A 257783-nucleotide genomic window follows, 5' to 3' on the forward strand; every position below is an offset into this window, starting at 1 on the left:
AGTACGAGGATGGTTATTATGGAAAGAAAACATAAACATGTACCAAGGGCGAAGCCGGGGTGGACCACTAGTATATATATGTGTCTATGTTTGCAATGTAGAAATCAATTTTTTAAACATTGTATTGTAAATAATAAAAAATAAATAAAAGTACATAATAAAATGGAATAAAAGTTTTATTTCTTTATTACAGTTTAATTTTACATAGTAATATGTAACTACATAATATATGCCAAAGAACTGTCCTGTGATTCTTACACGACAACCCTCCATCGATTATCATCTTCTATATTATATTCCTTAACGCTGTAATAGGCTCTCTGAACTAAATACATTTTTTTACATAAGATTTACATTTTGCACTACCTTACAAATTCTTTTTCTACCGTAGGTATGTCTAGATATATTGCTTAATAATATACAAAAATTAATTAGTTATTGTGTGTTCAGTATTTCAATTATTTCTTCATAATATTTGTCCATCATCCTTATTATGTTTGAATTTTTTGGCTGAAAATAAAAAGTTTTCCTGGTAGGTATTTGACCAATTTTTGCATTAAATGTGTTGGTCAACGAAGTCCAACATTCATCCTTTAATTTATTCGTAGAAGCATTAGTCTCCTTACTGGTTATAATAATTGAGCAATCTCGTCTTTGCTCATAGCCTTCTTCGATTTCTGTAACACAAATATATGTTTGACTTTAAAAGTGTCCGAAGCAAAAAGTAAGCGGCAGACGATTTTAAAGAAGAAATATAAAGGCGTACTTACCGGCGTAATATCCATTTTTAATAAAATAATATATAAACAGTGGTCGTTGTATTGTTATTCTTTAATTATAAAACTTGACAATGAATCATCAATCAACAATGAATGACAATAATTTGACAACTGACAAGCAATGCACGCGTGCGCGAGAAAAACGTTCCGTTTTTGCTTTCTGTGTAACGCATTAGGTTGTTTAGAAGGAAAATTATCACGCAGATGTCTACAAATATATAGTTCTTTAGTATTAGTTCTTTATTAATAAGAAACTTTATTCTTAAAGTTTATAATTCGGCTGTATATTTAACTTATTTTGTCCTGAATTTTGTGTTATTTTAATTTCAATTTGGCTTATAACGAAACGCACATCTGTGAGTGAAGAGGGCTCGGTATTTTTATGACCAACGGATGTCCGTCGATAGCACGTCAAGAAATAAAATTGTGGAACGGTAATAACGACTCGTAGTTAGTTCTAGAAAAACGGATAGTAGCTTTGATACTATGACGATCCGTTGAATATAGGAACCGGGCATAAATCGAAATAGAAGTTATAACCATTAAAATATGCATTACTACAAACTACTTGTACTACTTATCAGTTGCTTGTAGGAGCGATGCAAAAAATTGCAATTTAAAGAAACGACTGAACGCACGCAAAACTTACTGAGGTCACGAACAATAAAAATATTGAGGGCCTACTCCAGGAGCCTATTGGAGAATCGCTTATTTCGTCGTATCATACTCATATGTTTATACCCGTATTTCTATATTTTTAAAGAAATAATTATTCTGTTCACAGGGAAACAAAAAGTACCTTCTCTTGTAGATCTATATTAGCACAGTTAAAGTGTACACACTATTGTGTGTGTGTTTGTTTGTGTGTTTAATTTAATTAGATATTTCTAATTAAATTAAAAGCTATCTAATTAAAATATACCTAATGAATTGTTTAATACAAAAAAATTCATTGTTTTGTATAAATAAATGGACACATTTAATGAAATTGACAGGCTAACATTTTTCAGTTAATATAGCTGTTTCATAACTAACAATTATTTTTTATGGACAAAAACAATGATACCTATAATTTTCAGTGTCAAATAACACAACAAATTCCGCAGCCAGCTCCCGGCATGTTCGTGTTGTTCATCGAACATTTCGCAAGTACAATGGTACACTCAAATGGTCAGCTCGTACTCACCATGATATTATTATTTGTTATTTGCATCCAACGCGACGACACGCTTTGTATCGAACGGCGAACCCCTTGTACTGGTACACTCGAATAAAACACTGTTTAACTATTTAATTTTTTTTTAATATCAAAATATGTATTTTACAAATTTATAGTATTTTTTGTTATAATAAGCGTAATTGCAATGTTTATAGCTTTAAATATAGGGCGCTCGCTGTAAATTAGCATATGAACAATGATTTATATGAAGAAAATACATAATAAAGACGTATTAATTGATTAACATACTATATTATGAGCAATAAAAATGTTATTACTCATAACTCTACTATTATTCAAATTAAGCACATTATTTAATCATATTATACACGCATTGTTATGCAAAAACGGAAAAAAATATAAACAAATTTTAAAATCGTCCGCTTGAAATTAAACGTAAATTAAAATATTTAAAGCTTTAATTAATAATGTTACGTGTACATAAATATACTCGCGAAAAAAATATTTTATATATGATTTTAGCGATAACAACCTAAACATTACGGGCAAAAATTAACTATTAAAATTGTTACGTTTAGAACAAGGATTACTGGTAGCGAAACAACTACTTAGATTCACACAAAATTATATTTTTTGTATAGAATCGGGTCAAAAAACATTGCATTTTAATGAAGTTATTCTATGTACCCCAAACCAAAATCCACCGCAAATATGAAACCAATAGAGGAATTTAAGTTTGATGTAAATTAATGTTTTGTTATTTAAATATCCACTTGCAAAGTGTGGGAATATGTTAATGCGACTGTACCAAAACTAGCTTGCACCCCTGCGCGCCCCGTGGTCCATGCTTCTGCTGGACACCCGGCTGATTCTTATTATTACTTCTGTATTGTTGTACAATTCACTTTTTAGATGACACGGTGTCAGTTTTTTGATAATTTCAAACGGGTAATAATTTTGACTAGGTACTTTTTGTCGTAATGTTACCTGAAATATACCGTTTGACTGTAGACTACATTATGCAATATAAAATTATGTCTACGAATTTTGATTTTTAAAGCGATTACGCAATATGCTTTTTGGGTTCACAACTTTTTCTTTCAACATTTCGCTTTCAGCCACATTTCAATGTGTTAACAAGTCACAGGTTATCATTATTTAAATATACAAATTGCAACGGCGAATTTATATAATTTAGTAAAATTATGGTAATTATTATATAGAAATTTGTATAATTTACGTCTGTGAGGCCATTGTTTCAAGTGTTTAGCATTTGGAGAGCGCGTGTTACGCCAAGAGGCCTGGCATTATATAAATATTGTTCTGTTAGCATTTCTTCCTCTAACTTTCACGTAAAAAAGTTCAACAATAAATATCAATAAATTGTGGATTCCAATACATAGCTATAACATTTAGATAAACACTATTTTATGCACCGGACTAGAAACTTGACCGCGTAAATTTATATTAATGAAAACAGAAATGTTAATGTAGTTTAATCTAGCTTTCTTTTCATTTTCGAAATCATCTAGGTCATTTTGAGACTCAAAAGAATGCAGTTTAATCTTTGAAATTTTAAAATATATTCTAATCGGCAAAAACGTGTTAACAAAAAAGCATTATAAATAATTATAATGCATACTTAAATAAGAGCCTATCCTTGACGCAAGCGATAAAAAGTCACACACAAAGAAATAAATTAAACAATAGTTAAGTTGCTTGTAAAAATATGAATCAAAAAATGAAGTCACGCCACGATAAATATTCCGTTAGGATCGCACATATGCAAAAATCGTCCTTGCGCCGTCCGCCATATTAGCCGCACTAATTAATTGTAATGTATGCGGCGAGCACACGAAATCGAACCACTGCTCAAATAATATTTTTTAAAGCAACAGCGGAAATGAAACATTGGTTGAGCTAAAGCTGGAGCTGTCATGGAGTGCCAGTCAAAAAATCGTCAAAATAGTGTCGTAAATTTGAAGCCAATAAAAAAAATTAATTGAATAAAAAAATATTAAACAGCTCATTATATTCTTCATAAGTTTAAGTCTAAAGTGTTTACTCCTTACAACGTCAAGGGTTCAGGTTTTATTAATTAACATATTGTAGAACTAGGTACCAGAACATTGACTAGATAACCAAAGCACTTTAATGTTCACTACAAAAAGTCACTTGACATCGTACACTTGCAATCAATTATTAATACCAAGACTCACCTGTCACTCTTTGATAACCAAAATTCGGATAACGAGCGTTCGGCAGGTGCCTTTGTTCACCCTGCGATAATGTAGGTATCTAACGATTTTGTTAATAGCCTCCTAATGTTTATTGGCCGTTTAATTTGTTCCGGCTAACGGGGCTTCCGCAACGCTTCACATTTCATTGGTTCCCAACTAACTGTCACTAAATACACTGCTTTTACTAAATTAGTGGATACAAAGAGAAATTAGTGAGGCGCATGCAATCATGTAGCTAAGTTTCGACTAAGAAAATTTAACGCGACTACCTCATCATTTTTCATCTATTTCACTAAACAATCTTACAAAAGAAGTACCTACCTGTAGAAATACGAGGAAAAGTCCTAAATAAATATTGTTTCTAAATTGAAGAAAATATTTTATTTGTTGCCCAATATATTCATTTTATTAAAGAACACATCTTAAACTATTGATAAGGAAATCACATCACACATTAAAATAGCTACACAAAGTGATCAAATAAATATAGATAACGGAAACAAATTAAAACCAAAATTTTAGTGCAAAGTTCACTCTATCTACGAATTATGCAAAGCATCAAAAGGTTCCATCATTTGACATTTATTCTAGACTTACAAAACAGCCTTGAAAAACTAAAAAATAAGGAGCGATAAATCACGACAGTAATAAAATATACATAAAATATGGGTCACTAAAACCGCATCGATGTTACAATATAAATAAACATGTCAAAAATGATAATTAGGGCAATTATGATAATGCGCTATTTGGTGTCAATCAGGCGAGAAGCGAGCGGCGCGCGCGCATTCACATGCTAATCCCGCATTAAACACTCCAGATGCGCTTCTCGCCAACAAGTCGCTCGGGCTTGGCTTGCCACATCTGGTTTTTGGATACTGATAAGCTCTTTGTATAGCTTACAGGTGGAATGATAATACATTCGTATTAGATTGATTTTACGTGTATTTTATCACTTTCATGTCGATAGTTCGGTCTATCATGAAAGATTCAAAGAATGAGTGCTACATGAACTATTTTTATTAAAATCTAGCGGTCCGCCCCGGCTTCGCCCGTGCTACATGTTTACGTTTTCTCTACATAAGAACCATCCTCGTACTTCAAGGAATATAATAAAAAAAGAATTATCGAAATCGGTTCAGCCGTTCTCGAGTTATGCGCTTACCAACACATTTTGCGATTCATTTTTATATAAAAGAAGATGTGTATCGTGTATATCGAAGAGGAATCCCTCTTTGCCTTTTTGTTATAAGTACCTAGGTACACCACATTCCTTTCCTAAAATATGAACTATAATATTAAAAGTCGTAAAAAATATATTTTGATTTAGTTTCAAATTATACACACGATATATTTTCGTTTATATTAAATTAAAATGCATCTCATTTAATATTCATAATCACTATATTACAATAAGTTTTATATTAATTTACACACACAGAAGCAGCCCTATCACACCCACCTCCATTGATAGAGCCTAATACTTCACACATGCAAATGATAAACAAATAATGCCATTATAATTTTATTATGTATTGTTACTTACGGTCAATGTTCTTGTTTGTTGTTCTGTGGTTATTCTTGTTGTGTCACGACGATAGTTTGGAGTGATCGCTCAATCTTACCACTCGACTGACTCGAGTGGTATCAAGTGTTAATCTTAGTATGATATGTCTTTTAGAAAATATAAATTGTCGAAATGAAAGACACAAAATTGGATTTAGCTGTGTTTTCCCATAGTTGAAATTCAAATTCAAATTGTCTTTATTTGTTGGGCAAATGAATAAAAAATATAGGTACCTAGAATACCTATAGGGACCCATTACATGTTTGATTCATTTCCTGCTATTTCATCTTTGACTTTAATACGACGCTTTTAGGCCATGACAAAACTTGAAATTATTTATTGTTACTAGCGGTCCGCCCCGGCTTCGCCCGTGTTACATAATTCGCAATAAAAGGTAAACTAAAGATTGTCTGTGCCAAATTTGAAAGCGTAACAGACAGACAAACAGACAGAGTTACTTTCGCATTTATAATATTAATTAATAGTAGGGATTAATTAATTCGATGTGTTCAAAACTTATCATCTAGAGCTTTTAACGCTAGATAAACAAATGAGAAAACGATTTTTGAATAAAATCAAATCTAGTTTTAAGCAAGATTTCTACGAGTTCAAAAAATAAACGTAAAGTTTCACAAATTTTAATAGAAATCGTTACACAACCAGGAAGCTATCAACGATATCATCGATTGTGCAACGATGCAATCTCGTGATTTATTAAATGGACGACGATCTTGCCTCAAAAAACCAATTAAAAACCTAACCTCTATCCAAGGATGTATCAAAAGTAAATCGTTAAATTGTATTTCGTTGAATTAGTTTCGCTAAAATGTTTTTAATCGACACTAGGTAATAAATAAGTCGATGTCAATCGAATATAGACTAGAGTCCACTCCGAGGCGAGCAGCGAGGAGCTACCGGCGACAACGTTCAAGGCAAGCAGGCGTTGACATATATTTGACATTTGCACAACTGCGCATTTTCATTTTATATCTGACTCTATTAAAAGTGTCTAACACTTGATAGCCCTGGCTCGAGCATTACCTGCTTTAGTACTAGAACTTTATCTCTTTTCGAAATAGCCGCTTTGAAATGTCCATTAGCTAATCGTAGGCTCTACACTTCAAAAATTTAAGAAGCACTATACCAACTTATAGGTAAGGTACTTTCATTGTCAAATTCATATTAGTTTTTTTTTTTTAATTGGGAATAGGGAAGCGCTTGACCACAACCTCGCCTGATGTTAAGCTGAGATGTGGTCTAAGATGGAACGCGCTTCCCTAGAAGTTACCTATTCACTCTACGTTTGAAGACCCCCATATAGTTATAGTTTTAATCAGATCCATATTTTCGCGGTCAATAAAATACAATCATTAGAATAAATTTAACCACAATGTTATAGATTTTATTGCCCTTAAGTGTAAATGGATTATAATATTTACGATATTCTTAATTGGCTTAATGATAACATAACGACACTTAAATAAATAGTTAAATGTGGAAAATTCAAAAGCTCTGACTGATTGAATATTTAAATATTTAATGGCCAATGATTATATTCCATAATTATTTATATATTCATTTCAAAGTTGAATTAATCAATTAGCAGGTAGCCTTAGAGAGCTATTAAATATATGCGTTCCGTTCATGCTAATCGTAGTCTATTTTAAATGAAAATTGTTCTTTAACTGATAATTTAACGATATCATACAAAACTATAACTAAGTATTATGATGCTATAGAAAACTTTCGAAATTCCATTATTAAATTAGTGTTTTCTTTCCATTTGTTAACAAAGTAGTTCCTTTATAAAAGACACATCAATATCTACTTAAAGCATTGTCGTAATAATTTATTAAGATATATATTTAAAAAAAACACGATTAGTAATAAAAATCGCAAACTAACTCCAAATCAAAGGAACCTAGCACTTAGCAATAAATATAAACGGAAGTGAAGTTTATTCAAATGGTTCCGCACTACTAATTATAATTAGGTGCACATAATTATAATTATGAAGTGCGTAAAAATATAAATATGTATGTATGAAAAAAATGTAAAAATTTTCCAACAATTAACCCTATTAACTCCATCAACGTACCTACGTTACATAGAAAATCTCGAACTAATATAGCCCATCTTTATTAGTTCAAGATACTTTTCCCTAAAATTGAAATCTTACAATAATTTTGGGCAATTTATTATTTATTTCCTTACATTTTAATAGAAATCGAATAATCTTATTTCTCAAAACTCTGGCATTGAACGCCTGAACCTGATTTGAAACATAATAAAACAAGAAAACCCTGTGTTTCAAGCATTACTTGATTAAAATCGAATTGTAGCCCCTCTAAAGAATTGTTCATTAGAAGTGTCGGAACAATTCTGTCCCCGGCCACATTACTGTAACGAGATTCGTGTGCATTCAAGCTCATTGATTTGAGGTTTTTTGTATTAAACAGATGCGTAAATACAATTATAGACTGTTTGTTGGTCTTTTAGGTACCTAAAAAGTAGATGATAATATAATAAATTATATTTTCATAATTTCTACAATAAATAACAAACAACTTGTTAAAAAGCTCTTCGCACATTTAGGTTAATCGAACTATCGAGTTAAGTCCGATCATGTTATTTCAGCTGTTTTTTTCAATTCATTTTATTAGCACATCGACTATTACAAAAAATATATTTAAATTCTATATGAAAAAAGTTGAAAACTTTTTAAAATCAGGAAAATCATAAGCAAGGAGGAATCTGAACAGGAATCGTAAAGGTTACTCAATTCGCCGCTTCATTAGTTTTGTAGCAAAACTGGTGTTTCTAATTGAAATGTTGGCTTTAGGGACCCGTAATAAAATAAATAAACCCGTAAAAATCTTTATAATTATGTTTTCAGATCAACGTTGCAAATAATATGAAATACTTCGTAATCAATGCAATATTTTCGTTTGAGAAGATAATTTGTAGATGGTTTAAATTGTTAATAAAGGGGAAAATTAAAAAAAATGTGTGCGAGTACTAGTTAGTACTAGTTAGTTCCTACACTAGTACACGCACACGTAAGAAGTGAAACTTCTTTATGACCTTATTTTTCAAAAAATAATTTACTATATGCAACTTTACAGAAATACGTCGAATCACGCGTGGTAGGGATAAGAAAAAGATAGCGCGTAACGGAAAAATGTCACGCGTACGGCGTAACGAAAAAAATAAAAATGTTACACTACATTTTTTTCCAACCCTGATAAAGAAGTTTCACTTCAATAATTGGGGATTTATACAATTTTATAAGTTATATTTTATTTGTTACATTAAACTTAAATGCCTTCGAAACACTGCATTATTTTTTATGTTACACACACTTGACCAAACGATTGCACTTTATGCGTTTCTAATGTGCAATGTGTCAATTTCGTCAACTTCATTCTTTTCAGTCGGCAATATCAACAGTCTGACAACAACTAGTTTTTTATTACCAAATAAAGATTAATTATTTTCAGATTTCCCTAATACGCGGTATTGATTTTTGAAAGTTAATTTCCTGCCGTTGTATAAATAAATAGGACTCTTCGTTTATAGAGTCAAAGCGTTTATGAGCAAATTTAAGTATGTTATTTTTATTCTTATTATGCACAAAAATTGTTGGCTGATTTTCAGAGCTATACAATATGTAAACAAAATTTCATTAAAAACGCCCGTTTCGTGAGAGTTTGGTAACAAACATCGTAAACTATACAGTCCATATAAACAATCAGTAGCTTTAGTGATCTCCTACAAAATTATTTTCAACAAAAATCTTTTCACCACAACCAAGTATTACCATAATGAAAACAAATAGTGCATCTCAAGAGCAGCACTCGTCTTCCGCCCAATAAACCGCGACAAATTAACATCCCTTCCACTCCACTGACCACGTACCACTAACCACCCCCTGTCATTAATATTGGAAACATTTATTTATATAAACTTCGTTGTTGTCGAGCTATGCACTCTTATGCTAAGGTCATGCTATAGTTTAATTGAATCACATGAGCAATTTCTCAAATTGTGAATTTTAGATAAGTAAAGATGGTATTTGTATTGGATATTTTAAAGTTATTTTTAGAATTCATAACAATTTCATAAAATAACCCCCGTTTGTTGAATATTTTTTTTATACCTATCTTGCAAGGTACCTATAAAGGTAAGCTTTGCGAATCGGTTAAATCTTTAATTGATGTTTTTTCCCCATTGTGTGGCACAGAAAGACATCTTATCTTTAAATTAGATACATAATTATAGGATTTGTAATAAATATAAATACGTTTGCATATTTTTATGGCTTTATACTAATAAGTTATATTCGTACACTACACCCACTACTTATACATTTTTATTAACAAAAGTAACATTCTGTACATTGATTGATCATGCAGTGTTAAACATACATGTAATAGTTACGGTAAATATAACTAATTAGTTAAATAACGGTGATAAGAATAAATTAGTGATGTTTTTATTAGCATGTTTTTCAAAATTCCAAACACCATAACTAGTAGTAATGAGCAATAATATCTCGCGTTGAAGAATAAATTAATATTTTAATTATAACAAAATTAATCTAAACAACGAAAACAATAACGTAGAGCGTATAGCTGTCAATCGCATCCGTTTAATATGAGTTTTATCCATGGTTTTATTAAACTTAGAACAATTTCGGTTTTGTAAAACTACCACGGACTTTGGGACAACCCTCCATGTATAAACATCTGATGAACCTTTCACTGCCTTTGTAACTTGCACCCTATGTTGTAGTATTAAGGTTGAAGTTCCCTTGTGCGGAAAGTTTCGTGTGTGTTGCGGTCTAGGGTTGTCACAAGTGCGGTAACATCTGCGTTTATTTACGTTTCGGCTGGAAGTCGCACAATGGGCGCGGCGAATCGGACACAGTGCACAATGAAGGCCGGCCCGATGTGCCGGGGCGGCGCCCTCGCACTTTTTACTAAATGACCTTTCTATATCGCTTGCCAAGTCAATGGCGATTTAGCTTCTGTATATCCTGATGACTTTAAATTACTAGTAGATAAGTATGATGTGAGATACCGGTGGTTGTTTTAAAAATTAGAATCAAAATACTTTTACACTAGGCCGTCAAGCATATGAAATTCCGCAAAGCTAAACCAAAGTCGATAGTTTGGTTACTGAATACTGAATAACCATTTACCTATTGATTAAACTGAGTAGGTAATTCTATTTAATTTTAATCATTGCTAATTGTTTTTTTCATTGTAAACTTTCCTCATACGTAAAATATTCTTTATAATTATATTTCTTGTCGCTAATATCTAGACTTAATCTAAAGTATCATTTATTTAATGACTTGACTTTAATGACACTTTCATCAACAATCTCTCGAATTGTCATCGCTGTATTTATCCTATTAGTTGAATTTTAATTAATATAATTCTTACCACACTTTAAACAAATTTGTCACCCTCAGCTATCCACCTACAGTACCACAGTACCATATTGCATTCAGTAAATCTTCGCAACAATTAAACAGTTCGCTCGAACTAACCGATCGCGACATATGGCCGAACCCTCAAATTTGTTCGATTGCCATCAATAGTCACAAATGGCGATATTTAGCCACTATTTATTGGTCACGATTAATGGACATATTTGTAGTTTTAATTTTACATGTTGCTTTGTTGTGGTGTGATTGATTCGTGTATGTGCCATTAAATATTATTATTGGGAAACTGTAAATTATTATTTATTGTTATAGACGAAATTAAAAACTTCACCAGTAATATTTTTCATCAAATATTCGTTAACATCAATGAAAACATAAAATGATTCAATTAAACAACAACTGTTAATTAATAAAACCAAAAACAAACACATAAAGTAAGTAAATTATGAATAGCAGGAAAAAGCAGAAGCATTCCGACACATTTGTATTGAATAACGTGAAGTAAGTGGAGGTATCAACGAAACAATTTGTATGTAAAGGGCCGAGCCTCGCGGTCGCCGCTAATCGAAGATCATTATCGCCGAATGCTATCTGTGGCGTTATTAAAAACCATTTACCAACGCCATTCTCACTGGGAAGAGTTAATTCCAGAAGTTGTTTATCATTTAGAAGGATACAAATCGTTCATCGACTTTTTACTTAGCCACTAAATGTTCTGCGGTAGGACAAACTCGTGCCATTAACCAGAGAGGTACGTTATAAGATTTATAAAATGAAACACTCGAGTATTTGTTTCAGCAACTTTAATCTCAGATGTATTGATATTGTGTTTTCGTATAACAAATAATGAATAGCCGAAACGAAAGTCATTTTAAATCTCATCAAATTCTCTTATTGTCCCTTCAACAAAAAACATATTATTGTAAACACGATAGCAACATCTTTTTGATAATGCCGATAAAGTTAAAATAGACGTTCATAAATCATTCATTTGAGGGCATTTTCAAAACTTGTCAAACAAATAAAACCATAACAATGACTGTCACAAAAAGATTGGCCGATTTGTAGAAGAGGATCCGAATGAAAGACGCTCTTTATCTCTTGACTTTGGAAATATAATCTTCGTATGCATTGTGATCCAACCCTTCATCCCGCCCCCGACGACGGTGCCGTCAGCAGATGCAGCGCGACTCTTACTTTCAACTTTCACCTCAAGAACACTGATTTACATGTACGGCACACGTGTCTAGGGCATTGATCGATCTTCCTGCGCGATTGTGACGCACAAAGCGACAAAAAAGCGCGTGGGTGCAACCGCATTGTGTCGAAATGCGCCCGCGACCTCCTCTCCGACCATTGTCTGCCCGAGGGTGGCACTGTGACACATTTACTTCAGCCTTTTTCGAACCCATTGTATTGAAAATTAGAGACGTAACGCGATATTATCGGCGATTCCCGATGCGACGGTTGAGTCTATTATATCCTCGGATTACCATTCGAGACGTATTACAAAAATTTCGGTTAAAACAGGTTAGCTTTCCATTTCTATCAGAAATTCGTTAGAAGGGGTATCCGATAATTGATAGAGACCGTTAGGAGCGGCCAGCATCAGCTGATCTAACAAATTCCTTTCATCTGCGCGTGATGAATGAGGCGCGCTCGGGGATTTGAAAGGGTGGTCAGCTAGAGATCACAGAACACGTCTCGGGTCTGGTTTTATAGTGTTTGTGACCGTTTTATCGATGCCGGGAGAGCCAGCATCCGGTTGTATCTCGACAATGCGCCTCTATGAGATCGCCCGTTTGGACGCAAACTAGTTTCGGTAACGTTTCCCTAGCCCACAATGGCCGGTGCATAGTAATCGAATTCCTTTATACGACAATCATGTTTATTGAACGGTCACTTTTTACATCTAACGGTAATGTATGGGAATTTATTCCCATCGATAAGACGCATCTGCTTAATGCTTAGTTTACATGAGTTTCTTAAAAGTAAAAAAATAATCGTGTCCACGTTGACAGTTCTGTTAATGCACTATTTATCGCTCCTCGCACGGCATGCACGTTCGAGTTACGAGTAGTGACAAGTAGTGAGCACTATGTTACCGTGGACGCAGACTTGCATCAGTTAAATTTAGAATAAGTCCAATTAATGAACGTATTTTTATATAATACATTGAAATTACTAACGACTATTATCGCTTAGTAAAACGTCGTCGTCTCATAATTTATTAACGATTAATTTTATATTTTATAATAAGAAAGCGAGACTATAAAAGTAAGATCCGATATTGATCTGCAAATAACCGCTACAACCAGAAATAAACCAATATACGTCATCTCAAGTCTATATATAGCTACAACAGCTAAACTTAACGAACGACGAACGTTAATTCTCAAATCTGTGACACGTGACGCTTTCTACGCGTTATCTTATCAGAGAAGCTCTCGGCCGCTCGTCTCGCGCGGATATTTCGATGACCATTCCGATGTAAACTAGGAGCCGCCATAAACTAAATAATTTACATATAACCACTAACGGATCTCACGAGAACCAGTCCCGAGCATATTAATGCATGTGATCTATTAGAAAATCGCCACGACGAAACGGATACCCGAGGCCGTCCGTGTACCTTTTTTATGATAATTTCTTTTCCCATCAAATGATAGTTCACGACGTATGTTAAAATTAACATAAAATATTGGGGAATAAAATTCAACATCTGCTTTTACAGTTTCTCGAGCTTCGTCGCTTCATAAATCTGGATTGCCTAACGTGTTACAAGTTTACGTCGACCATCATCAGCGATAGACGCGAGGCGTTAATTGTGCACTACGCGGCTTTCGGAGATCACAATTAGCTTGGAATGTTATGTCGTGATAGCGGGTATCGCGTTACTATTATCCTGTACAATGGCGCGTATGCGCGGGAGCATCGATTCCCAGGAATCCGTTAGTTCACATGGGCGTAGCAGCCCTTTCGCAAGTCAAGTGATGATACGAGACAATGTGACCCAGCTGCCGACCGCGTACGCCAGGTGAGTGTATCTTCTACGCCACCCAGCAAAACTCACTTCTATTACGTTACAATAACGCACAAAGTTAGTTGCAGGATCTCCTATTAAGGAAATATATTAAATAATCTCGAGAATTAGAAGATTCAACTCAATATCATCATTATAGAGCTTATTATTTATTGATTCAGACTAGAAGCAGACGAGATATCAATAGACAACAAAGTGCTCAGTGATCTGTAACTAGAACGAACATAGAAAATCATATTTGGTATCACCGATCACGCATTTGTAAAACGGAGTATTTGTTCGAATAACATGTTTTGATGGCACGATCGCGTTACGAGTGCGGTTGATAGAAATCCTTCCGCAAATAATTTATGCAAAGGGGAAGTAGCAAAAAGTATAAATAAGATTATACACCTTACCGCCGCATGCCGAATGTTGGCCATAGGAGCAGGTAACTGGCCGACACTTACGAATTAATTATACGAGCTGCAACCGCACGCGCCAACAAAGGGTCGCTGCAAATTTTTTTCTCATCCCAAGCTTCATTTACATTTTAACTGTACCTTGATTTTTTGTCGCTGGCCTAAGACGCAATTATAAACCGTGACTCGAGGGTGACAATGTAAAAATATTTGCTAATTGTTTGTTCAAACGTGAATATGTTTTGAAAAGATTGCCTGCCCATATTTGTATAGGTACCTACTTTTTGTGAAAAAATATTGAATGAAAGGTAATTATAGTTTGAAACCAAAAGCAGAGCAGGAACAATGGCGCCACCCATCGAGCGATTAGTTGCCAACGTGCTAATTAGCGGATTTTCTCACCTCACCAAAGAAATTTTTTGCAAGATCGCTTTAGTGGAGCGTTTTTATAGAAGTTTTTTGTTTGCTTTATGGAATAAAAGTTGTGTATAATATTTGCAGATATCACGATTTATGATAGCAACAGATTAGTAATGTGTGTGAACATTCTTTTTCGATTAGAATTATTTTTCAAACAATGGCTCTATTAAGATGTTATTGATGATTGTTATTTTAACTGTATTTACCACTTTTCATTTATAATTATAAGCGTTATAAATATTGAAAAACCCAGTTTAGAACGCATGCAGTTTCTACGGCTTCAAGTCTTGAAAATCCTTAATAATAGTTAAAAATTCTAATTACCAATTAAAATGTGGCAAAAAATATTAATTCAATGTTAAATGTAAATCAGTGTGACCATAGCGCTTTGTAGGTGACTTGTTCTTTGTCGAAATAACAATGGTAGATGACGTCACGGGATCACCGTCACCTCTGGCTTGTGACCCGCTACACGCGGGGACTACAATGAGTACAATATTACCTGAAGTACACATTATATTGGTAGGAACAGCTAAATAAAATACCAATATATTCAATGTATGACGACGCAAGTTTAATTGCAATGCTATAACTGAATAGTCTGATTTTAAACCTGATAACTGATGCAAATGTGCATAATACTGCTTAATAAGAATCGTATTAAAATCGAATTAAATGCACAATTAAAAGCGTTGTTACGATTTATGACTCATTTTTATCGCAATCATATCTAACAATATGTGTTGATTATATTTACATGATAATGGAATGAAATTGAAATAAAGTATTTAGAAATACTACGCACATTAAGCTTGTAAAAAAGGTATTTTCAATAAAACTGAACCCACAATGTGATCCTACAATCACATGAACCTCTCCGAGATGCGCTTTCACCTCCACGACAATAATATCTACACAAAACTAGCATTCAAATTGGATCTCGATAGGTTTTTATATCGATCCGTGTTTTGTCCCCGCGAGTGACACGTCGACAATGGAGGAGCCTCTGGAGACATCCAAAACCGGATTTCCAAAATCCCGTTCCGTCGCATTCGAATTGGCTCTGTTTTCGATTTCTATTCGATTGTTTGTTTTTTCGATCCATTGTTAGGTCTGTCTGACATGCGTACCATTTTTGCGGAGTCTATCCATTGTTCGCGGAATGACATTTGACGGACGAACTCTCCGGTGTCTCGGTGCAGAGTTTCGATACGATCCAAGGTTATTCGTTCCCGATACCCGAAGGCTACGCAACGGTATTCCTATCATATTGGACGTTCCAAATTGCTTTTTGGCAAAAGGAATGACGCGACGGTCGAGCATAGCTCGCAGCCACATTCGACCGCAGGAAGGAAACTTGCCCCTTTTCTTACCTGCAACCATTTATAGCTTTTGGTAACTGCATTTCACAAACATTTGATTAATAAAAATCGTTACATTTAACTCGATACCATCATGATGAGTACAGTTCTGGTTTTGGCTTACGTGGTTTTCATGCTTTATTGTATAACAGCGTATCATGTTAGAAACGTTAATAAGACCATAAATACAAAAAACAGACAGTAAATTCACATTTCTTGCGATGTCTGGTGAGACCGTGCACCGTGAGAACTGAGGTAAGTTTTTATGACTTGTGACGATGACGGACATTTACTAATGTTAGTGATGTGATTGAGAATACATTAAAATGAATATTCATGTTATCATTATAAAGCTCTAAAAACAATTAACAAGCATGTTAGACATACAATTACATAAAGAGATTCAGAAAGCAGAAAAGATTCATATTTCAATTTCCTTCTAAATACTTTTTTGTTAGCTAAGTTGTTGGACGAAATTACATTAGAATGGAGTCCAGTCCCGTCATCCGTCACTAGGTTTAGATATCAACACAAGGCACGGCAAGCGCGCGCTCCTACGCGCTCGTCTCGCCAATTATGCGCGGCGCACGCGCCCCCAAAAAAAGCGACCATTTTTTTAAATCCCAACTAAATAATAATGCAGTAACACGCGAGAGTATTCGCAAAATGCGATCTGCGAATTTCGTTTCCAAATTCCTCGAGGGACGCTGTCGGTATTTTTTGCCGACACTATTGTCTCCCAACCTCTGTTTCTGTGTTCGCTTGTGCCCTTTGAATTATTTCCACTTTTATTCCTTTTGTATTGTCATCATATGAAATGGTTTTAATTGGTTACTGTGTCTTGCATGTTTAACGGCTTATGGCTCTTGTGGAGTTTGCTTTTCTTTTAATGATTACCGTTTGATCATCATCTGATTAATTATTTACCTACATCTTCAAAATTGTCCCTACTATAACTTTTAATTGTACTTTATGTGATGCATATTTAAACAAATAAGCTAAAATACGATAAACTGTTAAAATAATCAAATAATTAAACGAAATAAATACATAATACATTAATAAATTACCTTGATATAAGTAATATTCATGCCTATTGTAGCTGAACATGTGGTGAGTGCACACGAGAGGACTGTCGGTTGAATTACAACAAAGTGGACGCATTTTTTGTTACCACGATTAGTCCCTCCCGGCGATGTGTCCGGCCCTATCATTACTAAAACGATCCTAATAATATAATAATCCTGTCACAGCCCTTTAGGAAAGTCCTTTAAGGACAATCTTCGTGCGAGTTAATGGCCGATTAAATTTAGCAGTTTATAGAATTATCTGGAGGATGTATTTAACTATAATTTTACAGCGATATTCCGTTTTTTGCTGTACGACAGATATTTAAAATAATAGTGCTGTTTTTATTGTTTATATAAAACAATCTGCGGTTTTACAGCTCGTAACGTTTTGATGCATTAACATTTTTAGAATTTTTAACACCTTGAGTCATGAATTTAATTTTCACGATATTTTTGCGTTGCATAAAATTAAGTAGTGACCCTGTAGACTGAGCCAAATTGTAATTAGTTTTATACACGACTTTAAAACCATTTTATGTGTTATTTATGTGACGTGTTGTTACTCGTTAATGTGAAGTGAGTTTATTTATATCATCGTCAAATAATTAGAAAAGTGCCTTAGTACACTGTTGTTTAGAAATGCCAACAATCTTTAAATCACTACGCAGTCGAATATGAAAATAACTGACCAGTTTGAAATAATTATAGGAATGTTCGTTCCGTGCAGGTACAGGGCGCAGACAGGCGAGAGGGTTCGGTACCAAATGGCACATTTATACCGTTCATTACCGAGCCTCGGAGGTGAGAGATGTTGGCGCTGTCACCGCGACGGGGGGTGCTCCAGGGCTGCGCGCTGGGATCAAGGATCTTTGTTTTGTCGGCTCATGGAAATTTATTAAAAAAGGTGACTACACAGTTCTTATTAAAGTAAACTTCTTTGCTGTTATTATCTATTATATTTCTTTTCATTTTTAATTCATGAATTGGATCAATTATTTAATCATCAGTTATTGTTGTTTTAAAATAATTATTTATGCGTTTTCAATCAATTTGTAATAAAACTAAAATTCTGATTTTCATATTGTTGTGTTGCAAGCTCCTATTCAATAGACACATCAATGATCAAGCATCACGCTTATCAAAATAATTAAGAACCATACCATCCCAAACATCCCACAAGGACTATCTTTCCCTATATCTAATACTAGCTGTGCCCTGCGGTTTTATACGCATTGCTCCGCTCTTGTTGGTCTTAGCGTGATTATATATATAGCCTTCTTCGATAAATGGGCTATCTAACACTGAAATAATTTTGAAATCGGTCCAGCAGTTCCTGAGATTAGCGCGTTCAAACAAACAAACTCTTCAGCTTTATAATATTAGTGTAGATAACATAACGAAAAGCAGCAGCCTCAGCCCTGTCCAGCCACCAGGGGTCCAGGGCGCGTCAGAGCGCGTTGATTTGTGCGTGATCTCCCGCAGACTGTATTTGTACACGCGCCCACGTCGCGCGACATCCACCGCTCCCGTCAATCCGAACACCAGCCCTGAATCAGCTTACTTGTTTATCCTGATACACTACACGAGATCTAGATAAGGGGAATCTATTCTTTGAACCGCCGATTGTACTTTATGGGTGTACTAGAGCGTACTAGAGCTGTGTGTGCATAATGTATGTTGAGATGTAGAAACGCAGACAGAGAGTAGCTCTAATGTTAGCATTTGCCTATTTGTGTAATCCAGTATCAAAACAACATTCAGTAACAGAAAAAGACCACACATCTAATATGACAAGAGTCAATCGTATCTATCTATCTATCTATCTATCGTATCTCGTATCTTCGTCTTATTCATAATGAAAAGACAGCTAATCTCTAAGTTTTAGAAATTCAAAGAACTTTGATAACAAAGTCACAAGTTCGTTAAAACATAAGAGAGAATCATCATCCAACACAAGTCCAACACGGTGGCGAATAAAATCGTGAAGAGTAAAAGTGAAAATAATGCGGAGCTTAGAAGATATTTACATAACAGTGAAATGTAATAAACCACACATGCGCTTAAAGATTTATATGACGTTTCGTTTGTGGTATCTTAACGAGCCGAATCCACGATTCGAGCTCCATCGGGGTATTAATTAATATCGTGAAATATGTTATGTCGCACTGGTGAAAACGGATCTCACCTGTCGTTCGACGTATTTTCCAATCTAAGCGAGCCGAAATTAGAAGGCTAAGACAACTTTGAAACCGGTCAACATAAAATTGGAAACCAACTGTAGTCTCCGCGTTGCGCAAGAGCCGCTTTACCAGTTTGGCGCGAGTCGCACTCGGCCGGCGCGCACCACGCAACCCACAGCCGACTCAACACATTGCCCACAAGTTGCCGTTTTATACCTAGTCTTATTCTGTATTTTGTGTAATTGTTCGTTAATGTCACTGATGCATTAATTACTAATGACTTGAATGGATTTGATAGAATAAAGGTTATTTTAATAACTCAGCCCCCAGATCACAGACACAATAGAAAATCTATTGTGTCGTGGACCGATGGGGCCGCTGGGGGCTCAATGGGTTATAGAATAGAATCACAAGGCAGGATTTGAACCCGCGTCTTTCGCCAATAAGATTTTATTAATTTTATTGGCGAAAGACGCGGGAATTAAATAATAAGAGGTGGCACAATCTTCAATAAAAGTTCTTTCACTAGGATATAACAAAATATTAATTAATAGTTTAATGTTAAAAATGAATCTTGTCATAAAATATTATTGTTGAATAAATAAATAGCAATTTTTATTCTTGTTTTATTTTATCACCTACTGATTGAAAACCTTAGTTATCGTTTATATTTAATAACAATCAGTGATAAAGTTCTTGAAATTAATATTTTTAAACACTTTTTTTTCAATTCAACTTAAGTACAACGCTTTTTTATTTTTAGCTCACACCATAGCTTAGTTACCTAACACCTTTAATTCTGTGACGAATAATATTATGTATTGATATGTGTCAGAAGCATTAGAAGCTAGTGTCGCCTACAAGCAGTGTAGCGCGGTGCGCGCAGCGACTAAGTCGCATGGGATCTATGGCTGCCGGCTGAGTGTGAGTTGCGCGGCCGACGCACACGCGCCCGCGCCGACCTCACGACCATACGACCTTCTTTCACGACGAATTTTAGACTGTCATTTTATAGCCACAGATTAAGAATCTCGTTGACATAAATTATTGCTCGAGTACGTAAAGTGTTTGAAATGTGAGCATTTACTGAAGCATTAAGTCCGCCGTTGCGTAATGCAATGCCGTTTATATTTTTACGCGAATAAAACTCGCCGCAGTTGAGGTTACCGTTTCGTTTGTGTTCCCGTGATATTCGAGTAATAAATTACGGTATTGCTCAACTCAATAAATAGTTTGAGCATCCGAAATTCTTTCATTAGAGATTACGGACGCTGGAGTCATGTGAGATAATTGCTGAGATATTTAACATTTTACAACGTGTACCATATAAGGTGGCATTCCAGCTCAGATTTCTCTAAGAAAATATTGATTACTTGTCGTGTTGTAACACAATTATTGCAATTCAAATGGCTCCACGTTGTTACAATTCCACCGGGAACGTACTCGCAACTCTGTGCGACTTCTAATGAAGCTATACACTTTTTTAATTTGAATTTCTATTTGAAAATCCTGTGTATATTTTAGAACTAATTTCGCAAGTAATACAAACTATCGTATCGATACTGTTCTCTCACAAGTTACTTATAGATCATACCTATTGAATAGAAACTCCCATTTGGTATCGCTTTGAGTTTAATTCCTTCGACAAACGTTAAGATGCCACAATACACATGAGCAATAATTTAAGTAACACATTACTTTCTTTAGCACAGGTTTATATTAATAACAACACAAATTTTAATATTAGATGTGTTCAATACTCAGACGCTAAGATGACACAATGACAATGCATATTACAATTCGCGTGAACAAAAAATATAAAATAAAGTGACGGTAGGTCGTAAACATACAGCCCACCAAGGACAAATTTTCAAAATTTTCCTTAATACAACTAACCATACAAAACGTAAATAATAACGAACATCTTAGCGAATTTAACATCAAAAACAAAAATACAAAATAAAATATTACCACATACTTACTTAACTAGTAAGAAATTACTAATACGAACATGTTATGAGGCTTAAGACAGACAACAGAAAAAAAATTAACATTAGTTGGTAACTGGCAAAAAACACAATTTAGAAACAGGACGTTTAATTACATTGTTTTTACATTTTAAACTGACAACTCGCGTAATTCCGTCCAATCCGGGATGTTTTTCAACTATAATACCATAGAACCATATTCCAGGTGGAAGATCATCCTCTACTACTAAATCTCCAATTTTAGATTCAGGAAAAATATTATTCCATTTATAACGATGGTAAAACTGAGTCAAATATTCATTTGACCAACGACGCCAAAAATCTTGTGTCATTTTTTGAGTCATTTGCCACCGTCTGAGATTTGTGATATTAGATGTTTCGTAATTGACATCAGGGGGTAAAACCAGAGGTTCTCCCACCAAAAAGTGCCCTGGTGTCAGTGGGATTGGATTGTCTGGATTCTCAGTAATTTTAGAAATAGGCCGAGAATTCAAACAAGATTCTATTTGACAAAGTAATGTTGTCATTTCTTCAAATGTCAAAGTTGAATTCCCAACAATGCGCCTTAAATGATGTTTCGTCGATTTTACCCCTGCCTCCCATAGTCCTCCAAAATTTGGGGAATGGGGAGGGATAAAATGCCATTCAGTCCCATTTGTAGCCAGTTGATCTGCAATTTCCTTCACTATACTGGACCTCTCATGAGCATATAAAGATTTGAGTTCTCGTGCTGCACCCACATAATTTGTCCAATTATCGCTCCATACTTCAGCGCAATGACCACGGCGTGCTATAAAACGCTTAAACGCTGCTAGAAATCCCTGAGCTGTAAGGTCACTTACTGCTTCGAGATGGATAGCGCGTGTGGCCATACAAATGAATAAGCAAATATATCCCTTGAATGACCGATTACCTCTGCCTTTAGAGGTTCTTATATTAATAGGTCCCGCATAATCTACTCCACTCCTTAAGAAACGTCGACAAGCAGTAGATCTTTCAACCGGTATTTGTCCCATCAACTGGTGTCTTATGCGAGCGGTATATCGTACACAACGAACACATTTTCGAACACACAGCCGTATTAAATCCTTCGCACCTATTATCCAGTATTTTGATTGCAAATAATTTTGCATCAATTGGGGACCGCCGTGAAATGTTCTCTCATGAGCATCCGCAATAATCAAAGTTGTAAACTGTGATTTACGAGGAAGAATGATAGGATGTTTTCTCTCATCACTAAGGATCGCCTGCTGCAGTCTGCCACCTACTCGTAGGATACCGTCTTCGTCAACTATTGGATTGAGTGAGACAAGTTTACTTTTTTTATTTATTTCTTTTTTATTTCTTAAATCAGCAAGCTCTTCACCGAAATGTTTTTCTTGGCATCTTTTAACACATATTTTTAAACTTTCTCTTATTTCAAAACTTGTTATCCAATCCTTCTGATCCTCTACTTCCTTTTTTCTCATTCTTTTAATTAGTCTTTTACAGAGTGCAGTAACGCGGAGCAGTCTTCTCAAAGATGAAAAGCGTGAGTATATTTCTTCTTCGGGATCTGCTTCATCACTGTGAGTATTAATTAAACAAATTTTCATTTTTCTTTCTTCTAGATCTGTATCTTCTATTCGACCTCTTGTAAAATTTATATCCTTTTCTTGCAGCCACTTCGGCCCTTCCTTCCAGAGTTGAACATCCCATTGCGTACTGCCACGCGATGCACAATCTGCAGGATTATCCTTGGTAGATACGTGTTGCCATTGCTGCGGTTCCAGCGAAGTAATAATCTCCGACACACGGTTGGCGACAAAGGTTTTCCAACGACTAGGTTGTCCTTGAAGCCAAACGAGCACAATTTGTGAGTCAGTCCACGCATGAATAGAAGATTTCTCTATACCCATGACTTGAGACACTTCAAGTAGCAGTCTTGTGAGTAGTACAGCTCCACAAAGTTCCAATCTCGGAATCGAAACTTGTTTAATGGGCGCTACCTTTGTTTTGGAAGCAATTAATGCAACATTAACTTCCCCAATGGAGTTAACCACTCGCAAGTACACCACTGCCGCAAATGCAACATTTGAAGCATCGCAGAAGCCATGCAATTCGCGAACTTTATCATCATGATTGATGTTGATCCAGCGTGGGATACTAAATTTGGTAAGTGTATCTAATTCACTTCTATACTTGAGCCAGTCCTTCAGTAATTGTGGAGGAAGTTCAACATCCCACTCAATTCCCGAGAGCCATAATTTCTGTATAAAAACTTTGGCTGAAATTATTACTGGCGCAAGCCAACCAACAGGATCAAATAATCGAGAAATTTCTGAAATAACTTTTCTTTTTGTTACAGGAGGAGAGAGTTGTGGAAGTTTTACTACGTATTCAAATTCATCGGTTCTTCTGTTCCAGGTAAGTCCTAAAATTTTCATGATTTCATCTATTTTTAGTTTCAGGTTTTCTGCTTGATCTTCAACATCTTCGTTAATTTCGTTAATTATTTCTTCGCTATTGCTGCTCCATTTTTGCAAGACAAATCCACCTCCTTGTAGAAGTTGTGTTATTTCCTTATAAATTTGCTTACCTTCTTCCACAGAAAAACAACCCGACATAAAATCGTCCATATAAAATTCACGAAGTACCCTTTCAGCAGCCAGCGGATACTTCAACCCATCGTCGTGTGCAACTTGCTGTAATGATTTCACAGCGAGATAAGGTGCTAAAGCCGTACCAAAAGTAACTCGTAAGAGGCGCAGATGCTGCAATCTTTGATCTGGATCTTCACGCCACACAAAACGTTGAAAATTTGTATGTAATTCAGATATTTTCACCTGTCTGTACATTTTTATAATGTCAGCGACAAGACAAATTGGATATTGACGCCAACGCATTATAATGTGACGTAAGTCAGGTTGTAGTGATGGGCCTACCATAAGTTCGTCATTCAATGTGATGCCATTGGTTCCTGGACAAGAAGCGTTGAAGACAACTCGGACTTTGGTAGTATCCTTATCCTCTCGGATCACTGCATGGTGAGGTAAGTATACAGCATCAGCCAAATCTTCTTCATGTGATGGCACAGTTTCCACGTGACCTAACCTTTTATATTCTTCTATGACAGCAGCATACTCAGCCTTAAGCTTGGGATTTTTTAATAACCTATTCTCAAGCCGATTAAATTGTTTTATTGCAATAGCCTTTGAATTACCATATTTGCAATTCGGATCATCGGTTCGAAATGGTAAATGTACTATATAGCGTCCTGAACTATCTCTCCTAGTAGTTGATGAGTATATATTCTCACATTTAATTTCCTCCTCTGTAAGAAGTGATTTATCAGAGGCAAATTGATCCGATTCAAGCTCCCAAAACTTCTTCATAAGTTCGTATTCATCGTTTTGATGAATATGATTGCACCAAATAGTGCTGGAGCTCGATCTGGATTGAATTGGACCCGATAGAATCCAACCCAGCTGTGTATTTTGCGCGATTAATTCACTGGGTGAATTCTTGATCAGACCTTCAAGCAAAATCTGACCATAAACATCTGCTCCAAGGAGCATGTCAATTTTATTTGGTGTTGCAAAGAAAGGATCTGCTAAAACTAATTTAGATACTTCAGGACTAAGATTAACAACAGCATTCCTTTCCGGAAGTACTGAGGTGAGCTTATTGAGCACAAAAGCTTGGACGCAAATTTTAAAGTTGCAATGGCGTGATTCAATCTCAATTTCTACCCTCGCTTTAGAGGCAACAGAACTTGAGTGGTCACTACCCAAACCAATAATGGAGCTTTTGTGTGGAATCTTTCTTAGCCCAAGAAGTTGAACAGCGGCTTCAGTCAAAAATGAAGCCTGTGATCCTTGATCAATGAGACATCTTAACGTGATCAATGAGCCTGTGTGTGACCTGGCATTAACTAATGCGGTGGCAAGTAAAACTTGTCCACTGAAACGCGAAAAGCAGGCTCTGATATTATTAATATTTTTTACCTGTGTTGATGTAGATGCTGTCGCTTCCTTAGCATCTGGTTCTGCCTCACTCATTTGAGGCACCGACGGGAGCGATACATTTTTGGGATGTAGTAAAGAATGATGTTTCTTCTTGCAAATACGACACCTGGAAGACTGGGGACACGAATATACATTGTGACCTGCACCAAGACAATTAAAACAAAGATTTTGTGATTGGACAAAATTCCGTCGAGTATCAGTCATTTCTCTTGAAAAACTTTTACAATTTCGCAAATGATGATCATCAGAACAATAAATACATTTTAAATTTGAAATATGAAACGCTTTCGGAGTAACATTAGTTCTATATTGTTGACTATTTTGTTTAGTTACCTTAGGATCAATAAATTCTAATGAACGTGAACGGATTTCTAAAAATTCTATAAATTCTTTATATGTTGGTAATAAATTACAATTTTTACTACCTTGCAGTTCCCAATGCTTACGGGACTCGGAATCTAATTTTAAACTTACAATATAAATAACAATAGTGTCCCACGTACTTACATCTATTGACAAATTTTTAAGTGCAAACATACATTCATTAGTATTATCTAATAATTCGCGTAACGCTGTAGCCGATTCAGTTGTTACAGTTTTTTGATTCATAAATTTCTTTAAGATACAATTGGCAAGATACTTTTTGTTGCTGTACCGATCCTCAAGCTGTTTCCAACATAACTTATAATTTTCTGCAGTTATTGGTATGTGTCGCAAGAACCGTTCCGCTTCTCCAGTGAGTTGACATTTTAAATAATGTAAGCGTTGAACATCATCCAATGTAGGGTTACTATGTACCAGTGACAAAAACAGGTCTCGAAAGCTCGTCCATTCTGTATATTTCCCGGAGAAATGTGGGATAGCAATCTTTGGTAATTTAAAACCTTGTTGATTCGAATCTGTAGCTGTGGTGCTGCCATCTGCCGCATGATGTACATAGGTTGATTTAACAGTTAAATTAGCTCGAGCTTCCCGCAACTCATACTTATAATCGATATATTGTTCTTCACAATTGCCATATGTATCAGCTTTGACATAAGTAGTAGCGTTCAACTTATCACTTTCCGAAACTTGAATAATTTGCGTGTGAGTTTGCAAAAACTGAGACCAAAGTTCCTCAAGCGCATCCAATCTTGTCGATAAATACGCATCATTCGATAAACGTTCTTTAGGCGATTTCTTAAAATTAGATCTAGCTTTTGTAATTCGTTCATATATATTGCTTTGCACTTTAATATAAGATTCCATCTTTAACAATAAACAAAATTTATATATAAAAAACTTAATACAAATCTCAACGTGAAATACCTATTTGAAATATGTAATCTAATAAATCAAATATATTTACTATAGAAAATCTGGAATCTAATATATAAAAATCAATGCCACTTTTCGTTGTAATTCCATAACTCGAGAACGGCTGAACCGATTTCGATAATTCTTTTTTTATTATATTCCTTGAAGTACGAGGATGGTTCTTATGTAGAGAAAACGTTAATATGTACCACGGGCGAAGCCGGGGCGGACCGCTAGTAGATTTATAAATTCAATGTTCATAAAGTGACAATTACTTATTCACAGATTATAATACTTAAGTAAGTAGGTACTTATAGTTATTTAACTATAATTGTTTTAAGATTCAGCTAAACACGTAACCTTGAATTATCTAACAAGTTCACATTAGGTACATCAATCTTTAAAGTACAAATCAATTTATTTTGTAATAGCAATTAGCAAGTTTTATATACGATTTACACTTAAAGTCCCAATATATTAAAGTCCAATTATTACGATATTATCTCGAATGTACTCACGGTTTGTCCACTTATTTACTCACTCACAGCACTTATACACAAAATAACCTCCAGGTGCAGATGTGAAGACACGAAACACGATGATAGAACACCCAACTCGATGTCACGTATTATTTGTCGTAATCCACCAATACTTACTTCGATATTGTCGTAACTCCAAAGCCAGTATTCTCCAGTATCGTTATATATATTATATCTTATATCTTATATCCGGCAATCGTAAGGACCATGAATAAAAACTCCCATTTGGTATCGCTTTGAGTTTAATTCCTTCGACAAACGTTAAGATGCCACAATACACATGAGCAATAATTTAAGTAACACATTACTTTCTTTAGCACAGGTTTATATTAATAACAACACAAATTTTAATATTAGATGTGTTCAATACTCAGACGCTAAGATGACACAATGACAATGCATATTACAATTCGCGTGAACAAAAAATATAAAATAAAGTGACGGTAGGTCGTAAACACCTATATTATAGATAATTAGACGTGGCTTACTTATGCTTCCTATAGAGCTAAATCTAGCTTATTACTAGTTTCATATGTGACGATATTTTTAATAACTGCGCTGAATGAGTTTATATTCTGTTAATACTTTTCATCTACGTCGTGATATTATGGATGATTAATTATATCAACACTTAACTTCGAAAATGCGTGTGCTGTTTGATTTTTTGTTCAATTCACACTATATAATGAATGTTCTCATAAAATTAAAGGCATTTTCGAATTAAAAATGTTGACTTTTATACCATTGATCAAGAACTCATTATCAATGGAGATAACGAAATTAGAATATTGAAGGATGTCAACTGGCAGACTTAAGGTCGCGAATGGCGGAAATGTTGTTTGAGTAGGCTTAACAGTGCTTCCTCGGTGCTAATGGATATCATGATTTAATTATCTGACTTTATTTTGTTTATCAGAAAATAAAATAAAATTGTGTACTTCTGATTAGTCATCTTTGGTCCAATTAAGAGGTAAATTATATGTTAATACACATTTATACTAATTATATCATTAGCCTGTCTTTAATGAAGGTATATTTTTATTGAAATAACAACATTGCTACTATAAATCCCATTTTTTATTTATTAATAATAATTAATATTGATAGTTTCTATAAATTTAAATTTATTTAGGTAGCTTTTTTTAATTTTATCTACTTACTTTGTTTCTATTGACGTAGATTCTTTGCTGGTAAAATATATCTAAACGCAACAAGAATGTAGCAAAGAAAACTTCCTAAATTGCCTTTGTTTAAACAATGATTGCTCTGACCTATCTTTCATTTATTATAACTCCAATTCCACTTGCTCTATCTCAAAAAGAACCAAAAGGCAATCATCCCATATCGAAACTCCATGATCCCGATTACCCTTAGTTATTAGCCGTGAAGACCCGGGTTCGATGCTCGTGGCGTCTATTTATCACTACCATTTGAGGACACCTGCTGGCCCCGGCCAAGCGGGATCCGTCAAATTAATACTTTGACCTGCCTTAGTCTTGGTTTATTTGCTTTTGGAATATTTTCATTAATGTCGATGTTTATTTTATGGTTACGAGTGACCACTAATTGTGTGAGTTTTCTTGTTTGAGAAGGAAAATATTTGATTGCTTTTATAGGCATGGGATAACTATTGATTGACAAATCACATGCGGTAAATTATATTTTTTACTGTTCCTTAAGCTTTCTTTACCTTATTCTTTGCGATGTTTACTTCTCCTAGATTTTATCTACGTTATTCTAGGTTAAAATTAACAAATTTAGCATAAAAGCAATCCTATAATCTTGTGTTCAATTATATTAACGGCTTCAAATATCTTGGTCTCTTGGCTCTTTTGGTTCTATTACAATTGATCAGTGCAACAGAAATCAGACGCATCTTTCCCTTGTCTCACAACTGACACATGGCATTTGCTTTAATATCTTTATCATTTACTAGCGGTCCGCCCCGGCTTCGCCCGTGGTACATATTAACGTTTTCTCTACATAAGAACCATCCTCGTACTTCAAGGAATATAATAAAAAAAGAATTATCGAAATCGGTTCAGCCGTTCTCGAGTTATGGAATTACAACGAAAAGTGGCATTGATTTTTATATATTAGAAGATATTTTATACAATTTAACCTGACTTATACAGTGAGATTAAAATATTGTATATCTATCTACTAACTCAATATATATGCCAATAAATTATAAAACGATGAAGTAAGTTGTTGATATACATATATAAAAGCTTGAACTTCCATCTCTATATTTTGAAAATACCTACCTATATTACTAAATATTACGCATAACCATAGAATATAGACTCGCGCATAACTGAATCAAACTATCCTCTAGAGTCTGACAATGACCATCTCTAAAATCTGGGTTCGGTCAAACATCGTTTACTCTATCCTATACACATACACTACAAAGTAACCCATATTTTCAATATCACTATAGTGTTGGAATACCAGTGGCAGAACGCCAATCAAGAAGGCCAGCAGCTGTCGATCATTGGCGGCTATATATAGGCGCACGTGACTCCTGGACGCTGGACACACCCACCTCTGCTACTGGGCGCTTTCTCATCTTCTAATAAAGGCTGGTTCACACTTTGATTAGTGCGAGTGCAGGTGATTAGTGCGAGTGCAGGTGTGTAGTGCGAGTAGTGTCCAATTCAACTGCGAGTGCAGGTGATTAGTGGGAGTGCAGGTCAATGGTGCAATTCGCGACGCTACACACTACGCTAAACACTAAACACTAAACACTCGTGTCCAGACGTGTTTAGGCAGGCACACTGCGAGTGAGGGGGAAGGGAGGGCGCGCGGGACGTGGCTACTCGCAGTCCACTCGCAAAAAAATAGAACACGCTTCTATTCACTTTACTACACAGCCTACTAAACACTCGCACTAAACAGTCGCTGTCCACACGTAGTACTACTCATCACCTGCACTCGCACTAATCAAAGTGTGAACCAGCCATAATGTTGCTAAAACTGTTCAAATGTTGTTTGGATGGTCATAGATGTATGAATGCTCAGTTCGATATGTATTGGTGTATCTATAAGTATCCGAGTAAGTAAAAGCTCTTAAAGTGTAATTCTCGCAGATTTATAAGTTTACTTTATATCTGATGATACGTTTATTTAATGTTTTACTTATGTGGATGTAGGTCTAACGCAGAATTTCCGATGATTTATGTCCTTTAGCTCTAGGTATAACCTAGAGCTAAAAAATGGTGTTTTGTAGTTTACTTACTTAGCTTACCGCCCGCGGCTTCACCCACTTTGTCTAAAACCTAATAAATTGTATACCTACTAAAACCTACCTCTTGGATCACTCTATCTATTTAAAAAAACCGCATCAAAATCCGTTGCGTAGTTTTAAAGATAAAGCATACAAAGTTACATAGGGACAGAAAAAGCGACTTTGTTTTATACTACTTATGTAGTTGATGATGATGCTATATCATTTGACCAACAATTGTGTTTCTGTAACGTTAGAAAATCACACTATGAATTATTATTATAATGTTATGAACCCGAACGTAAGTCTATATAATGTCTCCAATCAATTACTGTATAGGTAGATATACTAGACTGTAGATACATATATTGTCAGGAACTGTCTTTCACAGATTCATATCGTTTCCTCTCGTATACAAGTTTGCAAAAAAACTGCACGGGAAGTATCGTGCTTTTTAAATTAAATTGTCGGATATTGTAAAAAAGATCACCTACTTATATGGTCTCATACTTGTCTAATAGCATTAAGCTTATGCCGACCGGTTTCCTATAGTCGCCACTAATACGACCAATTTTGTTTTTAAGTATTTTTGAATGGAAGTTTTTTATACCTACACTTAAAATATAGAATTAGGTTGGTACTTCTAAAAGCTAACGTAACGAAAAAAGATTCATCACACAAAATTATCCTGCTCTTTATTCAATATAACAGATGACTCGTGATCTTCTCTAAATATAAGTAATTATAGGTAAATAATATAGAGTCATGGCAATATTTAACAAGATTTTAAAAGTGACATTACTAAATTAATTAATAATAATTAAGCATTTTTTGACATTAGATTAGAACGCCATGATTGATTTATATATAAATAGCTTTATAGAGTCCGCCTCACGCATAAGCTCCTTAGAAAACCACTATTAATAAATCTTAAAATTTAACCATAACTTATAATAAATGGTATGTCTTTAGGCTAAGTTCAAACCTTAACAAATTAGTTGCTTGCATCAGTGCTAGCCAACTCGATGACTCATTAATTATGTCACACCTATTTACAGCACCTGTTGCTATCGGGAAATATATTATTTTCCATTCACAATCCTTAGCAAATCTTGTGACAATATTACTTACCTATAGGTATCTTGAACGTACTTCAGACCATTCCGTTACATTTGTAGCGACAACGTTACATAGTATCATATTTAGTTTATCCTAGCCCTTTTTAATTTTTTCCCGTTTAACGCATATTTACAAAATGACAGACATAATATAAAATTCCACCTTTCCTACCTAATTTATTTACCGGAAGGCCAAAGGTTTAAAAGAGGCACGTCCACACGGGGCCGGAAGCCCGCGTCAGCGCTAACAAATTGTCGCGGGGTGTCGCACGCGACTGTCGCGCGACGTTATTTATAGCGGTGGCGAGTCGCGCGACATTTGTCCACCGTTCGTATTATTGTGTCATGTGTATGATGGCCACTATCCTGTCGCGCATGTACCATAAGTTTTGTTTGAACAAAGTGCTATGTATCATGCTTTATGTACATCTTATATTACTCTGCTGCGACTTTATTAAACTCTTAAAGAACTCTGAACTTAATATTATAGCATTCCTTACATTGTGATATTTATAATATACATGCATGTACAAAGAGATTGAAAGCCAAATCTATGTTAAACATTTATTCTTCTTCCTATTCTTAAGTAAATTCCTGTAGGATTGTCATAAAAGTTTATGATTAAAAGTAAGTGTGTCAAGAGCAAGGTAGCCAGACTTACTTTCCATGAAACGATAAGTAAGTAATAAATGTCTCTGCAATTCGCAATAATTTGAATATTTCATGACAACATTGTATTATGCAAACACTTTATTATTACATTAAGACTTAGAAATACTTTCTAACGCAGAATTTATTACATAACTTACCGTATCCTTTTCTTTACACGTTATACTAAAATAGGATCGAAATGAAACATTAATTTTATAATTGATGCGATTTATTTCGAGATAGGACATATTGATATTTCTAAGATAAACTAAATTAGTCAGAGCTCAGTTCCGTAATGCATATTATCATTGAGGTGGAAAATGAAACACAATGTATATTTATAAAATTTATTATTTCATATCTTAGATTTATTAGAATAAGTATTCCAAATACAACTGATCAACTTTATAAGCTCTAGACAAATGTTTTATTACAATATTACGAGCGATAAATTGTCTCAGTAACAAAAAATAAGCCCTCGGTCACACCGCACGTCGGCCGGTGGAGCTGCGAAGGAAGTGCGTTATCAGATGTGGACGTCACGGTGTGCACCTGCCCTTACCGGCTAATTATACTGTTATTGGCGTTAAAACAATGGTTACGCTGCGGCCATTATGTGCGGTGGAAAATATTCTGTACGTGACTCTGGAGATATTTGGTGTTCTAATAATACGAACTTGTGATTGATGAACTGAATTATGTTTTATCTTTAATCTTATAATAATAGAGCGGGATATAAAATAACTACCCTTTCTTTATTTAAATTTTATAATTATACTAGCTGTGCCCGCGGTTTCTTACCCTTAGGAAAGGTATATTTGAATACTGATATTAAAATAGATTATTTATTAGCTTTGCATGGATAGTAAGGCGACATTTGCGCCTAAATAATATGTAAACTCTATCTCACAAATAATCTGTACTTCGAATCATGTATTTCTTGTATAAGATATTCTTCATCAAAAGTTGTAGATTCAATACCTCACACTCAAAGTGCACTACATCAGTAGGCCTTTTCGTGCCCTTACACATCTTATGCATTGGCCATATGTAAAAAGTAAACAAAACAGACTTATATACCTTAAATATTATTGATATATTTTTACGTTTTACCTTACCTCTTAGAACCTGCATTATGCTGCATCACCACCGCTGCAGCTCATCGTGTTTAATCGCCGCTAAGGAATCTTTAGCTTTATTATATACTAGCTGTTTATCCCGGTTTGTCCCAGCCTCCCAGGTTGAAATGATACAAAAAAAAATTAGCTAATACTCGTTAAAAAAGGAAGAATTTCAATACCTCGTGAAAGAGTTAAAATCGATAGAGCAGTTTCAGAATTGATTCGTTACATACCTACACAAATCTTAAATCTTTATAATATTAATATTCATTAAAGAGGTTAACAGCTAACAAATAGCACTTCATATTGCGGAATAATTTCTAACAAAATGCTAAATGTGCCGCATAACATTTGTTTTCTTCAAACGTTGGTGTAGGCCGATTATTCACCGCCGTTATATTTTATTAAATCTTCTGAGATTAGTTTAAGTATTTTAGTGTTTTCATTCAGAGAACAAGTAAAAGTTTCAGTTCAGGAAGAAATACTAAAGATTTATTCGCACAAAAACATGTAGGTACCTACTGAAATCTATATTCTAGTCTCTATGTAGAGGAACGTTTAAAAAATTTTAGTAGGTAAATACTTAATAAAGTTTACGAATTGTTACCGGCCGCGGCGTTCTACCCTTGAGTAACCGAACCAATTATAATAAATGAAATTAAATAGGTATTTAAATGAAACGTTTAATCAATTTCATAAAAAAAATCTAATAGCCCCGCAATATGGAGGAAAGAGGTGTTAATACGTTAATATGTGAATTTATTAATATGGCATAAATCATTGCTTCACTCATTTGTACATCTGAATAATTAAAACATTTCAAAGACTCGTTTGAAGTTTCCTCTTGCGATCTTATTTATTTCGATTTTTTATCATAAATTACCATTAAAAACCAACACATACTGTGTACAATGCAATAAATATGTAGGTAATACGAAAAAGAATAACTTAGAACAAGAATTTATTCAATAAATGTATAAGAAACTATTTAAAAATATACTTTTTACTTTGAGAGCAAATTCAAATTATATATTTTATTTGCAAGAATGTATTGGTGTGTGATATATTATCGCTAATACATTCTTGATTCTACCCATTATTTGGGTGTGCAAATATTTAAATGGAGAGCATTATTATATTTGATAATAAAAATAAAAATTCAAAAGCTAATTAAAAATTTACTACATTTTAGTAAAAAAAAAATGAAAAAACATATTACTTCCTTAAAAAATTATGCTCAACTAATAGAAGCATTACAAATATTTATATTATTAACTGAGGCAACATTTTAAATGGATTAGAATAAAAAAAATATTGTTATTCGAGGGATTAAAAAATCAGAGTTGTTTAGGAGTTAATTAAGAAAACCGGTCGATCCTTCCGTGTTCATTAAGGAACACCTCGCACATGATAACAATACGCTATCGAATAACGCATATGATTCCTGCAAGATAAAATAGTCGCTAGTAGCTTGAGATAAACATTATAATTGCGTGGACTATATTCTCGTGTGTGAGTGGAGCTGTGCGATATATTGTACGGTCGCAATGTCGATAATTAAAAGTAATAAATAATGATCGCAAAAAGCACAGTGGTGCAGCGTGGGTGCATTGCTTTGCATTTTTCATTTGTTCATTTGTTGTAGAGATACTAAGTATCACCTTTATTTATCTAAATCCTAATCTTTGATGTACATAATTTTGTATTTACTCGAAACACCAGTTGATTCATTGACTAAACTTATGAATTACAATGTATCTAGCTTTGAAATTTATTGACTTTGCTGTTTGCTTGCTTTTATTAGATCTTAGTTTAAATACAAAGGAACATTTTATAAACTAAGTATAAATGAAGAAATTCTCTGCATGTTGCCTTATACTTATTTCTTTATAATATATATACATATATAAACGACCAAAAAATATATTTTAATAATATTCGCGGACATTTACGATACCTACCTACAAGTGAGAACTAATAAACACTGTTTTTAATTGGCATTATAAAACTAACACATATTTTTTGCTCAAGACCAAACCTACGCCCGATATTCTCAATAATTAAGCTAATAGAATCAATTATCAATTTATTGCCACCGCTCGTATAGTTAAACTTTATATTTATGGAAATAAACTTTATAAAATAATGGTACTGCAGACTTTTATGTAGCATATTTTTCATTTTTTAAAACTAAAAAAAGTAGCAAGACGTTTCAAAATCATGATTATCATGAAATTTTTATTGTGCTAACAAATCAGTGTTAAGAGGTGACACTACGTCCTTTGGCATGTTTGACAGGTGTTTGCGCAAGCCTTCCCTTATGTTTGTGTGTTTGTTCATGCTCAAGATGTGAGAGCGTGTAGCGTGTACCGTGGAGTCGCAAGGTGCAACCCAACGTGACCCGAGGCCCCTGCACCTGTTCTAAAATCCACGCTCCGAGGCTGATTTGTGTATTAAATACCGAAAAAATAAAGTTTCCACGCATTTTAAAATATAATTCGCCGTAATTTTCCAGCAGACTTCATTATTTTTGATTTAATCTCACCTTATTCGTATAGTTTTAAGGAAAAAAAATCCAAAATAGTAATTAATAACTCAAAATACCTTTGTTTTATTATAATAATGATTTTTAAAGGAAAATAATTGTGCTAAAATAGGTAATTAAATTAATTGAATATTAATGTCAAACGTGAAAGATCACGTCTAATGAAGTCTACGCTCCGCCCTTGCCATGCCCAGATCCAAAACCCCGAAAGCTTTCAACTGGAGCTCCAAAATCGCTTCGCTTGCCTCGACAGTAGCGTCTCTGTGGACGATCTAAATAACAGGCTGGTAGAAACTATCCGCGCGGTTGGGTCCCACTTTAAAACCCGTAAAGTAAATCCGCAAAAACTCTCGGACCAAACTCTGAAACTAATGGCAGACCGGCGCTCAATGCCACTGCGCACATCTGAAGATGCTAAGTCATATAGGCAGCTCAATAGACGGATATCTAAATCTCTGCGGCACGACATTCGCTCCTTTAATGCTTCAAGCATTGAGGAAGCGATTAAGCGAAACCAAGGCTCGAAAGTGTTTGCAAGAGATATGTCTATTGGGCAGAGCCAGCTGACGAAGCTGAAGACAGATCGTGGCGTAGTAGTGTCGGCCAAGCCAGAGGTATTAGGAGAGGTCGAGAGGTTCTACCGGCAACTTTACACCTCAGTTGCCAAGCCTGTTTCTAGTCCGGCGAAAGACCCAAGAGCCCGACTAACCCGACATTTCACCGAAGATATCCCGGACATCAGCCTGTACGAGATTAGGATAGCTCTGAAACAGCTTAAGAACAACAAGGCGCCGGGTGAGGACGGAATCACCTCTGAGCTTCTGAGAGCGGGTGGAAAACCAATCCTCAGAATGCTACAGAGGCTATTTAATTCCGCCTTACTCGAGGGCACAACGCCTGAAGCATGGAGCAGGAGTGTGGTTGTTCTGTTCTTCAAAAAGGGAGACAAGACCCTATTGAAGAACTACAGACCGATATCACTCTTGAGCCATGTTTATAAGCTGTTCTCAAGGGTTATCACGAATCGTCTCGAACGCAGGTTAGATGACTTCCAGCCTCCCGAACAAGCCGGTTTCCGTAAAGGCTTTAGCACCATAGACCACATCCACACGCTGCGGCAAATTATACAGAAAACCGGGGAGTATAATTTGCCACTATGCTTAGCGTTTGTGGACTATGAAAAAGCCTTCGATTCGATCGAGACCTGGGCCGTGTTAAGGTCTCTCCAGCGGTGCCGTATTGACTATCGGTACATCGAAGTATTGAGAAGCTTGTACGAACACGCCACCATGTCAGTCCGAGTACAAGATCAGTGTACAAAGGCAATCCCATTGCAGCGCGGTGTAAGACAAGGCGATGTCATCTCGCCCAAACTTTTTACCGCTGCTTTGGAAGATGCCTTCAAACTGTTGGAATGGAAAGGACTTGGCATCAATATTAATGGCGAGTACATCTCTCATCTTCGATTTGCCGATGATATCGTAGTCATGGCAGAATCCATGGAAGACCTTAATGCAATGCTCGATGACCTCTACAGAGTTTCACAACAAGTGGGCCTTAGCATGAACATGGACAAGACGAAAATCATGTCGAATGTCCATGTTGTGCCCACTCCAGTCTCTGTTGGAAACTCTACTCTCGAAGTTGTTGACGAATATGTCTACCTAGGACAAACCGTCCAATTAGGCAGGTCCAACTTCGGGAAGGAGGTCAATCGTCGAATCCGACTCGGATGGGCAGCGTTCGGGAAGTTAAAGAACATCTTTTCGTCCAAAATCCCTCAGTGCCTGAAGACTAAAGTCTTCGAGCAGTGTGTGTTACCAGTGATGACCTACGGAACAGAGACGTGGCCTCTAACCCTGGGCCTTGTGCACAAGCTCAGCGTCGCCCAACGTGCTATGGAAAGGGCTATGCTCGGAGTTTCCCTACGAGATCGAATCAGAAATGAGGAAATCCGTAGGAGAACCGGAGTCACCGACATAGCTCGCCGGATTAGTACGTTGAAGTGGCAATGGGCGGGGCACATAGCCCGTAGAACCGATGGCCGTTGGGGCAGAAAGGTTCTGGAATGGAGGCCACGAACTGGACGACGAAGCGTGGGACGACCTCCCACAAGATGGACGGACGACCTGGTCCGAGTGGCAGGGAGCCGCTGGATGCAGGCCGCCGGTGACCGGTCGTACTGGAAATCCTTGAGGGAGGCCTTTGTCCAGCAGTGGACGTCCCACGGCTGAAACGAACGAACGAACGAACGAGGTAATTAGCAACGTCTAATTCTTAGTTACTTAGGTTTAGATGTTTATCTTTAAATTTGTTTATTGTTGTCTACATAATATTTTAATTTAAAAAAAATTAATTATCAAGGTTAGTGTGTATTTAGCTAAAGTTTAGAATCATGTGGATGTGCGTTCTTGCTAACTAGATACTATCCGTAGGTAATCGCGAGACTACATAATATAACATTAAGTTCTCATAACATGTAGGTAGGTACATACATAAAAAAATAATATAAAATGATTTTACTATTAAACCGATTCGGGAGACTACTTATCTAATATCTAATATTTATATTATAAAGGCGAAAGTTTGTATGGATGTATGGATGTTTATTGTTTGTTACTCTTTCACGTAAAAAATACTGAACCGATTACAATGAAATTTAGCACACATATAGAGGGTAACTTGGATTAACACATAGGATAGTTTTTATCCCGGAAATCCCACGGGAACGGGAACTATGCGGGTTTTCCTTTGCAAACGCGGGCGAAGCCGCGGGCGGAAATTTAGTTTCACTATAACCTACAAGTGCCATACAACAATTACAGTTGCATTTTACCGAAAAATTAATTCAATCAGCCCTCATCTAAACCATTCGACAATAACACAAACAAGTTTTCTATTAACAGAACACGACAGTTTTGCAAACAATACAATATTTTGTGTATCGTAGGCCCAATTAGTTGAATATAAACAATGAACCGCACTCGAGATACGCAGCCTACCTATAACTATATGCTAAATAATAAATATATATGTATATGGATAATAAACTGGATTTAATTACGAGCATTACATCCATATTATAATTTCATTTATTTACATTAATACGTGTTAATTACAAGATTAATGATCAGTTTGTTAAGTGCGAATTCTCAAATACCAGAGATATGTTGCATTAATATTTAAAAATATTCTGTTTAAATTACTTAGGTATATCAATATTTAATGGATGTAGTTTTAAATACATTTGCGATTTACGATTAAACGCATAAACGGATTTGAATGAAATTTTATATACGGAATAGGCCATTTCTTAAAATAATACCTTAGGTAGGTATTATAGGACAGTTTTATGAAAGCCTAGATTCCCGCCCGCGGCTTCGCCCGCATTTTTAAAGGAAAACCCGCATAGTTCCCGTTCCCGTGGGATTTCCGGGATAAAACCTATCCTATGTGTTAGGTAATCCAAGTAACCCTCTATATGTGTGCTAGATTTCATTGTAATCGGTGCAGTAGTATTTGCGTGAAATAGTAACAAACACACACACATCCTCACAAACTTTCGCATTTATAATATTAGTAGGATGACACGGTATTAGGTAAACTATAATAGCGAAATTAAAATCCACTCTTCATAATCCGTCTCATATTACCATTAGGTAAAATATAAATAATGAATATGTAAACGAAAAAAATAACTCATCAATATCACTTTTACCTACACGCTTATACAAAGCTCCAGCAAGATCGCTAAGAAAAATATGTAAATGATTGGGCACCATACGCAATGCCTGAATAATTGACTTTGACTACAACACATAATTAATAATAATAGGTGTCGGAAGTAATAGCAGCTTCTGTGATGCGATGATGACATGCTTTTTATACAGTTGAATCTATTAACATATTAACCCGTAATTTCGAAGTTTAATTTTATTCTGAGATCGACGTTTGAGAAAAAATGTGTATTCGCTGTTCATTTTGTTGCACGTTTAGTCTATACATTTTAATTATGTACGTTGATTAATACTTTACTGTTTGCTTATTTGTTAAGAGCGTATTTGATAAACTTCTATTGAGTTTTTAACTGAAGCAAATTAGTTAAACAAAAATTGCATGGATAAACACAAACATAAAACCTTATTTTCCTTTTGTAAACCAACACCAATTCGAATTATCACCCACTGAAATATATTACGAATAGTAACATTTGACAGAACTCTACACTTGCTCTACACAACTAGGTATATATTTCGAGCATTCTTTACAGTACTGTACCTAGTCATCTTTCTATTGGTCATTTAATATTAAAATATCGATCTTAAAGAACGCTCATGTAACAAGAACATAACACATACAGTAAAGTGCAACCACAAAATAAGATAGGCAAAAGCAATTGAGCTTTAAAACTAGGGATGTAACGCAATTGGCGACGTATAGTTAGGGTCTGAAGCCCATTGTCTAGTCTAGACGCAAATGGCAGGAAGTTGGACAAATCGGCGATCAATCATCATTGCTTGTTGACTTAACGGATATATAGACATACAAATATAATATATTATATATATTTAATGCGTTGTGCGTGTGTCTTAATGGCATTAAGTAAATTCTTGTTTAATAATCTAAATTAAATTTAAAATGACCTTTGAATACCAGGCCAATGTTGATAATTTGTGATGATTATTATCAATGATACTATGCGATTTAAGAGATTAACATTCATCTTATCAAATTTAATTAAATTATAAATCATTGGAACAAATATTTGCACGGAACCCGAAATATTTTCATAGATCTTGAACTCTTTAATAATTATAAGCTTTTAATATGTACATATTACGTATTTATAACCTGCCTCAAAAAAAATGCACCTCATTAATTTATTCTTGCATTACCTACGTCGATAATGGTTACTGAGTACTTATTTCCATTAATAATTAAGATAAAATAATGTTCATTAATATAAAATCACATATAAAATATACAACAATAACAGCAAAGGGTGTAAGATGCGACTCCCGCCGACACCTAGCGGCCATTGATGGAACTACACCCACACATGCGCAGAACACCCGCACATAAGCACATAACTAAATTGTATTACGTACAGTTAGTGCTAAATTGTTAACACGAGAGAATTTGTCTACTGTCTGCAATAGAATAAAGTTAGGGAGTTTTATCACTTTAGTCCTGTTAAATGTCCTCAAAGTTGAGTAGGGAGCTATACAAAAAAAAACTATTTATAAGTATGTTTGTAATTTAAGCTATAGAAAAATATTGACTCTGCACTATTGTGAAAAAAGAAAAGTGCATAAAACTGTAGCCATCAGTAAAACTCTACATCTCTATCTAACATATTAATTGGTACTTGGTATATAGGTATCTACATGCTTTACTCTAGTATTCTTTTAGATAGCAAATAAGCTACAAAATTCTGTAAATTTACAAATTTCGACTTGCTATTATAATACACCTAAGTATGATTCCTTTTCATCGCAATATAATTAAATAAACAAACAAATATACTACAACCCATACAATATCAATGTTGTACCTATGTAATCATTAGATAGGAATGAGATGAATTCGATTTTGTTCCCACGCGTTGGCTCAAGGCAGTGAGAGTGTTTAATAATAACTACTTCATTGTCAGTATTAGTGCTCAATAGATAACTAATTTGACACTAGAATTACCATACAATTAATATTGTTAACCTACAGTTATGTTGGACTGATTTTTACGACCGTTAATCGGAACTAATTTGTTATTAGGTACCTAAGTCTCCTGCTTGCAAGATTGTTCTATTCGATAAGAATTAGTTTAAGGATAATTTATACGGAAATCTAATAATCATTTTATAATGTGCCAAATTCACAGAAAACAAAATACACAATTCTTTGTGAATCCTTAGACACGAATATTAATAAATTTGATTATTTTTACACACGACAAGGACACAATTTAATTGTAATTGCAAATTACTTTAAAAAATTACCTATTTCTTACAGTATCATTTCCGTTAATGTCTGACTGGTTTATGTTCTACCAACCTAATTTTTTCATGAAAAACATAAAAATTAAGTTGTTTTTAAGAAATATCCTTACAAATTTTCAAGGCCACTAAAATGAACGAACCAGCATATTTTATAACTTCATTAAAAACACACAGCTTGAACATAAGGAACTTAAACTAAGATATTTATTTATTTATCTAGAATCTAGATTCTTCTTCTTTAAGAAGTGCCTTGGAACTGTGATAATTCAGAAAAAATCAATTATTTGCTACTGGTTCGAACCATTATATGTTTATAAAAAGGATTTATTGTACTCTTAACAAAAACTTTGAGTTAATGTTATTGAGTTAGAGAGATTATTTCTTAGTTTCGTAATAATTACGATTGATCGATCAAGGCCACGTGCCAGTGACCCATCGGCTCTAATTGAAGACCAATTGACACCAGGACATTGTCTCGTTAGTGACCAGACATGACATCCTTACTAAAATTAAATATAATATAACGAAATCTGTTAGTTTATCACTGGTAAGCAGGTAAATATTAAAACTCTTATTTTGGAAATTATTTCAATAATTTTTATGATCTAGTAATGTATAGAAATATGATGAATTTTAATTTGAAATACAAGTACCTAGGCACCTATTTACGTTTAATCCGTATCTATGACAGAATTTAACAGAATTTAAATTAAATTTTAAATCCACATTTTAATATTTTAAGGAAACATCTCCTCCAACAATTAATATACTTCTTCACTAAAGACGCATAATGAAAACAATACCATCATTACTCTCATATCCAAAAACTGTACCAGTAACGTAGCACTCGACCGTCGCTAAATAAATCATATATATTCACATGTACTTATGAAAATTTCAGACTTTTTCTACTTCCTCCAGTCTAGACAGATTGAATTAACATTTTTTACATCACGCACGTTGCTTGCGAACAAATACACTTTGTTGTTTGTAGATATAACACGGTAGTTCAGTCAAAATAAAACTATCATAATGCATCATAGAGGTAAAGGGATTTTTTTATTTGTGGGTATACCTAAGTTATTGGATCAATTTACGATGGAAACATACTATACGAAATATGTAGGTTGAGTTCCCTAAAAAGTTACAAAATTATCAATACCTATAGTTTTGAAAAGAAAATAATAATGAATATAGAGTCCTTTCTTTTACTTTTTGCGACACAAATAATGTAAAAATGTGATATTTTTTTTTTTTTGAATATTCAACGCGTTAATTTTTCGTACTTTCATACTAATATAATTAGTTTTAACAAAATGTAACATAATTTAATACATGTCTCTAACCGTTAACCTTATCATGTGAAGCCCGTATCGAAAGAGCCTTGAAGTTACGTCTTATTATTTATTTAATCGAAAGAAAACATTTATACATCTTTGTATTGGCTAGGTTTTATATTACGTAATGTACCTACTACACATTTCCTGTTATAGAAAATTATTTAAATAATTCATAGGAAGTAGATAAATAACAATAGATATTTAATTAAAATAAACGCTATTTTTGAAATAATAAGTTTGTTTGATTTCGATGTATTCATAGTAAACACTGCTTTCAGTATAAAAACTTTTAAATGTTTAATATTCGTTTATTAAAACATCCAATTCCAGTGAGCTTGGTCTCTGTAACTTAGGCAATTGTACATAATAAGGAGATCTATCTATATTGGTCGTAACTACATTTTTATTTTCAAATACTAAAGCGGATTGAAAACTTATTTATAATTAATCAGTAATATACTATTCATTTAATGAGAATTCGAATGAATTTCGATTACTCTTTTGCAAATTAATTAATAATAATAATAAATATTTTATTTTATACATTTTCCTCTACTGTACCAAAGGTTGTCTGGAAGAAATCGCTCTAAAGCGATAAGACCGCCATTTGTACTTAGTTTAAGCTATATTTAAGTGTCTGTATTTCTTTTTTATTCTCTTTAAGTGCAATAAAGAATTAATAAATAAATAATAAATAAATATTTCAGGACAATATTCACACACGGCACGGTCTGATCCAATAGGTACCTACTAAGCTTTCGCTGGTGTTATGGAAACCAGATGGCTGATAAACATACATATATAATTTTAAATAATTAAATAGATAATTAACACCCAGACACAGATCAAACAAAATTAAGAAAAAAATGTTGTTTCTAATGATGAGCCTACCGATGTAATAGATTGCTATTTATAATTTAGCTTTGTAATAATCTCTTATTTTGTATCTAGTATTTTAAATACGTTATAAATTATCAAAACTGTAAATAGTAAAACATGGTCAAGGCATTTCACATAGATCTAAGTGGTCCTAAACTCATCGAATCTTGCATTTTAAAGATAAAATAAACTTATTAACACCTTTAAATCTACATTAAGCTACATATCAAAAGTCACCAACTAGAAACAATAATTTTATACCATTTTTGTAGTGTGTAACGAACTTGCGTCCTATGTCAACTATAATTGTGCCAAAGGAAATAATAAAGTGACTAGGCATTTAATAGCAATAAAACTGTACATAGGAACACAATATACCTACACAAGGTCCGGTATAATGAAGGCATATAGGCAACATTAGTAGCAGGCTGTTATTACACGCAGTTAGTTATAGTTCCTATGTCACTGAGTGCTTAGCGCTAACTGCCTAAGTGCTTATCAGCACGCCATCCTACGCGACAAAACAAATTCGCTTTTATTGTCTACGTCTCAAAGATTATAGTCCCCTGCATGTCTGTTATCAAACAAATGGCATAGGCTGTATCGCTGAAATTAGTTTATTATTGTTATTCGCGCTGCAAACGGAAGTCGGTTATACAATATAAATTTTATCTAGTTTTTTTATTAAAAATAGTAACGTACATGATGAAAAATTTAAATGTTTTCCGGCGCTGAATTGTTTAACAATAACAAACATATTAATACCAAAGAATGTTTAAAAACCGATAAGGAGTTGAAAAGAACTCTTTATTTATAAGTATGCAATTTACTTATGTATTCTAATAATAATTAGATGGGCACCTACACCTGTTTCACAGATAGTCTATTTTGAGTTGTAATGTTTTGTTCAGTTATAAAACATCCCAATTTATTAAAATGCAGTGTTATAAATAAGTCATCGATTTGAAATTAACTAAAACGTTTTAAACACAATTTTACCTTGAAGTGTTATTTCCAAATATTACCTAAAGCTACGATTAAAAACCACTTAAAGCCAGTTTAAGTAACAAACATCGAAAGTGCTTCCTTATAGTCCTTCCTTAGTCACACATCGATAGAATTCATACGAGAATGTCACTAAATGATTTTAAATATATTTGTAACAAGGTGGTAATTTATTTTACGACACAAAAATATTTTAAATTAATTCATAAAAAAATTGCAAATAATAGATAATTTGAATATTTGGGTATAGATTAAACGTTTTGTAAACTACCTTTCTTAAATATTAGCTAACCAAAATATTGGTGTATTAGTTTAGAAGCCTAAAAGCAAATTAGTTTATTTTTAACATGGAATAAACAAAGCATTAATAGAGTAAATATTTCTTTTTATTCTGACGCAAGTATTGGTGGGTAAATAATTTGAAATAGGGACATATTATGCGTAATATCTATGTGTCGTGGATAAATTATTAAATTGGACAAATCTTGCATAAGTAGGTAGGTATATTATGTGTGTTTTGTATATAACGCCTTCTACGCATTATATACCTATGACAATCCTTCAGACATTTATAAGGGTATTTAATTTAAAACTACGGTCACATTTCATTAATGAAGTGTAGTACCATAGTAGATATAACTAACATGTAAATAAATGAAAACTGGTAAAATGTCTATAAATAGAAGTGCCTACAGTTTAATTACTAAAACTAATTCTAGGGACTGCAAAACATTCTACTTATTTTTATATTGTTAACTTCTTTCCTTTATATATGTGCTTTCTTCTAAATGTGCTTATAAATATTGTCTCGGATCTTCAATATGAAGTAACTTATGCCCTACCTTTAACAAGTTTTCAGAGTTATGTTTATTTGCTATAATATAGAAAACTCTAATAATAATTACCCGAGGAAATACGCATAAAACTTGAATATATGTACGATTTGTACACGACATTAGTGCGAAGGAATACGCGTGAAGGCCGCAGTATTATTAGACACCCACTGTACTATCTGGAACCTTGAACAAGCAGCCACTATCGACCATTTAGTGTCATTAACACTACACAAAGAATATTTTTTTGTACGCAATTAATAGTGTCATTTAGACAAAAATACACTCATAACTATCGTTTACCTCAGAATATTTTTAAATATGGTTTTTCTACGTTATCAGAATCCTACTAATATTATAAATGTGAAAGTTTGTGAGGATGTGTGTGTGTGTTTGTTACTCTTTCACGCAAATTCTACTGAACCGATTACAATGAAATTTAGCACACATATAAAGGGTAAATTGGATTAACACATAGGATAGGTTTTATCCCGGAAATCCCACGGGAACGGTAAGTATGCAAAAGCGGAATTTTTCTATGTAAACGCGGGCGAAGCCGCGGTCAGAGAGCAAATAAAATATAATTTAATATTATATTGTATAATAATAAGCGTAATTCAAACAAACGATTATCGTTTTTACTGAAACTACAATAAAGAGTTTATTAAGACTTGACTCGGATCGAAAAAAACCACAAGGCTAAAGATTTTTAGATTACAATACACGTAATGAATCCACTAATTCAGGTTGTGTTCGCTTATTTATAATTATCATTATCGCTCTACGAAAATAATTTACTGTTTTCAATGTTTTATTGGTAAGTTTTAGGTTAATCTCGCCCGGCTTAGAACAGGTGGAAAGGGATATATCAAACAATATTTTATACTATCTGTCTACCAACGTTTTCGGGTCAGACAATCTTCCTGGTTCAGTATGAAAAAAAACTATCTAAATCAATATTTAGTAAAATTACGACCATTCAGTTTCAAAATTTAAATAATTTACTCGTATAGGTATTGTAAAGTCAATGGATTGATTTGATTGTCGCACAAAATGCGGTGGCTGTGGAAATATTTAAGCAGAAGTACGGCGACGGGAAATTTTAAGCTTCACGCATTATAAATCAAAATCAGACTTCGTCAAAACGAGACGACAAACTGCGGTCTTATTTAACACATTTTATATTACATTAACAAAAATGTAACGTTTCAGACCATTATGTTAATTGTACAATTATTTTGATAATATAGCCATTTTTAGTGCAAACCTAATCATAAACACGTTTCCATGCAATATTAAACAGCAATTTCTTCTAGACAAAATACTTAAAAGTTTGTTGACGATTACTTATCGAATTATTTATAGGCCAATAAATAGTGATTGCAAAAGAATTAACATTACAGACTGGAATAGTTTAAATGAAGCCGATAGCGACAAAGCTATTTACCACCTTTTTCGTGTTTTTCAATAGATATCTTTAATTTTAATGTTTTACACTGAACATGATTATCGTGTTTGTTAAATTTGCACCAAATTGGTTTCGGTGCAGAGACGTACCTATGCTTTATTTCTATAAGAGTATCAGAAGTTCAAAATGAATTTTATGTCATTTTTTTTTAAATAAACTCCTTTCTATCATATTTATATTGAAATATAAATGATGTTGATTAATAAGTTTTCCAAAGCTAAATGCCCGTTGAAGTCTTATGAACGTCTGACGCATCCTTAACAAATATTCATATTAAACCAATATAAATATTAATGATATTCTAATTTCTTTAAACAATAATCATACGCTTTTGCATCTTTCTTATTTAATTGAACGTATCGTGACGTTTTTTTACTATTTAAGTATCATTTTTGGATATACTAGGTATCATAATTAAGTTACACCCAAAATTACATGAAAGTTAAACGAGCAGCGACTTTTTATAAATTACTTTTGTAGAAATAATAATCAACTATAACAATATGACTTCTTTAGCTCTAGATAAATCTTCCACTCCAGAAAAATAGATCAACAAATACTCTATTCGATGTCCATGTTAACAAATACACCGTTTTAAAACTAAAATTCTTACCGCAATAATAATACCGTGGCATAAAAAATGATCCCCTTGATAAAAAACTAGTTGCGCCCCGCGGTGTCACTTATACAAGGTGCTCAGTTTATTACAATAAAATATAACCTCTAACGCGCTGGGATAACGCATCTTATCTCTTAATGAAGAGAAAATATTGTTCAAATACTATCCAAATTTTAAACAAGAATTCGAGAGATCAAAAGGGTAAAGTTCATTAAGAAACACGATGAGTTTACCAAAGTTTTAAGGCAAAATGTTTCGCATGACGTAGCTACAACAAATAAATTAGGTTTTTATAAAAATAGCGCTGTGATTTGTGTCGACTGAGCCCGCTATGCAAATGTGCACGCAAACTGTACCTAAACAATGATACCGATACTTTTTGTTTCAAATTCACTTGTTGTATGACATTCTGTTGGATACATTTTAACTGAAGGTAATTGCTCATCCCTAAATATACCTACCTATCTAGATTTTATTTAACTCCTCTGTATTGTATTTTCTAGTTTTGAAGTGAATTTTTATCTACATACGCTGTTCAAAACAATCATACCAAATAAATTGTGACCGAATTACGTTGTAAATCCATAAAGTTATTAAAATAGCGTAGACCTTGAATTAAAACGGCAAATAAAAATCTCATATTGTTTTAAAGTTAAAACTGTACTTTTATAGAGTAACGTTAAACTCTATAGTTTAATTTATGTTATTCAAAATAAGTATACTGTTACCTACTAAAACACAATTTCTGTTACTAAATATTTTATAATCATTATTATAAATCTAAGAAAAAACGAACAAAGCTTTATTTAAAGTACCTATAAATGATGATAGCTCTACAAAAAATATTGATTTAATATTGAGTAACGCACGAAAACCAACGCAATTAGTGTTAAAATCATTGTCAAGCACCAATTTGTAAACCGTAAACACCCTGATAAACAATATAGACAAATATTAGTGCGTATAAACTACAGAATGAAGATGGCATTCATTACAAGGTGGACGGGTTGGAGCGTGGAAAGTTACCGACAAGTGTTCCCAATTCTTGGATTAGGTCAACGTGAAATATTACTCTCGGGTGCCGAGAAAAAACATCAGATCCATGTCTTCTATAGATATTAATGTTAGATTAATGACCATACTTTAAAAGTAGAAAATATGTGAAACTTCGTCCAAAGCAGTAGGTACCTAAGCACGCAACGCGCTTTATTCAATATAATTATAATACTTTCATCATTTAGTTTGTGTACTTTAAACGTAAACGATACTAAATTATAATGTGTTTATTTGCATTTAGATAACTATTCATTTAATTAAAATATCTACACTTTTGTGTATTCTATTTATATATTTTATTAATTAATAACGCAACAATGTCCCGTTGTATAAAAAGTTAAGCATGAATAATTGAAAAAGAACAAAAAATCAAGTATTTTTATGCATAATTAGTCCAGCGTTAACATTTCGATCCGTTTCTATAAGTCAAACAAGAGTTACGTATCTATATATTAATATTTATGATTTTATAAGTAATGCAGACGCCGCGGTAACCACACATACAATTACAGTTATTATTTTAACGGAATTTATTCAATTATAACTAAACTTGGTCATAAACGCGCGATTATACGGTAATGTATCTTTAATTTACATTAAACATCACAAAATAGCGTCAAAATTTAATGTTAAATAGTGTATTAGTGTAAGTACTGTAGCTCGAGTTACCGGTCGGTTCGTATCATTTACACTTAAGCTGCATAATTTCTAATTATGAAAATAACAATATTAAATCGAGCTCACGCAAGTGTAGGCTTCATTAACTGATACGCTAGCCCTTGAACTGAATTTAGTATCAACCCCATCATCAGAGTACCCGTTAAACAAAAAATATCAATAAGAGACATTAATGTTCTACTAGCTGTAACTCCCTTATCGGCTCGCACAGTTCAGTTTCACCTCCAACGCTCGACTAGGCCCGCGGAATGCCATTTTGTCCATGACCACGTCACGTGATGTTTTTGTCACTAACATAAGTTATGTTCCTTCGCGCGAACCATTTAACTGTAGCCGCTTTTTATAGAGCTATTGACAGGTGAAACTAAGAGCCAGCCGAGCCGAACTAGCTCCGAACTGATTGACGCGCCATTGGGCCTATGTTGAGGCTCCACTTTTTGCGGTTAACATTTACTTAATCTAATCATCGTTACTGTTCATGAAATTTTATAATACTTTACAAAAATTGATCGTTCCGCTCGTAACTACGCCGACGCTAGAAAATTTTACGCGCTTATTGTAGAACGGTTAAAATTATTTATTACTCGATTTGAACAAAAAGTTTACAATATAGAAAACAGAAAACCGCCTTATTTTCACTATGATAGAGTCGATAGAGTTTTTAGCTTGAGTCGTCGGGTCAACGTCCAGACAAGAAAAAAATGTATTATTTTTAATTGAGAGCGTCTAGCAAACATAATAAAAACGCGAAATTAGAAAATTAACATTATAATAGGTAGGTACTACACATTAAAACCTTTAAGAGTTATGACAACGTCTTCCTTAACGGAATTAAAAATAACCGATGTCTTCGCGCTTCTTATATTACAAATTCACAAAAACTTGCGCCAAATGAAAGCCCGTATTAAAATGTAGATATATTATAATAAAGAAACAAACTAAACACACATTGTTGAATGATACGCGGTGTACAGTTGAGCGCCGGCGATTGAGACAAGTTTTTTATCAATAAATCACGGGCAGGTAGCGGGATCTTATCGGAACATATTGCACACTGATTTAGTGTTTATTGGCAGTAAGCAGTTATGATCTGTGTCTGATATACAAGACAGGACGTGTCCTGTTCTTTGGGCATTATAAATATTATAGTTATGCAGAGAATTTCAGTAGCAATCAGAATTATTTTATCATGTTTAATAGGTCTACCAACCGTTTTAGTAGGTCAAAAACTATTTCCTACATAAAATGCAAAAGAATTCATCATAACATTTATATCAGAATAAATTATTGTGTATTATGTGTTCACTAGTTTCACTAATAGAGTAAAAATTAAAGTGTTTTAATTAAACGTTTGTATGTGTGTGTTATTTGCGTATAAGAATGATTACATGAAGATTTCGCAACACAGCAATCTTATTCAAGTTCTAGTTAGGTACTTCAAACTGTCGCTAGCACACTTTTACTAATTATCGGGACCTCAGAGTGAGTGTTGTCCGCCGATAGATCAATTAGTGCAATGAATTCAATGAAATGTAAAGTAACAGAGCGGTGCGGTGCGGCCGCCGCAAGGAGCGGCGCGACGGCGAGCGGCACCGCCCGCCGTCGGCACGCTTCACAAAAACTCAACAAGACAGCGAATAAACATGCGAAACAAACGAATGTGTCAGCTCACTCTTTATCAAACTTTTTATAAGGTCTCGGGTTCGATTCGTTTTGTTCGCTCCCTACCTGCGACCGCGTAAAAAAGCACCTCTGTCCCTACGATGTGGCCTGTTGACCGGGATTCAATAATACTACTTTGTAAAATATTTACTCTGGTTTATTTAAATACTTAGATAATAATATAAAACATTTTAAGACTAATTATTCATTATTTACCTACTAGAGGCTCGCACTACCACTGCCGTTCGTTTATTACCTATAGTTTATACAGTTATATACATATCAACTTCAACTTCGTTGAGAATAACGAAATAATTACATTTACAACAGGTTTGGTTCGAATCGGGCGAGCTCCGCACTCACTTCTACTCTACAGGAATAACTAAACATAAGCAACTAATATGGCTCGCTCGCCTGCCTCGCGCCCGCCTCGGCCTCGCACACTGGTTCACAACATTTATATAAAATAATATTAAGTACCGAGATTGGCTACCATATAAACAAAGAAAAACAACAAAACAAGTAAAACATTAGATAACCATTTTGGCATAATGGCTGCAACTTTTTGATTAAAATAAAGTACGAAAAAGGGCTCGGTGAGCGCGGCGCCGCGGCCGGAGCCAGAGCCCGAGCCGGCCGCGCACACACCACTTAACATATAAACATTGCACCTAATGACTCGATCGTATTCCCTCTAGCTCACACCCGATTCGGTTTCTTCGCTAATTAATTTACAGTAGTAGCAACGGGTTTAAAATTTAATCCACACCACGACAACCTACACAGGTAGGCACGTATGAACGTTAATAATCTATAAATAAATTCGATGATATCGTCTCTCACGAAAGCGGCCCTCGCCGGGCGCGGCGCTGTACTTACCGGCGCCGGGGCCGGCGTGGCGGTCACTCACTGCGACACTTGCACCTATGTACAGGGCACTGGCCGCGGCACGTCCTGGCCGCGGCGCTGCCTAAGTCCCGCGGGCTAGTGCGGCTCCGCGTAGAAGGGCCGCGGCGGCGCCCACGGGGCGAACTGTTAGTGCGCCGCCAGCGTGTGCGCGCTCTGTAGCGGGTGCTGGCCGTGCCCGTGCTGCCCGTGCCCGTGCCCGTGCCCGTGGTGAGGCGGAGACAGCGCGGGCGAGTGCGGGTGCAGTGGCGGTGAGCCGTGCACGTCGTGCCCGTAGTGCCCGTGGCCCATGCCTTCGAGCATCTCTCCGCCGAGCGTGTTGGGCGGCGTCATCCTCTTCTCCTTCTGCCGCCTGTTGCAGAACCACACCCGCACTACCTCCTTCTCTAACTGCAGACTATCCGCCAGCGTCGTGATCTCCTGCGCCGACGGCTTGGGTTGCTTGTGGAAATGTTGCTCGAGCGCTCCTTTCACTGACACTTCGATGGACGTGCGCTTCTTTCTTTTCCTGCCTTGGGCCGCTATTTTATCGATACTCGTCGGACTTCCCGTCGTGGAATCCGCTTCCTCTAACCACTTTTGTAACAACGGTTTCAATTTGCACATATTTTTAAAACTGAGTTGTAGCGCTTCGAATCGACATATCGTCGTCTGAGAGAACACATTTCCGTACAGGGTACCGAGCGCCAGCCCGACGTCGGCCTGCGTGAAGCCGAGTTTTATTCTTCGCTGTTTGAACTGTTTGGCAAACGCCTCGAGGTCGTCGCTCGTCGGCGTGTCCTCCTCTGGCTGGTCGCGCTCGAGCGGGTGGTGGTGGTGCAGCGGGTGCGGCGAGGGCTGCACGTCCCGCAGCATGTGGTGCTGGTGCATCGGCACGGGGTAGCCGCCGTGCAGCGTGACGGGCGAACCGGCGCCGTAGTGCGCGGACACGACGGGCGCGTGCCAGCCGCCCTGCAAGTGGCGGTGGTCGTGCGGCGCCGCCGGCGGCTTCACGTCGGCGGCGTGCGCGTGGTGCTGGTGCATGCCCCACGGGTCGGTCGGGGGCAGCGACGCCCAGGGGTTGATGGGCGCCCCGGGCGACGGCGAGCCGCCCGAGTGCAAGTGGTGCTGGTACTTCATGTCGGCGGGCTCAACGCTGCGCGGCGAAGCAGCGTGGTACCCGCTCAGGTTGCCGAGATCCAGCTCTCCCGGCATGTACGTGGTCGCCGCCATGGCGCCGTACCTCAGATCCACGGTGGACGGCGTCTTGCCGGTTCGAAGGCTCTGGAGCCTTCACCTGGCGCACACGATCGCGAAACAAGCGCGTTAGTCGCGCGGCACTGCGGCAGCGAGGGCCACCTCACATCACCGTGTTCGACAACGAGCGACATGCGCGTGCGTGCTCAACGGCAGCACGGAGCGGACTGGTGGCGAGGCGGTCGCGGCGCGCCGCGCGCCGGCGCCGGAGAGGGGCGGCCCCGCCCAGCGCCGCCCGCCGGCCGCCCCGCCCCGCGCCCCTGCGCCGCGCCCCGCGCCCCGTGCCGCACACCGCGCCCCGCGCCCCGCGCCCCACACCGCGCCCCTCGCCGCGCGCCCCGCACCGCCACGCTTCACACGACGCCGCTCACATCGACACCTGATTATTTACAAACATTATGATTACTCGCACGATTTACAGGCGGCCCTCAGCGGCCTGAATGTTTTAAGAGCATTGATAACCGACAACTACGATAACTTCACAGCTGACGCGTTTAACTTGTAATATTTATTATTACTGTTTTTCTATTTCTGCCTCCGCAATGAAACTACTGAATTAGGTACTGATATTTTATACTATATCTACCTAATAATATTCTGTTTGCAAATATTGTAGTTTCTTACAAAAAAGTAGAGACTTATATAATTATTATAATATTTTGGATATTTTTAATTATTTTTTTTCAAATTTTCAGCAAATAGGTATCAAAATTGTGAAATAATACTAACAATAATACATTAAAATATTAATTTCCTAATATCTGTTTATAAAGCTCTTAATTTTATTCCTAGATAAATTTAGTCAAAAAAAATTATTATCTTTATTGTACAATAAATCGAGACCTAGAGCATGTCTTACATAGAGTTTATTATTTTTATGGATAAAAATTTTTTGTCATAAAATTTACATTTCTAAAATAGGTACTGATTATAATACTACATTTGAGTCTGTTGTTGCAATAAAGTTCAGTTTTGAATGAGGCTTGAGGCTTCAAATAAAAATGCGTTCTCTCACGACGATCGTTTATTTGCTACTGACTTGACCTAATTATAATTTACAATCATAACATGCCGCCCACCAAAACGGGTTTTAACACAAAACTTATACAATGTAAAACATTAGGTAAGGTAAGTTCAATTAAACATAAACAAACTTATTATATATAAGTTATTCATTAACTGTTTATTTAATTGATAATTGGCATAACTTAGTAACGGAACGTTTTATTATTTTACCGCGATATTTAACGCTATACACTCGACAAATACCATCTTCTCCAGGATGTTTCTCAACAATACGACCAAGAGCCCATTTACTGGGTGGTAAGTTATCTTCTTTTATCACAACCACATCTCCTATGTCCATTTCAGATTGTTTTGTTTGCCACTTTGGTCTTTGTTGCTGTCGAGTTAAATATTCCGACTGCCAGCGATGCCAGAAGGTTTGTACTAGTTTTTGCGTGTGCTGCCATCGTGATAAATAATTTGTCTGTAAATTAGACAAGGTTGGAGTTGGGATAGTAATTGGAGCTTCACCAATTAGGAAATGCCCAGGTGTCAGCACATCTACATTATCAATATCATTACTAGCCTTTGAACATAGTGGACGTGAATTTAAACAAGCTTCAATTTCACACAAAATTGTAGTCATCTCTTCAAACGTTACATTTGTATTTAATATTCTTTTGAGATGGTATTTCATTGATTTCACTCCCGCCTCCCAAAGACCTCCAAAATTAGGACTGTAGGCAGGAATAAAATGCCACTGTGTACCCTCTTGTGCTAGAATGTCTGCTATGTTGTCCTTAAAATTGAGACCTGCCTGTGACCATGCTTCTACTAATTCCTTGTTAGCTCCAACAAAATTTCTTCCCTGATCACTCCAAATATCTGTGCACCTGCCTCGTCGTGCTACAAATCGTCTGAAAGCACCTATAAACGATTGAGAGGACAGATCGCCTACTAATTCTATATGTATGGCCTTTGTGCACATACATACAAAAATAGAAATATATGCCTTTGTAGTTTTCACACCTCGTGCTCTAGTCATTAATATATCATAGGGACCTGCAAAGTCAACACCAGAATTTATGAAGGGTCGTGCTGGAGTGACTCGTGCTTTAGGTAAGTCTCCCATAAGTTGACAACTACTACTCGCTTTAAGTTTAGCGCATATTATACATTTATGTATATATTTTTTGACTGTTGACTTCACCCTCAGAATCCAAAAACGAGCTCTTAAATAGTTTAACGTGAGTTCCAAACCCCCATGCAATGTTTTCTTGTGCGCATCTGCGATGATTAACGTGACCAAATCGCTTTCGGAACCAAGAATCATCGGGTGTTTTGAATCTAAAGGTATGTTTGCGTGTCTTATTCTACCGCCCACCCTGAGAATGTGAGCATCATCTAATATTGGATTCAGAGAAAGGAGTTTGCTGTTTTTGCTTAAATTTCTTTTATTCTTCAACCTTTCTATTTCTTCTGCAAAATCCTTTCTTTGTTCTATTTTTATTATTCTTTTTAATGCATCTTCCATTTCTATTACCTTAATGCTTTTATCAGTTGTAATTTGTCCCTTTTTGTAATTCAAAAATCTTAAAACATACACTATTACTCGTAGCATTTCCTGTAAAGAATCAAATATTTCGAATTTAAGAGTATTTTTAATTGTGTCCTCAATTTTTAAATTTAGCATAATAGTATTCTTTCTTTCTAAGTCCGTTGAATCTGGATTACCCTTTGCAAAGGGAATATCATCAGTCTGAAGCCAATTTGGCCCATTCCACCATAATTTATTTTTAATAAGATCAGGTAAGTTTTCTCCTCTGCTTGCTATATCAGCAGGATTATTTTCCGATGTTACGTGATGCCATTTTTTATTCCCTATATTATCTATTATCTCAACTACTCGATTGCTTACAAAAACATTCCAACGAGCTGGGTCACCTGTTAACCATGCCATAACTATCTTAGAGTCTGTCCATGCAAAAATTTGATTGTTAGATATTCTAAGTGCTTCTTGAACTTGTTTAAGTAGCCTAGAAAGAATTACAGCTCCACAAAGTTCCAATCTTGGCAAAGAAACTGGTTTAACTGGAGCGACTCTTGCCTTTGCTGCTATCAACCCGGTGTGTATTTGTCTATCATTCATTACTACTCTCAAATACACAGCTGCTGCGTAGGCCACCGTAGAAGCGTCACAAAATCCATGAACTGTGATAGTATTCATCGAATCCTTAAATGTATGTAACCATCTTTTTATTTTCACTTCATTAACCTTTTCTAATCCTTTTCTTAATATTAACCATTCCTTTTTTATTTCAGGTGATGTCTCTTCGTCCCAAGCAACGCCTTGAACCCAGAGTTTTTGGATAATTATTTTTGCAGGAATTATTGTCGGAGCCAAAAAGCCAAGAGGATCGAATAGTTTTTGTGCTTCGGCTAATATTATCCTTTTAGTTAGTTTTTCAGGTGTAGTTTTAAATTTTAATTGATATCTTAATTCATCGTGTATCCGATTCCAGGTAAGTCCCAAGGTTTTAATTATTCCTTCAGTTTTTATATCTATATTTGTTTCAGAATTAATTTGAAGTGGTTTCAATTGTTGTAAAAACGATTCACTGTTTGATGACCACTTCTTGATCAAAAAGCCACCATTATTTAATATTTGTGTTATTTTGTTTGCAGAATCTACAGCTTCGTCCACCGTGTCTCGTCCAGAAATCAAATCATCTACAAAAAAATCTTCCTTAATTATTTGTGACTCGATATCATAATTTCTACCTTCATCGTTAGCTACCTGATGCAAAGTTCGAATGGCCAAGAATGGTGCGGATGCGGTGCCAAAGGTTACTCGCAGCAGTCTATAGTCTCGAACCTCATCACTTGGATTATTGCGCCACAGTATTCTTTGATTATCTTGATGGCCACGCTCAACAATAACTGCTCTGTACATTTTCTCTATGTCGGCAACAAAACAAATTGGTTTCAATCTCCAACGCATAATTAGGTACCTTAAATCTTCTTGCAATGTCGGTCCCACCATCAAGTCGTCGTTAAGGGACACATTATTCAAACCTTTACATGACGCGTCGAAAACTACTCTTGTTTTAGTAGTATCTTTGTCTGTTCTCACGACCGCATGGTGTGGAAGATAGACAGCTGCATTATCCTTTTCGTCCTCGGAAACTTCTTCTAAATGATTCAATTCGAGGTATTCTTGAATCACCTTAGCATAATCATCCTTCAACTCTTTATTCTTTTCAAAGCGCTTCTCTAAATATTCTAGTCTCTTTAAAGCTATTTCTCTTGTTCTCCCTTGACTTATCATAGGTGGGTCTCTTTTCAAAGGCAACTTCACTATATATCTTCCATCTTTAGTTCTCGAATGTGTTGATGAATAAATTTCTTCACAGCGTCTTTCTTCAGGTGTTAATTCACGTTTAGTTGTTGGTTCTAGTTCCCACAATAGTTTCATCATTTCATCTATCTTGACATCTAGACAATGAAGAGAAATAACGTTATTGTTTTCGTATTGTGTGTTTGTTTTTCCAAATATAATCCAACCTAACATTGTATTCTGAGCGCAAGGAGTGTTTGGTGGACCCTTAATTAATTCTCTTAGCATAATTTGTGCGTAAACTTCGACTCCCAATAATAAATCTATCTTCCCGGGCTTATTGAAACTTGGATCTGCTAAATTTAAGCCCTGAATGTGCGGCCAATCACCAATTGGTATTAACTTATTTGGAAGTTGTGTTGTAAGTCTGGTAGATATAACATACGCATTAACCTTCAGATTAAGCTGATCATCATACCTTGAACCAAGTTCAAGTTGAATCATATGACTTGTTCTTGTTAATGTGGACCCAACACCTGATATTGTTCCATTGACAGGCAACCTTTTTGCCTTTATGTGTTGAGCTGCTCTTTCACTTATAAACGTCGCCTGAGAGCCTTGATCGATCAGAGCACGTAAATAATATACTTGTCCTGACGTCCCCTTGACAGGTAAAATAGCAGTTGCGAGTAACGCCGTAGATGGTTGTGTAGCCATGTGTGAAGTTATTGTAGCATCGCTAATATTGACCTCTTCTAAAATATCATCTTCTTCATGTTGTTCTTCTACATTAGTATGCAAAGATAATTGTGTCGAGTTTTGATTTTCTTCTTGAGTAAAGCTTTTCTTTCCAGGTTCATGAAGGAGGGAATGATGTCGTTTACCACATATTCTGCACGATGCCTTGTGATTGCAATATATAAGTGTATGGCCCGGTACTAAACAATTATAACATAAACCTTTTAATTTTGCGAAGGCGCTGCGTTCTTTCGGTTGTAGTTTCCCGTATTCCTTACAATGACTAAGAATATGATTATCTTTGTTGCAAAAAATACAAATTTTATCATTAATATTCGCGACATGATATGAGCGTTCTTTTAAAGTTCTATTGCCTGTCGTTGTTAACTCTAAAGCATGAATTCTTCCTTCTAAGAACGTAACCAAATTATTGAAAGTGGGAAATACATCAGATGTTAAGTTGAGAGTTGAACTAACGTAATCTTCCCATTCTTTATGCGTTTCGTGGTCTAATTTTTGAGACGAAATAAATAACAAAATTGGATCCCAAGACTCCGTGCAAATCCCGATGTTTTTTAAACCAATAATACATTCTTTAGTTACATCGATAAATGATTTTAGCTGACTTGAAGACTGAATTTGAACCTTTTTTTGTATAAATAACTTTTTTAAATATGAATTTAATATTAGTCGTTTATGACTATAACGTTTTTTGAGCGTATCCCAAGCTGGAATATAATTGTTATCAGTAGTTTGATAATGCTTCAATGTAGCACTAGCTTCGCCTGTAAGACACAATTTTAAATAATGTAGTTTTTGAAAATTATTTAGATGGGTATTATTATGTATTAATGTTATAAAACAGTCTTCAAAAACTTGCCAATTTTCATAACAACCCGAAAATGTTGGTAAATCCATTCTAGGTAATTTAGCTTCCGACGCAACCCACTGCACTTCTCCTTTACAATCCGCTACGGCCGTCGAAGTACTTGAACTCGATTCCAACAAATCCGTTAATTCTGTCTTCAACAAAATGTATTGTTCTTCGCACAAGTCATATTCTTCATTTACGAAGTATGGTAATGTTTTCCTTTCCTGTTGCGGTACTAACTTTAGAAGAGATCCATGAAGATCCTTAAACGTTGACCAATAATCATCTACAACTTGAGATCTCACTTTCAAATATCCCTTTGTTAATCTAGCTTTTGGGGCTTTTTTGTGATTTATTAAAGCCTTTTTAATCAAAGTAGCACAATCCTCCAGTTGTTCTAATAATTGTTCAACCGACGACATAATTACTTTGTAAATAATTTTGTTGTTAAAACTTATAACTTCAATTGTATGAATCAGTCGCGCGATGACTAATTGTTGTTTCACATTCACAATATTGCAATCTAATATTTGCTCACTGCAACTTATCCGGCTCGAAGGACCATATGTTGTTGCAATAAAGTTCAGTTTTGAATGAGGCTTGAGGCTTCAAATAAAAATGCGTTCTCTCACGACGATCGTTTATTTGCTACTGACTTGACCTAATTATAATTTACAATCATAACAGAGTCTTAATTTAAATTTTATTAAATATTGTATCTACTAGGTATGTTATACAGCATTTTGTTAAATCATTTAGCACTGTGTAAGTGCCGTAGACAGCGCTTACCTATGTAGACGATATATCGATAAACATGTGCCTAACTTTTATTCTAGGAATATTTTGTTAGTAAATAAATTGTAAAGTATTTTGCTCTTTGAATATCAATACTTTTATGACAATTTTATGTAACAAAATGTTGAAAAAATGAAAACAAATGTTCGTTAACACGTTCAATATAAAATAATAGAGAATTTGGAATAGAAAATTGAAGTGACAAAAACGTAGTACATATTATCTCTATGTGACAAAATCTTTTTTTTTTTTTAATTCTGTCCCAATACGTAGGTTATCATTGTTTCTTCAAAAACGAATTTTTTAGTTGAGTAGGTTAATTTTATTTTAAATTATTCGATAGGTAAGTAAGCACAATATTCCCTCACTAATTAAAACTTTAATACCTAAATTTGACTTATTTTTTTTTACTCTAATTAAAGTTTTAAAAGCGTAGTATTTTTACTATTTTTTGCCTCAAATATGTAGATACTTACACTTATTTAAACAATGTCTGCTAGAGCAATACTAAAAAAATGTTTATTTGCCTTATTAAAGTATTTTAACTGTTTTTTGTTAAACACTTATTTTAAAACAATGTATTTAAACTATTTTATTATACTTCTACTTCGTGTTTTCTAGCTTCCAACTTTATTCATCAAACCGTAACTTAGAAAGCTAATACTAGCGCCATCTAACGTTGAGTAGTTGAACTATTTATAGCAACGAAATTAATTTAATTTTTTTTACTTCAAAAATAAAAAAGTGAAATTGCTTTTTTATATAATTTTAAATAAAAAATATTTGTCTAAGGCTTTTTACGTCCTAAGGTTATCGTGGTCCAAGAAAGATAAATAAAAAAAAATCCTACAATTAAATTTAACATTATAAAAAGTAAAACAATGTTAAATAACACCAGTTCAAAATAATATGGTAAGTGTATTGAAGTGAAGTCTATTCAATGTGCATGTAAAATTAATTTGAATGTATTAACATACCATTTGATTGACAATTCTTGTGTTCAGCGCCATCTAGCGGGAACTGGAGGCATTCGCTACCCCTCAAGGTTTAGAGTTTACCCTCGCAACTCTTGAGGGTTCGTTACTAGGCTCTTGAAATAATCAATTTTAAGCAATAAAAAAAAATTACTTGACCGGGGTTTGTTAGTAACGGTTTTCAATTATTGTCAAAACTATATGAAATTAGAAGGTATGGATATACTTACATAGTATCTAAATTCTAAAATATTATGTTACGAATTTTTATCGAAATTCAGTTTTTGCTGATAGCTTAAGATTACAGTTTCTTATGAATTGATATTTTCCTCGATCAATTCTAATTAATTATTAATTGCTATATTTACTAAGAACACCATTAGGTAATTATTAGTACCTACCTGTGAGTATACATTTTATAGTTACATAGTAGGACATATACCTAACTACGTACCTACAATAAATCTTTTATTTATCTAACAAGTCAGGAACAAAGACAAATAAAAATAATATTTCTTGTTTCTTATGAAAACTTGAATAGGTATATAGAGCCTTTATAGTCATCATATAAATTTTAGTCAATGTTTTGATTATTACATTAAAAAATCTGACCCGTTATTAATAACTTCTCACGGTAAGTACCTTCTAGTACAAAAGTATACAAAAATGTTATTTGTAACACAGAAAATAAAATGTAAATTTAACAAATTTTATTAATTCTTTTAAGAAATGTGCGTTTTTCTTAAACTTATAAATGTTTAGATTCTACTAGTAGTCTCATTAGAAAATGAAAAATATTTTCAAAATATTGTCCATGCCGTTGGTCCATGCACTATTCCCGACGGAAAACGTAAACAGCTTGTACCTATGTTATAGAATGCACAATTTTTGTTTCAAATCTTTGTAATAAACCTTTCTACTTCTAGTACCTATTGAAAAAATAACTCAAGAAAGTTGATTACATAGGTATATGTACTTAGACCTAACACCTAAAAAAATATAATCAAAATATCTATATTAGAAGTCCTAGAATGAGTTAAAAATATACCTACCTAGAGCATACCTATACCTACCCAATAAGTTCGTAATACGAACATTTTAGATACTATTACCAATATTTTATAATTACCTATTTTCATAAGAGTTTTCGATTGATTTATACGGAGTATACGTTTAAGTAGAAACTTGCATTGAGACTGACAAAGTTTGAAAAAAAATTATGTCGGCGCAAAAATTCGCAATAATATAAGATATAAATATTGTTTTTAACCCTGGATTATTTTAATTTATAGATAGTTGAAACTTGTAAATTATACATAGTCTAATAATATTATACTTACTTAATTTATAATTTTTATTGTTGTTTGTTTGTGTGTGTTGAAATAAATGATAAAGGCACCTACGTATGACTAAACTTAAACTAAACTTGATAAATTTTTTGAGCAATCCGTGTTCTACGAAGGCAAATATTACTTACACCATGAGATCCTAAAGGTTTACTTATGTTAGTTTTTGAATATTATAATTTTTTTTTAACATTCTAGATATCTTCTCTTAGAAAAAAAAATTTATTCCAAGATACATTCAAATGTGTGTTTCTTCTAATAAGAGTTTTGAGACTTATATGATTTTGGACTCTCTTTAACAACACGTAGTTATTAAGTATGAGAAATACCTTATTTAAACTCCATAAATAATTTTTATATATTATGTATCCGTCATACCTCCGATATTGGATAATAAATTACATAATAAAAATGCAACAGCTAAGCAACAATTTTGAAATTACTCCAACCGCCATCAATCAAGGGTAGGTACCTAACGTATTTAATTTTCAATGCTTCCCTTATTATGACAATTAAGGGTTTTTGTCTGCTGGGAAAACTATCGATCAGCCACAAAAAGTGTTGCCCGTTTATAGCACTCATCATTGCCCATAAAAACGTCGGCAAAGCTGAGCTATGTCTACGGTAAGTCACTAACTGCGTACAGTTTATTACCAGAAGCCTCTAGAATTATAAAGATACTTTAGCTTTCCATCCGCGGCATCCCCCGCGCTTTCAAAGAAAAACCCGCATAGTTCCCGTTCCCATATGTTTTCGGCATAATATCTAGCCAAGTACCTACACTCTATGTTTGTATCAACTTTCATATAAATCGGTTCAGCAGGTTTTGCGTGAAGGAGTAACAAACGGACATAATTTCGCATTTATAATATTAGTAATCTTCAAATTTGCGTGAATCTGTTCCTTTATTTCCTCTTTTAAACAAATACTTTGCTGTTACAAACATAACAATCCTTTTGTTTTCAATTGGGCAATCATTGGCAGCTTTAGAAGGAATTGCAAACAAAATAACAATGCTGTTTGCTGTCCCGAGCAAATAAGGGGTGGTGTGTCAATATTGTATGTGCCCTGTGACGGGGCAAGGAGATTTTAATGTTTCCTCTACGTTTTACGGGTCACGTGCTTTATAGATACGAATAAATAGTTTTTCAAGCTATTACTTTATGATTTATTTTATTTGTACAACTTTAAGTGGATTTTATGGGTATGCGCTTTGATTTTAATTGCAGTGCGATTTTTTTATAATATTTCAATTAGGAAACTTGATATTAGTATGTTAAGTATAAATCGTAGGTATTGCTTAAAAATATTTTGCTTAGGTAGGTATACAAATATCAAAAATATAGGTTTCAATACTTTGAACCAATAAAAATAACTGCGTTAAAAACAACCGACTTCAAAAACGGAAAAGTAATAAATAAAAAAGATTTGATATTATTAATTACTACATATTATTTAGATGTGCTATTTATTAAAAAGGTTTGATGTCGGTGCATGGGCTTAATACTAAGTGCTTAGTTTTTGGCACCGATTTCAAACCTATTTAATAAATAGCACATCTAAATAATATGTAGTAATTAATAATATCAAATCTTTTTTATTTATTACTTTTCCGTTTTTGAAGTCGGTTGTTTTTAACGCAGTTATTTTTATTTAATACTTTTTAGTGTATTTTTCAACACGAATCAAACGAGCCCAATCTCGATAAAGTTGAGTCAATATATTACTGAGTTCCTATGGCCACCTTCCGATTACATCATCAAATCAGCTCTATGTCATGATAATGTTTCATCGCTATCCAATTTACATACACGTATACAAATTTCAGCTCAATCGGTTACCGGGAAGTGAATCAAAGTTACTTGCTACATTTCAATTAAGTCATCGAGTACAGACGAACGAATAAAAACTACTGGGCCTATCTGAATAAAATTTTTATGGGACCAATTCGACATATACCGGCCGAATTGATAACCTCCTCCTTTTTTTTGAAGTCGGTTAAAAAGCACAAATATTTAAACTTCATTCGTTAAACACAAAAATTTTCTAAAATGAACTCCTATAAGGATTTAAGTAATCTACCAACAAACTTTAAATGTTTTAAGACAAATAGCTTCAGCACGATTTTCCTCACTTTGAGCTCTTAGAATTCCTTTAATATTTTATAAAATGCTTTTGAATCATATTCAATGGAAAACTTTAAATTGTCTTGAGTGGAAACAAAAGAGCTGGCCGCTCGATAAGTAACTATTAATTGGTATTTTAAACAACAATAATTTGTAACGTGTAAACACTTTAATAAAAATAAGTTATAAATAATATTATCTCTTACAATTATGCTATTGCTGATAGACACTACATTCGTTACATTTCAACCTTCCATATATTTATTGATATTACAGAAGGGTTACACAACTAAAGCATTCCTCACATAACATGTGTACCTTTATAGAATCACTCTATACTTAGGTACATTTACAAATTGCATTATACGCTCATTTATGAAATCTTACAGGAACAAGTCACAGAGCGACTACTTATAGTTCGCAATTTTCTTTTTTACCATGCCATTGTGATGTCATTTCATATTATTTGAGCTGATGATATATCATAGATCATAGAATAAAAAATCGAAGCTAATAGATATAATTTTGTACAGACATTCCTTCTTGTTTTGTATCGATCCTTATATTATCTTGTTGCGTTGTCGATGTTCCTACCAAACATTCGTACAGGCTACCTTCAAACATCGCTACAATACCACACTTATCTTAGCATTGAATCTGCTAATTGCGAACGATCCCAATCCCGCGCCTCATAAAATCACCTGGTAGATGCGAAGGCACGACAATTGTCTGAAATACTAAGAACACAATCATTGAGACATAACGTGTGGTAATTATTTGTAATTATTGAGACGCGCGGGCCGGGGAGGTCCGAGCGAAGTGCCTACGCGCTGCTTATTTCGATTTTTGAGACGCTATTAACCAGTAGGTATAGGTACAAATTTTTGTCCTTATATACATATTTATGATTTGATATTGTAGACTACGTTTTTATGAAATTTTCATGTAGGTGTTTCTAGAGTATTTTAACCCTAGATAGCTAACGTTCGTCAAAATGACGAATACTGAATGAATATATCGCCATTACTTTTTAACCGTATCGGTTATACGCGTGCAGTGTGAAACCAACTCAGTGCGAGCCATGCTGCGTCGAACTGTGGTCGCCATTTGGCGGTAAGTTGCATAGTTTTTGAGATACCTACTACTCACTCGTCATTTTGACGAATGGTTAGCTTACGTGTTACTTTTTATAAATACTATTAGTGTTGATTTTTACTTAGTTATTACGTTCAAAGTACAGAATGGCAGGGAGGTCGAATATCCCTCGGGCGTTGGATGATGACGATTATTTCCCTTCAACGTAAGAATCTAACACAGCGAGAGTAAAGACGAGTTGTTGATGGATGATGTGGAATGTCATTTTCAGGGAGAGGTCTCGGACACTGATGAACCAATACGTACTGAAGAACATGAAAACACACCTTCGCCTAATCAATCTGGTGAGTCACAAGAAGAGTATTAGCTTCCGATTCGATTATCCACTTGTCTCAGGCCAATATAAGAGAAAACAACCTTACAAGTTAAATTTAGTTGGAACTTTGAGGGCTAATAAAAGATAAATTCCAGAAGAAATGCCGAACAACCGAACAAGAAAATTTATGATACGCTTACATAAGCAACTTGTGGAGCCTTGGCTAAAACATCGTCTTGAAATCCCAACAATACCGCGAAAAGTAAAGGAAATAATCAATAATTAGATGTATTAGGTGTGAATGAAGAGGTTCCGGCTGAAGGACAAAGTCAAGATCAACTTCCATCTGGTTTGGACTCTCAATCAGACTTCGAAAATGTACCTACAAGGAAAATAAAGATTTGTGGCTTGTGTTCCTATAAAAAAGACGTATGACAAAAAACGTTTGCAACTGTTGCAAAGTGGCCATTTGCGGCGAGCATTCAGTTGGATTTTGTCCTAATTGTGACAATAAAATATATTTTTTTAATATAATAATACAAACATACATATTTTTACTTATATACTAAATAAAAATAATATAAGAAAAAAATGAAATAGTTTCTGTTTTAGTTGATTTAAGATTTACCTACTTTTTGATCTCTTGTAACTATGTGCCATTAAGATTGGTGATTTTGTACTTAAAACTCTAATAAATATTATATTTTGCTAAAAATATCTTTAATTTATATCCTGTAGTTTCTAATATAAAAATAATCTCGGATATAATTACATTAAATTTCATTAAAAACATATTTTAAATTTGTTCGTCTAAAAGTCGAATGGTTAGCATCTCATGGTATTCTAGTAACGTTAGCTATCTAGGGTTAATGAAATGTGTAGTTGGATTCACTACCGTTATACCCAATTAAAAAGTAACCTATGTGCTTATTCATACTATTATATATCTTTGTATAATCAAATTAGATACTAAGTATTTTTAATTAGATTGGCTAATTTTAATTAAAAACTTATACACGGTATAATTTATGTGCTGCAGTGTAAAGAGAACTAAAATTTCATTTGCATTTTGAAAGAGCCGTTAAATATATATCTAGAGATAATAAATAAATTGGTGTAGTGTGGTTTTTATTCATAATAAAAAATCTTATAAGAATGGAAATTTTTCCAAAGAAATGTAAACAGTGTATCGAGCAAATTTAAAGTTTATTATTATTAAATTGTATATATTCATTTGGAGAGCACACTGACAGGTACAATTACAAAACATCTTCGTAACACATTTGGTTTTTAAATCTAAACTGCACCCTCTTAAACATGAAAATGAAAAAGTATTTTTATACAATTCTATTTATGCGATACGACTAACTATGAGTAAATTTTACGATATCATTTTAAACATAGATATGTAACAAAAACTTTACGCAATCATTCATTCGCTAAGTGATTTTGTAAAATCTAGGTACTCTAGATACAGCAATTACAATTTAAAGATGATATTTTTATTTGCGTTATGAGCCATAAAAATACCGGTTACGCAAAATATTTAAGCAAAATATTATAAAACATCAATTATGTTCCGCCCGTGAAGAATCAATTTCACTGCTTCGGAGTTCCGACCACCGAGATCTTTATCTGCACTTTATTTCTTTTTTTTTTTGTAATTGATAGCAGTAATATAAAACATTCCTAATAGCGCTACTTTGTAATGTGTATAAAATTGTATGGTTTATTTATTTATGTTAGAAGACGTAAACTCATCTTGGAATTTTTTATTTTAAGAAAAATGTAAATATTATGTAGTTTTTCTACGCTTAAAAAATTCTCAAACTATAGTTTTATCAAATGCGGAAAAATGTACCTACTATAAGTAAATTATTAAGTAACTTATTTTATTCAAATAAAACACATAAGTAAATAATTTCCCTTAATATGTAGGTTTTCTACACATCATGAACAAACTACACTGCAAAAGTGGCAATTTAAATAAACAATAATTATGCTTTGCAGATAATATAAATGAACAATTTAATTTTTTTACAAAATAAAATATTTTATCCTGCCTCCTCAAAAATAACAGCAAAAATGTTACAGAGACCACCTAAAGACGGAATCTAATATGTTACGAATTCTCAAAATTTTTCAAAATACATTTCTTATATGAATATCACAGTAAGAATTAATACATGTATTGAAGTTACAATTAAATAATTTATCTCATCCAGAGCAATTATTACAAAAAGTTATAATACAATACTCCTATACACAGTACAGCACACATCGAATCATCCATATGCATTATACATTCTATACAACTTATAAGAATCTACCGAAACTGCATAATGATAAGATCCAGTGGGCTGACAATAAAAGCAACATTTAATTAATATCTGGACCCGCTTAATATCTGGTACCGGGGTCCGGGCTGCAGCCAATTTGCGTCGCTCCCGCCGGCGGTTCGCGCGAACACAACTGTGCCTTGGACCATTGGAACATTCCACAATTAGTTCATAGTATTATGGTTATGAAATTATGATTTTATACCTAATAGCAAAATTACTTATTTCTGTAAGATTTCGTGAGGTTTCTTGCGTAGATTGGATAACAATGTTTACCTTTTTATATATTTTTATTTCAGACAATATGGTATAATTGCACTGCCATAGAACATGGATAACAAAGATTGAAATTAAGCAAAACTTTCTTAAAATATAACAAAAAATAATCATCAGCAATACCTATAGAGTCATTACCAAAAAAACGTTGTGTGGTTTTATGAAACCACGGTAAAAGTGAAACTTTTTTTCACACTATAGACATTTAACTAAAAATTATCGTATTTGTACGATAATTATACGTATCGTGCGTCACGCGACATGCGCTACACAGGCCAAAAAGTTTGAGACGATGTAATAAAAGTTTCACTTTAAAAACCGAGTTTACCATAAAATTTATGATATTCCATATTTCCGTGTAATTTAAACATCATCATCTTATCATAATATTAATATAAATTAATGAATTGTCACACTTTTCATCCTATCCTATCTAATAAGAATCTTATTCTGAGAAGTATCAAATGGAATCCTTTTAATAAATAATATCAAATACCTACTCAAAGTCAAGTCAATAAATATAATATAAACCTCTAGATACTACAATAAATGTAAAGTGAATAAATAGTGAAATAATAACTTTCAATAGTATAATGAATGAAGCGGCGGACGTTTGTAATTAGCATAATATCATCGCAAGTGAATGATAATTTATTATATTGGAAATTGAAAGTGCGTCTCTATGCCGAATGCCGATCACGAGCGGTATTAATTGTTCATATTATATGAAGTCATTAACACCAATGTTTTTAATTGATTTTAGATATAAATTAATTCTTAATCACACGCTCTTATTCATCGCGTATTGGTAGATTTCATTTGTTTGTTTCAGATCTTAAATTGTATTTTTGTTTGTAATATATTTATAAACGAATACTAAGAACTATTACTAGAAAACCATGAAAAATAAAATATATTTATCATCTAGGTTCACACGTGTAGCTGGATTTGAACACAGAACACCGTTGAAAGTTCTGTGGACAACACATATCCTCCGATATTCAACTTTTTCTGTTTAAACTTATACTATATTTTTTAATTTTGCCGCCTAATATACAGGAAAGGGTAAGAAACAGCATACCCGGACTTATTATTTCTTAGCCTCTTTGGCATATGTATAGTACTATATTATCTGTGGAATACTTATAATTTATATTATAAATGCGACAGATAGCTGTTTCTAACTACCTATTTCACATAAAAACGATGGGCGGATTTGTATGAAACTTTACAGGAATATAAGTTATACGTCATACTTGGTAACGATCGCAGCTGAAACCGCGCGGCACAGTTAGTATATACCTACTGGCATATGCCCATTGTCTAGGTTCTGACATTAGAACACAAATGATGTTCTAATAAGACGTGCCATAAACAAATGCTCGAAGCGAATCAATTTGACAGCTTTATGGTGAACGCGACTGAATACCAATTTTTATTGTACCTACTATAGTATTAACTTTTATTACACTATTGTTTTCTTGGAAATCTTTATTGTTGGGTTACGAATATTCATGGCTATGCAAAGGGGAAAATGTTTGTCTGTATTGTTCATATGTGTAATTTTTCAGTGGTTATAGATCGAATTTGTTTTTTGTCTTCCTGCTTCCATAAAGTTAAAGTATGATAATTATGTTCAATTTATGTTAGACTCTTAACTCTAAGTTTATGAAAAAACAATATCCTTATTAATAAATTGTTTTAATATTAATCGTATACACAATAAAAGGTTGTGTCGTCAAGATTTTTATTATGTTTCTTGTAAGTAAGCCATAAATTAAATGGTAATTATAAAAAAAATAACTAGTATGGAAATATTTGCAAATTACAGGATGTTGTCTGTACCAGCCTCCACGTTTAATAGATTTATAAGTGCTCTATGTTTTATAAAACTAAGTTTTTATGTTGTGATCTATTTTTAATTATCATTTTATATTGTTATATTATTATAATTGATACTGGCAGGTTTTGAATATTTATTTTGCGGATAAACTCATTAAATATACATTGTACAAAATAATATATTAAAATTAGAATAAAAAGGTAATACCACACCACACTTCTTTACACTAGCTCGTAGAAAATACCTATAAGTAGGTACTCTATGCGAAACCATTTCATATTTATATTCTAATAACTTTAAGAGTCCTGTCCCAAATTTTAATTTTAAAATTTTGGGATTGACTATAATATGAGTTATTATCCCACTACTTCGTTCTTGTTTAAAATTAAAACTGACGTACCTACTTTCATGAAAAATTTCGGATTATTCAGATAGCTAGCTAGTATTAAGAATCCCAATAAGTAAAATAATATCAATAGATATAATTAGGTACATGGACGATTTGAGTGCATGAAAACAAATGTACAGTAATTGCAATTTAATTCTATTAAATTTGCTATTTTTATGAATATTTAAAGTAGGTACCTATCATAAATCACTTGTTGACTACAGATCTGCAGGTTCGTCAAGGTTTTCGCTTCTCGTTTCTTTCCGCAGCTATTCAACAAGATTCCATTAAAGGATGTAAACGCAATCTCAAGAACCCTTGAAAATTCCTAAAATAATTTTTAATAAAGCCCGTTCAATTATAATCGCTTTAAATCGCTGTGAATTCTTAAGTGTCCGATCCGAGCTACTGTATCATGTTTATGTCTTGTGAGGCTGCAAATTTGTCTCAACGCTTGCTGACCAAAAATAAACCATAACGAAATGAAATAAGGTATGTTTTATTACAGATAAAGTTGGTATTTACGTTGTTATGAAGTTGGTTTAAGCAGAGTTAAAGGCAGTTTATTTCATAAGAATATAATTAGTGGGCGGAGTAGCAGCGGCGGTCGGCCAAATAAATCTATCCGAAAGGAATCCGGAGGACGGCGTACGTGCATAGTTTTTATGGAAAATAATATTTTATTATTTTTTAACAATTCTCTATAAAATTAAAAATACTATTTAGGTAACTTAGACTGGCCATACTTAAGCGAGTAGATATGGTTTAAACTTCTTCGTGTTGAAAAATTGTTACGAAATGCAATTATTCGTTTTATATGTCATTAATTACATTTCCTTGTAAAATATATAAAAATACCCAACTTCGTGATAATTAAAAAAGTAAAATCCCAATAAATAAGTATATTTGAAGCGAGTAACTAAGGTGCGAGTGAATGGCATTCCATCCCCTGGTATGTAGGCTGCTTAGCTACACTAATAGCACTCCATTGACGTACTGTCAGCAACGCGACGCATAACTATTTTTATAGGAAGAGAGTAGGGTTAGCAAAATCTAATAACATTATAATTAATCATCAGTCAAAATTATAGATTTATTTAATAGTTTTACAAACATCTTGCTGATGATGATAACATGAAACATAATAAAAACTCTTCTTTTGAACGTAGGTACTAGACGTTCCATGTTTTAAATTTATTACTGTTATTGGAATTTGGAGGACAATATTTTTTCAAGTAACCTACTCAAATTTAAATATAATATATACAAGAACTCAATAAGTGACTAATTTTATTTAAATAATTTGCGAGATCTCCTGAGTTACATTATGACTCTACATTTCAAATAATTATGTTTTACTCTAAAAATCGAACTATTTCTTCATTTTATTATTATTTGCTGTCCGTACTTGTCCGGGCGGTCGCGATCGACGTTGATTACGCGATCGGCCATTTATGTCGGAAAATTGATAGGAATTATAAAAATGGCGGGTGATTAGCGATGGCTTACCGAAATACGCTCGCAAATTGGCCGACGAACCAAAAATGGCAGACATGCACCTGTCTAACTCTGGCTCCAACCGGTTTTGGGATGAGCTAGCGTTAGGATATCGTTGTTATTTGCATAATAATAAAGACAGATGTTTTTGGCAATATGCGAAACGAATAATAAATTAAAAGATTAAAGGTGTACAGAATGAGGAAACTATTCGATTTTCTTCATCAACGTAAGAACACGCCGTTATTTTTAAATAGCAAAAAGAATTCATCAACTGCTTCTTCCAACATATCTAACAACAACATAAATCTTAAGCTGCCATGCAATATTAGGTACTCTAAAACCATAAACAATCCTCTTTACGACGGTAAAACCCAGATCACTTACATGTAAACGCCACTCGCAAAAAAACGTTTGATGTCATCGCTAGCCAGGAATCCTCTAATATAAGTAACAGTTACGATTTGCATGAAGCCAGCGACTGGCGCCAGGCGGCTCCATCTGATAACTACGTGACGGACGGAAAAACAAACACCGCTATAGCTAGTTATGCTAGTTGCTGGTCGAGGTCGGAGGTTACGCGCGTTTTGGGATATTGCAGTTTAATGTTTATATAATTTACAAGGTCTTATATATCATGTTTAGTCTTGGCGATCAGGCTCGTCTATCAATGCATTGTCTATCAAGCAGGAAGCGATGCGAAAGCAATTGATTTTCCTTGCACTTTTGTTACTAGGACACCATTTATCCTTTGATGTTTATTGACGCAGCTAAGGTGCAGCGCTATTGATAAGTAAAACAACAAATTAACGAGACAAGGAAAATCCTAAACCCATGCATCCATCACTGTCATTCGTTGATCACAATTCATATCATATGCGTCTAATGGCAGTTCTAGCGAATCTAGCAATTAGTAATAATATCAGAATGCTCGTACGTACCACCGCCGTCACATGCCCGTGGTATTCCAGCTATAAGAAAAGGAAGCAGCAGCGCGTGATGCGACGACGTGTCTCACATGCCGAGTGATACGCGAGCATACTCACTAAATGGATGAACTGAGATTTATACGGCTCCACTCAATGATATTTTATGCAATAATTGATATAATTTAAAAATACGCTTAAATTCATGAAATTATTCTATTGTCAATCTGTCCGTTTAAAGTGGGTCAAAGTCGAGTCTAAATAATTTTTACATACGTTATACATACAAACATACAAGTAAAGATAATAAGAGCGTATTTGGAAGGAGTAGATTGCTTATTAGCGCTTCTGGAGTAGTATTGGCTAATTTGCTATAATTTGCTTCAGTTGTCTCTATGTCGCTCACGATATTTGCATCATGCCTTCTCTCTAATTGGTTGGTAACCTCTCTACACCCTTTTACTTATATCATAATCCACAGGCTCCCATATTGCTTGTAACTGAAATAGAAACAACATATATGGACCTTGTGAGGCGGGAAGTTTCTAATTACGCCTCTCTATCACGAAGATATATGGCTGCGATTATTTCAAATACAGGTCTCGATTATCAATTAGTAATCGTAAAGAACTATTAATTACGATTGGAGGAAACATTAATGAGTGTGAAAGATGTTCTCTATGCCGCGGCCGATGTAAGTACAATAAAATTACCTAGAGTCGATTAAATTCAACATAAGATAGATGGTTAAAACAACTGTGGGTAAAATTTGTCCAAGAATCAAATATGAAACTGAATAAAATATACTCTATTTTCAGCGCTTAAGTTATCGATACATTAATGCATCAATTTCAAGCAAGTAAGCTAAGTACCTACATTCTACAAAGAAAATTAATTTTAGTACATAGTTGTAGACAACATAAAGATTGTCAATGCCAACATAATAATTGAACTTTAAATGTTAACATGGCTTTAATAATATTATGAACTTATCATCATATAGAAAGTATTTTTCTTTTTCAATAACTGAGGTTATTTTAACTCTAGAAATTTTAACAAATGCTTAGGTAAATACAGCTATAGTTCGTAACTTTCGGGCCAAGCGGTCATTGATATGTATTCAAGACGATGTTCACTTTATTTATAAGAAGTAGCTCAAACAATGCCGAGATATGATCACCGGGAACAGTTACGCAGCCCGTTAACATACTAAATAGCTGAGTTGTGGCGTTATCAGTTATCTGTTCTGACTGATTGGCCAGCCGCTGCCAACTGGGTTGCGGGTTGCGCCTGCGGATTGACATAAGAAGAGTGCCAGAAGAGGTCCCAAATAAGGAAGTAATTTGTTTACAGTAATTATGTTAATTTATATTCAATTTGAGAAGCATACGTGATTTGGGAAATAATTACGTCATACGTATAGGTTAATGGAAATTTGTTAGAAAATGTTAATTAAATTAATGAATGTAGTATTTTGTACTGTTGTACTACTTTAGTATTAATTGTAGCCTAAGTATTTATTATTTGAATATTCACGAAGAGTAGAATTTTTCAAATCGAAGCAGTAGTTCCTGAGATAAGCGTGTTTAAACAAACAAAAAAACTCTACAGCTTTATAATATTCATATAGATTACTGCAACTGTTCCCAACATGAGGGCGTTATTGCTGTTCACACAGTGGGCAGCAATGAGCAAGGGCCGCTGACCGCCCGGTTGCCAGGCGGTGCGGGCCACGTCCGAGTTTCTACGCTCGCTATGCGCGCACGCAGTCGGAATCACAAGCGCCTCTCTCGGCTATAACTCCTCGCCGACGGCGGAATCAACAAGTAGGTGTGGTGGACGGTTTGTAGAGATGCTATAAGTCCAGGGAACGGTGGCATCAATGCCATTTGAGGCAAGCAGCTGTGTATGCACGCAAGAAGCAATATAGACAGTATGCATATTGCATAGGTTATTATTGTTTTGATGTTAAAGAACAACCAAATTTCGCAAGAACAACAAAATTTCCCAAATCAGGTTACTAGAGACTATTGTTCGCACAGTTATGGGAAAAATATCCGCAAATGCTAAAAAAAATACAAAAAGTTTAGCAAGCCTGCAAGAATAACTAACTTCAATTTTATGACTAAGTAAAGGCTAACAAAAATTATTAGATGTCCAATCAGTAAACTTTACTAGGTATCTTGTTCCAAACATATGAACTATGAATGGAAAATATATTAAAAAGCTCCTACCGTAGGTATATGTTATGTAGATGTGTAAGCAGATGTATTACTATTAATATAAACAGGAAGTTTTAACATTGAAACTTAAATTTATTGTAATATTATTGAAACAAATGGACGACAAAAATCAAACCGAATTTCGGAACAGAAATGATGTAAACTAATACACTATTCAACGAAATACAACGCCTGCGCATAATCCAATTTAGGGATCTATTTAATGCCAAAAAAAACAACATTGAGAGGTTATTTAAATGTGAACTTTATGAACAAATATGTACATTTCTTTTTAGAATAAAACATATAAAAGTTTTGGCGTGTACAAATCCATAACAAGGAGACACCGCGACGGAGACATCGTAATGTATTTATTTAAATTTATTACAATTGCAACTTAATAAGCCGTTCGCACCCGATAATGTGATCTTTAAAATTATTCCTCTTTCTGAATCAATTATAATCTGTAATCCGGTTATGTAACGATGTCTGTAAGCTCTTACCAGTTAATTATGTCTTAATTGTTGTTTACATTTGGTCGGTTTACACTACCAATGTGAGGTATTCACTACTAGATTATTTTTTAGGGTGTTTCAAAACAACTCAGTTATCCAATGTTTAGACAACTAAGGAATCTGTTTATAAATAATTATTCAGATCAATTTTTATTACTAATACCACAGTTTTTAAAATGTTTGTTTTCACAGTTTTCCTTCAAACTAAAAATCTAAAACAAAAATATGTAAAAATATACAATGAATAAATCTTGACCTTTTTATAGACAGCGATATATTTCGAATTTACATTATCTCAAATTTTGGTAACTCATGAATAAGTAGATTTTTTTGGGATCCATATACTTAACATTATTATACTTAATATGATTTTAAATTTTATTTACACTATAAAAGTCAACCATTTAGCGTGATTGTCTAGTTTTAGCGAGTAACAATATTGATAAAAAAAAATTAAACTTAAATTGGTTATTGCTGACTTATTTTTAAAGCTCTCTTAAAATGGTATCTAAATTATTTTTAATGATACAATGATGTTAATTTTACATTAAGCACTACCAAAGATAATACAGATTTTCTATGCTCTCTTGTTTTGATAATACCATAAACCACGTCCGCAAGAGCCACAGATTAAAAATGCAGATTGAAAATGTAACGCTCAGTTAACTAATTATCGCCTTAAGATGCAAATCCGATATACGATGGAGTGTAAAGTGTATCGCGGGCTGGTAGCTCCGCTAAATAATTCATTAATTTGCCTCGCTTATCAATCGCATCGTTTTTTGTGCCTCCGAGCCCGCGCCCATTACAATACAATGCTAATGCGCCGGGCCAGGTGGCCGGCAAAACCGACGCGCTTGTATATTTTGTTACATTTTTTTATTAGTTCCGATTACTTAAAATGTAGTTTTTGTCTTTCTATCTGCTCGATTTGATTGTTAATGTGATTCGGTGTTTAGTACTGATTTGATGTGTCGTCAAAATAAGGAATTAGTGAGACAAGGTCTATATGCACCTCTCAATTTTTTGTATCATTCCTTGAATTTGGTTTTTCAATCACCCTTTGATAGACTCTTACACATGTTCTGTAAAAAAAATAAATTGAAATAATTTATATTCGGTTCGACATCATTACCGGTTATTAATTAACTATTTGTATCTACATAGGTATATGATATCTTGCTCATTATCTAGAAATAAACAAAGCGTTAATACAGCACCATATTTTTTTAATTGTCCTTAAAATACAGAACTTGAAATTGTTTTCATTCTTCTATGCAGTATTTTGTGATTTATAATCACTTTAATTCCGTCTTTTACCCACTAAGATCTGCGTCGAGAAGCAACAATCGATGCGCGTAACTATAAACCACGCATTTGTTTACGGCCTACCGGATGTACTAACTACTAACTATCAAGTGTGAGAATAGTAGTAATAACGTTCACGTAACATCGTATTTTCCCAAACGGCGTCGCAGGAAGCAACAAAAAACGCACGAGTCACGAAGCGCAGCGCACGTAGCCTGGTTTCCGCCGGCCTGCGTGCTCCTGCCTCCTGATAACGATGCACACTCGTGTAAGGGCAAACCTTTCACGTATAATATGTACCCCTTAAAAATATGGAAAATACTAGAAAACAACACAAACATTACCCCCCTGTAGATCAGGAGTTGTGAATGACAGTGGCAGAGCACACTCTTGCTAATCGACAAATAATAGCAAATCATTGATTGAAATGAAATGAAAATAAGTTTATTATGGACATGGACATATGCAAAAAAAAAGATACAATTTAGTTGAAAAAGGAGCTTAAAAATATATGTATGCCATAATTAGGCCAACTACTCAGTGTGTCATCACTGATTTTCAGTGGCCGCCTTAGGATGTCTTATTGACAGTGGATGTATTTCCGTTCGGATTAAGGTATCCAACAATATGGAAATTGTTGGTAGTAAAATAGTGAAGGTATATTTGATTTCACATCAAATATACCTTCACTTTATCGGTCACAATATAAATAACTATATTTTTGTTAAACAGACGTAAAGCAGTCTTTCGTGTTTTTTAGTGCGTTCGAAAAGTTTGTAATACTGAACAACACTGAATACGAGTTTTTACGTTTACACTAAAAGTTCACGAAAGAATGCTCTTGCTTATATGCTCTATGTTCGTTTTATGCAAATGCACCGTTACAGTAAATAACTATGTTTGTTATGTATTATGATATCTTTAAATCATAGCAATGACAGCACAAATACCGGACAAGTTACGCAAAATTGATGATCAATTTTTGATTTCACATTTATTAATTAAACAACTGGGTTGTATCATATCACATATGGATCAGTAAACTTGTTACTTGACGAACTATTTGTAAGATCATCTGTTACATATTTTTATAGCTAAATTATATCACAACATAAAATTATACGCCAACATTCGCAAAGTGTAGGTAAATATATAAAATATAAATATAGTACGGTCTACTATATTATGCTAATTAGCTTGATTGAATAAGTACCCATATCGTGTGGTCATACCACTTTGTTTCTTGAGAAATATACGTACATTTTAAAGAAGAATGAGGCTATGAAAGTAAATCAAAGATGCCTTGACATTTTCGAGCTATCATCATCTTAGCAAATTTAAATTGGATTCAATAATAATATCTACCTTTCAACAAAAGCTGACCTTCACAGAACAAAAATATGCTAAAAGTTTAGAAACAATTGATCTGCAATATTACCTACTGCAGATCAATTGCTCTTCTCAATTTTTTTTGCAATTTCTGCAATAAAGCCAATATTTGTGCACTTGGATTTTCTTGGGTAATGTTTGAAAATTTGTAAGTACCTAATTAAGTACCTACGTGCATTTTTCTCCGTGGTGAGTTTTCTTTCTTTCTTTTGACTTTTCTTCACTTATCTTTATAATATTTTTTTTATATTTATTTAGTAGGTACCATAATATATAAAAAACCGTATCTGCGGTCATAAAAAAGACAATTCAAGCTATATTGGGTAGAAGAGAACGCCGCATAAGAACACAAAATGAACACATTTGAAATCAACTCTCTCTCATAAGCAATCGACATTCACGGCGTGTGCGCCTTATCCTTTCCCGCGTGTCGCCTCTCACACCCACAGCCCCACGGCGGCACAGTTCAGCTGTCTACATTATCCGTCGTATTATACTCTCTCGCCAAACGCATTAGCATGCATCTCATCCTTAAACATCACGCTTCCACAACGCTAATTATACAATTTGCCTATCTCGACACACATACTAAAGAGCGCCAAGTCCTGATTGAATCGTCGAGCGAAGGCCGGCCGTAGGGCGCGGGCTTTGAGCAGCTTTTCCCGGAGGCGCCGCGCGTCTTGGCTCCGACTAAGACATCGGCAGCGTTGATTTACATCGCAATGTATGCTAAGCGGTAGTGACCGCGACAATTAGGCTAGATGGGCATTGGGCACGGTCGTGGCTCCGCGCTCTTGCGTTGAATTGCGATCAGCAATTAGTGCAAGACGCGTCGGCTGCTCGCATATTCGCTCACGACCGCATGTATTATGCTGGGCGCAGGGAGCGGCGGGAACCGTGCCGTATTAGGTGCTACATAATGACGCGTGGGATACAGACGTCATCGTGAAATTATCGTCGGGAATTTCTAATTCAAACCACGTTATTAATAAGAAAAGGTCAGGGCTCGTGATCGAGCCGCTCTCCTACGCCACGAACAAAATAGTCGAAAAAGGTAAGCGGTCGTGACGGGAATGTCGCTGATGTTATGTATTTCAGGTCGCACTCATTGTATTTTAAACCGCTATTGTTTCGTATTTCGCGCCTGCGCAGAATGCCCGCTCGCTTTCGTTGTAATATTTATCGTGTCAAAATCGACGGTAAATAATGCAATTCCGACGAAAAGTTGGACATTGATGGACTGTCAGGACGACTTCGTAAATCGCCGGCGATAAGGCCCGCGTCGACCCGCGGCCGGGCTGCGCTTCTAAAAACAGGATGTAACATTGACGCGACAAACTTGCCTTTTTTAGATTTTTATCTGCGAGAAAACCTGTATCGACAAAAAATGACATCAAATTTACATGATTACTTTGATCAATATCGTTTTTATATCTTTCAAAATGTACCTATGCATTTAAAATAAATTATGTCCGAACGTGAAAAACAATGCTAATTTGATGCGTCTGATAGAGCATTAGATGCAATATGATCGTACAGGAAATTGTTACTCGTCGCATTAGCATAAGTAGTCGGAGACCGCAGTATAGTTACACTAATCAGGGAAACTGCGCTAGTGCCAATTATAGCTTATGGTTATAGTCTTATAGACTTGATCTGTTTACGTAGATATTACATATTACAGAAAATGCGACAATTATTTAACAAGCCAGTTGTATAAAGATGCCACGTAAATAAGACCATTACATTTTACAATATGACCTATATTTGACCTATGACTTAGATTTGCTATTTAATAATTAATGTCCGGGCTAAACTAAAAAAATACTGCATGGATTTACTACAAATTTTACGTTAATATTACCAAAGGTCAGGTCAGGCTCATATAGGCTCATCAGGCTCATATTATATACGATTACGCTAAGACCGATAGAAGCGCAGCAGTACGGGTAAAACCACGGGGCACAACTAGTACCACATACATAGATATATTAAAGTCATTAGGCACACATAATATTTGCGATGATCATCAACAATCTAATTTATAATTAATTTATGCACATGCTGATCGATACTGCACTGAACTCTGACTTTATTTTTTTTTATTTATTAATTTACACTATATTTTAACACTATATAACCTTAACAAATTTTCGCCAAACTGTAAAACAGTTTGTTGGCGATGCGCTCCTACTTATTATAGATTACCCTGGGTTATACATTGCCAAATTAGTTGATAAACAAACACTTAAATACCGCTATAAATGACATACATAGTATAAAACAAAGTCTACATAGTATAAAACAAAGTCACATTTCTCTGTACCTATGTATACTTAAATCTATAAAACTAAGCAACGGATTTTGATGCAGTTTTGTTTTTCTTCAACTGTTAGAGTGATTCAAGATTAAGGTTTCAGTATAAATAATCTATATTATGTTAAGTTTCAGCCAACGCGGGCGAAGCCGCGGGCGGAAAGCTAGTACTAGATATTTGACAAAATGTATTTTTTTAATTTACTCTTTACAGATCCTATTTTTAATTTATTATCGTCTAGTAAAATCGGGTACATGTTACAAATTTTTGGTATATAATATTTTCTAGATCGCGGTCATAACAATTTTTTGTTATTGGTACATAAAATTTTCTTACTTTTGACGCTCTTGTATTAAATCTAAACTGTTTTACACTTTTAAAGTCATTACTATAATATGTATCTATGGCATTTAAATATATAGCCTTATAATTTACAGGTAGGATGTTACAATATGGAAATAATTTGTCATAATTATTTTTAAACATCTTTCGAACTTTCTTATGAACTAAATACTTAATTAATCTTACTTGTAGGTTCTTAATTTGATCTAAGTATGTTTTAAAAGTTAAGCCATAACAACTCAGTCCATAACTTATTATTGAGTCAGCAAGTGCATAGTAAACAACGTACAGAGTATGTTTATTTAAAATCTGACTTAGGTAGTAAAACTGTCCCAAGACTGATCTCAAACGATTACACACATAATTTACATGTAATTTCCAATTAAAGTGTTTATCAATTGTCAACCCCAATTTCAATTTCAATTTCTCAACGTTAAAGTTACTATATGATTTAGCTCATAACAGAGGAGTACAGTCTAGGTTACATGTAAATAACTCATATAATATTCATGTAATGTTTGCTATGTGCATTATTTGCGAAATGTAGAGTTATTGCTCGCGGACGATTATAATTTATAATAATGCACCGACTAACTGTTTCGATAGCACCGATGAGTTTGTAGTTAGCTTTGATATACATGCAGTGTATATTTTGGGATATTTTTCTTTATTAATGCATCTTCTTTCCTAAATGTACGTCCAGCGCAACGAAATTTTATATTTTTTACTAGTTTTGGAGTAATCCAGGATAAGATATTTTAACATATTAAGTTTAATCAATTAACAAAATTCACCTACATAGGTACTTAGGACATAATATCTACTTAGACTCAAGTGTAAAAAAAATTCGTTTTAATCATTGAAATTTTTCTTGATAATAAAGAAGAATTAAATGACTTCATGCTCAATGTAAAATTAATGACGATCCATGAAAAATACACAAAATACGTATAGGTATATATAATGTACCTAATATTTTCAATTGAACTTTTATCCAATCCAACTTTAAATGGATTAGTGACCCAATGGCAATGTGTTATATCACTTATAGAATAAAGTACATTTGAAGGTCCATACATTAAACCAAGTCATGATTGTCCTTCGTGGTGCGATGCGTGCGACCGTGCGGCCGGGGCCCCGGGGGGGCGAGGGTGCGGGGTGCGGGGGGGAGGGGGAGCGCACGTGGCCGCCGCCTCTCCCACGGTTGTTGATTAACGGTGCAGAGCCTTCGCGCTAAGCGGGGACCGCGGAATACTTAGCAGCTCGTGACAGAACTGCTACCGTGCTACCACAGATTACTAATATACCTGAGACAGTCGATGAATAATCAGCGGCTATGGGAAGAGTACGAAAATGTGAAAAGAATTCAATGCAGTAATTGCAGTGCTTACTGCTTCCTAGAAGTTACGTAAGGCATTCTTTAAATATAAACGATTCAAGGTAAAGCTTGAATTGTTGTGTATGAAGCTATAAATACTTACAATATGTGTGTATTCTTGTTTCATTTTACAAAGAAGTTGTAAATTGTTCCTTCCCAATATACTGCGGGACCTGGCGGGACCTTATTACTTAATGCTCTGTCATCCTGCCAGAGAAAACTTTTCCAGCAACCACCAAAAGCATTAATTATCTGTTTTCTAAAAAAAAAAAAACGAAATTGAAAAGAAACTTTTTTCATAGTATATTCGGAGCGCATGGACGGAGCTAATATAGCTAGGCTACATATCAAACTTGACCAGATTTATTTTTAACTTTACAAATTCAGAAGGCATGACGCATATGCTAATTTTAGCCACACAATATCCTTAAACTTGTGCATATACTTATATCTCTAGCGATACAATCAAGTCAGTCACCTATCACGCTGGAGCTATAAGGCAGACGTTCCCAAGCTATCGGCGACATCTCGCGCGCGTCCGAGCGACAACATGTGTATTGTGTATAGCAAATTATGTTCTACAGCGCCTCCTTGGCGCTAGGAAGGCACGACTGCAAGTGCGGTTATTACTGCCTTATTACTCTATAAATAAATAATAACAAACTGCCTTATTAGTTAATTTACTTGGCAGTAACTATAACAGTTCTTGTTGTTCAAAAACTTTTTTTTTTAACTTGTCTAAAATTGTAGATGAAACTTTTCTTAATGCTGATCGTCCGACAACTTAAATGTCAATACTAACTCGATTTTTTTTCGATACTAGGAACCAATAAAAATGTCCGTATGATGAAGTACTATTTTGTGACTCATCTGTAAGAGACGGTCTTAAATCGTCTTTGCATTCACCATGTTTTCTTATATCAATTTTTGCATTCACATAGAAATTTAAGTTTGTACAACGGACTTTTAATCAAAGATAAATATGAAATTTACACTAGTTGTAACGTAATCTATACGATGAAGGTTGGATGAAGGCATGAAGGTAAGTACATGATGGTATTATCAAGACTCAACGCGATGGCGGCGGCTCCTGTGGGATGCTATCGCTGAAAAATACGACGGTCATGCGACGCATACTTAAATAGCAAATTACCTCTTTTATTCTATTTTTGCGTGTAATTGTCTACACAAATACAAATGTATGAAATAAAGTTTAGTATAAGCACAGAAAATATAATACTATATTGTTTTAGGTACAACAATAATTATTGATTGTCTTTTACATCCAACAAAACGCCCAAACAGAATATTTGATCTTCCCTTTTCAACACTAACTAGAGATAGTCTGTATTAGACACAAGACATGAACATTATTCTGCATGATAGAGTCAATGCCCTTTGAATAAATAAAAATACCTCTCCTACATTTGATTGTATTACTCTTATTTTATATTTTTTAATCGATCACTAATCCTCATTCTAATACAACAACAATCCTTGGTTATTGGCATGCTTTTGTCAGAAAATGGATTGCTGATCAATCAATGGTGCAATTTTTGGATTCAGATTGATTAGGATTAATATCGGATAAGTCTGTAGGTATGAGGTACCTTCGTCGAGTTTGGTCCCACATACGGCACTACGTGTAAACCAAAGAGGTAAGTAATGAAGACATGAAAAAATCCAAGTACATGCTTGGCACGTTCAAAAACAACGACATTTAGTACGCGAGGCGCCGCAACTCTGGCATTTCTCCTCGTCCCCTAACGGTAAGCGGCTCTCTGTTTTTACCAGCTCGTCCGCGTCATACCGAAACCTAATTATAACAAACACTGCTTCTATATAAAAAAGGAAAATTTCTGCTATTCAAGATTTGCTATTGAAGAGTGCCACGGAATATAGCTCTATCCAGCATTTGGCTCACACGTCACACTAATTTGAGCCAGTTTTTTGAAGCTTAGGTATGTCTTAAATTGAAAGAGAAATTATTGCTATTCATGTGTCAAGAGTCGAGAAAATTTTAATAAAATACATAGGTACACTGAGGCTTACAATTACAGAAATTATTCTCGCAAAACACATGCATTTACAAACCGGCGCCGGGTGACTCGACTGATGAGAAACAGTCGTTTTAGTTCTGAATTGATGAATTGTTTTGTTTCTCTTTCGAGTTGAATAAAATAGACATCTCAATAAGTATTTGGTATGAAGTCTCTATTATAAGCTGTGATACTCGTAGACTCAATAAGTTGTTACTCTAAAAAAAAGCTCAAATTACATTTTAACTTATTTTTGAAGGGATCGTGTCCATTATAATAAATTACAATAAAGGACAAAATACTTCTTATGAATGAAATTCGCAAGGGCTATAGAATTCTGAAAACAAAATTTCTCGCGACTACATACAAAACAACCGTAATAAATATCGTTAATGGATAGCACAAAGAAAGGTCCATCGAGAGTAGAAAGTTCCAGAGCGAGATGTTATCCGGCCGGAATGTTCGGAACAGTTTTTCTGACGGGCGAGTCGCGAACCGTCAGGTAGCGATACGTCGCAAATACGTCGACATTAGTATGCGGGTGGACATTCGGAACAACGGCCAGCGATACCGAATCTCACTGATGCTGAATATGGAGCTTTTTGTGCGCCTTAGTTATGGGTGGAAGGTTTTAATTGTGGTGTGGGGCGCGAGCCATGTGCGAGCTTCATGCGGCGCTCGCTCGGCGGGGCGTGCGCGGGCGGGGGCGCCGCTGGGCAAGGGCGAGGGGCGCGGGCAGCCGCGCATTCCGGCGCGCCGGCGCAACTCGTTGGTATTCCGCGCTCGCGTCGCGCGCAAACTGAACGCGCAAAAAAGACAATGACTTTGTGTTTTATAGCTCCTTAAACGTTTCATCAGCGTATTGATACTATTCTGTCGTGTCCTTAAATGATAAGCCGTTTCTGTTTTTGAGGGATTTCGAGGAGTCTTCGTTTTAATTTCGGTCAGCGATGGGTTTTTCGAAGTCATTGTTCCCTTAATCTCCGGATATCCAATCTTGAATACGTTTTATGTGGCCACAGCCTATAAAATCGACGATAACACTTCCCTTATTGTTGCGCCCAGCCGGTGTAGGTATTACAGGAAAAAATTGATGAATGAACTAACACTAATGTTGAATTTAAGTTAGAATTAGCATTTTCCAAACCACGTTGGATCATTAAAAAACAGAATAATATTTACCTTGCTGAGATAATAAGAGCTGTGTAATAAGAGATGTCATTATGATGGAGAAATTCAGTTTAGTAAAAATGAATCAGTAGATTGTTTTAAAGTACCTACCCGACTTGTCTGACCTAACCCTAAATAGTTTATGATTTAATGTAAAGTCATAAATTTTATTTAATTTCTACTTCACTAATTTACTATTATTATTTAGTACTAAATTTCCTTCTATACCTACTATCTGACCAACCCGTTGTATTTTTACCCTTTTACACATCCTAATTCCTAGAGTTGCTGGATTTGATCCCTGCAGGAGTCAGGACACAAACGGAAATATGAAAAACCCTACTAATACAGAAAATAAATTACTGAAAGGGATGTGAAACATTGTTACCTTTGTCAAATTTTCTCTTTGAGATGTATTTTAAAAGTTTATTGTAAAAATGAAAATCATTGACACAAAATTGTTAATAAAATAGAAATAAGATCATATTACTTATTATACATCATATTATATCATCATAATATAATATTACGTATTATTTATTATTATTGTTTATGTTAAAACGAACAATCTTTATAACAAACTGACCTTTAATTAATTTACATAGGTCAGAAGGTCAGGATCGACTCTTTCCATACCCACTTGATAGACATAAAATTATAAAAATATCATCGATAGAGTAATTCTATCACCAACGCGAACGTTAGAAAAAAAAACAATACCTACTAAGAACGAATTTCTTGTGTATAAGGACAATAGTTGTGTGTGTCTGTGCGTCTTCGGACAATGAGGTGACGAGCCGGTGCGTGTGTCGGTTGACGACGGGCACTGCTTCACAAACTGTTTATGCCAAAAGTCACAGCTAATGTCAAACTAAAACATTTTTTTGTCAAAATGTTTTGCACACTTTAATATATTTTTAACTGATCTAATTTGATTATTTTTGTGTTAATTAATTTCTTTGCCTCTTCTTAGTTTTAAGTATTGTATTTTCTTTCTTTATTAGGTATCTACTAGTGGTCCGCCCCGGCTTCGCCCGTGGTACATAATATTTCGCAATAAAAGGTAGCCTATGTCCTTTCTCGGGTATCAAAATATCTCCATACCAAATTTCATGCAAATTGGTTCAGTAGTTTAGGCGTGATTGAGTAACAGACAGACAGACAGAGTTACTTTCGAATTTATAATATTAGTATGGATTCAATTAGACTTCAGCCACTACATCTCATCTATAAACTGGTGTTTTCGTAGGTACCTAGTGTTGTAGAAGAAGAGAGTTTGTAAAAAATAATTGTGAATAATTTAGTTTAACACACTGGCGCTTTATATAAAAACCACTGTCTTATAGAATAGCCACTTAATTCTTCAATGTTTTATTGACAAGAAAACATAATACCTACATAGATTTGTTGATACAACAATTATCATCAGACTTAGCTTTTTTCGATAAAAAATTTATTTGTTGTCTTTAATACTTCTATGAATCTCTTTATGCTTCTCCTCATATTAAACGTCGTAAGTAGGTAGGTACTTAATTTTAAATTTTGACGCATCCCTAAAAGATAAATAAAATTAAAAGATGTAGGTAATGATGACCAAGTAGGAGGTACCTACGTTTATCTTAAAGCTGATGAGTTTGTTTGTTTGATTGAACGACCTAATCTTAGGAACTACTGGTCCAATTTGAAAAATTATTTCGAGGTTAGGTAGCCCATTTATCGAGGAAGGCTAAAATATAAAGATAAGACCAATAGATAGAAGCGGAGCAATGCGGATGAAACCGCTAGGCACAGCTAGTACCTATATAAAATATGCCTCAAGCATATTGTCCTGTGTCGTTAATAAAATACCTAGTAATTGTTGCAAAACACACAGTGAAACACAAATAACAAGATCTTACTTCAACAAACAGAGGATTCTACTACGACAAAAGTTCACAAAAGTGAACATAAAAAAAAAACACTATTCTATTATAATAAAGGAAAGTTCCAATAATGTTGAACAGTTTGAGTATCTTGTGCTTTGTCTCATTACCATGCGTGTGTTGTAAGTTGCGCCGTATTTATGTCAGCGAGCGTAGCGACCACGTGACCGCCAGACCACCAGACAGCACCGCTTTTACATCTTGTGTTATGTAACTAGTGATATACCCCAATTTCGGGTGGAATAACATACACGTTAGTATGAAGAATAAAAAATTGACTTCCATTTTCCCAAATTTCTCATGCTCAAAATTATCACAAAGTCGAAGAACGTGTGATTTTCCATGCCATTCTTTGTCTCCCTAGTAGTTTAAGTCCATATATTTATACGAACAGCCAAAATAATATCTATCAACAATCTGTTTGTACGCATATCATTTGGAGTTTGTAATAAATGACTTCAGGTTTAGTATAAACTCATTTATGTAGAGAATTTTAATTGTTTGCAATCATACAAGAAACATTTAATATGTAATATTTCATCATTTTCAGAAGGTTCCAAGAAATAAACTGATTCAAAGTCCAGTACCTATGTAATAATTAATATAATGTGACAGTTAGCACTAAGCAAAAGGCTACTGGAAATCTGTAATTAGAAAATTAACAGTCTTGACGAATAGGAGAAAAAATAATAAAGCGGTAATCGAGGATACTTGAACCTGTCCAGAAGTAGAGCTTCCACTTTCGATGCCTCCCCGTGACGCGCCAACACTTCGCACATGACTCTCGACCTACACACACATGCGCACTACGTGACATCACTTACTGCGCTAACCACTAAAGGCATCGGCTACATCGCTGACAAACCATTTTATCTTGACATCCCCTGCTCCTCGTAGTTCGAGGAACTGCAGGTACACGAGAGGAATGGTGCGACGTTCGCGGGCTCAACGTACGCTGGCCGCAAAATAAACTCAAGTGCTGGCAATGCGAGTGCCATTGTTTTTCACGCGGCACGCTTTTTCCTCGCGTTTCGGCGGCAAAGTGCGGCCAATAGCAGGCGTGCGCGCTCCCGATTGGCGGAGCGCGCGTGGGCGGTCGCCGCGACAATTCTTTGCGCCTTCTGCAATATGTCTCGCTTCGACTTCGACCGCGCGATCTATTTTTAAATACGAAATAAAACGTTCGAAACACGCAGCAATTTACAACATAACAGTAAGTTCATGACATGCTTTAATTGAGTTCATTTGTGCGAGCTTTATGTGTTGCGTGCTGCCTGCGCGTGGACATACCTAGTTACTGTTAGGTACACTTAATTTTATATCTTAATAATTATATTTATTAGAATAAATTAATTTTATATTTTAAACTTTATCATCTGCGTGTTTGTTATTCATACCTAAATATGTTATCCATCCTTTATATTTTACCTGGTTAGTTTATAATTTAATTCACAAATAGGTATAATAAGTACCTACCTACCTATATTTTTATTTTCACTCAAAAAGTTACAAGTTATTACCTATAAGTTCATTCTGGTATAAGGCTGGTAGCTGTAAAATATTCTACACGTAACATTCCTTGTGATAACAAATGACTTCCTCATAATAGGTATTCATGCGCAAAGAAAATTATGAAAATGCTCAATTCCAGAAAATTTATCATGAAATTATTGTAAAAGTAAGCATTCAGAATTACCTAAATATAACTTCTTCAATTACACTTATATGATGTACCTACCTATAAAGTTCACCTTATTGTTAACAAGGTAGGTACTGTAATCTAGACACCTTTGGTATTATCTACCAACTCACGTACCTACACTGATTGAGTGTGGAATACAATATTTACGCAAACACAATATTAATTTCATCAGCTGCAAATATCACCTTTATTTCATAACATTTGAAGAGGATTTATACGTAACGAATAAAAATACTTACAATCTAATGAAAAATAATTTAAAACTTTAGAAAACATTTGCTTTACTCACTTATTACCTCTCCATATAGGTAATTTCAGTTTATAATCTAACCAAATTACATTTTGTTTTCAATCGTTCGAGCTAACTTTACATGTTCAGTGCATAGGTACCTAAACATGTACCTAACAAATACCTATCCATTCATCCAAATTACAAAATATAAGTTATGTGGCAACAATGACATAAATCTCTTAAATACCTACCTATAGATATATAGTGTTCAGTTTTAAAAACAATTCATAAAAAACTAATCATTGTTTATCATTCCTATTACTCCTCCTATTTTCATAATTAACTACTAAAAACTATTGAAAAAAACAAAGGGTCAATTAAAGTTCAATCACATGTTAGCATTCTGTAAGCCATCAGTCATTTATTAATCATCAAAGGTGAATTTAGGTATCGTAGATATAAGTATAAGATTTCTTTTTATAAGTATGTATGTTGGAAACGAAAATATCGAGAATGTTTATATCCCTATTGATACCATAAATGGATCTTTACAGTTTTATGAAAAGTAAGTAAGACATTAAGTCGGTAGGTAGGTAGCACAGATCCTACTCGATAAATATTATCCTTGTCCCCTAAAATAAATGTTAACGAGAAAAGCAAACAGACAAACAAAATCTAAAATGCAGGGAGGTAAATTACCTATTGGCAAAATTTGAAAAAACGCATTACAACTTTATTTGAGATTTCTATTGATCAGAAAATCGTCATTTAATTTACTAATTAAATGACGAATCTTTCATTTTTAATCCTCAAAATCAATCTCTAAGTTAAAAGTTTCAATTATTAAGTAGGTAAGTATATTTTATTCAAGACGAACTAACGATATCCTTAAAATCCTAATGAGTCGCAACTATAACACGTGATCTAACAATTCATATCACCAACATACAAGAAACGCCTCAAGTCGTGTACCAGATCCATTGAAAGTGTTTCCAAGATTACATCAGCATCCCTGGTGGTCCGGGCGCCTCACGAGTGCGGCGTCACGTGGCTGTGATCCACCGCCCTCTCACGGTGATAACCATCTGCTTCCTTGCTGGCTCCTGGGAACCAGAGAACTCCTAGTAAAGCATCTCTCTTTATCATAAGGACATTTTTAAGTGGTGAATGCAAATAAGTACCTAAGTATATGGTCACTTTTCAATATAGACTTGCAAAGCAATCGCAGTGCCTAAAACTGTAATTGCTTATGGGCGGCGAGTATCACCTAATATTAAGTGCATCGACTGCTTGCTTGTTTGGTATAAATTAACAAGTGATAACTGCGTTAAAAACAACCGACTTCAAACTTGCACTTGCAACCTTTACAAATACAGACAAAAATGCTCATAAAATAAAAACTACTGGGCCTATCCGAATAAAATTTTTATGGGACCAATTCGGCACCATCCCGCATCGAACAAAAAAAGAATCACGTAAATCGGTTCAGAAACCTCGGAGTAATCATACCGGCCGAATTGATAACCTCCTCCTTTTTTTTGAAGTCGGTTAAAAAAAGCATATTATGGAAGGCCATCCACTGCAATGCCGTTTAAACTCCACTGTGTCATAACTATTTAGTAATCTGTGACTGTGTCGCGGGTTTGTATTGAATTCATACGCGACCATGAGGACTTAGGTAGGTACAAACTATAGCTCGCTATAAATTGCACCCATGAACCGAATTTATTGGTTGGTAAGCAGCCGATTTTGTTACATTAAATAATACTTGAAATTTGCCTATTTTTTGCATTAAAAGTATCTACGATCATATTAGTTGAACAAATAATAATAATAAATAATAATAAAATCGTCTTTATTTGGTTCTCACAACATTAAAAGGTTACAAAAACTTAGTAATACTACACAATGTATAGTAGAAGATAACGTTGTGAGAAACTGGTGCCTGAAATAGACTACATAGAAGTCTGAGGTACAGGTCACCAGCCCCTCTCGCGGATATCATACGAGAATACACAAGTGTACGTACCTAAATAATGCATAGAGTTATACAAATCTTATCAGAAGACAATTTTACTTAAAAAACACTAATACAAAAAAATAAAGAGAAAAGAAAAATATATTTTAATTTTAATTTAAATCCTACCAAATCCTAAAGGTATGAATGTGAGTATGCTAGTGTGTGTGTGCGCGCATGAGTGGGTGTGTGTGTGTGAGTGTGTGTGAGTGAGTGTGTGCGCAAGTGTATATGTTTGTGTGATTAATCATATGTGTAGGTGTGATTATATGTTTATATCAGTTTATATAAAGTGTTCTTAAATTGCAGCAGAAAGATTCTAGAGTAATTTTAAATGAGGTCTTTAAGAAGGTCTTCGGTTTGTTGGTAATCCAGTGATTTCAAAAAAGTAGAAACTGTCTTTTTGCAGTTGTAATTGTTCAAGGGATAAATGTTTAATTTCTTATTTATTTTATTATAAAGAAAGGGTCCCATAAAGCAAAACAAATTATGTGAATGAGTTGATGAAAAAGCGGTAGATGAACAAATTGTGTTATTATGGCGCTTATTCTTGAGTAAAGTGGGGTCAAATACCAGCTTTGAATGTTGCTTCATAATGGTGTATTTTGAGATTGCATAAATTCCAAATTATGCATTTCATTTATTCATACTTTGGGAAGTTCCATGAGAACATGTTATTATATCGTGTTGATGAAACATGAAGAAATCTTAAACATTAATTACATATTTTATAATTCGATCGTTTTATGATTAATAAATCGCGTTAAAGGATTACAAAATGTGAAAATACAACCATGTCAATAATTTCAACTCTACATTCTAAAAAATCTTATAATTTTTTCTACAAAAACAATTATAATTATTTCTTTAAAAAACAATACATTTAAACAACGACTCTACATTATTTAATAACTTGACGTAACACGGTCCCTTAAAACTGCAAACAGGGGTGATCGCGCACAAAAGTGATTTCAATTTGTTTGTGAAGCGAGTGGTGAGTGGTATCAAGTGTACAAACAAAACAACGCAAGCTTGTGCACTGAAGAACCCCCTACTGAAAGAGATATAGGGGAGAAACAGGTTACGAACTGTGAACAAATTATAAATTATTACTTTATATTATGTTGCTTGAAGTGATTTTATGTCACAGGTTAGATATCCGACGATTTGATGATACCTTCGTGTAAGTAAAAGGATATGTAAAAAGTAATAACTTTTAGACTTTATTGTTTTAAAAGAATAAATTTTAAAGCAATTTCATTTGTTTTAAAGCTGTTTGAATATCTCATAAGTTTAATGTATTATTATATTATGTATCTATTGTATTATGTTTTATACTTTCATGCACTGTTAACATGAGGTTTCTATACCTACGTAAATATTATTTTTCTTAAATCAAATTGTTCTTATTTTACTTTCATCACGTAATTTTCAAACTTTTCAATTAAGTAAACTCAAACTCAAACTCAAACATTTATTTATTCAATTAGACTTCTTCGAGAAGCACTTTTGAAACGTCAATACATATTTTTAGTAAGTAATCACCTCTCATCAAGATTTAAAACAAAACAATTTCACGCCAAAGCACTTTTCCACCTCACAGTACACAACACGTCCGTGCCCCAGTGTACAGGGAGGTACAGTCGCGCACAGAGGGTGGATCGCATTAAATCATCTCCTCGAGACAGTACAAACGCGAGGACTGACACCTCTTCAGAGCCTCACTCCGGTGGAACTCGAGAGAGCTCCAGTTTTTTCCATTACAATCCTCTTATTTTTAATGGCCTTGTTATCAGAAACATTAAAAAACATATTTCAGTTGGTTTGGAGATATTTCCTTCATTATATATAAATACCGCTCCCTTCGGCTTTCAAAATGAAATAAGTACATAATAATATGTAGGTACCATTGCTACACATAGATAATATTTGTACGATTAGTCATTATATATTATATTATATCAGCTTCTATGTAACACTGATTTTCCTTTAGGAAATCTTTTTGCAAATCTTTTTATAAATCGATGATGAAAATATGATGCGAGATAACCTATGAAATTAAAAGTTGGAATAGCTTTGGTCTGAATTGGAAGGTGTTAATTATGCGAGTATTTATTTATTTTAGTAAATCATCTATTGCTTCTATCTAACTGCTGAAATGAGATGAATTTTAATTAGTAGTGTGTTTAATTCATTTTGATAATAACAATTTTTACACATTTCCATTTCGACCGGGACGTCGCGTCGTGCGTTGGAAAACGCTTCTGAGAGAAATCTATATACTTAGGTAATTAAATAAATATGTATTTTTGATTAATTCTTATATTCGTAAGTGCCCACCAAGATATCCAAAAATATAGGTAAGTAGGGTAGTAATAATATGAAAGCAATGGAAAATCTAAACATGGCAAAGCAGATGGTTCTAATAGTGCCAGCTTCTACACATCTACGCAAGGCACATAAAACAATGTACTTTAGTTGTGATTCAATTAAAAGTTATGAACAAGTGCAAAACGCGTGTCTAAGTGTTGACGAGCTCGCTTTGATATGCAAAGCGGCTGTTCCTCCACGCGCCCGACTCGCACTCGCCCCGCACTCGCCTCACTCGACTAGCGCCACTCGCTCGCTACACAATAAGGTATGCTTCAAAAATATACGTAATTAACACATTAGTTAGCATGCAAGATTAGAGATACAATTGATTTTACGGTGGTATAATATAAAAGGTGCGTAAAGCCGGGTTGCTGAATAGAGAATTGACTTTATTCAGGTTTGAGATAGCTTATGTCACATACAAGGAAAATTTTGCAAAATTTAAGCATGGTTTGAGACAATCTTAATGTCAAATACTCAATTCAGAATCCGTCCGTGTAACTTCTCTTCCAGCTGCTAATAATAAGTAATCAATACACTAATTCAGACTACCTAATCTGACAGACTATCTCTACTTCATATCATACAGATCATGAATATATTGAGAGAATCATGTTCTCCATGAAAGAGTAACAAGCGTTCATTTACGAACAAACTTATAAAGGACGTTAACACAGTTGACAAAGTTTATAAAGGACAGCCCCCCTAGACAAGTGGCTTTCTATTAGCGTAACGTTTGATAGAATAGATTATGAATGTATGAGATTGACATAAGCTGTCGATACATTTATCTACAGCTTATGTCAATCTCATACATTCATAATCTATTCTATCAAACGTTACGCTAAACGAAAGCCACTTGTCTAACCCCCCAGGATATATTGTACGCTCCTATTAATTTAGTTGAGAAAACATTTGACTTTAACATTTTTAATCTAAAATAGTATTAGATACTTCACCTAAATAATATAAATAGGTCATAAAACAATGAAGAAGTCCCCAAAAGGTGGTCGCAGCAGCCGCGCCGTTCCGACGACCCACCGCGATATAAAAACATCTGACGTATTTGTAATAGGCATTGTCCTCATACAAACCCCGTGAAAAGATTTTAATGAAGTCGCCTCAGATATTCCGCTTTTTACCGGCTATTTTGTCGCGACAACCTTTTTCCTCCGATAAATACTCGTCACATTTTCTTCATAGTACCTATAACATTGCGGCCATTGTTTTGGAAGACTTGCAATGCCTATCAAATATTGAGTGATTTTGCATAGTAGTTAGCGTTATTTTCAATTGATGTCTATAAGAATTTAAAGCTACACTATACACCCTTTTTATATTAAAAATTATAATAACTCTATGTGCTTTTCATTACAATATTACATCACATAGTGCTGGTTGCTTTTGCGTGCAGCAATTCTCATGTTATGAAAAAAATATCTAGCATTACATATAAGGTATTTAAACACATGATCACACAAAACTGCAATAAACTATGTACTTCCCCATGTTTTCACTTGCAATATTCTAATGCAACCGTTTATTCTTCCATCCTTCGCGATACTTTTTATTAATTATACAGCAGGGGTGAGCATTTTAGTTGGACATGCTTGATCACGTTGTGCACAAAAACATCACTTCTATACTTGTATACTGCACCTAGTGGGAGTATTTTTTCTGGGATAACATTACGAAGAAACAGCTGCACATTTCTCGGTATTACAATACCTACATACCTAATAATAATCATGGAATTGTACCAGCGTATTGCGTAGCTGTAGCCTGTAGGTACGTTTCGTCGTACATTGTTGGATCGTGCATTTTATAGAACAACCAGCTTCTTGTTAGTTTCTACTTTTTGTATCGTCCTTAATTACATGTTACGAAAAATTCAAAGTATTTTCAGCGAACATCTCGAAAGAGTAAGGCCATTAACATTCCTCCTTTATTGGGTGTCTTCCTGAAACGTACGCATCTAGCGGATCGCACCACACACCAGTTTTTGTAACAAATTCCTGGAAATATCGCTTGCTTTCTCGTTAAGACGATAATTATTATAAAACGTTAATTAATGAAAGCTACCTATAGTATAATATAACCTTAACTATTCGATCTCAATTGTCTTGAATATGCAGTGCCATGTTGCAAATTGCAATGAAATAAATATTAACGTCACGTTGCAACCTTTCTAAAAGCTTACACGCTCTATTTTATCCACTCTACAAATATTATATAATTTATTAAAGTATAAATTACTGCAAACTTATTAGTTAATAAGACAAAAAGAAGATGTACCTATTCTCGAGGTCTTTTGGTTTTGGATCATTACAATAAACTTACATTATACTTATACAAATAACAAAATTATAATTTAAAGTTCAGAATTAACGTACCTAGTCATTAAATTCCGATTCGCTTTACATAATATTATTTGTCCGGTCAATGCACAAACAGCATTCGATACTTTTCGAAGACCATACGATTACTTTCATGGTACAAGTTCGCCAAATTTGCATTATTTTTAATTTTTTATCTCTAACTTCCGAGGCAAATTAAACATCAGAACACAATGAAATAAAGACGAATCTGTGAACTCCCTTCCCTAATGACACGTCAATCAATCAGACGGACGCGTGTCGATAACGAATTGTTTGCCGATACAGCAAGCCAGCCATTGTCCGACCCTTGCCTTGCGTCACAATGCCATAACAATACGAGTGTACGAATTTAACGATCGTTTGCGGTTATAATTGATGGGAACGTGTTTTATTCGATATGCTTTACGTCTAAACAAAAGGTGAAAGAGTTAGGAAGACATTCTCCCTTGCGAATTCGGTAAACGACTGTGGGACCTGCTTTTTGTTTTATGTGAAAAATTATACCTACTTAGCTATATCGAATGTTGTACTAATCCCGCATAAAGTACCTATCCAAAAAATGTGTGCGTGTACTAGTGTACACACGTAAGAAGTGAAACTTCTTTATGACCTTATTTTTCAAAAATAATTTAGGTACTATATGCAACTTTAAAGAAATAGGGATAAGAAAAAGATGGCGCGTAACGGAAAAATGTCACGCGTAACGAAAAAATGTTACACTAAATTTTTTTCCAACCCCGATAAAGAAGTTTCACTTCAATAACCTACAGATTTCTCACAAAGAGGACTATAAGATAACATTTTACACCTCAAACTAACATTCGAACAGTTACTTCTTTGTAAAGATTACACAAATGTGTTCACTTCATACGACACTGCCAATTTTGCACTGCTTTTTAGATAATGGAACAACAGTTTATAGTTTATCTCAATCGATGTAAAAATATCGAACGAGATTATCTTTAATACGATTTTAGAATCTTGTGGATAAAAATATTTCATCAACATACACAGGCTAATAATAATCATTAAACTCCTTCGAAACTAATCCGAGTAGCCGATATTAATCATAAGGTTAAATCGAACAATATTTGTAGCATTAGTGATTACTTAGCTAAATATTTTTTCTATGAAGCAATAATACCTAATGGAATAGATTTTTTTCTACATCAGGAAAATGAGCAATTAAAAGGCACGCATAGGCACGCATGGACCGCGGGTAGCAACGCTAGACAGCGTGCAAGCCGCTACAATTACACATTCACCGATATTTGCATGTAATCACTTTATTCATACAATTACAAGATATTTTGTGATTTGTTCATTATTCAGCATTCCGTCCTGTCAATTACTACCTATTGCCAGACGATTTTTGCAACAGGTGATCGGCTCAATAGCTCGGAACCCGCGCCACCGCGTTGCCTGTCACAGTCTACTGATTCGCGTCTCACTGTACGGTGTACCACTATTTGTATTATTCTAATTAACAATCTCTAGCTTTTTCATCGCTTATCAATATAGCGTTAAATTCAAACCAACATAGATGCAGTAAGCCATAATACTACAGCATAGATATTGTTACAAATGTTTAAATATGCTTATTTTTTGCTCAGAAAACACGTTGGGACTGAAGTATCATACTCATTGCTCATTATCTCAACGTCAGTCATAAATTACTGATAATAATAGGAACTGCGATAAAAGTGAATAATGTTACTCCTTTAATGTTTACGAGGCATACAAATTATTTCTTTGCTCAATTTTTGAAAATTTACCATAAGTCCCGTTATCAATGTAGAAGTTGTCTCTGGTTGTCCGTGGTTGGCTTATTGAGTACCTACTAGGTTTCCGCCCGCGGCTTCGCCCGCGCAGTCAAAGAAAAACCCGCATAGTTCCCGTTCCCGTGGGATTTCCGGGATTGTGTCACATTCCTGGGATAAAAAGTAGCCTATGTCCTTTCTCGGGTATCAAAATATCTCCATACCAAATTTCATGAAAATTGGTTCAGTAGTTTAGGCGTGATTGAGTAACAGACAGACAGACAGAGTTACTTTCGCATTTATAATATTAGTATGGATAGGGAGAAATTACTAAACATTGGTTGCTCTAAGTCTAAGGCCATCTGTATCAGACATTTAATTATAGTCTCCAGAGAAGACCGCATTGATGAAGTTAAGTGTCGAAGCGTACCTATCGCCCATTTTTGCAAGTGACTACTATCAAGCTGATTTTCCGTTTGTAGCTTTATTTTGATGAGACGCCCAATAATTTCGTGTACGAAAGTCTCGATTGTGGTAGCTAACAGAGATAACAAGGATAAAAAATTTTGATTTGATGGTTCTCAAATATTTATTACTCACTGAATTTTTTTTTTGGTTCAATCTCAAGATAATTAGTTACCTAAATTATTCGAAAAAATATTTGTCCTACAAAATCTATGGTTGGTTCAAAGAGTCCCCCTTTCCAAAGTGTATCGATAACGAGGTCATCATAAATGATTACTAACAAGCTGATTTTTTTTTTCACTTAGTTAATGTTTATATAGTTCAACAGACATATTGTCCTACAAATTGCGTAATAAATATTTGAGAACCATCAAATCAAAAAATTTTATCCTTGTTATCTCTGTTAGCTACCACAATCGAGAGTTTCGTACACGAAATTATTCGGTGTCTCATCAAAATAAAGCTACAAACGGAAAATCAGCTTGATAGTAGTCACTTGCAAAAATGGGCGATGTATCCTGAACTAATTGTCTTTTGTTTTATCTTACGTGGGTGTGTGACATTTAGAAACTAAAACCATTTTCTGACAGAACAGAACATTAGTACCTAATTACATTGTGCGGACGTCATTTTCTTATAAAACCTTTGTAACCACAATTCTCACAAATACATTTTTCATATCATCACGCTCGCAGTTGTAAAATGGTCGATTCCTTGTGATAATTTACAAGTCTTATGAATTGAAACTTATTGATAAATAGATAATTTTTTTTTTCAATTTTAACATTGCACGCATGTAGTTGAATCAATTATTTTTCGATTTGATTATACAGCAGAGTTCCGTAATCAATGTAATCCCAATGGAATCAGACGCAATCAGTGTTAGTACCTACAAAGAAAGCAATAAATGAGCTTACAGCTATCAGCTTGACAGCGTGACAGCGTGACAGGCGGCGTGGCATCGTATTGTGCGGTATTGTTCAATTTGTCCGAGCGAGCGCCGAGGCCCGAGCGCCGAGCAGCCACCGGTAGATGGCGCTATGTTGCCGACTGCATTAGCGAGACGCCTCTGACGTTGACGTTCCACTAATTCAACTTTAATTAAAATACTGAGCACCAGTTTTTTACCCCGTCCCGTATTGACGCATGTCAGCGAATTAATGACTACTGCATTGGTGATATATATTGTTATTAGTTATTCAGATTAGGTACGTTTTAGGCGAGGAATATTTAATTAAAATTTATATTTTTGTTTAAATGCATCCTCCGGCAGGTGTTAATGTGTTGGATCATTGAACTTGCTAACCATTTATGGATCAAATTACTAACAACAACCATGAATGTAATCTGAGGGTATCCTAATGTAGGTACATGTAGGTTTCAATTTATGTATTAACATTACTTAATATGAATATGGTTACAAAATATAATAGTAAATTTAACTTTTAACATCGGAATGTGATCTTGCATCGAAATACAAATGAACTTCTCTACTTACAAAACAATTACAGGAATAACTTATTCTAAGACAAATAATTACTTTCATTCATTTTGCTCAATACTAACAATAATTCTGATAGGTATACCTACCATAGTCCATGATGCATTAACTACACACAAATATCAATTTAAGACACCTCCCGTGCAATTTCCATCTCTCCGTGCCATCATCAGTACCACAGAAAATTACCCTATCTCAATCCACAACAATCTAACGTGTATTGTGTCGAGTGTCAGTGACAGCAGTGAGCAGGCATCAGACATCAGCACACGGGATATAATTAAAACGCGGCGGCGCGCGGCCGAGGGCCCTCAGACTCTCGCCTCGCGCCGCTGCACTCTGAGTAGACCTGTGACCTCTCTACCAGCTTTTAGCTACATTTTGAAGTATGTTAAGTTCATTGAGAGATAGTGGTATCTAGTAGTAGATTACGGAACAATGCAATAGGAACTTTTAATTATAATAAGTCTCTGATATCTAAGAAATATCAAATCATAAATAATTACCTGTTCGTCAAATACATTTCCTCTTTATAGAAGTGTAAATATTAACTATCTGAAAAAATGGCCTTATGGCGATCAAATAAATACGTGTCCAACATAGTGATTAAGATTGTCCCGATCCATTCATCAAAAGAATACCGTTTTTTCTGCATTTGTCGAAATCTGATTTCTAAAAGGTCAGGTTCATAATATAATCTGTGGATATATTTAGTCACGCACGAGATCAGATAAACATTCTCACACTTGTATCGAATATTACCATAAATCTGCAGAACAGAACGTGATAATAGACATCGCAGAGATGGTATCTCGCGGAGACACCTGCACCCGTTTTTACGGCTCGTCTCCGGCGACTCTAAATCATAAGAACCCTTTCGATTCTCCACACTGCTGGCTATTCACATATTGCCGAATTGTCCGTGTGATTTATGTGAGAGCGAGGAACAATACGCCCGATACTCTGTTAACATCCACCGCTACGAAATAAGTCCATTCAAATGAGATAAAGCTTTTTTATACGCCGCTCCTGAAAAAGAAGTCATTCGAGTGTTACCTATATAGATGTTTTTTTCCTTAAGAATGTTTTGTTCTGTTATAATCTTGGTTATAATGAAGTTTGAATTGACTGTTATGGTATTTTTAAATCGCTTGTCGTTTTCTATACTACTCGATGAAGCTATATTATTTCCATATAATGTTTAATCTACTATTAAGTTTAGATAAAATGATATTATCCGATGCCGTCAGTACGTCTATGTAAGCGTGTAAATGTTTTCACCAAGGGCACATTATAGGCCACATTATAACCAATAACAGATTGAAGAGAACACATCCCAATGTTCGGGGCATGTGCGACACATGCATAATTCAGGTAATCAGATCGTTGACGGGTTGACAGCTGAGGCTAAAGTTTGACGCCTCGAGCCTAGCGACCGGTCACACGAATAATTCCAGATAATTTGGAAAAACAACCACAATGTATGCAGAGCGTATGCGGGGACGTAACGGTTGGCGACTTTTCGAGAACTCATCAATATTTGATCTGCCATTTGAGTTGTAGATGCGCTGACGCCGCCCGCCTCCCTCAGCTCATTCTTATTCTTGTTTGTCAAATCAATCGTTACGAGCGACTAAATGATTTCTACTTTTGTTTGTTTTCCTCTCCGGTACTTCAGCTCGCTCGCATTAAAGCTAACGTTTTGTTCAATTGTTTCTGGTGTTACTGACATTTTACGAACGTTGAAAGTTTTAGTTTTTTTTTTTTTTTAATTTAAGACGTCATAAAATTATTATTTTTATCAATAACTTACTTTCGATCAATTTATTTTGACCTACAAAATTGTATGTTTGGTACACTTTCACGCGAAAATCACTATACGGATTTTGATGATACTTGCCATTGATGTAGCTTATATACCAGAATAACACATAGTTATTCTTCAGTTTGCCACGAAACCGCGTATCATTCCTAGTTAATATAAAAAAAAGGATCAAACGGAAGAATTAGCGTAACCACCGTATGAGGAAGTCTGTGACCTTTTTTCTTAAAATTTGATGCTTTAATAAAATATGAAGAGATTATATAAATATAGATATGGCAGTGGAGAGAGTGTTGGCATTGACCCGCCTCTCGAGCGATCTGTGTCGCATTCAACACCCGCTTACATAATCGAGCACTTCGGGCTTCAGCCGTGATACTCCAAGGGGTTTCAAGCTTTTACATATTATATTATAGTATGCACTCTCTTTGGTACTTCATTAAGACTTGTTTAATGAAGGTCTGTTGGTAAGACAACTGCCAAAGATTGATCTTTCACCAACTTTAAGGCAAAATCCAATTTTTGTCAGAATTCTATAACATTCATCATTTAGACTTATCTATTACTTGAAAAACAAAAAATATACCTTTCATTAACTAATCTGTAATCTCACGGACAACAACAAGAGGACACGGTATTTCGAGATAAAAATAAAAAGAGATTTTACTTTAAAATGAATGAATGACATCAGGGAATTTAGCATAAAAGAAAATTTCCCAATCGAGCAGGACGCGATGACGCAACCTTTCCCACTGTTTTACATCTGCTTATATTGTAATCAAATTCAAATGTAAACATTAAAAAGTCCTGTAAATATTGACAAAGTGGATCTATTGAACGGACACATTATGATAATGCCTGCTACAAATGGTAGCGCACGTGTCCCGGCGACAATGGATGAATTTACATTATTTTTTATTCGAAACTTCTTTTCGATATCAGCGATCCCTTACTGGCTAATTATAATGAATAGTTATGTTTGTTTCGAGTCGTCTTAAGGCAAATTTTATTCTCGTCGTTGTCGCAAAAAGAGTTGGCATCGATGCGATATCCAGCTATTTGCATACATATATGCGCCCTACATAAATGGATATAATATACAATATAGGTTTTTACAATTATAGCGCTATTGAGCTCATCGACGAGGCCGTTACTCAAATACTTTTGAATAAAAAATTATCTTAACAAACCTAATTAATTAAATATACTTCGGTATAAAAATATATTCCTTCATTGTTATGCGCTTACCATTTTTAGCAAAAAACGTGGAAGCGTGATCATTAATTTCGTTATTAATGAAGCACTTTATCGTCATCCATTTCGGTGTTGGCAAGAAATGAAATATGTGAAGACGTGTGATTGCTTGTGCTCGTTTGCGTTCGCAGAAGGCAGTCCCGTTGCTACCTGTGCTGGGCCGAGCCGTGGGTCCACTCCGTCTGTTTTTGTGTCAAATATACAATGTACGTGTGTCGCACTGTTTGGGACGTGATATCCGCGTTTATGAATTTTCGGGGAATTCGGGATACAGTTACTCTAAATCGCTTTGTAGGAATTATTTACTGCTATATTGGGGACTGTTAGGAAAAAAATAGTTCGTTGATGATTTCCAAAATTGAAAATAGCAATGGACGCCATACCACTATGGGGTATGTAAAAAAGAACTTAATTTTGGAATACAAGGTGTATACCCAATTGATTCTACCACTAGACCAATTTGCAGTCGCAGTCTCAAAAATAAATTATGAAAGTTAACAAAAGTCAACATCGTATCTACTAATTTTTCAATACTCAATCTACCGCTCGGCTCGTAACAAATACTCTATTCCATCACATTCAATTAAGTCTAATTATTAGAACACGTACGATACCAGATATTTTTCATACAGCGTTTGATATAAAAATTGAATCGACTCTTAACAGCAATTTCAATAAGACAAAGCAAATAAACATATCGCTTATGTAAATGTGGCCACAAAATGACACGAGCTGAATAAATGTTATTAATTATATAATAATCTCCTTACAGACAATTTACATCACATGCTGATTATCTTACTCATTACGGGCATGTATTGAATTATTTATAAGTACAGTTATCATCAGAGAAATATGGTAAATAGCACTGGGGAGTGAATCTTTAGCGCTTTTGTGAAGACATTATCTACCCGTTCCAGTTGTCTCAATTTAGTCAATAGCTTTTGTTGTCAAATTATCGTTATTAAATATAATAAATACATACATAATAAATATCAGATTAGATACAAGAAGTTTTAAGGCTATCAATTAAGTACCTAAAATAAAAAAATAAAATTGGTTGTCTGTAAAGTCGGTTTACTGACGATAGTTGAACGTGACAACGTCCGATTGTGCTTCTTTGTCGCTCGTTCCGCGCTCTCGCTTGCACTTCAAGCCTTACATGGAACGCCTCAGAGTGAGGTAACGCCGCATGAGTCATGTTTTTTCGTGCGTGCAGGCGGCTCTATCGAATTATAAGACGTTGTCACGTCAAAAATTTGGTATTTTTTACACATTCATGTAGGTACCAATGTTTCGCTAACGGTAAAGGCGTAGATACAGCCCCTGTTAAATTATTATAACCAAAGTATTGCAATACCTGTTTATTATGTAATTTCTAATATGTAAAATGATATGAATGAATGCAATAAATTACATATTTGATTTGATTTGAAATATTCAAAGGCTCTGCTGATAAAAACAAACTTTCTCGTTCGACAACGTTTAATTGAGCTACGCAAGAAATGCAATTCATACTAATAAAGAATACCCTTGGCCAAAAACCAATGAAAGAATTTTGGCACTTGCGGCGCGCTAACGAATTGAAAACATTTTTGTGGAAGAAGCAATTACCTGCTCTATCGATCTAAGCGATAAGAACTTTTCTAAAATCGAATAAATTATTTAATATACAGTGGAACCGAACCGAGCAGTGGTGGCTTAGTGGTGAGACCTCGTATTTCAAATCGATAAGTCCGGCGTTCGAGACCAGGTGTGCGCGCACGAAATTGATTTTTCAATTTATCTGCCCATGTTGTAACACCACCACTGCTCGAACGGTGAAAGAAAACGTCGTGAGGAATCCGACAAGTCGAAGAATCAAAAAGTTCGAGGACATGACGTGTCATCCGCCAACGCGCACTTGGCCAGCGTGGTGGATTATGGCCTGTGCCCTCATAGGAGGCCCGTGTCCCAGCAGTGAGATCGTATATGTTAGATAGCCCATTTATCGAGCTGGTCACGCTAAGACCAACAGGAGCGGAGCAATGCGACTGAAATCGCGAAACACAGCTAGGTAGTAAAAGATAAAAATAACAAAACGACATTTTATCTTACATCTGAATTTGTAAATATGTATTTTATACATTTTATATATGACAAAATAAAAGATTTTATTTTATTTTGTCATACAGTTTAATCATTAATTATTGAAATTAAACAATACAATTTAATATGTAACATAATTTAGTGCTTAGCGGCTACCTTAAATATGTTTATTATCATGTCAAATGGTATTGTTAAAATGAAATTATTAATATGAGTTTGGCAGCGGCCGCATTGTAGGTCGATAAAAGGACACAAAATCACATCGTTGTAAAAAACTTGAGACTGTATCTTACACGGTACATTGTTATATCTTCGGTAATCTATAGCCGCTGATTTATAGACCCTGAGGGATGCTTCGAGATGCCACTGTATCAAGTCCTCTCCAAAAAAGCTGATTAATACACGACAATTATTATTATTCGTCGGGACGCAGTGTCGTGTCGTTATAGATAATTAAATGAGAATCAATTTGTATTACGGAAGCATAAATGAATGTCACTAATTAGTACCTATTAGTATTAGTATGTTTATTTTATTCTGTCCTATTCTTATGTAACTTGCGCAAAAATATTATTAGTGCAACTTTGTTATATCTACTCTTAGATATCTACTATATTGGGGACTGTTATCTACTATATACTGTATACCTAGGTCTATAGATGTAGGGTCAGCATACAATTAGGCTATCTAGCCTTTAGGTTTACATTTACGTGCACAAGAATTATATTTTGTAGCTAAAAACCTGTACGTAGGTAACCAACGCCCAATGCTCTATTCACTTGGACAAAACATAATCTGTGTCAATAGTTCATATTTTTTTATTTCTGCATAATATGGTACTGACTACAGACGTACCTAATCGTAATATTTTGAGCACATTGATGTGTTTGGAATTTGGATATGTACCTACTTATAAGTTATAGGACTGCCATACTTTTGCTTTTCGTACCTATTTCTTTACGTATATCTTTTTACATGTGTCCGTTTTCCGTGGGACAAAATGGAGGAATTTACATACAAACATACAGGTGAAGCTAATAAAAGCGTGTTACAAAGGTCCTTCAAGTCCATGAATACCCATATCTCTACAGTTCGCAGAAATTACACACCGCGTCGGCTAATTCAAATAGCGGCGAAACTTACCGATAAATACGAAATATGTAAAATGAATATTACGAGGTATGAGTGAATCGACAATGGCGGCAACAAAGCGACCGCTCCGGCACAGCGCAGATAAGCGGCCATAAGTTACGGCGCGTGCGCGTTCGTTACCGGACAAAAGGACGCCTGGAACAATAGCGCGGGCAATACGGTAGCCGCCATTTGCATATCGCGCATCGCTTGCGCATCTACCCTCGCGCGCTTTAGCCCTACACCCCGTTGTGGGCCCTCTACCCATCCGCTCCAAAGGTGCAAGTCCCGTGGCCGTGTCGTGTCGCCGGGGAGGAAGCTGCGCGGCGAGTGGTCGGTTCCCTGGGCGTCTTGTCGGTTTAGCGACGCGAGATGTTGTCGCGTCGCGAAGTGCTAATCTCCGATACATCGATTATAATTTTATTTGCCGGCGCTTTGTCATAATTTATCGTTAACGCTTTATTTAATCTAATGCACATGGATGCTATCAGCATAAAATATCTTCTAATTTATTATAACAAATTAACTTTTAGTAGTAATGTATTCAGTTGATATCGTAGGGAAGCCGTCGAGAAGAAACTAGTTTAAAATCATATTCCTTTTGGCGTTTGTACAATAAAAACATGAAATGAAAGAAACTCTATCATAATAAAGGAATTTGTTTTTGCGGACTCTCCTTTCAAGTTCTTAATAAAGAATATGTTTTATTCAGTGGCGTAGCTAGGGGGACAAGGGCCCTGGTGCATAGGGAAAGAATCGGGCCCTCCTCCTCCCCTCTTTCCGCGTAGTTTGAACTTATATTTGCCTTCAAAATTATTGATAAGAATAAGAATAGAAAACAGTAAGTGAACTTATCTCTAGTAGGCTAAATCCATACGTCGTCTCTATTAGACTCTCCATGTGTTTAATAGAAGAAAAATGGAATAAATAAACAACGACGCACATGACAATATAGAATATTTATTATACAGATGAGATTAATTATGTAATGGAAAAAAACGATTTTTAACAGAATTCCCCGCCCAATTCACAATCTCTTGCGCGCTTTAATTTTTGCGAATTCGTCTATAATTTCACTCAAATCCAAGTTTGATGCCGCCTCATTTTCTATTGCAATTAACGATAAATGTCGGAGGCGATCTTGTTGAATGCTGTTTCTTAAATAATTTTTTATAATCTTCAGTTTACTGAAAGATCTTTCTGCTGCCGCGGAAGTAACAGGAATTGTATGAAACAGTAGCATCGCTGTATACACTTCCGTAAGGTCACATTCGAGCACGCCAAATTTTGTTTTAATTTCTTTGCAAAGCTGGCGAATAGACCACGTCTCCATCAATTGAGGGAGAATCAGATGATATACATTAAGAAATTAGAGCGAGAAATTGGGTCCAATTATATCGCAATATTTCTTCTGAAACTGATCACAGGCCGTTCGGTGTTTGAGAGGGTAGTCAATACTGTAACACTGTAACCGTTGCTGCTGCGAACAGTATGAAAATCGGTGATGTCATCTAATTTTGACAGTCGAACACTATTTTACTGGAAACATTGATGAATTTAGTGTATCGAACTGTAAACAATCCCGTGTAACTGTTAAAATCTCAGTTTGGACAGGAAAATTCTGTGTTCCACTGTAAAATGAAGTGGGTACCCCGTTGTTTAAGCAGTTTACACTGCGATATTTACTGTTTCTTTTTTTCCGTGAAGTAGCTCATTTGTCAATTTGAATTTGAGTTTAGAATAACGTTGTTATTTTTTGTTGTCGATCATGTTGAGAGCTATCATAGATTATACGGTTACCGTTGTGGTGCAACCGGTATCGAATACATATTTTGTCATCGGAATTTTTTTTAGCGAAAATGAGTTCTAGCAGAATTTTGGTGCCAGATGGATGGATGTGCGGAATAGAAATCATAGCATTAGTGGTGATACTTGATGAAATAAGGCTGGTAGTAGGGAATTACGAATAACAACAGTCAGCGACACACCTAGCGTCAACTATTGTAGTACGTCCCAGACCCCAGAAAGTTGAAAACATCGCCACAAATATCATAAATGAGAACTCATGCAAGGCAAGAGCGAATGAAAGTTTCAATAAAAAGTTGATGGGTGGAATTGGCGAATTGGTCTCACTACCGTCAAGCACGTGAGCTTATCGCTGATCCAAAATATATTAATTTTTTTTTCAAAGCTGAGGTTTGAGGGCCCCCTGAGCTCCGGGGCCCTGGTGCACTGCACCACCTGGCCATATGATAGCTACGCCACTGGTTTTATTTAGCACTTAGATGGCCTTTAAATTTCATGATTCTTAAGCATCCACCTACAGGCTACAATCTACATCTCCAATAAATATACACAGATAGTATTAGACTATTAGCGTGATACCAAAACCTTTTTTTCTCCTATTTTCTGGCTTTACTAGCATCAATATGTACATATTGTTTTATCTACAGCTACCATTACTGTACTATTTACCTCGTATTACAATAGACGCAGATCACGTGTTCCCGCGCGAGGCATTAGCATGCATCTGAATTGAGTGACAGCTCACGCGGCGCCTCCGCCCGCGCCCGGGACTCCGGAGCCTTCGAGACGACCCACTTCTGGACGTTAATATGCTGTGCCTTGGACACGGAGGTATATTATAGATATAGGTAATGTTATAGATCTTTTAAAAATATTGGCTCGAGAAATATGTTCAACAAACAAATCATTTTTTAATGACTTTTCAATTTAAAACATTTCAAAATGTTAAGCTATTTGTTTATTAATTATTTAAATAAAAACTACATCAAAAATAAAAGTACCCTCGTGGGTAGGAATCTAAAGAATGTAACGAAATTTGTGTCTGAGTGAAGAAATAAGTCAGTCAGCTAGTGCTATTAGAAATATCAATACTAATAATTATACCTAATAGTAGAAATATCAATGTATACGTTCGTATACTTTTTTAGAATTTTTAACGAAGAAGTTTTCCCACAACCATAATTTATAAACACATAATTAAAATATAAGAAACCTACGCATCTTGGAATTTCAACAGGACCAGCAATGCCAAAAAGTACCTAAGAAAGATCGGCATAACTTCGTATCATCATATCCTAATTGCCAAAGGGTCGAAAAAAATCTCTTATCTATGTATCTGTTATGGTTCCCGCAGGTGAAGCAGGCTGGTAGGGCAGTTGCACACGACGCAGTTTTTGTAACGAAGGGGACACATGCGCATTGGCCGCTAACTGCCTCACTAGGACACTAATCATAATATTAAGGGCTGCTACGTGTAAGATATGCCTAAAATATGGGGAGTGATTGTAGTTCTTCTTTAGTAAGCTTTTCAGTAAAATTTGTCACAAAGATCCTCTTGAATTCTGCAATCAGCAATAGTTATCACAATCATTCAGCCATCAGCCATCACGCCAAAAACAACAACGAAATTTCAGCCGTTCAAAAAACAACGATAGGTACCTCACATTTTATTGCCAGAAAACATAAAATAAGGCAGACTTCGATTAAAGCTAGAAAAACGGAAAATTTCCATAACTATTGCGCGGTCAACTATAATGGACCTCAATGAAATCAGTGGGCAGAGTTATTGAAATCAATATAATATTTATATTGATTGATTTCAGTAATACTTGAGCAAATGTTGAGTCTAAAATATAACAAAGTCGACTAGCTGACCCGACAGACGTTGTCCTGTCTTAGTTAAGTTATCTGTGTTTATTAATTTTTGGCAATAATATTTTAAGTTTTTCTTTGATAAATTCCTTCTCCTTACTATAACGAACATAAAAAAGAAAAAATTGTCAAAATCGGTCCAGCTGTTCAAGTGCGATGCCATAACCAAGGCAAATAGAGATTTTTTTTTAAACATATACTAGCGGTCCGCCCCGGCTTCGCCCGTGGTACATTTTTACGTTTTCTCTCCATAAGAACCATCCTCGTACTTCAAGAAATGTAATAAAGAAGAATTAACGAAATCGGTTCAGTTGTTCTCGAGTTATGCGCTTACCAACACATTTTGCGATTCATTTTTATATTAGAGATAGAGAAGTTTTAGTTAGTTTACAAATTACAATATTTTTATATTATATTGTGTGGTTTAGTTAAAAAAGCTTTGGGATGTGAGGACAATCTTCGATCGCACAATAACAAATTCATTATACTTAATTTAAGATTGTATAACTCTATTGTTTAAAAATATATAATAGTCCACATTTAATTAGATATCTTAAGCCAAACGAACAAACGTAATTATCCTGACAAGTCATAATTTATTACGATAACAGCATTCCTCATTATCTATACAATATACACAATTTATATTAGTCAAGTATTTTTAATAAAAACCAACTTAACAAATACAACTCAGGTGGGACGATAAAAATATTACAAATAATTGTAGAAATAACACTCTTTAACGATTCCTTATTTATATCTATAGACATTTGTAAAATTTTTATATAACTACGATATTTTAATACAAAAAAATAAATATCTGATACTATGTCGATCCTTAACAGGTTTATTAATATTGTGATAAAACAAAATAATGAGCAAATATATTGCCAGTACAGCATGCACAGACCTTTACATTTTAAATAAAAACACAATTAACTTTATCTTAATTAATATGCAGTTTTTCTCTGTATATGAATAATCGTATCACTAACAAACTCGGACAGATGTTTGTGTATAACTAAGCATACAATGAATATTAATTCACCCATTAACTAATAAGCAACAGGCATTTACTGAATGTCTTTGGGATACAAAAAATTCGCAAGCGAAGTGGCGACGCAATTTTCGCTAGAAATTCCAACTGTTTATTGGCTCCAGGGCAGGCATTTTGGAATTGCGATCATTTTTACACCCGGTAATTATAAATGGTTTGCATACCGGAGCGATTCCAGAATATTTAAATGTTTACCAGAAATTGTAATAGAATCGGGTCTCAAGCTGAAAAGATGCATCGAGTTGCATTCCAGAAAAAGAAAAACATTCCTTCATTCACAGCTTTATGCAATTAAAATGTTAGTGGGAGGTATTAATATCAGAGCCTTTAACTTAGTAACTTCATTCTCTGGGACTTAAAAGACATTTCGTAAGCAAAGGTTGTTTGCCGTAAATTGATTTTTTATGCGTCGTATTAGGTTAAGGTCAAAAAATTCGGCCGTTACTAACATCGAAGGCAGGTTTTTGCCGCTTCGCGTCGCGGGCGCGCTCCAAATCAGTCAGTGGAAATGTTTAATTCACTGAATTTCGATAGGGATAGTTTTTCATCGTCTCCTGTCGATACACATGTATACAATGTACACACAGCACTGCCTTCGTCTCTGTTTCTTTACCACGATGGAAACTTTTTGTTTGTTTAAAAGTACCTCTGGGATGTATTAATAGTATCGCTACGGCTTGTTACTGACGTCTGACGTGCATGCGATATTCTGTGTGCCTAGTGCGAGTTTTCATCGAGTACGAAACGTTACTATCGCGTCTGCGTCACAGCGAAATTTGTATGGGGAATCAAAGCTTCCCCATACGTCCGTTAGGGGCGCTGTTCGATTTCCCATACTAATTCGGCTGTGACGCAAACGCGATAGTAACGTTTCATACTCGATGAAAACTCGCACTAGGCACACAGCGTCACAGCGAAATTTGTATGGGGAATCAAAGCTTCCCCATACGTCCGTTAGGGGCGCTGTTCGATTTCCCATACTAATTCGGCTGTGACGCAAACGCGATAGTAACGTTTCATACTCGATGAAAACTCGCACTAGGCACACTGGCGAAATTATGCTTCTTGCATATAACAAAAAAACTTTTTCTTAGTTATTAGGAAATTACCTAACTTTCTAAAGTCATTTTTTACGAAAAAAAATCAAGTGAGTATCTAGAATAAATCTTAATTTGAACTCCTTTAATAGTATTAACACCTTGCGGCACTAACTATCCCGTGGGTGTAGGTATACGAGAAGGTACGCTTTGTCCCATCACGCTACTGTAAAAAGCACAGCCAGGTGCAAAAAAGTTGCGACATTTGAAAACAAAACTTGTAGTAAATAAATATTGCAACATCCGGCACTTAAATTTGCAAAAAAACAAACGTAGAAAAAGATTAAAGAATACATAACGAAATAATTCGTTGCGACCTCAGAGCCATGGTATTACAAAAGCAGCTGCTATTCTCTGCCAATCAATGACCAATTTAAACTACAGGACGTCAATATTAAACTGATATTATAATAATCATTAATTTAATAATTTAGGATAAAAAAAAAATAATCGACAGTTTTTCTTTGTGTTCTACAGAATTTACTACATGTTCATTGTTCATTTGACATGTTTAAAGATCTAACATCATCTCTTCCTGGTCAAGAATCGTTGATAGCACGGGCACCTGAAAGATTCTTGGACAGAATGCCCGAATAAGCGCTCTATAGCGATTGATTTTTAGGTTAATTTTCACACGCGTCAACACGCGTGTGAAAATTAACATCAACATTAGCGAATCGTAAATATTTAGAGAACTTATTACAGTTCAGTGAGTTAAGAGCTACACGACTAATTAATGTTGTAGGGATGTCGCTGCCGCGTGCCGCGTGATGCCGCGTGGGGTCGCGACGCGTCACTCGTTACGAATTATTGCGCTATTGCATTGTTCGGAGGATTTATCCACGCCCATCACTTTCCTAATTTTATTTTTATTTGATTATTTAAACAATATATTAATTTGATTAAAAATTTTAATCAAGTTATGCCTTATTTTTAGGTATTCACTATAACTTAATGCAAATTTTATAGTTTCAAAAAATATTATATTTAGTATATTATACTTACTTATACAGTGATTTATATAAATAAGTAGTAATATTATAATATAGATAGAAATGTAGCAGTTTTATTTCAGTATATTTATTATTTGTTCCTAATTCCTATCATAAAACAATGCATTTTTGGAACGTCGACAATACAAGAAATTAATATTTCTTTACAACATATCCTACAACATAATATATATCCTACGTGACATTAATAATTCAGACATATCATAATAATACAACGGTCGTTGGCTAGCTCTAGGTTACATATTTGGACACTGAGTGTAATTTAAACAAACAAAAACAAACAACGTATTAACCTATTTTAATGAATTATTTTCTTGTTCGTTGCATAACTTTTGAGCGTATTGAAAATATGAACAAAAACCGAATACGTATTATTTTAATGATTGATCCTTGTTAATTAACACCTCATTAACATTGCAGAGCCTCGAGCAACTTGCAGCAGATGGAACAACATTTATTTGTTTGTTTTAATGAGATCTTTAATAAGTACCTACTTGTTAGCACATTAAATTTTATCTGCCTATTACCAACTGAAGAATAGTTAAAATATGTTCGCACTCTATGATGTACCTATCTATAAAATTCTACGTCATTTATAAATAAGTACCTACGTTAATATAATTTTAAAGGTATATTGTGATTGATTCACACAATTCTATAACGAATTCATCGAAATTCAACAGCTAATCTATCACGAATATCTAAACCGATGAGATTTTTCGGACTCTAAAGTAGAGACTGAAAAAATCTTGTAATGTCATCATCATCATCATCATCAGCCCATATTATACGTTCCCACTGCTGGGACACGGGCCTCCTATGAGGGTACAGGCCATAATCCACCACGCTGGCCAAGTGCGTGTTGGCGGATGACACATGTCGTCGAACTTTTTAATTCTTCGACATGTCGGTTTCCTCACGATGTTTTCCTTCACCGTTCGAGCAGTGGTGACGTTACAACATGCGCAGATAAATTGAAAAATCAATTTATTTCCTGCGCGCTCGCCTGGTCTCGAACCTCGGACTTATCGATTCGAAGTCCGAGGTCTCACCACTGAGCCACCACTGCCATACTTTACTACTTGTAATGTAATTGTACGTAAATAACAAATATGTAACTACTCGGAAAATTACAAAGTACATAATATTAATTTATAAATGGTAGAGAGTATTTTGTCTTAAACGCTCATCATAGTAAGTACAATTTTAATTATTACACATGAAATAAAATCAAATAAGATTTGTAAGATCCTATGTTTTACTACCTACGTCATAATATCTTAATCTTGGTCATTGAATTTTACTTATTAAAAATAAATAATTATTATTTAAGACCGATGATGATATATGGGTACCCGTATATTATCTTTTATCTATTCTTTATCGTCTACATGGTCTATTATGCGAAATAATTTTGTAAAAAGCGACATTAGGCCGAGGGCACGTGGCGACTTCCGCGCCGGCGACTTTTTTACGACAAAACACTCCGGAAGTTATGTTTCAAGCGCATTACGCACAGATCATTAAGCCGCGCTGCTCTCGCTGAAAGACCAACTATATATTTTATGACTGCGCTTTGACAACCCTGCTCCCTGCTATCGTTACATTTGCACCGCCCTTACTTCAACATAGCGCCAAAGCAATTGAAGTCTTTAGTGCAGGCGATTGAGTATAGTTTTGGCTGGTAGCATTCTGGTCTAATAGATAGTTTAGTCGAGGATTGTCACCAAAATAATGACGTCGGAAAGTAATGCCGTCATTATTTTATGACGTCTTCATTCGGCGGATTGGTCACGGCGCGCGCGCCAGCGAACAGGAAGCGTAAATTCATAGTAGAATAGTTTCAAAAAGGGCAGAACGAAATATTTGTTTTCGTGATTTATTTGATGTTCAAAGTGATTTGTTTTTTATCTTTCGATATACGATTGGTATTTGTGTTGCGATGTAATTTCATGAAAGTAGCGTGCAACTCCCATTCTAAGTAGACACTAGTGTAAGTATCTAGATATCCAAAAAAATATATAAACAAGCTATCTTGCAAGCTATTAATATTAATTACCTATTGATTGATGTATAAATGTGGTGTCAGATAGAAACAAAAATGAATTAATGAAGATTTCAAAATCATTTTCGTTTAAATACATGCTGCTGATTGCTGAATTTGCAAAAATAGAAAAAAAATATTGGGAAAACCTATTTAATTTCAATTAAATGAAAAACAAAAAAATTGGATCGTAATAAATGTTATAATGCCTCCTTTTCCAAAATTCACGAAATACAAAATTCAGTAAACCACGTAAGCGTAGTCGCGGGCGGAAAGCTAGTTTGATATCATTATAAATTATTTATTTATTCCTTTCCCAAATCATCAATGCATATTTTAATTTTTTGCCTTTACTCCAGCCAGTGAAGACAATCAATTCATAATAATTCCAAAAGTTTTCAAACTTCGGTCAAGTGAATGGTAGGTACATAATTGTTGGGACGACCGACAATAAATCTCATTTTTCAACCTTGTCCGCAGTCCAACATTGTTAAAATTGCAATTAAATTAATTTTTGCTGTATGGTCGTGAAAAAAATTCCAAAAGTTCTGCAAACTTGCGGAAGTTTTCCATATAATATTTCATATCACGTATTAAATTTGCAACCAATCTCAGTGTACGGAATATCTTTTGATATTGAATATTAATGTTTTTTTTTTTATATTAAACTGAATGAAAACGTTCCAAAAGTTCTGCAAACTTGACACAGATATCGGAAAAATATACCGTACGGTTGAATAAATACTGACATTAATCCCAAAATTAAACAGTTCCCTCGATTTGCAGAACTTTTGAAATTTTCTTGAAGGTGAAAAAATAAAAAAATTACGTTTTTGCAAATTGCATAAACTTCCGGATTGCGTATGCGGTTGCAAATTTGTAAATGCATCAAAATAGATGTTTTCGAAGTTTGCAACCAAGTTCCAAAACTTTTGTAATTATTCCGAGATCACCTTACTCGAAAAAATGACCACGAATTAAAAAGAATTATAAATAAACATGTTCCGGCCAACGAAAAAGTTTGCAAATTTATACAACCGTTCGGTATATATTTCCGATATCTGTGTCAAGTTTGCAGAACTTTTGGAACGTTTTCATTCAGTTTAACAAAAAAAAATAACATTCAATAACAATAAATGCGACTGCGGACAAGGTTGCAAAATTAGATTTATTGTCGCCCCAATGTACCATTCACTTGACCGAAGTTTGAAAACTTTTGGAATTGTTAATAGTACGGGAGCTAGCAACGTTTAAAAAAAAGTCATTTTAGTATAGTTGGGTTTTTGATATACTGTTTCTCTTGCTATTTCGGTTAGAGTCCGGGCTGTCTGGCTGGCCGCAGTGGTTGCGTTTATAAGTGCGCATCTTATCTGCACAGGAAAATATCCTTAATTTAAAGTCATTTTTTAACGCGTAATTTTTAATCTTTTGCCTTTAGATAGATCCATCAGACATAATTTTTTTATTGCAAGACGTTTTTTTCGTTGTAAAATAGGTGCCATACGCAATTTTTATTTCAAAATAACTAAAATGTCATCGAAATAAGTGAAATTACATCAACATGAGTCCGCTTAAAAGGTAAGTAATAACTTTATTATTTATATTATATTATTCTTTTTTAATACTTATATTGAATAATTAGTAAACTAATATTTTTAATAGATGGTTTCATATTTATTACACTTTTGGGTATAAATATGAATTTGATGATATTTGTATTTTCTAGTGTTTGATTTTACGCGAGTATTATACATTTTGAAATTAAAGACTTGGGAAAATAATACAATGAATAAATCGCGTTTAAAATCCATTAAAAAGTCTTTAATTTCTTGATGAAATTTGGTTTTTATCAAGTTTACATTAACGTCCTATTTGAGGTTCGTTGGGAAAAAGGAGGCGATATGGTAGATTGTTGCAAAAAAAATGTAAATAGTTAAATGAATATTATATATAGTTTAAGTAACACAGTGATTACTTATCCTTCACTGGGACTCATGTTGATGGAATTTCACTTATTTCGATGATATTTTAATTATTTTGAAATAAAAATTGCGTCTGGCACCTATTTAACAACGAAAAAAACGTCTTGCAATAAAAAATGTATGTCTAATGGATCTATCTAAAGGCAAAAGATTAAAAATTACGCGTTAAAAAATGACTTTAAATTAAGGATATTTTCTTGTGCAGATAAGATGCGCACTATTAAACGCAACCACTGCGGCCAGCCAGACAGCCCGGACTGTAACCGAAATAGCAAGAGGAACAGCATATCAAAGAACCAACTATACTAAAATGCTCACTTGTCAACGTTGCTACCTCCTAGAATATAAATTTTCGATTTCAAATGTCGATACTGACTGATGTACTTTAAATAACAGAGATGGCGCTGTGAGTTCTTTTGAATAAAACGCCATCTATGAAAAAGTGCATGCACTACTACGACGGAAGGACGCTAAAACTAAATATGACGCACTTCAATGTTGATGTGAACGTAGTACCATTCTGTAACAATAGATGGCAGTTAGTATGTGAATTAAAATAAATGCAATTTTTTTTTCAATTTTAAAGTAGTTACTCATTACTTTAAAATTGAAAATAAACGTACGTACTGACATGAATCCATTCAATTTATTTTGCAACAATTAAAAGATTATTTACGAAATATAATTACAAAATGTGCACAAATATAAAATAGATACGTATATAAGTTTATAAATATTTTGGCTTAAGGTACCTATTTTGGTATTTTATTGAGAGGTTAAGTATTTTTAAATTTAATAGTTCTTTTTATTATAATTTCTATTATTTTGCCAAACAAATTTAATGATGGAGTAGGTAATAAGTTATCATTATTAACACTATTTAATTTATATATCTATAATATAAATACGTATGTGTAATGTGTATGTTTACCCTAAATATAATTACACTGAACACTAGGTACCCATTTATGTACCTACATATTTATTCCTCTATTGCACCAACGGTTGTCTGGAAGAAATCGCTCTGAGCGATAAGACCGTCAATTGTACTTAGTTTGCTATCTTTAAAGTTTTGGATTTATTGTTTTATATTTAAGTGCAATAAAGTATGAATAAATAAATAACACCTGATTCTAAAAAGAAATAAGATTTATAATTTTATTTAAATGTTTTAATTAAACAAAATTCTCGTCATGACCAAGGACGTTCATATCGACTACATATCATACCACATAACATAATCAGTAGGTACCTCAAGAATTAACTATCAACCAATATTCAATAATTTGCTTGATAATAAGTTACATTCTCGGTGCTCGAACCGCCTGACCATTAATCGTGGCTGAGTGTCACAACGCTTTCTGGAGTTGATGACCGGAAGCGCGTGTTATCGGCTACCATGGAAACAAATAGTTTTTACTGTCACCCTTGATTTACCTTCATACGTTTACTATCAAAATGATGATACAGTCACGTATAGAGCGTTCTGCAGCAGTTTGCTCGTGCTTAAATTATTTACCAAAACGTGAAACTTCAGTGGAGACTTTTTAGTATCGGACCTCGTTGGTGACTGTTCGTTTTTCAAAGGTGCGTCTGGCATGTGTCAGTGTGATGTGGGGGTCAGTGTGGACGCGGTGGGAGCCGCAGGCCTGTAGCACTGGCCGAGCTCTGCATGTGCTGCCTGCTGCTCGCGGCGCTCGAGGAGTGCTACCTGCTGCTGGTGCGGCTGCGGCGCGATGAGCGTGTCGGTGCGCTCGGTGCTGGTGGAGGGCCCGCAGGCAAAGCCGAAAGGCCCGTACACGTATGCTAGCCAGCCCAGGGCGCTCTACCACAACACGAAACTCAAGCGGAATCCCTCATGGTATGCAATATGCTAATATTTTGAAATCAGTTCATTATCGTATTGTCGTCGTACCGATTATCTGCCTACTATATTATAATGACGAATAAACAATGGCACGTTTTGAAATGCTCATGAAAAGCTGAAATGCTGGCTAAGGTGTTCGGTGGTTATGGCTTCGAACATGAGTTCACTATACTTATATGATAATTTGAATAGATCAGAATAATATTATGCTGTGTCTGATCATAGAAACACACGAAATTAAATGTTGTTTCCTTTTTACTTTATTACATTTAATTTAAATTTTAAGTTAAAATGCTCTTATCTTGAAATGATTATTCATGGATATAACACAGAGTAAGTAGATGAAATATGAAGAAGGAATACCTAGGTATTTTAGAAAACTTCGTATTACTTATGTATCAAAAAAAAATACAAGCTTAGACAAGATTAATTATTATTTTTTTTTAATATTTTGAGTGAATATTGTAATCAATCTTCGTTCCCGTTATCTTCAGTGTCTTGTCCATGAGAGCTTAGGTACTTGTTGTTATTAAATATTAATTATAACTAACTATATTAACATCTCACCTTTTCAATTTAGTCTAGGCGCTACAATATGATATAAGTACAAAAGCATGACCTTCGTGATTGAATAAAGACTACCTCGCGGTCTATAAGTACTATAATCTTCACAATAATAAGACGAAAGGTGTGTATAATAAAGTTTAGAAAATCCAAAAGTGCAATTGAAAAAACTAGCTAGTTACATTTAATTTAATTAGACTATGAAAAATTATGTGCTTTTAAATATTTAAAATAACATAAACGGTTTTAAAACATCTAATAAGTGTTAAAAATAATGTTTTTTATCACTATGTATCTTGTTGCTATATTTATCGATGTGATATAAAAATAAAAAGAGACATTAACGCCTTAACGCATACGAAAAAGTTGCGAAAACATTGCTGTTTACTAACGTTCCGCAGATATTTCGCTACGCAGTAGTTTCGCAGAGATTCGCTGCCGCATACGAATGCGTAGGTGTACTAACGGCGTAAAAGTTAAAAAAATCACTTGTTTTTTGAAAAGAAAAAGTAGAGTAGATGTACCTAGTACTTCACGCACTTGGTTTGGGTGAGGTGCGGTGCGGTGTGGTGAGGGGGGAGGGGGAGGTCCCGTCAACGCCATACGCTGCCCTATCGAACAACACTCAGCTGATGACAGACACTGATTGTACTCCACACGATATGCACTTCTAGATTGTAAAAACTCCATAGGAAAGTAACGATTTGGGTTTTATATGAAACCCAATGGATATACAATTAATACAAGCTGCAAATCAACAACTAAACAATGAAATACAATTCAGTTAAATTGAATTGTTTGAAAGAAGTTAATTTTAATAGTTACTAAAAACGTTATTCATAAACATTTGAAGAATAAAAACTTATTTGAGTTTGAGCCTGAATATATGTACATATTTTGTTTTAACATCTTATTCACGGTTAAAGTTTGCGGCAGGTCAATATAACTGAAAAAAGCTGCGCATAGTTATCAATTTTTCAAGTTCTTATTTAGTAAATTACTACCTATACGTCACTATTAACTAATCTGTGTTTTACCTATGAAGACATAATTCAGTCTTCACAAAAACTATTTATTTTTAACATTAAAAAAATTATAACATTGGGTAATAATTGTATGTAAAACTTTTTCATTTGCCAAGTCGTCTAATCGCAATACATTTTATTATTGTAGCTACTAAAAGTACTGAAATTAATCTAAAACTGTATTATTTACATACGAAAGTATTATAGCAAGCTCCAACCGTACGGAGGCTTTTACGATGACGTAAATGTCAAATGTTTAATTAACGGCTAACGGCGGGCTAACAGCGAGTTGAGATATTGCGTGAATGATAAGGGCTTTTGGGAAGGCCATTAGAAGTTGTTATGAAGAGGTTCACCTTCACCTTGCGGGACCAGAGATGTGGCGTGGCGCCGTCGCCGCGGCAACCGACTGCTGACCCCAGTCTACTGTGCTTTTTTTAATCATACCAATTCACGCGATGTTTTTATCAAGATAAAGCGATTTACATAATCGTTTTACTTTTGGTTGAGACTTGCAAAGACTTTGATGAAACGCCACAATTACCAAAGTCTTACATTCTTTGTGTTATTTTATCTATATATATAAAAGAAAGTCGTGTTAGTTACTCAACTTATAACTCAAGAACGGCTGAACCGATTTAGCTGAAAATTGGCAGGGAGGTAGTTTAGAGCCAGGAGAAGGATATAGGATACTAAATACGTACCACGGGCGAAGCCGGGGCGGACCACTAGTTTGTAATAAAAATAAAAACTTTAAATTATTTTTTATTAAATAGAGAGAAGAGTAAAAGATTTAGGAATAATAACCTTCGTGTTTAAATTTCCTTAAATAAGTATTTATTATATTAAATTAAACTCAATATTATATAGAGATCAAGTAAATTTTTTTTTAAAACTACACAAAAGTCGCAATTACTTATTGTTTTCAACAAACCTACCTACATATATCGAGATCTTGCACTGGGCACATAAACAGATTTGAATGTCTTTAATTGACGTGAGCGCTTGCGCGATATTGCATGCGGCACGGGGCGAGTAACAAAACGTCGTCCCCAGCGCACGCCGCGGCCTCAGAGCCGGCCGGCCGCCGCTGACCACCGGCCGCCTCGCCCGCGCCATGGCCTGACCTCGCCGCGCCACCATGCCGCCGGGGACCGGCACGGACAACGAGCCCGACGCGTTCACCGTTATCAACCACGACGCGGCGAAGGCACCGCTGGCGCGCATCGTGAACGTCGTCAGACCGCTGGAGCGCGATGAGCCGCGCGGGCCGCTGCCGAGCGCACCGCGCCCTCGCCCCGCGCCCAACACGCTGCTCGACCCCAAGTTCTCGCGGGCGCTCGACTTCAAACTGCGCCGGCTCAAGGAGAAGGAGATCCTGGAGGCCAACCTGCGCCGCCCGACGCGCTTCCGGCCTCGCAACGGCCTCGCCGCCTCCAATCCGAACATCTATAAAGATTATCCCAAAATCCACGTCAAAGCGATGAGCCAGTCGCACCCCCGCATCGACGACGTGACCTTGAGAGATGAGCCCCACAAATTAACCACGAAATTAGACAAGTCTCCGTCGCCGGCGAAGAGCAAAGGCAGAATGTCAGTATCCAACGACGGAGAGAAGCCGCGCTTCGTGACCACTGTGAAGACTGGACAGTTCTTGTTGCCTCCTCCGGAGCTCGCGTGTCTGTTGGGGCTGGAGACGCTGTACCCGCCTAAGGAACGTGACAAAATTGTGTACTCTTATGCGAGCAAACCCAAGGCTGTAGCAAATCGCACGAAGCGTTCTCTGCCAGATAAGAAACAAGACACATCAAATACTTGTCCAAATATCGATGGAAGCAAGCGCATGAAGGCTGGGGATGCTTTTAAAGGAGTCCGAGCGCTCGTGGCTGGAGTGGTCGGAGTGCATCACCTGCTGGACGAGCGAGATCAGCTGTCAGTTGAGTTCATTATCATATGTTTTTAATTCCTATTCCGTTAGAATTGCTATCATGTACAGAAATAATACTTATTGAAAACAACACCCGGCTCATCGACACTCATTGAGCGAGCGTTATCGCGTACTATCGATTACAAGTCGCGATGTACACGAATCAACTCGACGTCACACTTTATATTTACTGAAACACATGATATTTACATGCCAAGTCTATTCGTATTCTCATCGCGCATTTCGCAGTATAAAATGCGACACTATTTAAGTTGTTTAACAATTATTTTTAGAATATTTGAAATTATTTTTTCTAATTGATAATATCTTTTCTAGCTAATTTTCCATTACTTTAAAATATAACAGCGAAATATGTTGTGTTAATTGGCAAGTATGTAGTACGTATTAATTAATATTCAAACCCACATGGCAACCTGGTATTTAGTGCGTCTAACTGAACGCGTTATGGTAAAGATAAGAAATGCTAAAAGTGGAGCGAACAAGTAATTCAAGAAATATCGAATAAGGGGTCAATTATGTGAGAATGTCTAAGTGAGGGGTAAAGGTTGTATAAACGAAGGAGGTGGTCAGTGCCCCCTCCCGCCGGGGTCGACCACCTTATTACCCTTATCTCGGTGCCCGCATATACCATCGATCTAGAATCTAGATAATATGTTTTTGTTATTTTTACATTGTCATACATTAATTTCTCAGAAAATGAAGAATTAAACAATAACTTTTTGCATGTTTTCATTGGAACGACACACAAAATCAATCAACAATTAATTGGATAGGAACTAAAACATACTGGAAATAAAAAACGTGAACAATTATAGCTTGCCAGAGATTAATGTCACGTGCAGCATACAAACGGCAACACATGAAAAGCAACCGACTATATTATATTGCTTGATTACAAATTTAATTATGGATCTTTTCAGTAAACTGTAAATAAATTGTATTGTAATGTTTGCAGCGGAAGCATGGCTACGGGCGTCACGGGCGCTACGGGTGCTACGGGCGCTACGGGCGCTACGCAGTACTCCAACGTGATGCACGACAAGCGCGTGGTGCGCGGGAGCACGTTCGCGGCGCACCCACACGCTGCAGTTAGTGCTTACCATTCATATCGTTATTACGAGTACTAATCATTTCACAAACACAAAGGTTTTTGTAGCTTCGCATATATCGACAAATCCATGAAAGCTTCTAACATTGACTAAGTTACTATCAGTCTAAATATTATATAAATTCATTTTACTTAAGTTTTATGAATGTAAAGCGCCAGTTCATCATTACTTACTTACTTTTGATCATTTTGTATTATATTATGCGTGTACTCGTAATCAAGTAACTAAAGTAAACGAGGGAGGGGATAATGGATTATACGATTGCAACGTGTCGCCCACGTGTCTGATAGCCGGTCACTGAATTAATCCTGTTAATAATTAGAAGCGTTCAATTACTTTTATTGGCGTATATATGTTGCTAATAGTCTGTATCCAATGTTTCAATAATTCAGAGGCCTGCTTTGTCCACGCTGACCCAGTTAGACACAGCGGAGAGCGCGGTCAGCGGAAAGGGGAAATATTTCCGCATATGAAAATTAACGATGTAAATACGTCCGTGTAAAAATATCAAACCGTAAATTGTCGACATGTTTGTATAAAAGTTTTAACTGCATGTTGTATTGACTTGAATAATTAAGCAAACTTTGAAATATTTTATTCCACTATATTAAATCACATCGCATTAATAGCTATAAAATTTTTCGAAATAATTAAATACCTACAACCATAGTTATTACTTATTTTCTATAGCTTGCGGTTGATAATAGGTATATAATTGGTAGGTAATATACGAAAATTGAAACTAGTCCAACTATTTACGTATTGAATAATAAAGCCGGGTTGTCACTGCCATATGAAATTGAAATGAATACAATTAGATAAGCAATTATTCACAACAAGGTTAATGTGCGCCGGCACGACTCACACGACCCCGCTTCGGCCGGCCCGCGCCGTGAGCCGCCGAGCGGAGCGACGCATATGCGGGCAACGATCGATATTGTACACTATATATCTTGAAATTACATATTATGTTATCCAGTTTTTCCATTGTTTATAAAAACACATTATGGATAATGTGTTTTGCTTATATTGCCACACGGACGGACTTTTAAAATCGTAACTTGATGGCCTTACGTCTTTGTCCTATTGTGTATTATAAATGAAAATGTTGAATGAAATAGTTACAACGAAAATGCATCTCGAGCAATGTTTAATTCGACTCAATTTTATTCCCTAACTCCCCTATCTTTAACACTATATTTCCTTGCAGCACGTAACGGCGTAATTAGCTGCACGCAAAGTATTAATTTCTTGAAAGGAGTTATGGCTCGTATTGTGACTGTTTGTAACAAAATCACCTATCGTTATTGTTATATTTGAAGAAAAAACGTGTCGTGAATTTTTTCGCTGTAATCAATAAAAATCATAGAAACGAAGATTAGTTGTCCTGTCTTCACGCAAATTGTCAAACCCGTGAAGTTTACATGGCCGCTCTGTTTTCCTATTTATAATTTTTTTTATTTTTTGGCGTAAGTTTCTTGAATTTTTCTTTTATACAATCCTTCTCCTGACAATAACGAACGCCGTTCACATGTGATGCCGTGACCAAGGGAAATAGGAATTCATTTTTATATATATTACGCATGACGTTGGCTACAGAAGCGATGTGTTGTACCAGGGCGACGGGGCAGAGAGCGCGGCAGCTCGCGCGGCTCGCACGCGGAGGCGCGCGCTGGCTCGCCGCGCGGCGCTGGCCCGGCTGCGGCCCGGCACGCCGCCGCCCGCGCCCGGCCGCCGACACCATCCCATACAGACTGAGTACTATCTCGAGGAGGTGCGTAACCATTCAAAAAATTATATCCAAACATTTTTTACGTTTATTATCAGACCTGCAAGCTTTTACTGCAACCAAGATAGTCGGCATTATTGCCATCGAGAGCTTGCTATCAGTTTATATAACTATCCACTCAAGAATAACTAAAAATTAACGATAGATTGGCAATGTTCGTCCTTTGTTGAACCTATAACAACTACTATACCTACTCGTTCAAATTACGTTTTAATTTGATTTTTTGGCAGCTATTCGACAAAGGCGTGGAGATGGAGGTGGGTGTTCAAACGGACCTGTTCATAGACCGGCCCGCCACGCCCGTGTACGTGCCCGCCAAGACCGGCGCAGACGCAGCCACACAGATCTATCCTGGTGATGTAAGTTTACTTTCTTTTCATATTTAATAACCTTATCCTAATATGGTCAATGTACTAAACAATAACAAATTCATAAATGATCACTTGCAGCTGTTCGATTTCGACGTGGAAGTGCAACCGATCCTGGAGGTGCTGGTCGGCAAGACGGTGGAGCAGGCGCTGGCGGAGGTGGCGCAGGAGGAGGAGTTGGCCACGCTGCGCGAGCAGCAGCGCCGCTACCGCGAGCTGCGCGATGCCGAGCTGGCCGAGCGGCAGCGTCTCGCCGCGCAGGATCTCCGCCTCGAGCACGAGAAGGTACGATTACTTTTTACGTTTTAAATTAATATTTCGGCTACGTTTCTATCAGAGGCGGCTCGTACTTAGGTTGCTAGGCGCTGGTGCAGTGAACTCCCATAAATAATTATAATAAAGTTATACCTGCTCATTATTTAAAATCTATCGTAAAAGACTCCAATACTAATTATCAATAAAATAAGTACCTTTACACATTACAAATAAAATACATTACATACACTCTTGTTCATTTAAGAAGTAACGCGCGAAAAGGAGCTTTTACATTATCTCTCTGATATTTTTTTTTAATTTATTTATCAAATTAAATACTTAATCAAATAAATAATAATATTACCTTCACAATCGCCTAACAACGGTTTGGAGCAATCTTCCGTATCCTCTCCCATCTCACGGAACCGTTGTATTAAGTTCTCTTCTGAATTATTTCTGAGAAACACGAAATAATATAAGGTTATTTATTATGCATACCATGTTTAAATATAAATTTATAGTTGAATCGTTTCTATCGCCTAATACGTATTTTATCATAATATAATATTATTTTTATTGACTTATCGAAATTTTCCTGACTTATAGAAGTTTTCCCCACTAAGAGAAATTTTCCTGACGTATAGAAATTCTCCTGTCTTATCGAAATTTTCCCGACTTATGGTTTTTTCCTGACTTATAGAAATTTGTGCGGCAATGAGAAATTTTCCTCACGTATAGAAATTTTCCTGGCTTATAGAATTTTTCCTGACGTAAAGAAATTTTCCTGGCGTAAATAATTTTTCCTGACTTATACAAATTTTCCTGACGTATAGAAATTTTCCGGACTTATAAACATTTTCCTGACTTATACAAATTTTCCTTCTCTATATAAATTTTCTTGGCGTATAGAAATTTTCCTAGCTTATAGAAATTTTCCCGACGTATAAAAATTTTCGTGGCTTATAAACATTTTCCTGACTTATACAAATATTCCTTATCTATATAATTTTGCGGCAAAGAGAAATTTAATCACGTATAGAAATTTTCCTTGTTTGTAGAAATTTTCCTTTATGGAAATTTTCCAGCTTATAGGAATTTTCCTGGCTTATAGAAATTTTGCTGGCTTATAGAAATTTTACTGGCTTATAGAAATTTTCCCGAGGCATAGAAATTTTTCTGACGTATAGAAATTTTCCTGACATAGAAATTTTGATAGCTTACAGAAATTTTCCTGGCGTATATAATTTTTCCTGATTTATACAAATTTTCCTGACGTATAGAAATTTTCCTGGCTTATAGAAATTTTCCTGAGGCGTAGAAATTTTCCTGACGTATAGAAATTTTCCTGGCTTATAGAAATTTTGAAAGATTAAATAAATTTTCCCGACGTATAGAAATTTTCTGGACTTATAAACATTTTCCTGACTTATACAAATTTTCTTTATCTAAATAAATATTCCTGGTGTATATAAATTTTCCTGGCTTATAGAAATTTTCCCGACGTATAGAAATTTTCCTGACTTATACAAATTTTCCTTATCTATATAATTTTGCGGAAAAGAGAAATTTTCCTCACGTATAGAAATTTTCCGGTCTTACAGAAATTTTGCTGGCTTATAGAAATTTTCCCGACGTATAGAAATTTTCCTCACGTATAGAAATTTTCCTGGCTTATAGAATTTTTCCTGGCGTAAAGAAATTTTTCTGGCGTATATAATTTTTCCTGACATACTAATTTTCCTGACGTATAGAAATTTTCCTGGCTTATAAAAATTTTGCTGGCTTACAGAAATTTTCCCGAGGCATATAAATTTTTTCCTGACGTATAGAAATTTTCCTGGCTAATAAACATTTTCCTGACTTTTACAAATTTTCCTTATCTATATAATTTTGCGGCAAAGAGAAATTTTCCTCACGTATAGAAATTTTCCTGACGTATAGAAATTTTCCGGACTTACTTATACAAATTTTGCTATATACTTTTGCGGCAAAGAGAAATTTTCCTCACGTATAGAAATTTTCCTTTCTTATGGAAAGGAGAATGGCGAAACTGGGCCTAACTGTTACAGAAATCATAATATATTTAAAATTCATTATGTTATTTTTAGTAATTCTTGGTAAAATATTTACTTCTGATTCTATGGGAAAACAAATCTTTGAAAAAAAAAAGATAATGTGTTCACTACCGGCATTGTTATTTAGATTTCTATGACTACCGGTCTTATCAAGCAGAGATTGTCAGTGTTGTCAGGAGTAAAAAAGTCGAATATATCGATTAATACGAATGAATGTCTATATTTTATTTTTAATTTTATTGAATTCAAATGCTTTATAAATCAGAAGCAAAACTTAACTTATTTTTAACACATATCTTAATTTATTTAGATCATTCTATAAAATAAAAACATGTTTTACTTAATCAATAATAATTATAACATTTTTATTTAGGTACCTGGCCATTAATTAAATGTCAAATTATTAATCATAATTGTGTCAGTGATGAGTGATTTGTTTATGTTTGTTGTTTGACATTTGAGTGAAGTTTTAGGCCCTTCTCCCATTACGATACGCATAGGCGATTCAAGTATCCTGCAAGTCTCGGAGACTAGTCGCCGCGGAGTATCTCACATACATTTTTATGTAGGCTCGCACACTACGCTACTGGTATCCTACACGTCCGCGACTAGTATAGCACTACTCACCGTGTTGGTCGCTTTTGCATCGCGTCTCGACTCTCGCGCGTATCTCTTCGTTAGAAAGATAAAAATATCTAATCATCATGTTGTAGTTCTCGTTCGGCTACAAAAACTCTACAATTTATGTTTCTTTCAATATATGGATGAATCCAGTACTTCTTACTCTTACGTTGGCGTCTTCTATTTCTATAAAAAAGAAAAACTGCAAGAGCTTCTTCGTCACTGGAATTGCTGATTGCTCGACATAACGACGTAACTGTTGTTGCAATAAATAAATGAATTCTTATTATTATAACTTTCGCGTCGGTCCACAAAAACGAGGCACAATAATGATGAATTTAGTCATTTTTCAGTCGCATAATATGCGAGCATCGGGTAGCCAGCAAATATCTAAGTAGTATTCTACGCGAGTATCGTATTCTAGAAGTATCGTACCTAATGGCAGAAGGGCCTTAGTAACGTTTTATTCAAAATTGATCTTAATCAATATCCCAATATCTCTGCTATCCCATAGAAAAGATCTATAATTATTATATTCATAGAGTCTGTATATTTTTATCTATTTAATCACCCATAAATCATCAGTGTAACGATCAGGCCCAGAGTACTATGGGAGTTTGCCATTCTCCTTTTCCAGCTTATAGAAATTTTCCTGGCTTAAAAACATTTTCCTGACTTATACAAATTTTCCTTATCTATATAAATTTTCCTGGCGTATAGAAATTTTCCTGACTTATAGAAATTTTCCTGACGTATAGAAATTTTTCTTTCTTATGGAAATTTTCCTGCTTATAGATATTTTCCCGACTTATGGAAATTTTTCTGACTTATAGAAATTTTTCCTGACATCGTAATTTTTCTGTCAATTGAAATTTCCCTTACTATTGTTAAAATCATTTTTCTAATCTTCCTAAAATTGGAAATTTTTACGACTGATTAAAGTAAACCACGCACCTATTCCCACCCACATCCCGTACGCTATGCTCTCTATCCACAGGCCGCGCGTGCGCAGAATGGCTCAGTATCTGCATAGCTAGCGAACGTATAAGCTCGCCCGGTCGTTGGGCGCTTTCACCAGGGCCCTGGAATCATTTTTAACATCATCATTTTTATTGAAAACAATATTCATATATTTTTCTTTGCCCGCGGATTCCCCTGATGTTAAATTCGCATTAGTCGTTTCACCGCTGTCAAAAGTTACCCATGGCCATGTCACATTAAAACGAATAAACACACTTTCGCATTTATAATATTACTAGAGGTCCGCCCTGGCTTCGCCCGTGGTACATATTTCACAATAAAAGGTAGCCTATGACCTTTCTCGGGCATCAAAATATCTCCATACCAAATTACATGCAAATTGGTTCAGTAGTTTAGGCGTGATTGAGTAACAAACAGACAGACAGAGTTACTTTCGCATTTATAATATTAGTATGCATTTATAATGTGGTGCTAATTTTATTTTTTTGTAATAAATTATCCTGCTAACGCTTTTGTATTTTCGTTGTTTTATTTCAAGTGAACACCCATACAATTTTTTCACGAGCCGCCTCTGGTTTCTATTAAAGTTTTCAATCTAATGTGGCCATGCATGGTAATAGGTATTATATACTATAATAAATGCTAAAATAAAAACTCATAAATACAAAATTAAAGAATCAAGAGATAGCATAGATATTATAAAGGCGGCTCTATCTATCTATCACTAATAAATTAATGATATCTAGCTGGCAGCCTATTCGTAGGTTTGCTTATTCGGTAACAATAGTAGTTTTTATAACCGAAATGGGCATAGTTAACGTGTGACGCGTGGTACAGGAGCGCCGCGTGGCGGAGGGTCGCGCGGCGCGCGCGGCGGCGGTGGAGGCGCGGCAGCGCGTGGCGGCGGCGGCGCTGGTGCAGGGCTACGTGGCCGAGCTGCTGCCCGCCGTGCTGGCCGGCCTGCGCGACGCCGGCTACCTCGTGCGCCGCCTGCACAGAGGTAACTCTCACTTTGTTACTTTCTCACTACAAATGATGAATTAGTTATTACTAGACATCGGATTATATGCATTTGCATATTTGCATATGCAAATGCATAAAACTCTCTAATTACGGCGTTAGTGCATATTTTAGCCTTTTTCCCCAATCGTGCATATTTCGTGCATAAATCGTTAAGTAGCGGGAGTTTTGATTGGTCGACTAACCTTTATTAGCCAATCAGAACGCTCAGCGAGTAAACAAACCCTATTTTGGCATGGTAAAATGGCAAAAAATTACAAAACAAATTACAAATGGTACATTTTAAGTAAATTTTGAGCCATTCAAAATAGGGCTAGATTACGCTTTTGGGGCTAAAAAGGTAAAACACGGGTTGAATTCCAAAAAAGGGCTAGATTTAGACCGGAAAGGTCTAAGGTGGCAACACTGCGCTCGCGGGTGACAAACATCACAAATTTGCGCTCGAAAATTTGGTAAAAATGCTTAATTGTATATTGGCACAAAAACTATACTCAATTTCAAGAAAATTTCAATGTTTTTGTACAATCTTTGATTTAAACATATAAAAATAATAAAGATTTTTTTGATTTATAAGTGCATATTTTAGGCATATCAGTCGTTTTTAGTGCATATTTCGGCCTTTTTTAGTGCATATTTGCATGCATATTTTGGCATTTTGTTAGTGCATATAATCCGATGTCTAGTTATTACAGTGACAATACTTATCTCGGTCAGGTACAGAAGAGGAAGTTATAAGGACTACTATGAAAGCTTTTGATTATACATATATCATTTTGTACTTACGATAGAGCTGTTACTGACTTGTTTTTAGGTTCAAACGATTGTATAATTCTAGTCTGACGTTACATACGTACAGTAATTTACTGTTATAGTAGAGCCATTTTAATAGGCAACATTTGACAGTTCAACAAAATTCAACAACGTAACCTAGTAACGACGACATAGAATAACATGATATTTCGTTTTGTTAGAACTGCACATTTGCTTAACTTTTTTCAATTATGATTACATATTTATAATAATAAAGACCGATACAAGTAATTTTAAGATTTCATTTTACTGATAAACCATACTAAACATAATAAACAATTTCTGAATTGAAGAACTGACGTCGCTACAATTTTGTGTCAATAAACCTTTTTTCTTTTTAAATACCAGAGACGTTACTCTAAAAATCGAAATCTGACATCTAGAATCGAATGCATTGATTACTTGTGAATAAAAATCATCATAAATTAATAAATTCGATTGACAAATATTTCAAATCCGTATCGATTAATTCACTTTAATCGATGTTTTTAAGCAGGTTACCTCTCTTTGAAGATAAAATTGATAGACGTCAAATGTTGCCTATTAAATTGGCTCGACTATAGTAACAAACGAAAAGGGGATCCTGACGACCTTGGTAACTACCGACCAATCAGCCTACAATCAAACCTCTACAAACTGTTCGCCTCTTGCCTTGATAAACGCCTTGAAAAATACACCGAAGAATTTCAACCCGTAGAACAAGCAGGCTTTAGAAGCAAATATTCAACTATAGATCACATACACTCACTGGAACTCATTATAGAGAAATACTTAGAAATGCATCGCCCGTTTTACCTAGCTTTCATTGATTATGCTAAAGCATTTGACTCCATATCTCATAGTAGCATGTGGAGTGCTTTACAAGAGTGTGATGTACCAACAGAAACCATAGAGCTCATTCAGGACATATTATATATGAAAAGTAAAAGTAAAATAATATTAGATAGAACAGGCACAAAAATTGATATATGTAGAGGCGTCCGTCAAAGTGACCCACTCTCACCCAGAATATTTATTAGCGTTTTACAAAATATAATGAAGACACTAAAGTGGGAAACCAAAGGCATAAACATCAACGGTCAATTTCTTAGCAACTTAAGATTTGCCGATGACATTGTACTCTTTGCAGAAAGCTCATCTAAACTAGAATCAATGATAAATGAAATTAACTACATCAGTAATGAAATTGGGCTAGAACTAAGTAAATACAACAAAAACTAAAATAATGACAAACAGCACTAAGATATCAATACACATTAAAAATGTTTTATTAGAATATGTACCAGAATACATATATCTTGGCAAACGGGTATCATTTTCAAGTTCAAGACATCAGGATGAGCTAATGAGACGTGTGAATGTGTCTTGGAATAGATTTTGGAGTATGAAAGAAATTCTAAAATCCAATATTCCAATCAAGATGAAAAAAATTGTGCTGGATTCGTGTATCCTGCCGTCCCTCGCTTATGGATCCCAAACATGGATTTTTAACAAAAAAACGACTGAAAAGATTCAGACAACCCAAAGAGCCATGGAACGGAGTATCCTAAATTTAAAAATAAAACATAAAAAAAGAAACACAGATATAAGAAAAACAACAAATGTGATTGACGCTCTGGAACAATGAAAACTGAAATGGAAGTGGGACATATCGCTCGAATGAAGGCTGACACAAGGGCGGATCCAGCTTTAGTGCCAGGGGGGGGTCACATAGTCGTGGTCAATTTACAAAAGCTATATTTTGATAATTTAATTGATACGTAGATTAAAAAAAAAACGGTCAGGTGCGAGTCGGATTCGCGAACCAAGAGTTCCGTACAAACATTTTTAATTTGAAATTTATGCTTTTTGCAAATTTTCCTTTATCTGTGTAATATAAGACGTAACTTTCTACAAAATATAAAGATTCTGTGTTCACGGGAAGTACCCTGTAGGTTTTGATTCCTGGCGACACTTGAGAATGTTGATAAGCATGAAATGTATGTTTTAGCTATGTGGCCACACTTTATGGCCTATGTGGCCTGAATTAAATGAATTTTATTTATTATTATTTATTTATTATTTATTTATCATTTATTTATCAATTTTTCATCCATCTGTGCTGACATTGCTTTCAACAAATTTCAAGACTCGTGTTCACGGGAAGTACTACAATATAGGTTTTGATTCCCTTGCCGATAATGTCGAAATTTGCGATAATTTTCAGCATAAACGGCTGCATCTTTTGATTGCGTTGCCTTATAAGTTTGATTTTTTCAAAGGATAGATTTGATTATTCGGTATAAATTTTAGATTGATACCTCCACGCGTTCCTGACAGGCAGACAAACTTGAAAAATTTTCAAGATATATTTAATTAAAACATATTATATATTTTTTGCAATTATTCCTGTATCTGTACTATAAGATGTTATTTCGTACCGAATTTCAAGATTCTGAGTTTACGGAAAGTATCCTGTAGGTTTTGAGTTTTGATACCCTTGCGAATGTCGAAATTTGCGAAATTTTTCGGCATTTACGGCTGTATCTTCTGATTCGTTGACATAGAAGTTTGATTTTATTATAGCTTAAAGGTATCATAGACTTGAGTTTTTGGCATGAATATCAATTTAATACATGTAAGCGTTCATGAGTAACAGGGTTGTAGGTAAGTTTAAATTTTTTTTAAATATTTTTTTAGAATAATCTAAGTAAAAATTCATGTTTTTCGCAATAAGTAAACAAAGTCGTTTTCTCTGTGCCTATGTCCCTTTGTATGATTAAATCTTTAAAACTACGCAACGAATTTTGATGCGGTTTTTTTAAAGATAGAGTGATTCAAGAGGAATAGTATATAATTTATAAGGTTTTAGACAAAGCGGGCGAAGCCGCGGGCTAGCTAGTCTGCGTTATAAGATGGTACATTGTACTACATTTCATGACTCTGTGTACTCGGGAACTACCCTGTAGGCTTTGATTTGACCTAGGGAGTGTCGAATTTTGCGAAAAATTTCAGCATTTACAGCTGCATCTTTTGATTGCATTGGCTTATACGTTTGAATTTTTCACAGCATCAAGGAACCGTAGACCGTAGGATTTCGACATTAGCAAAGGATACCTGCAGGGAGCACCCTGTCCCGTAAACACAAAGTCTTGAAATTGAGTTAAAAAGTATCGTCTTATAGCACAGATGTAGGAAAAACTGCAAACACCCTAATTATTTAATTAAATTAAATAAAAATATATTTTTTTAAATAATTTTAAACTTACAATCCCTTTACTCATGAAGGTCTACATGTATTAAATTGATATTCACATCAGAACTCAGGTCTATAATAACTTAAATCTGTTATTTAATTCAAATTCTATGTCAACGCAATCTGAAGAAAAAGCAAATAGAGCCTCATATTCTGTAACTCGCAACTACTTGCAAGGGAATCAAAACCTACAAGGTACTTCCCGTCAACACAGTCTTGAAATTTGGATAAAAGCAACGACTTATAGCACAAGATAAAGAAAAAATTCCTTTAAATAAAATTGTAAGATACAACCTATTAAAAAAATAGGTTTGCTCGGAGCCCTAGGTGCGCGAGTCCGACTCACACTTGGCCGATTTTTTGTCGTAATTTTCTATTGTTTATTAAAAAAAAATGCCATTTTATGTCTTATCCACGAACTGAGATATTTCGATATTTGAGGTTTTGTGTGAAAAGTGTGCAAAAGTTGTAGTAAAAAAATTAATAACCTACTATAACTTTATTCCGCAGTTATAGGTTTTTTCAAAAATCGATAAACCTGTTTTTTGCCCTTTAATCACGACCACAGGTCGACCCTAATTAACTTTTCCTCTAATTTTTGTTATATTCTCTTTTGTTTGTAATTGATTTACCTAATTGTTTTATATATTACTTTTATGTCTCAAAAGTCAATAAAAACATTATGTTGAACACTTAGGTTGAACAGTATTAAGTTGTAAATTTAAAAAAGATAATATTAAATTAGTGGTCCACTTAGGTCGTGGACCTAGCCCAGGGGGGGGTCATGACCCCATGACCCCCCCCCCTGGATCCGCGCTTGGGCTGACAGGTGGGCCAAAAGAGTAACGGTATGGAAGGGACCCAGTGGTAAGAGAAACCGTGGCAGGCCGGCTGAGAGATGGCTAGACGAAATTCTGGAACTAGCTGGAGAAAATTGGATGAAAAAAGCAAATTACAGACTAGAATGGAGAAAACAGGAGGAGGCCTTTATTAATTAGTTAAGCATTTCAATAAGAATTTAATAATAATATAAAAAACTATGTATTTACTGTTTAACTTAGAATAATTTACTTGAACAAATAATATAAAAAACTATGTATTTACTGTTTAACTTAGAATAATTTACTTGAACAAATAATATAAAAAACTATGTATTTACTGTTTAACTTAGAATAATTTACTTGAACACTATAAATGTAAAACTTTGTAAAACTATATATTTAATTAAGGAAATAAAAAGGCTTTATTTTTATTTATTTATTTTTAACAAACGAAAAATTGTAGAGATCTTATAATAATTTTAAAATTACACGTCTCTACATGTATAATCCCTATATAAACTGTAACAAATGTTTATATTTGTATTGCAGGGGTAGAAGAAGAGTTCATGCCGTGGCTGGTAGAGGAAGTGTCCAAAGAAATTGAATCCATCATCACGAGTCGAGACGTTATTAGTGGTAAGGCATGGCTTGTCTAATAGACTGAAAAACTCAACATTGATTGAAAAAATTGCACAAAATTCGTTGTGATCATTGTAAAAGGTAGGTAAAGACCGCGAAATAGACCAAAAAAGGGAATTTTGTGTCGCGGCTGAAATGCTATTCGATCTTTATTCTTTACACGTTGTGCAATGAAGAAAACGCAAGAAGTGTCTTGATCATTAATTGGTTTAGCATAATGCGTCGGATATGCTTTTATTAACCGACTTCAAAAAAAGGAGGAGGTTATCAATTCGGCCGGTATGTTTTTTTTTTATGTATGTACACCGATTACTCCGAGGTTTCTGAATTTACGTGATTCTTTTTTTGTTCGATGCGGGATGGTGTCGAATTGGTCCCATAAAAATTTTATTCGGATAGGCCCAGTAGTTTTTATTTTATGAGCATTTTTTCTGTATTTGTAAATGTTGCAAGTGCAAGTTTGAAGTCGGTTGTTTTTAACGCAGTTATCTACTTGTTACTAACTATTGGCCAGTCTAATGACTTATTATAGGTAGTACAGATCAGATAACATTGGAATTCAGTAATATGGCCTTTCTCTACAAAGCTTCTTTGAAACTATACTATGTCTGTATACCTTGCAACCATACAGTAATAGTAAGAAATGGTAAGTTATTAAGCGTGTGGTTGTGCAGAGATCGTCCGCGAGGTGGTGGAGGCGCGCGCGGAGCTGTACCGCGCGGCCGGCGAGCGCACCGCACAGCGCCGCTCGCCGCCCGACTCGCTCACCCCGCCCTCCGAGCCCGCCGAGGAGGAACACGGTCAGTCACGCACTCAACTATTTAGATGTCTTTCATTCACCAAACACTCACCCAAATTATGCGTTCAGCAAGAAAATTATTTGTGCAAAAACATATCCATAAAAAATAAAAATATTTGGAAAATCCAAAAGTGCACGACTCATAATGCTCATTTAATTATGAAATATAAAAAAATATATATATATATAGTAGTCTTGTAGTTTTCGTTTTTTATTAATTGCAATTAAACGACACTGTACAATCGTCGATTAGAATATTTAAAAAAAAAATTAACTCAAATGATGGATTTTTTCACAAGTTATAGTGTTTTCAGGTTTCACACATGACGGACAGGAAAATTTTTTGACCTATTTCGGTGTTTTTTTCCAATTCTATTGAAGTAAATCAATTTTTAAAAAGTATGGGATTAATCTCCATTAAATTATCTCGACAATAGTATGCAAAATATCTTGATTCCGTGAACTAACAAGGCTATAATAATAAGAATAGCTGCAAAGATGAGGCGAAAAAAATTTTTCGATCGTAAAGCACTCTCTTATGCTTCGCATCGTCCGCGTCGTGCAATATAAACAGATTATTTTGTAAGCACAGATAACCTCCTCCTTTTTTTTGAAGTCGGTGAATAATATGATACCACAGATACTTTAATACTATACTAATACTATGTATATTATTATTTAAAGTTTTAAAGAAATTAATACAATTTAATTTCGTCAATCTATTTCATCAGATCTCCACTGTACCTAATAGCTATTGAATATGTATAGCATATTGACCGCTGTACAAGTGAGATAATGATGAGCGGTGCGGTGCGGTGCGGTGCGGTGCGGTGGACCTGCGGCGGCGCACTTGTCGCGGCACGTGCGCGCGCCGGCTGCGATTCGTTCCTCGGTGCAACGTGTTGCAAATCGCTGTGCTTGCTTTTGTTCGCGCCGCACGAGTTGCTTTACCGTTAGGGATGGCTCACACTTGTATATTAATAAGAAAAGACATAAAATAAGGAATATTGAGAAACTTGTTAAAATAGATTGTTACAATATAAATCCGTACTTCTCTAGGTATTATTTCACCACACCCCGGACACTCCATGCAAAATTATCGTTTTGACAGTCACACTATAGAGACTGCAAATGTGTGTGTTAACGCTTTATGGTTGGCACATTTGTGACTAGCGTAAAAAAAAATTCGCGTTTTTCTGATGAAATACATCCGTAAACAGCACAATATCTAACCATTTTCTACGAAAAACGACAATCACAAATCCAAAATAATAAAATTACTTTAAGTCAATTTGATTAATGTTGTCAATCTTCGTTGCGTATCGTCCTTGCAGAAAAATGCGGACCATTTTTAGGCTGATCGTGCGGGGTGAGGTAAGTGTTTAATTTTGGCGGGAGGCGGAGAGTGTCCGTTCTGTAGCGTTCAGCTACTATTATGTATTCTGTGATTTCACGTTAAGTCACGTAAATAAATTTCAAATAGTAATACTTAGCAGTGTACACACTTTAAGTAATATCTGATTGTTTATTCTCTAGGGTATGATGTGCAATTAAAAAACTACATTCTAGAATCTAGATTGAGAATCGAGATCATAATATCGTACTTACACAAATATTTTCTTTAACAAGTTGTAAATGAGAAAAAAAATATCTTAATACGTTGGTAAATCGGAAATCAGCTTTTCATATTCTTAGAATATAATATGAACATATCAATGTTAAAATAATTTTTTTTTTTTAAATACATACGAGTTAGTTTATTTAGAATGTGCGGCAACCCTCAGCGAGTTTGGAGGGTAGTGGACCGCGATTGATACGCTGTGATGACATTATAATATTGTTATGATGTGGGTCGCGGCTGTGGGCACTGCGCGCCCCCCTCGCCCCGCACCGCCCCCTCACCTCGCACTGCGCACGTGCGCTTGCACTTAATTTTACCCGACGTTTACTCGACAATAGCCTATTAATATCGCTATTAGAGACACTCGCGATTTGTAAAGGTGTTATTCTTTTCATTGTGTGTGGCTTATAAATATTTTTTAAATAGTTTATGATAGACATCTAATATTTTTATTTGAAGCAGAATAATATAATTAAAATCACCTAATATATGTATTTCTATGTATATTTTTCTGATCTTGACAACGTAAATAATCTTTTATATAAAAATGAATCGTAAAATGTGTTGGTAAGCGCATAACTCGAGAACGGGTGGACCGATTTCGATAATTCTTTTTTTATTATATTCCTTGAAGTACGAGGATGGTTCTTATGGAGAGAAACGTAAATATATACCACGGGCGAAGCCGGGGCGGACCGCTAGTATATAATAATAATATTTATAATTATAACGTTATCAAGATCAGAAAAATATACATATAAGCATCATTCAAGATAAATAATATAGAAGAAAACTTACGTAATTTTATTACAATTGTAATATAAATTAATATAATGTTATAAAGTGATTAATGTAATCTAATTAGTCGTCACATGTTTACTGTTGTATACAGTTAACAGTTATAGCCACATGATCAAACTGATAAGAGTTAGAGATCTCGCGATAACGCAGCAGCCCACACGACGTGTTCTCTGTATACTGTATGCTTACTGCACGGTCACGTGGTTAGGGTTACTAAAATATATATTACATAATAATTAATAATTATCATTATACTACATTGGTAAATATTTATTTAAAAATGTTATATTTGACAAGACCTCTAATGCCTCTAATAAATGTACCATTTTGTAATGGTATCAAAGCTGGTAAGGGCAGCCCTAGCGGCATGCAAGGTCGCGGCCACAAGTGCGCTCGGCATATGCGACGGATCAGCGGCACGTGCGCGGTAATCGCGGACAAGGGCCTCATTACGATTCACATTTTGATTATATTGAACTGAAGTAATACCTACTTGATAGTTAGATACAAAAACGTGTACTAGGCGATAGTGTTCATTATAAAAAAAATGTAGCAATTTACAAGCATCAATGTAAGGACATATTTTTTCTTTTATAGGCATTTGACTTAGGCATAGGTTTACTTTATGTGAAATAGACCCTGATCTGTGCCCTGATCTATATCACTATCTAATATATAAAAATCAATGCCACTTTTCGTTGTAATTCCATAACTCGAGAACGGCTGAACCGATTTCGATAATTCTTTTTAGGGTTCCGTAGCCAAAATGGCAAAAACGGAACCCTTATAGTTTCGTCATGTCCGTCTGTCCGTCTGTCCGTCTGTCCGTCTGTCACAGCCGATTTACTCGGAAACTATAAGTACTACAGTGATGAAATTTGATGGGAATATGTGTTGTATGAACCGCTACAAAAATATGACACTAAATAGTAAAAAAAAGAATTGGGGGTGGGGCCCCCCATACATGTAACTGAGGGATGAAATTTTTTTTTTCGATGTACATACCCGTGTGGGGTATCAATGGAAAGGTCTTTTAAAATGATATAAAGTTTTCTAAAAAACATTTTTCTTAAAGTGAACGGTTTTTGAGATATCAGCTCTCAAAGTCGTAAAAAGTATGTCCCCCCCCCTCTATTTTTATAACTACGGGGTATAAAATTCTAAAAAAAATAGAGGTGATGCATGCTAATTAACTCTTTCAACGATTTTTGGTTTGATCAAAGTATCTCTTATAGTTTTTGAGATAGGTTGATTTAACTGTAATTTATTATATTTGCTGCTACGGAACCCTTTGTGCGCGAGCCCGACTCGCACTTGGCCGGTTTTTATTTTATTATATTCCTTGAAGTACGAGGATGGTTCTTATGTGGAGAAAACGTTAATATGTACCACGGGCGAAGCCGGGGCGGACCGCTAGTCTACTATATAGTGATTAGTGACATGCTTTCGTGAGGGCTGAGAGTAATCTATTCGTTCTAGCCTATTTTTTACTGAAGTATAATTTTTTATAAAAAGTGTATAATACAAGTGTTAATAAAATTATAATTGTACACTGCGGCTTAGGTTGGTATTAGATGGATCAACCGCAGGGGGCTCCTATCTCGTCATCAGCGCGCGATACGATCGCTCCGCTCTCGCAGGCTTTGTGCCGCGGCTCGCGACTAATGCACTTTTACACTTGACGCACTCGCAGCTGATTTATGGTTTGCGCATTTAACTTTAATCACTCTATTGATGCAAACAATATTATTTGCTTATTTATTTCACTCTAAGCGCACGTGCGTAGATCGGATGTTGATTGGGCGGGCGGTTATCAATTATTGTAGAAGTTGAGACGCAGGACATGTGTTTGACAAAACAATTACTAGAAATCTATAGGTAATATTATAATAAATCAAATAAACCTTCATTGGTTCGTGTGGTCGATTTTTTCTGATTAATTGGTTATAGAAAATTACGTACGGATGATGTCCAATAATGAAGATTTTTGAACTTATCAATTAGGCTCGAGGTCTAATAGCAGAATGATGATAAATTAATAAACCAGGACATGCTAGGACACCCCGCCGAGCAAATATTGTTTCAGCACTCGGCCGGCACTCTCGCCACTCGCTAAACTCCATTACCGACCCCTCACCCGCCAGTCGCCAGTCGCGACACCTCGCGCGCTCGCTCGCCACACAAGGAACACTTCCATCAAATTGAAATGTACAACCAAACCTCAATGACACACGAAAAGCGCCTTTAATTCCTCAACTCAAAGTAACATTTCGCCCAACTGCAACGTATTTGTGCAGCTGCCGCTCTCCACCGTCGCCTCCGCACAATACAATAATAATGTAAAGAGCTTAATGTTACAATTTAGAAGTGAATTAAAATATAAGCGGTCGGTTCCGTGTTGTAATAAATTTGGCACTTTTTAATCGTTGCTGTTTAGTTAGTTGTTCTGATAAAACTGGAAAATGTGTGGAAAAATTCCTTTTTATAAAATAATATACAATGCGAGATATAAATCGATTTCAATAATAAAATAATCTTTTATAACCACGGCTCCCGAGGAGGAGCAATGTTATGTCGGAATCATACCATCTATAATATGTAAGAATGTAAGGATACAATAAAATAACCTACACCAACCTCTACAGTCTACTTGTGAAGCAATTAATAAGTATAATTATATTTATTTTGAGCTGAGGCCTGAGATTAAAAAAATAAAAGTATCAAAACTGTTCAATCCGTAGCGCGAAATCAGTTTAGTGAGCAATTTTATTGAAATTAAAATGAGTTGCCTGTTGTGTAACAAATCTGTACCTTTATCGTTTGAGCAAACATCGCATCGATTCTATTTATTCAAATTTGCATTCACCCGGATCCCTCCAGGATCCAGCAAGTGCATTACACTTTCGAGTTTCACGTAGCAGCGCTACGGTTTTAGCGTAGCCGCATTTTAGCTTAAAGTAAAATTGGTTATTAGTAAAAACTAAATTATTTTTTACAAAATATTTAACTACCTCTAAAACATTTTGCCTAAAATAATAAATACTCCCATTTTCTGATAAAAATATTTCAAAATTCCAGATAATGAAGACCAGCCACAATAATGCTTGAAGACTGAAAGCAGCTCTAATGCGACGTGCAACAGCTGATGAAGTCTTGTAAACAAACATCAGCTAATTAAGTCTTGATAATTTTGTGTTACATATCTGATATTTAGATTTAGTAGGCTACAAGAAGAATATTTTTGTTTCTTTGTTCAGTTTGTACAATCAAAAAGCTGTTATTCTTTTTCTTATGAAATAAAATTGAACATACCAAATATTAACATTACTTATTCTACACATAAATTGGATTCTACACATAAATCCATTGGACCCCTAAAATTAACTAGGTAAGTATTGTAAAGGTATTTTAACAACTTATCACTAATGCCACAAGCATTTTCTAAATATTATATTTGTAATTTCTTTATTAAAGGGTTTTATAACAGTTATTTTAGGATATAACTAGGTAATTATTATACGACGAAATTTTGTTGCTCTATTATTATTTTGTTATAAAATTATTGTGTTATTTGCTGATATCGATTGTGTTTATTTTTAACTATGCCCTAATACTTACTGCTCAGGTTAGTGTCAAAATCATCGCTATTAGGTACTATAGGTAACGTGATAAAGTTAATAATATTCCTGTCTACAGCTGTTTACAATTGTGTTTACACAATATCTAAACATTTGATTTTGAATCCTTAAGCGCCGATTTTTCAATCCTTGGTTAAAATTTATCCGTCCAATAAAGTATTACACAATATTGAGTTAATATGTATGTACTACGTGTATTACACGAACATTTTAAAATGTCACCTGTAAACTGTTAAACACGGACAATTAGAATATAATATTTTTGAAATGGTAGTCTAATACGTTATTTGATGGATAAGTTTTAAGTTTTAACCAAGGATTGAAAAATCAGCCCTTAAATCAAATTAAAGAATGATTAAAGATAAGTTTTTTTTTTACAAAAAGTTCAGCTGTGTGTGATTTATTCCAATGTTTATATAATTTATGTATGAATGCACGTCACCTTAAAATAGGATTGATGTACCACTAGTTGACCATTTAAGCGGTTTTATCTTTAGCTATATATATAAAAAACGGGTTATTTGTTTTACGTTCAATGTTATTTTTGGGACACAGATAATTGAATAGTCACTGCAACTATTGTTCTTAGTATCAATTTGATAGCCTTTAAAGGTTTTATGAAAACTACTCTGAAAGTTACTTCTGCTAAAAGTACCATTACCTGACCACTGATCACCAATATCTGACCATCATTGCTCTAAAAGTTGACCATTTTCAAAATGGACAAAATGTCCTTCTTCGAACATTAGTTTTGTTTAATAAATAAAAAAAGTCTGTATTTATATTGAAGTTTATTTTATTAAATGTTATAAATCATTCTTACAATACCTACTGTTATTAATCCTTAATGACTACCTACGTACCATACAATCTTTTCTTTTTTCTCTTTTTCCTTCGACACCCAGTAGTCTTGCCATTTCTTGGAAGTTGTAGCAAAGGGCAAGCGTTCAGTCTTCCTTATTAACGGAGAATCAGAAGGCCATATTAAATGTTTGCCAAAAGCTGGGCTTATTTGCTGTTGCATTTTAGTTATTAAATCTACTAATTTGGGCGAAGGAGGTTCAAGGAAATGACTGACTGAAGTTGATGTTGATTCGAGATGCATTGTTGGTGTTGGAATAGGACTTAGACGGCTTATATGGTTTGTTAAATTAGGTATAAGCACAAAAAAAAGCAAGTCTTTCTTAGCAAAATATAAAGAACCAAGAGCTGACCATACTGGTCAACAATAGGCGAAAAATTGTTTTTGTTGCTCCAAAAGATAACCAGGCCACTAAAAATCATGAAAAACTGTTCATGCCAAAAATGAAGCCGAAAGTCTATAACAGAATTGTTTAACATTATGCCTATAACAAGACATATAAAGAGTAATCGATTGCAGTCAAGATAAATTAAGATTTCCCAATCAACTCCCGATAAAAAACTCTTAGTAAAAAATGTGATTACTTAGTAGGTGGCCCCTACTTAATTACATCTTCGTGTTGAAAAAATGTCAATATTTCTGACCAATAGCAGCAAGGTTTGTTTTTATTTTATAGATGATGTTGCTTTATAGAAAAAACAATAAACTATCATCTGGGGCTACCGTATTTTCTTAATTGGCGCGTATATTTGAATTTTGGTCATGTATTGGCGCTTGGTCAGCTAGTGGTACATTGACCCTATTATCTGTTAGTGTTGTCACTTTCAGTTGTTAGGTATATAATTATATAAATTGCGCTAAATACGACCTTGGAATATATCACGCTCTGAGTGTAGATTTGTAGAATATTTAGATTTTTATGTTGTTTTTCTACAAATACATTATAAGAAGTTTATCGTTTGGTGTTTTAATTGATCTTCCCTTTTTATGTTTCGTTGACTTTGGTAAATAATATAATAACTTTAAAAATAATCATAACTAACTTATTTATTATTATAAAAAAATTTAGCATTATAAAAAATATTGTCTATAGCTACAAGACTTATGAGTTTATAGAGAGATATTGAGTTAGGTTTGAACGTTTCTTTTTTGGAAGATGTTCTTATTAAAGCTCTTTTCTCTGTGTTTTACAAAGCTAAAAAATGTTACTGAACTGAACTTTTCCACCAATAATGTGCGAGGATGTGTAGGGAATGTGTTTGCAAAGAACCACTCATATCGCATCATTTAGTTAGAAGTTTGAAGCGTTTAGCGTTTGAAGCGATTCTATAGCCTCGCACATTATTTGTGGAAAAGCACCCTAAAATACCTAGTTACCTAGATTTAATCTACTGTGATATTTTAGTACCCCAGTACTTAGTGATATTTTTTAACCTGTAAGGAATCTAGAAGATAGATGCAAAGATAGATATTTGCCAACGATTTGGCAAATATCTCTCAATGGTCTAATAACTTTGGCCTGTTAGTAAACCCTGCAAAAACGCAAATTATAATTATTGCCAGCTCTAAACTGACAAATAAGATTGACTGGAGCACCGTTCCGAAGATAACTCTGGATGGAACTGTGATACCTTTCAGTAACTCTGTCAAAAATCTTGGCATTCATTTTGACTCAAATATGACCTGGAAGGTTCAACTTGAAGTTGTACGTAAGAAGTTGTTTGGCGCTGCAGGATCGATGCGCAGGCTGCGCAATTTCCTGCCCATACCAACTAGGATTTCGCTTGCAGAGACCTTACTCTTTCCCATCATCAGTATGTACTATGTATGTAATATTATATATATGTATGTATGTATGCTTGTATATATTTAAGTATGTATTCTTATATATTATCTAATATGTATATAGTTATATATTTATTAATTGAATGCCATTAAAACCAAAAAATATAAATAGTTATATATTTTTCTTTTTTTATTATTTGTGTATGTATATTATCCCACCAAAAACATAAATGTAAAATTTGGAGCCGAGTTCAATCGTTGACTTAATTTGCCAAAAAAAGAAATGAGATCTAAATGTGTGCCAAGTTCTGCAGACAGTCCAGAAATTTATTTACAAAGATGTATTAAGTTCTTAGGTTGACTGAAAACTCAATTGTTTTATTTTCCCTTAGAGAACAATGTTTATTCCAAAATATAACTTTTTAAATTTGAATAATAAAATTATTTTCACAAAGCAAACAACCAATGACCTATTGAACCCCCTAGTTTCACATACTGTTTATATTTTGTGAGGTTCTAAAAACTAGCCTCATCAAATTATGGGGTTCAATAGGTTGCACCACCATGTTATTGACTCATTTATTTTCCTCGTCTTTTCTGGGTTGCCTGGTAGATATCGCTGCCAGCGATAAGGCCGCCTACTGTACATTGTTATATTATATTTTTAAGTTTATAAAATGTATTCTATAAGTGTACAATAAAGTATTTTTCATTCATTCATTCATTCATTCATTCAAAGATTTATTTCTGGGTTTCTGCCTTCGCTAATGAATACTACAGGCGTGAAAAATTGCGGCATTAGCGGTTCAGCAGACAAGTGGCAAAATGTGGGAGGGGCGCCGGTACAGGGTGAGGTTGGACGGTATTTAATAACAATTGTTTAATAGCGGACGGATTTGCGGAGGGTGTTCCACCGAATTTGGCAACAGCCCTCGAACCCTCCGCCCTCTTAGTTATATAACACGTGTCTCGTCCCGGCCGGCGCACTGTCCCCGCTCCTGCGCCGGCCCGGCCACCTCGCGCGATGGAGCGGCGCTCACGGGTGCTCACGCGGCGCGGTCTGAGGCGCGGCTGCGTCTCCGACACCTTCTCTCTCGAAGACCTCGCGGAAGCCGTCCTTGACTCCACTCACGATAACGTAAGTAGCAACTCTTGTAGCTATTTGTTTCACGCGATATTATATTAGTTTAGTGCAAATTTTATGGAGACACGTACATTTCGCAGCAGATAATATCTCGTTAGACAGCGTGTGTGTATAGTGTTACTGCGACGCGCAGGTGTACGTGGAGCTGGACGGCGTGGGGCAGATGACGTGCCGCGGCGGCGCTCCGCGGGCGGCGCGCGGCGCGGCGCTGGCGGCGGCGGGCCCGGCGGCGGGCCTGCTGCTGGAGCCCGCGCCCACCGCGCCCTCGCGCCTGCGCCTGCGCCTGCTGGCCGACGCGCCGCCGCACGCCGACCTCACGCTTTGGTTCCACGAGACCACGCTGGCGCTGCTCGACATGCCCTTCCTCACGCTGCGGAACATTACTGGTGAGTGACACATTTACCTACAATATTTATTAAAAAGTTTGCTTGTTTTAACGAAAAAAACCTTTATCTAATATCAAATATGTTCTAGCATCTTTATGAGATCATACATTGCTTAACTTAGTCAGGCTTGTTATTGGAAAAATAAAATTAAGAGTTCCCAGAATTTCCTCACGTTGCAGATACACGTTTGAATCACTCCCTGTAATACAAATTACGCCAAGAATGTCTTTTTAAAAAGAGCAGCTAAATTTTATACTTAATCATAAATTATTAGACATCGATAGAAATCAATTAAGAAATATCATTTTATGTACCTAATACCTAGTAATTTACATTATTTGGTTTTTTAAGTTTGTAATGAAATGTGAGCTTTATTTATTATTTTTGTTATTAAACAGGGTGTCCCACTGTTGGTATACTAAGCTCAAAGGAGGTTATAGTTTTGCATACCCTACGTAAAAAATACTTATAAAATTCCAGGAGCAGTTTTTTTTCAATTAAATGAATTCTTAAAACTCTTTGTGTACACACATATAACAAGCAACCAGCCCAGCTTTGCTACCAGCACGTGACATATGATCGTTTAAGTTTAAGATTATGTTTTCATATACAAATTGCTCACATTAGCGAAGCCGGCTGCGCGAAGCTAGAGAAGAAAAAATGGATTTTCGGGAAAAATTTAGCAAAAAATTGTTGATTCAATTTTGTTGTTTAAGTATTTTTTACGTGATTAGTGTATGAAAAACTACAAGTCCCTTCACGCTTAGTATATCAATAGTGGGACATCCTGTATATGTGGATAGATTAGTTTATTTGCGTGAGACTTGTTTTTTATATAATTGTAGTTTTTCTTTTTTTTTAAATAATAGAACATAATATTGTGTGGTCGTTGTGAATTTTAGAACTTATTTATATGAAAGCCTGTAGGTATGACTGTTATGTTCTTATACAAATAAAATAAAAAATAAAATAAAATGTTAGATTGATAATCCGTCGACAAACTAATCCTTATTATTTTTGAGGTAGGTACCTATATTATTTATTTGATACAATTAGATGACAGAGATCCATTAATGTTATAGTCGAGCCAATCGTGACTTCTATGCTAATGCTAGTAAATATTAAAAATACTAATTATTATCAGTTGTCCTTAAGGGTTTGGTCTAGTAGTGCAAACAAATGCATCCTGTCATCCTATATGTAAATAATACAAATGTACTAAGGGAAAATTGCTCCACTTAATTTTTAAAAATTAAATCATTCGTATGCATAATTTAATATTCGTAATAAGTACCTAAAATGACAATTTGAAACAATTTTCGTGAAAATTACACCGGGTGATTCTTTTTATCAGTACACAAAATTTGCGAATACGTTCTATCAAATTTTGTATATCATAAAAAAAAATGTAATGTTTGTGTAAAAAAATTATAAAATAGAAAAATGCGCAAATGAAAACAAAAGATATTAATTTTTGACTAGCTTCCGCCCGCGACTCCGTCCGCGTGGATGTCGGTGTTCGCGTGGATGGTTTATTTCTCCATTTTGAACTGGGAAGACGTTTCTCACTAAATTAATATTAGACGATTATGATTCACTCCAGTCCAAACAGCAAATAAGCAGGCTTCTGCTTCTGCAACGTTTAGTTGTCCCTGAATTTGGAAAAAATAGTCATGTTTCTTATCTATGACAAAAGTGTTATTTTTTTGCATTGTATTTCAAATATTAAATTTTTTATTTTTAACCGCATCTTCCGCATTCATGTATTTGGCCGGAATTAGACATTTAACTTCTACTTACTAGTCCCATTTTCCCTTCTTGATATGGGAATGTATAAAGTAATTTTTTTAGATATTTCTCGTTATACTTTTAAAAAGTTATAATTGTCATTTTGCTCATTAGGTAAAGTAATTTCGATATCAGTTTTAAGTTTTTTGATACCTGCAATAATAACGTCATAATCGCCTGCATATACTTATCGATTACACCCTGTATACAATCCACCATCCACATTCATAATGTTTTCCTGTCCTCCTCTCCTTTACATTTTAAATGAGTAAATCTGCTACCACTGAAGGATGTTTCATTGTGATCAGCAAATTTTCACCACTGTTGTCGATTATCTGGGGGCACGGTAGTGCCCCCGCCAAGACGAGCAAAGCGAACAAGCGAAGCGCACGGGCACTACCTACCTTTTCTCGAAGCGCTTCGACGTTTTTTTGAACCCTCATAACTTGGGTTTGGATTATGCTAGATCAACAAAATTTTCGGGATATATTGCCAATAGCGGACTTATTGAAAATATTAAGTTTTAATTACATTAGCTTTTATACTTCAGATTTTATTTATATCTAAAAAACACTAATTTCGTCACTGACTCACTGATGATCATCAAAATTCTTAAGGTATTTCCTAATGTCCTAGAAAGCTGAAATTTTGTATGTAAGCTAGTATTAGCACACAAACAACAAAAAAATTATAAAACTTGTAACTTTCATCCCCCAACCCCTTAAACTAGGGAATGGGAGTTTGTATGAGACCTGTAATTTTAAATTAAATTTTGATGACGCTAGAGGTCTAATCTATTAATTTAAAACTTGGTTCCCCTAGATATATATATGCATAGGTACTCCTTGTTAAAAAAAAAATTAAAAATTTAATCGAAAAATAAAATTTTGTTACAAACAACTTACAAAAAGAAATGAAATCCCACCAAAAACATTTTCATGTAAAATGTTGCCAAGACGAGCCCATATGACTCGCACTGTGAAAAAGTTATCAGATCTCATGTAGAGCCAAGCTTCTAACACTACACGCCCTAACTCTACAAGGCCTAACTTCACAAACTCTACACCTTAGTCAAAATATGTGGCTTGGCCGTTCGTTACTACAAGAACTATTGTATAACACAAAAGTAATGAACAGTGAATTAATATAATTTTTCACCTTACGCCGATGTGAATGTAGCGAAATGGCCAAGCCACATATTTTGACTAAGGTGTAGAGTTTGTGAATAGGCCTTGTAGAGTTAGGGCGTGTAGTGTTAGAAGCTTGGCTCTACATGAGATCTGATAACTTTTTCACAGTGCGAGTCATATGGGCTCGTCTTGGCAACATTTTACATGAAAATGTTTTTGGTGGGATTTGTTTTTCATTTTTAATCAGCAATTGGGAATCATCAGTTTTATTTTTTGCAGATTGGTGATGTACCCTAACAATACGTCGAAAAGGGAAAGCATCAACGAATTATCGTTTTCGTCCTCTTTTTTTATTCTTCGCGTCTCTGTTACTTGTGTTTGTTTAGTTCTCAACACCTATTGAATTTTCTATGTTATTGTGATCTTCCATTACATCTGAGTTTTGATGATGTGATGATAATCCATTCGTTTTAATATTGGTACTTAGAGGTCTAAACTAGAAATGGTAGACTAAATTTGTCAGCGCGTCTGTAAGATCAGAATATAAAACCAACATCCTGTATTTAAGTTACAAAATTAATAATCAAATAACATGCCGCTACGTTCAAAATGACTAGAAGAAAAAATTAAAACACCTCGACATATTTGGAATTTTGGAGTAAACAAATCATTTTTCCCGTATGTCCCAAGTTCAAGTTCTCAATACAAGTTTATATTATGTTTCGTATTTCTCAAACGAAAAATAAACATTTTTGGAACTTCAAAAAAAAATTATATTATAAGAAAATTTATGAGCTTACTTTAGTTTTATATCCACAATAATCCGTCTCTGTCTAATGCACAAAAGTTACAGTTTCTCAAGAGTAAAGTTAAGGGCGAGCCTGAAAAAATGATCCAACATCTCCAAATCAGCTCCGACAATTATCTCATATCTTGGAATATCCTCAGTCATCGTTACGATAACAAGCGATTAATTTTTACATCTCATCTTAATAACCTCTTAAATATCCCTAATATTCAACATCAGTCATATCAACATATTAAACGGATTCATGATGTTACATATGAGAGCATTAATGCAATTGAAAACCTTGGAATTAACGTGACATCGTGGGACCCTTTTTTTGTTTGTATATTATCCCAGAAGTTAGACCCAGAGACATACAATGATTATATGCAATCCTTAAAGTCGCCCAGAGAGATACCTGTATTGCAAGACTTTTTACGGTATTTAGAAACTAAGTTTATGACGCTAGAGACCTCACGAAAAAAGCATGAAAGCTACACAACAAAAGCATTTGATCAACCATCCAATCAGCATACACATTTAAGAAACTATAAGAATCAATCACCCTTTTCTAAAAGTTATAATAATAAATTTAAACAGAGTTTTAATAATCCATATTCTACAAATCATGCTATTTCGCAACGAACGTATTCCAGTAATGTTATAACAAATGTAAAACGCAAGCGGTGTCCGATGTGCAATTCTAGTGAACATCGCCTTTATACATGTCCGACGTTATTACAAATGCATCCTTATGAGCGAAGAAAAACGGTTGAAAACATGAAACTTTGCCTCAACTGCCTACATTACCATGAAGGAATGAAATGCTTTTCACGGATATTGTGTAAGCAATGTAATAAACATCATAATACCCTTTTACATGAATGTTTCACGTCACAAAATATGACACCGGAAGCGTCACGTTCGAGGTTCCACGTGCCTCGTTCGAAACCTTTACGCCCACAACAAGAAAATATGAACACATTAGTATCCACTCCAGGTGACCCCAGGGAAATACCTATTACTAGCTACTGCAATTATCAAGGTTCAAGCAGCAGATGGATCTCACCTTAACACGAGAGCGCTTCTAGATCAGGGCTCACAAATCTCAACTTTAAAAAATACCCCGTAAAAATGAATATATCAATGTAATCTTAATTTAAATAGCAACATCCAGTAGTTATGGGAAATGAAGGAAACCTTACTCTAAATCTTACTTTAAATCTATCTCAGGAAGACCTTTAAAGAAAATTTCGAAGAAAAATTAGGTGCGTCAAAATCTTAAATGTATCGCCTAATTTATGCAATTAGAAAACAAATCAATAAAACAACATCAATTCGCACGCGAATATAAGCTATTCATATCGAAATACAAAGAACTCAGACACATGATACCCTGTGTGTCGGACGCCGACTTAAGGCCCAGTGGCCACCTACCGCGCACCTTACGCGCAGAGTCATCAACTACAGCCTTGCGAGTTGTGTTCAACGCTTCCTCGAAAACTTTAAATGGATTAACCCTTAATGATCTCATGTATAGAGCGCCTAATTTGCAACATGACCTTCAAATCCTAATTTTTAGATGGCGCCAATTTAAGTGCGGGTTCACGGCGGAATTGATCTCCAATCCTACAAAGCGACAATTTTTGTCCGAAATATCGAAAATCTTTGATCCCTTTACAAAAGATTACATAATAAAATAATGTGATGATTATGATTATCTTACTATGAAGCGATCTATTGTTAAGCTATCACTGTTACCTACAAATATAAATACTATTAATGAATCAACAATGAGGAAGAAATTAAAACATCGAAAACAAAGAATTCATATCTCAAAACAATATGTGCCATGATAAGTGAACAACTAACACAATGCGACGCTATAATATTACAGCTTGAGCACGAGTTCGGCGAATTTGAATTTTATAATAACATTTAATTTATGAGTGATTCATTTGATATGTGGTTTAATCGACAGAGTAGACTACGTTGCTAATAGTTTATTTGGACCAGAGGTTTGATGAAAAGAAATATGTATGAAATATTTAATCTCATTTCTATCCCACGTATATCAAACGGCAGCATGGTGAACGTGACACCAACCTCTAATTTAGCGGCTATCAACATACAAGGACTCTTGTATAACGACTCTTGTATAACGATCTCGGAAAGCGATTTTAAATCATGTTTGAGCCAGAATCCTACTACGATGTTTTGTCTCATCAGAAATCCTATTCGACATTTAATAGACGATCATGATTTTATGTAAGAGAATTCCTAATACGAGAATTTGTCAAACAACATTATTACCTTGTACGAATCGTTGGCAAGAATTATCGACCTCTAATGTATATTATTATTTTTGTTGTAATGAATGCAGCATTAAATTTATCTGTACTGATAAAATAACCTCAACAAAGGTAACAAAAGCGGGTTTGTTAAGCGTTATGGAGGGTTGTATTATTAAAACTAAAGATTTTCAAGTATTTTCTCATAAAAAGCTGTCGAGCAACATAAATACCACTTCCGAGTTTGTGGCAATAGAAATTGCTCCAATAAATCATCTTATAAATATATCGATCTCTTAATTAACAGATCAGGATCTCAATACAAACAGTTCGGAAGACATTAAGCAATTTGAAGAAATAAAAAGAAAAATTGACCTCCTAAAACTGAGCGAACCATTGGGCACGAAGTTGTCGTATCACGACATTCATCATTACTTCATAATATATGTGTTAATTGGAATTCTGGTTGTTGTGGCAATAATAACGTATTGGAGACAGCTGCGTCGTCGACGAACTTCAGCAGAGCCGGCGGGGGAGGCTGCGACCAGCGTCGCGGTCCCCGCCCGGCCACATCCAACCCCGGTGACAAGTGATTGTGTGATAAGTGTTAGTGAAATAGTGAGTGTGATGTGCGCGTAAATAAACAAGATCTTTCGAGTGTTTTCAAACTTAAGTGAATCTCTGTAACGCTATTTATAAAACAAATGTAACTTAATCTTGTAACCCTATTGTAAAGAACAAATCTTATACTTATTGTATCTTCATCTTGTAATCATAACTAACCAAATCATTTAGTAAATAGACTCTAAATTGTTTTATCACCTTGTTAGTTTTAAGTTCATCTTTCATCAAGTTACTAACCCTCATCTTTTCCTCCCCCGGGAACATGTACGATTAAGACATCGTACAGACAATCTACAAGTTCCCGGAATACAACGCGTCGATTTTGCACCTTTCATTGTAATGTATTAATTATTATTTTACCACAAAATAAGTTAGTTCGCATTCGGATTCCGCACCGGGCGGAGCTCCATCCTATATCATCTCATCTCATCCCATTATAGTGAATTAATAATAAATATCTCTTTATCTCAATCTCATATCTTATAATTAACCCCAACCCCCGCCAACAGTTTTAAAGAAATATACATCCCTTTACTGACACCCCGTAAAATAACGAAATTTTTGCCAATCACCTTTGGTTTCATTAACTTTATGTTCGAAGATAATTTTTTTTCTAGTAGTTACACGCATATTTTTTTCGTTTATTTTCCATATCGAAATCAAATGTTTAAAAATACGAATATTTGCACAAAACTAAGATAAAAATAATCAATTAACAAAAATATTAAATTTAATGAAGTAGAGCAACTTTCACTTCGGTATGAAGGAAAATCGAGCGTAGAGCACACGTCAGAACGCTCCGGCCCAAGGAGCGCGACTAAAGAAATTCGCTAGGATTTTTCCTACTTATTTTAAATATTTTTTTAATATTTAAAGAATTATCAAAATTCAAAAAAAATTTTTTTAAAGGTTTAATACTCATTCAACTCGAATAAATTAATGGAAAAAATAACTTTTAGCAGTATTTATCAATAGTTTTTGTAAGGCAAAAAATGGGAAATTTAATGAATTTATAACGTTCTAATTAGGAAAATCATAAGTTTTTCGGCAATTGTATTCAGCAGATTTTAATAACGACCATATAAGGATAATAATGCGCTGATCAAATTGTATAAATTGTAATCGGTTGCAACGTAGTGAGTGCACAAACTTAGCTCGAAATGTCTTTGGGGGAAAGAGACTTATCTTGAAGGCCTGATTAAGGTAACATAAAGTAACTTTATAAATGTGAAAAAATTCATGCGCATTGCGTATATAACACTAATTGATAAACAAGAAAAAAAAATTCAGTTTATCATTTCAATAGCCGGGAAAAAATTGTCAAATAACTTGTTGAAAACGCAATTTTGCTAGACTGCAGCCTTAAGCGTAAATCTGTCGCTTTGAATGGACCAGTTTACGCACAGTGTCCCATGAAGGATGACATTTATCTCTCCAAAATTACCATCATGAGACTGTTGCGACTGCCCCGCACTCTATCCAAAGTAGACGCTGTTTGTTTATGTATAATCGCCCAGAAATCGTTAGTAGATTAATATTGTTCATTCAAATTTTATAACGTTTTATTAATATGGACAAAACATTTCAGGTAAGAAAAATTACGTTTGTCACGAATGTGGAGCAGAATTTGAACAGCCCAACCCGCTGAAAGTGCATTTATTCCTCAAATGTCAGCAATTCGACCACAGGACGTTTTGGTCGAAGTGTATCGGAATTCTGCAAGCACACGAAGCGCGGGCGGCGCTGGGCTGGGCGCGCGTGTCGGCCGCGCCGGTGACGTCGCCCGCCGAGCTGGAGGCGCTGGCGGCGGCGTGGGGCCGCTCGCGCGACGGCCACGTGTGCCTGTACTGCGGCAAGCTGTACTCGCGCAAGTACGGGCTCAAGATCCACATCCGCACGCACACGGGCTACAAGCCGCTGCGCTGCCGCCACTGCCTGCGCGCGTTCGGCGACCCCAGCAACCTCAACAAGCACGTGCGCCTGCACGCCGCCGCGCCGGCCCGCGCGCCGCACGCCTGCGCGCTGTGCGGCAAGGCGCTCGCGCGCCGCCGCGACCTGCAGCGCCACCTGCGCGCGCACCACGCGACCGACCCCTCCCGCACACAGAGCCCCGCGCAGTGACGGCGCGCGGCGTGCAAAATACTTTACAATTTACATGACAATTTAGATACAAGTTGTGATGTATATGATATTTGAATGTTATATTTTTGTTGCGTAAATATAAGAATATATACTTAATATGTATACTTAAGTAATTGTGTTGTTTTATTTTGTTTAAATAGACGAAAACTAAGGTTTCCTGACCCAAAAATGTAGTTATACATACGTGCTAATACGCATAATGCTAGGCTGTCCAATCAATTTTAAGAGTACCTACTACGTACCTAACTATTTTCTCGTCTCCGTCTTTTTTATATTTAAAATTTAAATCTAGCTGTGCTCCGCGGTTTTATCCGCAGCGCTCCGCTCCTGTTGGTCTTAAGGTACAAGTCCGAGACGGGCCGCAGACCGCAAACTGCAACAGCAAACTGCAAGCGACACCACTTGTTTCTATGAACATCTATGAAATTGATTCTAAGCGCGGCGACAGCCGACAGCTGCCTGCAGACGCAACGCGCAGCGATTCATAGATGTTCATAGAAACAAGTGTTGTCGCTTGCAGTTTGCGGTCTGCGGCCCGTCTCGGAATTGTACCTTTAGCGAGATGACATATTTGCCTATAGCCTTCCTCGATGAATGGGCTATCTAGCATCGAAAGAATTTTTCAAATCGGATCAGGTGTTCCCGAGATTAGCGCGTTCAAACAAACAAACTTTTCAGCTTTATAATATTAATTACATATTTAAATCACTGGATAAAGAAAACAGTTAGGAAAGACTAAGTAAAATTCTACGGATTCGATAAAAATATTTTAAGAATATGTTAAAGAATGTTGAATTTGATGGCGGAGCATGCCATAATCTACCTATTAATACAAATGTACAACACAATATTATGTACAAGTAAAGAGAATCTTCTGTATTCATCCAGTCATTTTAGTAAGTTCACCTCGGAATTCGAGATACCCAGCTGTAAGTCTGTAAATACTTGTAGGTATATTGACACCCTAAAAGTTGACACAATAACTAAAAAGTCATCGAGATACGTGGAATGCCAAAGTAACCACAACCCAGACTTGATAATCGCTAGTCGTTCTTATCTGTATCGGAGACATAATTATACAGAGAAACTTTCAACTTTTCTAAAATAAGGAATGTCTGACCGTCGTGGGTTGGTTAGTATTTTGCTCGTAGTTATTTTCACCTATTTGTTTAATGTATTAACCAAATATAAGTTACAACCTTTATAATAAAAAGCCTTGTTTCCACTTGAGCATGCTCAGGCGAATGAGCGGCTCATTTGGCCGAGCTGCTCAAGTGGAGACGCCTGAGCATGCTCGGGCCGCGCGTGCTCAGACGTCTCCACTTGAGCGGCTCGGCCAAATGAGCCGCTCATTCGCCTGAGCATGCTCAAGTGGAAACAAGGCTTTAGGCATACATACATCGATTCTGTATTTTTGTTTAAAGTTATTCATAATTATATAGATTCAAATTTAATTTTGAAAAAATTACTTTTAAAATCCCACTACCCTTGTCACTTTCAAGGTCACAAGACACATTCTATATTCCATTCTCAAAAAATAACAATAGTAAAAATACTTTCGTGATACGAGCACAGGATACGAGCTTGTGTTTGCTATAATAAACAATTAAGTGCGACAGATATTTTTTCAAATAAATTAAAAAATTATAAGAATGGTGCGAAATACTGTATCTGTAATTGAACTGTTTATGATTTTGGCATACTTTTTTTTGTCTTTCTTTATTGGAAAACATACAGAGACATACATTTATAAAACAAAACAGATCTTATAACTATTTGGTATATCTTATCTTAAATGGTAACTAATAGTAAATGGTGTATTGTAATTACTACAAATAGATAAAGAAATGAAACTATAGGTCTGTTTATGTATAATAATTAGACTACAAGCCCGCATAGGAAAAAAATATGGGTCAAATGAACCACCAGGGGACATATCTAGAACGATAGAAGAGCATAAAATAATAAGATTCATCACTATGCCGTCACTTGTAAGCTGTCCAACTGAGTGCAGATGAGAATTGAAAAGTACAGGTAGACTCGGTAAATTTTGGTCATATATTTTTGTACGGCATTCTTAACCATCGATAGATCCATTAAAAATAATAAGAAACCGCTCAGTGCCGTACAAAAATGGTGGTCCACAAAGTCGGAATTTTTATTTAAATTCCGAGAGTTACCGAGGGTAAATTTGGTCATTTGACCATGTACGGCATCTGTGTCATACTATGCCTATACTGCTTTTAATCCATTATTCCGCAACGCCGTACAAAAATCATGGGGACAAGGGGAAAAAATCGAGAGTTGCAATCCCCTCTCTTTCCCCACTCCAGGGGGTCATTTGACTAAGTACGGCTTCGGTTCCAAAACATTATCTAGCACTCAAAAGTACTATTAAAAGCAATGCCGTCAAAAAATAATTGTTCTTTTAAATGTATACCAATAATCATCTTAATTTTATCGAATTCTTGATATAAAGAGCTGTACAAGGTCATTTGACCCTGTACGGGAACTTTTTTTTTAACATGATATTGTAAAATTCAATTGTTGTATAGTATTGCCGTTCAAAAGAAACCGTTCTAAAAAAAGTTATAGAGAAATGCAAAAACAGAAATTTTGTAAAAGTTTAAACATCGTAGATTAATGAAATATAATAGTTTTCTACACTTTATTCGTTGTTTTAAATAGTATTAACATAGATAAATTAGGAAAAAACGATGCCGTACATTTTTGTGCAGACCACATCTTTTAGGCTGATGAAAGCGACGAAAGCTACAATTTTAAGGGTGCTTTATGGCCATTTGATACAGTACGGCATTAAAATATTTTTACCCAACTACGGCAAAGCAAAAGGAGGGTTATGATTTTGACAGGTCATGTATGTATGTTCATCTATTCCCTCGTAACTTCTAAACTACTTATCAGAATTCGACAAATGACATATCATTAGAAGCGTCTGAATTGTTCACTGGATAACCAGCGACCAGCTAGCTAAAGGCTTTATGGGGTTTCACAAAATCTAATGTGGCGCCCTCTAGCGGACAAAACATACAGAGTAAAAAATAAAGTTAAGATAAATATACCATTTGAAAGAAAAGAAAGGTATCATTTGAAAGCGCTTTAATTGTACATTTTGAATATGTATATATTAATAGCATTTGCTTGTGACTTTACCTGTATCCATGGGCTGATTGCATATAATTCACATCTTTTCGTTCATAGCTTCTTTATTAGTTCATCAATTTAACGGAGTCCATTCCCCCTGACTGGTGATAATTAACCACTTCGAGCTTCTTAATATTAATGTATATTTATATTTTATTATCAAAACATAAAGCAAACATTTCGTTATAACAGCCTTGTCTAAACAGCCTTGTCATAAAGCTTTTTACACTGACTTAAAAAAATATGTAAGCTCCGCGATTTTTCGCGAAAAATCAGTATATTATGACACTTTTATTAATGCCAATATTAAAAATCCACAACTATTATGGAGACATATAAAAGCTCAGGTTAGTGTTAAGCAAAAGCCAGACTTTATCCTTCCACTGCATCTCAGCGACCCAAACAAATTAAATGTCCACTTTCTGGACATACCTGGACATAACCATGTACTTCCACAAACACTTGCACACTTTCAACTTCGCCGACATAGTAACGCTACGTTTGATCTTAAACCCGTGTCTCAGGATTCTATTGTAAAAGTTTTACTAGAATTAAAATCACAGGCTATTGGTGTCGATGACATATCACTAGATATGATCCATCTGACATCTGCAAAGACCTTAACGGTACTGACTGATATCGTTAACAGTTCCATATCTTCTAGTACTTTTCCGGAACTATGGCAGCATGCTATTGTGAAACCTTTACCCAAAAAAGAGAACCCGTTAGTTGATAAAGACCTCCGTCCAATTAGCATTTTGCCTTGTATGTCCAAGGTGCTTGAGAAAGTTGTTCATAAACAATTGATGGCGTATCTTGAAGACAATAATATACTCCCAGATTTGCAATCGGGTTTTCGTAAGCACCGAAGTACTGCTACGGCACTGACTGACGTGCTGGACAATATTTTGAACGCGCATGACGGTGGCAGGGGGACGTTGTTGGTATTGTTAGATTACTCGCGTGCTTTCGATACTATCAACGTTCCATTGCTATTGTCTAAGCTATCATTCTATGGTTTCAGCTCGCAATCAGTAGCATGGTTCAACAGTTATCTCAGTGGTAAACGGTGCCAAACAGTAGCGGTGAATAAAGAGGATGGGTCTGTTTCTTTTTCAGAATGTACAGCTGTAACGAGAGGTGTACCGCAGGTGTCAATACTCGGTCCGTTATTGTTCATCCTTTACAGTGCTGATATTTTTAACTGTATACATCACTGTCAGTACCATGCCTATGCTGATGACATACAATTGTATATCTCTTTCGACCCTTCACAGACACTAGCGTCCACCGCAAAACTTAACAGCGATCTAGATCGGATATCAGCTTGGTCTCGTGAGAACTCACTGGTGCTTAACAAGGATAAAACAAAATATATGATTTTGGGTACTCCTAATATGGTTCGTAGGATTGAGTGCGAGAATCCGATTGTCACCGTCGAAAATACTTCAATAGAGCGCGTCAACGAAGCTCGAAATTTGGGAATACTTTTTGATGAAAATCTTCGATTCGAAAAGTACATTAATACAACCATAGCTACTTGTTTTTATCGCCTTAAGTTGCTGTATCGCATTCGGCAACACCTGAACGTCAATGTACGAATCCGCCTCTGTGAGAGTTTGGTACTCTCTAAGTTTAATTATGCCGACGCGACGTTATGAACGGGCCAAGGTTACTACGCCGTAGTAAGAACGCGATACAGCGCGTTCAGAACGCTTGTGCGCGTTTTTGTTGGGACGTTCCTCCCCGGTCCCATATTACACCGTACCTAGTGAAGGCTAGGTGTCTAAAAATGGAATACCGTAGGAGGCTACACCTCGCGTCACTTCTTTTTGGAGTGGTAATGACAAAAGCGCCAAAATATCTTTATGACAAGTTAGCATGGATGGGAGAGGGCAGCGCTTATGCTACACGTTCGTCATTTTGTAAATTGGCTATACCAAGGAGTTTCACAGCTGCATTTAGAGGAAGTTTTAAATATGCCGCAACTAATTGTTGGAACAATCTCCCACCACCAATAATAAACTCAAACTCAATAAACGCCTTCAAACATAAATATAAAAAACACTTATTGCAGGAGTTTGAGTTCCAACCTTAGTTGTGTGATGGTTCTTCACTGTCATTAGGTTTTACACATATATTTTTTTATATTATGTAGGTATACTATCTATCTGTCCATTACTATATGTATTATTATTTTTATTTAAACCTTAACATTTATCCATTAATATTAAGTTAAATTATTATAATTATGTATTTTCTTCAATAAGCTTATAATATGTAAATATATATTTAAATATGTATATAATATAAATATCTATCTATGAACGTACTGCCGCTCCAATCGCTTCAGAGAGGGGCCACTGAAAATCAGCGTTGCAACTATGTTGCAACTTATGCTGAGTGGCTACCCGACTTGGCTCCACTTTTCGGCTTCATTTTATTTTATTTTACTCTTTCATTTATTGTACTTGTATTGTCTTGTTTCATGTTGTGTTGCTTTAATTTTAATTATTGTATTCTGTGTCAATTGTGTTTGTTATTATTGTGGAGTCAAATAAATGATTTCTTTTCTTTTCTTTCTTTCTTTTTTATATGGATTTTTTTCTTTTTCAGATTTTTTCCCTTTGAACCAACGAAAATGTACGGCACATGAAAAAATATTATCTATGCATAAAATACTTTAAAAATAAATTTATTTCGTGTTGTGTCAAATGACCCCCTGGAGTGGGGAAAGAGAGGGGATTACAACTCTCGATTTTTTCCCCTTGTCCCCATGATTTTTTTACGGCGTTGCGGAATAATGGATTAAAAGCAATAGCCCCTTGTCTGTTATAAAATCTTTAGAAGAACGATGTCAAAAAAATCACATCTGTGGACCCCGCTCCTGGAGCTTGATTATACCGTGACGTACCTTCTGTCGTATTTTTTACAATTGTATATCGTAAACTATATCTTTCCTACTCAAACTAACACAAAATATCAACAGAAGAACAAGGATGGCATACATCCACATGTTTACATAACAAAAACGTAGCTACGAGCGTCTCTAGCGCTTTAAAAAGTTACCGTCCAACGTCTCGATTTCGCGCGCAGCGCCGACAGCGTCATTGGGTTTAGTCATCGATTTTAGGAATGTTTTACAAAGGTTTCATATGTCTTTTATTGTTTTAACGATTCGTAAATGAACACTATGCTTTATCATGACATCTGTCATCAATTAAATGTAACAGAATTCATCCTGTCAGGTATCCAAAGTTCAAGAGGTACTTTTTTCAAGTGCTTTTTTTGTTGTTTCATTTCTCGTAACATAAAAACTTCTTACAGCCAAAACTCTTTTGTAGTCAAGTAGAGTTTGGCTAACGAAAGATTAGACTGGGTTTTTATTTCGAAAATTTATATGGCAACACTTATAATTACGTAATTGTCATTAAAACCTGAGTTGTTGATGTGTCAAAGTGAAAATGATTTCCGCGATTTTAGTGATTTCTAATTGAAAACGAGACGAAAACATTGAAATGCGACTTAAAAAAGGTTATTTTTATTATGATTAGTAAATTTGAAAAGAAACAAGTTGAAAGAGATGTAGTTTTCAAAGAAAAATAAGAGTGTTTACGTGAAATATCTCAATGCATTGTTAAGTGTGACTTTGATATTTTGATACTATTCATTTTGATTGCATTGTTTAATATTTATTATTTTGCAGGTAACATGGATGATACCAATAGTCCAGTTATAAACTATTCAAGCAACAATAAAAAAAAAATGAATGATCTGTTTCGTTCAAAATGTTTACAGACACAAAATCAGTATCTTGACGAGATTTCTTCTATGACCGGACCATGTTATTCGTGTTGAAGATAGTATAAAAAACGAAATGTAATAACTGCAGAAATGGAAGGGTTCATAATAAGAGTCAGAGATAATGATAGTGATTCTTACTATTCACTCGCGGTTGAATTTTTACATTTAATATGATTATATTGATTAAACAAACTTCAATTGTATTTTTATTGTGTTTTTTCTTGCTTTCATTCGGTCTTCTTTTTTGTCTATCTGAATCACTTATTCACTTAACTGTACTAAGTACATTACATAAAACAATATTATAAAGATGAAGAGTTTGTTGTTTTTTTTTTGCTCGTAAGAGAAAATAATAAATAAAAGTATTAAAACTATATTTCCAACTATAACCTAAGTTGCCATATGTTGATTTTTTGAATTTGCCGCCTTTTTCCAGTCTCATCTTTCGATAGCCAGACAATATAAGAACCGAACTATAATATAAGTTAATAACCTAAGCCACTTGGATTGAAGAATAATTAACGGTCCCTATTTTTTGCCCGGCGCTCGGCCGCTCGGAATGGCTAATGTTTTTGTAAGCCTTGTATTTTAAAAAAAATGTATAGGAATGAATGGTTTTTATTATTTAATGAGTTTGTATATGTATTATTGTAAATACAATAAAACCTTTTTGTATGAATAATTATTTATTTATTTATTTTTAACGAGTTTTGTACAATGAACTAAAAAAAATTGCTCACCCTGATTTCAAGCTATAATTACTTATTTATTGCAAAGTAATTTATGACTAAGATATCTTTTATATATTAGCTTGTTTCATAACGATTCGAACGATATTAGTTATACAAAGTAGCTCCCTACAAAATTTTAGAGATATCGTCATTGTTTATAACTCGCACGGTTTCGCGCTGACCACGCAGAATGGCCTTCACAGATGCGCGAAACCGTGCAAAATGGCCGCCACAGCTGAAGGGGTATAGGCATAGTATGACACAGATGCCGTACATGGTCAAATGACCAAATTTACCCCCGGTAACTCTCGGAAATTAAATAAAAATTCCGACTTTGTGGACCACCATTTTTGTACGGCACTGAGCGGTTTCTTATTATTTTTAATGGATCTATCGATGGTTAAGAATGCCGTACAAAAATATACGACCAAAGTTTACCGAGTCTACCTGTACTTTTCAATTCTCATCTGCACTCAGTTGGACAGCTTACAAGTGACGGCATAGTGATGAATCTTATTATTTTATGCTCTTCTATCGTTCTAGATATGTCCCCTGGTGGTTCATTTGACCCATATTTTTTTCCTATGCGGGCTTGTAGTCTAAATGTGTTCGGAACCTTTTCTCTGAAATACATTTTGATAGTATAGACTATAGACTACGTACTACATAGGAACTATTCGGCAATCTGCGGTACCTATAAAGGCGGCTGAGGGGGTGTATCAATGAAAGGCGGGCGTGTGTTTACGTTTTATTGTTAGGGCTAGGGCTAGGGCTAGGCTAGTGCGCGGCGACCTTGGCGGCGATGCGCTTGTCGCGCTCCTCCGCGATGGTGAGGCGGATGCCCTTCCCGCGCGGCAGCGAGATGTACGCCTTCGTGCCCTTGCCGATGATGAACACGTTGTTCAGCCTGCAACACGACGCATTCACTCAACTCGCTTATTCAACGACTTACAATTATATTACAGACGATCGGCAACTTGTGAACGGCACATGTCGACGGCAGGCAAAAACGGATGCCGTCAAACGACATATTATTGTGGCGACGACTGAAGTAGCCTCTGCCGTTCACAACTTGCCGTTCATCTGTAAGAACGCTTACTGCTGATGATTCGACTCAGTGAGATTTCTATAAGGAGTACAAATTGGTACCATGCAATCGTCCATGCGCGCATAATGTACGCTGTTGTTTTTAATTGTCAAAATGATGTCCTTTCTTTCTTGTGAATATGAATGGTTAAGCGCGTAAAGGGGTTCTCTATTTATTAAGTTTTCTGATTATTAAATCGTAGCTTATATGAAATGTTTGTATTTTAAACATAGTGCCATCTATTGAATATAAGTATCAATCCAGACAACAGATGTCGATTTATGTTTCAATTGTTTGGAGCTAACGATTGGACGAGTTCAAACTATTGACAATATTTGCAATAAAATAATATTGCGGCTATAAACTGAGATGTAACCCATGCTCACCGCGTGGCGAAGGTGTGTCCGGTGGAGTCCTTGATGTGCACGATGTCGAAGGAGCCGGGATGGCGCTCGCGGGACACGATGGTGCCCACTCGCCCCAAGTTACGGCCTCCCGTGATCATGCACAGGTTACCTGATACCATACCATTAGTATTACTTTGTGAACGCGAAACTTCTTTCCGTCACATATTTATTTTTTAATTTTTATCTACTTACTAAACAAAAACAAATACCTATTATTTTAATCTTTAAAATTGATTTTATATGAAAATGTTCATTGCTGAGCAATTGCAACTAATCACTTAGTTACTTTGCCCAATTTACACGGGCTTAGTAACTAAGTGATTAGTTGTTGGTGTAGCTTGTCACTAACTTCAAGCTATTTACAAAAGTCAGCAATCCATAACTATGCTGTCAGGTATCACTTGTCGCTTAGTAAATAGGATCTATTTCTTTTCACTTTTACTATGCACCAACACTAATACTAAGCACTTATGCCACAGTTTACACTTTGGGTCTTAATATTAGTGACAAGCACTAAGCATTTAGTTAGTTACTAGCAACAATTAGCTCATTTATAATTTTATTTTTTATTATAAATTTTATTGTAATTAGTTGCAGATCTCTTTTTTATCTATTCTATTCTAGAAAATAAATCTTTTAATAATTGATATATTATGTAGTTTAAAAAACTAAAAACACATGCCTAATCAAAAAATTATTGTATTGTCACTGATTTACTAGTATTCCATATAAAGTAATCAAACTAGAGTTTAAAGGAGATATTACGTCAGTCGTTGTCTAGCTGAGGCGTCGTATGCGCGTGCGATGCCTATGCTGCGTTCGCCTACGCCCGAGACCGCTCGCGGTAAAAACAATTCCACAGTGCCTAACAGTGATATACAATGTAGTCAATGCTGCGTAGTAATAAATGAACTATTGTCCTTTATATCTAATAAAGTAGACACCCTTCCGGAGACCGCAATTATTCAAATTTGTACCAGTGCATATGGATATGAGGAAATCGAAGCTGCAAGAACAATCGTTTATAAGTTGCTTACACCGTCGAAGAAATTAATGAGGCGAAAGGAAGGCTCGGAACAAAAAAGTTTGCAAGAAATTATCAAACTAATTAAGGAGACTGAACCTGAGTCCTTGCCATGTTTTGTTGCAAAAAACTTAAATAAACTCCCACCTGTGACGTTCGACCATATCGATGTGACGACTTTCTTAAAAGAAATGACTTTATTAAAAAATGACGTAGCCAATATGAAGGCCAAAACTACTTGTTTGAAAGAATCATCTAAACAGAACGCAGATATTGAATATTTGAGACAAGATATTGTGGAAGTTAAACGTATGATTTCTTGTTTACAAGAAATTCATCAAACGTCTCAATCATTAGTCATCGAACGCAATGTGCAAAACAAAGAAGCGACCGCGAATGCATTAGCGATCTCCGTCACTCCCGTATCGCGGCCGAAGCAGGCGCCTCCTCTCGCACCGGTGTCAACAGCTGCGCCCGCGCTCTCTTCTCCACGCATGCAGACCGCCGCTACAACGATCCCCCTCCCGCCTGTGGAACTTGCGCCCATTCAATATCTTGTAGCAAACGATAACAACAATGTAAAAGAATTAAATCAAATGCGACGCTTTGAATGTAACGAAAACAATGTTATGTCATTAAACGTGTATCCTAAGTCAATGGGCCTTAGTCAAACTGCAAAGCCGTCTTATAGTGAGGTAACAAAATCGAATGATGGTTTTACGATAGTTTCAAGTAAAAAGCGTACTAAAAATAAGTTTTATAATCGTAATGGTACCGCAGAGTTATCTAGTAAGTTGCGCGTTGCGGAGTTAACCTCTGCTGTCTATGTGTCACGAGCTAGTAAAACAACTACAGCTCGTGACATAATGGAATATATAAATGACATGGGCGAGGAGTGTTTAAATGTTGAATTATTGCCCCAAAAACAGGAAACACAATTTGTTTCTTTTAAAATAGTAATTAATAAAAGCAAATTAGACCGCCTGCTTAGTGCCGATTTTTGGCCTAAGGGAATTAAATTTAGACGTTTTCGCGATTTTGTGCCAAGGAACAATACAAGTAGTTTTAAAAATATTAATAATGGACGATAAATCATTTACTTATTGTATAACTTCTTATAACTGTAAATCAGTTAAACGATCGATTAATTATATTCGTGATTTAATTAAGTATACCGATATACTCATTTTACAGGAGACATGGCTTTTGCCACATGATTTGAATTTTATAAATGAAATAAATAGTGAGTACAGTGGCGTGGCCAAGTCGTCTGTGGACACGTCCACGGGAATATTGAGGGGCAGGCCCTATGGTGGGTTGGCCATATTGTGGAATAAAAATAAATTCCCTTTTGTAACTCCTATTCAGTGTGCTAATAATCGTCTTGCGGCTGTTCGAATATTAATAGGGAGTAAGTTAATGTTATTAATTAATGTATATATGCCAGTTGATAATAAGGACAACATGACGGAGTTCATTGATTGCTTGGCCGAAATAAGTGCTATTATTGACGAGTCGGACACTCAATGTGTTTATATTATGGGAGACTTTAATGCTCATCCTTCCGCCGAGTTTGGCCAGGAGTTAATTAAATTTTGTAAGGATATGTTGTGGGAATGTGCAGATTTTAATATACTCGGCATAGATTCTAGTCATTTTACATATATTAGCGAAGCACATGGCTGTCAGAGATGGTTGGACCATTGTTTGACGACAAAAGCCGCATGGCAAACAATATCGAAGGTAAATATTCACTACGACGTTGGGTGGTCGGATCACTATCCATTAAGTATTACATGTCGAATATCTGACGAGATTATACCAACAATCATCTCTGACAGTAATGTGAATAGACTGAATAGCTTTAATAGAATTAAGTGGGGTGTAAGAACGGAGGAACAGATTAGTAGTTTTCAAAAGTATTGCTGTGATAAATTGGACAATTTCTGTGATATTTTTATTTGTAAATGTAGTAGTATGCACCAATGTAAACATCTTGATGAGCATCATTTATATATTAATAGATTATACGATCATATTGTGAATATTTTACAAAAAGCTGCTATTTTTAGTGGAAGCGTAGTAAACAAAACGAAAAATAGGAAACATGTAGTAGGCTGGAATTTCCATGTTAGAGAGAGCCATCAGGTAGCTAGATATTGCTTTAAGGAGTGGGTGGAATCGGGCAAACCTTTAAATGGACCTTTATATGATAATATGAGAAAGAGCCGTATAATATTTAAAAATAAAATTCAGTGGTGTCAGAAAAATGAAGATCGTATTAAGATGAATATATTAGCTACATGCAGTAAAAACAAAAACTTCGTAAAATTTTGGCAAACTACAAAAAAGCTTAATGGTAGAGAGAGTAGATCGGTTTCTGTAGATGGTGTGCAAATGTCAGATCAGATTGCAGAGATATTTGCTAATAAATTCAAAACTAAGCCTCTCCCTGTCAGGAGTGTGCCCGGTGTTGAGACCGTCAATCACAACGAGCCAGTAACTATAGATAAGGAATCATGCATAAAATTTACTCATAAAGATGTTAAAAAAGCCATAAAAAGCATACAAAGAGGAAAATCACCCGGTTATGACGGTCTCAGCATTGAGCATATAATTTGGGGAAGTGAGAGGTTGGTCGAACATTTGTGCAACCTATACAATAAGTGCATAAAATATTCTTATTTGCCCAAAAATTTGATAAGAACAATAGTTGTGCCTATTGCTAAAAATAAAAGCGGTAATCTAGGCGATTCGTCTAACTATAGGCCTATATCTTTAGGAACTATATTAAGTAAAGTGCTGGTGCGTCTTATTCATCCTGAAATACAGAGATCATTAAATATTAATGAAGCACAGTTTGGTTTTCGTCCTGGACTATCAACGGACGCAGCTATTTTTAGCCTAAAGAGTACCATAAATTATTATAAGCAACACAAAACATCGGTGTATGCTTGCTTTTTAGATCTTAGTAAAGCTTTTGATCTGGTAAATTATGATATTCTTTGGGATAAACTGGAAGCAACAGGAGTTTCTTACAGTGTAGCGCGTCTGTTGAGATTCTGGTACGGAAATCAAACAAATTATGTCAGATGGGGCGACTCCATGTCTAGCGGGTATAGGTTAGAATGTGGAGTACGTCAAGGAGGGCTAACCTCTCCGGACCTGTTCAATCTCTACATAGATGGATTGATTGGCGAGCTCAGGGGAACCAGGGTTGGATGTCATCTTGGCGACGTGTGCGTAAACAATTTAAGTTATGCCGACGACATGGTTCTGCTGAGCCCTTCAATTAAGGGTCTGAGAAAACTTCTCTCAATTTGTGAGAATTATGCTAATTCTCACGGCTTGAAGTATAACGCTTTAAAGACCGAATTGATGGTATTTAGATATGGACAGGGACCGGAGAGAATACCTGGGTTATTTTTGAATGGTTCTCCTGTTAAAATCGTGGAACAATTTAAATATTTGGGTCACATTTTGACGGGGGATCTAAGAGACGATTCAGATATTGAACGAGAGCGCAGGGCCCTTGCAGTCCGGAGCAACATGCTGGCGCGAAGATTTGCCAGGTGCACTACTGACGTTAAAAAATTGTTATTTAAAACATATTCCATGTGCATGTATACGTGTCAATTGTGGTGCAACTTCACAAATAAAGCGATTTCTTCATTGAGAGTGCAGTATAATAACGCATACAGACTCTTCATGAAACTGCCCAGGTTCTGTAGTGCATCTGGCATGTTTTTGGAGACGAGGGTTCCGGATTTCAGGGCTTTAATGAGATCTCGAATCGCAAATTTTTGGGAGAGAATGAGACGCTCCAGTAATAGTATTCTGGTGGCTGCCTCTAACTATTATGACAATCCAGTACTTCTGTACTGGTGCAAAGTTCACTCATCATATTATGCTAGGGATAAACCTATAAAGCCAAGAAAAAACTATAAATGATGCTCTAATTGTCTTTAATCTTTTTTTATATATTACTTTTATATGGGAACCCAACATTTCCTGAAATAAAATATTTTTATTATTTTTTTTTTTTTATTTATTATTATTACACACAAAAATGTTAAATATCATCTTCTCTTCTTTCTGATCTTCATTCAACTGCTTTCTTTATATTAATATTACATGTGGTAGATCCATAATTTATCACATTTACTCATAAGGCCGTGTACGCGGTCCGTGCGCTGTTTGGCTCAAATATGTGATTTTTCAAACCAGATTGTCCATCAACCACTTATCTTACAAATATATGAATTACTAATAATTTTAGGAAATTTTATTGTCTATATAGTTAGTTAAGAGTTTTTTTCAATTAATACAGTATTTGTGAATACCATCAAGATAACTGAGCCGATGATTACTTGATTTCGCTTTTAGTGTCAATTTCGAAGCTAAAAATATCTGAAATCGCTGACAGATCTAACACACAATTTTTTTTAACTAACTGCAAAAATCCTTATTAAAATAGTTAGTTAAAAGATTTTTTTATTTTGGACTCCTAACTTACGAAATTAAAATCCGAACAATGTGAATTTTTTTAGAAATTATAGTCGACAAAATGATTATTTTCAGCAAGATATTTGACTTAGTTTAATATAATTTTTACATATTGCAATAAAAGAACGTCTTACTTATAAGATAAAATTTAAAAAATCAACTGAGGTACCTCTATTATTTTTCTACAATTTTTTTTAAAGTACTATAAAACACTGCGCGCGACCCGATTAAAATCAGTCGGCAGCGAGCCTTTCCAGAGAGAGGACATGTTGCTCGGCGCTCTCCTGTGGACCTATGCTGTTCATAGTAAAAGGATAGCGCAAGCCGCGATCTATCGTAATAGATCGCGGAGATTTTGACTTGCGTTAAATTGAATAAGCCCTCTTAACAGTACAAACAAAACCAATTTTTTTATTTCGGAATTACAAACTCAATACCAAATTCTTATTATCTTATAAAAAAAATGAATTGAGTATAATTATGCATACTTATAAATAAATGTGGTAATCAATCTAAACCTTTAATATAAAATTATTGTGTACAAATAAAAAAGTATCAATTTGGAGGATAAACACAAAAGATGTCGTACCGGACTCGAACTTGATGTAGTCCATGATCTTGGTGGTGGCGATGTCGAGCTGGATGGAGTCGTTGACCTTGATGAGAGGGTCGGGGTAGCGGATGGTGCGCCCGTCGTGCGTCACCAGGAACGGCACGCCCTTGGGGCCCGTGCCCACCTGCCGCACCTTGCACAGCTTGTACTGCAACCACACAACTATATTGTACCGCACCGTGCACTACACTACGTGCCTTGGGACCTCCACACACTGGGCAGCATTAGCCCAATAAATGATTGTCGATGTTGGCCGCCATTACGGCGATTGTGAATCTACAATGACGGCCGATCAAATATTTAGGCCCCCTACTATACTGTCATTCCCTTTACTCCCCCAACGCTACCCGTTGTTGGTGCATAGCTAACAAATAATGGGAAAGTACTTTATAAATTGTTTGCGAGCTGTCACAGTATTACTGCAGTTTATAACAACAGTTTCACTCACGGAAGAACACATAAGCAAAAGGAAGCATTACTGTAGCTTATGCAACTGCCAAGTATCATCAAAATTTGTTCAGCGAATTTCATCACAGAAAAATACAATCATTCATACATCCATCCATCCATCCTCACTAACTTTCCTGTTTTTAATATCAGTGGAACAATAAGAGCAACCTTTTCCTACTTGAGCATATTTAAATATTTAAATGTAAAATTTAAATAATAAGAAAACCATACCTTGGCTTCTTCTGGGGTAATCCTGTGAATCGTGAAACGACCCTTAACATCATAGATGAGACGGAATAACTCATTTGTCTTCTCAATAGATACAACATCTGAAACATATAATGGAATCATTTTAGCTTGTGTATTATATTCATTCTTAATGATGGTTGCAGTAGACTGTGACTTTGTTAGTACAGTTTATTTTTTGTATGGGTTACACATAGAAAAAATTTATGTATTTATAAATAACAAGTTCATCAACATACTTTATGATTTTAGACAAATTCCAGAATTTGCTGTATATTGGATCATAATGAATACCACGTCAGAAAAGCACAATTCTCCTGAGTGTTCTCAGTTACTCGGTTCATATCAGATTTCTCATAAGATAGACATAAACTTACCCATAAAACCAGCTGGATATGTGGGATCTGTGCGAACTTTTCCATCAACTTTAATGAGACGTTGCTTCACGATTTTGAGCACTTCATTTCCGGTGAGCGCGTACTTTAGCCGGTTCCGCAGAAAGATCACTAGCGGTAAACATTCACGCAGTTTGTGCGGACCGGTGGAGGGCCGGGGTGCGTACACACCCCCCAGTTTGTCCAACATCCATGCTTTAGGCGCATTTAAACGCTTCAAGTGTTTCTTCGGTCCGCGTGCCTAAACATAACATAAACATTAACCTCCAAGATCAACCGAAAATACATTTTACTTCACGATCCGTCACTATAAATTCGTTTAAAACAACGCGACGAATGCACATTTAGAGATTGTAACAAAACATCAGAGCATTATTCATGTACAGAGTTTACTTAACACTTTCAAAACAAGTTTACATGATCCAAAAATGAAAAATATTGAAACAATTCTGAAAATAATATATTCACATAAACAATAGTCAACACACCATGATGTGGGTTTTATGTTAAAAACCAAATTAATAGTCAAATTCTTGATTTAAATGGATTAAATTCGTAAGTTTTGAATCTAACTCACCATGTTGGACACAAATTTCAACAAGAAAGAATGAAAACGTCAACTTGATACGTCAAATCCATATGACAGTTGACAAATATTTGTCAAAAAACTTTACAGACACAGAGCCTCAGAGCAAAATAAAGCCAAATAATTATCACAGAGGTTATGAATTAAATTATATTTATCTTATATTAAGAAATTCCTAAAATCAGGTTTATAAAATATAATTATGATTCTCCAATCGTATTTCCACTTGATTACTGTTACGAAATAATCAGTTCAAAAAGTTTATATTCGGTCTCACTCACAAAACATAATATATTTGTACAAATAATTATTAATTATTAAGAGTAAATAAAATTAATATTTCAGGACAATTTTCACACACGGCACGATCTGATCCCATACTAAGCTAATAAGCTTTCGCTTGTGTTATGGTAACCAGATGGCTGATAAACATACATACCATACATATATAATTTTAAATATATACATATAATTAACACCCAGACACAGAGAAAACATCTATGTTCATCACACAAATATTTGCCCCGGGTGGAAATCGAACCCTCTGGCTTGGAAGGCAGAGTCAATAGCAACAAAGCCAACCGGTCAGTCATAGAATAATTATTGAAACTCTCTTAGAGGGACACTGAGTAGACTGAGCTAGACGCACTTTAGACGCACAAAGGGTTCCGTACTGTAGGGACCCCTTATTAGATATGTTTTTTAATTTTTAGTATTTGTTGTTATGGCGACAACGGAAATACACATTGAGCTATTATTACTACGTATAGAGAAGACACAGCGAACAAAATCTGTGCAACAAGCGCGGCAGCGTGGGGCGGCTAGTGAGTCATAGATTAAGCGATGTCATCGATTCACTTAAAAACAATTAAAAACAATCAATGTAACAAAAAAATATAATTAATCTAATAAAGAAATTATTAAAAAACTTATCAATTAAAACCAATCAATGTAACAAAAAGACGTGTGGCACTCGGGGACTGCCGCGGTAAAGCTATTGCATAGCATGCCTTCAAGCCACACCTCCGTGCCCGTCGGAGTAGGGAGCGTGAGGTTTTTTCGTTACGGAATTTCTGGATTGGGTCCCCGCGCTCAAGGCCCGCGATAGAAGCTATGCAATAGCTTAAAAAAAATTGATACGTAGGTAATCGCATCACTGCTTTACATCAGGCAGGATAGCCGTCAAATATCTACCTTTTTATTATTAACTAGCTTTTCGCCCGCATTTTCAAAGGAAAACCCACATAGTTCCCGTTCCCGTGGGATTTCCGGGATAAAACCTATCCTATGTGTTAATCCAAGTTACCCTCTATATGTGTGCTAAATTTCATTATAATCGATTCAGTAGTTTATGCGTGAAAACCATACGTACATACATACATACATACATACAAACCTTTCCTCTTTATAATATTGTTAGTATAGAAAAAAATTGATTTTCATCTTTCATAATTTAACCTTTTTTCAAATAATATCCTCAGTACAATCTTTTCTAAATGTGTAAAATTATTATTTTCCAATATAAAAAATTTACGTCATGTAAAACTTCACTATACATCTTTCATACCGTAGGCAGTTTCATACCCAATGCCATTTCTTAAATTTTAAGTCGCAAACGCAACAAATGACGCAAAATGGCGCCCGCCAAAAATTTTGCTCGAACCAAGTTTTAAAAATAATTATCTAGTTAATTACCGATGAAAAGTTATTCCTATGCACTTTGCCGAATTACTTGAATTATTAGTGCAATATCGTAACAAACTTGAGGGCATATTTGATGAGTTTCATGTTTTTTTGCTTTAAAACAAACAAGACATGAACGTGACCATCGCGCTAAAGCGACTGAGTGCAGTGTGGCCGATTGACCTCTGTTGAGCGGAACATAAGTGATGTAGGCGGTGTCTCCTCTATACGTAGTAATAATATCTCAATGGAAATACATCATATTTTGTGATATTTTTTCAGCTTTCTAGCTATCACGTTTTATGAGATACAACCTGGAGACAAACAAAAAGTGTATTTTTTTTATTATTAAGTATATTTACAATTTCAAAAGTATTCATCTCAAGATAAAATCTTATAAAGTTTTAAGGGGTTCCTTGTTGAACTATGGAACCCTAAAAACAAATTCGATGTCCGCCGTCTGTGTATCTGTATACTTAGATTTTTAAAACCACATGAAAATAACGTCACGTCATGGAGTAAAGAGACGATTTATATATATTTGATTCCTGTCAAAGAAGTTTCACTTCTGACACACATGCCCTCATTTTAAATGTCTAGCTTATTGTAGGGCGGAAGCACAGATTTTATAATATAAACAGACAGAAAGACAGCAAAGTCACAGTAACAGGGTTCCTGGATCACGATCACGACCATCTAACGGTGGTTGGTAAATACATTGAGATATACATATGGAGACGACACCACCTACATCACTTATGTTCCGCTCAACATACGCCATATGGCGTAACTGCACGCTCATTTTTTATTTGTTTTAAAGTGAAACGCATCAAATATGCCTTCGTGTGTGTTACGATATTGCACAAATAATACAAATAATACGGAAAAGTGCAAAGGAATAACTTTCATGGGTAAGTATCTAACTAGATAATAATTTTTAAAACTTAGTTAGAGCAAAAAAATGGCAAAATGGTTAGTTTTTGTACATGAGTTTGTTGATAAATTGCCAACAACGTCATTCAGAAGCATTGTTGGATGAGACAATTATTATTTATGCTAAATAAAATAAGTATCTGGACCAATTATTAAAAAGCGATACTCCCTGATTATAAGCATATACAGACGTTCCGATTCGGTTGGTGCCAACCATATTGGAACCGACATAGCAACCATTCCCAACATTGCTACAGATTGTCCGACGGTTGGCCTTCCAGCTGTCAGTTGAATTTGCTGTTACTATATTACTTGCTCTGTGTTTGCTATGAAGTAGTGAACGGACGTCTTGCCTCAAACCACGGTATTATCGAAAAATGTTAAAAAAGCGTTATAGGATGTACGCATATTGTCCAACTTATTTTTCAATGTTTTTAAAGTAGCCGCACTGTCAATTTTTTTAAGCTATTGTATAGCTTCTATCGCGTGCCTTGAGCGCGGGGACCGAATGGAGAAATTCCGTAACGATAAAACCTCACGCTCCCCACTCCGACGGGTAGATGTGGCTTGAAGGCATAGCATGCAATAGCTTTACCGCGGCACACGTCGTTTTTTTAAAACTTCTAGCATAAACAAATACGCTTGATTTCTGGCATCTCTATGTATTAAGCGTAATCTTTGTCACATAAGTCCCACAAACAGGGAAAGTATTTATAAAGTTCAAGTAACTTTAGTATTATGTCACGTTCGGTGACCGTAACTCCCTCGGCGTTCATGTTGACGTCCTACACCGGCGGCGTTGCCAATGCGAATGAGCCAATTACCTATATTACTCTATGGAATGAGCCGATTTGGTCGGAACAGAGCTTCCAAACGTTCCAATTTGGTTGGATCGGATAGGAAGTTGGTTTGGTCGGGACCGCCGGCGCATCCGACCACGTCAAACCAATATTAATAATAATTATGTCGGACCGACCGCTCTCTTCACTTTCCGATTTGGTCGTGGTCGGATGGTTGGCACCAACCAAATCGGAGCGTCTGTATATGCTATATGGGTGGTTACCATAATAAAATTGTAGCATTTCTCACTTTGACAATATGGCATAAGTGTCGAAAAAATTGCGTCACTTCGAATATTTAAGTTAATATTGTTGCGTATTTAATAAATATTTTCCGAATATAAATAATGTATTGCATTGTGAAAAATTGCAGAAGTGTTTGGACACCAAATTCTGGCATAGAATTTCACAGGCAAGTGTATATTTACGTTATTTACAATATTCCTCAATACTCCTGCATTTACCTGTTTAGAATCATTTCAATGGCAAAAATTGTAAAATTTTGCATCATTTTAGAAAGCAGTCATGTTAAATTTGTTATTTTCCGAATACTTTATCATTTTTCAACAAGTTTTCAATAAACAAAATTAACAAGTAAGGTAACCATGATGACGAGTTTTTATGGATAGTGGAGAGAATATATTGTAATAACAATATTATGATGAAATTTAGAACACCATTTTCAAGATTTTTACTAGTAATGAAACAACACTCGACATCGGTATTGCACTCACATGTAGTTATAAGATTGTTCGTTTTTACATTGAAATTTATACTTTTTTAACTTACCTCATATTTTTTGTTTTAGGTATTTCAGCTTTCCAAAAAGTAAAATAAAAAGAAAGAAGGATTACGACCCAGAAAAAAATACCTTTTGAAAACTAAACTTTGTAAAGTTAGCTGAAATTTGTGCAAGGCGTTTATTATAAACAGTTTTTCTTTGATGATTTTGGCTTGAATTTGACCCGTCGAAGCAACGCGTTTAAAAAGAAGATCAGAGTAGCTTACAATTTGGTAAACAGCATCTGATGCAAAACACAACTTTCCTCTATTTACAAAGGATGTTAATGCTATATATCGGTTCATATCCAGGCTTTGTAGCCAAGAGTTATTTAAAACTGTCATTCTATACCAATTAAAATTGTATGTACCTATAAAGTATGGCCAGTAATATTATAATATAATTAATACTGTTAAAAATATATGTCGTTATTATTTATAGACCATGATTTTTAGTTTTTTTCTATTTCGAAAAATCCTGAATATACAAACCAGTGTGGTCACCCACAGAAAGAGACAAAAAACAACACTGAAGTCATTCAAGGTTATATTTTCTTGTGACAAGTCAATGGTCATAGTGCAATCTCCAGTGTATTAGCTTCTTGGTATTCTAGTTTGACTATATAATATTCTTTTATTTTGTAATTTAGATTTTAGGATAATATTATAATATATTTTGACAGTGAAATAATGAGATTTAAAGAGGTTATAAAACTTATAGGTACTTATAGGTTTTTTTTTGTAGTTCCTTTTCCTTAGAAATAGTTACTTAGTTAGTATACCTACTCTTTGCATATAGAACATGTTACATGTTTTGAATTTTGAATAATGATAATTTACGATAGATAATATTATTTATAATAGAGAAAGCTATTTCAAATCTATAGCATACAATCAAAAACAAAATTAAAAAGTCGAAGTTGTCATTGTCAAAACTTTCTAGTGTTTTGTTGGAAGTAGTTGAACTTTTATGGAGTCATCTGATGAAAGTTTTGCTTGGACAGATGCATCAAATCGTAATAGCGATAGCAGTGACGATAATTACATGTAAGCTACAATCATTAATCCTCAAATGTTAACTATTCATATCTTATTTTATGTGGTACCACATAACCTATGTAAAACCACAGCTCTATTTGGATGGATCAAGAATCAAGATTAGCGATACATCACTAGGGTCCGCCTAAAGCAAAGGGGGCGCAAAGTAAGGACTTAGAAAATTTTTGATCCAAAGTGAAATCTACATAGGTATTTGATTTTTTTTTTGCGCGTCGACGGAGCGGAATTTCTGTGTAGTTTTTTTTTTTAAGAAACCTAACCTAACCTAAGCTTTGAGGGCGAATATCTCGGCCATTTTTGATTTTAGAGAAAAGATGTTCCTATGAAACATGCTTATATTAGCGTAATCTTTACGATAAAACAATAATAAATAGGTGTTATAATGACACCAACTCCATCAAAAATGCGTCCTGCGCCCCCTTTGCTTTAGTCCAACCCCCTAATTTATTCCCTCAGGGCCAATTTGATAATTACAGTGTAAACTCCATGTAAAGTCACTGGATTTAACGACAAACTCTTTATAGCGTCGAAATCTCTCAGCTTTGGTTGATTTAGCTTGTATTCCATACAATGATACACTCTATATAGCATTAAACCCACTGTCAATAACGCCAACAATTGAGGAAGAAAAAGTACCTTTTAAGTTGCTAAAATTAATAAAAGACAAACATAACAGACTGTATGCAATAGCATTAAAATAAGATTATGTAAATAAATGTAACTAAATGTAGTGCCTGCAGTAGATTCTGGTCATCAGGTGGATGTTGCCTACTTTGATTTTAGAAAAGCATTTGACACTGTAGATAATGACATTTTATTGAAGAAGCTTGCGTTATTGGGATGTACCCCACATCTTTTAAAATTTTTTTGCAGTTACTTAAAGGATAGACGGCAGTATGTTGACTACAAGGGTTGCTTATCTGACTCATATAATACCCAATCGGGAGTAAGCCAGGGCAGTAATTTGGGACCTCTCGAATTCATAATAATGATAAACGATCTTCCGCAGGTAGTTAAGCACGGATTATGTTTATTATTTGCAGATGATCTTAAATTGCTGCTCGAGATAAAGAATAAAACAGATAGCGAAAGACTCCAGCAAGATATAGATAGTATAGTGGAGTGGAGTCATCGTAACAAGCTGTATTTTAATGTAACTAAATGTTCCATGATTAGTTTTACTCGAGCACGCGTGCCCTTAAATTATGAGTACATAGTAGATGCGGTACCGTTGAAAAGAGTTACAGAAGTACGTGATTTGGGGATAAGTGTCACGGCGGACCTTTCGTTTCGAGGACATATTACGCAAATTTGTAAAAAAGCGTATAGAAATTTGGGCTTTGTACTCAGGCAGTCGCGGGGATTCACCAACATAACGGTAGTCAAAACGTTATACAATGCTCTTGTCAGGAGTTATTTGGAACACAGTGCGGTCATATGGGCACCGCACGAAGCAAAGTACACGGTTGTGTTGGAAAGAGTACAAAATAAATTCATGCGACACCTGTACATGAAGCTTTATGGCGTGTTTCCCTTCTATCCTCTAATGTATCCCACACTGTTTGTACTGGGAATGGTGGGATATAATGAGTTAAGGGTAAGGCGCGAATTTAAGCTAGTGGCATACTTGGTGGAGGTTTTAAGGGGCAAAGAATACAATCCTGGAATATTACAGAGATTGTATTTTAAGGTTCCAGACGACTATTTAGGAAGAAGAATCTTACCCAATTTACTGTATGTTCCAGTAGCGAGGACTAATCTATTAGCCAAATCCCCTCTTTTTTGTGCATTCCGTACAGTTAATGAAGTACACAATAAAATAGATGTGTTCTCTTGTACTTTGAGTGATTTTTCAAAGGTGCTCTTATATATTTTATGCTATCGGGAATGTTAATTGTATTGAGATTATAATTGTTAAGTAGTACTTATTTTTAATTTTAATGATGTTGATGTTTGATGAGATGAGATTTGTTTTTGTTGATTTATAAAAGAACACTGTCGAATTAGGTTAGAATCCTGTAATGATAGTAAGTTCTATGTGATGTAAATAAATAAATAAATAAATAATTATTTTTATGTACATAACTACTAACACTAGACTTTTTTTAATTCTGATTTTTCTTCTCTTCATTTAAAGACCACTCTCTATAACGCCATAAAATGCACAGTCCCTTCAGTGTCGTTATATAGAGTTTACACTGTAATTTGATATTAAACAGTTTTATGTAAATGAGTTCACATGTTGGTCTTGTTTCTTGTACTTGTTTCACCAATTAAGCATATAAGTCCTACATCATTATTTTGTTTGCAGATTGAAAGGGATCGACAAGATGAAGCATAACAAAAGTGTTCAACCTGAGGAGGAGTTTAATTCAAGTTATTCAAATGAGGAAAAGCTTGTAGAACAAAAGCATAGTAAAAAAGCAAAGAAAAGAAAAAAATCCATCGAAAACGATGCTGAATCTCCAAAGAAAAAACGCATTAAAACCGAGCCAGAGAGTGATGTTGATGCAAAAAGCAGTGAAACAAAAATAAAACAAGAGTTGGATTATGGGAGAGCTGGTGATTCAGATACTAGTTTCAATGACACTTATTTAAATTTGCGTGTAAAGGAAGAACATGCCTCTGATCATATTAAGCAAAAAAAAGCAAAGAAAAATAAGAAAAAGAAATCATCAGTAAATAGTGATACCGATGAGAGTAAAGTTAAAGTTGATAAAGAACATGAATTTGAAGAAGATTCTAGGCAGAGTCTTATATTAGAAGACAAAATAACAGTAGAAGAAACAGTTGTAATAAATCCAGAAAATTATCATAGTGTTGATGACGAAAGTTATATTAAACCAAAGAAGAAAAAGAAGAAACATAAGCAAATATCTGATGGTAATGACATATCTGAAATACAAACAAGTAGCAACAACTGCACGACTTTTAATGAGGAGGTGGAGTATAACGGTGTACAACCTGATCATAGTATTATCGAGAATGGAAGTGCTGATGAATCCATTGAAAACTCACACAATTTCGGAAAGTCAAAGAAAAATCTTAAAATTTCTGATAAAATAAAATTTGAAGATGATACCACTGACATTGAATTTAATAATCATAATGATAGTACAATCATTGAAGAAAACATGGCTGCTCCCAGCAAACAAATGAAGCGTTACATCATAGAAAATCCCAATTTGCAAAAGCTTATTATTAAGATTGGTAATAAAAACTTTTTTGTAACAGAGATGGATGAAGTTTGGCTTTTTAAGTGTCCGCGTGACATAGAATTAGCACATTTGTCTGGGATAAAACTAGATGTCAGCAGTAAAAGCAAAGTTAAAATTAATGGGAAAAATTATGATACAACTGTAGATGATAATATTTCTAGGTTACCTATATTATCTTATACAGCTGAGCATAAAGCGATAATAAGAAATGTAAAATTAAATGGTTGTATAAATTTAAAGAAAAGGTTACCCAAAACACACCCACTAGAAAATGAAATTATGGAGAATGATCAGATGAGTTTTATTCCTTTACCAGAAACGAAATGTCGCCATCCATTATTTGGTGTTCATTATAAAAAATCTATTAAAATACCAGCTAAAATTGCGGAACGTCTCAAGGAGAAACCAGAAACCCATGATGATGTTGATGAAGTGAGAAAGAAGAAGAAAAAACATAAGAAAGAGAAAAGACTGGAGGTGGATATGGAGCCTCCAACAGTTGAAACGGTTGAAGCTGAAGCTATACATAAAAAGAAAAAGGCAAGCAAGCGTAAACATAGTGAAGTGGATGAAAGTCCACCTCCTAAGAAGAAACGGCTTAAACACAACCCTGAAGCCTCTGCAGAGACTTGGGAGTCTGAACAAGCTATAGAGGAGACTCTGTTTAATTTTTAATAAAGTTATAAATTCATTTGTAATTGCCATTTTGAATTAACAATATAAAGTTACAACACTTACACACAAATTAAACACTTCAACAAATATTATAATAATAATAACAACAATCAACAAATACAAAAGGAGATTGCCCAAGTGACTATGGCACTTGGTATCGCAATCAAACTTATTGTGTCAAGATGAAATATAGCTCAATTTAAAGCTTTTAGAAACGATTAAAGTTTTTATATAAATAAGCCGCAGTTCGCGACAATAAAAATAAAACCGGCCAAGTGCGAGTCGGGCTCGCGCACAAAGGGTTCCGTAGCAGCAAATATAATAAACTTATTATGTCAATTTATTTAAAGGTGTACAATACTGTAGTATATTTTTTGATCTATCTTATAAGGTTCAGCCATCGTTTTCAGTGTAAGCACAATAACTTAACCAAAATTACAGTTAAATCAACCTATCTCAAAAACTATAAGAGATACTTTGATCAAACCAAAAATCGTTGAAAGAGTTAATTAGCATGCATCACCTCTATTTTTTTTAGAATTTTATACCCCGTAGTTATAAAAATAGAGGGGGGGGGACATACTTTTTACGACTTTGAGAGCTGATATCTCAAAAACCGTTCACTTTAAGAAAAATGTTTTTTAGAAAACTTTATATCATTTTAAAAGACCTTTCCATTGATACCCCACACGGGTATGTACATCGAAAAAAAAAATTTCATCCCTCAGTTACATGTATGGGGGGCCCCACCCCCAATTCTTTTTTTTACTATTTAGTGTCATATTTTTGTAGCGGTTCATACAACACATATTCCCATCAAATTTCATCACTGTAGTACTTATAGTTTCCGAGTAAATCGGCTGTGACAGACGGACAGACGGACAGACGGACATGACGAAACTATAAGGGTTCCGTTTTTGCCATTTTGGCTACGGAACCCTAAAAACAATAGTTTTATTCAACACTTCAAAAAAATACTTTATCGAGTTTAAACTAACGATGAACGTTAAGTTTTACATTTATTACATAGGTAATATTTTAATTTACAAGACAAATGTGAAAAGTAAATCGTAATAAACATTAGGTACCTATTTCAAAATAAATTACGTCGAACATTGCGTCGAACACATTCATTCAAGATTCATTTCAAATAGAAACTATGACATAAGACGCAGGACGCTTGCAAGAGAGATAGATATATGTGTCAAAACAAAAACTTTTACTTTTATTTCTATTTATTTGGTATAATTACGACTTAATAGTGATAAATATGATCATTATAAATACAAATAGGAATTAACAATATCACGAACACGTGACACAATTAGTATTTTACCGATTCCATACGTGGTCATACATGTTTCAAAACACAAACTTTTAATATTATTTCAATTTATCCGGTATAATTAAGACTTAATAGTGATACATATGATCATTATAAATACAAATAGGAATTAACAATATCACGAATACGTGGCACAACTCAAATTTTACCGATACCACCCGTGGTCATTCTCCTTTATCAATTAAACTACGTACATAATAATTATAATTTTTGAATGAAATGTGTGCTTTATGTTCTAACGGTACCAAACAACTGCATTTGGCACCTGCGGACAGCGTAAACTGGTTTATTCTGGTTTTGTGCGTGTTTCCACTTTCCACTATCAAGTGACGATTTATTTATTTGTTTTGTTTCGTAATTATTATGGTCAAATATTAATTATGAAACAAACTATAATGGACACGATATTTTATTGTTTCACGGTAGTCGCCTTGTCGTTTGCTCAAGGACGTGAAATTGAATGATATATTTTTTTTATAAAGTCAAAACCATTTTCTTTCAAATTAACTGTTGTTTTTATTGAAAACAAAAGTGTTGCTAGGAATAAGTATTTAAATAGTAATGTTAGGATATCGAAACATTTTTGTATAGGCCAGAACGATATAGTGGAAACGCGCTCTAAGATCTGAGTAATATACACACCACTACATATGCAAAAATTTCTCCAAGCTAATTTACCTGTAGTAGGTACGATCCATATAAGTATTTTAGTGTATTCAACCAACTTAAAAAAGTGTGACTATTTTACAACAATTTGAATATGAATTGTATTATTGTATACAATATCGAAGCTTTTTAAGAAATGTATAAAATACTTTTTTATGAAATAAAATTAGATACCTGAAATACTCGAATGTATTGAAAAAATGTATTTATAAATCAAAAAAATTAGCTAATATAAAATTTATACATACTTAACAGTTCTAATACTACTAAAGCAGTTTGGAAAGTAATAAAAAATGAAGTTGCGGATCAAAATAACATAGATTTCATAGATACAATTACATACAACAATACTACAATTACAGACCCTACACATATTGCTAATGCATTTAATACACATTATATAGATTCAATTACGACCCTGACAAATCGCAATGTTATGGTATATGAAAGTAATATTAGTTTACAGTAGTCCAAAATTAATAATGCACATGCACTAATTATCGTATTTCCAGAAACACCCGAATCACCCCGAATCATTGAATCGTAAGTGACCTAAACAATGCACTTGCATCTTGCACCTTGTTTGTAAGAAATAGGAGTCAATTCAGAGTCATACATAATCGAAAACAATTCGGGCGGTAAGTGACGGTAGCCTGTCAGTCAAAAATTCAAAAATCCGTCAGTCGTCTTTATATATTGGTGGAGACCGCACGTATTATCTCTGTATAGAATTATATAGAGCTGCTGTTACATACCCTTCTTAGTTTTGTTTCAAAGTTGAATTTTCCGATAAAATGATTATTTACACAGGTAGGCAGATAGCAGGGGAAAAGTGAAAGTTTATAAGAGCATAATCAAAGTTCTGATCAGTCTACGATATCAGAAATAGATATTATCCCTGATTCTGTAAATCCTTGTAAACCAGTGTTTTAAAATATTATTTTTTTTAAATATAAACATTGTCTTATTTTAACCTTCCATACATCCATCACTACGCCAGCTTCAGTAAAGCACTTTTAAGTTTCATACAACACATATTCCCATCAACGTGTTTCAAAGTAAATAAATACAACAAATATACAGGGTGTCCCCAAAAGTAGTGACGAACGAAAGCTGGGAGGTAGAGGACCTAGAGGGCTATCCGAATCACCCCCATGTATATTCGTATTTTCGGAGTTATGAAGTTTTATTTCAATTTTTCACCTATCGCCGAGTACGATGATAACACGATGATGACAACTTTTTACGGTGATGTCGCACTTGCAATGAGCAACGGTTATTTTAAAAATTTTAGGTAATTAAACACCTATTTATTGGTTTTAATGATCATCCTGTGAATTCAATTTTTGCACTTACCACATTTAGATTTCAATTTTTCGATTGACGCCTTCTGAATAATAAAATGAAATTTTCAGGGTAGCTACTATTAGATAGAGCAAGTTTTTAAAAGCCAAACGGAAAACTTTTTTTATGAGATTTTATTTTTTTGCGGGGGGCTTACCTTGAAGTAGAAAACATACTGGGTAATTTTATCTTTCTTGGCATTTAATTCATTTTTTCTATTCCATACGAAGATCTAACGATAGTAAATGTTGCCATACTGAATTTGCCTATCTTTCAGCTTAGCACACAAAAAAAAAATCAAGCATCTTCCGCAATAATTGACGTCACCATGAGTGAAAATATCATCGAACTCGGCGATAGGTGAAAAATTGAAATAAAACTACATAACTCCGAAAATTAGTAAGTAGTAAATTAGTAAGTAAGTTATGAAAAATCTAATAAGTAACTATGTAGGTATAGGTACCTACTTATCTAGACTTAGATATTATACATAAGGTATAAAGTATTAAAGACTTAGATATTATACATAAGGTATAAAGTATTAATACATATTAGAATTAAGCGGTAAGCCTAGTAATTTTTAAGGCAAAACGAAATATTTATTTACGTAGGTAATTACGAAACGCCTTATTTGTTTATAAGTAGCTAAATGTTTATATACTTAAGTATAGAAAATCATATTGTTTACACACCATATATTTAGTTAGGTACCTACATATTAGCTGTTAAGCGGCACATGACTGTGTTCCACTTCCACCTGTATTCATGATTCTAATACAATGAGGATCATCGCATACGGCCCATAGAGGAAGGATGTATACGATACGGCCGACGTATTGTAATTTGTAGCGCCGCGGCCGCCCAATACAATGATTAGGTAATAGGGACCTACCTACTCAGATATCGTTAGCAATTTCAATTTGGCGCTGTTCATGCATAACATGCGCATGCGCAGGCTTTAATTGTTGTAACAAGGTTTTATCATTGTGAACACATTGTGAATAAAATTATTAATTGAACAAGAATTGAACAATCAAAATGATGGACCAATACGGACGTAACGGCATCTATTGAATGTTTATTGGACTTGCCAGTTTTTCTATGAATAACTAGCGGTCCGCCCCGGCTTCGCCCGTGGTGTTATTTTTTTATACCCAAAATTATAAAAAAAAAATATTTATAAAAAAACTAAAGGGGACCTAACGAAAAAATTGTGGGACCATAATGGACCTAAAGGAGACCTATCGATTAAGGTCATTTTTGACCCAAAATTCTATGGATGGGGTGCTAAAGTGTATTTTTTTTTATATACAAAATTTAAAAAATTATTTAAAAAAAAAATAAAGGGGACCTAACGAAAAAATTGTGGGACCTTAAAGGACCTAACGGAGACCTATCGATCAAGGTCATTTTCGACCCAAAATTCCATTGATGAGGTGCTAAGTTTGCATTGGTGTTACCTAACGTGACAAGAACTTGACCAATGCAAACGTAGCACCCCATCAATGGAATTTTGGGTCCAAAATGACCTTGATCGATAGGTCTCCGTTAGGTCCTTTAAGATCCCACAATTTTTTCGTTAGGTCCCCTTTAGTTTTTTTTTAAATAATTTTTCAAATTTTGGGTATAAAAAAAATGCACTTTAGCACCCCATCCATAGAATTTTGGGTCAAAAATGACCTTAATCGATAGGTCTCCGTTAGGTCCTTAAAGGTCCCACAATTTTTTCGTTAGGTCCCCTTTAGTTTTTTTATAAATATTTTTTTTTAATTTTGGGTATAAAAAAATTACACTTTTGTGGACTTGAACTTGAACTTGGACTTGGAAATGGTGGACCTATACGGACCTCATCCAGGTCCGTATAGGTCCACCATTGAAATTGTTAAATTATTTATTTTATTAAAATTATAAAATAATTAAAACCTGCGCATATCGATAATCGCCGATGTATCGTTTAGCGATATGATCAAGACAAATAATCGAGTCATGTTTACTCGATCATTGATGTGGCCTCACGAGACAAGAAGATTTCTTTCCAAGATAGTCTCGTGGGGAATGCGGTTCGATATCGCGTTTTAAATTCAACTTTATCTCTTAGTTCATAAAGATTAAATTTGAGTATATTTTCTTTCCATGGTAGTCTCGTGAGGCCACATCAATGATCGAGTAAACATGACTCGATTATTTGTCTTGATCATATCGCTAAACGATACATCGACGATTATCGATATGCGCAGGTTTTAATTATTTTATAATTTTAATAAATTAAATAATTTAACAATTTCAATGGTGGACCTATACGGACCTAACGGTAAAGAATATGATTTTGATAAAATTCGCCAATTTTGCTATGGATGAGGTGCTAAAGTGTAATTTTTTTATACCCAAAATTAAAAAAAAACTATTTATAAAAAAACTAAAGGGGACCTAACGAAAAAATTGTGGGACCTTAAAGGACCTAACGGAGACCTATCGATAAAGGTCATTTTTGACCAAAAATTCTATGGATGGGGTGCTAAAGTGTATTTTTTTATACCCAAAATTTAAAAAAATATTTAAAAAAAAAACAAAAGGGGACCTAACGAAAAAATTGTGGGACCTTAAAGGACCTAACGGAGACCTATCGATCAAGGTCATTTTTGACCCAAAATTCCATTGATGGGGTGCTAAGTTTGCATTGGTAAGAACTTGTTGCTATGACGGAATGATTCAGTTGGATCAAAGTTGGATTATATATAAATTTTTGCTCCGTGTATTTTAGAACGAACGAAATACATTTTTTTTAATGTCAAACGTTTTAGAGCGTTTTCACATTATCCGATCCGATATCGGATATTGGACGCCGATAGCCGATATCCGATATCGGATACAATTTGCCCTTTCACATTGTCCGATAAAATCGTTCCGATATCATCATGAGTGTTGCCAGAAATTTTTAGAGAAAACTAAACTAAATTGCCAGTTGATAAAAAAGGTATAATTTAAAAAAAATCAAATGATCGATCATTTGTACATACATTAAAAATAATTAAAAACAACTTCAAAAAAAGAAAAGTAAAATGTAAAAAATATTTGATATCATTAATAATTAGTAATTACTGCATATTATTTAGATGTGTTATTTACTAAATAGTTTTGATATCGGTCATTTGTATCTAATATATAAAAATCAATGCCACTTTTCGTTGTAATTCCATAACTCGAGAACGGCTGAACCGATTTCGATAATTCTTTTTTTATTATATTCCTTGAAGTACGAGGATGGTTCTTATGTAGAGAAAACGTTAATATGTACCACGGGCGAAGCCGGGGCGGACCGCTAGTAGTATATAATATATTACGTTAACACATTATATATCAATACAAGACGTAGACAGAGTAACTAATAGACCCAATGACGATACCTTTCTCACTTACACAAGAAAGAGAGCGAAAATACCATAACAAATGCATAAGACAAAGACACAAATACCCTATTTTTTGTCCCTTAGTGTGTAACCTGTTTTTCAATGTCTGCAACTTGAGTTGCGAAACAAACTTTGACAGTTCGTGCCTTCATCGTGCTTGGTGTTCGAATTTTGGATATTATTTAGTAAAAAATCGACACGAGTACATTGAAAAGACGGTGAAATTATCCTAATATAGACATCGAAGTAAATAGAATGGTGCGTTGTCGTGTTATTGCATGTTTAAGCGATAGTGAGAAGAAAATTGCCGGTGTGTCTTTTCACGCGTAAGTACGACTTTATTGTCCTTATTTATAGTTTCTCAGTGATGATTATTTATACTTTAGCCTAAAGTAACAACAAGTCGCGTTAAAACAAGGAAATTATTAGCGTAATATCGATTTTTACATTCAATAACCTATAAACATCAACAAGTAAGTGTTGCCAGTGTCGGGAAAAATAATACCCCGATCATCAATAAAAAAATATTGATTTGACAATACGGTGAAACTCGAAAGTAAATGAATATGAAATCCCATAACAACCCAGTGTTTCGGGAAGACTTCGGCATCGAAAACATATTTTAATTTATTATTTCTCATAGTAATTGTGATTGACATAAAATTACACTTATAATTTTAGAGAACTGAACTACCTGCGAGTATTAATTATTAACCTATATTTTATCGATTTGTTTCCAGATGATCCAGACCTACGTAATAAATGGATCGAAGTGGGAGAAAAGATTGGATTCTCACAAAATATTGTAAAATATGAACAAGCCAATGAAAAAGTAAGAAATGTGTACACGAAATTAACATTGTTTCGTCATCAATAATCAATCTATTTATATTTTTTTGTATCTACTACATTGATTATAAAGACAAAAGAAAAATCTCATAACTGGTTTTATTTAATTGATCCTAAAAATATTTACCCTTTCCAAAACATCCGGGAGCTCGGATACTGTGGCAACATTCAACTTATACATTGACAAACTATCTTTGTCTCAGTCGCGGTTACAGAGTACCTTTGTCTATTAGTTTCTCTGTCTACGATACAAGATCAATACCTACTACAACCTAGTATTAGTTAATAGTTTTAGTTTCAAAATCTATTAAATGTATTTTTAGCAAGAAATAAAATCGGTGTGAAATATCCCCCTTTTTTGAAGTCGGTTAAAAACAAAGCACTCAATGACAATAATAAAATAAACAGCACAACCAACATCCGAGTAGGAGTACAATAAATATGAATTATGATAGGCAAAGGATAGACACTAATGTTTTCGAAGATAGATATTTGAATTTAAGAACGCAATATATTATTTTTGTTTACTTCAGTTCAGCTAATTGCCGTTTTAATACGGTAATTAAAATAGCTGCCGTATAAATCGTATTTTTAATGCCTATAAATACTTAAATGTGTGTTTTCTTAATAAAAAAAGGTTTCCTTTAATAGAAAGGGTTTTAGGTTAAAGCAAATAATTTTTTTAAAGATTTAGCGCCCTATAAGACTGAAAATACACAAACTTGTGCTTTTTTGCTGTTGGTATACTGCCTTTTCGAAAATTGAGTTGGCAACACTGAACATTATCGTCCGATAGCCGCTGGCATATCGGTGTCGGCTCCGATATCCGATATCGGACCGGACAATGTGAAAGACAGGTACATATTTCATACATAATTTACTTCCCTCCGATATCGGATATCGGCTATCGGCGTCCGATATCCGATATCGGATCGGATAATGTGAAAACGCTCTTAAGGTCATTTGAAGGAGACAGTTGCTGTCAATAATTTGGAGTAGGTACCTAGTTGAGAGGAGGGAATTACAATTTATTCAGTCTTTATAAAAAGACTGAATATAGTGTTTACAAGTTTCTTACCATTCGAATTTAGGACATTCATTTTATTCGTGTAAATTTATACTTATTGAATCGTACAATCAATCAACTTCATATCTAGTTATCAATGAACATCAAAAATTATGACGATTGATGTAAGTTTAAATTTTAAAAATACTTAGTTATTATTATCATTCTCGTAAGTTTACATTAATTATATAAAGTACCTAGGTATCGTGTCATCGATAACATTATAGGTTGCATGAAATAAATTGGTACTCTAATAGATATTTAATATCTTCCTGAATATTAATAAATAATATCTAATATTAACTAAAAAAAATTGTATGTACCTAGGTTATACTTTCTCAGTTTTCTTTTTTCCTATTTATCTCGTTACAGTTATTGTAGTGTAGCAGATTTAATTAAATCTTTTATATCTTTTCACATCAGAATTACAATTGCTTTTCCATTGTTTCAATAAAGCAAACATGAATTCTGAAAGTAAATAACTTCATTAATGTTTGTTTAGAGCTAACAAGCATAAGTGTAAAGTACCCGGAGTATTATACCACTCTGGTGTAAAGCAACTAGTCATATTTCAAACATGATTATATGTTGTTTAGCAAGAAAAATAAACATTTTTAAGGTAATGTATGCAAATCTTAAATGTACGCTAAACATAATTATTATACACTATATTTTATTTCCAATATCTGTATTGGAATGAATGAATGATTCTTGGATTGGGATTAGAAAAATTACATTACTTTGTGTGTAAGATTTACCAATTTTTATTTCCCGATGAGAGAGTCAACCAATATATATTTTATTCATACATAATGTATTTTAAACTATACATATTTTATTTATGTATCTGATAAGACTGCCTGTTGTGTACTGTGTCTTTTTTATATTTACTTTTGTTTCTAAGTGTTATTTTGGTGCACAATAAAGTACATATTTTTGTTATTGACGCTGTTGTCAATGGAAGAAATGAAAAACAAAATCATCATGTGGCAATACTTGAACTCATTTTTTTTCTTTAGTTAAAAAAGTGTTTACGTAAGTATTATATTTTGTTCTTTGGGAGCAAGTAAGGGATACATATCTGCACAGTAAGACTAAAAAATCTCTTTGCTACACTTCAAATTCCCTTAAATTGAATCAATTCAATTCTATCTAGTACATTATTACATCCAAAATTATATCATTCATTTTACATCTGCATTTTGAATACATTTTTACTATTTTTTATTTATTTTTACTGAAGATTTTTGATATGAAGTCAAATTTAGTCCAAATGCTATATGACATTGTAACTATTTATGTAAATTTTAGAAATTTCACAATTTCTGTGTAAAGAGAAAAGCCCTTGTGACATGATTATGCATTTTCTCCATACTTCACAAGTAAGTGTAGAGACACTAGAAACTTGGCTGTGAAGAAGCTGATTTCTGAAATAATAAGGATAAACTAACGTTATAATATATTATGTAAGTACTAAATAAAAACCAAATCAAGAGCGATTACTTCTAATGTAGGACTCTATTTACTAAATTAATGAAATAATTTTTCAATTAAACTTTAATCATTGAGCCTTTTTAATTTGTTCATCCTACATTAGAGTTTTTAGTAATTGCTCTCGATTTCGTTTTTATTTAGTACTATATAACTTATGTTAGTTAGGAATTTATTTATTTATATAACTTATGTGTGGCACTCGGGGACTGTCGCGGTAAAGCTATTGCATGCTATGCCTTCAAGCCACACCTCCGCCCGTCGGAGTGGGGAGCGTGAGGTTTTTTCGTTACGGAATTTCTCGATTCGGTCCCCGCGCTCAAGGCCCGCGATAGAAGCTATGCAATAGCTTAAAACATATATTGTATGAAATGTGGTTATACATATACACTATATTTAACTTCATAATACAATATAAAACAGACAGAATAGAGGAATGCCACTGAAATATATTATAAAGCTTGTAGTTAATATCCCCTAGATTGAATTGCGGTTTTATTTATTCTTTCCTCTGCTTTGTTACTACCGCCCAGGTCCATTTCTGCGGCGCCAAGTTTCCTATTTTTGTGAAGGCGACAACCAGGCACAAAAGTATCACGCTCGAGCTACTCCATTGTAACAGCGAAAGCTGGTAGACAAAGGCAGTGTAACTGGATCCGAGCAGGTACGGGGCACGGGCGCGGTCACGCCGCGGTTATATAGCGCAGCCACACACGCGCCGCGCCTCACAGCCACCCTGCGTCCAAGGGACTCACGAGGCTCACTCTCCAGAAACTACGCGCGTACACTGCCATCATACTCCGATTCGTTACGTAATGTTTTAGTAACAGCAGAGGACAATCATCGTCTTTTGGTGATACATTTAAAGTTATGATGTGAAATAATTGTGGTATTAGAAGTGATAAAAATAGTGTTGAATGTATGTTACAGAAGCAAAAGCAAGGGATGGAGATTCGGCCAGAGAAGGAAGAGGAGGTGAGGCAGATTCGAGAGCTGACGCTGGAACACGGCGAGCACAAGGATGCTACCCTTTATCGGTAGTAATGATGTTCTATGCGTAACTCGTAAGAATATAGGTACATTCATTTACAGAGAAAGATTATACAAACTTATCCAACGGAGTTGAGTGTGAAGACATACGGACATTTTTATTTCATTTGAAGGACCCGTTTACCAGCAAAATAAGATACCTTTCGGTAGATTGTGATGAAATGAAACTTATATCAAACAAAACAATAATTACCAAAAAAATATTTCCTACTTACTTCATACCTACGTCTTTATCTCATGATTCCTGTAAAACAGTGAGAAAACTTTCCTTCCACAACCTCTTCATTCAAAATTAACAATACCTATTGGGCTTCATTCAGGATTATCTTTCTGCTACTATTTAGGTTCATAATATTTGTTATCGAGAGCGATCGCTCTTTAGCTCGTTTAAAGGAAACCATTAGCGTCGCGAGTCTGACTCTGTTATTATTAATATTTTCATCGTCGATTTCAGATTCGAAAAAGGTTATTACGTACATTTCGTGCCGGGGCCGAGCCTCGTGGGCCGAAAAGTATACGTCTACACAAACTACGTGGTGACCGAAAATCGTAAGTCCAATAGATGATTTTTTTATATAATTAGGTTTCGTAACGAAAGAGTTGGGAATTCTCGATTACCGAAATTTGACGTTCGGCAGCCGAGGAGGCGGGCGAGCAGGCGGAGTTCGTCCGCAACCAGTACTACCCCCTGGAGTGGCGCCGCGCGGGCGGGGCCGGCGGGGCGGGCGAGCCGCTCGGCGCCGGCGCGCTGCTCACCGACACCGACGTGTACTGCGAGCTGCGCGTGGCGCGCGCCGGCCCCTTCCACTACTACTTCGTGTACGACAACCCGTGCGTATCGCGCCATGCCGTCCGCATGTAATATGTTCCACGGGTGCGATGCGTAACGTTCGCTCTGTTCCAAGGGAGTCGCGCGTGGGCCCTGCGGGCTCGGGCTGGTTCGCCGTGAGCCCTATGCTGCGCGCGGGCGGCGCCGCGCTGCCGCTGGACGGCGTGGCGTGCCAGACCGTGCTGGCCAAGTGCCTGGGCCCGCTGCCGCGCTGGGAGCGCGTGCTGCGCGTGGCGCACGAGGCCGGCTACAACATGCTGCACTTCACGCCCGTGCAGGTGAGCCCCGCCGCGTCTTTCCAAACTATACGAGGCCACCACGCAACGGTGTGGAAATAATCACGTATAGTTTGGAAATAACTTTTTTACAAAGTTCTTCCAATCTATACAACAGTAGTACGCAAATACTCACGTATACTTCGTAGTAAGGATAGCGCGCCAGTACGCATGCGGACTAATCGTGTATGTTTCGGAGTAAGCGCAGCGTCTTTCCATTGCTCGCGTATATACGTATATTATTGTATTGCTGTTTTATAATATATTATTACAATGCATAGACGAATGTTGCGTATTGATCGTGTATAGTTTGTAAGTTTTGTACCTAAGTTCAGAAGAAGACGGTTGCGAGACGACGGAGACCGCTTTGAAGTATATGAAGTATATGTAGCTTAATGTTATAGTAGGTTATATTGTATGTACCTAATGTAATGTTTGTAAGTCAGTTTCGAATACAAGTTATAACGCGGGGCTCCTATTTTTGTGTAGTTAAAAAAAAAAAACACGAACCTAACCTAACCCATACCCTTATCTGTTACCTATTTATTTGCCTTTATTTTTATTACAAACTTTACTGAATCAATAATAATCTAGAAGAATAAAAATAGATATAGCCGTACAAGTCTTTGATTACCTATAAATTTATTATTTCGTTCAAGAGTAAGTGGTGTAGTATATTTAGTTACATTTTGTGTACTGATCATGTATAGTTTGGAACTAAGACGCAAGCATCCGCGTTACAAAGTAGACGCGATCAGTACGCAAAATTCTTGTATATATTGTAATCACACTTCACAGACTTAAAACAGCATTACAATATATACACGAGCAGTTTCTTATGGTTGCGTTCTGGCTTTGTATAGATTGGAAAGACGCAGCCCCGCCAGCCGACACCTACCTAACTCCCTTACGATCCTCTTAAAAAAATAATTTTAAAATAATGTAATATTAATACATTCAGGTGCACAATAAAAGATTTCACTACAAATAATGCCCTACTGTGCATTATATCCAACATACGCAAAGTTTATAAATTCCTGGTTACCCCAATAGGAGATTGCGGGGTCAGCTAGTGACTTCCATCGGCTTTACAATATTTTAATACTAGCGGTCCGCCCCGGCTTCGGCCGTGGTACATATTTCGCAATTAAAGGTAGCCTATGTTCTTTCTCAGGGTCTAAAGATTGTCTGTGCCAAGTTTCATTAAAATTGGTTGAGAGGTTTAAGCGCGAAAGCGTAACAGACAGGCAGACAGACAGACAGAGTTACTTTCGCATTTATAATATTATTAGTAGTGATGTAATTAGAAACTTCTCCCGTTCCAAGACAATGTTTTCGACGCCTCGGTTGCTATTCTTGCAGGAACTGGGAGCGTCAGATTCGAGCTACAGCATCATGGATCAGTTGAAACTGAATCCGCGATTTAACGACCCCGAAACGGGACGCGAAGCGACGTATGAAGATGTTGAAAAATTAATCTCCAAAATGGAAAACGATTGGAAGGTATGACCGCTGATCGTTCAAATAATATATTATGTAGACTGATTTACTTTTGAAGATAAAAATAGGTCATTCTATATTTTATTGCTCTAATAAACATTTTTTTTTAATGAAATAAAGAAATTGGAAGTACGCTCAGGTTATAATATTATATCTAACTGTATAAAGATCACTTTCAAAAATATAATAAGCCAAAAATAGATCCCTGTGGAACCCGGATATATTATATACATTTTGCATGTTTATTTTTAACTGTGCGCTAAAAAGTTATAGAAACAAAATTGTATGCCATTCAATTTGCTTCATATAAAGTTTTGTTGTTTAATCAATTTGTCATTGTTATACATTGCTAGGGGATAAAGCGTGAATTTGCAAAATGGTTGCCGTAGGAAAAGTCTGCAGCCTTCCCCCCTACATATCATATAAAATTGATTAAGAACGACGTCACATGATTTTTGGAATTATTCTTAGCGACGCCATTTATTTAATATCCATATCCATATTAGGAGTGCATAAACATAAAGCGTCATCCAAACCGTACGCGTATACAAAACTTTAGCTCGATCGGTTAAAGACATCCGACTCTCAAATCGAGTCGTAAATCGAAAGAAAGCAGTCACTCGCATCGCGGTGGGTCGGCGTCGGCAGATGCTGTCGATCGGCGACGTGGTGCTGAACCACACGGCCAACGAGACGGCGTGGCTGGCGGAGCACCCCGAGGCGGCCTACAACGTGCGCGACTGCCCGCACCTGCGGCCCGCCGCGCTGCTGGACGCGGCGCTGGCGCGCTGCTCCGCGCGGCTGGCGGCGGGCCTGCTGCCCGGCCTGCCGCGTGACGTCACCGAGCCGCAGCACGTGGACGCGCTGCGCCGGGCGCTGCAGGACCACGTGCTGCCCGAGCTGCGGCTGGAGGACATGGTCACGTGCGACGTCGACCGCCTCGTGCAGCGCTACGAGGAGCTCGCGCGCAACAAGCAAGTTCCACCTCCGCGATCCTTATTATTCCCTTTTGGGTTCCTTACCTCGAAAGGATTAAGAGGAGGCTCCATAACATAATTTCTGGCACTGAGAGACCGGTTAGACCGCTACGGTGCTAGACGCTAACACAGCCGTAATAAAGTTGAATATCGCGTGCGCTCTTTGATCGCGTTCGAGCTCGGAACTAAATCTCGTAAGTCTCAATTGTTATTTCGTTTATAACTAAAGTAATAATTGATCTAGAGAAAAAAAAAATTGGTTGTCTGTAAAGTCGGTTTACTGACGATAGTTGAACGTGACAACGTCCGATTGTGCTTCTTTGTCGCTCGTTCTGCGCTCTCGCTCGCACTTCAAGCCTTACATGGAACGCCTCAGATGAGTCAGAGCGAGGTAACGCCGCATGAGTCATGTTTTATCGTGCGTGCAGCCGGCTTTATCGAATTATAAGACGTTGTCACGTCAAAAAATATCTTGGGATTGGATAGTAAACTATATTTTCTTACTGTTAACAATTGTTTTAGACATAAAGTCCAAGTAAATCTTTAAAAAAATGTAATAATCCTTAAAAAAGGCATACTTTTTGAATAAAAAATGAATTACGTAACTGTCTTGTACATGGAAAGAAAAAGACCCAGTAAATCATATACTTACTAAAGTTCCATTTTGATTGTATGTTCAGAATATTTATGCAGATTCACATAAAATTAAGGGAGCCTCCCCTTAATCCTTTTAAATATCGGGCATCTAAAAATAAAATCGATTGAAACTCTAGTTTTGTTACCCGTTGACATCTTATTTACATATATGAATGACTACAGCGCCGATAGCGATTCGCGCCTCACCCTACCCTCTACGTATATACAGGGTGTCCCAAAAAATAGTGTCAAGCGGAAGTCCTGAGATAGAACACCCCTTGGAGCATCCGAAACACCCCCATGTATGTTCCGCGATTTTTTGTATTTTTCGAGATTGAATTTTTTACTTAAATTTTGAGAATTATTGACCTACACAACTTAAAAAAATTCTAAAAAAAAAAGTATAACACATTTTCGAGATATTTTTTTTTCAACTCCATTCTAATGTATTGTACTTTAATGCTCAAAACATTCGTTTTCGTAACTTTGATGGAAGTTTGAAAAATTATGGTACGAAATAAAAAATTACGGTCAGTAAATTATGTCTTAAAATTTCAAATTTAAATTTAAAATCTGAATAGGTAATTTCATGGCTCCTAAGAAAATCTAAAAACTGCGCCAGACACTCAGCTTTCATAATCATTAAAAAAAAGTACTACTTAACGGGCTTCTCTTGCTAAAATTGGACTTCAAAGGCAGATAGGTAGAAAAAAATTTAAATTAGCCCTTAGGTACCGAAGTTTTTTTGAGCATTTAATCATTCTTAGAGTTAATTAAACACTTGACCGTAATTTGAAGCTTACTTATTGAGAAGGTACCTAGCTTTTTCCGCCTATTTTCCCTCTCTTTCACGTTGTATATAATATGCTATCTCTCTCGCACACGGCACACCTCCCACCAGGTGGCGCGGCCGGCGCACGACAATGTGCAGGCGCTAGATCTTCTTCATTGGCGTCTAGCTTCCGCCGCGAGAAGGTTGTCTACAAGACTACAACCTTGGTGCTATTAAGTATTAAGTATTGCTTAATGCAAGTGCTAAAAGTGTGAAAAAGTGTATCCCGTCGGATCGGTACAGTGAGTTATTTTTACATCTATTGTAATGATATTTTACTTAAAAATGAGCAAAAATCTTTTAAATCAACGGTATATCCGTTGGACTTTATTTAAAATGCTGAGGTCTTTTAGTGAATCCTTCAGCAATAGTTTATTTTTCAATATGCTTTAAATACTTAATAGCATGTATAAAGATATTTAAAACTAGCTTTTGCCCGCGACTTCGTCCGCGTGGAATAGTGACTTCCGGCAGAAAAGTATAGATAGCTGTGCCCGCGACTACGTCAGCGTGTAACTCCTTGTGTATTATTAATTTAAAATGTATTGGTAATATTATTTACATCAGGTTCACATGAGGCTTAAGGACCTATAGAATCAAAATACTTTAGCGCAAAGCTTCCGGGTAAACTATATTGAAAGTTGACCCGTCCGGCACGTGAACATAAAGATTTCTAGAACTGCTAACACGGGAAAGAGCAACGTATAACTGACCATGCGAGAAACAACTGACACCGAGATCTACTCCGGCAACATGAAAAGTCTGCCCTTGAGCCTTATTTATTGTCATTGCATAACACACCGATACTGGGAATTGCGTCCTTTTAAATTGGAATGGAAAATTATTTGGTATTAAGGGTATTCTGGGGATAAAGACGGTTTCTCCTGCACCGCAACCTGTTAAAATTTGAGCCTCGATTATATTTTGTTGCAACTGGGTTACTTTTAGTCGAGTTCCATTGCAAAGTTGTGGTGGTCTTAAATTTCGGAGTAGAATAATCGGAATGCCAATTTTTAAACAAATTTCGTGAGAAGGAAGTCCGGGCATATTTAAAGAATTTAAAAATTCTATCGGGTAATTAGTTGCTTCTTGTTCATCGACCATTCTATTTATTGATCTATAAACTTTGCTTTCCCCCTGTATATTCGACAGTATTTTGTTATTAATCTCAGATGCCTGGTCATTGCGAGGAGTTAAAATAGATCTTTCGCATAGCCAGGAATTGTCCCTATTTAATATATTTGTTACGTCACCGTAAACCGACGATATAAGATGTGGTTGAGATTGCACTATACAACATAATTCAGGCGTCAGAATAAGTTTTCCTTGGTGTAGTTGTGGATAGGTACCTTCACCAATCTTTAATAATGAATCAGAAAATTGACTATCATCCGGGTTATCTCCAGTTCTCACTCGCATGTTTATAGTCAAATGCACCGATTGTATATCACGCCACAAATAAGAGCTTTTCAGGCAAGCCCTAACCTCATCAGCTCGGGTTCCCCGTGGTATTACCGGTAAGGTTTGTCGGAAATCACCACAAAATAAAACCGTGATACCGCCCATTGGTCGATCATTTTGTCTTATATCCCTTAAAGTTCTATCTACCGCTTCTACTGCTTTTCGATGGGCCATCGTACATTCATCCCATATGATTAAATTACACTCGCGTAATACCTTTGCTTTGTCGCTATTTCTTGAAATACTACAGGTTGGACTTTCCGTGCGATCTAAATCAATTGGTATTTTGAACATAGTGTGAGCCGTTTTACCTCCTGGTAGCAATGTTGCAGCTATCCCAGATGAAGCTACGGCAAGAGCTATTTTACGCTGATTTCGAACATAAGCCAATATTAATTTAGTCAAAAAGGTTTTCCCAGTTCCTCCAGGTGCATCTAAAAACCATATTGTTCCCAAATTATTTTGAACACTTCCGCACACACGGTCATAAACTGAACGTTGTTCTGCAGTCATCATTGGGACACCGTTTTCTAATGTTGTCAGCAGTTCCATTAAGTTGTAACCAATCTCTGCGGAATATTCCCTATTAGTTACCTCTCCGACTGAGGTTGGTGTTGGCAAACCATATTCACATAGTGATTTACCGCCAACTGCTGTTAACTCATCCTGAAGAGCTAATAAGCACTGATTTATGGCAAGATCACGGAAATTATCATTAGTTGTGCCTTCATCATTGTTAGATATATTTCTAAGAAAGTCTTCTGAAAATTTGTCTTTATATTTTTCCCATAATTGTACAGCATCTGACAAATTACAAAATGTAAGTAATGTTACAAATAAATGACGTAACCGTCTTGGATTATCACTAACACAGGATTCTGCTAAAGCGTCATCCCAATGCTGATCATTTTCAAGCAAATGACGCGCTTGGCAAGCTGCATGATAACTGGGATAAACAACATTGTCTACTTTTTACCCGACTGCCAAAGAAGGAGGGTAATGTTTTTCGAGTGTATGTAAGTATGTATGTATGTCTTTTCCTTTGTGACCACCTGTAGCCTAAACGGCTTGATGGATTTTGATGTATGAGGTATCGTTAGATTTGTCTTGATTACGGGAGTGTCATAGGATACATTTTATCCTAAAAGTCCCACGGGATAAAGACATAATAATATTTTTTCTAAATTTCCCTTTAAAAAAATATGTATGCGGTATCATTAGATTCATTTCAATCACTCTTTTTTTAGTGTGCAGTCGGGTATTTTGTTTTTTTAATAATAATTACTTGTCTCAAATCTATAAATGAGGTTGGTCCTCGCACAGTATGTAATAATAATCGCAAATAGAAACACTCAGCGTTGTTAGGATGAACGGTGTATACTCTACCAAGAACATGTTCTTTGAAAATACCTGACTCGCCATCTACAGGCCTGCCACGGCGTCTACGATTAAAGACACCTCGTTGCTTATCGTAGGTATAATACGATGGAACTTCTTCATATAAAAGAGATTTTGCAAAATCATCAGTTTGGCAAAGTCGAAAGAATGCTAATAAAGTTGTTTGTCTAGGGTTCTCTAACCGTTCTGTGACATTTTCGGTGTTGAAATATATACGTTGACCGCCTTCAAGATGAACATCCAGATGGGTCACAGGTGGATATCTTTCATGAATGTTGAAACTTAAGATCCGCCACACAGCTTCTGAAGAACTTATATATCTGCCTGACTGAAATCTTGTAACTTCATCATTTTCATTTCTCAAAGCAAATGTAGCTTGGTCACTGCCCTTATTAATGTACTTACAAATATATTTTATTGACTCTACACTATTACACATTTCAACATTTATGTGAGCTTGAAATGCTCTGGACAACACAGGAGAATACGGAACGACCCACCTATTGTCTAAAATAACCTGTTGTCCAGACACTCGCTTTTCAACAGTGAAACCACCAGTATCTCTTGAACGGCGACGATATTTCGGGTATCCATCATGTCCTGTTACAGTTTCTTCCACTAAGGCTTTTGGATATCTTTTAGTGCAACGACCGTCTTGCATGCAAGAAGAATTCACGTTAAATGCACCACATGGACCATGTATCATATGAGTTTTAACAATGTCGTATAACTCGGAATCTGCAATCGGACTTGGAATTTCGGCACTGATTAAACTGTCTACATCATTAGGTCGAACCTTATCTTTTAACCAAAGCAGGATATGTGCGTGGGGTAAGCCGCGTTTTTGCCATTCAACACTATACATATAACACAATACTTCTCCAAAAATGTTATCTTTGGTAAATAGATCTATCATTGATTTTAATTTTAAATGAAAAACTCTTGCGATGATATCATGGCGGTCATGCGGTGCTTGACCCTCAAGAAGCTCCCGAGTGATTTCATCCCACTTAGGATTGGTAGTTACAGTAATAAATAAGTCGGGACGTCCATATTTTCTTACGTAACAAAAAGCATCTTGAGTACGTTCGTGCATGTAGCGTGGACCACCAGTAAAAGAAGAGGGCAAAATAACTAAACGGCCCATATTCACCGTATCATTATCTTGCTGCATGGCGTCGCGAAGGTGCACGTATTCTTCAGCGCGCAGCTGCCTTTGATTAGATCGTATATAAACTAATCTTTCGGTTTCAATTTTTGCGTACATGTCTACAATAAACTGATTGAATAAGCCACGAAAACGTTGCAAGTATACAAACCTATTCCGTCTTACTTGCAATTGGTAACAGTAAAATTGAAGGCATGAAATCTTTTTATTATAAATAGGTGCGCCTGTATGCGGATCAGTTTGGTATAAAGTAAAATTATAACCATCTTCCCCTCGACAATATATCAAAGGATATTGCAAACCGTCGTAAGCCCTGTGGGTTTCGTAAATACGTTGTAAACGATTGTCTCTGGAACGGATAACGATATCACGCCTATCACATTCCTGGTCGACCAATACCACAGCAACTTCATTCGTGGATGGAGCATTATAACGCCCAGGGTGTTCCTGCGTTGGACGCCTATCGGCATTTATAACAATTTTATAATTGTTATAATCATCTCGAGGAAGAGCTTCTAATGCCGATTTAAAACTGCATACATACGAATTAATCTGATGCAACATGTTCTGAAGTTGTGAAATGAGTTCAGCATTTAAATTTGGGAAATATTGATTTCTTATATTCGACTGTTCGTTGTAGTCGGATACAAAATATATTTGAAGAAACTTAGGTTGGTCTTCAGGCAAAAGAGATCCTATCAAATGGTAAACCTGACCTTGTATTTTAAAAGTAGGCATGAAAGGACCTTCGGAGATTTGTTGAGCACCAAAGGATGTCATCTGAAACGCACTATTATAAGTGCGAATGTTGTCGAAAAACTGTTTAGATTGCACATGTTCCCCTAAAAGTAATGATTTCAAAGGTTCCGGTGGGTCTTCGAATGAAGGCAAATTTATTTTACCTCCAGAACAACAGAATCCAGCCGACTCCTTACTCCACTTTAAAGCATTACAAAAAGAACATACCACGTTCATATCGCCTATTACAGAAGATGATCTGTAATCAATTGTGAAATTATAAGCAAACCCACTTTTATATTTGTCTGACCACGCCACCGTATTTCTAGATTGATCTTCTATGTGTACATCTAAGTTATTAAGACTATGACGAAATCTGTCTGCAGTAAGACGGGCCTCTCGCTGTTCGTCCGTTTCAAGAGACCGAATATTTTCGATTCTTAATCTTTCATTAGACAAACTTATTAATCGTTCTTGTGTCAAAGAATTGTAATGTTCGCGTACCGACTCTAGTCGTTGTTCATGCTCATGTTCATCTTCGAGTGATCGAACAATATTATGGTGCACCCTATCATTTGTCAAACGGTCTTCATATTGAGTAAAAGTTTCAGATTCTCGAGATAAAATATGACGTTCGCGGTCAGCTGTGAGACGCAATTCCCTCTCAGTGAAGGTTTCTGACTCGCGAGACAATATATGACGTTCGCGGTCAGCTGTGAGACGTAATTCCCTCTCAGTGAAGGTTTCTGACTCGCGAGACAATATATGACGTTCACGGTCAGCTGTAAGACGTAATTCCCTCTCAGTGAAGGTTTCTGACTCGCGAGACAATATATGACGTTCGCGGTCAGCTGTAAGACGTAATTCCCTCTCAGTGAAGGTTTCTGACTCGCGAGATAATGTATGCCGTTCGCGGTCAGCTGTGAGACGTAATTCCCTTTCAGTAAATGTTTCGGACTCGCGAGATAATGTATGTCGTTCGCGGTCAGCTGTGAGACGCAATTCTCGTTGTGAAGCAGTTTCAGCTGCTCGGGATAACACATGTTGTTCTTGGTCAATGGTAAGCCTTAGCTCTCGTTGAGAAAAGCTTTGAGACGCCCGTGATGTAGCTCGTCTCGCTCTGTCAGCTGCTAATCGCATCTCTCTCTCTGAAGAGCTTTCATTGGCTCGAGAAGTTGAGGCACTAACTCTCATAGAGTTTAACCGATATGCTCTTTCCTCTGCCGATTCTTGAGAACGCGCATTTCTCATCCTCTTAGCATCTCTAGAATTTCGAGATAAAGATGGTCTTTTTTTAGGTGGCATTGTGTATTTTTAATCAACAGTAACTGAAGCTACCTTGCACTTATGAAATCTATTAATATTATATAATATAAACACTACTAAAATAACTAAAATGCGTACCTACTACTACTTATAAAGAAATAAAATGTAAACTAATAATATGCTTAAACACTACCGAAACCTATAGAATAACAACAAAAGAAATCTATAAATGAACTATAATAATTATAGTTAAACACTACTATAATAAATATATGATAATTACGAAAATAAACTATTAATACCTACCAAAATAACAAAGATACGTACCTACTGCTACTTCACTTATAAAGAAATAAAATGTAAACTAATAATATGCTTAAACACCACCAAAACCTATAGAAAAACAAATAATTACGAAAATAAACTATTGATATAATTAAACACTACCAAAATAACTAAAATACGTACCAATTGATACTTCACTTATAAAGAAATAAAATGTAAACTATTAATATGCTTAAACACTACCAAAACCTATAGAAAAACAAATAATTACGAAAATAAACTATTAATATAATTAAACACTACCAAAATAACTAAAATACGTACCTACTGCTACTTCACTTATAAAGAAATAAAATGTAAACTAATAATATGCTTAAACACTACCAAAACCTATAGAAAAACAAATAATTACGAAAAAAAACTATTAATATAATTAAACACTTCCAAAATAACTAAAATGCGTACCTACTGGTACTTCACTTATAAAGAAATAAAATGTAAACTAATAATATGCTTTAACACTACTAAAACCAACAACAACAACAAAAGAAATCTGTCAATAAGGTCGAACACTCTGAACGTCTATTCGCATCAACAGCCAAATATTGTATGAACCTCGCACGCGGACCCGCCGCCTTTTTATAGCTCCCACCGCGAAGCGCGTCGAACGCGGCAACTGATACACAAAAATAATCCTTATGGCATGATTCTGTATTCACGCGCGATGACTTATAGCGTATTTCATGTTCAGTAGCACCTCGTTAAGTCGAACCTCGATAAGTCAAATACCTCCAAATCTAGAAAAAATGTTTTGTTCCCTTCCCCTCAAACACCAAAACCTCCATTACTTGAAATCTTGACCCTCTATTAGTTGAAATAATCACCGAGTCCCTCCAAGCCATTTTGGTACATATTTTCACTCTTTAACCGTTCGAAGAAGTTTAGTTGATCTGCTCTTAAACATGCAATAACCTATCTTATTTTGCGTCCCTCTACTTTTATCTCCAATTCTTAATTTATTTTATTTTAATTGCCATGGCTAAGTGCACGTTTATATTTATTTTTTCTTATTCGCATTTGTTGCACGTATAAAAATGTATGTATCCAAACTGTGGATAATGTTGTTGGTTGGACAGTTATACCTGTATTTAGATTAAGTTTTATTGTACAATTAACCACTGTTCTGCTGTTTATTATCCCTAATAAAGAAAATAAAATAAAATAACTCGAAAAATTAACTTTCACCTTTGTATCTCGACCATAGCAACGTTTTATTTTACAACCTTTATCTACAACTTGATCATTTGGAATTTATTATCTCTATTGTTCGAACAAAAATAAGTTGCCGACTTTAAGAACTTGAACTTTTTTGTGTACTTTTTATGTAAAACAATCGATGTACAGCTGCTAATGAGCCTTAATAAAATAAAATAAAATAAACTTGCCGACAATGTAAGTACACTATTGTTTCTTAGAAAACATTTTAGGACTATACCATAATAAATTTATGACTCACGTAAACACGTGTTTGCATTATCTGATGACGAAATTATTTTTATTTTAATTGCCATGGCTAAGTGCACGTTCTGATGAGTCTTTTTCCCAGACAGATGAAAAGAACTCTGCGAACATATTACTTATTTTCAATATCTGTATGTGCTGAACGATTACCCAGAGTAAGCGTGGGAACGGACGAAGCGCGTTTTTTGTCTTTAATGTAAGACCAAAAAAGTTTTGTAGATTGGGGTAGCAACGCAACTTATATCGGTCAGTTTCCTAGCGGTCCGCCCCGGCTTCGCCCGTGGTACATATTTACGTTTTCTCTACATAAAAACCATCCTCGTACTTCAAGGAATATAATAGAAAAGAATTATCGAAATCGGTTCAGCCGTTCACACGTGATGCCATGACAACGCGAAACGGGTGCAGACCCGCCGCCTTTTTATAGCTCCCGCCGCGAAGCGCGTCGAACGCGGCAACTGATACACAAAAATAATCCTTATGGCTGCATGATTCTGTATTCACGCGCGATGACTTATAGCGTATTTCATGTATAACTTTGGTGTTTCTACACCGATTTACATGATTCTTTTACTATAACATGCCCAGGAGTATGAAGAATAAATGTGCCAAATTTGGTTAAAATCCGTCGTGTAGTTTTTGTTTCTATAACGAATATACAGACAGACAGACAGACAGACAGACAGACAGACAGACAAAAATTTTACTGATTGCATTTTTGGCATCAGTAGCGATCCCTTATCACCCCTTCATAGTTTTTTTTTAAATATATTTCATGTACAGAATTGGCCTCTCTACAGATTTATTATAAGTATAGATTAACGATACAACCGTTACATTTTACGTGAAATAGTAACTTTTCTTTTGAAATATTTTATAATGCAATATATACTTATGAATATTTGAATTTCTAATACTGTGAGTAAAGTACTATTTTAACGGATTTACCGTTCGGCTTTACTCGAATCGTTAATATTACTTATGTGATTTTTTGATATTGACTAAATATATCAAATACCCTCTCTTTTATATAGATATTTTTATTTTATTTCATTTTTAATGTGTTTTTATTACAAGGTTACAAGTGAATATTATTAATAGTAGGTATGGATAAATCCAAGGCTATCCTATGAGCCAACTCAAAGCTTAACAGGCGTGCAATCCATTGCTACGAATTTATTACATTGTCGTTATCACTAGGAATGGTTCGGAGTATAGTTTATTACTAAAAATTATCGAACGAGATGAGTCAGCTCAAAGAACAAATTATATAGGTATTATAACAGGAACAAATTATTGATGTTAGCGTAATTGCAAGAATCACGACGTGTCCGAACATGTCGTGATATGTTATAAATCGTCCGGGAGTTAGCCGCTCACCTGAATAATGATGGAATACGCACAATGCACATGTTCAGTAGGTACTATGAACGTACCACACATTCAAAAGTATCCGTAGTCTATACGTGTCCTTTTATGAGTATTAATCTGATCCGTATTTATGCGAAAATAGACATAGGTATTACACACGGCAATTTTGGTTTGAAAATTACTTTTATTTATATTACGTTTCCTATGTTTCAAATGATGCAACTTTTTGGTTAAAACGAGTAAGTGCCAAAATTTTACATTTAAATTCTCTAGTTTGGAAAGGGACGTTATCGTATAGTTATCGAGATACCTTAATTAGAAATTAAATTTAGAGACATTTCAAAGGATTTACTATTCACTTATTCTAACGTTTTAGAATAATATTATTATAAACTTGTACACCTTGACAAAAACTAAAAAAATTGCGGGTGAGCGGAGATTATTTTGTGCAATAAAACCGTCCTACGATGGTATGGCTGCGTTCGTAAGGAATGTTAACGGATATAAAGCAACTGAATGTGACATCGATTGTTTGAACTAAAATAAATATGAATCGAAATTCATTTTAAAAATTTTGTGTAAATGATTTGAATTTTGACTTTATTAAATAGTTAAAGCCTTCTTTGTATATATACATAACAATTAATTACCATTGTCAAATCAATTCTTATTTCATCCTGGACAGCTGTTGCTAGCATTGGAAAATAAGTTAAAGTACCTTGTTAATTGCTATATTATTATTTTAAATGATTATTAACTTCAAATTTTATATTAGCACCTTAAATCTTGCTCGAAGCAGATTACATAAATGTGGCCGCTAGGTTTAACCGCTACTCCTCGCAGGTTAGGTTCGTTAGCCAGGTTAAACCCACCCTCGCAGGGTGACTATTAAGTATTTTTGGGAAGGCCCTACTAATTTCAAATTACAAACATCCCTCGCGCAGCCGTCGCTCGCAGGGAAATAGGTGCAAATATATATCAGCCCTCGCGGGGCTTCGATTACAACCGTCCCTCAAGGAGAAATGGTGGAAATATAATATATCAGCCCTCGCGGGGCTTTTATTACGACCGTCCCTCACGGGGAAATGGTGCAAATATATATCGGCCCTCGCGGGGCTTTGATTGCGGTTGGTGCAAATATACAAAGGATTGATTATTAAAATGATCATAGATATTTGCTTTCGTCAACGAGGACCTACGAAAGTTTTAGAGATGACAGTAACGGATCTTCACTCTTCTAAGGTAGGTAGAAAAAGGTTTTGAAATATTTTTCACAGTGGGCCATCTATACAATATAAGTATAGTAATATAACCTTATAAATACAATAAAATAGGTAAGAGACGTTAAATAATGGGCGCATGAAATGAATACTTAGTATCCTAAAAGGTTAGCTTACGCTTATTTAATCAGGAAACCACCATTGGTTTATCAATTATGGAAATTGGAACTTGAACAAATTGTATTTACCAATGCAGAGTCGGATCGAATATCATCTCGCAGATGATTTGTGGCGGTGGTTTCGAGGATTGTCACCAAGCCTTGTGTCAACGGTATATTTGGTATCATAATTCCATGGCACTAGCCGACCAATTTTCACATAAAACAACCTGAAGAGATTTTTTAATCGCAAAGCGATTGAATGTAACAAATTACGATTGGTTATGTATAGTTGACCTCTCATAGGCCTACTTTAGTGCCCGGTCTTGTAGGCAATTCATTCGACTCGTTTATCAACCCATTTGGCCTCATTATGGCACCCATCCTACCCTTCACGAGAAAGCTCTGCCAGATGACTTCTCATTTCTTTGATTTGAAGGGGGGGGGGGGGGGGGGGGCAATAAATGCAATGCAATACAGACTATACGGCTTTTGAAACATTACAAAGATACCAGATAAGCGAACTAAACCTTTCTGGTTTAGTTCTTGCTCTATCGATATCCGTGCCTGCTTCTCGTGGTTGCGGTTGAATTAAGTTTATCAATGGTCATAAATGCAATGCTATACAGATGATATACTGCATTTAAAACATGACAAAGTCTGGTAAGCCAACTAACTATAGTATATATTTAGGTATATATTTAGTTCTTACTATATCACTGTCCGTGGCTGCCTCTCGTGGTTGTTACAGATGACTAAAGTAACGTGCTGTCTTCGCATCCACAACCAACTGTCCTTTCATAATCTTAAAACAGATTCATTCGACATAGCTCCCCACGAGTTCAGTTCTTCATTTTTGCACTCGCACAACTGTGGACAACCCACGAGTAGTGCCTCCATTGGTAGCAGTTACAATCAAGGGGTAACTAAGGTAAGCTAGCCATATTAGGGATGTTGGAACAACCGACCATATTCAGGGCAACTTTCTTTGTCCAGTTTAACGTTTAGACAGTCGTAGCATTCCTACGGAACATGGGATACGAAAAATGCCATTGTCCTGCAGCAGAATTCCTTAGCAATAATTTGTTCTCGTTAGAGCGAGCGAGGGTTGTAACGATACTATGATAATTCCTAGTCAGTACGAGGCCTGAACGACGTGTAAGAGTACCGCTATTTCAGTAGTAGTAGCACCGAGAAGGGTGAAGGTATTCTGGAAAGCAGAACTGAAGGCCCGGTCAGCAGCACCATCCACCTAATAGACAGTGTTTAGTGCTGCACCACTAGAATCTGACTCTGAAGGTATGAAAATGTGGAATACATTTTCCAAATATCAAATGTTATAGTCGGAAGAAAAATCCTATTTGCCTCCGTCTACCCAAAAGACATACGGAGTAGCTAGTAGAAGTTGGTAGAATTAGAATAAGTATAGTTAAAACCTTTGTTACTTAATGGATAAATTTGCCTCATTTCCTATCTGACGTTCATATAGCTGTTGATGGCCTAGTGTTATGCACAAACACTATTTAATAAGTCACGTTATGTAGTCCCGAGGCTTTCGGTATATAAGTTCTGATGTAAATTATAACTATATCTTAAAATTAATTTGATTAAAACTTAACGTACTTAGCTGTAGTAATTGCAGGTTTGGGACACAGATAAGCTCTTATCATTTTAGTCTCTAACTTCTTGAGTTTATTATATTTGTTTCCAGTACAGAGTTTATAACCTATCAGTTTTAAATAAATAATTCATGCATTGCACTGAAAGTACCAGCCATGTTTATATTATGATCGGTGGCGTTGGCTCTAAACATTAATAGATACCGCACGCTTTGGTTGGATGTTACATATCTGTATTATAATTTAAACCGTTTACCTGGTTTATTTTATTACCTTATCCAAGGGATGACCCTTTGAATTTATTTCTGACCCTAAAAGTAAAGACCAAGGTCTCTTCTTGTCCGCTAGTAGCAGGTTGGGTTAAAACTGTGTGAGTTGAGACAGCTGGTAAATCTATGTTATGATGATTCAATGGTGCTTCTACAGAAGTCTAATTGAATAAATAAAGGTTTGAGTTTGAGGTATTCTTGCCTCGTCGGTGATGAGCCGTTGCTTAATCTTGTAAGTAACATCTAAATGCGTAATTAAAAGTCGTTACTTGCTCTTTCGCAGATTTACGCTAAAGATAGTGGAAATTGTAGTAACTTTAACTTTTCAAGCCCAAAAGGTTAACTAAGGTACGCTTGAACCAATCTCATAAGGTCTAATACTTTTAATCATGATGATTACCTTTTTGGTTCTTATTTGATTAACTTTTCATCTGGGATTGTTAATATAATTAATATAAAAATTTGTGTGATTTATTGGTATACTATCTGCACACCTTACTCTTTCAAATAAAGAAATAAGTAATTACTTATGTACCTATTCAAATTCACATTGGCGTCCATATATTGTACACCAGGTGGGTAACAAACAGGTCTCAATAAGTAAGCTTCAAATTACGGTCAAGTGTTTAATAGCTGTGTTTTACCTGAAAATAAAACACATATTAAATACTTACCTATATTTGAAGCTTACACTTAACGTCCACCTGTTGAGGATTTCGACTCAATGAAGAAGATCTAGCGCCTGCACATTATCGTGCGCCAGCCGCGCCACCTGGTGGGAGGTGTGCCGTGTGCGAGAGAGATAGCATATATACAACGTGAAAGAGAGGGAAAATAGGCGGAAAAAGCTAGGTACCTTCTCAATAAGTAAGCTTCAAATATAGGTAAGTATTTAATATGTGTTTTATTTTCAGGTAAAACACAGCTATTAAATTGTTAACAAATCGTAAATGATTACAAAGAAGCTTAGATTTTACCATTTTGAAAGATAATTTTTTAGAAAATTTTTGGATTCGCTGTAATTGTGTGATACTTAAAAATTAAATTAAGTAACAAAAATAAATTCTTTAAACAGGGGAAGCTAAATGAAACAAAAATATTATTCATTATTTATTATAAAAAGTTTTCGAAATGTCTCCCTTCCTGCTCAATACAAATTCTGCATCTTCTGAAAAAGTTTTCTTTTAATCAATTAAAAAATTTTCTACCTATCTGCCTTTGAAGTCCAATTTTAGCAAAAGTAGCCCGATAAGTACTACTTTTTTTAATGATTATGAAAGCTGAGAGTCTGGCGCAGTTTTTAGATTTACTAAGGAGCCATGAAACTACCTATTCAGATTTTAAATTTAAATTTGAAATTTTAAGACATAATTTACTGACCGTAATTTTTTACTTCGTACCATAATTTTTCAAACTTCCATCAAAGTTACGAAGACGAATGTTTTAAGCATTAAAGTACAATACATTAGAATGGAGTTGCAAAAAAAATATCTCGAAAATGTGTTATACTTTTTTTTTGAATTTTTATAAGTTGTGTAGGTCAATAATTCTCAAAATTTAAGTAAAAAATTCATATCTCGAAAACTACAAAAAATCGCGGAACATACATAGGGGTGTTTCGGATGCTCCAAGGGGTGTTCTATCTCAGGACTTCCGCTTGACACTATTTTTTGGGACAGCCTGTATATTCTGTTCGGCTCGGAGACTAACGGGCGTGCGCCCTCAGGCTGCCGCGTGAGGCGAGCCCGGCGGGCGCGCTGCGGCTGGCGGCCGACCCGCAGCGCCGGCGCCGCGCCGCCACAGTGGACATGGACCTCGCGCTCGCGCTCTACAACACGCACGGGTCGGTATCTGCCTTTTCAAAATAATACTACCTAGACATTTTGACATTTTCTAAATATCGAAGTTTTCATTCATCGTTTTGAGTTTTAAAATCATTTCATTCTAAAATGTCGTAAGCGCCAAATGACGTCATACATACGGAGGAATACATTTTTTCCTTTGCCACATACCTAGTTTAAATTAAAAAAAAATCTTGACAGTTGACATTTTGGCACATTTGTCACTTTGATTCGTCAAGTTTTGTAAATATTGTTATTTGTTATTTGCTGATCCAAATTTTAAACAAAAGAAACTTATTCACAAGTACTGATGATGATGACTTTATGCAGGATTTGTTAAGGGGTGCTGAAAATTTTTGGGAAACAAATATACTATCCCAAAAACGTTGGAAAGTGCATCACGCTAACGAGATTTAATTAGAAAACCAAAACACAATGAAATAATTTTTTTTCTGTAATCGCAAGAGCAAAATAAAGAAACGGTATTTTTCTTTCATGGCCTTATAAAAAATAAAATGTTGTCAATTTCGGGGCGGCGGCGGACTCGCTTATTTTTGCATTTAGCAAAGATCGATATAGATCCATGTCGGTCAATAATTGGGTATTTGAATAATTTCTTTTTTGTGATAAATGGAAAGATTATATTTATCACAAAAAGTTTTATAACAAAACTATATTTTTTTTCAATAATTCAAAAGTTATTTCAAAATAAAAATTAATTTTTGAATCCAGTAGCGAAGCCACGCCGACAATTCCCGAAATTATCACTCATTGCAGTTAATAGAAAAATAATAAATAAAGTGTTTTTGTTTGATCTATTTAATTTTGTCATTATCTATACATATAATAAATCTGTAGAAGGGTCAATTCTGTACATTGAAAATATTGAAAAAATAACTAGCAGGGGGTGTTACTGCATCGATACCAAACCCAAATGTGATTAAAAAAATTTTTGTCTGTCTGTCTGTGTGTCTGTCTGTATGTGAAGACATCACGTGAAAACTAACAGTTCGATTTCGATGAAACTTGGTATAATTATACCTTATTACCCTGGGCGTAAAATAGGATACTTTTTATCCTGAAAAATTCCTAGAAAAAAAAATCTTAATTTTTCAGTTTTATCCATGGACGTTGTTCTGTAGAACCGCGAACACACGTTGCGTATTATTATAGGCATAGCCGTATTTGGGTCCAATAGATATTTATAAGATGTAATTGTCAGAGTTACTCAAAATGGAGAAATAAATCATCTACGCGAAGACCGACATCCGCGCGGACGGAGTCGCGGGCGGAAGCTAGATAATAATAATACCAATTTATTCATTTATTCAAGCAACCAGGACTTATTTTGTTAGTAACAATTAATAACCTAAAAATTATGTTAGTAAAAATAATACAATTTATTATGACTACTAGGAATACACTCCACTGCTGAAGCGGACAGTTTGCAGCAGTGGTTTACATACTAACATAGCAGCAGTCGGCTCGTGAATACATTGGGGTTGTCCCGCGCACGGCGTACGTCGCATTGTAGCGTAAACAGTTTTAAATACTCTATACGAGCTTCTGCAAACATCCCTGATGCGCTGCAATAACGGGGCAGCCCTATTAACAGCCGGAATGCATTATTGTATTGAACACAAAGCGAGCGAGAGATTATTAAATATTTAAATTTATATTAAAAATTTTGAACCTCAAAAGTTATCGTTCGTGTTTGTACCATTATGTACGAATACTACAAAGGTAACTCCTGACATAATTAGTTGATCATAAATATATAAACATCAGGAATATTATCAGACTTTGCCTTAATAAATCCTTTTTCACACATAGCTAATCGGAACCAAGTAACAACTCGTATTTTAGCAATAAATTTTCAATATTATTGTCTAGTCACGTGTAATATCCGTAAATGCTGCATTTTTACTACTACTGTTACTATTATTTTTAAAATATAGCTATGACATTATGACGTCACAACTATTGTGACCATTTAATGATCTAAGGTGACCACGCTCTAAAGTCGTAGCGCGTGATTTTTATTTAAATTTCATCAATTTTTAATTGTTTATAATTAACTGAAAAACAATTTTTTTGAAGTTTTGTTGTTATAACTATCAAAATAGATAATAAAGTTTTAAAATACCTACATAAAAAATGTATTTTTTTTTTTCAAATACCCAATTAAACGGTGCAAATGAATGAAACACTCGATATGGCACACTCGGGGGCGCGCGCAGGGCGGAGGCGGAGGCGGAGGCGGAGCAGCGCGTGGCGCGCGGCGCGGCGCGGCTGCGCGCCGAGCTGGAGCGGCTCAACGCGCTCGCCGCCGCCGAGATGCGCGACGCGCTGCACCACGCGCTCGACAACCTCGTCGCCGGCATAAGGTAACAGACCCACGACTATCTTATTGTTTTGCTCGACATCGATAACCACGACGCGTCCGCCGTGGACGCTTCAAATATCCATAGAATATTTTAAATATTCACATTAATAATTAAGTGAATATACATTAAATATACGATACGGAAAATATGTTATTTTGTGTTATTTACGATAACGACGTCGGCCGCTCTCCGCCATCGTTTCGAACGATGACGAAATTCGATCGACTCCCGCCTCGTGGTCGATTATTTTCTATTCTTTACGAATGTATATAACATTAACGATACCAAAATATTGCGACTCGACATCTAAAGGAAAATAAAGCCGCTTATTCGGACGAGACCCTCGATTGTCGCGAGTCCGACTCGTATTTGAGCGATTTTCTTATTGTGTATTATACTGGCGAGTGCGTGCGCGCGTGTCGGCCCCGGCAGGTACGAGCGGCTGCAGAGCGACGGGCCGCGCGTGCGCGAGCTGAGCGCCGCGCGCCCGCTGGCGCCGCGCTACTTCACCGCGCCGCGCGCCGACCCCGCCGCGCCGCTGCACGAGCTGGAGGCCGCCATCTACGGGGACGACGGTACGTGCGCTCTCTTGGAAAAAAATGTGTGCGTGTACTAGTGTACACACGTAAGAAGTGGAACTTCTTTATGACCTTATTTAAAAAAAAAGTAATTTACTATATGCAACTTTACAGACGTACGTCGAATCACGCGTGGTAGGGATAAGAAAAAGATGGCGCGTAACGAAAAAAATGTAACACTAAATTTTTTTCCAATCCCGATAAAGAAGTTTCACTTCAAAAACATTTATTTTTATTTACATTATTCCTAGTCAATCCGTAATAACATTCGTATCGGTGTGGCGCGTCGGCAGGGCGCTACGTGATGGCGCACAACGGCTGGGTGATGGGCGCCGACCCGCTGCAGGACTTCGCGGCGCGCGAGCACGACGGCCGCGTGTACCTGCGCCGCGAGCTCATCGCCTGGGGCGACAGCGTCAAGCTGAGGTGGGTGTCCGCCGCCCCCCGCACAGCCCCCACGGCCCCCACTGACCCGAGCGCGTGCGCAGGTACGGCGCGCGGCCCGAGGACAGCGCGTTCCTGTGGGCGCACATGCGGCGCTACGTGGAGCGCAGCGCGGCGCTGTTCCACGGCCTGCGCCTCGACAACTGCCACTCCACGCCGCTGCACGTGAGTCCGCGCCCTGCCGCCCCGACATACCTAGTCGTCGGACGTTTAAATGGATCGATACTGCCCTTCTTATTTTATATATGATTTTGAAGTAACTGTTTATATTAAGGTTGAGGTTTTGATTTTGTTTAAACCGAAAATATTTAAAGTCGTCGACGATTATAGTTTAAACTGAATGACGTCACGTTTTAATGAATACTGTAACATTTTGCGTTTATGAAGTTGTTTCGACCTCTCTCACGTTTGTCCGTGCGAGTGGCAGGTGGCGGAGTACATGCTGGACTGCGCGCGCGCGGTGAGACCCGACCTGTACGTGGTGGCCGAGCTGTTCACCAACTCCGACCACGTCGACAACATCTTCGTCAACCGCCTCGGCATCACCTCGCTCATCAGAGGTACCCCCCCCCCCCCTCTCGCTCCATATATTTTAACAGTTTAAATATAGAGCAATAAATTATTTAGTTTTTTCGAATAGTAAAAAAATAAATTAAAATAATAATTTGAAATATAAAAATAATACATTCATCGTTGAGAAGGTACAAGTCTCCCTGAAAAGCCAAAAATGTATATTCTATGTATTATAAAAAAACAAAATAGACCCGGTTTAAAAGAGTTCATTATAATCGGCTCGGCGAAAGATGATTCCTATGACACTGACAGTTATTTTCAATACATAATCTTGTAATAGCGTCACCATTAAATTAGAAACATATTGGAAGCGTCTAAAAATCGCATTTATTAATTTTTACGTAGCTTTATGCTATTACAATGACATTCCGTTGGAATTATAACAATTCTTAACATTTACGAGAAATTATTTCAATTTGACTTTAAACATTCAACAAATGTCGATAATGGAAATGAATACATCTTTTTTGAACCGAAAAATCAAACCAAATAGTGAGATTATACCTGCAAAATATCCATTTACCTATGATAACATAACTTATGTTTGAGACAAATTAAATGGGGACATCCAATTTCATGATAAAATATATACTAGCGCATATGTATTTAACGGGTTAAAAATTATGAGATATGTTTTGAAAACTGAAGTTAATATAACAACAACATAATAGACAGTTAAAAATGTAGTTTATAATATTTGTAATAACATGTTTACCGACGTAACGCGAGCCACGCCTTCGCCTATAAAATAGTAATGTATCGACCCGACCGAACGTATGATCATACGAACAATCACCGAACTGCCATAGGAATCGAGGTTCGCCGGGCCGAGTGTAAGTGAAATGCGATCGCACGGAATGGCGCGCCGCGTAACGGTTGTGTGCACTGTGCAGAGGCGCAGAGCGCGTGGGACGCGCACGAGCAGGGCCGGCAGCTGCACCGGTTCGGCGCGCGCGCCGCCGGCGCCCCGCCCCGCGCCGCGCGCCGCCCCGCGCGCCCCCGCGTCGCGCGCGCGCTGCTGCTGGACCTCACGCACGACAACCCCAGCCCGCTGGCGCGCCGCTCGCTGTTCGACGTGCTGCCCACGGCCGCGCTGGTGGCGGCGGCCGCCTGCGGCACCGGCTCCACGCGCGGCCTGGACGACCTCGTGCCGCACCACGTGCGTACCCGCCCTGTATACGTAAACGAGAATCCGATGCCGATTAGGCAATTGACAATTTGGAGTGAGGCCTGAACGATCTTGATACTGCTTATTTTTTATTTTGTCCTCAATATCGTTAGTCACGTAACGTAAGTGGATAATAATGAGATGTCCATATATTAACGTGTAAGTACATACTTACATGTATATAAATTATAATAAGTATACATATTACTTTTAGATAGGTAATTAAATTATACATACATATTATAATATTACAAATACCTATGTAATAATATGTATATATGATTATCCCATGTGAAAATGTGGATTTAATGATAGTTCAGATGAAAAATCGATTGTTTATTATTTATTTATAAAATAAAACAAATAAAATAATGTTTATTTTCGTAAGTATTAACAGATACACACATTACAAAATTGACATAAACAGCTTACAGATACTCCGTCAAGAAATATTCAAATACATAATATCATCCAGAACTGGAAAAAGATTCTAAGTATTCCACTTCCATTCTAGATCTTCATCGGATGAAGATGACGATTCTTATCGTGCTTATAATAATAAAACGCCCTTCGATTATTACTTAATATATTTTTAATTTAAAGTATCAAAACGGGTAAGTCCAATTTACCAGTCAAATCTTCCACGCGCTTCAAAATTGAAGATTGTGATGTGTTTGACCCTTCTTCATCCAATTTTTTTCTATACACATTGTAAACAACACCTCTTGCTTGTGATCGCAGCGGCTTTTTAAACATTTTCGAAGATTTTAAAGACAATATCCTAAAATTTTTTCATCAACTGCGAAGAAGACAAATAATTTGACAACGAATTTGATAGTTGTCAAATAAAGTTGCCGCATGAATATCGTTGTTTTATTAATATGCCGTCTGATTCTGGTATATCTATACTTATCGTAAAAGTCCCGTTTTGACGTTTGTCTTCTCGACGTAACGTATTTTTGTTAAAATCTTTATTTGATCATTTTCTTCAAATGAGTCAATTGTGAAACAGTCTTTAAAAAAATATATAATTATTATAATATTATTTTTTTTTGTTAACTTTTTTCTTCGTGATTAATTATTTTTTCCCTAATCGATTATGAATAGTTTGAATTTGAAGACAGTATGGAAAAATAATTATGCGCAACACTTAGCCAAGTATGCTGTATCCGGTGAAAAATGTAATTAGGTACTAATTACCATTAAGAATATTTCGAGCGGTAAAAATGGTATCGTTAAAAAACTTCATGAGCGTGAGCTTTCAAAATGGGCCTTTTATTATTTGATAAGTATAATAATAATGTCGTTCAGTTCCCACTAAAAACAAATCCCACCAAAAACATAAATGTAAAAATTGGAGCCGAGTTCAATCGTTGACTTAATTTGCCAAAAAAGAAATGAGATCTAATTAATGTGTGCCAAGTTCTGCAGACAGTCCAGAAATTTATTTACAAAGATGTATTAAGTTCTTAGGTTGACTGAAAACTCAATTGTTTTATTTTCCCTTAGAGAACAATGTTTATTCCAAAATATAACTTTTTTAATTTGAATAATATAATTATTTTCACAAAGCAAACAACTAATGACCTATTGAACCCCATAATTTGATGAGGCTAGTTTTTAGAACCTCACAAAATATAAACAGTATGTAAAACTAGCCTCATCAAATTATGGGGTTCAATAGGTCATTAGTTGTTTGCCTTGTGAAAATAATTATATTATTCAAATTAAAAAAGTTATATTTTGGAATAAACATTGTTCTCTAAGGGAAAATAAAACAATTGAGTTTTCAGTCAACCTAAGAACTTAATACATCTTTGTAAATAAATTTCTGGACTGTCTGCAGAACTTGGCACACATTAATTAGATCTCATTTCTTTTTTGGCAAATTAAGTCAACGATTGAACTCGGCTCCAATTTTTACATTTATGTTTTTGGTGGGATATCATTACTTTTTGTACAGAAAATTACTCTGCAAATTTGATTTACTTTATGAATATAATACTTTTTATATACGACTTTTTATATATTTTTTCTTGCGGTTTCTTTGTATGGTTTGTTTAGTATTATTTTTATATTTTCTTGTATGTTATGAATGTCAGCGCACATTGCCCCGTCATTATCTGCAATTTTTTAAACTCGTTTTCTGTTTAAAAGATTACATGATTTTCTAAACATCCAGCGTGAATTTGTACACACACTATTACAAAGATGCAAAGATCGTTGTAGAAGAATCGTCGCCTTACTCCATGACGTTACGGTATTGCCATGACGCGATTTTGAAATTATACTCTTAACGCGCCTAAAGATGTTTCACTTATATATTACCTACGCAAATTAAATCATTCCGACCTTCGACGAAGCCTTCTTCCATTACACTGAAATTAAAACTAAACTAAACACTCATAAATAAAGAATAAATAAATGTGAATATGTAAAATTATATATTATTGTTACCTGTATGAGCAATATTTTTATTACAATATTCTTTTATTTTACGTTTAATAACAGTTTTGAATAAAGAAATCATGCAATCGAAGTAATTAGCCCTAGGCCGCCTTTACACCTGTAAGTTTTACTTACGTAAGTCACTTACGTAAGCTACTTACGATAAATTTTCAAGTGTAAACACTCGTTGTAAGTAACTTACTGTAATTTTTTACAACTTTCGTAAATTTAAAAATTACAAGTCTAAACGTGTTCGAGTTTGCTTACGGAAGCGACTCGCAGCTTATTGAATTATTTTGATAAGTTGAGAACTCACCAATTTACCAAAACAATGTCCTCTAAACAAAAACAAAATAAAATCTGGTCACCAAACGAGGTAGAAGCTTTAATTACCGCTTTTGAAGCACGTCCCATACTGTGGGACTACAAAAATAAAGAATACAAAAACCGCGTCAAAACAAATTCACTACATGTTGAACTTAGCGAAATGTTTAATATCACTCCAGATGAAATCATTAGAAAGTTGCATAATTTGAAAGGACAATTTAGCCAAGAAGTGACAAAATTAAAGAAAAAGAAGAGCGGCAGCGGTACTAACGAAGTTTATGTGTCAAATTGGCGGTATTTTAATGCCCTTTCTTACGACTTGCCTTACTGATTTAATGTAAACGGGCGTGTAATAATTTATGTAAGTTTAAACTCACAAAAATTACGTAAGCATTATTTACTGTAAGTTTATTTTAAGTGTAAATGCAACCGTAAGTCAGTTACATAATTTTTACGAAAGTAACTTACAGGTGTAAAGGCGGCCCTAGCGATACTAGCGCGAGTGAGTGTGATGTCAGAGGCGCTTCGAATCTTCAGATGTTTCGCGCTAAAATATGTAAACTTCAATAATCTATATCTCAGTCATTTATTGATGGATTTCAAAATTTTTTTCGGCCACTGACTAGTTTTGATCTATTTTTTAAGACTAGTAAGGTGAATATACTATTTTCTATTTTTATAAACTTTTCCATTTTTCCATACAAACAAAATTTATGTCATTGAAAAAAAAAATTAAATACAGATATATTCAGTATTTTCTGATTTTTTCCTTTGTACACTCACTATTACCTAGTTGATTACAAAATTTGAACTTTCTAGGTCATCTGGAAGTGGGTTAGGTTTTGTATATGTCTATAAGTCAGTCAGTCTTAAAAATTGCGATTTTTGGATATTAATATCTATGCAACTGTTTAATCTGTATTTATGAAATTTAAGGTTCTTGTTTATATTGGGGTCCTTATTATATGTACCAAATTTGGTTTGTTTAATTTAAATAGTTTTCGAGTTACCTCGTGTGTTCATAAGTTTTGAGACGAACTTTGTAGTTAAAAAATAAGATAAAATATCAATGGCTGATATTTATTTCTTTTTCCAATTTTGAATTTAGAATGTTTACTTTTAATTCCTTTGATTTTCAAATTCATTTCTTTCAATTTTCTCGTGATGGAGGGAACTAAAGAATTACGTGCGACCGTGATTTCGCTGTTTATAGAGTAAGATCCCAGAGCGATAAGACATAACTTATTTTCTAAAAGATGAAACTTTAAGTTCTCAGTAGTGTCTCATGTACTTTGTATACCTGCGTGTTTGTGAAGTTTGCCCAGTGACACCTGGGCAGGTACCAGGTGAGAAAGGTGACTAAAAATAAGAGTTACTTTACTTAAATTTAGATGGCTGATTTTTAGATATATTTTATAGAATATCATTCTCAAATGGTATCGCAAGTATCAGACACTTTTCATGGACCAAAACTTTTGTCAGACGCTTTAAAGCTCCACCAAAAATAAATAAACTTTACTTATTTTTTAATGTCTGATTTTTTAATATGTTATCAACATAACTATTACAAAATTATATTTAATCAGTCAGACAAATTGGAATGACCAAAAATCCACTAAACACAAAAATTATTCGGCCGTGAGTACGAACGCGAGAGCATTATCACAGTTGACAGATATATACTACGTACCTAAGCTACGTACATACAGTTATAGAGTAAGATCCCAGAGCGATAAGACATAACTTATTTTCTAAAAGATGAAACTTTAAGTTCTCAGTAGTGTCTCATGAACTTTGTTTACCTGCGTGTTTGTGAAGTTTGCCCAGTGACACCTGGGCAGGTACCAGGTGAGAAAGGTGACTAAAAATAAGAGTTACTTTACTTAAATTTAGATGGCTGATTTTTAGATATATTTTATAGAATATCATTCTCAAATGGTATCGCAAGTATCAGACACTTTTCATGGACCAAAACTTTTGTCAGACGCTTTAAAGCTCCACCAAAAATAAATAAACTTTACTTATTTTCTAATGTCTAATTTTTTAATATGTTATCAACATAACTATTACAAAATTATATTTAATCAGTCAGACAAATTGGAATGACCAAAAATCCACTAAACACAAAAATTATTCGGCCGTGAGTACGAACGCGAGAGCATTATGCATGCGTTTCAGAGCGAGTGAGACGTCCATAGTAACACAATATACAGATACATACATTAAGGAAACTTCATACAAAACGTCCGAAATGGCTCACGAGCACAAGCAAGCGTGTTTACGAGTATCCTAAGCGTATTGAGGGGGATCGATAGTAGCGGGTGACACATCCACAGATTTTGAATAACAAAGATACGTAGTATAGAAAAAAGTTTAAAGTGATGTCAATTCACATTAAATAAATATCGATTGTTTCAGTTTGTAGCCCTTTCAATAAATATATTTGTACATACCGTATCTGACTACAAGTTAAAAAGAGACTATTTTTAAATTTCTATAGATATGGCAGCATGAGTTTTAAATTATGTTGACATATTTTCTCCCAAAATGATAGCTACAAATAGTCACTATTAGCCTATTAGGCGTCCAGTCTGTTTAAAGATCGCATCTATTTTTTACGCAATCTAGAAGAGCACAAAAATCTAAAAAAATGGAAACCTTAAAAAATCTTGTTTTATGTGCATAATTGCGTAAATATTAGGGAAGAAAAAGATAGATATTATAATTGTTGTATTTTTATCGATACGTGACTTTACCACTTTGTCAAGCACTAAGCCTGTCACCACACCTGTCACACTATTTTCTTTTTCATCCTAAAACAAAAAGGTGGAGGTTCTATGCTAAAAATTAATTTACCGAATATATGCAATAAATTATTTTAACTTTAATAATTATTAATTATTACCTTAATGTTGAAAAGAGATGCAGAAATATTTTATCGAAAGCAGTAAGTACTTTTTGGAATATTTACATTCTTCGCTCTGACACGCATACGCATAGTGCTCTCCCGTTCGTACTCACGGCTGAATATTTTTTGTGTTTAGTGGATTTTTGGTCATTTCAATTTGTCTGACTGATTAAATATAATTTTGTAATAGTTATGCTATAATAAGTTTCACACATCGTTTCTTCCGTCGAGTAAGGTTTCCATTTTTGATTGGCCGGAGCTCAGTAGTCTACCGTTAGCAGATCCCAAATATGGTTCACCTGGTAAGATAGATATTATTTTGGGAGTTGATATTGTCAGTCAAATAATGTTGAGTGGTTTCTTGAAACATCCCATACATGACGGTCCTATTGCACAGAATACTCATCTTGGCTGGATCTTGTCTGGAAGGATAGGCGAAAATGAAGAGTCAAATCCGAGAGTAGTAAATTTACATTTACAGGTAAGAGAAGATAATATTTTGACACAGTTTTGGGAAATTGAAAGAGAACCAGATTTAATAGGAAAGAAACTTACGAAGGAAGAAATCAGATGTGAAGAAATTTATGAGAGTACTACCACAAGAAATGAAGAAGGTCGTTACGTAGTGAGATTGCCATTTAAGGAGCCAGATCCAAAGTGTGTGTACGGAAATTCCAAGGAAGTTGCGTTGAAGAGATTTAAGGTATTAGAAAGAAAGTTTAGAAATAATTCTGGCTTGCACGCTGAATATGAGAAGGTTATAGTCGACTACCAGAACCAGAAACACATGAAACCGATTCTAAGTAAGGAGGATATTGAGTATCCGTTTTCCTTTTATCTTCCTCATCACGCCGTGATAAGGGAAGACAAGGAAACTACCAAACTTCGTGTTGTTTTTGATGCGTCGTGCAAGGGGAATAATAACGTATCATTGAATGACACGTTACTCGTTGGACCTAAAATTCAACAAGATTTGCGCCACATTATAATGAGGTGGCGAACGCATATTTATTGTATTGTGGCAGACATCGTACAGATGTATAGACAAATAGTGGTACATGAAGATGATTCAAATTTCCAAAGAATTTTATGGCGGGCTGATCCATCACAACCTATACAACATTTTAAGCTATCGCGACTTACCTTCGGTACTGCTTGTGCACCGTATTTGGCGGTTAAATCACTCCAACAATTGGCTCGAGATGAAGAGTCGAAATATCCACTTGCCGCAAAAATTACACTTGAAGATTTTTATATGGACGATTTGCTGACCGGTTGTAATTCAGAAGAGGAAGCGATAGATATTTATACAGAGATGAATCAATTAATGTCAAGAGGTGGGTTTAAGCTCCAAAAGTGGTGCAGTAATTGTCCAAAATTACTGAATCATATCGCAAATGATAATCAATCTTCAAAAGATACATTTATTTTTAAGATCAATGATACAATTAAAGTGTTGGGTATTTCCTGGAATAAAAACATAGATAAATTTGAGTATACTTACAATTTACCGGAGTTAGATGAGCCTGTAACCAAACGGAAAGTGTTGTCTGATATTGCGCGACTTTACGACCCTTTGGGTTGGGTTGCTCCTGTCCTTATTACGGCGAAGATCTTTATGCAAACACTGTGGAAATCTGGATTGAATTGGGATGAAAATCTTTCGTCAGAATTATTAAACCAATGGCTACACTTTAGAAAAGAGTTAGATGATATTCGAGGAATAGCTGTTCCTAGGTGGCTCTCTACAACGAATGATGATCCAGTTGAGCTTCACGTATTTGCTGACGCTTCTCAGGTAGCTTATGCTGCTGTCGTCTACCTGAAAACCATGGACACCGAAGGTAATACTTACGTAAATGTAGTCACATCTAAAACTAAAGTCGCCCCAATTCAGAAGGAGATATCCATCCCAAGAATGGAGCTATGCGCGGCGTTACTGGCTGCCAAATTAATTTCTGAGGTTGCACAAGTACTGCAGGTACCTAAAGATAAGTTGTTTGCCTGGTCTGACTCGACCATAGTGCTTGCATGGCTCCGTGGAGAACCCAGCCGTTGGACGACGTTTGTAAGCAACTGGGTCTCCGAGATTTTGACTGTTTTGGATAGTGATCAATGGAACCATGTTGCCACTGATCAAAATCCAGCCGATTGTGCCTCTAGGGGTATATCCTCTCGAGAACTAATCCATTATGATCTTTGGTGGCATGGTCCTAAGAGCCTACACGAAAACCATGTTTATAGTGCACATTTGGATGTTGACACTGAAGTTGAATTACGACCTTTAAAAGTACTTACCAATACGATGCGATCTGATGAAGAATTTATATGGGAGCGGTTTTCAAATTTAACTAGAATGTTACGAGTTTTATCTTACTGTAGAAAATTTCTAAAACTGAGGGAACCTAAAGAGTTAAGAGATGTTAATAAAATAATTACGACCAATGAAATGAACACTACATTAGATATAATTGTAAAAGCTACCCAAAGACTATATTTTGAAGATGAAATTAATAAGTTAATGTCTCGAACCGGAAGTGTTACTAAAGGAAGTCCACTGCACACTCTTGTACCCTTTCTTGATGAAAAAGGGTTGCTAAGGGTGGGCGGTCGAATACAACTGTCTTCTGTGCAGTTTAATAAGAAACATCCTCTAATTTTGCCCAGTGAGTCTCATCTCACTAGGTTATTAATATTGGATGCGCACCAGAGAACACTTCACGGGGGTCCACAGCTTATGATAAACTTCTTGAGAAATAAATTTTGGATCCTACGACTTAGAGAAAAGGTGAAGAAGTGCTACAGAGAGTGCATGACTTGCCTACGTTATTCTCGTCAGGATAACAACCAATTAATGGGCCAGTTACCTAAGGTTAGATTGACTCCGGATAAACCATTTAGGTCATCAGGTGTTGATTTTACCGGGTACATAGATATTAGGTTTTCGCCTGGTAGAGGATCGAAATCCTATAAAGGCTATATTTGTCTATTTGTATGTATGGCGACTAAGGCGATCCACTTAGAGGCTGTGTCAGATCTTACCAGTTCTGGATTCATAGCTGCATTCAAACGCTTTGTGTCTCGAAGAGGGCACTGCCGCGATCTGTACAGCGACAATGGGACTAATTTCGTTGGTGCGGATAAAGAGCTGCGTAAAATGTTATGTCAAGCGAAATCAGAGTTGGCCGACGAAATTGCTAAGTTACTTACCCAGGACGGAACCACTTGGCATTTTATACCACCACACGCGCCTAACTTTGGAGGGCTCTGGGAAGCTGGTGTTCGTTCAGTAAAAACACACCTGAAAAGAATTATAGGAGACGCAATACTTACCTTCGAAGAACTGTCAACTGTGTTGACCCAAGTAGAGGCGTGCTTAAACTCCCGTCCAATTTCAGCAATTAGTGATAACCCAGATGATGAGATGCCCCTCACACCTGGGCACTTCCTAGTCGGTGAACCATTAGTCTTAATTCCTGATAGCGATTATTCAAAGACCTCTCTCACAGGCCTTCAAAGGTGGAAGCTTACTCAACGGATGGTTAATAATTTTTGGAAGACATGGTCAAAAGAGTATTTGGTGACGTTAAATAATAGGTACAAATGGTTTTCAAAAAAGACAGAACCTGACGTTGACGATATTGTTATTATAAGGGACCATAATATTCCTCCAGCTAAATGGTTATTAGGGAAAATCGTTGAAAAACATCCGGGTAAAGACAACCTTACCCGAGTTGTAACAATTAAAACTAAGAACGGTCTTTGTAAACGTCCTTGTAATAAGTTATGTATTTTACCAAAAGCCTAGATCATTAGTTATGTAGAATTATTGTGTAGAATTCTTAGTTAAGTTAATGTAACAGTATGTATTTTTTTTGTTCCTACTTTTTACATTGAAAAATGTTGTTGTTTAAAAGTCAATATTGTTTTAGTTCACTCTCAGGTTTACATTGTTTACGTTGAATTTAGGCTATGTTATAAGAGTTTATATTGTTTACGTTGAGTTTAGACTATGTTAAAAGAGTTTCTATTGTTAACGTTGAGTTTACAAGTATGTTATAAGAATTACTTTGTGTTTATTAGGTAAAATGTACTCTGCAACTGAATTGTTCTATAGGTTTATTTTTGTTTAGAAAAGCACTAGGTGCTTTTGGTGGGCGGGATGTTCAATACCGTCTACGTTTAGTTCCTTATCGCAAACTAGATGGCGCCACGTTAGAATATCTCGAAGTTGTAACTCGCTTGTGATTTGTTTTTTCTATGTCATATATATAATTTTGTTTTGCTTAATTAAATGCCTTACCAGCAGCAGTGGTGTTTTATTATTGTGAAAGTGAATTAGTAACAGTGTACGCAGCGACACAACTTTTATTTCGTCTCAAAACTTATGAACACACGAGGTATAAGGGGGTGAAAAGTGGCTCCAAATGGTTCATGTAAATATACACACGGCTGCTGCTCGCCAGTTCTCTTCGCTTGAACTCGGCTTGACACGCTGCCGCGTGTCTAGATTACACAAAGGGACTTCGAACGTCCGAATGAATAAATATGAGCAAAAATGAGTAAAGAACGTTCGTATCTCCACCTCGGTCAGATCCACGTGGTGGAGGAGCAGCGGCTGTACCCGGGCTGGGCGGAGCCGGGCGAGCGGGCGGGCGACGAGCCGGCCGTGGGCGCGGCCAGCGGGCTGGTGGCCGCGCGCCGCGAGCTCAACCGCCTGCACCGCCAGCTCGCCGCCGACGGCTACTGCGAGCTGTTCGTCGACCAGATGGACCCCGACGTGCTGGCCGTCACGCGCCACCACCCCGTCACGCGCAAGGTGGGTGGGTGTGGGGGGGTGTGTGGGGGGTGTGGGGGGGAGTGTTGTGACGCGGTGCGTGACGCGCTCTGTGTTGCAGTCGGTGATCGTGGTGGCGCGCACGGCGTTCGCGGCGCCCGAGCCGGCGTGCGGCGGGCGCGAGCTGCGGCCGCTGCGCGTGCAGGGCCACGTGGGGGGGTGTGTGTGGGGTGTGTGTTGTGGTGCGGTGCGTGACGCGCTCTGTGTTGCAGTCGGTGATCGTGGTGGCGCGCACGGCGTTCGCGGCGCCCGAGCCGGCGTGCGGCGGGCGCGAGCTGCGGCCGCTGCGCGTGCAGGGCCACGTGGGGGGGTGTGTGTGGGGTGTGTGTTGTGGTGCGGTGCGTGACGCGCTCTGTGTTGCAGTCGGTGATCGTGGTGGCGCGCACGGCGTTCGCGGCGCCCGAGCCGGCGTGCGGCGGGCGCGAGCTGCGGCCGCTGCGCGTGCAGGGCCACGTGGGGGGGTGTGTGTGGGGTGTGTGTTGTGGTGCGGTGCGTGACGCGCTCTGTGTTGCAGTCGGTGATCGTGGTGGCGCGCACGGCGTTCGCGGCGCCCGAGCCGGCGTGCGGCGGGCGCGAGCTGCGGCCGCTGCGCGTGCAGGGCCACGTGGCCGCCGTCGCGCTGGAGGCGCGCCTAAGGCACCGTCTGCACCTGTGAGTACCGCCCCGAACGCTTCCATTTCATATTCGAATCCGAGTGTTTACGATATAAACTTAAAAAACGTCGCCCGCTGGATAATATTAGGTCAGTCACAGTTTGCTATTTGTAAAAAATCAGGGGACAACAGAAAAAAACACATTTTATTGTTATTTTGTGTACTAGACCATTTTTCTATCGACTACGAATGGTGGGGGGGGGGGGGCGGTCACGGGTACTAAGCGGGTTTTTATTTAAAAGCGCAGGCGAAGCCGCGAGCGGAAAGCTAGTAATAAACTCCATAGCAAAAAAATATTTTTCAATCCCTAAGTAACTTTAAAACTGCGCTCTCTACCGTGTAAATCAAAATTAAATCACAGTCAACAATATAAAAAGTCTAATTTTAAAAATAAATCGAGAAATATCAAAAAAATTATCTTTAAATCCTCCCATACATCCCATATACATTTAATATGAAAGATTTTAGCTTTCTTTTTCTTTTTTTGGTTTTCTGCTTTAATTACGTCGCAAATTTGAAGTGGCATTTTCCACGCTTTTTCCGGACATTTTCACGCATTATCCGGATATTTTCACGCATTTTCCAGATATTTTCCAGGCATATATCCCGGAAAATGCCTGGGAAATGCTTGGAAACTCCCCGGAAAATGCCTGGGAAATTCCCGGAAAATGCCTGGGAAATGCTCGGAAATTAAGGTTTTTAGTGTACAGAGGCTGGGGTCTTCCAATAAAATACTGTATATGCTGAACTACTTTATTACATTTATAAATTTATAATTTATTACACGTTAACTTAGATAGGCGAGTGGCAGGCGACTGGCTCTCGCAGGAGTGTCGCCATTCGCCGCGCCACAAACCGCTGAATTTACGATATTTGATTACTGAGAATAATAACACACACTACATACACCCCCTTCTAAAAAAAAAATGATTTACATAACTGACAAATATCAAAAAAAAAAAAAAAAAATTAGCAAACATTAACATTTTGGGAGTCTATGCTGTGACAAAACACTTAAATCTGTACCTTGACTACAATTTAATTCCTTCCTTAACATTTTCCTTGTATAACACAAACTTTGTATATTAATATAGCGCACAACACAAAAAGGATGACTGCCATAACCGTCACCGTGATGCTCAACACTTCCAATTTAAAATCAGTATTAGATGCTGTGGCGTGATTCGCTCCGTTTTGAGCGATAACAATTTCTTCATCTCTCTTTTCAACCGAATATGTTTTTCCCATTTTGTTAAATATTGTTTGATGCTGATAACTTTAAAGTTTAAACTATGTGAAATGAACCGACACTCAAATTTATATATTATTATTATATATAATTAACTGGTTGAGCCGAGATTTGAAATAAAATGAATACAAATATTCCTAACAATTACTTATAACATTAATATGTGCTGAGGTGACATTACGCAACCTTCGCGTGCCTACTTCTAACAAAAATGCCAATGCAACATTAACCTAATTACAGTCCAAAAATCTTACAGGTCTTTTAATTATTCTGCCACTACGTGATTTCTTTAAAGGCGTGCACACACTAGCCTCACTATGCTGATCTAATCTACTGTCATGTCTAACTTCATTTTCTTCTAAAATATACGCAGGCTTAAGTCTATCAATCGACACATTACATTCTCTATTATCAATTAATATTTTAAAAACTTTACTATTTCTTTCTAAAACTTTATATGGTCCGCTGTACGGAGGCGTCAGCGGTCTCCGTACCGCGTCCACTCTTAGAAAAACATGTGAACAGGAATTTAGATCAGCATGCACAAACGTACTATTACTATTTTTAGATACCCTTTTTATGGGCCTAATTTTATTCAAAGTGTCTCTTAACTTACTTATAAACGAATGTGGATTATCAATTTTCGTACTTTTATCCGAACAAAATTCTCCCGGCAACCTTAAACAATGACCCAGAGCAAATTCCGCCGCGCTGATATTATCAGTGTCTGCTTGACAAGCTGCTCTCAATCCTAACATGACCGTAGGTAGTTCTACTAACCATGCTAGATTATTGTTCAATCTAGCCACCAGAGCCGACTTCAAGGACCTATGCCACCTTTCTATCTTACCATTACACTGCGGGTGGTACGGGGTAGTTCTCGTTTTTTGAATACCTAATAATTTCATTAAATCTGTAAACAATTCGCTTTCAAACTGTCTACCTTGATCGGTGGTAATAACTTTAGGACAACCGAAACGACAAATCCATCCTTCATAAACTGCTCTAGCTACCGACTCCGCAGTCATGTCCTTCACAGGGCAAATCTCAGGCCACCGCGTTAACCTATCGATCATAGTGACACAATAACGGAAACCGTGCTCGGTTTCCGGTAAAGGTCCTATCAGATCCACGTGCAAATGTTCAAAACGCTCGCTATTGTTAAAATCGCTAAGTTTTGAAACAGTGTGCCTAATAACCTTACTTTTCTGACACCTAACGCACGTCCTGGTCCAGGTCCCCACGTCCTTATTCATGCCTGGCCAAAAAACTTTTTTACTAACTAACGCACGCGATGCTCTAACTCCGGGATGGGAAACGTCATGAAATTTATTAAAAATACTTTTCCTAAACTGTGCTGGTATATACGGCCTAATATTCTGAGCTGATGTTTCACAATATATTTTAATATCGTCATTATTATCGAGCGCTAACTGTTTCCATTGCAATTTATCATTTGTTTTCATCAAATCTGCGAGCTCAGCGTCTGTCGCCTGTGCTCTCGCAACCTCCACGTATTCACTCGAACTAGGACATACGATACTCTCGATTCTCGATAAAGCGTCGGCCACTTGATTTTCAGTGCCTTGGATGTGTTGTATGTCGCTTGTAAATTCGCTAATATACAACAATTGACGCGCTCGCCTAGGTAACTCTTTATTAGAACTTAATTTACTTAAAGCAAAAGTGAGAGGTTTATGGTCCGTGTAAACTGTTAAATTTCTGCCTTCGATTAAATCCCTAAAGTAAACTATTCCTGAATAAATCGCTAGAAGCTCCTTGTCATATGTGGAGTACTTCTTTTGCGATTCCGATAATCTTTTTGAAAAATATCCTAAAGGTTTCCAAGAATTTCCTTCCCACTGATTTAACACTGCCCCTATACTAAAATCTGACGCGTCGGTCATTAACCCTAATTTGGCACTAGATATTGGATGCGCAATAGTAACGGCATTTTTTAAATTTTCTTTACACACTTCAAATGCACTATTCGCCTCGTCTGTCCAATCTATACGCGTCTTATCTCGTTTTTTAGTCCCGTGTAAATACCTATCTAAAACTCCCTGAACTCGAGCAGCGTTAGGAATATGATTTCTGTAGAAATTTAACATGCCCAAAAATCTACGTAATTGTTCTACTGTCTCCGGTTTCGGATATGACTCGATAGCTTTAACTTTTTCCGGCATCGGACTTATGCCCTTTTCTGAAACTAAATAGCCTAAAAATTCTATAGAGGACTGTCCAAAAACACATTTACTTAAATTAATAGACATTTTATATTTACTCAACCTCTCAAATATTAATCGTAAATGTTCTCTATGTATATCGGGGTTATCCGATCCTATGATGACGTCATCTATGTAACCGAACACGACTGACTGACCTTTGCCCCCTGTACAGTCGCTGCCATAATTCAATTGTTCTATGCCTGATAAAACTGTATTATTGATAAATCTTTGAAATGTTTGTGCCGCGTTACGCAGGCCAAACGTCATTCTTGGAAATTCGAAAAGCCCAAACGGCGTAATAATGGCTGTTTTTTTAATGTCGTCTGGATTAATACCTATAAAATGATACGCTCTACAAATATCTAACTTTGAAAAAAAATTCTTATTATGTAACCCATACGTAAAATCTTGTACCCTAGGTATCGGATAACGATCTGGCTTTGTAATTGCGTTTAACATCCTGTAGTCCCCACAGGGTCGGATACCACCATCCTTTTTAGGTACAATATGTAAAGGACTGGCCCACTCACTATTTGAAGGTCTACATATGCCTAGCTCTTGCATCAATTGGAATTCCTTTTTAACCCTATCGTACCTGTCGGCCGGTAACCTCCTGGCACGCGCGTGCACAGGTGGTCCAGTAGTCTCGATGTGATGATACACGGAATGCTCTGGGACATCCTTGAAGGCTGGCGGGCGCGTGATGTCCTGAAATTGTTCCAGTAAATCCGCGTAAGGATGGTTGCTATTTATACTTTTAATAGTGCCGAAAAAATGTGTACTTTTAATTCCACAGACATTTAAACTGGTAACTGAATCGATTAACTTATTATTATACAAATCTACATTTAATTTAAAATTCTTCAAAAAATCAGCACCTATTATCGGCTGTTTTACATCACATACGACAAAAGGCCATTTAAATGACCGTCTTAGGCCCAACGATAACTCTAAATTACATATTCCATAACATTTAATTTCGCTGTCATTTGCAGCATACAACTTTAGATCGACTTTTTCGATAGGCTTTCTAACACACCACTTTGGAATGACGGAAATGTTAGCGCCTGTATCGATCAAAAAACTATATTTAGTTAAATTATCTCTAATTAATAAACGATGGCTTTTGGTTACCTGACCTTGAGTACATCCGTCCACCGCGCCCGCATGTACTCCGTCTAGTTTCCCGACTGCTTGGCTCGCCACGCGCAGGGTTGCTCGCAGCGGTTAGCTCTCGATCTGTACCGAAAGTGAAAACGGCACAGCCAGTCCGGGTCTCCAGGTGCTCTTCTCGGCCGCGATGTCGATCTTCTCCTGAAGTTGGTCCGTCTGTCGTTGCTCCTAGAGCGCCCGCGACCCCTCAGTTCGGCGCGGAGCGCTGCAACCTCCAGCTCCAATCTGCTCATCTTCTCGTCCGGCTGCTCATCTGTTTCCTTCTTGCATGACACGGCTGCCACATCCCCGACGTTGGTGTATTCGGTAATCTTGTCTGCCATGGCCGCCAGCTTGTCCAGAGACTGATCTTCACAAACCGCCATGACTGCTCGAACTGATGACGGCATTTTCGACAACCACAGGCTCTTGAGTGTGTTGTCCGCAATTTGTGCGCTGCGACCCAGATCCTTCATGCGCCTTAAAAACTGGGAGGGTCTTTGCGAACCCAATTCCAGCTCCGACACCAACTTCTGCATTTGTCTTTCGGCACTCTCTTCATAAACCTGCAGCAGCCTCTCCTTAAGCGCCGTATACCTGTCCTGGGCGGGTGGTGACATCACGAGGTCGCTGACCTGCTGAATGGCCTCTTTTCCGAGTTTCGATATGACCAGGTTGAATTTGGTCTCTTCCCCCTGCTTCTGTGGGGCCATCACGGACTCGAACTGTGCGAACCATAACCTTGGCAAGTCTGCCCAAAATTCTGGTAGCTTGGTGGACACGCTTATCGATGCCAACGCCGCGCCTGACGCCTCTTCCTTGATCTGCGTGTCTGATGCTGCTGCTTTATTCATTATTAAGCCGATGAGTTACTAGCCAATGAGCTGGTGAGCCGCCTGCCGCTGTAGTCGCCACGTGCCACGCGCGCTCTTCGATTGCGTCACGCTAACTTCCTGTCGCCGTGCCGCGTGGAATTTGATCTCGAACAAAACTTACCCCACAGCCAATGTCACTAATTACGCCGATTCCCTTTACTACAAACTTTCTTCGAGAGTTCTTCGTCGGGGTCACCAGTTTAGTGTACAGAGGCTGGGGTCTTCCAATAAAATACTGTATATGCTGAACTACTTTATTACATTTATAAATTTATAATTTATTACACGTTAACTTAGATAGGCGAGTGGCAGGCGACTGGCTCTCGCAGGAGTGTCGCCATTCGCCGCGCCACAAACCGCTGAATTTACGATATTTGATTACTGAGAATAATAACACACACTACAGGTTTTTAGGTTAAGTACTTTCGATATCAGTTTAAAGTTTTTTGTTATCTTTTTGTTGCCGATGATTTGGACCATATACTTAGAGATTAATCACTTTGAATCTATGAACTTGCAGAAATATCTGTAATACTTACGGAAAAATCGCCTGTGCACACTTAACGATTACACCCTGTATATTTATTTATTTATTTATTTATTTATATTTTAGGAGAATCTACAGCTGTATTCTTAAAAAGTAGTCACGTAATATAATAATCACAATAAGCCATTTACAGATTCTCACGACTAGAAAAACACTAATATGTAACAGATTCAAATGTAAGCGATTACGCACACGAATCAAATGCTTTCGAAATTACTAATACTATTGTAACACTAAATTAAATTACATATTAACTCGACCACCAAACTGACGAAAGAACTCATTTGCTAACTGACGCTTAATTGAGTAAGGACTGCTGCAGAATAAGTCAAAATCGAACTGTTTTGATAGCTTGTTAAAGTTATTGCTTACGCGCAGAATAAACGAGTTTTGACGATAGTTAGTGCTGACTGCGGAAGTAAAGATAGGAGTATATTTACGAGATACAATTGAGGGTGTGTATAGTGAAATTTTGGCTAGTAGATCTGGGCAGTCTATTTTGTTGGATGTAATACCTAAAAGTAATAAGATATCAGCAATCTCCCGGCGATTTGTAAGAGGTAGAAAATGAAATTTGCTGCAGACCTCGAAATAATCTTCAGATTTGTACGGGACATGTAATCGGTAACATAGGAATTTCAAAAACTTCATCTGTATTCGTTCTATTCTAGTTATATATTTATCGTATCTCGGATTCCATATTGGCGACGCATATTCTAAGATGCTGCGTACGTAAGCACAAAATAGAATTTTAAACGTTTTCGCCTTTTTGAAATCAGACGAAATTCTCATTATAAAGCCTAAAGCTTTAGATGCTTTAGCTAGAATACAATCAATATGTTTATCAAACATGAGTTTTGGGTCATGTATTACTCCTAAATCTCTTATGTCAGGGCTAGTTCCAAGATCTTGATTTTTTATTCGATAGTTGAAATGCAGTGTTTGTTTTTTACGACTAAATGAGACAACTGTGCATTTACTAGGATTGAGATCTAATTTATTTTGAGAACAATAGAAGTCTAGATTATTAAGGTCCTCTTGAAGCATAGCAGCATCAGCAGAAGAATCAATAATCCTAAATATCTTCATGTCATCAGCAAAGCAAAGAAGATTTGAGTATGTGAGGCAACTTGGGATATCGTTTATGAATACGCAAAACAGAAGAGGACCTAAAAGGGAGCCCTGAGGTACTCCACTTGGTATTACAACCCAGCTTGATATGTAGTTACTTATTACAACTGCTTGAGATCTATTGTTGATATACGAGGAAAACCATCTTAGTAGGTTACCTCTAATGCCCATAATGTATAACTTATGCAAGAGAATCTTGTGATCTATGCGGTCAAAACATTTACTGTAATCCGTGTAGATTACATCAACCTGATGGCCTGTCTCCATAGCATCAGTAATATAATCATTCAGAAGCACCAGGTTAGTCACGGTTGATCGACCTTTCAAAAATCCATGCTGACAACTCATGAAAGTGTTTTTAAATACTGCATAAACCTGGTCGTATACTATTCTTTCGAAGACTTTGGCTATGATACACAATTTAGATATGGGTCTGTAATTGACAACTTCCAACTTAGAACCTTTTTTGTGGATAGGTGTAACGAATGCCCTTTTCCACATTGAGGGGAATTCCATAACAGTAAGTGATTTCTTAAATAAATAGGTTAGTGGAATGGCTATTGAATCAGCACATTTTATAAGAAACAGTGGACTGACTTCATCAGGACCTGCAGATTTTGAAGGATCTAGTTGGGATAATGCCTTTTTTATCGTTTTCAAGTCAATATTAATCGAACAAAGGTCAAAATTTGATTCAAAATTACTAAGTTCCAATTCAGATACATAATTTGATAAGTTTGTGTCAGTTTTATCTAGGAATGTAGTATAAAAATATTCTGAGAATGCATTACAAATATTGTTACCAGATGTGAATAGATTGTTATTATATTTAATATTGCTAGGTAAGCCTTTAGATTTCGATCTACATTTGAAAAAGGACCAGAAATATTTAGGATTCTGTTCAATGGCATTTTCAACAGAATTTATATATTTTAGGTAACAATCATTTTCTACAGTCTTAACTCTATCCCTTAACAGTTTGTATGATTCTAAGCTACTAAGGTTTTTGTAAATCTTGTATTTGCGAAAGTGTTTAAATTTTTCTTTAATTATCTTTATTAAAGCTGGTGAATACCAAATAGGAAACTTATTGTCAACCACGGTTTTGCTTGGGATGTAAGTGTGTATTAAGTTATTAACAATCGAATAAAAATAATTCACACTTTCTTCGATGGAATGAGTCCTGTCAAACTCTTGTGACCAATTAATTTTTAATAATTCTGCATTTATTGCCTCGTAATCCCCTTTGTTAAATAATATTTTCTTCCTTGTATTAGATTTTAAATACGATATGTGAACAAATTCTACATCTATTATGAGCGCTTTATGATAAGGATCAATCGGTAAAAGCGGACAGACACATTCATGCACAACGATTGAATCATTTGATAACACCAAGTCGAGTATTCGGTTGCTAACGTTATGTATGAAGTTGTACTGCTGCAAACCGTGAGTATATAATTCGTCGATAAACAAACACTCATCACCATTCGAGTAGTTTGAAGGAAGAAGCAGACCTTCAGAATTTATATTCCACGATATATTACTCATGTTGAAGTCGCCCGCAATAATTATTTTATCCGAGGGATGATTAAGAATTATATTATTCAATGCTTCTAGAAAGTTATGCAATTGTTGAGAAAATGATCTGCCTAAGTTTTGTTTACAAAGATATAATACACATATATGAATATTTATAATTTCGTTATGATATTTAACACGTAAAGTCAACCAGAGGTCCTCGGCAGATGACTGAAATTGCTCCTGTGACGTTACGATTAATTCCTTTCGGGCTGCGATAAGCACGCCCCCTCCCCGCGTTTGTCCTGTCGTCTCATAATTCCGATCCCTACGCCACACTACATAACGATCATCAAAAAATTCGGAATCCGATATACCATCCACAAGCCATGTTTCCGTTAATAGTATAATATCATATGAGGTTAAACATAAATTACGAAAAAATAATAAGGACTTTGTCCTTAATCCTCTTACGTTTTGATAGTAAATTGATAATTTTATATTTTCGTTAGCCATTTAGTTTTCATACATTCAATAAACGTTTAAAAGGCATTTTATAATCGAATAAAACCATTAGAAGATTTAACCGTGCGTACGTATATTTGCAGGATAAAATAATTGTAAGAATGATAATTATTAAAACGAACGTTACACAGTTTGTATCAAGGTCAACACTAACTTCGGCAAAGCAGGCGAATGTAACCATTAATTTTAGTGCGATAAGCAATAAATTAGCGTATTGTAAATAATTTTGACTTACCCTCAACAAAAAGAAATATAGTTGAAATGCGTTAGCAACTACGTCAGTGTTAGGTGTGTTAAACCTTTTTTGCAATCCGGTGATCGTGTATTTTTTTAACAGTAATAATTTATACAAATCAAGTAAGCTAGGAAGTAATGAACAATAATAGCCACACATTAAGAAATTTTGTTTAAATCGCTTTTTCTGGAAATTATCAATACGCGAGAGGTATTATTTTTACGCACGTGGATTTTCCCGTATTTGATCCAGGTGTATTGATAGCCTTTTTCTTTTGCTAACGATTTGACACTATTTAAAAGCAATTTGGTGTTTGAGCTGAGATGGTCGTTAATGTAGATTCTATGGGAAAAGTCCTTAAAACCAATGTTTGACGCACGTAGGTTGGTCGTTGCACGCCCAGCAGCTACAAAGTCTTCTTTAATGTATCTATTCAAAAAGCTAACAATTATAGATTTTTCTTTGGACTGACTACTCTGAATTCTGTAAATATAATTTATTTGATTTCTGTCAATGTTACAGTTTATTGACTTGCTGATCGAATCCAATATAGAGAAAAGATTTTCATCTTTTTTGACCGGCACGCCCTTTATCTCAATATTGTTAAGCCTGGATCTGTTGTCGCTGTCCTGCGCCTGCGTTTTTAAGGTAGATATCTCCTCCTCAAGAGCACGCACAGCTCCATCCAATTTCTCCAAGTTAAACAGACGGTCCTCAAAGTTATTAATTTTGATTGAAAAGTCTTCCAATTTGCCTCCTAAGAATTCGCAGCTTGCTTTTATATCTGATAGCTCAGTTTTTATGTCATTAAAACTTTCGACAAGGTTAGGTAAGCCCGTGAGTTGATTTTTCATGGAGCGAATCTCTCTCATAATGGACTCGAGTGAAACAGATTCCGGTAGCGAGGTGCTGACGGTAGCAGTTTTGCAGGACCCACATTTCCATGCTGCTCTCCGGTCTGCTCCTAGTTTGCGCCAACCAGTTTCAGTAATTTGAGCACACCCATAGTCGAAGTATCTTTTGCAGGTGCCACAGAGGACACCATCATTAAATAAGGCATTGCACATGCAGCACTCCATTATTATTTGTATTAATTTTGAACTTTCGAACCAAGTGTTTACGCCCTCAGATTAGTAATTAGCACAGAATCGAGTAATACGCAACCGCTCACAGCTGTTTCGCGAAGCGAACTCTATACATTACTAGCTTTCCGCCCGCGGCTTCGCCTGCGCTTTCAAATAAAAACCCGCATAGTTCCCGTTCCCGTGGGATTTCCGAGATAAAACCTGTCCTATGTGTTAATCCAAGTTACCCTCTATATGTGTGCTAAATTTCATTGTAATCGGTTCAGTAGTATTTGCGTGAAAGAGAAACAAACACACACACATCCTCACAAACTTTCGCATTTATAATACTTGTACGATGTAGAATTGTAGGAAGTAGGATGTAATGTGTATACATATAGTATATTATATGTTTTTTATATATTATGAGACACATGTTTCACAATACTTGGGCAATCACTAATAATACGATCGAAAATGATTCAAAAGGAGCACCGGGCGGCCGTATGAGCCTCCCGGGGAACACGTGCGCCACCCCAAGTACATCAACGGGCTCGCCGACTATGAGCTGGAGCTGCGCACGGACGTGCCGCTGGCCGAGTCCGGCGTGTTCGCGGGCTCGCGGCTCGACGGCGACGTCACCGAGCTGGCGTTCCGGCCGCTGGCGCCCGGCGCCGTGGCCGTGCTGCGCGTGGCGCCGCTGGGCCCGCACGCCGCCGCGCTCACCGCGCTGGCGCCGCTGCTGCGCCCCGCGCCCCAGGCCGACCCGCTGCAGCTGGCGCCGCTGCTGGCCGACCTCGACCTGCCCGACTTCCACGTGCTGCTCTACTGCTGCGACGCCGAGGAGCGCGAGCGCGCCGGCGGCGTGTACGACGTGCCCGGCCACGGCCCGCTCGTGTACGCGGGCCTGCAGGGCGTGGCGTCCGCGCTCGAGCCCATCGCGCGCGACGACGACCTCGGTCACCCGCTGTGCGCCAACCTGCGCGCCGGCGACTGGCTGCTCGAGTACCAGTGGCGGCGCCTCGAGGGCGACCCGCGCCTGGCCGGCGTGGCGGCGCGCTACCGCGAGGCGCTGCGGCCCGTGACCGAGCTGCCGCGCTTCCTCGTGCCGGCCTACTTCATCGCGGTGGTGCGCGCGCTGCACGCGGCCGTGCGCGGCGCGGCGCTGGCGCGGCTGGGCGGCGCCGCGCGCGGCTCCCGCTTCGCGCAGGAGCTGGCGCTCACGAGCGTGCAGCTGGCGGGCGCGGTGCCGTCGGCGCGCCTGCCGGCGGCGGGCCCCGCGGCGCGCTGCTCGCTGTCGGCGGGCCTGCCGCACTTCGCCACGGGCTACATGCGCTGCTGGGGCCGCGACACGTTCGTCTCGCTGCGCGGGCTGTTCCTGCTGACGGGGCGCTACGAGGACGCCCGCGCGCACATCCTCGGCTTCGCGGCGTGCCTGCGCCACGGGCTCATCCCCAACCTGCTGGACGGCGGCCTCAACGCGAGGTACAACTGCCGGGACGCCGTCTGGTGGTGGCTGCAGAGCATCCAACAGGTGATCGACGTTTCGTTAATGATATATTTTTATATTTTGTAAATCTACGTAAAGTAATCGGACTCACTTTTTAAATAACAACTTTGTGTGTGTCGAAATATACTTTTACATAAAAGTGTGTTGCAGTACGTGTCGCACGTGCCGGGCGGCGGGTCGCTGCTGGGCGAGGCGGTGGCGCGGCTGTGGCCGGCGGCCGGCGCGCCGCGCGACCAGCCGCTGCACGACGTGGTGCAGGAGGCGCTCGACACGCACTTCCAGGTGAGTGAGCGAGACGCAGCAACCGTGTCTCGCACTACGTGAGCGGGCGCCGGCCGGGGACGCGCTGAAATTTTACTCTCAACGCGCCTAAAGAAGTTTCACCGTCACTCTCTCGCCACAGGGGCTAGTGTTCCGCGAGCGTAACGCCGGGCGGCAGATCGACGCGCACATGACCGACAAGGGCTTCAACGTGCAGATCGGCATCGACCCCGAGACCGGGTTCCCGTTCGGCGGCAACGAGGCCAACTGCGGCACGTGGATGGACAAGATGGGCTCGTCGGACGCGGCCGGCACGCGCGGCCGGCCCGCCACGCCGCGCGACGGCAGCGCCGTGGAGCTGGTGGGGCTGGCCTACAGCGCGGCCGCCTGGCTGGCGCGCGAGCACCGCGCGGCGCGCTACCCGTACCCGGGCGTGGCGCGGCGCCACCGGGACGGCGCCCTCACCGCCTGGACGTGGGCGCAGTGGGCCGAGCGCCTGCGCCGCGCCTTCGAGCGCCACTTCTGGGTGCCGCCCGCGCCCGGCGCCGCCGACGCGCGCCCCGACCTCGTGCACCGCCGCGCCATCTACAAGGACTCGCACGGCGCCTCGCAGCCCTGGGCCGACTACCAGCTGCGCTGCAACTTCCCCGTCGCGATGGTCGTCGCGCCCGACCTGTTCGACCCGAAGCACGCGTGGCTCGCGCTCGACAACGTGGAGCGGCTGCTGCTCGGCCCGCTCGGCGTCAAGACGCTCGACCCGGCCGACTGGGCCTACCGCGGCGACTACGACAACTCGAACGACGGCACCGACCCGAGCGTCGCGCACGGCTTCAACTACCACCAGGGGCCCGAGTGGCTTTGGCCCGTCGGTTTCTACTTGCGCGCGCGACTCGTCTTCGCGCAGGCGAACGGCTGCCACGCGCGCACCGTCGCCGCCACGTACGCGGCCCTCGCGCCGCACGTGGCCGGCTGCGCGCGAGCCCGTGGCGCGGCCTGCCCGAGCTGACGAACGCGGGCGGCGCCTTCTGCCGCGACTCGTGCCGCACGCAGGCGTGGAGCTCGGCCTGCGTGCTGGAGGCGCTGCACGACGCCGAGCAGGCGCGGCGCGCGCGCCCGCTGCCCGCCGACTGACGCGCCCGCGTGCGGCGCCTGCGCCACGCGCCGCGCGCGCCGTCCCCGCGCCGCCTGTACGCCGCGCCGTACGAGCGGCCCGGCCCGCGCCGCCTGCTGGCCCGCCCCGACCCCGCCGCGCTCGCCACCGTCGTGTACAGCGACCGCTACTTCCGTTACGGCCTGCCGTTGCGCTGCGACGCCGGCGCGTCGCCGCACCGCATGCCGCTCTTCGAGCCGCGCCCTCCTCCGCCCGCGGCGGTGCTGCTCGACGTGGCCGCCTACGAGCCGCCCGCGACGTGCCGGCGACTCGTCTCTCTGCGACGTCGACGCCGCGATTTACCCCGCGTGATAGGATCGCGTGACCGGGAGCTCCCGGGGACGTACCGGAGCCGCCCGATCGCCCTCGACTACCGCCAGCCACGCGGCCGCGCTCCGCCCCGGGCGCCGCCCGCGGAGCCGGGCCGGCGGGCGCGGCGCCGCTCCCCGTCCCCGCGCCGGGCGCCGGCGCCGACGGCGCCGCGCCCGCAGTTCGCGCTGCCGGACGACGAGCCGGTCGATTCGCGCCCGCCGAGCGCCGGGTCGGGCGGAGAGGCGGACGAGGGCCGGGATGTGGCCGCGCCGGAGGGCGCTAGCGTGACGTACGAAACGTACGGTGTGTACGGCGCGTACGATGCGGCGCTGGACAGCGAGCGCGCCACACTGCAGGCGGCGCCGAGCGAGGGCGCGGTGCGGCGCGGCGCAGGGCGCGGGGGCTCAGGGCGCGAGGGCGTGGGGCGCGGGGGCGCGGGGCGCGGGGGCGCCCGGCGGCTGCAGCGCGGCACGGTGCGGGCGCTGCTGGCGCTCAACGGCGCCTTCTATGCGGCGGCGCTGCTCGCTTTCTATTTCCTCAGTCTCGCTTGACGCAGTTCTCTCCTGTTTGCGCGATATTCAAAATGTAGCGGCCGCTGATTCGCTGTTGTAACGTTTAGATGATGTTCCTGTATGTGCCATAGTGTAATTACGTTTAATTCAATATTATATATTTTTTTGTCTATATTATTAATTATTATGTACGGATATAAAATGCTCGAGATTTATTATTAAAAACCTCGTCCTAGAATATAAAGTAAATGAGCATTAAGAGATGTTCTCTCAGAGTATATGGTTAATGTTATTTATATTTTTATAGTTTAAGTATGAATACGGTTCATATCAAATATTTTTGTAAACATAAATGCAATGTAATAATATGTATTTTTTTTATAAATGTTGTTTTTTTTAATACGTGCAAAAAATATTACTTACTTATAAATCAATAAATTTTCTTTATAATTTTAAATTATTTTATTATTTATTTCTCCTAAAACCTTATAAAAGTCATTAAGTATTAAGTACTTAACTACTAAACTTAATGAACGTAAGAAAATTCACACTCGATTCTTGCAAGTCGTCAGTCGACACAAAAAAAGTGATATTAACAAAAAATCTGCGCACGATTGATCCCATAATTATGTTTAAATTGACTGATATAATAGGCATACGCCCAAGCACCCGCAATTACAGGGCGGGTGGTTATTTTTAATTTTTTTTAAAGACAGACTGTGTCGGAACCAGAACTTCCGACACAGAAGATTGGAACACAGAAGATGCCGTCTTATATCTTCATATTTTATTAAGACCACCTCAAAAGGTTAGGTTAGGTTAGGTTAGGTTAGGTTAAGGTTTAGGTTAGGTTAGGTTAAGGTTTAGGTTAGGTTAGGTTAAGGTTTAGGTTAGGTTAGGTTAAGGTTTAGGTTAGGTTAGGTTAAGGTTAGGTTAGGTTAGGTTAGGTTAGGTTAGGTTAGGTTAGGTTAGGTTAGGTTAGGTTTTTTTTTTTTTTTTTTTTTTTTTTTTTTTAAAGCACCCGCCATCTCAGGGTGTTGTATGCTTTCCTCTGGAATATTGTCCAGAGATGTTTATTTTGCTTTCAATCAAATAAATACCAAGAATTTTTATTTTAACAATTAGGCCTAAATAATACAATTTTAAGTAGAAAATACAAGTTAATAATTTACAATAATATTTCCAAATTAATACTAAAACATAAAAATTACATAATTAAATATTACTTTTAAAAACTTACATTAATTAAAACATTGCATTGGGAATAATAAAAAATAAAATATTATAAATTAATACAATTTAAAATTTACAAATAAAATAATAAAATTAAGTATTGAATTTAAAACCTACATAAATTAAAAACATTACAATGAAATTTATAAAAAGAAATAAAACAATACGGCACAACACTTATTAAACTTAACCCTAATATCACAGTAGCTTATCACAATTTCGTTTATTCACCACCCTCACAATTCTTTCGCAAAATTCCAAAAATTCTGTCCTCGTATTATCCCCCAGGGCCGCAGGCAGATTCTCACCCGTCATCGCGATGCCCAATTTTTGCTCAATAACATATCTATCTCTTGCAAAAATCGGACACTCGAGCAACAGGTGAGAAACCGTCTCGTCGACTCCGGGCTGACACAGACACGATGGATTCTCCTTCAGCTTGAATCTGTTCAAGTAGAAGGCGAATCCACCGTGTCCAGTCAGTGCTTGTGTGGTGTGGTGTGTGATGTTTATTTTCCGAACTATTTTGTATGCAGCAGCAGCGCTTGGGAAAAAGAGCTTCGTGCCTCCAGCCGTCACCCCCACATCATATCTCCTGTCCCATTCCCCGATCGTATCCTGTCTCAGGATACGCTTGACGAATGAAACAGGACACAGATCGTAGTCGGGTTTCCTCTTCGACCCCAGAGCGGCCTCCTTGGCTAATTGGTCAACTCTTTCGTTCCCCCTTAGCCCTGCGTGCGCCTTAATCCAAAACAGAGCGACCTCCCGCCTCTGCGAAGCAGCTTTTCGGAGGGCCGCCCTTGTTTGCACAGCAAGGGGGTGGGGGGAACCGAGTGTGACGGCCTGGAGGGCCGATCTGGAGTCGCTGAAGATGCCGACCTTCGGCACTCCACTCTTGCAGGCTCTATCTACTGCTCTTTGGAGCGCTAGAAGTTCGGCCTGGTAGACGGTGCAATACGGCGGCAAAGCAAGCTTGACGGCCTTCGTCTCGGCCTCCCCCTCCCATACGGAAAGGGCGGCTCCGACTCGACCCTCAATCTTGCTGCCGTCCGTGTAGATCCTATGTACGTGGCTATCAGCCACGTCGGAATACGAGTCCTCGTCCACCAGCCCGAACCCCAGCCCTTCCTGCTCTGCCGGATGTGGGTCCTCAATCGCCGGAGCCATTCTTTCCACCTCCCTGTCTCCCAATGCTGGGTGCGACACCCCCTTCTTGATCCCATATAATCTCGAAACTTCGAGTATTCTGAGGTCAAGCGGGAGTATCCCAGCCAACAGCATAGCTGAGTTCAGGGAGACGGTCCGATATGCTCGGCAGATCTTTTGGGCGAACCCCCGTTGTACGGTGTTCAGCCTTTTTTGGACCCCCATCTTTTCCACGGTGGGTGCCCACGCTGCCGATGCATACATAATAGTCGGTTCGATAACAGCTACATAAATAGTTTTTATAATATCTGGGCTAAGTCCCCAACCAACTCTGGCTGCCCTAGCCAAGAGTTTATACCGGGCGATTGCCTTTTGGCATACCGTCCCGACGTGGGCGTTAAAAGTGAGGCCGCTGTCGATCGTTAGGCCTAAAATCTTTATTTGAGAAAAATATTTTATTTCCACACTCCCCATAGCGAGCCGCGGCACGTCATATTTCAGCCTCCTCGTTGAAAGGAGGGCACAAGTTTTATTAGGTGCAAATTTTAATTTGTTTTCCTTTCCCCATTCATTAATTACATTAAGGACACGGTTCGCTTTCGTTTCAATTTCAAGGGCCGTGTCACCCTCAAAGACCAACACAATGTCGTCGGCAAACGCCTGACAGAATACTTTCATCTCCTCTAACATCCATAGCAGAGGGTCCAGCAAGAGGTTCCACAGGATTGGTCCGCCTATGGACCCCTGCACGCACCCCTTGCTGGTCCCCCTGCACACTTCCACACCCGCATATCTAACTTTCACTCCCCTTTCACTCAGGTAGCTGCTGATCACCCGCCTCACGTTCCCCGGGCACCCAACTTCAGCCAACCGCACCTTTATGGCTGGCCACCAGGCGCTGTCGAAGGCTCCCTCTATGTCCAGCGATACCACAACAGAAATCTTCTTCTCCTCCCTCATATTTCTGATGTGGTTCACTAGTCTATAGAGGGCGTCCTCGGTGCTCCTCTGTGGCATAAAGCCATACTGGTGGGGGCTTATTTTGGGCAACAGGTAAAACCTGAGTCGGCCGACCAGCATCTTTTCGAAGATTTTGCCGAGAACAGGTAAGAGGCCGATCGGTCGATAGGCTTTCGGTACCCGATATGATTCCCTGCCCGGCTTTCGCAGTATAACCACGGTCGCCCACTTCCACTGTGCGGGGAAGTAGGCGGCAGAGAGGCATCTGTTGAGCAAGGCAAGGAACCATCCCGGGTTACAATCTACAGCGTGCTGACAGATGTCGGCCGTGAGGCCATCCGCCCCGGGGGCCTTCTTGGGGTTGAAGGACCTTACGGCTCTCTTCAACTCCTCCATGATGAAAGGAGGGTCGTCCGGGCCCGCCGGCGGTTCGGTGTCCAAGGACTCCGCACACCGGCGCACCCGACGATGTCCCTCACTTTCACCACTTTCCTGGTCCTCGGGGTAGAAGGTCTCCGCCAACAGTTCTGCCGAGCTCCGGGCATCGAGGGTTTCACCACCCCTCGAAAGGGGCAGATCCTCCTCTCTCCCTGTGGCTCTACTAAGCACCCTGTAGATGCCCTCCCAGACCCCCTCCCTATCCTGTTTCCGGCAAAACTCCTTCCAACTCTTCTCTTGTGCTTCTTTCACTGCCTTTTCATACATCTCTTTTTCTTCCAGGTACAATCCGACCACGCGGTCTCTGCGATCAGGTGCTGCGTTTCGGATCCTGCGTCTCCTCGTGGCCACCTGCTTCTTCATCTGCGCGAGCTCATCATTCCACCACGACAAGGTGAATTTCTGTGTGTGTTTTTTGGTCGGCATTGTGTCTCTGCATGTCTGTGTGATTGCTTCAGTGTATTTGTCTATTGCATCATCTATTTGTTGTGTGCTGTGTATTGTGTCTATGCCTTGTAATATATAATTAATTGTCTGTCCGACATCAGCTGGGTCAGTTTCTCATGAAACTGAGTCCAGTTTGCCTTGTGTGTGTTAAATATGCGTGTAGTTCGTATTATGTTCGTGCCTGTGGATTTATGTTGTCTGATGCCGAAGGATATGCCGTTGTGGTCCGAGCTCGTGAGACACTCCTCAACCCTCCAGTTGTCCACTCGGTTCAGCAGATCGTCGGAGCACGCTGTCACATCCACGTAGCTGGAGTACCTTTTCCCACCTCTGATGGTATCGAACGTAGGGATGTCCCCGGTGTTGAGTATGTGCATTCCCATTTCTTCCAGTACAGCAGACACGTCTCTTCCTCGCGGGTCTTCCACTTCGCCACCCCACCACGGGCTTTTTGCGTTTGCATCGCCTCCCAGGACCATCCTATGGTTAGGTATGGTATGGTAGGTTAGGTTAGGTTAGGTTAGGTTAGGTTAGGTTAGGTTAGGTTAGGTTAGGTTAGGTTAGGTTAGGTTAGGTTAGGTTAGGTTAGGTTAGGTTAGGTTAGGTTAGGTTAGGTTAGGTTAGGTTAGGTTAGGTTAGGTTAGGTTAGGTTAGGTTAGGTTAGGTTAGGTTAGGTTAGGTTAGGTTAGGTTAGGTTAGGTTAGGTTAGGTTAGGTTAGGTTAGGTTAGGTTAGGTTAGGTTAGGTTAGGTTAGGTTAGGTTAGGTTAGGTTTTTTTTTTTTTTTTTTTTTTTTTTTTTTTTTTTTTTTTTTTTTTTTAAAAAGCACCCGCCATCTCAGGGTGTTGTTTGCTTTCCTCTGGAATGTTGTCCAGAGATGTTTGTTTTTCTTTAATCAAATAAATATACAACACTTTTATTTATTAATACATTAGGCCTAAATTAAAATTACAATTACAAATATTATGAAGTACAAATTAACAATATCCAATAAAAATTTAAAATACAATATATACTTATATTAAAATTTACAGTAAAATTTCCAAATAATAATAAAATACTACAATTAATTATTACACTTTAAAAACTTACATTAATTAAAACATTACAATGAGAAGAAATAAAACAATACGGCACAACACTTATAAAACTTAACCCTAATATCACAGTAGCTTATCACAATTTCGTTTGTTCACCACCCTCACAATTTGTTGACAAAATTCTAAGAACTCGTTTCTCGTCTCGTCCCCCAGGGCCGCAGGCAGATTCTCACCCGTCATCGCGATGCCCAATTTTTGCTCAATAACATATCTATCTCTTGCAAAAATCGGACACTCGAGCAACAGGTGAGAAACCGTCTCGTCGACTCCGGGCTGACACAGACACGATGGATTCTCCTTCAGCTTGAATCTGTTCAAGTAGAAGGCGAATCCACCGTGTCCAGTCAGTGCTTGTGTGGTGTGGTGAGTGATGTTTATTTTCCGAACTATTTTGTATGCAGCAGCAGCGCTTGGGAAAAAGAGCTTCGTGCCTCCAGCCGTCTCCCCCACATCGTATCTCCTGTCCCATTCCCCGATCGTATCCTGTCTCAAGATACGCTTGACGAATGAAACAGGACACAGATCGTAGTCGGGTTTCCTCTTCGACCCCAGAGCGGCCTCCTTGGCTAATTGGTCCACTCTTTCGTTCCCCCTTAGCCCTGCGTGCGCCTTAATCCAAAACAGAGCGACCTCCCGCCTCTGCGAAGCAGCTTTTCGGAGGGCCGCCCTTGTTTGCACAGCAAGGGGGTGGGGGGAACCGAGTGTGACGGCCTGGAGGGCCGATCTGGAGTCGCTGAAGATGCCGACCTTCGGCACTCCACTCTTGCAGGCTCTATCTACTGCTCTTTGGAGCGCTAGAAGTTCGGCCTGGTAGACGGTGCAATACGGCGGCAAAGCAAGCTTGACGGCCCTCGTCTCGGCCTCCCCCTCCCATACGGAAAGGGCGGCTCCGACTCGACCCTCAATCTTGCTGCCGTCCGTGTAGATCCTATGTACGTGGCAATTAGCCACGTCGGAATACGAGTCCTCGTCCACCAGCCCGAACCCCAGCCCTTCCTGCTCTGCCGGATGTGGGTCCTCAATCGCCGGAGCCATTCTTTCCACCTCCCTGTCTCCCAACGCTGGGTGCGACACCCCCTTCTTGATCCCATATAATCTCGAAACTTCGAGTATTCTGAGGTCAAGGGGGAGTATCCCAGCCAACAGCATAGCTGAGTTCAGGGAGACGGTCCGATATGCTCGGCAGATCTTTTGGGCGAACCCCCGTTGTACGGTGTTCAGCCTTTTTTGGACCCCCATCTTTTCCACGGTGGGTGCCCACGCTGCCGATGCATACATAATAGTCGGTTCGATTACTGCTACATATATAGTTCGGATGATATCTGGGCTAAGTCCCCAACCAACTCTGGCTGCCCTAGCTAAGAGTTTGTACCGGGCGATTGCCTTTTGGCATACCGTCCCGACGTGGGCGTTAAAGGTGAGGCCGCTGTCAATTGTAAGGCCTAATATTTTAATCTGAGAAAAATATTTAATTTCCACACTTCCCATAGCGAGCCGTGGCACGTCATATTTCAACCTCCTCGTGGAAAGGAGGGCACAAGTTTTATGCGGTGCAAATTTTAGTTTGTTTTCCTTTCCCCATTGATCTATTGCGTTTAGGACACGGTTCGCTTTAACTTCTATTTCAAGTGCTGTATCACCCTCGAACACCAACACAATGTCGTCGGCAAACGCCTGACAGAATACTTTCATCTCCTCTAACATCCATAGCAGAGGGTCCAGCAAGAGGTTCCACAGGATTGGTCCGCCTATGGACCCCTGCACGCACCCCTTGCTGGTCCCCCTACTCACTTGCACACCCGCATATCTAACTTTCACTCCCCTTTCACTCAGGTAGCTGCTGATCACCCGCCTCACGTTCCCCGGGCACCCAACTTCAGCCAACCGCACCTTTATGGCTGGCCACCAGGCGCTGTCGAAGGCTCCCTCTATGTCCAGCGATACCACAACAGAAATCTTCTTCTCCTCCCTCATATTTCTGATGTGGTTCACTAGTCTATAGAGGGCGTCCTCGGTGCTCCTCTGTGGCATAAAGCCATACTGGTGGGGGCTTATTTTGGGCAACAGGTAAAACCTGAGTCGGCCGACCAGCATCTTTTCGAAGATTTTGCCGAGAACAGGTAAGAGGCCGATCGGTCGATAGGCTTTCGGTACCCGGTATGATTCCCTGCCCGGCTTTCGCAGTATAACCACGGTCGCCCACTTCCACTGTGCGGGGAAGTAGGCGGCAGAGAGGCATCTGTTGAGCAAGGCAAGGAACCATCCCGGGTTACAATCTACAGCGTGCTGACAGATGTCGGCCGTGAGGCCATCCGCCCCGGGGGCCTTCTTGGGGTTGAAGGACCTCACGGATCTCTTCAACTCCTCCATGATGAAAGGAGGATCGTCCGGGCCCGCCGGTGGTTCGGTGTCCAAGGACTCCGCACACCGGCGCACCCGACGATGGCCCTCACTTTCACCACTTTCCTGGTCCTCGGGGTAGAAGGTCTCCGCCAACAGTTCTGCCGAGCTCCGGGCATCGAGGGTCTCACCACCCCTCGAAAGGGGCAGATCCTCCTCTCTCCCTGTGGCTCTACTAAGCACCCTGTAGATGCCCTCCCAGACCCCCTCCCTATCCTGTTTCCGGCAAAACTCCTTCCAACTCTTCTCTTGCGCTTCTTTCACCGCCTTTTCATACATCTCTCTTTCTTCCAGGTACAATCCAACCACGCGGTCTCTGCGATCAGGTGCTGCGTTTCGGATCCTGCGTCTCCTCGTGGCCACCTGCTTCTTCATCTGCGCGAGCTCATCATTCCACCACGACAAGGTGAATTTCTGCGTGTGTTTTTTTGGTCGGCATTGTGTCTCTGCATGTCTGTGTGATTGCTTCAGTGTATCTGTCTATTGCGTCATCTATTTGTTGTGTGCTGTGTATTGTGTCTATGTCTTGTATAGTTAATTGTCTGCCCGACATCAGCTGGGTCAGTTTCTCATGAAACTGAGTCCAGTTTGCCTTGTGTGTGTTAAATATGCGTGTAGTTCGTATTATGTTCGTGCCTGTGGATTTATGTTGTCTGATGCCGAAGGATATGCCGTTGTGGTCCGAGCTCGTGAGACACTCCTCAACCCTCCAGTTGTCCACTCGGTTCAGCAGATCGTCGGAGCACGCTGTCACATCCACGTAGCTGGAGTACCTTTTCCCACCTCTGATGGTATCGAACGTAGGGATGTCCCCGGTGTTGAGTATGTGCATTCCCATTTCTTCCAGTACAGCAGACACGTCTCTTCCTCGCGGGTCTTCCACTTCGCCACCCCACCACGGGCTTTTTGCGTTCGCATCGCCTCCCAGGACCATCCTATGGATATCCAGCTCTCTCCCTATCCGCCTAAGATGGTCCAGGTAGAGCTCCACTGGCTTATCGGGCTCGAAGTAGAAGGACACTACAATCATCTCCCAGGCTTTGGTTCTGAGGGTGGCCACAACGATGTTGTTACTGCTAAGGCGTGTATGTAGTTCGACATCCAGTGTGTCGTCGAGTACCACAATACACGCCTTTACTGCGCCACCCCCTTCCCCTTCGCACTGGAAGATCCTCACTCCATTGTATGTCCTCATACTTTTCGCCCCACCAACATAGGGCTCTTGTAGCAACGCTACGCATGCCTTACGCTTGGTGGCTTCGAGCAGTAGCTCCCTTGTGGCGATTTGGCTCCGCTGGAGATTAGCCTGCAATATTCGGTACTGGAAGGACTCACCTTGGGCAACCCTAGCAATACGCTACCGCCGATCTGGCTAGAGCGTCCCACTTCTTTCGTTCAAAACATTCACGATCAAAGGCGCTGTGCTCAGCGCTACCTTTCTTGGCCTTAGTGCAGTTAATGCACTGAGGCGCTTCTCCCCGCAACCACTTGTCGCATTCAGTCCTCATATGAGGACCAGCGCAGTGGCTGCATCGGTCCTTCTCTTCCCTACACACCCGCCTCGTGTGCCCATACCCAAGACAGCGCGAGCACTGCACTAGGGGACTTTGATCCATTACTCTCACTCTGCCCAACCCTATGTGGGCGTATCCCTCATTCATCCATCTTCTCCATACCTGTGGGTCCGCTCTTACCACTACGTGGTTTTGGAGGGGGTTCCTAGCTTTCATCACATATGCTATCTCAACATTTCGCTCTTCCCCCTTCAAGCCCTCAAGTATGCCTGCGTTTTGGTTCTTCAGCGCAGTGATGAAGTCAGCAGTGTCACACTTCATCACATCCCTGAAGACCAGAAGGGGGCTCTTATTTCTAACATCTTCCACTACTAGTCCCTCATTCTTACTCAGTCTTTCCTTCACCTTGACTCTTTCTTCCTCATTCGCACAGCCGACGACTACCCTTCTATTCTTAACCTTTCTTACTCTCTCCACCTTTACCCATCGGTTAGGTTAGGTTAGGTTAGGTTAGGTTAGGTTAGGTTAGGTTAGGTTAGGTTAGGTTAGGTTAGGTTAGGTTAGGTTTTTTTTTTTTTTTTTTTTTTTTTTTAAAAGCACCCGCCATCTCAGGGTGTTGTGTGCTTTTCCCTGGAATATTGTCCAGGGGTGTTTATTTTTCTTTTTAATCAATAAAATACCATTAAATTATTATTCACAAATTAGGCCTAAAAATAAAATACACTTTAAAGTAAAAAATACAAATTAACAATTTACACTAAAATTTACAAAATAATTATAAAATACTAAAATTCAACATTGCATTTAAAACTTACATAAATTAGAACATTACAACGACAATTATATAAAATAAAGAAATAAAACAATATGGCACAACACTTATAAAACTTAACCCTAACATCACTACTTATCACTATGTCTTTTATTTACCACCCCAACAATATATTCACAATAATTCAAAAATTCAGTTCTCATTTTATCCCCCAGGGCCGCGGGCAGATTCTCACCCGTCATCGCGATGCCCAATTTTTGCTCAATAACATATCTATCTCTTGCAAAAATCGGACACTCGAGCAACAGGTGAGAAACCGTCTCGTCGACTCCGGGCTGACACAGACACGATGGATTCTCCTTCAGCTTGAATCTGTTCAAGTAGAAGGCGAATCCACCGTGTCCAGTCAGTGCTTGTGTGGTGTGGTGAGTGATGTTTATTTTCCGAACTATTTTGTATGCAGCAGCAGCGCTTGGGAAAAAGAGCTTCGTGCCTCCAGCCGTCTCCCCCACATCGTATCTCCTGTCCCATTCCCCGATCGTATCCTGTCTCAAGATACGCTTGACGAATGAAACAGGACACAGATCGTAGTCGGGTTTCCTCTTCGACCCCAGAGCGGCCTCCTTGGCTAATTGGTCAACTCTTTCGTTCCCCCTTAGCCCTGCGTGCGCCTTAATCCAAAACAGAGCGACCTCCCGCCTCTGCGAAGCAGCTTTTCGGAGGGCCGCCCTTGTTTGCACAGCAAGGGGGTGAGGGGAACCGAGTGTGACGGCCTGGAGGGCCGATCTGGAGTCGCTGAAGCTGCCGACCTTCGACACTCCACTCTTGCAGGCTCTAATTACTGCTCTTTGGAGCGCTAGGAGTTCGGCCTGGTAGACGGTGCAATACGGCGGCAAAGCAAGCTTGACGGCCTTCGTCTCGGCCTCCCCCTCCCATACGGAAAGGGCGGCTCCGACTCGACCCTCAATCTTGCTGCCGTCCGTGTAGATCCTATGTACGTGGCTATTAGCCACGTCGGAATACGAGTCCTCGTCCACCAGCCCGAACCCCAGCCCTTCCTGCTCTGCCGGATGTGGGTCCTCAATCGCCGGAGCCATTCTTTCCACCTCCCTGTCTCCCAACGCTGGGTGCGACACCCCCTTCTTGATCCCATATAATCTCGAGACTTCGAGTATTCTGAGGTCAAGGGGGAGTATCCCCGCCAACAGCATAGCTGAGTTCAGGGAGACGGTCCGATATGCTCGGCAGATCTTTTGGGCGAACCCCCGTTGTACGGTGTTCAGCCTTTTTTGGACCCCCATCTTTTCCACGGTGGGTGCCCACGCTGCCGATGCATACATAATAGTCGGTTCGATAACAGCTACATAAATAGTTTTTATAATATCTGGGCTAAGTCCCCAACCAACTCTGGCTGCCCTAGCCAAGAGTTTATATCGGGCGATTGCCTTTTGGCATACCGTCCCGACGTGGGCGTTAAAAGTGAGGCCGCTGTCGATCGTTAGGCCTAAAATCTTCATTTGAGAAAAATATTTAATTTCCACACTTCCCATAGCGAGCCGCGGCACGTCATATTTCAGCCTCCTCGTGGAGAGGAGGGCACAAGTTTTATGTGGTGCAAATTTAAGTTTATTTTCTTTTCCCCATTCGTTTATTACATTAAGGACACGGTTCGCTTTCGTTTCAATTTCAAGGGCCGTGTCCCCCTCAACGACCAACACAATGTCGTCGGCAAACGCCTGACAGAATACTTTCATCTCCTCTAACATCCATAGCAGAGGGTCCAGCAAGAGGTTCCACAGGATTGGTCCGCCTATGGACCCCTGCACGCACCCCTTGCTGGTCCCCCTACTCACTTCCACACCCGCATATCTGACTTTCACTCCCCTTTCACTCAGGTAGCTGCTGATCACCCGCCTCACGTTCCCCGGGCACCCAACTTCAGCCAACCGCACCTTTATGGCTGGCCACCAGGCGCTATCGAAGGCTCCCTCTATGTCCAGCGATACCACAACAGAAATCTTCTTCTCCTCCCTCATATTTCTGATGTGGTTCACTAGTCTATAGAGGGCGTCTTCGGTGCTCCTCTGTGGCATAAAGCCATACTGGTGGGGGCTTATTTTGGGCAACAGGTAAAACCTGAGTCGGCCGACCAGCATCTTTTCGAAGATTTTGCCGAGAACAGGTAAGAGGCCGATCGGTCGATAGGCTTTCGGTACCCGGTATGATTCCCTGCCCGGCTTTCGCAGTATAACCACGGTCGCCCACTTCCACTGTGCGGGGAAGTAGGCGGCAGAGAGGCATCTGTTGAGCAAGGCAAGGAACCATCCCGGGTTACAATCTACAGCGTGCTGACAGATGTCGGCCGTGAGGCCATCCGCCCCGGGGGCCTTCTTGGGGTTGAAGGACCTCACGGATCTCTTCAACTCCTCCATGATGAAAGGAGGGTCGTCCGGGCCCGCCGGTGGTTCGGTGTCCAAGGACTCCGCACACCGGCGCACCCGACGATGGCCCTCACTTTCACCACTTTCCTGGTCCTCGGGGTAGAAGGTCTCCGCCAACAGTTCTGCCGAGCTCCGGGCATCGAGGGTCTCACCACCCCTCGAAAGGGGCAGATCCTCCTCTCTCCCTGTGGCTCTATTAAGCACCCTGTAGATGCCCTCCCAGACCCCCTCCCTATCCTGTTTCCGGCAAAACTCCTTCCAACTCTTCTCTTGCGCTTCTTTCACTGCCTTTTCATACATCTCTCTTTCTTCCAGGTACAATCCAACCACGCGGTCTCTGCGATCAGGTGCTGCGTTTCGGATCCTGCGTCTCCTCGTGGCCACCTGCTTCTTCATCTGCGCGAGCTCATCATTCCACCACGACAAGGTGAATTTCTGTATGTGTTTTTTGGTCGGCATTGTGTCCCTGCATGTCTGTGTGATTGCTTCAGTGTATCTGTCTATTGCGTCATCTATTTGTTGTGTGCTGTGTATTGTGTCTATGTCTTGTATAGTTAATTGTCTGTCCGACATCAGCTGGGTCAGTTTCTCATGAAACTGAGTCCAGTTTGCCTTGTGTGTGTTAAATATGCGTGTAGTTCGTATTATGTTCGTGCCTGTGGATTTGTGTTGTCTGATGCCGAAGGATATGCCGTTGTGGTCCGAGCTCGTGAGACTCTCCTCAACCCTCCAGTTGTCCACTCGGTTCAGCAGATCGTCGGAGCACACTGTCACATCCACGTAGCTGGAGTACCTTTTCCCACCTCTGATGGTATCGAACGTAGGGATGTCCCCGGTGTTGAGTATGTGCATTCCCATTTCTTCCAGTACAGCAGACACGTCTCTTCCTCGCGAGTCTTCCACTTCACCACCCCACCACGGGCTTTTTGCGTTCGCATCGCCTCCCAGGACCATCCTATGGATACCCAGCTCTCTCCCTATCCGCCTAAGATGGTCCAGGTAGAGCCCCACTGGCTTATCGGGCTCGAAGTAGAAGGACACTACAATCATCTCCCAGGCTTTGGTTCTGAGGGTGGCCACAACGATGTTGTT

General features: G+C 36.7%; 11 protein-coding genes and 1 long non-coding RNA gene across 16 annotated transcripts; 5 read left to right on the top strand and 7 right to left on the bottom strand.

The window, feature by feature from the left end:
- Positions 1–15432: 15432 nt before the first annotated feature.
- Positions 15433–26939, bottom strand: LOC123692730. The gene is made up of 3 exons (XM_045637504.1): positions 26231–26939; positions 22598–25831; positions 15433–15587 (listed from the first exon to the last, which is right to left on the bottom strand). The coding sequence occupies exons 1-3, from the start codon at positions 26937–26939 to the stop codon at positions 15433–15435; spliced, it is 4098 nt and encodes a 1365-aa protein (XP_045493460.1).
- A 24926-nt stretch (positions 26940–51865) lies between these two features.
- On the bottom strand, positions 51866–54029 carry LOC123692844 (silk gland factor 3). The gene has a single exon (XM_045637640.1). The coding sequence runs from the start codon at positions 53842–53844 to the stop codon at positions 52762–52764; it is 1083 nt and encodes a 360-aa protein (XP_045493596.1). The 5' UTR covers positions 53845–54029; the 3' UTR covers positions 51866–52761.
- On the bottom strand, positions 53977–57100 carry LOC123692732. The gene is made up of 2 exons (XM_045637508.1): positions 55125–57100; positions 53977–54247 (listed from the first exon to the last, which is right to left on the bottom strand). Exons 1-2 carry the CDS (start codon positions 57098–57100, stop codon positions 53977–53979), a joined length of 2247 nt encoding a protein of 748 aa, XP_045493464.1.
- A 289-nt stretch (positions 57101–57389) lies between these two features.
- Positions 57390–58927, bottom strand: LOC123692733. The gene is made up of 2 exons (XM_045637509.1): positions 57671–58927; positions 57390–57603 (listed from the first exon to the last, which is right to left on the bottom strand). Exons 1-2 carry the CDS (start codon positions 58925–58927, stop codon positions 57595–57597), a joined length of 1266 nt encoding a protein of 421 aa, XP_045493465.1. The 3' UTR covers positions 57390–57594.
- On the bottom strand, positions 58727–60369 carry LOC123692845. Its single transcript, XM_045637641.1, has 2 exons — positions 59829–60369; positions 58727–59733 (listed from the first exon to the last, which is right to left on the bottom strand). The coding sequence occupies exons 1-2, from the start codon at positions 60239–60241 to the stop codon at positions 59724–59726; spliced, it is 423 nt and encodes a 140-aa protein (XP_045493597.1). The 5' UTR covers positions 60242–60369; the 3' UTR covers positions 58727–59723.
- A 62106-nt stretch (positions 60370–122475) lies between these two features.
- Positions 122476–147873, top strand: LOC123692359 (radial spoke head protein 3 homolog B). Of its 3 annotated transcripts, none has more exons than XR_006751525.1 (10): positions 122476–123324; positions 124296–124428; positions 126068–126223; positions 126469–126597; positions 126688–126891; positions 131376–131538; positions 136974–137060; positions 137738–137863; positions 143363–143462; positions 147847–147873. XR_006751525.1 is itself a non-coding variant. In XM_045637094.1 (9 exons), the coding sequence occupies exons 1-9, from the start codon at positions 122534–122536 to the stop codon at positions 143383–143385; spliced, it is 1812 nt and encodes a 603-aa protein (XP_045493050.1). In that variant the 5' UTR covers positions 122476–122533; the 3' UTR covers positions 143386–145739. The 3 variants fall into 3 exon arrangements, 1 of the variants encoding a protein (XP_045493050.1); XR_006751524.1 differs by lacking the exon at positions 147847–147873 and adding an exon at positions 147457–147670; XM_045637094.1 differs by lacking the exon at positions 147847–147873 and having other exon boundaries at positions 143363–145739.
- LOC123692919 (zinc finger protein 333-like) lies at positions 147594–156840 on the top strand. Its single transcript, XM_045637790.1, has 3 exons — positions 147594–147707; positions 147847–148099; positions 156308–156840. Exons 1-3 carry the CDS (start codon positions 147594–147596, stop codon positions 156838–156840), a joined length of 900 nt encoding a protein of 299 aa, XP_045493746.1.
- Positions 156841–163386: 6546 nt separating this feature from the next.
- Positions 163387–164033, top strand: LOC123692364. The gene is made up of 2 exons (XR_006751527.1): positions 163387–163560; positions 163733–164033. It is a non-coding gene; the product is annotated as an uncharacterized LOC123692364 (long non-coding RNA).
- Positions 164034–165297: 1264 nt separating this feature from the next.
- Positions 165298–173957, bottom strand: LOC123692362 (40S ribosomal protein S4). 2 transcript variants are annotated; one of them, XM_045637098.1, is made up of 6 exons: positions 173867–173957; positions 173272–173530; positions 172880–172977; positions 172175–172346; positions 166035–166164; positions 165298–165468 (listed from the first exon to the last, which is right to left on the bottom strand). In XM_045637098.1, the coding sequence occupies exons 1-6, from the start codon at positions 173867–173869 to the stop codon at positions 165339–165341; spliced, it is 792 nt and encodes a 263-aa protein (XP_045493054.1). In that variant the 5' UTR covers positions 173870–173957; the 3' UTR covers positions 165298–165338. The 2 variants fall into 2 exon arrangements, with proteins under 2 accessions (XP_045493054.1, XP_045493055.1); XM_045637099.1 differs by having other exon boundaries at positions 173778–173893.
- A 4963-nt stretch (positions 173958–178920) lies between these two features.
- On the top strand, positions 178921–192840 carry LOC123692360 (protein PF14_0175-like). The gene is made up of 4 exons (XM_045637095.1): positions 178921–179157; positions 181481–183087; positions 188458–188460; positions 192829–192840. The coding sequence occupies exons 1-2, from the start codon at positions 179081–179083 to the stop codon at positions 183060–183062; spliced, it is 1659 nt and encodes a 552-aa protein (XP_045493051.1). The 5' UTR covers positions 178921–179080; the 3' UTR covers positions 183063–183087; positions 188458–188460; positions 192829–192840.
- Positions 191913–243469, top strand: LOC123692920 (glycogen debranching enzyme). The gene is given in 23 exon segments (XM_045637791.1): positions 191913–192358; positions 194161–194267; positions 194735–194829; positions 194919–195111; positions 195186–195387; positions 196747–196887; positions 197533–197858; positions 213530–213646; positions 215885–216031; positions 216464–216606; positions 216903–217035; positions 217098–217218; positions 217481–217613; positions 218520–218785; positions 229072–229296; positions 229376–229465; positions 229527–229616; positions 229678–229761; positions 229913–229965; positions 240984–242028; positions 242155–242286; positions 242408–243221; positions 243224–243469. Coding segments are annotated over 23 exon segments (4872 nt in total). The 5' UTR covers positions 191913–192316; the 3' UTR covers positions 243397–243469.
- On the bottom strand, positions 234040–235867 carry LOC123692361. Of its 2 annotated transcripts, none has more exons than XM_045637097.1 (2): positions 234584–235867; positions 234040–234152 (listed from the first exon to the last, which is right to left on the bottom strand). In XM_045637097.1, exon 1 carries the CDS (start codon positions 235448–235450, stop codon positions 234623–234625), a length of 828 nt encoding a protein of 275 aa, XP_045493053.1. In that variant the 5' UTR covers positions 235451–235867; the 3' UTR covers positions 234040–234152; positions 234584–234622. The 2 variants fall into 2 exon arrangements, with proteins under 2 accessions (XP_045493053.1, XP_045493052.1); XM_045637096.1 differs by having other exon boundaries at positions 234579–235867.
- Positions 243470–257783: the final 14314 nt, after the last annotated feature.

This window comes from Colias croceus, chromosome 6, assembly GCF_905220415.1.
Source record: "Colias croceus chromosome 6, ilColCroc2.1".
Lineage (NCBI taxonomy): Eukaryota > Metazoa > Arthropoda > Insecta > Lepidoptera > Pieridae > Colias > Colias croceus.

What these genes read in the sequence shown, in the direction of transcription:
- LOC123692360 (XM_045637095.1), top strand. Translation starts at nt 179,081, where the DNA reads ATGGAGTCATCTGATGAAAGTTTTGCTTGGACAGATGCATCAAATCGT. An exon ending in AGCAGTGACGATAATTACAT is followed by an intron (nt 179,158 to 181,480) that starts GTAAGCTACAAT and finishes TTTTGTTTGCAG; the next exon opens with ATTGAAAGGGATCGACAAGA.
- LOC123692845 (XM_045637641.1), bottom strand. Translation starts at nt 60,241, where the DNA reads ATGTCGTCGGTTGAACAATTATTAGAACAACTGGAGGATTGTGCTACT.
- LOC123692844 (XM_045637640.1), bottom strand. Translation starts at nt 53,844, where the DNA reads ATGGCGGCGACCACGTACATGCCGGGAGAGCTGGATCTCGGCAACCTG.
- LOC123692362 (XM_045637098.1), bottom strand. An exon ending in ATATCCAGCTGGTTTTATGG is followed by an intron (nt 172,978 to 173,271) that starts GTAAGTTTATGT and finishes TATATGTTTCAG; the next exon opens with ATGTTGTATCTATTGAGAAG. An exon ending in GGACACACCTTCGCCACGCG is followed by an intron (nt 165,469 to 166,034) that starts GTGAGCATGGGT and finishes GTCGTGTTGCAG; the next exon opens with GCTGAACAACGTGTTCATCA.
- LOC123692730 (XM_045637504.1), bottom strand. Translation starts at nt 26,939, where the DNA reads ATGGAATCTTATATTAAAGTGCAAAGCAATATATATGAACGAATTACA. An exon ending in ATTAGATAATACTAATGAAT is followed by an intron (nt 25,832 to 26,230) that starts GTATGTTTGCAC and finishes GTCTTGGTGCAG; the next exon opens with GTCACAATGTATATTCGTGT. An exon ending in AAGAACCTCTAAAGGCAGAG is followed by an intron (nt 15,588 to 22,597) that starts GTAATCGGTCAT and finishes TGTGTACTTCAG; the next exon opens with GTAATATTGTACTCATTGTA.
- LOC123692359 (XM_045637094.1), top strand. Translation starts at nt 122,534, where the DNA reads ATGCCGCCGGGGACCGGCACGGACAACGAGCCCGACGCGTTCACCGTT. An exon ending in CACAGATCTATCCTGGTGAT is followed by an intron (nt 126,598 to 126,687) that starts GTAAGTTTACTT and finishes GATCACTTGCAG; the next exon opens with CTGTTCGATTTCGACGTGGA. An exon ending in CGTGCGCCGCCTGCACAGAG is followed by an intron (nt 131,539 to 136,973) that starts GTAACTCTCACT and finishes TTTGTATTGCAG; the next exon opens with GGGTAGAAGAAGAGTTCATG.
- LOC123692732 (XM_045637508.1), bottom strand. Translation starts at nt 57,100, where the DNA reads ATGAATACTATCACAGTTCATGGATTTTGTGACGCTTCTACGGTGGCC. An exon ending in GAAGATGGTATTTGTCGAGT is followed by an intron (nt 54,248 to 55,124) that starts GTATAGCGTTAA and finishes GTAAATAATCAG; the next exon opens with GTGTCGATGTGAGCGGCGTC.
- LOC123692361 (XM_045637097.1), bottom strand. Translation starts at nt 235,450, where the DNA reads ATGAATAAAGCAGCAGCATCAGACACGCAGATCAAGGAAGAGGCGTCA.
- LOC123692733 (XM_045637509.1), bottom strand. Translation starts at nt 58,927, where the DNA reads ATGGCTACACAACCATCTACGGCGTTACTCGCAACTGCTATTTTACCT.
- LOC123692919 (XM_045637790.1), top strand. Translation starts at nt 147,594, where the DNA reads ATGGAGCGGCGCTCACGGGTGCTCACGCGGCGCGGTCTGAGGCGCGGC. An exon ending in TTGACTCCACTCACGATAAC is followed by an intron (nt 147,708 to 147,846) that starts GTAAGTAGCAAC and finishes TGCGACGCGCAG; the next exon opens with GTGTACGTGGAGCTGGACGG. An exon ending in CACGCTGCGGAACATTACTG is followed by an intron (nt 148,100 to 156,307) that starts GTGAGTGACACA and finishes AAAACATTTCAG; the next exon opens with GTAAGAAAAATTACGTTTGT.